At 39.1% G+C, this 230,296-nt stretch overlaps 2 protein-coding genes, 1 long non-coding RNA gene, 1 other non-coding gene and 1 pseudogene across 4 annotated transcripts; 4 read left to right on the plus strand and 1 right to left on the minus strand.

Annotated features, from left to right (window-relative positions):
• The first annotated feature begins 69,367 nt into the window (after positions 1 to 69,367).
• Positions 69,368 to 100,396, plus strand: LOC142876382 (uncharacterized). Its single transcript, XM_076010754.1, has 10 exons — positions 69,368 to 69,618; positions 71,703 to 71,710; positions 73,398 to 73,555; positions 73,716 to 73,889; positions 78,577 to 78,683; positions 79,081 to 79,215; positions 82,446 to 82,516; positions 92,053 to 92,083; positions 95,241 to 95,313; positions 99,558 to 100,396. Exons 1-10 carry the CDS (start codon positions 69,368 to 69,370, stop codon positions 99,669 to 99,671), a joined length of 1,122 nt encoding a protein of 373 aa, XP_075866869.1. The 3' UTR covers positions 99,672 to 100,396.
• On the plus strand, positions 81,212 to 81,318 carry LOC142876770 (U6 spliceosomal RNA). Its single transcript, XR_012923589.1, has one exon. It is a non-coding gene; the product is annotated as a U6 spliceosomal RNA (small nuclear RNA).
• On the minus strand, positions 83,807 to 84,320 carry LOC142876393 (mediator of RNA polymerase II transcription subunit 28 pseudogene; annotated as a pseudogene).
• A 1,574-nt stretch (positions 100,397 to 101,970) lies between the features above and the next one.
• LOC142876394 (uncharacterized) lies at positions 101,971 to 141,418 on the plus strand. The gene is made up of 4 exons (XR_012923292.1): positions 101,971 to 102,096; positions 102,388 to 102,455; positions 120,933 to 121,398; positions 141,093 to 141,418. It is a non-coding gene; the product is annotated as an uncharacterized LOC142876394 (long non-coding RNA).
• Positions 141,419 to 141,775: 357 nt separating this feature from the next.
• LOC105856224 (ankyrin repeat domain-containing protein 26-like) lies at positions 141,776 to 204,686 on the plus strand. The gene is made up of 19 exons (XM_076010755.1): positions 141,776 to 141,916; positions 144,642 to 144,702; positions 144,789 to 144,982; positions 148,425 to 148,545; positions 148,823 to 148,890; positions 155,981 to 156,101; positions 156,394 to 156,461; positions 158,891 to 158,984; positions 159,609 to 159,775; positions 161,518 to 161,684; positions 173,423 to 173,593; positions 175,380 to 175,413; positions 175,887 to 176,028; positions 181,928 to 182,141; positions 183,642 to 183,825; positions 185,954 to 186,907; positions 188,862 to 189,008; positions 191,468 to 191,758; positions 203,614 to 204,686. Exons 2-19 carry the CDS (start codon positions 144,672 to 144,674, stop codon positions 203,833 to 203,835), a joined length of 3,390 nt encoding a protein of 1,129 aa, XP_075866870.1. The 5' UTR covers positions 141,776 to 141,916; positions 144,642 to 144,671; the 3' UTR covers positions 203,836 to 204,686.
• Positions 204,687 to 230,296: the final 25,610 nt, after the last annotated feature.

The raw sequence follows: 230,296 nt of genomic DNA on the forward strand, positions 1-230,296 counted from the left end.
CTAGTTGCTGTTGTTGTATTTGGCTATTCTTTTTATCCATGGAAAAATATGTTTATCACTTTCACTGATGTTAAGAATGACAAATGTCCTTCTTTAATATGCCCTCTAATTCTCTAAAACTGCATAGATGCAGAGTGTAACCTGGTAAGGCCTTTCGGGTATTGGTTCAGCCAGCCAAGTAGAAAGGATTAGGGTCTAAGAAAACAAAAGGAGGTCCTCCTCCTCTATGGTTCACCTGTCCTGGATGTATTATTTTTTAAAGACCTCCGAGCTGAGACTCTAATGCAGAATCCAAATCCAAACCTAATTTTAACTTAGGGGGAAAAATGTAAGAGTATAAAAATGTATAGAATACTAAAAGAAATATATCACATAAGAATGTTGAAATGTGTTATATTTGCTTCAAATCTTTTTAAATTAATTCAATAAATATGTATTGAGGACCTACTAAGCACTAATATTAACAAAACACAACTGATAAAGTTGTCACTCCTTTTGTACACCTCCCCAAACCTGTATCCCTTGTTCCTTCTCAAACACAACTATTTGATAAATATGTCAAGCCTTCTAGTCCATGTTTTCATATATTTATATGCATATATTCAGAAACAAAAATATCAGTTTTGTATTTTTAAACCCTTCTTCCTGCACATTGAGTTTTGTACATTTTAAGGATTTATGTACATTATAACATATACTTATCCTTCTGCAGCTTGGTCTGAGATATTCATGTTGGCACATGTAGCTCTGGTTCATTCACTGTAACTTTTGTATAGTATTCCATCAGATAAATCTTCTACATTGTCATTTATCCCACTCCTTACTGATGGATATGTTAGGTTGTTTCCAATTTTCTTCTATTAAAAAAATGCTGCTTTATACAAACCTCGTGTTTATTAATAAAAATTTCTCTGGGAAGAAATCTAGTTGTAGAGTTGCTATGTTGTTTGGGGAATACATTTTTATTTTTAGTAAAAACTATCACACTGCTATAAAAAATTTATGGGACTTGCTATTGTCAGAGTTTTAAATTTTTGCCAAGTTCATAGGTATGATATGGTTTTAACTTGCATTTCTTTATTACTACAGCAGTTGTGCATGTCTTTAAATGTTTACTGGTTATAGAGGTTTCCTCTTCAGTGCACTGCCATTTAATAACCTTTACCCATGTCTCTAAGGGATGGCTCTTCTATTTATTGATTTACAAAAGTCATTAGTATATTCTGTATTTTCTTTTCTTTTCTCTGAGACAGAGTCTCACTCTGTTGCCCAGACTAGAGTGCCGTGGCGTCAGCCTAGCTTAGAGCAACCTCAAACTCCTGCACTCAAGCGATCCTTCTGCCTCAGCCTCTCGAATAGCTGGGACTACAGGCATGCGCCACCATGCCTGGCTAATTTTTTTAAATATATTTTTAGTTGGCCAATTAATTTCCTTCTATTTTCAGGAGAGAAAGAGTCTCACTCTTGCTCAGGCTGGTTTAGAACTCCTGACCTTGAGCGATCTGCCCGCCTCGGCCTCCCAGAGTGCTAGGATTACAGGCGTGAGCCACCACGCCCGGCCATGTATATTCTGGGTGATAATATTTTGTTATATATAATGCAAATACCTTCTCCTGGTCTTGCCTTTTGTTTTCTTAATCGCTGCCTATAGTGTCTTTTGTCATCCCCAAATTTTAAATTTTGATATGGCCTAACTTGTCACATTTTATGGTTTGTTTTTAGTCTTAAGAAATTATTCCTACTATAACTGTATTTTCTAGTTTTAAAGCTTCATTTTTCTTTAGGTTTTCAAATGATCTGAATTTATTTTTGTATGGTATATCAGGCAGAGATCTAATTTTATTTTGTCCCGTCTGGAAAGCCACTTGTCTCAACACCATTCGTTAAACAGTCCTCTCCACGGTGCTACCTAAAAGTGCTACCTCTTCCTTACCGTAAGTTTCCCTATCTGCACCAGGCTTTCTCCTTTTGCCTCACTGATCTAGTTGTCTATGCCAACTTCCCACATCACCATAGCAAAACCACGTTTTCCTCTTGTAAATATCAACCCATTAGAAGTCAAAGACCTGGGCTCTGGTGTTTAGTTTGCCACAGTTGTGTTGGAGAAGCCACTTTTTCTGGGCTTCAGTTTTCTCACCCATAATGTGCAGGGTTTCCCATGTTTGTCCACTTGGCTCTTTCACAAGGTTGAGGTTTTACCTATGAAAGAACTTCAAGGTCCTAAGATTTCCCATCAAATTATTAAACTGCAGTACTTACTCTCCTAATGCAGGGGTCCTCGACCTGTGGTGAATTGTATTAATATAATTATTTCATTATATATTACAATGTAATCATAATATTAATAAGGTACACAATAAATGTAATGAGATGGAATCATCCTGAAACCTCCCCCCATCCCATACTACACTTTGTGGAAAAATTGTCTTCCCTGAAAATGGTTCCTGGTGCAAAAAAGGTTGGAGACTGCTGTCCTAATGGCAGCCTAAATTAATTTTCATATCTTTTTACACAATGTGCATGAAAGTTTCCTATCCCCAAAAATTAAAAAGTGGAGGAGGTTGGGATAGAGCCTCTATAAGGGCCACAAAATCTAGAATTAAAACTTTAGTTTTTTCTACTACGTGCATGAGATCATGGACAAATCTTGAAAATTTAATTGCACGTGCGCATATTTTACAAAGAAAAAAGGATAATCAAATATCCCTCAAATGACTACAAAATACAGCTGACCCTGTGTGTGCATGGGCTCTACATCTAGGGATTCAACCAAATGTGGATCAAAAATATTTGAGAGAAAAAAAATTCCACAAAGTTCTAAAAAGCAAAACTTGAATGTGCTGCACATCGAGTTTCACGCTGAATCCATGTGACTGAAATGATGCAGGCACTGTATTAGGTATTGTAAGCAAGCTAGAGATGATCTGGAGTATATGGGAGGATGAGCGTAGGTTATGAGCCAACAGTAGGCCATGTTCTATAAGGGACGTGAGCATCCACAGATTTTGGTAATGGGGGTGGTCCTGGAACCGATCCCCCACAGTTACCGAGGGACAACCGCATACAGAGCATTCCAGGTACCTGTTACCAGCTAGCCTACTTTAGCACTTTGTTTAGAAAAGAAATTTGGAAACTTGTTGGTAAACAGCATTCAGGCTGACTTCTGGAAAAGAATAAACACTGACAAAATTCTTCTATAAAAATTTGAGTTATTTTTTAAATTGCATTAAACTATTGGATATTCCAGATGACTAACATGACAGTTAAGTTTTGTTGTAGTGGTGGTTTAGTTATTATTTTTACTGCATTTCCCCAAAGTTAGTATATTCTATTGAAATTACCAGTATCAAGGAATCATTTATGTACTAAGAAAGTGTTGCTAGAGACAGCAAATCTAGAAAAACTGAAAAATATCTACTTTCCCCCAAACAGATACAATATTAATATTATATATATCAGAACTCAGAAACTTGACTCTGCATTACTTGAAGTGGTTTATATCTTATTTTCAGTTACTTTGTAGTAACTCACTGCATGAAAATGTCTCTGTGCAAAACCCCACAAAATAAAAAGATAAAAGAACATGACTTAAGGTTTGAAAATATTACTTCTTAAATAGGCTTTCTCTGACAATGTCTGGTTCAAAAAAATACCTATCCAATTACTTTGTCTTCAGCAAGGAATTCCTGACCATGCTTTTAAATTCTGCAGCCTGCCCTCATTCACAGCATGCCTGCTCCCTCTTTCCTTGCTCAACATTTTTATCCATACACAGCTCATTTACCCTCTAGCATGCTATTTAAAGTACTTACTATCACATTGTGTACCACATAGAAATCTCTAAGACATACGCCAGGGACTGCATGTTTGTGGGCAAACTGCACATTATTTAAATCATCAAAACTATAGATCATAATGCACTTTAGGTGTTGTTTTTCAATAATTATAACATTTTTATTTACAAAAACAATTAAACAACTAATTAAACAAAGTCTCTAGTACTTTTTTAACGGGTACTGCGTAAAACATTTTCCTCTATGAAGAGGGACCAAACAAAATTTACATAAGTATCTAGATTCGCTCCTTTTTCCATGGGCAGCACAAACTCTGCAGGCTCTCAGAGGAAATTTTTTCTTTCCACTTGCTGGAATACACATAGGTTCATGCTGCTTCATATCACCTGACAACCTTTTGGGTGGATCTTTACAAGGTGCTCTCCTTGCACCCCCAGGGGAAGGGCTGGACAGATCTGTCTCTGGTTCGGAGAGCCTTCATTATTGTCATCCGTTATCCAGTCTCTCACCACCCATAGCAGAAACTGTTTATACTTCATTTTTGCTTGTGGACTGAGGACATTGTACACTCTAAATGAATTGAAAAGTCCACAGTTTATAAGGTACAGCACTACGTTTTTTGTCCATTTCATCGTTTTCCTTAGAAGGGAACAACACGAAAGGAATTGATCCGCACGGTCAACGCCTTTCATGTGGGCATTGTATTCCTTGATGCAGGCAGGTTTTACAATGTTCTCTCCTGTTTGTCTATTTGTTTTTCCTGTTGTCGAGACAGAAATGTCATGGATCATTGATATCATTCAGGCGACCCACTTGTCTTTCCACGCTAGGAGAAGAATATCGCCTTTTCTGGAAAATATTATGTCACCTTTCTTTATTCTTGATGTTTTCATTTGCCAATTTGGCAGTAAACCTCTACCCTCCCTAATAGTCCCACAGACTCTAGTTTTGTTCTGTAGCAGCAATTCAGCAGATGTAGCATTGTAATAATTATCCTGGTAAATATGGTGCCATATGCCAAGACAGGATCCAAGGACTGAAAGAACAGTTTCTTGCAACTTCTTTCTTTCAGCAGTGTATATCTCCATATTGCAGATATAGCCAGTGTCACCCTCGCACACCATCCGAACAAGTAAACTGTATTTTATTTTCACTGGGTTGTACGTGCGAAATTTTAAATGTCCTCTCCATGGAATCATTCCCTCATCCAAAGACAACTGTTGCTTTGGTTTGTATATTGTTCGAAATTTATGCAGGAAATAATCCAGCATAGGTTGGATCTTGAAAAGTCTCCCCGAGCGACTGTCCATTTTGGCGTATCATTGAAATGCTAGAATGTCCATATTTGCTCAAATCTATGGCGACTCATTGTCTGTGGAAATATAGGGGTACATATCAAAGGATCTGTTGACCAATAGTCTTTCCAGCTATCTTTTCTTGTTTGACCCATCAGAATAATTAGGCCAAGGAATTTCTTGATGTTCTTCTGTGTAACCGGACACCACTTTATTGTTCCCGATGGTGTTTTGCGCATTTCATTTTGGTTTGATCATGATAGTTGGACAGCTCTTTGCACAACATCCCAAACGATTCATCACCAAAAAAGAGACTGGTCACAAAGGGTACAGAGTCACACTGAGACGGAAATGTAGTGACCCCAGCATGATCTTCTAACATTTTAAGCGTGGTAGTGTGTCAATTTCAGACCAACAATTATCAGCAGCTTCGTCAGTATGGGAATCACTTGAAAGCACCCCCACCTTGCACTTCCTTACAGGTCTAATAATTTCACTCTTAGTAGAATCAGTAGAATCATCTCTGGAATCGTCAAAACAGTCATCTGCATCTTTGATCTCACTAGGAATATCTGATAAATTATCATTAAATACTTCCGAAAGTGTATCAGTTTCGTTGGTTTCCTTCCTTTTTCTGAGAGAGGGCAGAAAAGCACCCTAAAAAGCGCCAGGAACTTGAAGATGAAGACTATTTGAATGACCAAAATACAATGTAACTGCAATGCTTTATGGGTTTGTGCAATCATATAGTTTTTCGTAGATTGACCTGCACGGTTTCCACCAATGAGATCGCTTCATTCAATGTGGACAAGGCAGTGTATTGACATCTAAGGTCCATAACAGATGGCGTGCGAAACACGAGAAAACTCGTCAGTGGTCCATAACAGATAGTGTGGGAAACACAAGAAAACTCTTGAGCGGTCCTTAACAGATGGTGCGCGAACACGAGAAAACTCGTGAGCAGTACGCAAAGTGTTATGGTTAAGGTTCATCATCTGATTCTTCTTCTCTAGAATGCAAGCCAGGAATCTTTGTCCATTTTCTTTGCTGGTATATTCCAAGCACCTAGAATAGGTGTGTGAATAAATAAACAAATAAATATTTAATTGAATATTTGTCACATATTTCCTGAATATTTTTTTATAAATGAATACTAAGGAAACAGTATTAAATAGAAATTAGTTTTAAAATAGTTCTAAACATTTCAGGATCGCTTTCTATACATGATAAATTGTTCCTCCCCTGGCATGCATGTACGGATTTGTCTGTCTATCTTAAGACAGTGTCTCTCACTCTCTTGCCCAAGCTGGAGTGCAGTGGTGTCATCATGTCTCACTGCAACCTCAAACTCCTGGGCTCAATGATCCTCCAAACTCAGCCTCCTGAATAGCTGGGACTACAGGAATACGCCACTATGCCCAGCTAATTTTTCTGTAAAGATGGGGTCTCACATTTGCTCATGCTATCCCCTGGTTTTATAAACTGTATTTTAGAAAAAGTTCATTATGAGAACTTTTTATGATGAGAATTGTCAAACAGAAACTAGATAATGACTTCTTAACCATGGATATCAGGAATGCCTATTGGTATAACGAAACAGGCAATGGGGTAGAAGACAAGAGACATAGGTATAAAGTAGGTTTGAGTCCCCAGTCTACCACTGACTAGTTTTATGATGCTGAACAAAACAATCTGAGTTTCAGTTTCCTCAAACATAGGGAAGCTACTTTACACATCTGTTCACTTATTAAACAGGTATCTTTGATTGTCTACAGTGCAGGTATCATTCTAGTGCTAAAATTACAGTGGTAAAGACAGAAGTTCTCACCCTTACAGAGCTTACATTGTAGTGGGAGAAATAGTAAACAAGTACAAACAAGCAACTAAGATGTAACTGACATGATGCTATGAAAGTGTTCTGCAAATTGAAACACATTATACAAGCATATGGCATTAAGATTACCATCATTAGACATGTAGTAGAAAGTTCCTCTAAAGTTGAATTAAAGGTGTAATTATTCCATTTCATTTGAAAATGAGCTGACAGGGAGTCAAGCCATACCAGAGACCCAGATACTTTACTCTGCTTGGTTCAAAGTACTCCTCTAGCCTTGTCTCTGACCAGCCAGGCTGGTCTATTCATTGCTTTCAACATGTTCAACGTGTTTTCTGCTTTTACCACCTAATCTCAGCCTCTTCTAACACTATCCCCTCCTAGATCACACAAAGTCTTCTATTCTCCACTTATTTTGTTTTTACTTAGACACTTAAATGTCTAACGAATTTTCACTACTTCTCAGCTGACATACAAAAAGCAGGAAAAGAAGCTATGTGCATGTATGCATTCTCTTTCCTCCTCATTTCCAATACAATACACAAATCCAGTAATCTGCTGTATTTAGAATTTTAGTAATTGAAATAATGAGGATCCAGTGGGAAAACAGAGTGTGAAAAACACATTCTCTTGTACGGTAAATTTTTAAGGGTTAAGACATTAGATTAAGCACTATTAAGAAGTTCAAGGCATAGGCAATTTGATGTAGGTGGTTGGGAAAATAGCTAAGGTTTAATCTGATTATGTGGAACTCTAGGGATTTTCTAAAGTTGTGATTCAAATCCATGAAACGATTTACAAAAAACATTCAGTTTCATGAGTACATAAGTCAGAACTATTCAATAAGAAAAACCATCTTAAAACAAGCATATAGTTCAGATTTCCATGTTTCACTAAGTACTCTAACAGAATTTGTGCAGCCCAAGAAAAGGAAACAAAAACATTAGAGAATAAAACCTTTATCACCCCAGACAAAAAAAGTCTTCAGGTGAAAACTAAAATCTATTATCACAGGAATATGAAAACTTTTAAAAATGTAAATACATATAGATCAACCAAGACAGTTTTTTAAAAATCTCTATTCCAGGCCGGGCGCGGTGGCTCACGCCTGTAATCCTAGCTCTCTGGGAGGCCGAGGCGGGTAGATTGCTCGAGGTCGGGAGTTCGAAACCAGCCTGAGCAAGAGTGAGACCCCGTCTCTACTATAAATAGAAAGAAACTAATTGGCCAACTAATATATATAGAAAAAATTAGCCGGGCATGGTGGCTCATGCCTGTAGTCCCAGCTACTTGGGAGGCTGAGACAGAAGGATCGCTTGAGCCCAGGAGTTTGAGGTTGCTGTGAGCTAGGCTGACGCCATGGCACTCACTCTAGCCTAGGCAACAAAGTGAGACTCTGTCTCAAAAAAAAAAAAAAAAAAAAAAATCTCTATTCCAGGCATAGAGAAAAAATTAGAACTATAAAGATGAATATGATTAAGTTTCTACAGATAATAACGATTTGAGTATCTACTACCAGGGACTTATGTATTATCTTATCTGACCCAACCTTCACTGTGTATTATACATATTTTATAGATAAGAATACTGATGTTCAAATGATTAGACAACTAGTAAAGAAATGGAGTAGGCAATTAAACTCAAGAAACTTTTATAGAAACTTTTCAAAAGTTGACAATATGAAAATAAGTGGAAAGAACTGACATAGTTCAGCTCCTTTACAGCTTCCTTTCCTAGCCCTATATTTTATGCAAACTAGAGTAATCTTCCTAAATTATATATTCATCATTTGACTCTACATTTCAAAAACCTATTTGTGGCCAGGCGTGGTGGCTCACGCCTGTAATCCTAGCACTCTGGGAGGCTGAGGTGGGTGGATTGCTCAAGATCAGGAGTTTAAAACCAGCCTGAGCAAGACTGAGACCCCGTCTCTACTATAAAGAGAAAGAAATTAATTGGCCAACATATATATATATATTTAGCTGGGCATGGTGGTGCATGCCTGTAGTCCCAGCTATTCGGGAGGCTGAGGCAGGAGGATTGCTTGAGCCCAAGAGTTTGAGGTTGCTGTGAGCTCAGCTGATATCATGGTACTCTAGCCCAGGCAACAAGTGAGACTCTGTCTCAAAAAACAAACAAACAAAAACAAAAAACCTATTTGTTCTCTACTATCTTCAAAATCTAGGAGAAACGTTTTAGCCTCAAATTAATTCAACTCTTCAAAATCTGACTTGATTACTTTCTCTAGCATACATTCTATAATTCTGTGGTCCACAGACTTCATGCATTCAAAAAGCACTTACTGAGTACTTAATTTGTGCTAGGTTCTGTGATGACATAGCTTTATTCATAAATTGCTCACAGTACAGTGTTTCTCAAATATATGTTACTACTTTCTGCAGCTTTCACCCAGATATTTCCCCTATGTAGAATTTTCTGCTTGATCCTACATTCCTCACTTTTCTCACATATCAAAATCCAACCTAGGCTGGGCGTGGTGGCTCACGCCTGTAATCCTAGCACTCTGGGAGGCCGAGGCGGGTGGATTGCTCAAGGTCAGGAGTTCGAGACCAGCCTGAGCAAGAGCAAGACCCCGCCTCTACCATAAATAGAAAGAAATTAATTGGCCAACTAATATATAGAAAAAATTAGCCGGGCATGGTGGCTCATGCCTGTAGTCCCAGCTGCTCGGGAGGCTGAGGCAGCAGTATTGCTTGAGCCCAGGAGATTGAGGTTGCTGTGAGCTAGGCTGATGCCACGGCACTCACTCTAGCCTGGGCAATAAAGTGAGACTCTGTCTCAAAAAAAACAAAAAAATCCAACCTATTCAAGGTCTATTGTTGAGCTCAACTCCTTCACAAAGCATACGCTAAAGAGTTTTGCTAGAAAGTGTCCCTATTCTTTTGAACCCACAGAGCATTAGATTTCAAATTTGTGTGCACTAGGAATCATCCTACCATACAGACTTCTAGACTGCTCACTCAGATTCTCATTCAGTACGTCTGGGTTCACTCAGCCTGGGAATGTGCATTTAGAGATGTCGGTCAGATTCCTAAGTCCATGTTCCGTCTACCCAAGCTCTCAGATAACCAGTCTGGATTTTCTCCTCTCACTGGAATTGACTCGTCAGCTGAGTACTTTGGTGTCATACAGACACAACCTTGGTCTCAAGCTTTAACAATCCTAAGGACTCTGGCTCTTCTGTTACCAGGCACCTCCTACCCTAACCAGATTCTTGGCATGATAAAAATGTAAAAGTCACTTGTGTGACTTTTTTTTTTTTGGTAATAATATACTGGGCACATTATTATATTTTTTTTGGTAATAATATAACTGGGCACATTATTAGACTGAGTCTTTCTGTTGGATAAAATTGTCCACAGACATGAGAGCACATTTACTGGCCTGAGTGACTTGAAGGCTCACTACTTACTTGTGAAGTATGCTTGCCCTAGAAGAGACAAAGGGATCTCCCTCTGTATTACAGATTTCTTGATGCAGGGCCTGTCCTTCATATTAAAAAGGATAGTCACTGCCAGTAACTGAGCAGTAATGAATCAAAGAGCAAGGTGGCTAGGTGGGCAAGGTGGCTAGGCTGGGCAAGGTGGCTCACGCCTGTAATCCTAGCACTCTGGGAGGCCGAGGCAGGCAGATTACTCAAAGTCAGGAGTTCGAAATCAGCCTGAGCAAGAGCGAGACCTTGTCTCTACTAAAAATAGAAAGAAATTAATTGGCCAATTAAAAATACATAGAAAAATTAGCTGGGCATAGTGGCACATGCCTATAGTCCCAGCTACTCAGGAGGCTGAGGCAGGAGGATCACCTGAGCCCAGGCGTTTGAGGTTGCTGTGAGCTAGGCTGATGCCATGGCACTCTAGCCCGGGCAACAGAGTGAGACACTGTCTCAAAAAAAAAAAAAAAGGAGTATATCTAATCAAAAAATTACTGAGGTGATATATTTGCATGTCTCCTTGAGAGCAATTTTAAAGACTACAGTATTCATTGTAGAGAGCATATTTCTTTGCTTCAAAAGAACAAATGCAAACTATTAATTCCACTATTAATGCCAAAGTTTGCACTAAGGACTTCAGACTATTACAGACACTTGTTCTATCTTACAGGACGGAAGTACTGGTAAGACTAGTGTTCTTTTCAGAAATGTATTAAAACAGGGATGTTTATTATTTTTTTCTTAGAGACAGGGTCTCATTCTGTTGCACAAGCTAGAGTACAGTGGTGCAATCATAGCTCCCTATAGCCTCGAATTCCTAGGATCAAGTGATCCTCCTGTCCTGGCCCCCCAAAGTGCTGGGATCATAAGCACTAGGATTAATAAACCACCCTGTCTGGCTGCACTTACTTTTTAAATTGTAAAAAGAAAATGATTTATGAGATAGTAAATCTAATTTACAAAAGGAGCATGGCAGCATCGCAGTAGCAGTGGCAGGACTTTAAAGGAGTCAGTATTTTATCATACTATTGTTAAACAGAGAAACATGGCTTCAAAAAACAGTGAAACTAGTGTGATTGCTTTGCACTTAGAAGTTTGATACAGACATCAGGCAGTAAATCTCAAAATGACTTATAACTGTGGTTCTCAACCCATGGACAGCTAACCAACACTGGAACTGGGCCGCACAGCAGGTGAGCAGTGGGTGGGAGAGCAAGCAAAGCCCCACCTACACCCATAGCTGCCCAAGGTCACTCTCATCACTGCCTGTGCTACGCCCTGCCCCCTCCTGTCTGATCAGCTGCTGCATCAGACCCTCAAAGGAGCGCCAACTTCACTGCAAACTTCGCATGCAAGGGATCCAGCTGACGCACTCCCCACGAGAATCAAAGGCCTGATGATCTGGAGGTGGAGCTGGGGTGGCGGCCAGGAGCCCCCCACGCCCCATGGAAAACTGTCTTCCACAGTACCGGTCCGTGATATCAAAAAGGTTGGGGACCGCTGACTCTCGACATATGCCACTTCTTTTCAGGAGTTTGAACACAGACAAGGCCAAAGGAAAGGGGTAATGCCTTCCTTGAACATGCAAGGGAATGACAATTCCCCCATCCTCTAGAGAATGGGATGTGAAATAACCTGCAAGTACAATTGTGATTGGGTTACCCTACAAAGGTACAGCCAACTGAACATTTTTCTTATAGCTCAAAGCACTGTTCCTCTTAAGCATAACTTCACCCTGACATTAAAACTGTCATGAACTCTGCATTTCCAAAAGTCAAGGAAGCTATGGATTGAAGAGAATGTCTTCCCTGTAACAACTTCAGGAAAGCTTCTAGAATGGGAGCAGAAAGGATTAAAAAACAGGCTCTTTGTTCTGAGCATGCATTGGAGAGTATGTTACACCGACCTCCCAGAGTCAGAGAAGAAAATCAGTTGATCAGAACTTAACTTTCAGGAAAACTGAAACTTTATTTTTGCATTATGGACACATTCTGTCTTCTTCTTTAAAGATGTAAGTTAATTTTTAACATAACTCCTTAGTGTAATGGTCAATAAACTTTTTGACCTTGCCCCCCCCCCAAAAAAAAATCTCTTCCAAGTAGTTACAATGTGTTAAACTCAAAGATCTCATTAACCAAATTTTTAGTCACGTGGAATATTCCACATATTTAAATCTTTAAAATATTGGAAATAAAACCAAATAATAAACTCTCATATAAAATAAAAATTTATGTGCAAAGTTACTATTTTTCTCTCTGATCAATGTCTTAATACTGTAATCATTCTACTTAAAAACAGCTACTGGCCTGGTACGGTGGCTCATGCCTATAATCCCAGCATCTTCGGAGGCTGAAGTGGGGAGGATCATTTGAGGCCAGGAGTTTGAGACCAGCCTGGGCAACATAGCAAGGCCAGGTTCCTCAAAAAATTAGAAAATTAGCTGGGCACGGTTACGGGCACCTGTAGTCCCAGCTACTTGGGAGGCAGAGGCGGGAAGAAGGCTTGAGCCCAGGAGTTCGAGGCAGTAGTGGGTTGTGATTGTGCCACTGCACTCCAGCCTGGGTAACAACGTGAGACCCTTTCTCTGGGGGGAAAAAAAGAAAGAAAAGAAAACACACTGACTACCTCACTTCTCTTGAAAATTACTTGTCCACTATATGGGAGCACTTTACCAATCACATGCTCAGTACTGCTCAATTATAGGCAGTGTATAGGCACCATCAATTCAAATATGAAAGACAGGCCCTGCTTCCAGAAATCTGTAACACAGAAGGAGATTCCTTTGTCTCTTCCAGTGCAAGCGTATTTCACAAGTCAGTAGTCAGCCTTCAAGTCACCCAGGCCAGTAAATGTGCTCCCATGTCTGTATATCATTTTAGCCAACAGAAAGTTTTCTTACCCTATTTATCATACTAGTTAGTGGATTAAGTCTGATATGCACATGTGGTCCACAGCCACACCACCCTGAACATGCCCAAGGTCATCTATGTATCTACATATGCTGTTCATGATCACCTCCATTTCAAATAACACCTTCCCTTGCATGCTCCATTTCTGTGTATATGAAATAAAACCTTAGATTTTACATATTATGTTTAAATGTACATATGTACATATCCATATCTATCTATCCTTGTAATTCATGGGAAAGAAACTACATAGAGAAGTCACTCTGATTTCTCCATTCTCTTCGATAATAGGGGAGAAAAGTCCTCCTGCCTTCATCAGATTTATACGAGAAGAACACATTTATGCTGGCTTGTGGATAAGGCTACACGAAATACTAGAGGAGGTCGTATTCTGGAATGAGAAGATTTAGAGCAGGTTTTGCTACCTCTAGTATGTGACCTGGGGCAAATCATTTATTTTATTTGAAACTCAATATTCTTACCTGTAAAGTATGTATACTGCTATAGGAATTGCCTCCCTCAAAGTTTTTCTGTGAGGCTTCAAAATGAGTTAATGTGTATAAAAATTCATTGAAAAACATTTGATTGATAAATATAAAACAATATTACTATACAGTCCTTGCAGTGTATTTAAGTTATATCAAGTAAAATCCATAAATATAAAGTAAAAATAATTATTCAGCAAATTTATGTATCTTAGCTTAATTTATATCACTATTAAAATATTCAGGAGAACATGAAGGACTTAAAAAAAGATAGTCATTAAATTTCAGTAAGAACTCAATGCTGTAACTATAATTGTATTATGTAAAAATAAGATAATCTTCCACAAATCATAAAATGCAAATATTATAGAAATACATATGAATTTTAAATTCAATAATAACTCATGAAACTGTATATTTCATTATTTAAAGAAAATGACATAACCTGGTCCTTTGCACAAATATGATCTGAAGTATAAATATAGTTATATGAATACATACACATTGTCATTTACTAAAAGAGTAAACAGGCATATGTGAATTGATGAAGCACCTACATTACTAAAACATGTTCAAACTGAATTGTGACAAATTTTAAATACATTAAGAGACATTGCTAATTGGAGGAACCGTATTGTAATTTTGCAAAGCAATGTTCATTTCTCAATACACCCTTATGGATGATAAATGAGGTGTGAAGAGAAAAACACAGGACACTGGGAGTCAGGAGTATCTGCATTCAGTTTCTCAACAAGCTACTGTTTAGCACTTATTATGTGATAGGCATTATCCTAGGTGCTCGAGATACATTACTGAAAAACACAGACAAAATATCCTTAGGAAGCTTGCATTCAGGTAAGAAGCAACAAACAAAAACCACATGATATAATAAGTAATTAATCAAAAGGTTACAATTGCTATATAAATGAGTAAACTGCTAGGTTATATTTTTGTGGAATAAAGCAGTGTAAGAGGATCAAGTGCGTGTGAATATGGTAGGGCAGACCTATTTTAGCAGAATGGTTAGGGTAGGTCTAATCACCAAAGTATTCAGCAGACAGACGCACAGTGCTAGGGGTCGGGGGAGATCCACGCAGCCAAAAGGAACAACCAGTGTAAAGATGCTGAGGCCCCATTTGATTCTCAGAAAACAACCGTGTGAAAAAGATATTCCATTCAGCACATAAGGAAACTGTCTCAGAGTGACTTGATCAAAGGAATAGAGCTAGGTTATAATAAAGCCAGGATTAGAAACCAGGTTTCTTGATCTAGTGCCTTTCTTTTGTTTTAACCCTTTGTTCACCAGGCACAGAAGAAAGTACGCTGTTTCTCACAAAGGACTGTATAAATGTAAGGTTTCATTGCTGTTGTGGTTGTTACTATCATTACTATTAATTCCACTGATATATCTTTTTTTATATTTTTTACTGATATAGTTGTACACATTTTAGGGGTACATTGATATTTTGATACCTCTATATAATATATAATGATTAAGTCAGGGTAATTAGAATATGCATCATCTCAAACATTTATCTTTTTTTGTGTTGGGAATATTACAATTCTTCTTTTCCAGCTATTTTAAAATATATAATAAATTATTGTTAACTATTAATATAATTTCTCTACTATATTATAGAATACTAGAATTAATTCCTTCTGGTATTTTTTGGAAGGTAGATAGGGCTCAAAGAACAATTTCATTTTCCTTTCTTGTGGCTTATTTTTCTCCTTTCTTTTTATCTGTGCTTCTTTTCTTGGATGGATCATTTTAATATCAGATTACCAGTTAAAGTAATTATACTTCTTTCGATATTTGATAATGAAAACATGTTAAACATAGGAATAAACTATACATTAGAAACCACTTATGACTTAACATGAAAAAGAGCTGAGGAAGAATGGAGAGAATGTGCAGCCCAGTGATTTGGACAAAAACTGCATTTTTCAAGAGAGGCAGAAGTAAAAATGTTAAAAACAAAGACCACAAAAGAGGAAACCTGCAGAAAAGGCAAAAATGGTGGAAAGGGGGCTGAAGAGGAGGGGAGAAGAGATTTTCAAATATTTTCAAGTAAAAATGTGATAATATTAGACAATAAACAATATAAAAGAAAAAAGAGAATAAGAATCAGATTTCAGACACCGTAGACTGAAGAGCTGGTGGAATTACTAGCAGCAAAAGGGAACAGAGAGGAGAGTCTGAAAGATGAGTAGTTTTCTTTTTGTAATGCTGGGTTTAAGGTGGCAGTGAGGTTCTCACAAGTAGAAAGAGTCTAGCAGATAAGAGGCAAATTTGAGAGATGTGTACTATCTAGAGCCGTTTCATCCAACACAGTAGCCTCTAACATGTGGCTGCTGAGCAAGTGAAATGTGGCTAGCCTGAACTGAGATGTGTTCTAAGCATAAAATTACATGTGTGCTTCGATGATTTTCTATGAAAAACATAAAAAGAATGTAAAGTACCTGTACCTTTTTTTTTGCATTGACTACATGTTGAAATAATATTTGCATGGATTGGGTTAAATAAAATACATTAAAATTAATTTCACTTGTCACTTTTTGCTTTTTAATGTGAGTACTCGACAATTGAAAATTACACATATGGTTTATATTATATCTATCAGTGCTGATACAGAGCAAAACTAGATATTTATTAAGATCACATAAGGGACAGAGAAGTATGAAATGAATTAGACACATTCTTAAATGTCTCAACTGAAAACAGATGGGAGAAAAAAGAACACATTATAATAGTTAATATTTACTAAGCACTATGCTAGACACACAAAATGCATCACCTTATTTGTCCCTCCCAATAATCTTATGAAATATCATCATCTTTTACAGAAGAAAATACTGAGGCCCAAGGTCGCACAGTTAAATGCTGACGTTGGGATTCAAACCCAGGAATGACCCCAGATATCAAGCTCTAAACTGCCACATCAATTCCAGAACAAGTTATGCTCTCCAATTATTAAATGGTTAGACTTTAAATGTTATATTTAAATAATTTGTTAGAATGGTTCATTGTCAGTGATACACCCTTGAAGTCCCTATTTGATTAAGGAAAAGTTACAAATGAGTAAATCTGTAACTTCTGAATTATGATAAGTCACTGACTCGAGCCTGTTTTCACCATGTTGTGTAACTTTTTCCTCTTTATCAATGCCTACTCCTAGAAATTCCAACCCGTCAAGTTAGATGGTACATACCTAATTGGCCAATAGAGATGATCACTGACACGATCTGGAACAGCAGGGTGCTGTTTTCTGAATATAACTAGATACATCATGTGGATCCACTTGACAAACTTTCAAGTCTCTTTCAGACCAGGAAACCACCGGTACCTCCCAAACTGACTAAAACAGTTTTTGAAGGAAGCTGGATTAAACAGCAACCTTCTGTTGAAGAACTAAAAATTAAGCTTACCCAACTGGATACTTTAAAAATGGATTTTATACTCCTTGAAAATGCTACACTTTTGCTTGCCTTTGATTTGGGTTCTTGTATGTTGATTCCCATGACTTTTCCATTCAATTAAAGAGCTATCCTTGGACTTGTTCTCGCACCGCTATTCCTATCTAAACTTTGGAACAAACACCCCAAAGGACAGAGCCAGTTAGCCTAAAAACGCTTTGTCCGAGGTGATGCCACGGTGTCCGCAGCATGAAATGACAGACGGAGCGTGAGAGATGACCACCGAGGGCGGCAAATCCGGGTCCCTCCCGTCCCACAGCGTCTCCCTCCTGGCAAACCCCGCCGGAGACTCGTCGCAAGTGTCAGTCGGGCACTCCTGGTAGCGGCTTCCCACTTGGGCGCTAACACACAGCAGTCTGCGTTGTTGGGTTAATCTTAAAAGGCTGTGGAGCACCTCCTGTGCACCGGGCACGGCTGTGGGTGCCAGGAATGCAGTGGACGAGACGACAAAATCCCCGTCCTCCTGAAACCTACGTCCCGGTGGGGGAGAGTCAACAACCACGATGAACAAGACACGCAGCACGCTGACAGAAACGCACGCCGCGAAGAGAAAACAAAAGCCGCAGGAAGGGAAGGCGCACTGGCGGGCGGGAGGCAGGGCAGGAAAGGCTGGAATGTTAGGGCGAGGAGGTCGGGAGAGACTCGGAATCGAGGGGCGGCGTTACCACAGGGTAGCGGGGACCCGAGGCCGCGCAGCGCCGGCGGGAGCGGGTCGCGAAAGCAGATTAGCACGTTTTAGCGAGTCCCGACGCGGGGAGAGGAAACCCTCGGGAGGGGAGACAAAGACCGAGCCGGCCGCCGAAGGCAAGCGCAGACCTCGCGTCGCGCCCGGGGCCGGGCTTCGGCGCGGCTCGGCCCTGAGGCTCGGCAGGGCGGGGCCCCCGCGCCCCGGGACGGCTCGACGCCGGCGGCCGCACGGACCGGGCAAAGCGCGGCCGCTGGGGCGCGCCGAGGCCCCGGGCCGGGCGCCGTCTGCCCGACACACCCCCGGGCGCGGCCCGCGGGGAGGACGGCGGGAGTCCGGCCGTTGGGACCCAGCCCGGCTTCCCGAGGCGGTGGGAGCCGCGCTCGGAAACGCCGCTCTGCGCCCCGGGAGCGGGCGGGCGGGCGGCGCGGGAACGGCTGCCGGGCGAGGGCGGAGGGGCGGCTCCCGCGCCCGGCTGGCCGCGAGCGTGCGACAGGGCGCGACGCGAGCGGGCGCCTCGAGGAGCCGCCGCGGGACCGGGCGGCGGGGAGCGGGACAAAGTTCCCGGGACGCGGGCCGGGCCCGCCCGCCCGCGCGCCCGCCAACGCTCGCCGCCCCTCCGAGCCCGCGCGGCCGGCCCTCCGACAGCGGCGGGTTCCAGCGCCGCCGCCCGCCCGGCCCTTCCCGCGGGCTGCGCGGGCGCGGGCGGAAAGAAGCGCGGCGCGCCGCCCCACTCACCATGATCCGCGGCGACCCGGCGGCCAGCGCTGCGCTGTCCAGGGTAGCGGCGTCCCTCTGCGGGCGCTCCCGCGGCGCCCGCGCTAGTTACCCCTCCCACGCCCACGCCCGGCGCGCGCACGCCCGCCCGCTCCCCGCCCCCTCGGGCTCGTGCCGCGGCCGCGCGGCGCCCTGAGCCTCGGGCCGTTTCGTCCCCTCCCCTCCCCCACCGGGCCCGGCCGGCCTCGGGGCAGGAGGGCGCGCGGGGCGGGACGGGGCGGGGCAGGCGAGGCGGGGCCCCTACGGCCTCGCGCGCCCCCGCCCGGGCTCCGGCCGCTCCCGCGCGGCCGCGGCGCCCCCTGCCGGCCGGGCGGCGATTTGCAGGCCCAGCTGGCGCGGGCTGCGCGCGGCGGCTCCACGTCGGGGAAAGCGGGACCCGCCCGCGGCCCGGAGTGACCGCGACGGCGGCGGGCGCAGGAGGGGCGGCGTGGAGGGCGAGGGCGCCGGTCCTGCTGTCAGTTGGGCTTCGTGGCCTGAAGCCCGTATTAAGGGGGCATGGTTCTTGCTCACGCGGGTTTGCGGGATGGGGTTCCGCTGTCTGCCGGGTGGGGTGGCGGTCTGGGGACGCGGCGCGGAGCGGGTGGGCGCGGGTGACGTCTGAGCGGGACTCTGGCCCTCGCGGCGCCTGCTGCGCACAGCCTAACCCCAGGGCGTCTGGCGGGTGCCGCCGCCCTTGGCTCACTCGGCGCGTGGTCGGGAACAGCGGGCAGCACCTCGGACCCGGGCTTTCCGTTTTGGTTTTGTGTGTGGCGCAAGAGAAAGGCGGCGGAAAGGTAGATTTGCGTGAGTGTGACGTGACCGTTCCTCTCTTTTGGCCGGAGGACTCGCACCTGCTGTTCTAGGAGACGGGGCGGCGACGCGAGCGCGCGAGGTGAGCGTGTTGACCGCGAGAGCGCGCGTCGGGCTGTGCCCAGGGCCTCGCCGCTGGCGCGCGCCCGCGGCTCCGCTCGTGCTCGCGGGTGGCAGAGTGAGCACCACGGTGCCAGGGCTTCACAGTCATGTGATCACCTGATATTGAGGGTGTCCTAGCTAGTTGGAGTGATAAATTCCAGATATATATTTGATTATGAGGAGCGGGTGACTTTATGGCCACGAAGAGGTAAGTATTGTTAACCAAATCTCATGAAATCTCAGGAGTCAGGGCTGCCAGTGATCTATATTATGACACCCGGAGACTGGCAGGAAATTTACCTAAGTATTCCTCAAATAGTAAGTGTTTTTTCCTCAGATAGTAGTATTCTGGGATAATTTTTTTCTTTTGACATTTTTGCTTTTTTAATATTATACATGTATTTATATACATTTTTAAAGCTATAAGAATAGCTTCCACATTCTTTGGATATTGAACTATAAAAATCCATGGTGGTTCACTCCTGTAATACTAGCACTTGGGGAGGCTGAGGCTGGAGGATTGCTTGAGGCCAGGAGTTCAAGACCAACCTGGGCAACATAGCAAGACCTCATCTCTACAAAATATTGTTTAAAAATTAGCTGGGCATGGTGGTGCACACCTGTAGTCCCAGCTACTCAGGAGGCTGAGGCAGGAAGATCACTTAAACCCAAGAGTTTGAGGTTGCTGTGAGCTATGATTACACCACTGCACTCCAGCCTGGTTAACAGAGTAAGACACTGTCAAAAAAAAAAAAAAAAGAGAGAAAGAAAGAAAGAGAGAGAAAGGAGAAAAGGAAAGGAAGGAAGAAGTTTAAAACTATAAAAATCCTGGATCTGAACTTCATTGTATCATTAATCTGATGTAGTAGAATGTGAGTTCTTAATCTAGTGATTCTCAGACATTGTTGTGTATACGTAGCACCAGAGGATTTAATATACTTCCGAGATACCTGGGATGTATCCAGATGGTCTCAGGTACAGACCAGGAATATGAATTTTTGACAAGCACCACAAGTGATGCTGATGTAGGCAGGTGGTCCACAGACCACATTTTGGGAAACACAATTCCATCATCTACTCAGGGAAAGCTTTAATCTATTTTTCTACATGAAAGGAAAACATTATAACAATTTTGACAACCAACCTCCAAGCACCCTGCTGCTGTTTGCTTGCAGGAATTGTATCTCCGACATCATCTATACCTTGCAAAGCACACCAGGTTAACATGTGGAAGGAACACTTAAATTTTGAATGATCCCTATATTCCCACATTACCATTTAGCCTGATAATCATTATTTTACCTTTTTAAAAAACATGTATCAACCTACAAGGCCAGAAGGAGGTCTAAGAAGTCAACTATATCTTAACTATTTCTTATAAAATTATTTTATGGCTTTCCCTGTCACTACAATAAAGGAACAAAGGAGACAGTGAATGCCAGAGGGTCTTTTTTTTTTTTTTTTGAGACAGAGTCTCACTCTGTTGTCCAGGCTAGAGTGAGTGCCGTGGCATCAGCCTAGCTCACAGCAACCTCAATCTCCTGGGCTCAAGCGATCCTCCTGCCTCAGCCTCCTGAGTAGCTGGGACTACAGGCATGCGCCACCACGCCCGGCTAATTTTTTCTATATATGTTAGTTGGCCAATTAATTTCTTTCTATTTTTAGTAGAGACGGGGTCTCACTCTTCTCAGGCTGGTTTCGAACTCCTGACCTCGAGCGATCCTCCCGCCTCGGCCTCCCAGAAAGCTAGGATTACAGGTGTGAGCCACCGCGCCCGGCCAGAGAGTCTTTTTTTTCCCCACGAATATTTCATTAAATATAAAAAGGATGTGGTTCTACCTCTAAAAACACAGGACTGGGAAAGTACCTTAACTAGAAATAACTGAGAAAGGTCTTAACTAGATATAACATGAATTCCCACTTATTTATCATTAAAAAGATTTTAATATGCCATCATTAACATGGTTTTATAATATTTCTTTCCCTTCATTTATTCTCTCGTGTGGATTACACAAAAGCTGGAATCTGCTTGTGTTTCTTAGCTGTAGGGCAAGCCCATATTGAGCATGTGTACAATAATAGAATTATAGACTAATCATGTGTTAGGTACTTATGTGGGTGTGGCACTATATAAAGTGATTGTTAGCATAATCTAAGAATCTCAAACCTAAAAATAGAGATCAGACTTTCTCTGTCTCTCTGTCACTCACTCACTCACACACACACACACACACACACACACACACACCCTTTGTAGTTTACAGGTGAAGTTTAAAGTATATCTCAGGGGAGTTAGAGAAGAGCAGCAACTAATAGATGACAGTGCTAAGGCCTGGCTCTCCTGAATCCTGGGTAAGTATTCTCATTGTCTTTCCTGCCTCTCCAGTGCTGACCTGCCAGCCCTCATCAAAATTATGAAGTTGGCAAACTTGTTTTATTGTGAGTCTTACCTCCTTTTTGTGTGGTTCTTTTCTGAAGCACCTGTCATTTGATACCTAGTATTTTTGTGTTTTATTCTAGAAAAATACCCATTTATAATTTATTGCAACTTTAAACCAGTCTACTACTTTTCTTCAAAGTATTTGTACTTTTAGGGTGATAGTAGAAAGACTCTGGAAATCATATCCTTTCCTTGGCCCTGTAGTCCACCTTGTGTAAAGAAAGTTTTGTACCTATGAGTTTGCAAATGAAAAATAATAAGATAAAGAGTAAACCAAGACAAAGGCACAGTGACATATCTGAGTTCCCTCGAACAAATTTAGTTCATCTTTTACTCAATATTACCAGGACTAAGGATTTATGACAAATCATTGTAACAAGTAGATAATCATGACCTTGTATCAATCCAGGTAAAAAGGATTTATGTTTATCAAAAATATTATACTGCGTACTATGTTGTAGGGCAACATTCTAGAGCAGGGGCTGGTAAACTATGACTGTAGGACAAATCCAGCCAGTTGACCTGTGTTTATAGATAAAGTTTTATTAGAACACAGCCATGCCCATACATTCACATGTTGTCTGTGGTTGCTTTCACACTATATCAGCAGAGTTGAGTAATTGTGACAGAAACTATATGGTCTGCAAATCCTCTAATATCTATTATTTGGCCTTTACAAAAAAAATGTGTGCTGATCCCTGTAGAATTTAGATAATATGGATATAGCCTAGGACAACATAGATAAATCCCCTTCTTTTATGAAGCTTATATTTTAATGAGGGGGAGAAGATAATAAACATAATAATTATATCTGGAAGTGTCATGAAGAAATAATATTATGACAGAACATGACTTGGGGGGAACACTTTAAATAGGATGGTCAGGAAAGGCCTCCCTAAGAAGATAAGATCTAAGCTGAGAGCCCAGTGATGAAAACAGGCAGGCCGTGGAGCCGTGAGGAGATCTTAGGGGGAATCCTTCCAGGAAGAGGAAACAGCTCTCGTAGATAGAGATCCATGTGTTTGCTGAGCCCATGGCCATCAGCCCCTGCTCTGAGGCCCTACTTTTGAGGACCCCAGCTCTAAGGAACCTGGTCCTGGCAGGACATTCTTACATGGTGTCTACTGGTCAGCTGCAGCCATACCAGTTCAAAAAACCCCAGTTGCACCATTACTTTGTACTCCTATAGTCATTTGACTTTATCTTTCAACTTTTTGTTGTGCTCGTTTAACTGTTCTTTTTTTTTTCTTAGCATATTATGGGGTTACAGACGTTAAGGTTACATACATTGCCCTTGTCTCCCCTCCCCCCTCAAGTCACAGCTTCAAGCATGTTCATCCCCGAGACAGTGTGCATCACACTCACTATGTATGTATATACCCATCCCCTCCTCCCCCTCCGACCTGCCCCACACCTGACAAATATTTGTTTTTCTTTTTTTCTTAACATTTTGGTTGCATTTTATATCTTTGCTTCTCCCTAGCAAGGGTTAGAGGTATGCCCTTCCCCTCCACAATGTTCACCACATCCCTCAGATGTGGGGCTACCCTTCCAACACCCAAATCCCTAGTGAATACCACCACCCTTTGAGCACCACAGTGTTAGTACCAATTTGATGGGGAGTATATGTGGAGCCCATTATTCTGATCTTGTGTCACCTCACTTTGGATAATGGGCTTAAGCTCAATCCACGATAATATAAGTGGTGCTAGTGCACTGTCATTTCTTAGAATTGAGTAATATTCCATTGTAAACATATACCAAATTTTAATAATCCACTCATGAATTGGCGAATACTTGGATTGTTTCCATGACCTTGCAATAGTAGATTGTGTTGCCATAAACATTCAAGTGCAGATGTCTTTATAATAGAATGTCTTATGCTCTTTTGGGTAGATCCCTAATAATGCTATTGCTGGGTCAAATGATATTTCTATTTTTAGCTCTTTGAGATATCGCCAAATTATTTTCCACAAAGGTTGCACTAATTTGCAGTCCCACCAGCAGTGTAAGAGTATTCTTGCCTCTCCACATTCTCACCAGCATTTGTTGTTTTGGGATTTCTTGATACAGGCCAATCTCACTGGGGTTACATGATATCTCATTGTGGTTTTGATTTGTATTTCTCTAATGATTAGTGATGTTGAGCATTTTTTTAATATGTTTGCTGGCCATTATTCTGTCTTCTTTAGAAAAGTTTCTGTTCATTTCCGTTACCCATTTCTTGATGGGGTTGTTTGATTTTTTTCTTAATTATTTGAGCTCTAGATAGATTCTTATTATCAGACCTTTATTGGAAGTGTAGAGAGCAATTTTCTCCCATTCTGTAGGTCGTCTATTTGCTCTAATGATAGTTTCCTTGGCTGTGCAGAAGCTTTTTAATTTGATCAGGTCCCATTTGTTTATTTTTGTTGCTGCAGTGATTGCTTTGGGGGTATTCTTCAAGAATTATTTGCCTAGGCCAATATCTGAGAGGGTTTTCCCAACCTCTTCTAGGATTCTTAATGTTTCATGCCTTAGGTTTAAATCTGTTATCCATCTTGAGTGGATTTTTGTGAGAGGTGAGAGGTAGGGATTTTGATTCATTCTTCTGCATGTAACTACAGTTTTCCCAGCACCATTTATTGAAGAGAGATTCTTTTCCCCATTGTATATTTTTATCTGCTTTATGAAAGATTAGGTTACCGTATGCAGATGGTTTCATCTCTGGAATCTCAGTCCTATTCCAAATAGTGATGCTTCTGTATTTGTGCCAATACCAGGCTGATTTAATTATTATTGCTTTATAGTACAGCTTGGAGTCAAAAAGACTAATGCCTCCCAGTTTGTTCTTTTTACTTAATATTGCTTTGGCTATACAAGGTTTCTTTCTGGTTCCATACAAAGTGCAGAATTATTTTTTCTAAATCTGTAAAGAATGATGGTTGTACTTTGATGGGGATTGCATTATCTGTACATGACTTTAGGTAATATTGATATTTTAATGATACTGATTCTATCAATCCATGAACAAGGTAGATTTTTCCATCTGTTTCCATCTTCTACAATTTCTTTTTTTAGTGTTTAATAGTTCTCCTTGTATAAGTCTTTCGTATCTTTTGTTAAATATATTCCTAGATATTTAATTTTCTTTGGGGCTATAGTAAAAGGTATTGCGGTTTTTATTTGAGTTTCAGTTTGACGGTTCTTAGCATATATGAATACCTCTAATTTATGTGTATTGATTTTGTAACCTGAGTCTTTACTGAATTCATTTATCATGTCTAGGAGTCTCTTGGAAGAATCCATGGGGTTTACTAGGTATAATATCATATCATAGGCAAAGAGCGAGAGTTTGATCTCATCTGCACCCACTTGTATGCCCTTAATATCCCTCTCTTGCCTGATTGCTATAGCTAGGACTTCGAGTACTATGTTGAATAGAAGAGGAGATAGTGGGCATACTTGTCTAGTTCCAGATCGAAGTGGGAGTGGTTTCAGTTTTTCCCCATTGAGTATGATATTGGCCATGGGTTTGTTATAAGTAGATTTGATAATTTTAAGGTATGAGCCAATTTTGTCTATTTTGTTAAGAGTTTTTATCATAAAGGTGTGTTGGACTTTGTCAAGTGCTTTTTTTGCATCTATTGAGAGAATCATATGGTGTTTGTTCTTGATTTTATTTATGAGGTGGATTGCATTTATAGACTTGCGTATGTTGAACCATCCTTGCATCTCTGGAATAAAGCCCACCTGGTCATGGTGAATTATTTTTTTGATATGCTGCTGTATTCTGTTTGCTAAAATTTTGTTGAGGATTTTTGCATCTATATTCATGAGGGATATTGGTCTGTAATTTTCTGTTTTTGTTGCATACTTTCCTGGCTTTGGTATCAAGGTGATATTGGCTTGAAGAATGATATAGGGAGGATACCATCCTTCTCAATGTTGTGGAATAATTTCTGTAGTATAGATATGAGTTCACCTTTATATGTTTTGTTAAACTCTGAAGTGTAGCCATCTGGTCCGGGACTTTTCTGTTTGGGGAGGTTGTTAATTACTGCTCCAATTTCTGCACTTGAGATTGGTCTATTCGAGAATTCTGTTACCTCCTGGATTAACTTAGGGAGGTTGTATGAATCCAGGAATTTGTCCATTTCTTCCTCGTTATTTAGTTTTGGAGCATATAGTTTTTATAGTAGTCAAACATAATATTTTGTATTTCTGTGGTGTCTTTTGTGACCTCTCCTTTTTCATTTCTTATTGAGTTAATTAGAGTCCTTTCCCTTTGGGTTCTTGTCAGTCTAGCAAGAGGGCTATCAATTTTGTTTATCTTTTCGAAAAACCAGCTTCTGGTATTGTTGATCTGTATAATTCTCTTATTCTCCATTTCATTTAGTTCTTCTTTTATCTTAGTTATTTCTTTTCTTCTACTAGGATTGGAATTGGTTTGCTCTTCTTTTTCTAATTCCTTGAGTCTATTCATTAGGTTGTCAGTATCTAATCTTTCTGTTTTTTGGGTGTGAGCATTTATTGCTATTAGTTTTCCTCTCAGGTATGCTTTTGCTGTATCCCACAAGTTTTGGTAACATATGTCTATGTTATCATTTTGTTCGAAGAAATTCTTGATTTCCCTCTGAATTTCATCCTTGACCCAATTTTTTGGGTCAATGCTTTGTGAAGCATTGAGTGTTTCTATAGGAATTTAACTCTAGTTTTACATCACTATGGTCAGAGAAGACACATGGTATAATTTCTATTTTCTTGAATTTTTTGAGATCTGATTTGCGGCCTAGTATGGGATCAGTTTTGGAAAAGGATCCATGGGCAGCTGAGAAGAATGTAAATTCAGCCTTCTTTGGGTGGAATGTTCTGTAGAGATCTGTCAGACCTATTTGATCAAGAGCTTTGTTTAAACCCATTATTTTTTTGCTTATTTTCTGTTTGGAGGATCTATTCATTTGATTCAGTGGAGTGTTGAAGTCCCCTGCTGCTATGGCAGTGTTGTTTAACATGCTCTTTAGATCATACAAGGTTTGCTTTATGTAATTGAGTGCTCCTGCATTGGGTGCATAAATATTAAGAATTGTTAAATCTTCTTGTTAGATCTTCCCTTTCACCATTATAAAGTGTCTGTCTTTATACTTTTTTGCTTTTGCTATTTTAAAGCTAATGTTATTTGCAAATAGTATAGCTACCCCTGCTTTCTTTTAACTTCCATTTGCCTGGATAATAGTTTTCCATCCCTTGACCTTTAGCTGGAAGGCATCTTTGTGGGTTAGATATGTTTCCTATAGACAGCAGATACTAGGCTTGTGGATTTTTATCCACTCTGCCAGTCTATGTCTTTTCAGAGGACAGTTTAAACTATTTACATTTATTGAGAGGATTGAAATTGGAGGAAGATTTCCATTTATATTGTTGAGTGAAGTCCTGTTGCTTTGACTTGCTCCTTGAGCCATCATGCATTTCAGGTTCTAGTCTTTAATTTTTGAAGATTTTACTTTGAGGAGTAGTATCTATTGCCCTGTTCGGTGTAGAAGGCAGATCTGAGAACTTCCTGTAGGGCTGGTCTGGTGTTTGCCAATTCCTTCAGTGACTGCTTGTCTGAGAAGGACTTTATTTCTACCTCATAGATGAAGCTCAATTTTGCCAAATAAAGAATTCTAGGTTGGGCATTATTCTGTTTTAGAAGATTAAGGATAGGCACCCAATCCCTTCTGGATTATAAGGTTTCAGATGAGAAGTCTGCTGTTAGTCTGATAGGCTTTCCTTTATAGGTCATTTGCTGCTTTCATCTCACTGCAAGGAGGATTGTTTCTTTCATGTTTACTTTGGTCAGCCTAATAACCATGTGACAAGGTGATTGCCTTTTCATGTTGAGTCTCCCAGGAGTTCTGTGTGCTTCTTGTATTTGGATGTCAAGATTTCTAGCCAGGCCTGTGCCATGGCCCATTTACAGGATGGGGGATGAACACAGAACACAAAAGAAAGACGCAGACACACAAAGACAGTGCAAGACTTGAGTGCCCAATGCACTAGTCAGTTTATTTTTATACTCCAAAAAATAAAAGTTAGTTCCTTATACGTGACCACCCAGGTATTACAGCAATGGCCAAAAATTCCAGAACACGTAGCCTACAGACATAGATGTCTCCTGACTCGAGGTTCCCAGGTGGTTGCTCTAGGCGCCAGGCATAGATCACAGACTGAGATTAGCAAGGTTGGGCAAGCTAGCCATGGTTCCTCTAGGCTGGACCCTGGTGGCTGTGCCTTTCTTAGGTTGTTACTCCCTGAGGAATCTTACCCATCATTGACTAACCAGCCATATTATGGGGCTAAGCAGCAATCCTAGGAACAATGTGTTTATGGTGTGGCCTCCAGACCCCCACTGTCGTGGGGCTGGGCAGCTCTTGCTTACTTGCAGAAACTCAGGTCCTTTGTTATGCCTCTAGGCAGCAACCTTGTTTGTTACCTGGATCCTGTCCGGAAAACATTACTCTCAAATGTTGTGGGCAGAGCACGTACATTACTCACTAAATTTAATTCTTAAACCAGGAAAGTATAATGTCAGTCCCCAATAGGCCTGGCATATTTTCCTCCAGTATTCTGTGAAATTAAGTTTTCCAGCCCTTGTGAATGTTCCTATTCCCCTTCCAGAATCCCAATCAATCTGAGATTCGGCCTTTTTACATAATCCCACAATTCCTGTAAACTCTGGTCTTGTCTCTTGTTTCTGTGTTCCCTTTCTTCCTCTGATTTGTTTAGCACATAGGTATAATCTTCAAGTTCTGATATTCTTTCCTTTGCATGGTCCATCCTGTTCTTGATGCTTTCCACTGTATTATGGAGTTCCTTGATTGTTTCCTTCATTGCCAGAATTTCTGTTTGGATTTTCTGAATAATTTCAATTTCTTTGGAGAATTTTTCATTTATTTCCTGTATTGTTCTTATGGTTTCTCTATGTTGGGATTCTATTTTCTCTTCAATTCCATTGAGTTTTCTAACAATCTATATTTGGAATTCTTCCTCCATCAGTTTAATCATATCATGTAAGTTGATGTCAGTACTACCCACCAGAGTGATTTAGACCACTTTCTTCACCTCCCACTCTGAGAGCAGAGAGCCAGGAGGTTATCCCTAATCCACCATTTTTCTGCCTCTTCATTTAACCGTTCTTATTGGTACATTCATTCACATCATTTTGTCTTATGCATATGCTATTTTACTTAAACTGTATTTATTAATTTCCTTTTATTTTTTTTTAAAACTTCATTTATGGCAAGTAGCATGGACATAAAGTAGGATAGTCTATTTCACAAGGAAGGTGAGATGCCATAATCCCTTGGCATGACCTATTGTAGCCTTTCCAACCCATATCATAGAGTGGCTGTCTTTTCTCAGGTGTACTCTTTGAGATTAATCCTAGGCAGTAGCCTATCAGCCTATCTATTCTGCACCAAAGTTGAAGCCTAGGAATCAACTGAGGAAGGAGAGAAAGTGCTGGTAAAATCCAATCATTCAGGTCTCAAGGAGGGCACATTGCGTGAACTCCCCCTTCCCATTCCCCATTGCAAATGTGACTGTGTGATTGTGTGAGGGTCTGTGTGTTGGGATGAGGGGGCAATAGAGTCAAGCCACACACCCTCCCCTGCAAGAAATACTCATGGCTGGAATGAGAGTAGTGTAAATAAGAGGCTAGACTACCGCCTTATAATTAATCATTTTGAAGTTTATGATTTTCTGGCCTATAGTTAAAGTTGGTCAGAAACAGCTGATCTGTAACAATAATGTTTATAACTTTACTGAATACTTTCATAAATTATTGAAGATGTTAATGTGAATGAATGTAGAAGGTGGTAAAATTTACATGAATGCATAAAATTTAATAGACTCCTACCCTAACTCTTTGCTGCATCTTAGACTGATTTGCACTGCATTCTCCTTCTATTGTCATGAAGAATAAAAGGCCTTCAATATTAGAACCATATAGCCAAAAATATACTCAAAATTTTGTTGACTCAACCTAAATGAAATTTAAAGAAACATAAATGTTTAGAAGACATCAGGCTAATAAAAAGTAGCTAGAAGATATAGTCTTATTAAAAAATAGCTAGTATATTATTATGTTTTTTCTAATTAGAATTCAATGAGGATACAAAATAAGAACAGTCTCCATGTTTAACATGGGGGGGTTGTTGTTTTTTTTTTACATATGAGTATTCAATTGTTCCAGTACCATTTGCTGGAAAGACTGTCATTTTTCCTTTGAATTGCCTTTGTACCTTTGTCAAAAATTAGTTGACCATATACGTATGGGTCTATTTTTGGAATTTTCATTCTGTTCCATTATCTATGACTTTTCCACCAATACAACTGGGATTACCATTATGGTAACTCTTAAAATCAAGTTTTCATTAAGTTTTCCACTTTCTTTTTCAAAATTGTTTTGGGTATTCCAGGTCTTTTGGTTTCCCATATAAATTTTAGACTCAGCTTGTCAATGTTCCATTAAAAAACCTTAGAGAAAGTGTGACTTAGAAATGATTAGGCTTAGTGAGGAAGGCATGTCCAAAGCCAAGATAGGCTGAAAGCTGGGCCTCTTGTACCAAATGGTTAGCCAAGTTGTGAATGCAAAGGAAAAGTTCTTGAAGAAAATTAAAGGTGCTGCTCCAGTGAACACACGAATGATAAGACAGCAAAACATCCTTAATTACTGATATAGAGAAAGTTTGGTCTGGATAGACGATCAGGCCAGCCACAACATTCCCATAAGCCAAAGCCTAATCCAGAGAAAGACCTTAACTCTTTTCAATTCTATGAAGACTGAGAGAGATGAGGAAGCTGAAGAAGAAAAGTTTGAAGTAAGCAGAGGTTGGTTTAAAGTAGGCGTCCTCAAACTACAGCCCGCGGGCCACATGCAGGTGTTTTTGCCCGTTTGTTATTTTACTTCAAAATAAGATATGTGCAGCGTGCATAGGAATTTGTTCATAGTTTTTTTTAAACTATAGTCCGGCCCTCCAATGGTCTGAGGGGCAGTGAACTGGCTCCCTGTTTAAAAAGTTTGAGGATCCCCCTGGTTTAAAGAAATAAGTTGTCTCCATAACATAAAAGTCCAAGGTGAAACAAAAGGTGCTGATGGAGAAGCTTCAGAAGTTATCCACAAGATCTAGCTACGCTCATTGATGGTGACTACACTAAACAACAGGTTTTCAATGTAAATGAAGTAGCCTTCTACTGAAAGAAGATGCCACCTAGAACTTTCATAGCTAGAGGGGAAAGGTCAATGCCTGGCTTTAAAAATTCAAAAGACAGACTGACTTTTTTGTTAGGGGCTAATGCAGCTGGTGACTTTCAGTTGAAGCCAGTGCTCATTTGCCATTCCGAAAATCTTAGGCCCTTAAGAAGTATGCTAAATCTACTCTGCCTGTGCTCTATAAATGGAACAACAAGGCCTAGATGACAGCACATCTACTTATAGTGTGGTTCACTGAATGTTTTAAGCCCGCTGTTGATACGTATACTCAGAAAAAAAGATTCCTTTCAAAATATTACTGCTCATTGACAATGTACGTGGTCACCCAAGAGCTCTGATAGAGATATACAAGGAGAGTGATGTTGTTTTCATGCCTGCTACCACAACATTAATTTTGCAGCCCATGGATCAAGGAGCAATTTTGACTTTCAATTTCTTATTATTTAAGAAATAACATCTGGAAAGCTATAGTTGCCATAGTTAGTGATTCTTCTGATGGATCTGGGCAAAATACCCTTAAAACCTTCTGGAAAGGATTCACCATGATTCTAGATGCCATTAAGAACATTCATGATTTATGGGAAGAAGTCAAAATATCATCAACATTAACGAGTGTTTGGAAGAAGTTGATTTCAACTCTCATGGATGACTTAGAGGGGTTCAAGGTCCATGGAGGAAGTAACTGCAGATGTGGAAATAGCAAGAGAACTAGAATTAGAAGTGGAGCCTGAGGATGTGATTGAATGGCTGCAATTGAATGGCTGATAAAATTTTAATGGATAAGGAGCTGTTTCTTATGAATGAGCAGAGAAAATGGAATCTTGAGATGGAATCTATTCCTGATGAAGATGCTGCAAGCATTGTTGAAATGACAACAAAGGATTTAGACTATTACATAAACTTAGATGATTGGAATGGAATATGCAATATCTTTAAGGTATGCCTGTATTGGTAATTTGTGTGTCCTTTTTATATCCATGCTCAGTCTGGCTAAACGTTTATCAATTTTATTGATCTTTTCAAAGAACCAGCTTTTTTTGGTTTCATTGTCTTTATTGTTTTTTTGTTTCCAATGTCATTGACTTCTGTTTATACATTTGTTGTTTTCCTAATTCTTTTGCTCTGAATTTAATAGGTCATTAAATATGAAATGTCTGATTTCAAATCAAAATCAAAAGTGTAGTTTATTATATCTCAAATGAGAAGCAGTACAATCAGCTTAGTTTAGCTGCACCTAAACTATTGACACAGTTTGGCTTTCTTAATGGTAGCTCGTTTATGCCAGCAGTGAAGAAACCTGGCAAGCAAGTGGTGATGAAATCATGAAAGGCATCTCCCACAGCTTGTTGAGAATTGAATATTTTTCCTTGCACAAAGTGATCCAAAGCCTGGAAAGAGTGGCAGTCAGTTGGCGCAAGGTCTGGTGAACAGGGCGGGCACGGTGGCTCACGCCTGTAATCCTAGCACTCCGGGAGGCCGAGGCGGGCGGATTGCTCGAGGTCAGGAGTTCGAAACCAGCCTGAGCAAGACCCCATCTCTACCAAAAATATAAAGAAATTAATTGCCCAACTAAAAATATATGTAGAAAAATTAGCTGGGCATGGTGGCGCATGCCTGTAGTCCCAGCTACTCAGGAGGCTGAGGCAGTAGGATCGCTTGAGCCCAGGAGATTGAGGTTGCTGTGGGCTAGGCTGATGCCATGGCACTCACTCTAGCCTGGGCAACAAAGTGAAACTCTGTCATAAAATAAAATAAAATAAAATAAAATAAAATAATAAAAAAATAAATAGAATAAAAAAATAAGTCTAGTGAATACAGTGGATGACAGAGAGTTCCCAAGTCCAGCCTCTATAGTTTGAGCACCGTTATTTGTGCAACATGTGGTCAGGTGTTGTCTTGCAAGAGGATTGGCCTGTCTGTATGGACCAATCTTGGCTGCTTAATCACAAGCATCCTTATCATTTCATCCAGTTGGTTGCAGTAAACATCCACTGTCATCAGTTGACCAGGTTTTATGAAGCTGGAGTGGATAGTACCAGCACTGGACCACCAAACAGGCACCATTAGATTTTTTGATGAATATTCGTTCTGGGGCTGTGTTTTGACACTTGGTCTTTATCCATCCATTGTGCCAAATGCTTGCGATTGTCAGAAAGTATCCATTTTTCATCACATGTAACAATACAGTTAGGAATTGTTCACCTTTATGTTGTGACAGCAAAGAAAAGCAAGGTTTGGGATGATGTCTCTTCTGATGCTCATTTAGTTCATGCAATACCCATCTATCCGGCTTCTTTACCATGCCAATTTGTGTCAAATGGTCAATATTGTTGGAATAGTAATGTCAAACCTTGTTGCTAAATCATGTGTAGGTTGAGATGGATTCCCTTCCCCTACAGCTTTCAGCTCATCATTATCCATTTTGGTCTCAGGCTGCCCATGTGGCTCATTTTCAAGATTAAAATCACCAAAATGGAACTTCTCAAACCATCAACATACTGTGTGTTCATTAGCCACATCCTTCCTAAACACTTATTTGATATTTTGAGCTGTGTGTGCTGCATTGGTTCCATGACAGAACTCATATTTGAAAATAACATGAATTTTTTATTTATCCATGGTTCCACAAAAATGTACTTAAAATTTTTTTGAAAGATAATCACAAGCCACAGCATGTGTTTGAAAGACTGAGGAGGTACCTTCACAATAAAAAACAAACAAACAGGCCGGGTGTGGTGGCTCACGCCCGTAATCCTAGCATTCTGGGAGGGTGAGGCGGGTGAATCGCTCAACATCAGGAGTTCAAAACCAGCCAGAGCAAGAGTGAGACCCTGTCTCTACTAAAAATAGAAAGAAATTAATTGGCCAACTAAAAATTGTGGGGGGGTCGAGTCATTGTATTGCACACGTGCAAGGCCCCACACCCCCAGTGAAGCCAGAAGCAATATCCGGCTTCTAGAAACTGTTGCTTGCTTGCCATGGAAACTGTTGCTTGTTTGCTTGTTTGTGCCAACTTTGCATTGTTTGAACCCCTGTATAGTGGGGCTACCAGCCAACCAATCATGTTAAAGGTCAATGCATGATCCACGCGTGATCAGCCAATGCATAGCATATGCACCATAGGGATAAAAGGCACGCTGCAACCCCGGTCGGGGTCCTTGCCTGCAAGAGTGGCCACTGCGTTGGTGCTCAAGGCTTGGACCCTGGCTAGCCAGAAAATAAACTCCTCTTGTGTGTTTGCATCCTCGGTGTCTCTGTCTCTCTGTGGGTAGGGTGGTGAGAGGTAGTTGACTCCCAACAAAATATATAGAAAAGATTAGCCGGGCATGATGGTGCGTGCCTGTAGTCCCAGCTACTTGGGAGACTGAGGCAGGAAGATTGCTTGAGCCCAGGACTTGAGGTTGCTATGAGCTGGGCTGGTACTATGGCACTCTAGCCCAAGCAACAGAGTGAGACTCTCTCAAAAACAAACAAAAAGTGTCAAAGTGAAATGTCAGAGACATGAAGTGTCAAACTTAATATGTAAGGAAATTGGACATTTCATACCCAATAGTTTGCTGTCTTTTTTACAGTTTCTTAAGGTAGAAATTTAGATTATTGTCTTATGTCCATTCTGGCCGCTATAACAAAAATAACTTAAACTGAGTAGCTTATAATTAACATAAATTTATGTCTCACAGTTCTGAAGTCCAGGAAGTTCAAGATCAAGTTGTCTTCAGATTTCGCATCTAGTAAGGGCCCACTTTCTTGTTCATAGACAGCACCTTCTTGCTGTGTCCTTACATGGTGGAAGGAGTGAGCTACCTCTGTGGGGTCTCTGTTATAAGGGCATGGATTCCATTCATCAAGCTCTGCCTTTATGACCTAGTCACCTCCCAAAGATCCTACTTCCTAATGCCATCATATCGGTAATTAGGTTTCAACATGTGGATTTGGGGGAGATACAAACATTCAGACCACAGCAATTATTAAGATTTTTTTTCTTTTCTGATGTAAGCATATATAGTCAACCCTTTGTATCTGTGGGTTCTGCTTCCATAGATTCAATGAACCATAGATCAAAAATATTCAGGAAAAAAATGGATGGTTGCATTTGTCCTAAATATGTACAGACTTTGTTTCTTGTTATTGTTCCCCAAAAAATTCAGTGTAAGAATGATATACATAGCATTTACATTGTATTAGGTATTATAAGTAATCTAGAAATGATTTAAAGTATACAGGAGGATATGTATAGGTCATGTCAAATACTACACCATTTATATAAGGGACTTGAGTGTTGATTTTGGTCTCAGTGAGGGATTCATAGAACCAATCTTTCACAAATACTAAGGGGCAACTGTAATGCTATAAATGTTCCTCTAAGCATTTGCTTTAGCTACATCCCACACATTTTGGTATGTTGTTATTTCAAATTTATTCAATTAAAATCATTTTCTACTTTCGCTGTGATTTCCTCTTTGATCCATGTGTTATTTAGAAGTGTGCCTTTTCATTTCCAAAGATCTGGTAGTTTTCCAGACATCTCTTTGTTATTGATTTGTACTTTGTTATGGTTGGAGAACATACATAAAATCTTAAAATTTTTTAAAATTCGTGGAAGTATGTCAGAATATGAATGTATTCATTTAGTCCAGAATATGGCCTATCTTGGTGAATGTTCCATGTGTACTTGAAATGACTACATATTCTGCTGTTGGTGGTGGGATGTTGGTTTGACCTAATGTCAGCTAAGTCAAGTTTGTTCAATGTTAGGTTTTCTACATACTTATATTGCCCTAGTCATTAATCACAGTCTATTTTCAAATAATATCATATGGCTTCTAATATAGTATAAGAACTTTATGACAGTATATTTCTAATGCCCCACTTCTATCTTTTGTGCTATTGTTGGCATACATGTTATTGTTGTTGTTGTTTTTTTGAGACAGAGTCTCACTCTGTGGCCCAGGCTAGAGTGCTGTGGTATCAGTCTAGCTCACAGCAACCTCAAAGTCCTGGGCTCAAGTGATCCTCCTGCCACAGCCTCCTGAGTAGCTGGGACTACAGGCATGCACCACCATGCCCAGCTAATTTTTTCTCTATTTTTAGTTGGCCAATTAATTTCTTTCTATTTTTTTTTTTTAGTAGAGATGGGGTCTCGCTCTTGCTCAGGCTGGTTTTGAACTGCTGATGTTGAGCGATCTGCCTGCCTCAGCCTCCCAGAGTGCTAGGATTACAGGCATGAGCCACTGCACCTGGCCACATGTTATTTTTTTATATGCCATAATCCTGTAATTCATTGCTCCTATTTTTGCTTTAGATAATCAATTACATTTAGAACAATTAAAACAAAATGTCTTCTTTACTTCTAGTTTAACCATTTTTGGAAATCTTCATTTCTTTGTGTAGATCCAACTTTCTGTTCAGCATGATATTCCTCTGCTTTAGAATTTCCTTGACCATTTTTTGTAGTCTATTCTCAGATAATGAATTCTCTCAGATTTGTTTGTCTCATAATTATGTGAGATTTCAAATATTTTCCCTGAGGCAGATAAATCTCTAGAGATGAATGCCATCAATACCTTTTTTCCCTGTAGGCACATCAAGAGGTGGAATCTACTTTCCTTCCCCTGGGCTGATCTAATAACTTGCTGTGACCAGTGAATGTGGCAGAAGTAATTAGGTGCCAATTCTGAGTCTAGCCTTTGAGTACTGGCAGCTTCTGCTTTCGCTTGAGAAAGCTGGCCACCTTGATAAAAAATAAGCTCAAGCACATTACTGAATTACGAGATGCAATATGAAGAGAGATACACCGTAAGAAGGAACATCAGGCATCAGACAGTGAGTGAAGCCTTCTTGGACCTTCCATTCCAGCCCAGCCAGCTACTGCATGCAGTTGAGAGAGGCCTTGGCTGATTCCACAAAGAGTGGAAGAACAACCTGACCACTCCCTGCCCTGCCCAGGCTCCTGACCCTATCCTGTGGTGATGAGAAAATTCAGATAAATGTTTAGTCTACTTCTCAAATGGTTTTTACATTCTTTACAAATGGTGCACCGCCTTGGCCTGCACCCAGACTGAACCGCTCCCCCACGGTTCAGAGTGCCCCCGGATAAGATATGCCCCCAGATAAGAGTGAAAAATTTGAATTACACGGAGCTAGCTATTCTATTTTTCGGTAGATAAAGATTATTAGGTCTCCACTAGCTGATTGTGTAGGCCAGCAATAATAATTTTTCTATGTATGCTCAACTAACAATTTCATCAAATATAGCTTACATCTACTCTTCATATACTATGGCCAATATTTCAGATTTTTAGGACCTACTAGCATTTTTATTCAGTGAAAAAAATCTTGTATTTTTTCTTCATTCAAATTTTAAAGTGTGTTGCATTTTTTGGCAAAAGAGAGTAAATGTTGTTTTACCTTCAGTTGAAACTGAATCCCTACTCTTTGGATGCGGCAGTTAGCTGTTGATACGCAGATGGCCGAAGCATTGTTTCTGAGATTAGCAAGGTGAGACTCTCTTGTGAAGTGGACTCGGAAGCCCGCCAGTCAGCCTTAGGAGATAACAAAACTGGCTAGGATAATGTGTTAATTAATGTGGCTATCTAGGAATTTTCAGAGTTTTTATTTACCTTTAGCTTTCTGTCAAAGAAGTTTTCAAGAGAAAGCTACTCATCCACCTAAGGGAGTAGATAAGCATAGATGGTTCACTCACTTGCACCATTTTGTAGAATGATATAAAGTAGCAGTCCCCAACCTTTTTGGCACCAGGGACCAGTTTCATGGAGGACAGTTTTTCCATGGACTGGTGTTAGGGGGATAATTTTGAGATGATTCAAATGCATTACATTTATTGTGCACTTTATTTCCATTATTACATTGTAATATATTTATATATGAAATAATTATACAACTCACCATAATGAAGAATCTAATGCCACCACTGATCTGATAAGAGACAGAGCTCAGGCAGTGACGTTAGTGTTGGGGAACGGCCATAAATATAGATGAAGCTTCACTTGCTCACTGCCGCTTCACCTGCTCACTGCTGCACACTTCCTGCTGTGCAGCCCAGTTCCTAACAGGCCACAGACAGGTACGAATCTGCAGCCCAGGGGTTGGGAACTGCAGACATAAATGATTTCCTCAAGCTAGTAACTAGTAGAGTAATGAAGAAAAAGATTGATTTCCTTAAGTACATACAAAAATAAAATACCAGCTATCAGGCAGCCTTTATGAAGAATATTTAAAGTGTAGTTATTGTATTTAAGATGGAATAATCAAGGTGTTTTGCTACTAATATTCATCATCATTCACGTCCACTCATTCCCCCAGCTGTTGCAAGCCTTGACTTCCTATCGTCGAGCGTGTTTCTGGGCTTGTCCTGTGCTCAAGCAGAGCCTTGCTGCCCCGATCAAAGCGACACTCCCTCCTTTGTCCAGGTTGTGCCCATATCCAGTGACTGGTCTCATGAGGGTGGAAAAGCCCAGCTCCCTGAGCCACTTCTAGAACACCCTGAAGATGGAATGAGCCCTCTCCCACTGGCCAGTCCTGCTTCCTCACTCCTTCACAGGTGTTGATCCTAGGAGCACGGCCCTGCACATGTTCTCCACCTCAGAGACTGAACACAGGCAAACCGACCCACAGCAATATATTTAGGTAGGTACCCCCCGAAAACTGCGATGTTGAAATCCTAACCCCCACAGTGATGGCACTAACAGGGCGGGGGTCTTTGGGAGGTGATTGGGTAATCAGGGCTGTGCCCTCATGCTTGGGATTAGTGCCCTCACGAAAGAGACCCCACAGAGCTAGCTCGCCCATCTGCCATGTGAGGACACAGCAGGAAGGCACCACCCGCACCAGGCAGTGGGCTCTCACCAGGCACTGAATCTGCAGATGCTTTGCTCTTGGACTCCCCAGCCTCCAGCACCATGAGAAATAAATTTCTGTTGTTTATAAGCCACTCAGTTTATGGTATTTTGCCATAGCAGCCTGAGTAGACTAAAACACCAACTCGGCAGCTAATCTTGATTCATCTAAACCTGTATTTATTTCCCCTGATCCCCATCCTATCCCATATTATTTTGAAGCAAATCCCATGTTATAAATTTTAATCTGTAAATATATCAAGATGTAAAAGGTATCTGTAAAAGGTAATGAAACTTCTTTTTAAAAATCATAACCATAATGCCATTATTATACCTATAACATTAACAGTAATTCTCAATACCATCAAATACAGTCAGTGTTTAATTAGCTTGAAATAAAATCTATACAAAGCCCTATAAACTACAATTGATTTGATATGTTTCTTAATTCTCTTTTGATATTTAGCATCTTTCTCAGATTTTATTCAATGTAATTTTCAACTTTTATGATTCCTGTGCTTGGAGGTTCAGTCCCCAAAGTTTATGGTATGCATACGGTACTAATAGTAGCTGCCTTGTGAGGCATTTTTCTGAACCAGGTACTAGGATAAGTGCTTGGCAGGTATTATCTCATTGAATCTGTATAAGAACTCAATGAGCTAGGTATTAACAATCCCATTTTATGGACAGAAAGCTGAGGGTTAGAGAGATGAGGGAACTTACCTGGGATCACATAGTTAATAAAAACATCTGAAGTTGAAAACTACATCATTCTGACTCCAAAGTCCATGTTCTTAACTCTAGGCTATATTGCCTGAGTAAATGCATGAGAAATCAATACCACGCTGAGTGGGTGCTATTTTATTCTCAGTATTTTTATGGGTGTTTGAGATTTTTCTTAGGTTAACAAAGGAAATTGAATGCCATCATAAAATGGCCACATAGTCAATCTAAATCAACAAACCCTCAGTGTACATGGAACTGGGTAGAAACTGAGCAAAATCCACAAATAAACGATATTTGATCTCTGCCTTCCAAATGCTCACAACCCAGAGGCTGGGTGGAGGGAGACAGGCAGATACACAGGCAGATCCAATAAAAAGTGGATGTGGTTAGTGCTGTAATAGAGCTGCAGACAGAAAACAACGGAGGCAGAAAGAAGGTAATTCTAATTTGGGAGGTTAGGGAAGGTGTTTTGGAGATTGTGGGAGCTGCAGGGCCCTTGACTGATGAAAGGATATTAACAAACAAAGTTTAGGTGGATTAGGACTGAAGATGATGAATATTAAAGCATAATGCCACATTTTTATGAAGCTCATTTGAGGCTTCTGTTTCTGCCTGTTGATTATGTGGAAATGCACAAAGCATTTATTGCAGGTTTCTCCACAACTCAGCAACTTGCCACATGGGCAGATGGGAACCAGGCCCTGACTCTGCCTTTCCAGGTAGAATGCTGGTTGAGGGGGCAATATTTAGGGCATATTGTCCACCCATATTGACTGCTATTATCTGTTTAAGTCAGGCAACTTGCCAGTTCTGTCTTGGCAGGAGAGCCTCAGTTCCCAAGATAACCCTTTTGTGCCTCTCTGATTACAACCTGATCGCAACAGTGGATTGTTCCTGGTCAACAGCAAGCGGCTGTCACTGCAGGAGGCGGTCAGACCCTGGGCTTAGTGACAGATCCATCTGAGGTTCCTTTTAGGTCTACGAAATTTAAAAACTGCTCTCCTTTCCAGCACTCAGAAGGACTACTTAATTTTATACCTTTATTAGAGAAACCTGCTCCTCTGGCTTTATGAGACTAAGAAAAAAGGTAAGTTGAGCAGCAGAGTCTTCATTTCTGTTTTGTCACCTGTTGACAGCAGCAGCTCAGCCTCAGCCTACCTGACCTTTTCCCCAACCCAGTATTCCCTTCCTGCCTCCTCACACATCTAGCAATTGTGTTCTCAAGAAAGGCAAGGCAGTTTTAGCATCAATCAAAGCAAAACCTAAGTGGAGAAGTAAATCTGCTACGCACTCCTCCTCCCCTCCAAGCCACATATAGCAATGAATCAAAAAGTCAATAGCAAAATATTTGAAGTATCCATATAGCAGTTCTTGTCATTAAGAAATAAAATGGAGTAAATCATATAGCCTGCAGGCCCTCTTCAAAATAACTTTAAAATCAATGCTGCCATATTATTTCCAATGACATTAAAAATGTTTACATTTGTATTTTTTGTTAGTACAGTTATGGCACGTGGTAGTGATTAGTGCTATCCATTAAATATTTTGGTTTTTTCTCCCAGATGCATGATATTATATTTCCTGAACTCTGGGAGTTAGGTGTGGTTTGCTGGCTAAGACACTGTGAGTGAAGGGAGTGGATGCCACCTGCAGACAAGTTTGGAGAGCCGGTGTGTGATTGCCCACGCTTTGCTTCCATCTGCAATGGTGGCTTGGCTGGCAGCCTGCCAGGTAGAGGTTGCTCTGTCGACCTGGCTGTGCTGGTACAGGCCCCAGCCAACAGCATTGTGGGTATGCAGCACAGGTTAGAAGTAAGCTTTTGATGTTTTAAGTTACTGAAACTTTGAGGTTGGATGTTACTGCTGCCGTTACATGGAGTCACTTGGCTGATGTATAGAGTTTCTTAAAAGCTTCTGAGGATTAAAATCAGCCTTTAGATAACCTTTCAGATAACTTCAGAAAAGATTTTGGCTTGATGAGTGTGATAAAACACCCTCTACAAATTAGAGGGACAAATGATAATTTTGCCAAACTTTCTAAGGACTCATTTTCCAATCCTTTGATGACTTATATAGCATAATACATAGTTATAATGTATATAATACATAATATAGCCCCCACAAGTGTTTTCAAGAACATTAAAAGTTTTATAGAGTGGGAAACAGACATGGAAGAAATTACCCTTATACTTAAGATTTAATATTAAAAATTTCACACTTTTAAAACATTGGTTCTAAGACCTCCTATGCCCATTTTCTATAAGACTTGCCCTTTTTGGATGTATTTGCTACAAGAACCTCATAATAAAGACTGAACTGGCTGGCAAATCTACACTATTATTCAACAAATTTATGCTAAGCTTCAGTGTGCCACAGTTATATTTTAGCACCCTCTGCTGGAGAAATTATATATGCCTCTGTTTTATATATAAGTGATTCTTGCCATTGTGATTTTTTTTATTTGTGCCTTTTAATACAGACTCTAGAGAGTATATTACTTAAAATCTGCACTAAAAGAAATCTCTCCTTTAAACAAATGCCCTTCTGACAAACTATCCGTGTACGAATGATATTTGTCTCCTGCAGATGCTGTAGAAAAAGAAAGATACATGTACGTATGTACGTATAGTTGTTAAAGTGTGTATAATTTACACATACAAAAAATAAAAACATACTCAGTGAAAATGAGAAATTTATAATCCTATGCCTTTCTCCCTCACATCCCTTGCACACATGCTTGTGAGCAACCGTGCTTATCAGCTTTCAGTCTCTCTGTAAAATCTCGGTCCATAGTATGTTATGCCCACGCATTCATTCAGCAAACCATGTGACAAAGAGCCAAGTGGTGAGAATCCCATTTTAAGCTAAACAGATGCTATCGCTTGTCTTAGTCTGTTTTATGCTGCTGTAACATAATACCACAGATTGGATCATTTATAAAGAAATGTATTTCTTACAGTTCTGGAGGGTGAGAAGACCCAGGTTGAAGGCATCTGGTGAGGGCTGTGTGGAAAACTAACCACTTGTTTCCTCAAGACAAAGGGAATGTCTTAACAATAAATGAGAAAGTTGTTACTTTAGAAAGAAATCCACCCTATGGAGAGAGTACTATGAAAAGGAATATTGAGGCCGGGCTCGGTGGCTCACGCCTGTAATCCTAGCTTTCTGGGGGGCCCAGGCGGGTGGATTGCTCAAGGTCAGGAGTTTGAAACCAGCCTGAGCAAGAGTGAGACCCTGTCTCTACTAAAAATAGAAAGAAATTAATTGGTCAACTAAAAATATATAGAAAAAATTATCAGGGCATGGTGGCTCGTGCCTGTAGTCCCAGCTACTCGGGAGGCTGAGGCAGAAGGATTGCTTGAGCCAGGGAGTCTGAGGTTGCTGTGAACTAGGCTGATGTAACGGCACTCTAGCCTAGGCCACAGAGTGAGACTCTGTCTCAAAAATAAATAAATAAATAAATAAAGGAATATTGATAAACATTTCCACTGTTAGATGACTTAAGTCCATCTTTGCAAAAGTAGTGGTGAAAAAAAATGGTTTAAATCCAAAACTATGCAACTATGTCACCTATCTGCACATAAACATGGACAAAGAATTGTTTCATATTGTTTAAAATTTTTCTAAACAAAGAGTTTCTGTGAATTTTTAAGCTATTTATAAAAACAGTAAAAAGCAACATCTTCTAATTAGTGTTCAAGAAAAGCTAACATAGGAAAGGTGGAATGCTAGATGAATTTCAACAAAAATCTTTGTGTAATAAATGGACAGGATTGAAAAAATGTGCATCACAATTCAAAGTCAGTCAGAGATGCACTGCTATCATTTGGATCTCTGCATCATTTTAGGTATTAAAGGAAAATGTTTTTCTATTCACCACACTGTTGACACTAGGGGGGTGTGTGTGTGTGTAGTGGGGTGTCCATGCCAACCAATCCCCCAACTCTTTAGATACCAACTGGGTATCCTACAATTCAATTCTGACTATCCAGAGTTAGTATAGACTCCCACAAGACTGTCCCCACTTCAAATGCCAGTTGTAAATGTGGGCTTCTTATACTTCTGGCAATGATCTCAAGGTCCCCATGACATTCCCTCAGGTTCCAGAATTTGCTAGAATGGCTCACAGAACTCAGAGAAACATTTTAGTTTAATTTACTGGTTTATTATAAGTGCTATGATAAAGGATACAAATGAACAGCCAGATGAAGAGATATACAGAGCAAGGTCCAGAGGGTCCTGAGCATAGGCACTTCTGTCCCCATGGAGTTGAGATGCACCACCTTCCAAGCACATGGATGTATTCACCAACCCAGCAGCTCCCTGAACCTGGTGGTTTAGGGATTTAGGCTTCATCATGTAAGCATAACTGATTATTAACTCAATCTCTAATCCCTCTGTCCTCCTCAGAGGATGGGGGTGGAGCTGAAGGATCCATCCTACTAATCATGGCTTGGTCTTTCTGGTGACCAGCCCCATCCAGGAGCCACCAAGAGGTGCCTTGTTAGAACAAAATACTCTCCTATCACCCAGGAAATTCCAAGGGATTCAGGACCTCTGTCTCAGGAATCTCAAGGTCAAAACCAAATATTAGAATAAAAGATGCTCCTAGCACCCCTATTGCTCTAGAAACTGTAAGAGTTTTAGGAGCTGTGTGTCAGGAACTGGAGGAAGAAACCAAATATATATATTTTTATGTCATAATATCTTTTAAAATGATGACAAACATTAAAATTAAATATTAAGATAAATATTTAGTTATTAAATTAAGATAAACTGAATTTAGATCATTGAACTGTTGAATCTCAAAGTATTAATTATTTTCAAAAGATTTTTTTTAAAGCAATGAAGTCTATTTGGTGATTGTGATGGGTTGAATTGTGTTCTACAAAAAGGTAAGTTGAAATCCTCATGTCACCAGAATGACCTTATTTGGAAATAGGGTCATTTTGGATATAATTAGTTAAATTAAGATGAGGTCCTACAGGTGGACCCTTATGTCATCTTACATAACTGGTGTCCTTATAAAAAGAGAGAAGAGACACATAGAGAAGAGGCCAGGCAGAGGGGAGGCAGAGACTAGATTTATGCAGCCAGAAGCCAAGGAATAGCTGGGGCCCCCAGAAGCTGGGAGAGGCAAGGAAGCGTCCTCCCCTAGAGACTTCAAAGGGATCATGTGACCTGCAGGCACCTTGCTTTGACTTCTAGCCTCTAGACCAGTGACAGAATAAATTTCTGTTGTTTTAAGCTACCCAGTTTATGCTAATTTGTACTTAGTGTTTCTAGAACTTTGTTTCTTTCTTTCTTTTTTTTTCAGAGACAGAGTCTCATTGAGTTGCCCTGGGTAGAGTGCAGTGGCATCATCATAGCTCACTATTACCTCAATGCCCAGCTAATTTTTCTATTTTTAGTAGAGAGAGGGTCTAGCTCTTGCTCAGGCTGGTCTTGAACTCCTGACCTCAAGCAATCCTCCTGCCTCGGCTTCCCATAGTGCTAGGATTACAGGCATGAACCACTGACCCGGCCTGATTGTAACAATTTAATACAGTTATATTAAAATTTTTTCCTACCATTAAAAATAAAATTTTAGGTAGGGGAGATATTGCTTCACCAATTGCAAGGCATTTGTGTGTTTTTAACCCACAGAGAACTCTACATTGTTGGGTACTTGAAGCTGACTTGCAAATTAACCAAAGTTTTAAAGTACTTATTTCATTGTAAATATTTCTGTAAATACTACCAATTGGAAATTAGAACAGTAGGATACTTTTCTGAATCCAATCCTATTTTTATTTTTTATTTTTTATTTATTTATTTATTTTTTTTTTTTGAGACAGAGTCTCGCTTTGTTGTCCAGGCTAGAGTGAGTGCCGTGGCGTCAGCCTAGCTCACAGCAACCTCAAACTCCTGGGCTCAAGTGATCCTTCTGCCTCAGCCTCCCGGGTAGCTGGGACTACAGGCATGTGCCACCATGCCCGGCTAATTTTTTATATATATATCAGTTGGCCAATTAATTTCTTTCTATTTATAGTAGAGACGGGGTCTCGCTCTTGTTCAGGCTGGTTTTGAACTCCTGACCTTGAGCAATCCGCCTGCCTCGGCCTCCCAAGAGCTAGGATTACAGGCGTGAGCCACAGCGCCCGGCCCCTATTTTTATTTTATACAAAATTTCCCAGCTGTGATCTTTGGTTCAAATGCCAACAGCTGGAAAAAATAGTTTGTAGCAGTTTTAAGAAGTATGTCTTTGGGTTTTTGTAAATAATTTTAACTCAAATAAAATTGCTACTTTCAATACAAAAAATACTTTTTTAAACTTAAATATTTTATTTCTCTTCATCTCAACTTTTTAAATTTCTTTTTTTGTACCTTTCATAATGTAAAGTAGTAAGTGTGGTAATTTGTAAACAAACATATTAAAAGTGTGTGCTCAAAATTTTTTTGTTTTAACTAAAGAAAGACATACAATAAAAATGTTTGAGTATGTGGTATAAACTGTGTTTGAAAAGTTATTTGGAGAAATAATTTAAGGCCTAGAATGGTGAGCTTCTTTATTTGTTTCTGCCAGGCCTTGAGGCCATACTAATCTAGGATTCCCTTAATCCAGTTTCAGAATTTGAACTTTTCTGGGTCAGCCAGATCAGTCAAAGCCAACCCAGGCTGCAAGTTTATTTTTTTGATTCCTTCTTGTTCCTGTGGCTTGGTGTCCAAGCCCTGAGCCCTACTATGCCTGGGAGTCTCCCTGTGCCCCAAGCCTGGGACTCCAGCTTCCTCCCCGGCCCCCAGAGCTGTGGACAGCACTGCTCAGCCTCATCTTAGGATCTTCTGATGCTCCCCTGGGTAAAAGAGCCTCCAAATGCCTGGCTCTTGTTTCTGATTTTCCATTTCTATTTTCTCCCCAATCTTGACCAAGTTATTTCTTGTTGTCTTATTAGCTCTTTGATACTTAATAGAAAGATTTTTTTTCTTAATTCTGATTTTTTAAGTTATATTCAGCTAGAGAGTTGGCCTGATTTATCTAGGTTACCATTACTGAAAGCATAATCAGAAAACATTTAGAAACCACTCTAAACTGTGCCAATGATTTCTTAACTCTCCAATCTTTTCTCACCCCTAATCTTACCTCCACTTTGCTTCCAGATCAATATTTTTAAAACAATATTCCCATCAAGTCATTTTCCTACTCCAAAAAAGAAAAAAGAAAAAGAAAAAAATCCCTCAATTACTTTCACTGTGTGGTCGCTCTGTACTATGTCAATTTAGTCAAGCTGGAATTTTCCAGTATTTCCTTCCTTGTTTATTTCTGGATTTTCTGGATCCATAGAGACATGCTGGATGATATTTGGGAGATCCAAATGAAACAGCTACCAATTTTTTTTTAAATTTTGATGGCTGGTGGAGAGTGCTAGGCATATAGTCACTGATCTGCAGCTGGCATACTTAATTGGCATGGAAAAGCGCCCAAAACCACAGTTCTTTTATGTACTAGGTTGAATGCGCTGTCCTTCCAAAATTCACGTTCAGAATGTGACCTTATTTGGTAATAGAGCCTTTGTAAATGCAATTAATCACATTAAGATAAGGTCATACAGGATTAGGGTAGACCCTAAATCCAATGACTGGTGTCCTTTTAAGAAGGCCATGTGAAGACACAGAGACACAGACACAGGGAAGAATGGCACATGAAGGTGGAGGCAGAGATTGGAGTGATGCAGCTTGGCCACCAAATGCCAAGGATTGCCAGCAGCCACCAGAAGCTAGAAAAGACTCCTCCCTAGAGTCTTCAGAGGGAGCACTAGGGCTTTGCCAGCACCTTGATTTTGGATTTCTAGCCTCCAGAACTGTGAGAGAATAACTTTCTGTTGTTTAAGCTGCCTAGTTTCTGCTACTTTGTTATGGCAGCTGTAGGAAGTAAATACACACAGTTCCTGCTATATTTCCTCCATCAATTTCTGCAGCTGATCAAATAGCTAAAATTCTGGCCAGTTACCAGGCTTTAGAGATCAAACAATTGGATCAATATCTGACAAGCGCCTATTATGTGATAACACACAAATGCTGAATCTGTGCCTTCTTCTCTTACTGATCTTAAAGTAGTATGGGATTGCTGAGAGGGAACAATGAATGATGTCACCCAACTGAGAAATTAAAAAAGGAGTGCAATATCTGGAGGTCAAAATATGACCTTTATTAATAAAAAAGGCTATGTCAGAGAACATATAATAATATGTAAGCCAGCCAGGCCTATTAATTAAACCCTAAGTGAAAACAACTAGGGTGGACCTCCCTATACTGATGCCTATGTGGATATAAGGTACAAGGCAGCTCATATTCAAGAGGAATGTGGGAGGAGTGGAGCATAGCAAACTCAGCTTATTTCTCCTAAATTTACCAATTAAGTCACTCCTCCTCTGACCAGGGACAGAACATAGTAAAAGCATAGGGAGACCAGACATATTATACCAATTGAGCTTCCTCCCTGGAAGGAAATAGCAGTGAAGAGGCAAGTGTTCCCCTGTAAGATTCAGATATGGGAAACAAGGCATATACATATTTATATGCATGCATATATACCAGTATGGTTTGAATGTTAGAGTTCCCCCAAAATTCATATGTTGGAACCCAATATGATAGTATTAAGAAATAGGGCCTCTGGGAAGTGATCCAGTGATAAGGGTTCCACACCCATGAATGAGATTAGTGCCCTTATAAAGGAGGCTTGAGTGAACTTCCTTGCCTCTTCCACCCTGTGTGGATACAGAAAAGGTGCCATCTATGAACCAACCAGATAGTCCTCACCAGACGCTGTATCTGCTGGTGCCTTGATCTTGGACTTCCCAGCCTCCAGAACTATAAACAATAGATTTCTGTTGTTTATAAATTACCCAATTGAAGGTATTTTTTATAGCAGCCTGAACTAAGACATATACAAACATGTATGTATATATGAATACTAAATAACAATATAAAACAATCCAAGGGATATCACACGATAGGCACATTGCCAAATGTAGTTCATACGGTGTTCAAGTCTGACTGTTCATCAAAACCTGGAGGACATTAAAAAATTACAGATCCTCTGTACTTCCTTCCCCACCTTCAATATGCCTGGCATGCAACTTGGGGATCTATTTTTAAAGCTCCCTAGGTTGGCCGGGCGCAGTGGCTCACGCCTATAATCCTAGCACTCTGGGAGGCCTAGGCGGGTGTATTGCTCGAGGTCAGGAGTTCGAAAGCAACCTGAGCAAGAGCAAGACCCTGTCTCTACTATAAATAGAAAGAAATTAATTGGCCAACTAATATATATAGAAAAAATCAGCCGGGCATTGTGGCGCATGCCTGTAGTCCCAGCTACTCGGGAGGCTGAGGCAGGATTGCTTGAGCCCAGGAGTTTGAGGTTGCTGTGAGCTAGGCTGACACCACGGCACTCACTCTAGTCTGGGCAACAAAGTGAAACTCTATCTCAAAAAAAAAAAAAAAAAAAAAAAAAAAGCTCCCTAGGTAATTTCAGTGTACAGGTAAGGCTGAGAGCCATTGGCTTAGAGGAGTTAGAAAGACAACTAGACAGGAGGGAAGGATGTCTCATGGAGGATGAACGTGGACAGACATTGCAGGAGAAGTAGAATTGAGGCAGTCAGAAAGGAAGGAGCAAAGCATTTTATGAAGGGATGAGAACAGTAGGACTCCAGAAATAACTAATAGCTCAAGAGTAACCTCAAGATCTTATTTTTGCAAACCCTTGCAGAATTTATCCCTGGAAAAATGATCTGTGCTAATATAGCAAATAATAAGACATATGACAGCATGGTTAGCACAAAATATCTTGGACTTTTGAGAGTTAGGAGCCTTTGGTTCCTGGCTATGTGATTTTGCCCAGTCACAATGTCCTTCACCCTTAGTTTCTGCAAAGGCTGATATTTAAGGATCTCTTCTAAATATCAGAATTTGTCAAGATAGGAGTTCCTAAAGCATCTGGAGAGACAGTTGCACAGTCTCCCTCAATTCAGGAAATGGCACCACCATTCACCTAGAAACTCGTGCTAAATACCTGGGAGTCATTCTTAATTCTTCTCTTTTCTTCATCTGCCCCCACATCAACTAATCCTGATGATTTGCCTTCCAAAATTTGTCTTAAATCTGTCCTCTTTCACTAACTCCAAGCCACCACCATCTTTTACTTAGATTATCCTAGAGTTTTGGATTCAGAAGTTCTGGAGTAGGGCCTGAGAATGTGCATTTCAAACAAGTTCCCAGGTGATGCTGATGCTGCTGGTCTACAGACCATTCTTTGAGAACCACTGCTTTAGAGTAATGGCTCTCAACCATGAGCCAACATTAGAATCACTTTAAATGCTAATGTTTGCTCATGGATGAAAGAACATCAAATTCTAATGTGAGTTTTAAAGAACAACTATGCTTAGGCTCCACTCCTAGAGATTTTGATTCATTTGGTATGGGGATGAGGTTTGGCCATCTGTAATTTTTAAATCTTCCTAGGGGATTCAAAATGAAATGTGCATCCTGGATTAAGAAACACTGCCGAAGTTTAGAGGAATGGACAAGTTTATTTGCTTCTCATGGCTTTTGCTCTAACTGTTCCTATTACCTGGTATGCTCTTCCTATAGGGCTTTCCATGGATTCTTGTCATTCGGGACTCAGAATGTCACTTCCTTGTGTGGGCATTCCCTGATCCCCTCAACCCAAAATAACACCCCTACTTTTATCACACCACCCTGCTTGTTTTCATTACAGGAATTAGCAGTTCCTGAGATTTTCCTATCTATGCTTTTTGTATCTTCCAATTTATAAGCATCTTGAATCCAGGCACCTTGTTTGTCTTATTGGGTGCTCTATCCCCAGCACTTAGAACCGTGTCTGGCACCTATAGGTAATCAACACATGTGAAAGAAAGAGGAAAGAAAAAAAAACCTTAAAGAAATTCTTTTAGTTCTATTTTCGACTGAATTTTAATAAAATGTTTAACTTATGCAATAGAATTGAACTATCCATGAAAAAGGTACAGAATTGATTTTTTGTAAATATATCTTAATTGCACTGGGTTCATTCTCTCTTCATAGGAACCCTATATTAAATCTTCAGCGAAGCAAGTAATTATCCCTTAAGATATTTTCATATATGGCATTCCTTCATAATGCTGCTTCTTAGGGAATACAGCTCACACAGTAGGGCAGCTAGGTATGCCCAGGATATTTTTATTGAATCAAGGGATTGCTGCTTAGATTTGTTTATTTTTGAAGACAGAAGACAGGGAACAGTAATTTCTAGAAGAGTAGAAAGGTAACGCAGAGAGCAACAGTTACAGGAAAACGGGAAGGCTGTGATACCTTCTAAAAGAGGGACACATTTATCCTCTCCTCTTCTGGGGGCACCTCTTTAACGAATGAATGTAATCTGGCGCAACTGGTGAGTTTTAATTACAGGTGGAGAGATAGGGTGCTTGAGATTATTGAATTCAGTGTCTTGTTTCACAGAGCTTTGTTCAAGTCAGTGCAGCAAAATCTTCATCTATGGGTCACCTGTCATTTGGTCTCAAGGAAGCAGCTGAGTCAAACTTACAACTCAGGTAGGTGAATTAAGGGACTACAGATGTCCTTAAGTCACCCGCGGGCCATTTCTGAACCGTATCACCTGTGAAAACATACAACATAACATCTGTTCCGGGGGGTGGGGCGAGGGGGAAGGAGGCTCCTCGTCCTTGACCCCTCTCTTTGGCAGGGACCCGAGTACTTCCTCAAAAGTCCCAAGAATCCGACCTTCGCCCTCGGCAATAGGACTAGCTCAAGAGCAACCAGTTTTTCAGGCAGCCACCTCCTTTCCTCCCGTACTTGGTCGATCGCAGCTTGAAACAAAACGACTCTGTGTGTAGAGTAAGGGTTGAAATCTCACTGTCGCCTCGGCAGGAGGGGCTGCCAACTTCGCGGGTCTAGTGAACACTATGCCGCCGTCGGCAGACAGAGGCGACGGCTTGAGGAAAGACCAAAGGCAGACAGGGCGAGAGGGAGGGTGCAGCAAAGCCCCTGAGCCGGCGGTGCATTCTGGGAGTTGTAGTCCTCGCAGGGCCGCGCCCCCCACACCCACCAGGCTCCGCACTCCATTTCCCAGCGGCCCCCGCGCCGCGGAGGAGGCAAACGGAGGGGGCGCTAGGTGATGAGCAGCCGCGGGGGGAGGGGGCCTGGGGCTGTGAAGCAGCTGCAGCCTCTGCCAGGAAACGTTGACATTTGGCGTCTCTGGGGACTGCGGGACCCTTGGGCGGGCGGCGACAAGGGCCTTGTGGCTGTCGAGTGCTCTTGTGCTCTTCCTGTCTCCTCCCCACAGGCGCGCGGCGTCTGCCATGGAAGCGCGTCCGGCCGTCGCCAGGGTTCCCGAACGCCGCGGCCCGGGTTCCCCCGAGCGATGAGTGGGTAGAAGCGCCCCGCGGCCCGCCTGCTTCCCGCGCTCCGGCCGCCGGGGCGAGAAAGAGGGCCGGTTGGGCGGCGTTCGCGGTGCCCGCCCTTGCGCCGCCCCGCCCCGTGGGGGCGCTGCCGAGGGGGCGCCCGCCGCCCATGCCGCCCCGGCGCCCCGCCGCGCCCGGCGCCCGCCGCTGAAGCCCAGGACGCACCGCCTGCCAGCCCGCGCCCGCCGTCCTGAGCCGGCCACCTCCACCCCCCAAGATGTGGCACAACGTCGGGCTGTCACAGCGGGTGGTCCCCAGGACTAACCCAGCGGCACACAGAGAGTCGGATAATCAAAGTTTATTCGCTGGCGGGCTCAGCGGGGTCTCGCCCCCCATTTTTGAGCCCCGTCTTACCCGGTTTTTCACACTTTTATTAAGTTGGGGTGGTCCAGGGGGTGGGATATCAGGTGACTAATGGTTAGTATTGTGATGATGCACCAGGTATTCGTTTAGTTGATAGGCCAGGTAATAGGTTTAGTGTTACGCTGATGCGCCAGCTAATAGATCATTTGCTGGGCCAGCTGATACGTTAGTATCATGCTGGTGCGGGCCTTCCCTGAGGGGTGAGGGTCTCAGTGGTTGATGCGCCGCCAAGTAATAGATGGGGGTTTTCCTTACCAGGGCTGACCCTGCTCATGTTCGTGGCCACGCTGCTGATCATCCTGCTGAGAGGAAGCTTATCTCAAGATAATGTTAGAGTGGGGGCGTCCGCAGCGGGGGCAGTTCCACACGCCAGGGTGCTAACTTGCTTGTTCTGTCTGTTTTTTTGTTTGTGTTTTAAGCGTGGCTGGACAAGTGTCTTAAAATCAGCTGTGTCCCCTTTCCTCTCAGGAGTGAGCAGAGGAAATGTGTCCCTGACCCACGGCAGGCCCGCGGGCATCCTCAGAGGGAAAGGACAGGATCCAGGGCTGGGCATCTTGTCTCTGGGTTAAAGCAGATATTCTCCACCGGCAGCGTCCGCTCTAGATTGCTGTTCTTGCCACGGTCTGCCCAGATTTTAACCTTAGCCTGTATTCGAAGGTGAAGTGATTGGTTACTCCTTTTTCTTTCTCACAGGTCTGACCTTAATGATAATGAGAGGTTTCACTACCTTTATTTAATCTGGGAGTAGCACAGAGTTGTGCTTTCAGCACACGTGAAATTGTTTACTTGGAGTTCAGGCTTAAACCAAATTCCAAGCAGAGGTGTTGAGACCAGGCAGAACTTAAAAACACCGGCTATATTAAACGTCCAGGGTCGGGTAACCTAACCCTTAGTTCTGTAATAATGGTGCTATTTTGTTTGCTGTGGGTATTTTTTTCCTTGGAATGAGAAGAAGCTTATCTCAAGATAATGTTAGTGCAATTTTAGCTCTTTCTGGTTTCTTTATACACAGTAACTGATAACCACAGGTCTCTTAGCAAAGTGGCTGAGCAGTTGTGAAAATCTGAAAAGAATTTAGAACAGATGTGAGTTTATTCATATTCACAGGACTGAAGTATGGGTTCAGGTTGATGCAGTAGTGGTCAGAATTCATAAAAATACTATAGGGCTTATTCAGTACACGATTAAAGTACTAATGAATGCTTAGATCTCTACTTGGAGAAGATACATGTGTGGGCTTGTGCATGTGCATGTGTATGTCTTTGTATTTATATACCTGTATGTATATTTAAATTTTGTTGTGTTTCACTATGATTGCAGAGTTAAAGCTTCTAACTTGCAGCCTTTCTTTTCTGATGAGATAAAGCAGTTGAATAACCTTTCATAATTTTCCCCTGAAGTTGACATTTTGAGCTAATTGTAGATGTTTAAGGTTCTTTAAGTAGGGAAAACAAATCTTTGATTTATTTGCATGTGGGGAAGGAGGAAAGAGTGTGTTGTCCTTTCTAATTTGAACATGCAAGCTACCTGGATGTGGGAATATGACCTATAGACGCTACCACACCTTGGATAGGATTTGCCAAATTTACCTTTGGGGCATCAGAATTCCTAATTGGTCTCTCCTCTCTCAACAGCTATTTGATGATTTAATTTTATTCAGTTTTCTAAAAATGCCTTTAGTTTCAGAAAACATTATGGAATAAAACATGAAGTGTCCTAGGTAAAAAGAACATCTTATTTTGGTTGGAATGATCAATAACTAATAGCTCTGTAAAGAAGTAATCCAAATACTTTTTTTGTTGAGAGAACTAAAATAATGGGGTAACCTCATATTTTGACTAGAATGGGACTGGGATTTGGGGAGAGGAGGGAAGATCTGACCAGACTTGAGAGAGAAACTAGGGCGCTATTTCTAGGGCTGCCATAACAAAATACCACAGGTGGGTGTCTTAACAGAAATGTATTTTTTTTACAATTCTGAAGGCTAGAAGTCTAAGACTGAGGTATCAGAAGGATTGATTTTTCTTCTGAAGCCTCTCTTGTTGGCTTGTAGATGGTGGTAGTCTCCGTGTGTCCTCTTGTGGTCTTTCCTCTGTGTGTGTCCCAATCTCTTCTTATGAGGACACCAGTTACTGGATTAGGGCCCTTAGGTGGTGGTCCACTCCCTGGGTCTTCATGTGGTCTTTGTGTCTATGTCCTAATCTCCATTTATTGGGACACCAGTCATTGGATTAGGGCCCTCACCCTTATTTTCTGATTTAATATTAATGACCTCTTTAAAAGACTTATCTCCAAATACGGCATAGTCATTGAGGGTTAAGACTTCACCCTGTGAATTTGGGCGCACAAAATTTAGTCTGTAACAAGCACCATGTCTTCAGCACTGGCTAAAAGGTGGAGAGCAGCTGGATACCTTAGGTGTAAGCCCATAAAACCATCCTTCTTACCTTTCTCGTGATCACAAGCTTTTTTGAGAATCTGGTGAATGCTGTGAACCACCTCCCCACCTTTTTTTTTTTTTTTAAAGAAAAATGCACGGATACATTCCACTCCCTCTGCCCCCTTTGAGAGATTTCTTGGACTCCTCTTCCTTACTCCCAAATATAGAGATCAGATTAAAAGCCTCTGCCATTTGGGTTGGGTTGCTTTGTTTTCTGATATCATTCAATTCAGCAAACTGAGTGCTGAGTGTCTGCTAGGAACTGGGAACACAGAATTTGTGACAGGAGTCTGTCCCAAGGAATTGATAGCTTAGTTTGCTTTAAAACTCTGACAGACTCTTTCACATAGTGAATTTTGATTTTCAGATTTTAGGTTCCTAGGGAGGTTTTCCTTCTCCTGTCTACATAGACTGTCTCTGCTTTCTCACCTCTCATTCATTCTAAAATGTTTTCCACTTCTACTAAAGCTACTCTTGTCGAGATCAATAACAAATGGTATCTGTATTTCCAAGCTCCTGGTGGTCACTTAACAGTGCTAATTGAACTCAACCTCACATACTCAATTCTCTACAGTACAAGTACAGCATAAAGATATTTGAGAAGCATTTCTTTTGGCTTTTGTAAGTTGTACTTCCATGATGTTCTTCCTACCATAGTGGCTAATTATTTATTTTTTCTTAGGTTCTCATCCCCTAGAATTTCATAACTTTTTTAACCACAAACTATAGTAGGAAGTATATTATTCCTTGTACATTCATAAGTATATAAATTATGTCAATCAGTTTATATCTATCATGTCTCTAAAATAAAAAGTTTATGAACTAGTGCTTGCCTTTACTCCATGAGATGATTCTATTTTCTATTTTTTCTGTTATATCTATATAATATAATAAAAATGTATTTCTACTTTATTTTTCTCTTACCTATTCTCTCCCTGTGGTATCTTATCCAATCCTAGAGATTTAAATACCAACTGTAACTAGTGAGTCTAAAATGTATGTCTCTAACTCTCACTTCTCTCTGGAGCCCCAGGCTCAAACATCAGACTTTTTTATTGATATCCCGACTTGGAGATCTAATAAGCATCTGAAATTTAATACATCTAAAATAGAACTCTTGAGTTCTACCACCTGTTCCTCCCTCTAATCTATCCCATCTAATGTATTAACCTGCTTCCACTCAGTGGTTCCAGCCAAGGGCTTAGGTGTCATCCTTGATTTTTGCCCTCTCCTTTACTTTCCAGCCTTCTCTACAAAAACTCATCAATTCCATGTGCAAGTCTTCTCCCTTTTATATCTTTAAAAAATTAGAATTATGTTATCTTCTCCATGACCACCACCATCACCGTCTTTGCCTTGCCTTAGTTTCCTAACTAGCCTTTTTTCCAACTCTTCTTTATAATTTACTTTTTGCATACTAGTCAGACTGTTCTATAAAGGAAATATTTTGTCAGAAGTTTTTAACAGACGACATATTGTTTCAAAAGTCCATAGTACTTATAACAAGTAGTTCCTTTCAACCCTCAGTTTCACTATTCTCCTAGTTATTCCATATTTCCAAATAACATATTCATAGTAATGAATTTTTTACAATTTTAGACATTATTAACCTTGGTAGCCCATTTCTTTCCATGCTTGCCATTAATAACATAATTTTTGCTAATTTAACAGGATTTATATTTTGATTGTGTGAATATTATACCGTGCTGGTCAAATAGTGTAATATGACCACACACCTCATTTCTTATATGGCTCTTCATTTTTCTTGAGGTTAATACATAATTGCCTTTTTAATTTACATAGTATTTTTTTGTATGTTTCATGGTGCTTCATTGCATTTTGTCTCCAATTGTTAGCTCCTCTCCTGCCATCCAGATTTTTGTTTGCTTTGCTAGACCACTTACCACTTGTCCTCAGAGTAATATTTTTAAATGTCCTTGTTTAAAACCTATTCTCTGATGGTTTCCCATTTCTCCTGAAATACAATCTAGATTTCTTACTATGACCTATAAAGATTATGTAAGTACTCCCACCTACCTCTCTGACTTCATCTCTCCATTCTCCCCACTACTCATAACATTCCAGGAACAGACCATTCTTATACCCTCTGCAGGGCCTTTGTTCTCAGTCTTTCTCTTGCTCTTCATATGGCTGGTTCTTTTTCATTCAGGTTTCATATCAAATGCCAACTCAGAGAGACCTTCCCTGACCACCTGCAGTAGTTTGTTCAGTCACTTTATCTCATTTACTGGTAGTTTTCAGAGCACTTAACACTGTCTGAAATGAGCTGTTTTTGAGTTTGTTTCCCCTAATTAGAGTGTAAGGTTCTTGAAGTCATGGACCTTACCTGGCTTACTCATTGCTCTATCCCTGGATGTTAGAATAGTGCCTGGCACATACTAGGCTCTCATATGTTTAAAGAATGAATGAAAAAAAAAAAAGAATGAATGAAAAAAGATTCCTCATTTTAAATCGTTAAATTCCCATTACAAAGAAGTCTTCTTCTTATTTTTTAGCTAAGTACAAACATGTATTGTTCATGGGAATAACTCATTCTTAAACTAAAAAAATTTTATTGTGGTAAAAACACATAACAAAATTTACGATCTTAACCATTTTTAAGATAGTTTAGTAATGTTAAGTATACTGACATTGTTGTGAAACAATCTCTAAAGGACAATTTGTTTTTGACTGACTGCTGTTATTCTACAAATTCTTTTTTTTTTTTTGAAACAGAGTCTTGCTCTGTTGCCCGGGCTAGAGTGCAGTGGTGTCATCATAGCTCACTGCAACCTCAAATTCCTGGGCTAAAGCAATCCTCCCGCCTCAGCTTTCCCAGTAGCTGCAAGTAAGGAATTATTCAAAGATCAATGGGATAAGATTAGAGGCAGTTCAAAAGGGCTCCTAATAGCTAAAACTGTCACAATTTGACCATAAAAAAGAATATTGTTGACTGAGACACTGATCCTATGAAAATCTAAGTTTATAGATGATAATAAAAAAATGAAAAAATGAGGAAAAGAACTCATCTTGGTGGATTTTATACTAACTCTTTACTTTGAAAATTGGTAAAGGGAAGAAGGCATTTATCCTGCCTTTTTAGTAGGAATTGTCATTTCAGTAACCAGAGTCCCAGCTGATGAAAGAAAACTCTACAAGACTGGCAGTTAGTAAAAATAAGAAATTACAACTGAAAATAATCAATTTCAACTTCGGACATAATACTGACCCATGCAAGGATTATCAACTGATAAACTGTTCAGATAACTGAACAACTTTGCAGTGCCAAAGTAGTACTACACAGATAACCTCTAGATTGCAAGAGGAAAGATCTACTGGTTACAAAGAAAGATCATGTGGCTACCACCCTGATCTAATGCTCAACTCAGCTTCACTAAGGATGGGGCAACAAGAGACTGTGTTTCTTGATGTAATAAAGGAAAAAGTACTTATTAGCTATGATGTATGCTATCAGCCAAAAATAATTAAATATAATCAAACCTATAGATTTAACATCCAGTGTAGCTTGACCTGGTTATAAATTTAAAAGGACTTAAGAGATATAACAACCAGATGCAGTTCATCACCCTGCAGTGGAAAAAATCAGTTGTAAAGGATATTTTTCAAACAATGGGAGAAATTTCAATGTGACTATTATATGTAATAAAATAATAACTTTCTAAATGTGATGTTATTTCAGACCAGAAAATGTTATTTCTTTGCAAACTGAAATATTTTAGAGGTAAGTGTGTCATAGCTGTAATTAAAGTATCTCCACATTAAAAAAGTTAAAAAATGACTTTTGTATAGTAAAGGATTATACATTCGAAAACAGCCAGCTATACTTATTTTTTCTTACCCTTCTTTCTCCTTGAACTCTAGCCCCTGACCCTTTGGAAATGCTCTCTCATGGATATCACAGCATGAGAACTCTTTGATTTCACAGGGTGAGGCTAAACTAGAACCCCCCAGGCTCTAGGGTGTGATACAAGTAATAATAGGGAGAAAAGAGTGTGTTTGTGTGTGTTATGTAATGTCTTCCAGCCATTTTCAAATCATAAAAACAATTTAAAAATAACATGCCTCTCAATGATAAGCTCGTAGAGGACAATGCCTCAAAAGATTCTTGAATCTGATAAATATTTTATCATCTTAATTGGGTAACTAGATTAGCTTAATGCTCCTTAGAAGCTCTGTTATTGCTTGTAAAGTTTTTTCAAAACAAGAGATTCACTTAAACATGAAAAGGGAAAATAGAAGTAACTTTGGTGGTAGATACGTTCCCATGGTCCTAAAGCAAACTCAGGCTGGATAATCAGATTTTGAGAAAGATAAGCAAAATATTGTTAAAAAAAAAACCCACTTAGTGATGTTAACTCTACCCATCTTTAAGTATTAAGTCTCACTGGGAAAAACACATGGACTTTATTATAATGAGACAAACCTTGTTGTGAGTCTTGGCAAGTTTCTTCTTAGGAGCAATTTCCTCATCATTAAATACACAGCTTCTTATCCTGCAGAGTAAATGCCCAGTGCACAAAGGACATGCAACATATGTTAAAGTCTTTCATTCATGAAGGCCTCCTCTGACTTCTAATAGGATCCTTTTTCCTAACTTTTAAACTGTCCATGTTGTTATAACAATCACATACTGCCTCTGACTATTCAAATTATTTTTATATGTACTTCACTTCCTTAAGCAGAAATGTAAATACCTGAAAAACCTGGAATATTCCAAACTTTTAACATATCACTCATAACCTATAGCAGAGTAGGACACATTAGATATTCAATACTTGCTGAATATAGTTATACTCAATCTGAATTTTGCTCTACAAGCATAATAATTCTAAGCTTTTAAATTCATGGACAAGGGACAACAATGTCAGGAAGGTACTATGAAACCAACTTCTCACACTCTTTGTCATGTAAGAATTTTTTTGAAGGGATGGCTCCATAGCTGTTACTTTGACTTTAGTTTTTAATTATATTTTTTATGCTTTTAAAATGTAGATTTAGCTAATTCTCTAAGACATTTAAAATTTAACTATTTTATGAAGAACTTGAAATAGACCATGGTCTATATTTTAATTCGATTATTCTTATCATACTCAGTATCAGGACAATATGTGTAAATGTAAGAAATTAGTAGCTATAAAGATGATTTGAGCTACCACCTATGCTATACATCCTGATGTCTCCAAATCTTTATTCAGACATGCTCTAAAGCAGAACTTTAATGCTTCCTGGACATCCTTATCTGGGCATCCCAAATGCTTTTCACACTCATTTCTAATCCAAACTGATCTTTCCCCCATCCATATATGCTTCTCTTCCTCAGATTTTAGGGTATCATCTTCCATCCAGCTGCCTAAGCTCAGAATGCTATTTCACTAACTCCTAACACATCCTGTCACCAAAAGCCCTGTCTGCTCCACCTCTGAAGTACCTTTCTACTCCCTTTTACTCTTATCACCATTGGCTCTTCTTAGGCCCTAATGATTTCTCCTGTGCTTTACTGAAATCATCTAAATTGGTATCCCTGCTTCCAGTAGTCTTCCACAAAGCTACTATAATTCCTTTTTAAAACACGAAATTGGAATTCCTCTGTGTTGAAGTGACAGCTCTCTTTTATCTAGAAGTCAAAAGTCCTTAGCATAGCACACAAAACCCTGAAGACTCCTTCTCACCCATCTTTTCAAGACTTCAGTCAAATGTCAGCCCCTCCTGTGAATGATTTCCTACTCCCTAGATGGGGAAGGTCCCTCCAGTGCTCATATTACTTTGCACCCATTTTTATTAAAGCAGCTCACCACATTGTAATTATCTTTCAAGAGAAAGCTAGCTCACACAAAGCAATATGGAAAACAATTCAGGAAAAGGACTTGATCAGCCAATTCACAGGAAAGAAATACTAAGCAGCCAATGTAGTCTTCTCTTGGTATCAGCAGGGAATTGGTTCCAGGACACTCCCACATACCAAATCTGCACAAGTATACTACCATGTTTCCCCGAAAATAAGACCTACCCATAAAATAAGCACTAGCAGGATTTCTAAGCATTTGCACAATATAAGCCCTATCCTGACGAAAATAAGACCTAGTGATGGACGTGGCTATGTAGTGTATCTGCACAACCCATGCATTTTGTCATGGAGCAGTAAAGAAGTCAAGCAGCCCTTCTCATCTGCCCCATGAGAGCTCTATTGCTCCACATGAGAGACTGGGGCCAATGGTTCCAAAGGCAATAGAGTCGCAAGAAATTCAGGATGGAATTCGGGGTTTGGAGAGTTATGATCATGTTCCAGAAGAAGACGACTTAACTATATTTGAATAAATGTAGATTGTTGTACTGTACTTAAAAAAAAATAACACATCCCCTGAAAATAAGCCCTAGGGTGTCTTCTTGAGGAAAAATAAATATAAGACCCTGTCTTATTTTCGGGGAAACACGGTACTTAAGCCTTGCAGCCAGCCCTGTGTATACAAAAAGTCGGCCCTCCCTATATGTGGGTTTTGCATTCCTCAAATACTGTATTTTCAACCTGAGTTTGGATGCAGATGTGGAACTTGCTGATATACAGAGGACAGACTATATTTACTGAAAAAAAATCCACATATAAGTGGACCCTCGCAGTTCAACCCCTGTGGTTCAAGGATCAGGTGTAAATATATGTGTAAAGAAGTTGAATCTCATTCTTAAATGTAAATGAAAAACAACAAGGATACCATTTTGTATCATTATGACAGATTAAAATATTTGATACTTAATACTTGAGAATGATTAGTGAGAATGGAGAAGAAACAAGCTATGTTGAGAATATAAATCGGCACTTTTTAGGAGAGAAATGATTCCTTTCCATAAAAAATGTACATAATCTTAGACCTAGCTCTTCTAAGTTATCCTATAAATTTATATGTAAAAATACTCACCACAGCGTTATTTTTAAGTGAAAAACTGGAAATAACTTAAACATCATTCAATACAGAACACATTAAATCTATCACAATACATTTATATAAAGAAATACTATCTTGTTATTAAGAAGAATGAGATCATTATATACATTGCTAGCTTAAAGAGACATCTAAGACATGAAAACTAAGGTTGTAGAGCCATGTGGACTGCATGATGTCATTTGAACACTCACATAAAAACAACAGATGTATTACATGCTTATAAATGTGTAGAAAATACTTGGAATACATAAACTTAACACCAATTTATGAAAAATGCGATTAGTGAAGCCAGGAGCTGACTTTAGTTTTTAACTTCTGTATTATTTTTTTAGAATGAGGCTGTATTGATTTTTAAAAAATCTCTCTACAATTGGAGAAAAAAAATTCTACATTATACATACATTTATAAAGATTACTATTTTATTTTTATTTTATTTTTTTTTTATTTTTTTTTTAAAGCCAGTCAAATTTAGCAGTGGGGGGTTGAATACCAACTTTAGTGACACTAATGTGAATAAGTTCTGATAACCCACTACCATCGGACCAGCCAAGATTACTATTTTAACAAACTGCATATGTAACTGAAAGATATCTGTTAGGTAAACTACCAGGTAATATTTTAGATTTATTCTTTCAAATTGGAGTAGGTATTTAGTAGTTTGTCTAATAAAATATAGTACTAAAAACTGTTCTATTACTCATTAAACTTGCTATAAGATATTTATGTGCTAGAAAAGAGCCCCTAATACTCTATCAAACACCATTAAAAAAAATTAAGCATGTAACCTTAACATTTGTACCCCCATAACATGCTGAAATAAAAAAGAAAAAAATTAAGCACCTCATGTCTTCTACTTTGCTCTGAAGCAAGAGGAAAGAAAAGAGACAGGAAGTAGATTAGGAATATAGAAAATTCATACATTTGTAAATAAACTGCAGATTTGGAAGCATTTGGAAATTAAAGCCTAAGAAATAGACTGGGCGTAGTAGCTCACACCTGTAATCCTAGCACTCTGGGAGGCCGAGGCGGGAGGATTGCTCAACATCAGGAGTTTGAAACCAGCCTGAGCAAGAGCGAGATCCCGTCCTTACTAAAAATAGAAAGAAATTAATTGGCCAACTAATATATATAGAAAAAATTAGCCGGACATGTGGTGCATGCCTGTAGTCCCAGCTACTCAGGAGGCTGAGGCAGAAGGATTGCTTGAACCCAGGAGTTTGAGGTTGCTGTGAGCTAGGCTGACTCCACGGCACTCTAGCTGGGGCAATAGAGTGAGACTCTGTCTCAAAAAAAAAAAAAAAAAAAAAAAAAAAAAAGATTTATTTCTTGCTCACATAACATCCAATGCTGGTGGCCACAATCTGTCTATCTTTGGGGGCCGACCTTCTCAAAAAAAAAAAAAAAAGTCTAAGAAATACTACACGTAGAATAAATCTTTAAATTGTTCACTAATCATTATGCTAAATTCTATCCAAGTAATGGAAGAGGCACATATTAAACAGTACTGACCAAGCGCTTCTTGCTAAATCTAAGATATTTAAATTCCAGTTAAGAGAAAACCTTCCCAGCCAAGTTTGTTAGACTACTTACTGATCTGATTCAAAGTTTCCTGAGGAATCCAACTCATGTCATTCTGACTTGACGTACCCATTTCTACTTTCTATATGGGTCTCTTGTGCTAAGACAACATAAAAATATAAAAAATGTAAAAATATATTTTAAATATATTTTAAAGTAGTTCCATTACATCAAATTTTCCCTTGCTGAAAAGCTTCTAATGTTACTATACCATTGGTAGACCAAATAAGAATGTCTATTTATATAATGATTTTCTTTCCCTTTAGGAATCAAATTTTAATCAAAGAATAAATTTATTTCTACATTCAATAAAATTCAGGATAACTGCTGATATGTTGCATGCAGGCAGTGCATTGTAAGCTAAATAGAGTTAAACAGTTGGCATAGATAAAACAAAAACATAAAATCTCATTTAAGTTAACAACCTCAATTTAATCTAAGAACCTCAAACTTTCTCCCTAGAGTATTTACAACAAAACTGCTAGAAAGTAAAAATGATTAATTTTTTTGCCTTGCTCTAAAAAACCCAAATAATAAAAAAACTTAATTATTTACATAAGTATTATATAGTCTATAAATTAGATTCTGAATACATTGAAAGATAACTAAATAATGACTTCATTCAAATGGAAAAAAAAAGATGTAGCTATACTCAATGAATTTATAGCAAAAATTTCAGCTATTATGAAAATGAGGCAATGAAATTTCAGAAATTCACATTTAAGCATTTCTTTTAAAGAAAAGTGCTGGCCAGGTGTGGTACTGGCTCATGCCTGTAATCAGGCTGAGGCAGGAAGATCACTTGAGGCCAGGAATTCAAGACCAACCTGGGCAACATAGTGAGACTCCATCTTTACAAAAAATTTTAAAAATTGGCCGGTGTGGCGGTATGCGTCAATAGTTCCAGTTACTCTGGAGACTGAGATAAGAGGATCATTTAAACATAGGAGTTGGAAGCTACAATGAGCTATGATCATGCCACTGCATTCTAGCTTGGGTGACAGAGCAAGACTTCATTTCAAAATAAATAAATATTTAAAAGTAAAAAAGAAAGTGAATATTAATAACATTTATTGTTAATTTTAATATAGATTTGACTGCCTGACTTAAGGTTTAATAAACATTTACTAAAATGACTAGCAGTTGTTTAGGGTCCAATAGATTATCCTAACATATTTGACAAAATTTGTGTTATACTTTCCCATTGAGAGGAATAGCAGAGCTATTGTTTTTGTGGGGTAAGGGAGAGAAGGAAAGAGATGGTGGAGGGAAGGAGGAAGGGGAGTAGGGACTTGATAGGGGACAACCACAGTGACAACCCAAGGTGATACCACTTTACTATGCTGACCACAAAAACAGAAGTTTGACTCATAGAGCAAATATAGCCAAATTCTTTTTCATATGAAGAGACTCATTTATGAATTAAGAATTATCCCTGTAGTTATAAGTATTAAGGCAAATATTAAAAGCTGGACTGCTTACAGATAAAATAGCATAGCATATCCATGCAAAAGTATAGTAAACAGAACAATGAAATCTTTCTGGGTTTGAGGAAAAAAAATTCTAGCATAATTTGGAGTTACAATAACAGTAAGAAGGTAAAGATCACTCTGGAGGGGTATAGACAAAGGACAATAATTGTATATGTGCATGAAAGTCTAAATGAATCCAAGTTACACTTCCAAGTTCTCATCTTCATGTTTTATTTTAAAAAGTTCCAACAAAGCTGTAAGTATAAAAACCCAACGTCAGAAGCAGCCACAAAGAAATAGATTGTGCTTAACTCAGTGTTGTAGTGACTTTTGAAGTATGACTATAAGAGGTGTTTATCTATAATTAACTTTCTAGACTCTAGGAGTTGATGGAGGCCAACAACAACCAGAAGCCCAAGACCAGCAAGGAACATATACATAAAGATTCTGGCATAAAAGAAAATATAAATTGGCTTTAATTCATAGGAAATACCACAGCTAATTACAACTATAATTCTAACACATGACATAAGCTTTCCAAATAACTTGCAGGAAAAAAAAATTTTTTCACTCAACTTAAAATTCAGGCAATTAGTTTTATAAATTTAATTTGTATTTAAGAGCAATTAGTCAATAAAAAATTCTATGATTTAAAATGAATAAAATTACATTACATTTTATGCTATATTCAAAGCTCACAGTTTAAAATAATTGTGTTAGGTTTTGTGTGCCTCAAACATTACATTATTTTGCACAATTGAAAAATTACTTCAGGTGAATTACATTTAAGTCTACTGTAAGAATGATTCATCATTCAGAAAGAACATGTTTTTCAAGATAAAAACTTCTAATTTATGTTTTCAGCAGTAATTTTAGACTTAGCTTATGCTGGTGAATAGCTTATGAGCATGGGGTAAAAAAGAATTTAGAACAGAGCAAGGACAGAAAGCCAACTACTATCTTTTAAAAAGATTTGTCAGTTTCACCTATCTTACTTGATATTAATAGTTACAAGAATCATCTAAAGTAAAAATGAATGTAGTAAGGATTTCACCAAATCATATAGTCCATTTTCACCATTCAAAAAAATTTGCTGAAATAGCAGCAAACCTTCCAGTCCTACTTTATGAGATCAAGATCTACATACTGTAAGTTTCATTGATGTTTCTCCATCTACCTCACCTGTAACTGTTTGATTGAAGACTGTAACTGTTTGATTGAAGACTGCATCTTGGAATACATTGCCCTGTTAAAAAAATTAAAATCACAAAAATCTTAAATCTTAAATACATATGTATTGAAAGTATGAAAGCTTGTAAGATTTCCTAAAACTGTTACCCTAACAGATAATACTATTACTTTCTCATCACTTAGGTCAGTAAACTCAACAGAGTCATATGTAATTACACTATTCAATGTCAGGGATTCAACATTATAATGTTATAATGTTAACATTATAATGTTTAACATTATAATGTTACTTTCATCTATAAAATAAAAACATCACCAGGCTGGGCACGGCAGCACCTGCCTATAGTCCCAGCTACTTGAGAGGCTGAGGTGGGAGAATCTCTTGAACCCAAGAGTTCAAGTCCATCCTGGGAAGCATAGTGACACCTGTCTCAGTTGTCCCCTACTTTATTTGGGGTTGAGGTGTGTGAGCAATCAGGAAAACAAAGTAAAAATGAGATAGCATTGCAGAAAGAAACAAAGATCGATCACAGAGCATCTTACATCAGCAGCTCTACCTTCTGTTATCTTCAATCCTCCAAAACAAGGAAGGAAGCATGAAAACGTACAATAGTAGTTGCAGAAGCAGATCATTTTAAGAACTGGACCCGAACAAAAGTCAAATTCATGTTCTAAATTGACAATTGGCTGGAAACCAATTTCTTTATAATTAATAGGTTGGTGATTTTCAGTATCAAAATATTTTTCTGTTGTGGTCTTGAAACAATTTTGTCAGGTCAACACAATTTTAGTTTTCAAATATATCAGAATCATTGGGACAATACATAGCTCTGTGTTCAATGCCTCACACAAATACAGTACTTTTTCAAAACTGTCAGTTATTGCTGAACTATATAATTAGTTTTACTTCAAGATATTTCAGTTTGCATTCCTCTATTGACAATTCCAGGAATCAGAATATGCTAATGAAAATAACATTCAAAATGGAACAGAAACTACATATATGCTTGTTGGATCACATTTAATTCTACATGGAAGGATGAAAACCCTTCCTGTCTACTAAGTGTTTAGGAAAAAAGGGAAAACTTAATGGCAACACAAGAAATTTAGCTTAGACATAAGTTAAACATGTTAACACTAGAGTAATGAAAAGCCTGAATTAGCTTCCAAGAGAAAATTAAATTTCCTTCTCTGAAACTTTTTTTTTTTTTTCTCTCTGAAACTTTTTGAAAAGGGAATGGTTTATCTGTGCTCTCGTCTGAAGGACACAACAATTGGCATACAGAGGTCAATTTCCAGCAGTAAATTCTAGTGGGTTTCTTTTATTTAGTCACTGATGACTGATATATCATATATATAACATACAGTTTAAAATCATAATACATCAGAGCTTATATTGGGACATTTGGTTCTCATAAACGAAAACTAAACTGTAAATCTTGCTGCTAAAACTATCTTAAAAATATCTGGTTATATCTTATCTGTGAGTGTATAAAATGATGGAAACACAGTTACAGAAAATCTTTAAAACTTACAAATATAAGCAGTAAAATGGGCAAAACAAGCAATAAAAGGAAGTACAAAGCACATTACTTAATAGATCTTAACATCTAAAGCAGCAGTAGACTCTTCTGTGTGGCTTGCTGCTCCTTTTCCTTTTAAGATCCTTTTCCTCCAAGTCACTTCCCCTCCCACACAACTGCACCTGTTTTACTACTTGTTTTTGCCCATCCTCCTCACTGGATTATAGATTTACAGAGACGTGTAATTTATCTTTGCCTCTTTGGTGCCTATCACAATTTCAACCACAAAATAGGTACTTGAATGAATAGAAAAGGCTATTTATGAAACTGTGTCAATTGTCCCCATTCATCTCTAACCTTAAAAAATAAGGTTTAGAGGCCTTACTTATATTCAAATCTTTGTAGTTCAGATTGATGACCAGACCAAAGGGTCGTCCACCCATAGGCTCCGCAAGAATGAAGGAGTACTCAAAAGTTGCTTGTCTCTGGGGTGGCACTACAGTGTTCAGAGGAAGAGCCGTGAAATTCTGGATATAAAACTGGTAGTCCTGAGGATAATGGAATGAGGCATCTAAAGATTTGACAATGCAATCTTCTGTACCCTTGTTTGTAAAACTTACCAGGAACTTCACAATGTTATTTGCTGGAAAATCTGAGAAACAAAATAGAGACAAGAAAATTTGAACACATACCAAGAGTTCAAAATAAAAAGATATTATTAATAGATTTTGACACCCTTTTCCTGCTGCATATGGACTTGGTTTCAGAATTCTTTTCAATAGAGCACTCCAGTCAGCCACTAAGTAGAAATTAATCAACTAGAGTTGTTGTATAAGCTAAAACCCTTTTGTCTATATTCTAGCATTCCAACATATGGATTTAATCAAGCGTCTCAATTTCAGATCAGATGACATTCAAATTATGTGGTCTCATATAGAGTTGTGTACTTTTAGCAGCAAGATTATCATGCAGCAGCGTTATGTGTCTTGCTGAAGTCACTTTCAACTCTAACTCAGTATGCTACCTGTGTAGAGAAATAGAGAAAAGAATGATAGAAAGAGTCCAAGAGGACCATCTGAAAACCAGTATTCGTTAGATCATAAACAATTAATCAGACAATCCATCTCCACTTTAAGCAAGTAAGCAAATGTAAATTTGAAGGTTAAGACTCAAGGAAGCAGATATAAAAGTAAATGAAGCAAAAATCATTTAATGATGCTGCCGGAGGCACGTGCAGCCGGCGGTGGGCAGAGAGATCGGGCTAGTCAGCTAGCGCGCGTGAGCGTGCTGCCGGCCGTTTTTTCCGTTGCCATCAGTGCGCAGGCGCAGTGGTGCTTAACGGCTTGGCTTGGCGCTCTCTGGTGGTTAACTTGGGGTCGGAGACTGGAAGCTGCGGTTTTTTCTTGGAGCTTGTGGCCAGACCGTGATTTCTTACCTGGATTGGGCTGGGAGGCGGGTGGAGGCGGCAAAGGTGGGGTGGGAGGGGGTAGGGGGAGCGGAGTAGCCAAGGTGTCCGGAGCCCACAGCCGGCGCCATGAAGAAGTTCTTGGCCTTCGGGAGGAAGGAGGGCAAGGGCGAGTCGTCCTCCTTCGGCAGCGTGTGGAAGACCCTGGTAGGCGCCGCGGATGAGGTTCCTCAGAAGGCCTACACGAAGACCTTGTACAACATCCACCCGGAAGATCTCAAGCCCATCCATGGGGCTGCCTGCCGGGGTGATGTGGAGAAAGTGAGGCGTTTGCTTTGGAAGAAACCCTGGATCATAAATGATAAAGATTCTATGCACAGGTAATAGGAACCGCCGGGCGGGCGGGGGCCAGGAGGGTGTGGGGGAAAGGCTGTTTCCTGGACTGGGCCTCACGGCCTCCTGTCGCCGAGGGGCCTGGGCTCTCCTCCCTCCACAGGCCCCGCAGCACTTGTGGGGGACCCTGCCCAGGCCTTCTTTATGAGCAGCAACACGAAAACAAAACTTCTCCTGGTTTCCAGTGCACTCTTCATTCCCCCTTTAGAGCTCTTTAGCAACAATTTTCAAGTGATTTAAGGAACAAAATTAAGTAAATACATAGTGTTTTATTTTTAATGTACACATTTTAATGTACACATGTTACGTACATTATAGAAAGGTACTTAAGGAGAGAAATAATTCCCATACTATATTGATTTCTGGGCAAAAAAATTCTACATAAACCAAATAAAAATATAAAGGTTTTAAAATTTTTGAGTGACACGTGCTGTGTGCCTTTTACTATTGTGATTATATTGAAACACCTTTCCAGCCGCTCACGAGTTTTCTTATGTTTCGCACGCTGTTATGGACCTTAGATGTCAACACACTGTCTTGTCCGTTAGGGAGAGTAGAGGTTTACTGCCAAACTTGCAAATGAAAACATCAAGAATGAAGAAAGGTAACATAATATTTTCCTGAAAAGGCGATATTCTTCTCCTAGCGTGGAAAGACAAGCGGGTTGTCCGAATGATATCAACGATCCGTGACACTTCTGTCTCAACAATAGGAAAAAAAATAGAAAAACGGGAGAGAATATTATAAAACCTGCCTGCATCAAGGAATGCAATGCCCACATGAAAGGCGTTGACCATGCGTATCAGTTCCTTTCGTGTTGTTCCCTTCTATGGAAAACGGTGAAATGGACAAAAAAAGTAGTGCTGTACCTTATAAACTGTGGACATTTCAATGAATTTAGAGTGTACAATGTCCTCAATCCACAAGCAAAAATGAAGTATAGTTTCTGCTATGGGTGGCGAGAGACTGGATAACGGATGACAATAATGAAGGCTCTCCGAACCAGAGACAGATCTGTCCAGCCCTTCCCGTGGGGGTGCAAGGAGAGCACCTTGTAAAGATCCACCAAGAGGTTGTCAGGTGATATGAATCAGCATGAACCTATGTGTATTCCAGCAAGTGGAAAGAAAAAATTTCCTACGAGAGCCTGCAGAGTTTGTGCTGCCCATGGAAAAAGGAGCGAATCTAGATACTTATGTAAATTTTGTTTGGTCCCTCTTCCTAGAGGAAAATGTTTTATGCAGTAGTCAAAAAAAGCACTAGGGACTTTAATTGCTTAATTAGTTGTTTAATTGTTTTTATAAATAAAAATGTTACAATTATTGAAAAACAACACCTAAAGTAAATTATGATCTGTAGTTATGATGCTTTAAATAACGTGCAGTTTGCCCGAAAATGTGCGGTTCCTAGCGTTTGTCTTAGAGATTTCTGTGTGGTCCGAAAGGTGTTAAGAAATTTGGGAATGGAGTGAGGAAAGCCTTGCCCTTCTGGATATGAAAAGGTGCTATTTTCATAGCTTGGTCACTTACTAACAGTTGAAGAGACAAATGAATGGAGGATAATAGAAAAATTCAGAAACACCAACAAATATATGTAAGAATTTAGAACTTGATAATGGCGACATTTTGTATTAGAAGGCAAAGGTGAATTATTGGTAAATGAAATGCCTCTTAACTTTTTAGAGAAACCCAGCTAGATTTTTATGTCACAAAAATAAGTTCCTGATGGAATAGAAGTCACAAATTTAAAAAATAGGAAAGGAGAAAATTACCAGAAGAAAACACAAATGCCTATTCATACAGATACATTTTTATGTTGACAGTGACCTTCCTGAGAATGACCTCACAAGCAAACATTGATTGTGAAGGTTGATTTAGTGGAAAAAAAAAATGTAAACCCTCTGTATGTCAGAAAGAAATTAACAAAATAAAAGACAACATATTAGCCACATACACACAAACAAACATGCATATATCAGCTGAAAAATGTATGTTAATTTTACATAGAATTCTTTCAAATCAATAAAAAACCTGAACCGTAATTTAAAATTGGGCAAAATACTTTTTTGTAGATCTGCAGGTGACCTGTGCATGTAGGATAAAATATTCAGTGTTACTTGTAAGAGAAGGCATTTGATTTATCCACAAAGTGTGTCATTCCATTTTACAAAAATATCCTTAGGAAATAAGAGAGATAGAACCAATTTATTTTTCTCCCCACTGTTTAAAATAGCAATGTATTAAGAAGAATACATATAATGGATTTTATATATAAATTCCAGTGCATCCAAGGGTGAAATAATATAGGACCATTGAATGTGAGCATAGATACAGATGTATGTTGACAGGTGAGAAGTATCTGGTATATAAATTGAGGAAAAAATATCAGTTTGATTATTAAAATACCAGTACACACAATCACCCTATGGTCTTGCCCTCACCAAAAGTACTTAAAAATGTGATACAATTTGTTATTTCTGGGCGTTTATATTATAAGGGAATTATTTTTCCTTTTTCTCTTCTGTGATTTGTGCAATGAGCGTGTATAAAAATTCTAGTGAAAGTTTATTATTAATGAAATGATCCCTGGGAATAGCAGAAATATGAATCTTGCACAGATAGAAATAATTTCTTCCTATTAATTTATTAATTTTTCTGTGTGTGGATTGGAATCTTTGGCCAACTTTTAGCCTCTTCAGAGGTGAAGGTAATGTTTTCATGGGGTTTTGTTAATTTTATTATGTATACATTTTATCATGGGCATATGTTTTTGTTATATATAGATTTATTACATATATATTAACTATTATATAAAAATCATGTTATTTTAGTTGTACTCCTATGAAAATGAAAAATAGCAAATAGAGATGGTTATTCCAATATTTATTTTGAAAAAAATGAGCCATACCCATTTATTTGAAACTGAGTTTGCTTTGCATTGAAGTTTTTTGAAAATCAAAGTAACAACTATTAATACTTAGTTTTAAAGACATTTCATTGTTCTTTCAGCCTTCTTTTTCCATAATACTGTTAAGAAGTGAAATTTATTTAAATGCCAAACATGTGACTAGAACTGCCACACACCTGTTGTATATACCATATTTCACTTAATGTGAGACACTATGGATTGTGTGATGGCCCATTATTTTATTTATTTATTAAGAGAATATTTAAAATGCTACCCAATATGTTTGAAATAAATCATGAATGACAAGTGGCATTCTAATGTCAGAGATGTTAAAATGTAAGAAAATGAGTATCTTAGAATCCTTGAACTATGGTGTTATCTCTAATCTTTAAAACCAACCACAAGGTAGGTATAATTGTATCATTTACTGAATTTACATGTTGCCTTTGATAAGTAGTAATGGAAATAATGATAACATCTAACAATCATTGAGCTGCTATTTGCACTAGGTAGGAACTGCTCTAAATACTTTGCATAGATTCTCATTTAAGCATCACCATGGTGTCCTGTGTGATAGCTGCTATTTTCGTCCCCATTTTATTGATGAGGAAATTGAGATATGGAAAGGCTAAGCAATAGCTAGTAAGTGACAACCTTAAAGTAGGATTCAAACCCAACTTGCCCTGAATCCAAAGGCCAAGCTCATTTTGTACCAATAGGCTGCTCTTTCATTAATTAGTGAGGAATAAGAGCTAATAAGCATTGTACTTTCTTCACAAGAACATCAGATATTTATTTTGAAGGCAGAAGTATCACATCCGATTTATTGTTTACTTTTATGTGAATTGTATGTTTTGAGATAATGCACTACAATTTCCTAACAAGTCCTCTCATTTTCATAGGACTGCCCTACATTTGGCCTCTGCCAATGGCCGTGCAGAAGTGGTAAAACTCCTGGTAGACAACCAGTGCAAACTCAACAGGCATGACAGGAAAAAGAGGACACCTCTGATAAAGGTGTGTAGCAGTCAGCTCTTTTAGCATGCGATGGATTGGATTTAAATACATACAATAAAAATGAATGTAGCTCCTTTAAATATGACTCATTGGTGAAATCTGTGGAAAGTTTATTTTGAATTCCTAGAATTGGCTTTGTTTCTTGGTCTAATACTGACAGGCCGTCCAATGCCAGGAGGAGGAATGTGTGACTGTTCTGCTGGAAGATGGTGCCGATCCAAACGTTCACGATCTCTATGGCAACACTGCTCTTCACTATGCTGCCTATCACCAGAACATAGCAATAGCAGAAAAACTGCTTTCACACGGTGCATTTATTGACCCAAAAAACAAGGTATAGATCAACTTTATTTCCAAAATATTTGAGATGCATTTGTTTTAACATTGACATATGTAACTGTCAATTTTCCATATGTGGGATCTCAAGCATTCCATGAATGAACATATTTTAAAATAACTTAATTATCTAAGATTTTACTTTAAATTTTGATACTTTTAAAGAAGCATTAGGGTGTATAGCTTTCCTTTATGCACTTTTGGTCAACATTTGTGACAACACTTAATTTGTTAAAGGTAAAACTTATTTATTCAAGAGTCGTTTTTATCCCAACCCAGGTGTTTTTTAATAATTAGTGTAAAACTACACAGGAAAGCCAAATTTGCCCTGGCAATAGGCTTTATCTTAAAACTCAAACAAAACTAAAGAATTTTATAATAAATGGAAGTCTGGCTGCTACTGATAAGTTCCTTCAAAAAGTGATTGGCATGAAAGTGATTTCTCTCTCAATGGCAAAGGTTAAGGGGAACAAATGGAAAGGGAAAAGGAGACCAGTCATAAACATGAAGGCCTGTTTGAAAATTGAGGGAAAATACCAAGAAGACTTGTGTGTGTGTGTGTGTGTGTGTGTGTGTGTGTGTGTTTTGTGAGTTTGCTTTCAGTGTATGCACTTAGACCAGGTAATGTTTGGTTTTGAGAATAATAACTCTCTTTTTAGGAAAGAGAGTTAGTGAGTTGTAAACTTGCCTAGAGATCAGTTTTAGGAGGTTACTGGGGAAGCCAGATTCGCAGTGAATAGGTGTTGATGGGGGGGAGGGGAAGCCTTCAGAAGAGGGAAGAATGAATAAGTAACTGAGTCATTGTCCTATTGTCCTTTGTCCCATTGTCCTTTCTTAAAGAAACAGCCACTTAGATAAGAGTCTACTCGAATGTCTTGATGGGAAGGTGGGACATAAGGAGATTATAAATAGCAAAATCCAGTTGCATTTTGAGTTTATTAGTCCCTACTCTACCTGTATGCAGGAAAATTAAGTGCTCTCTCTTACTCTTTCCTCTTTTTAGCCAAATCCCCAAATGATAATTGGAATTGCCCATTTGAGTGAGAAATGACACTGAAATGGTTGTCTGCTGCAATAGTTCTCAGCTAGAATTGTGCATCAGAGTGACTTGTGGAAATTAAAAAAAAAAATCTTCAGGTCTAAGCTCTCCTGTGAAGATTTTGATTTAGTAAATCTAATAAGGCCTGGACATGTATATTTAAAAATATTTCCTCAAAGCCAGGCACAGTGGCATGTGTCTGTACTCCCAGCTACATGGGAGGCTGAGGTGGGAGGATCACATGAGCCCAGAAGTTCAAGTTCAGCATGGGCTACATTGTGAGACCCTCTCTCTAACCAGGAAGGAATTGTTTTTTCCTCAAGATTCTGATACAATTTTGCTTTAAAATAACTGAATCTATAAATGTAAAGTATAAATTCCCATATTTCAAAACCTAAGAAATCTCTAGAAAAGTGGGAGTTTGATAGGTGCTACTTCCTTCAAATATCTCCTTTCCGCTAATAATATATTAGCCTGACATTTATCTTTTTTTACTGACACCTTCTGTGGCATGGAAGTTAAAAGGAATATTATTATCAATATCTGTCAGCTTACAGAATGACACTTTTTTTCTTCCAACCATTAATCATTAACTGCCATTCAAAGGGTCTTTGGACATTTCCTTATGGGCAATCTTTCAGTACGTAGAAGTGTGTACTCTTTCAGGATTTTGTATCTCTTTGCTGTCATTCAGGTGATGAGTTCAACAAATGTTTACTTACAAGCAGGATTTTCTCAATGAGCATAGTAGCAAATTCTGAACATTTTTTTCAGTTGAGACTGGATTATGGACTGAATATGTCTGTTACATTACTAGGGCTTGGGTATAATCAGGATGGCAATTTTAAACACAAACCCATAAATTTTGTTAGAATACAGATAGGAATTCTTTTAATATTTTAGTTTCAGCAGTCCTGTGAACTAATTAACCATTTGAGTAACAATCTGGGAAAATAAAATACCAATAGATTGTAAATGAATAGTTTAAAAATTTCTTGAAGTGAGTATTATGAGTCTTAGTAGCAATTTTTATTACATGCCGGGCTTGATTTTTTGGCAAAACCTATGCTACTAAAGAAAGGAAACCCTTTACCTTCCGTCTTTCCCGGAAAATAAGACAGGGTCTTATATTTATTTTTCCTCAAGAAGACACCCTAGGGCTTATTTTCAGAGGATGTGTTATTTTCCCCTCAAAGCCTCAGCTTGCAGCACACACAGAATGGCCAGGACCTGACAGGGGGAGCCAACCTTGTTGGTGGGGCTGCCTGCACCTTTCCGGTCACCTCTGGGATAGTAGCTGTCATGATGGGGCAGATGAGAAGGGCTGCTCATCTTTACTGCTCCGCGACGAAATGCATGGATTGTGCAGATATGCGGCGTAGCCGCACCCATCACTAGGTCTTATTTTCAGGGTAGGCCTTATATTGCGCAAATGCTTAGAAATCCTGCTAGGGCTTATTTTATGGGTAGGTCTTATTTTCAGGGAAACATGGTACAAGTACTTGCTTTATGCACAATCATTTGGAAACATCCATAGCAAATGTTAAAAACACAAGGGCCATAGTCTAAATGTGGCCTGTAGGTTGGTTGAGTTTGCCTCCATAAATTGAGTCAACATGTAAAATTTAGGGGACTTGCAGAAACCTGGATTTCAGGCTACTCTTAACGAATCAGATCTGGTGTCCCTGGACCCCATATTTCCATTTGGTAAGCTGTACAGAGGCTGCCCCTTTAGAGGAGGTGTATGTTCTCCAGTTTGCTCCTGTGCCTCTCTAGGTACGTCTCTTTCTCAGGTCACCTACTTTGCCTCTGTAAGTATTTGAGTGTATAATTCCTGTTTTATAGTACATTTTGATAAAGATGTCAAAGTTTATATGAGAATTTATACTTGTTCATACCACATAGTGTAGGGTATTAATATTATGTATTAATCCTTTAGTAATGGGGTTGAATATTATCATGTAGAAGTTTTCTTTAAAAACTCTTTTCTTGGCTGGGCGTGGTGGCTCACGCCTGTAACCCTAGCACTCTGGGAGGCCGAGGTGGGCGAATTGCTCGAGGTCAGGAGTTCGAAACCAGCCTGAGCAAGAGCGAGACCTCGTCTCTACTATAAATAGAAAGAAATTAATTGGCCAACTAATATATATATAAAAAAAATTAGCTGGGCATGGTGGCGCATGCCTGTAGTCCCAGCTACTCGGGAGGCTGAGGCAGCAGGATCACTTGAGCCCAGGAGTTTGAGGTTGCTGGGAGCTAGGCTGATGCCACTGCACTCACTCTACCCTGGGCATCAAAGCGAGACTCTTTCTCAAAAAAAAAAAATAAAATAAAATAAAAAATAAAAAAATAAAAACTCTTTTCTTTATGTATATCATAAATATTCACCCTTCTATTAGAATGCCTCTAAGCCATTTTAGGTTAATTGTGGTTATAGCTGAATAGGTTATGCATGTTGCAGACCACATCATATCTTTCTCCTGGGCATCGTCACATCAAAGTGCAGGTGATTTAGGGGCTCTCATTATACTAGAAATAATCCACATAGGTCAGTATTAGAACTTCAATTGTGTTCTCTTAGAGTTTTCCTTGAATAAAAAAAAAGAACTTCAATTGGTAAGCCATTGTATTTATATTTCTGATTTATAATTTTCCTAAGATAAAAAATATTTTTACATAGCAATTTAAATGGAAACCAGAATAAAAATGGATTAAAATAAAGTAGATAATACATTAGGGTCCCAGGATTATTATTATAATTGAGAATAAAATTTCAGACTGAGCTAAGATAAAAATCTATCATCTTGTCATAGGAAGAGCTGCATGGACCATTTAATAGTAAGGAATCCAAGTTGCTTTGAAGCCTCTCTCTTTTAATTCATAGCTTAGTTCTTTAGTGATCCATTTGGAGCAGGAGTGCCTGCTGTTGGCACCTGGGTTCCTCACATCATTGAGGGAGGAGAATCAAACGAGTTTGTGTCACCTGGAGGAAACCTCCAGACCTTTACTGAAAAGCTCTCACAAGTATCCCTGAGGATCTAATTCCTCACATGTTAATGTTGCCACAAAGATTGTTGTCCAATAGGGATTAGGCAAAGTTCAAGAGATTTCTTTGGTACTGGTCATATAATGCACAGTTTTGTAATATTTCTCTAAAGTGTATAGCCATAGAATCTTTCTGTTGGGGTACAGTCCTTAACATCTGGTAAAGTAGATATTCTTTGGAATCTTGTTTAAGAAACACTGTTGTGGTGATAACAATTTAGATCCCTAATTGAATAAAAATACTTAAAGCATTTATTACTATGTCTTAGGGTTTGGGGAATGTGGAAATAAAATATACAGCCTCTGCCCTCAAGAAGCTCTTGGTAGATGGGAAACAATACAATAATGGCAATGTACTGTGATAAATGCTGTGAAAGAAGCAAAGATCCTTGCAGCCCATGAATGTCTTAAGTGACTGTGGAGACGGCGGGAGTTAATGTGGACAGGCAAAGGAGAGGGGTATTTCAAAGGGTGGGAGCAGCACATGGGAAGGCACAGAGGGGTGAGCAGGAAAGGAATACCTTTGGTTACCTTATATAAGGTTTTGAATTCAATGGAGAAATATGTAATTTTGTGAATGATAAATTGTTTTGCTGCCTTACAGATTTACATCACACCACTTTTACTTGCTATAAGTGAAAAAAGAGAGGAAATGGTGGACTTTTTAGTAAAGGCTGGAGCAAACATAAATGCAGTTGATAAGTTGAAAAGGTACAGTGGTTAGTTCATTTTTTTTTCTTTTAATAAACCTGAGTGTTATTCTAGAGTGGTAACAGTCACTCAAGTCAGAAATATTATTATAAATTGATGAAAATATTAACTTACAATTATTGGGATATAGTAAAAAACACAAATCAGGTAGAAAAGGAATTATTTGGACTGGACAATATAATGAAATGAATGGTTAATTCTACATTGACAGGCAAGATATTTTTTTTCATATTATTTTATATATTATTTTTCCTTTTTATATTTTTTATTCAAAAAGATTTTTTTCTTACAGTTCTGCAGGCAAGATATTAAATTGGTAAAGAAAAACAAATTAGCCTTTATTAAACATAATTGTATTAAAGCTCCAAAGGGTGAAATTATCTCTCTGTTATTTTAGAAATGCTCTCATGCTTGCGACAGACTCTGAGTCTTCACATATAGTCAGTCTTCTTCAGCAAAGTGGTGATGTCTCTTCTGAAGTTCTCTTAGAACAGGCTGCAGAAGATCATGACATTGCTAGTGATTTTAATAGGTAAGTGTCTACATGAAAAGACTAGTTAACAGTAAATTGAGGTTTAACATAATTAGAACTATTGTATCTTATACATCAGATGACAGAGATTTCATAGTTTGATTCAGGTAATTTTGGAATGGCAGAGAGTCTACTTCATCAGCCAGAAATCAAACAAAAGACTAGACTAGTTAGAAATATCAATGGGTGCAGGATTTGTCATCTCATGACTTTTAAGACATTTATCCTTCGTAAGGATCCCAACGTTGTCCTTTTCATTTCAAGTATAACCCCTATTCATGGGGAGAAAAATCATATCACATGTTTGATTTTGCTAATTTGTTATTTGGGTCTTGAAATATCCAGTTTAATAGAAGATCTTGTACTGTTCCCTGGGGTTATGTCCTCTACCCTCCTGCTTGAATTTTTCAAGAAACTAAGTGGTTCCTTAAGTGCAAGGAAGACAGTCCTGATTGCAAGTCTAGAGAGGAATGCTGGGCATGGTGGCTCTAATTCTAGCACTTTGGGGAGGGTAAGGCAGGAGGATTACTTGAGGCGAGGTGTTTGAGACCATCCTGGACAACATAGCTAGATCCCATCTCTAAAAAAAAAAAAAAATTAGCATGATGGTGGAGTGTGCCTGTATTCCTAGCTAGTCAGGAGGATCACTTGATTCCAGAAGTTTAAGCTGCAATAAGCTACGATTGTGCCACTGCACCCCAGCCTGGTGACAGAATGAGACCATGTCTCTAAAAAAATTTATAACATCTGAATTAAGGAAGGGAATAAAAGGACATTTCAATCATTCTGTTGTTTCTGTTGCTGCATTTTTGCTATTGAAACTGGTCCTGCAGGGCTGGGTGCAGTGGCTCACACCTATAATCCTAGCCCTCTGGGAGGCTGAGGCGGAGGATTGCTTGAGCTCAAGAGTTCAAGACCAGCCCGAGCAAGAGTGAGAACCCCATCTCTACTAAATAATAGAAAAAGTTAGCTGGTTGTGGTGGGTCGCACCTGTAGTCCCAGCTTCTCAGGAGGCTAAGGCAGGAGGATAACTTAATCCCAAGAGTTTGAAGCTCCCGTAAGCTATGATTGTGCCACTGCATCTGGACTGCATCTCTTGGGTCAGAGTGCATCTCTTGCATCAGCTTGGGTGACAGAGTGAGACCCTGTCTCTAAAAAATTTTGTAAAATCTAAACAAAAAAAGGGAATAAAAGGACATTTCAATCATTCTGTTGTTTCTATGCATTCTGTTGCTGCCTTGTTGCTATTGAGACTGGTCCTGCAGTCTAGGAAGGATTGACCTTTGCTACCAGGATGCCCTCACTGATCCAGATCCTTCCGTCTTCATGGTGATGCATACTTAGACTTCAGAGTTACTTATTTTAGTTCACATTTGAATGCTTAATTGCTCAGCCATCATTCCCAAAGCACCAGTGCTCTGCTCTGGCACCCGGGCCTTGTAGCTTTAGCCACACACGTAGTGAGCGAATTGACCTTTCCCTCACACTCATAACTTCTGTGAAGCCCTGTTAGCCTAGACTTAGCCTAGACCTCTGAGTAAGGCCTCAAAGGTAATGGTAAGTTATCCTTTGAGGCCTTTCTTTATCTTTCTATAGCAAGTAGTAGTTGGGATTGTTCTGAAGTGTCAAAGAGGTTCAAATAAAATTACAGAAAGATATGAGAATTTTGTTACTTGTTTGCTACCACATCTATGCCGAGTCCCCTTTTTACCCCATGTAGCAGCTTTTCTTAGGTAGTGGAAGTTCCCATATTGTCCTTACCTAGAGTAGTGGGCACCAACTCACAGTTGGCCTGGCAAGTGACCTGTTTATTGTAATAATGAAAACATCCCAAGCCACTTGCATCTGTATGTCACATTTAAAAATTATTTTCAAATTCTACCTAACAAGAAAGCCATTCAACAGAATTCTCTGAATTTAAAGTAGAATAGTTGAATTTAACAGAACCAAGCCTCACCCATGACTCATCGGTATCCACATAGAAAAGTAGGGCTTTGTGTTTGCTTCTGCAGCACATATACTAAAATTGGAACCCTGCAGAGAAGATTAGCATGGTCTCTGCCCAAGGTAGACATGCAAATTGGTGAAGCATTCCATGTTTTGTGCAGTCCCTGAAACATCATTTACCCATTTGCTGACTAGCTGTAAGGGAACACAGTGTGTCAAGGCAAAACATGTGTCACCCCAATATTAAAATTGTGTTGTGACTTTCCGTACAGAAATATTTCCACACTGTGATCTATGAAATGACGGTGGAGCTCAGTTATGTGGCATGTTGTGTGCAAGTATGTTGTTAGTACTTATCTCAGAAATGAGAAAATGTCAACTTGTATCTCCTTTGTTCAACTTAAATAAAAGTAGGATTTTACCTTCCACATCAGTTGGAGATGAGCATGGAGATTAAGTATCATTCTAACAAAGATCTGCTGGTTTAGAGTAGGTAGAGGAGGAAGAGTAATAGTAATAGTAATAGTCCAAGCTAGGTTTTGACATCCATTAATTTTCTGCCCTTGCTGTGATTGATTAGCTCAGTAATAGTGGACAATTATGTTATCTAATTTAATGAAGTAATGTTTATAAATAAATTTTATTAAAATTATAAAATAGCTGAGATGTCCTGAATTATAAGCCACAAAAATAGAACAACTAATAACCCAAATTAGGACTTAATAACATTTTCTGAAAACTGCAACACTTGAATATTAGAACCTATGGAAAAATATAATTGGGTTTTGTTTGGGATTCCAAAATTATTTCAGCCATGAAGTTCAAAGACAAATTATTCCATTGATTCCCTATCTCTCTGAGCATTGTAAAAATGTTATTTCATTAAATGTTGTTTAAGAACCTAGTGAGCTAAGGCAGTAAAATCTTTATTTTTAGAATACAATGAGCCTGAGAGAAGCAACTTGTCCAAGAACAAATAGCTGTTGCTTACAGAGCTAGGACTTCTTCTGAGTTCAGGACACTTTCCATCATGTCAAGGGACCTCTAGTTAATTGACTGATCTATACTGCCCTCCCTTCATGAGGACTTTACCTTACTTTTCTTCTTTAATTAGAAGCTAATAAAAAGTTTGTCGAGCTTACGAATTTGAAGTGTATGGGATGATTAAAGTTCTGTTATTAGCTCTGATATTGTCTGAAATATTCTTAACAACTTTTTTTGGTAAATGTTTTTCATGTCATTATTAAAATAGTAATTTTATTTATTATGTTGTTTACACATAGCATTCCCCAGCAAACTTCGGAACATGAAGAAGAAAACATACTGGAAAATTCTTCTCAAAATAGTGATCCAGGTAAGCCTTCTGACAGTGAATGGTGGTCCTAGGGTAGATGCAAAAGTAAGAGTAATGAAGTTTTGAGCACGATAGAGCAGTTAAAAAAATCAGTGTGTATTTGCATGTATATGTTTTCTTGATTTTTTTTTTAGTAGTCTATAATTCAGAAGGATTTTAAGAAGTTATTTGTAGGTTATTTATAATCTCAAATAGTATTGTCTGAAAATAACACATATATTTAATTATTCATGTATTAATTAAATTAATTAAATTCATGTATTTAATTATTTTTATTCCTGAAATCTTTTTTGACATTTTTATACAAATAAGAAAAAAGACTTTTTTTGTGTGTGAGAGACAATAAGAAGGCTTTAATGCCTCATACTTCATCTATGCCCCAACTGTCATGGTAGTAAGACACAGTCTGCCATATTATTTATAATGATCAATTACCACAGAACACAACAAAATTTAGCATATCACTGTTCATACTACATCCCTCATCAAAAAAAGTAAATAAATACCACACGAAATATCAACTTACCCCAAATAAAAGCAATAGTAACCTAGGGATTCTACTGTACTATTACTACACTAATCCAGGATATTTTAATCCTCTTCCTATCTATTTTTGTTTTCTTTTGAGACAGAGTCTCACTCTGTTGCCCAGTCTAGAGTGCCATGGCATCAGCCTAGTCACAGCAACCTCAAATTCCTGGGCTCAAGCAATCCTACTGCCTCTGCCTCCCGAGTAGCTTGGACTACAGACATGCGCCACCATGCCCAGCTAATTTTTTCTATATATTTTTAGTTGTCCTATTAATTTCATTATATTTTTAGTACAGACGGGGTCTCGCTCTTGCCCAGGCTGGTTTCTAATTCCTGACCTTGAGTGATCCTCCCGCCTTGGCCTCCCAGAATGCTAGGATTACAGGTGTGAGCTACTTGCAGCTGGCCACTTCCTACCTATTTTCAAAATATCCTCAGGGAGTTCTGGATACATTACAAACATTGTTGCATTAGATTCCTCTTATTGAGGTAGTTCAAAGTTTAAACACAGCAGATTTACCTATTTTTCTACACTACCATGAAAGGCCTCCAAGCTAAATCCTCATCCCCATTTTCAGACTATGATCATTTTTTCCCTCAGAACAAACTAACCTAACAACTGGAAACACAAGAGATGAAAAGTCACATAAAAATTTAAAAAGCAAAACAATCTGTATCATCATGCAAAGCATGTGGCAAACTGTTTGAAGCTGCCTCACACGTTGGCACACTTTGAGGCTGCCGTCGTTGCCCTCTCTCTCAGGTCAGCTTCAGTTGTGCAGGCATAGTGGCTGACACCTGTTCCAGGCAGGCCAAGGAGACCTGAGGGATGTCCGCTGGCTTTTTGTGCTGCACACTGATGTCCTCCAGCACCTGCTGCCAAGGCAGCTTTATCAAGTACGTCTGGACCAGCACATCTTTCCACTGTAATTCATTCCTTAGTTCTAAGACATCCTCCTTGATAATTTGTTCTGTACAGATAACTGCAATCTTTTGTAGAAAAAAAACATTCTGTCTGCCTTGCAATATCTAGAAATTTCTGGATACACTGATCAACACCAGTTCGAATTTCTTCATGATCAGTGCCATTGATGCAGTGCTGACTCACCAGAGAAGCAAAACAAGCCTCACTCAAAAGATGACTTCAACTCGTCCATCATCAAAGTACTGTTAGAAGGTTTCGCAGCATGCCTGGCGCTGCCCAAAGAAGCAAATCCTGGCCTGAGAGTCCCGGCAGAGGTGGTGGAGGCCCTGATGGCTGCCCAGAGAACATATTGGCTAGTAGAGCTGTTGTGTCCAAAATCAGCTCCTGCCTTTAATAGCACTGCCTATTAGATGTATGGAGGCCAGGCTGATGCTGTTACAATGCCCTTCAGTCAGAGCTGCTTTGCTGGGGCTGGCTGCTAGGAGATAGAGCTGAGCCATGGCAAGACATGCTCCACATCCTGGAGATACTGCTTAGGTCTGTGGAATTGAGAGCTTTGCGATAGCAGCCATTAGACCACCCTTCCAAAAGCAGCTGCTCTGGGGCTCCTTGTACTCTTGTACTTCTTTTTGGATATTTTTTTTCTTGGAGAACAATGCCTGGAGCAGAGGTTGGGCAAGAATCCCTCCTTCTGAAGAAGAAATAAGTTGCTTTTAGATTTTGCAACTCTTATGGTTTTAGGGATGCTCTTGCTATCTTTGTGCTTGTTCATTTTTCACTCCACACTTTACATCAGGCTTTTCCAGAACACTATATAACCTATATGGTCAGGGGTTATAACACATGTGGACACTGCTTCTCAACCAGAAGGGACCAAGGGACCAACAGCTCATAGAACCTTCCAAAAGACAGTTAACATGGAGGCTTCTGGAGGGGCCTTTGCCTTGGGCTTCTGTGTGGGTCACTGTGGACTACTGACCTATGCCTATGGCTTTCTAAAACTTAGCACTACTTCCTGGAGCTGTATCCCTGGTCCCTCTCAACCCAAAGCTGCTATATTCAAGTCCTGGGTTGATCCAAAGCCCCCTGATAGACGTCTTGCCCCAGAGACAGTGGTGGCCGCTGCGTTGGGGCCCTGGGTTGCTCCGAAGCCTCCTGGTGCACGTCTTGCTGCAGAGACAGCAGCAGTGGCTGCTGCATTGGAGCCCTGGGTTGATAGGAAGCCCACTCGTGTACGTCTTGCCCCAGAGACAGATGCAGTGGCTGCTGTCTTTGAGCCCTGGGTTGCCTCTCTTGATAATTCTGAGGCTGCTGGTGCTGCTTCAAATGATAGTGCCAATCATTCTGCTGCTGTCCTTGCAATAGTGAATAATGACGACGTTCTTTCTCCTGTTATTCCTGCTGCTTTCTCATTCCATATTCATTATGAGCATAATGTGAATAAAAAAATCTTGCATGCTGGCTTTCTCTGGTCTCAGTCCTTTTCCTGACAATATAAGGCAAGGAAGATGTAGGAGGAAGAAAGTATGTTATTGAGCTATAGCTTAGAAAAGGATGGGCAGGAGAATGCCCACTTTCTGTGTCACCTTGATTCTCCAAAACACCACCTGGTTGCTTTTTAGTGCCTTGGCCCAGATAGGAGCAATAGGAATCCGCTCATTGACTGGGAACCCCCTGCTTCTCCAGAGAGGAGCAACTAGCTCTACCCATCAGAACCTTCTGGGCACAGGAGAGGCTCTGCTTGCTGTCATAGTTGGGAGCTGCAGCTTGGGTATCCTGGAGGCTTGAAAGTGGATGGGCTTGGCCTTGGAAATTTTGTTGTTTCCAAAACTGAAATAGTCTCTGTCTCTCCTCAGCTGGAAGTCTGGCTCTATTATTCTGGAACCAGTTGTCAGTGATGTTCACTTGACAATGGAAGTCTTTGGCCAAATCATCTTTGGTTGTAAAATCAGGATAAGGGTATTGTGTAAATTTTTCCTTAAGTTTTTGCAGTTGTTCCGTAGTAAATTTATGTTGTTGTTTTGTTTTTCTTTTTTTCTTTCCTCCCATTTCTTCCTTATGACCATTCTCTTCATCTGAAAAACTGTGAGAAGCCATGTGGACTCTCTGGGTCAGGGTCTCTCCAACTTCATCCAAGATGACAAATTCTAGAGCAGAATTACTGGTACTTAAATATACTCACAAGTGCCACCCTAATCACACCTCTCCTTAACCCTAGTTGAGACTTTTTGGATTCATTTATAGAACCTACCTTTAAAAATCCTATCTACCATTCATTTAGCATCCACAACCTCTAATGCTATCCCCATTTTAGAGCTGAGGACCGTTAGGGCAGAATCAAGAAAAAAGATTTTTAAGATAGCACATTCCATGTTTCCTCTACATCAGATTATAATGAGTTAGACTTGTCATAAAAATAGATCTTCTATTTAATTTTTATAATAAATTTTTTGCATTTAGTGAATATTAATTATAGTTGACCTTGAACCACATGAGGGGTAGGGGAGCCAATCCTCCTTTCAGTCGAAAATCTGAATATAACTTTTTGCTTTCCAAGAATTTACTAATAGCCTACTGTGGACTGGAAGCCTGATAACATAAACAGCCAGTTATAATAACATGTAGTTTGTATATCATATCTATTATATATTGTATTCTTACAATGAAGTAAGCTAGTAAACAGCTACTATGAAGAAAATCATAGGTGAGAAAAAATACATTTACTATTCATGAAGTAGAAGTGGATCATCATAAAGATCTTCATTCTTCTTGTCTTCACATTGCCTAGGCTGATGAAGAGGAGGAATAGGAGAGGTTGGTCCAGCTGTCTCTGGGTGACAGAGCAGAAGAAAATCTGCATATAAGTAGACCCCTGCAGTTCAAACCTCTGTTGACAAAGGGATTACATAGTGATTTGTGTCAGAAAGAAAGTAATTATTTTTAAACCTGAGAACTCAAAAATACCTTTCTGATAACATAAACAAATGGCAGTAATAACTGCAAAATGTAGCCAGTGTGCATGAATGCTAATAGGAGTATACTATTTTATTTATTTTTGGACACAAGGTTTCTCACTCTGTTGTCCTGGCTAGAGTCCAGAGGCGAGAGTGCAGTAGCATCTTCACAGCTTACTGTGATCTCAAACTCCTGGGCTCAAGTGATCCTCCTGCCTCAGCCTTGTGAGTAGCTGGGACTACAGGTGCATGCCACCATGCCCGGTTAATTCTTTACTTTTTTTCTGTGCACAGGGGTTTCTAGGCACAGGGATTTCACTATGTTGCTCAGGCTGGTCTCAAACTTCTGGCCTCAAGCAATCCTCCTGCCTTTGCCTCTCAAAGTGCTAGGATTACAAGCATCATGAGCCACCATGCCCAGCCAGTAGATTATTTTTTAAAGGTACCTATTGAGTACAGAAGTCAGAAAAGCAGTTCCTTGTTGAGAACAACAGATTATGTTACCCATTCTGACACCAATACAGTCTCACTATTATTGACTTCATTCCCCTTAGGTTGAAACCCAATGAGATATATTTACTTCACTAGAACAAGATGTGTTCTATCTGCTGGATAGTTGTCATGATCACAGTGATCTTGTGTCCATTAGACAAAAGATTTTCATAAGAAATATTCCAATAGCACAACTCTGGGCCTAACCAATTATAAGAAAAGTAGAAAAATGTTTCACAATAATAAAAATGCTACTGTGCTACCTAGATAGAACACCTACTTCATAGTACAATGTGAACTGTATGAGGCCACCTTTAATTTAGTGTGTATTTCTCAAAGAACTTCCATAAGTTAGGTATTGCAAGTTGCACGAGAGAAAGATGGAGGAGACATATTTTTAGTCTTTAAGGTGCTTGTAATAAAATAGACCTGTTCCTATTTAATTTCTGTGTTTCTTCAACAGAATTGTCAAACCATTTTTATTCATTTTATTCACTTGCCCACCTCACAAATAACTATCAAATGTCTTTGAGGTGATAAACATTGTTCCAATGTAGCTGTGAACACACACATTTTAAAAATACAGTCAGGAGCTTATTGTTTTGATTGTCATTTTTATTATTTACTACTTTATTCAGTGCTTACTGTGTCCCAGATGCCCTCTGGGAGCTTATTAATATAATCATCATTTACTATGTACTTATTATGTTAAACATGTATCAGACACTTTAAGTCAATGGTACAGAATTAAAGCTTTAAAACAGTGAATAGGATTTAAGGTAAGCAAGGCAGAGTGAGCAGAAGTTTGCCAGGTAAAGAGGCAGAAAGTTGGTGCTTGGCAGAAGGAACATCTAAGAGGATTACATGTTAGGCCCAAGAATAGCAAGTGCAAAAGCTGAGATGCATGAGTCAACTTTGCAGAGTTCGTGAGCAGTTCCATTTTGCTGGTGTAAAAGGTGTGGAATGAGAGTGATTGGGAGCGAGGGGAATACCTAGGTAAGGCAATCTTATGGAAGACTTGTTAATACTATAGAAATGGGTAGATCTTAGCCTGTAGGCCATGGGAAATTTCTCAGAATACTTCTGGCTGCAAATAATAGGTAACCTAACAGTGGCTAAAACAATAGGAACCAGAGTTGTTGGAGTGGTTCAGTGATAGCATCAGGATCCCACTGGTTGTCCCTCTTCCAGCTGTGCTGTTGGCAGTGTTTTGTTCTTGTCTCGTTTCATGGTTGGCTAATTAGCGACATTTCTAAACATCCTGTTTTCATGACACAATATCTACAGGCCAGAAGGGCAGGTTTTCTTCACAAGATTGATATGACTAGGGAGAAAACTCAGAAGCTTGCAGTGGATTCCCATAACATTTTATCAGCTGGGTTACACGACATGCTCATTGCTAAACCAGTTACTGGAAACACAGATTTAATTACTGTGATTGGCTTAGAATAATCGTTTCCCTTTTTGGATCTGGGAGGGGTATTAAGATAATAAAAATTCAAATAGAATTGTGTGTCTCCAGCACGAAAGAACCAGGAATGGCTATATTGGGTGGGAGCCAGCAAACTTTGCTTCAGGGATTCATTGGAGAATTTTGAGCAGGGGAGTCACAAGATTAGAGTTGAGTATGAGGGCATTCTGGTTCTGGTCTAAAGCAGGGATGGGCAAGCTTTTTCTGTAAAGGGCCAGGTAGTAAATCTTTTAGGCCAGGTGGTCTCAGGCCATGTGGTCCCAACCCTGCCATTATAGTGTAAAAGCAGTCATCGATAAGAGGTAAACAAATAGGCATGACTGTGCTCCAATAAAACTTCGTTAAAATAACCATATGGCAGGCTAGATGTGGTCTGTGGCCTATAGTTTGCTGACCACTGATGTAGAAGGTAGGTGGAAAGGTACATCTAAAGAGACTGGGAGATGAAGCTTTTGCAATAGTGAAAGCTATAGTTTACTTGTCACACAAAGTGTGGACTAATATGAATCTAGTTATTTCCCATCCATGGTGAAGGTAAATAGTTAGCAAGTAAAATATATTTACCTTAAAATGTTGATATTTTTTCTCGGCATTATATGCTTTTCATTTGTTTGCTTATTTTTTTTTTCATTTAAGAAATAACAATAATAGTTGGTGGGGTTTTTTTCCCTTGTGAAAATCATCAGTCAAGAGCCCATATTTAATCTGGAAATATAAACATGGTGGTAGAAATATAAAGTAGAGACAGAAGAGAGGTATAGTTCATATGATTTAGTGGTTATTGAAAACTAAAATTTAAGGGCAGAGAGAAATCTCAGATGACTCACAGGTTTCCAGGTTGTGCAGTAACTTTTAAGTTGGGCAGGAGGAAGGAGTAGCAAATTGTCAGGTGTCTAGAGAAAAGCATCAGGTCAATAGGTAAGACTAACTTTTTTCTGTATATGTTGAGTTTAATGAGATATTCATGTAGGATATTTTCAGTTGGTAATTGGATGACAGGCATTTCTACCAGGAGGTGGAACACTAAGATTGGAGTCGCAGACTTGGAATAATGGTAATGTAATTACCAAAGTCATAGATCTGAGTGAACTTCTCCTCGATAGGGAAGATGTAGAATGAGAAGAATGCCACAAAACCCTTGGCACATCCACATTTCCCAAAGGAAAAGGAGTCAGTAAAGAAGACTGAGCAGTGGGTAGAGCAATGTAGGAGAGGAATCAGAGGAAGTTATGTTGTAAAGATTTTTTTAAAACATGAGAATTTCAAGCAGGAGACTATAAATTCTGACAAGTAAGATTACTAAAAAGTGAGTTGGGGCCGGGCGCGGTGGCTCATGCCTGTAATCCTAGCTCTCTGGGAGGCCGAGGCGGGCGGATTGCTCGAGGTCAGGAGTTCGAAACCAGCCTGAGCAAGAGTGAGACCCCGTCTCTACTATAAATAGAAAGAAATTAATTGGCCAACTAATATATATACAAAAAATTAGCCGAGCATGGTGGCGAATGCCTGTAGTCCCAGCTACTTGGGAGGCTGAGGCAGGAGGATTGCTTGAGCCCATGAGTTTGAGGTTGCTGTGAGCTAGGCTGATGCCACGGCACTCACTCTAGCCTGGGCAACAAAGTGAGACTCTGTCTCAAAAAAAAAAAAAAAAAAAAAAAAAAAGTGAGTTGGATTGAGCTTCTCATGTGTGGTGGTTCTCTTTTCAAAACAACAATTTTAAAGTTGTATGGTCTACTTTGTACGTTATTGGTACTTGTGGTGTCCAGATATGAAATAATACATCTTGTAAGATGCTACCTAAAAGTTTTGTAACTGCAGCAGCTATCCACATAGGGTCAGGAAAATTGTCTAGACTGGTGAGTCCCATGTGCCAATATTTTTCGCAAATTGTTAAAACCTGAAGATCACTTGTAAAGGGAAGTATTGTCTTTCTTATCTGGTTCTTGTGGAAATACTTGCTTTCTATCCTTGATAAGCTCTTGTGCACGCATTCTGAAACAAAAACCTGGCAGCAACACTGGAAGCCACCCTGAGACACACAATGCCCTGCCTTTGACGTGGAATCATAACACAGCTGTGTTTTTGACAGCGTTTCAAGTTTTTGTCAGCAATTAATTAAAGACCTGCAATTTGGAGAATCCGACATCTTTTAAATACTTTATTGCAGAAAACTGATAGAATATATGGAGAAAACTATAAGGGGATATGCTGAATATACTGGTTCTCAGTGTTTGGGGAATTCTGGTAACTTCAGTAGAAAAGTCAGTACCTGAATCTTTTCATTAGTGCAGTTCTCTTTCCATTTGCCTTCTTCTGATATCTCTGCTTTTGCTGCTTTCTTTTTAATTTCATCTCTAACAAAAATAGTGTGAGAACATATTGCTAATGTATGTATGTCTGACAAATATTTATTATTTCCTTTGAAGACAATTGGCTACCTGTCCTGAAGTATATCTGGTATTCTCTTAGATTCTAATGGCAAATGTCTTTATATCTGTACCACAATGACAGTGCCACTGATGATGGTCTGCCAAGATATTAAGTGTCTTCTGGGTTGTCAAATACAATGTGTTTTAGCTGATATAGTTGTCATGTGAAGTGCTTTTCTGGTATTATTTTTGTTCAGAAGTTGGTAATCTGTAATTTAACTAGAATATTTGGAGGCTTGGATTACCACACTTTTAACCATCTATCTATATCTATCTATCGCCATATCTATTTGTATCTATCTATCTATCTATATGATAAACTCCCATTATACTCATAACTTAGAGGTCCTATTGGTCCTTAATGGTCACAGCCATCTGTCTCGGAGCAGTGTATAACTCATCCTATGCTTCGGATGCAACTATATGCACTTTTTGACTTGTTCTGTCAAGAGCCTCCTTTAGTAGGTGAACAGTGTTTTTAGTTTCAAAAGAAATGAACAGAAAAATTAGAAACAAATAAGAGGAACTCTGTGATCAGCAGTACAGTGATATAGTATATCCAATGATTTTGTGTGATCATAGTGCACTGCAGGGTTGAAGTGTCAGCCTCAAGCAGTCCTTTCACCTCAGCCTTTTAATTACTTTGGGATTATAGGCCACTGTGCCATCTTAGGCTTTTAATATTCCATAATTTCATATTATTGATTTAAAATACATTATATTTTTTTCTTTAATAGAGAATGAGATCACCGAAGACCCTGTGTTCAGGTAGGATTTTACATATTTTTAAAAATTGTGTGTTCACTAGGGGAATACAAAGCAAAGAAACTAATATTTGATGAGTGTTCTGCTGTGGGCTAGAAGCCATATCATGTACTTAACATTGATCATCTGATATAGTCATCCCAAATGCTTTGCAAAGGGCTTGTGCTGTTACTGTTTAGGAATTAGGCTACTGTGGTTCTGAGGTTGACTAATTGTCCCATGATCCCATAGTTAGCAAGTAGCTGACCCATGATTTGACAGTAAGCTTACCTGGCTCCCAAATCCCTTCTCTTTCCCCTGAGCATATGATAGAGACCTGTGCAATACTGGGATCCAGGTACAGGTCCAACTGAGGTCAATGCAGAAAGTCAGATTTAGTTATATGTTAACTCTCCTCAAAAGTGTTCCTTAGAAGCCTGGTTAGTCCAAGAGCTTGTCCTGATATGTTCAACAATTGCAGTGGTCTTTATTTTTACCTTCAAAAATTTGAGGGCAGATCTCACTTTGCTGTGGCCACAGGACCATAGGTTTAACATAAGCAAGACCAGGCAGGTCCTAGAGAGGAATTAAGTAAGTGAAGGATATCTACATATAGGCCATGTTTTGTTAATTATAGTTAGCATCTATTTAGAGGATTTTTATGATTCATCTTTGTACTTACTGACTTCTCAGGAAATAGACAGTAAGACTATCCTTGGCTACTGCACATGCCTAATTCATGAAGATTTTTCTTTTTTTCTAGCACCTATATTTTTCTTTTTTCTTCTGTGACTTTCTCTAATCATGTCTTGATTTTGTTTTCTTTCTTCTCTGCCTTTGTTGGTATTTCTTTTGTTCTATTTTTTTCCATTTCTGCCAGCCAAGTATTCTCCATTTTTCTATAGAGACAATCCAAAGCACATAGAATTTCAGGAATTTTAAAGAATCATTCAGACCAAGCAAAACATTCTCTAGGAATTCAACCTGTGTTTAACATCCTGACCTAGTGGTTGCTCAGGTGGAGAACCTGAAAGTCAAAGAGATTAAAGTGACTCATTTGGAGATAGTGAGTGTTAGAAATGAGGTGTGAACTCAGGTTTCTTAATTGAAAGTCCAGTACTCTTCCTTGTTTATCATCCTGTAGGTGAGTGTTTTAATAATAGGGGGAGTGGGTCTAGTGAAGCCAATGGAAAAGAATAAGAATGGGATTAGTCGATGAACTCAGTGGAAGTGGATTTGAATGGAACACCAAGTTTGAAGAGAAACAACACTGGGTTATATAGGAATAAGCATTTTAGAAAAGAAATTGTAATATTGGAGTATCTGACAAGTTTTATAAAGACTGAATCATAGGAATGAAGGACACAGGATGTCAGGAGTTATCTAGAAGAGCATATTAAAATAGAGGGCTCAAAGGAAGTCCTGAACAGCTTGCTGGGTTTTTTTGTTTGTTTAATTGGAGGAACTTACAGATTTGGAGGTTGCTATTGAAAGATGTTTGAAGAATTTTGGAAGAATCTGTAGAGCAGATCAGAATGTGGTATCATCTACTTCCACCCCAAGTTACAGAGGACTGGCCTAGAGCCCCTTGAGTACTAGGGTCGGGAGGTTTCTGAAAGACATAGATGTGTGTCCAGGTCTGGTGTCTCCTCTGCCTCTTTTCCCAATTCACTGATGTCCTTCTTCTGTACATGTAGGGAAGTCAGGGGTAGGAATGGTTGGGAAATCACTCATGGAACTTCATTTGGGCCGTTTGTAACATGCCTATGCTGGGAGAATGTGACTGAGACTCCCTTTAACTTCTTTCTAGGAGCAGGGTAATAGAGATCTCCTGCTTTTGGTCATTTGAGCCCATCTTTTTAGGAATCTCTGTGTTTTCTTAGGCTAAATGTTTAGAGGTTGAAGACTGCCATGGAGCCCTGCAGAAGTGGGAGGGATCTTGAAGTGGGAGTCCATAAGAAGGAAGATGTTTAGATAGTACTTTGGGAAATAGAAGTACAACTACCAGGATTCTGTTTTTCCGGGAGTCTTTCTGCTTGAGTATCTGAGTGCCTATGAAGGTTTTTTTTTTTTTTTTTTGAGACAGAGTTTCGCTTTGTTGCCTAGGCTAGAGTGAGTGCCGTGGCATCAGCCTAGCTCACAGCAACCTCAAACTCCTGGGCTCAAGCTATCCTTCTGTCTCAGCCTCCCAAGTAGCTGGGACTACAGGCATGCGCCACCATGCCCAGCTAATTTTTTCTATATATATTAGTTGGCCAATTAGTTTCTTTCTATTTATAGTAGAGACGGGGTCTCGCTCTTGCTCAGGCTGGTTTTGAACTCCCGACCTTGAGCAATCCGCCCGCCTCGGCCTCCCAGAGAGCTAGGATTACAGGCGTGAGCCACCGTGCCCGGCCCCTATGAAGGTTTTTAAAGGGCTTGTTGGTTTATGTGGACCTGAATAAGACAGGACCTATACAGCGGAAATAATTGGATTTTATAATTTTAAATTTTTTACTCTTTTGGGGAAGAGTGTTCCTAATAACAACATATGCATTTACTGTTTTTTTCTTTTTCCTTGTTTCCCTATACTGAGTATCAGTGTTTACGCATTTGTTTTGACTTTTGTGCATTTAACTTCCAAAGATTTCAAATGTTTTGGGGTACTCCTTGTGCTGTTTGAGGGTAAAGTGAAGCAATGGGGCCTTCAGAAAGGGTTTCCATGCTGAAGGTCCAAGACTGCCAATCTTGAGTAATACAGATTAGTCTTTGAACCAGAGGTAGATAATGGAGAAGGAGTGGTGTTATCTTTGTACCTTATTTCAGGTTATCAGATTTGTTCCAGTTCAGGTAACATGAGTTATGTCAGCCATTAACTGGGTAGGCTATTTGTGAAGACATATTATTCTCAGGCTCTGTCCATGTATTAGCTGTCACTAATTGTTGTGGAACTAGAAGTAAGTCTTCATTGAGTATTTCCTAGATTAGGAGAGGTGGAGAGAGAAACAGGTAAGTAAAGTTTTTCTTAAATCAGAGACCAAATATTACTTCTATCAAGAAACAGCATTTAATATAGTGGTAGGTGACCTTTCACCTGATTCTTGTGTTTTATTTGGAAGTGGGTTCCCAGGTAAGAACTAGCTAATGTTTTCTTTTAAGGAAATGACATGGCTTATTTCTGTTGTTTATTTTTGCTGTAAAGGATTTCCATCAAACCGGGTATTAATGATTTTTGGCTTGAGTCATTTGTTGGACACTTCGATGATGATACCAAGGTAAAGTGGTCTCTTAAGAAATTAATTTTTTGTACTCTGGATCTAGTTTTCTATAGTGTTTGCTCATAATATTTAGCAGTGGTCTACCTATCATGATTTTATCTTTGTATTAGAAAGTTGTTCAGAGAACACCATTTGATAGAAATAGGACCCATTGAATTTTGTTCTTTAAATTTTTACTTTGGTAAATAAGAAAGGATTGATAAATACTTTTGAGGGGGTGGGGCTGGATTAAAAAATGAATGATCCAAGAAATACAGAGTGACCGGGAAATTATATTAGGTAAAGTTTTCCCACAGTAGAGGAAATATGAAATTTGGTCCAGGTTTATTTGCATATGTGTCCTTACTGTTACTTTTAGGTCATACCGACATGACTCTTACAATACTTATGTCTGAATTAATCTTTAATGCATCCAGTTGCTTATTACAATGATCATGGAATCTCCCTGATGCCTTTTATTTTCAAAACTGTATAGCACATAGCATAGAGTTCCTCTTTTTTCTCTTAAACACATGGTATTTTGGTATCATATAGTTTTTAGGAGAGATCTTTTTCTCTATTTATATCCTTAGTGCTCTATTTAGACTGAAATAGTATTAGAAGTAGTGGAACTTTAGCTAGGCATGGTGACATGAGCCTATTGTCCCAGCCACTTGGGAGGCTGTGGTGAGGATTTCCTGAATCCAGGAAGCTCAAGATGATCTGGGCATCATGGTGAGACTATCCCTAATTAGAAAAAAAAAAGAATTTGTGGACATTTAGAAATTTGAATTCTCTTTCTCAAACCCTGCCCTTGTTGAGATGGGGAGATAGAAGTCATTTTTATCTTTTCTCTTTCCCCACCCTGTAGACTTAATGGCATGAATTATATTGGGACCTTCAGTTTAATCTTGAAGTCAGTAGGTAGTGCCAGTGGGTAAAAGTTCGTCAAATCCTATGCAATGGAATGAGTAAATGCTGTGAGGACCCGTACAAGTTGACTGCCCTGTCAGTACATGTTGTTTGCAGGAGAGAGGCCACTGCACTGGGGTTTTGGGTACCTGATTTTAGCCTCAGTCAGTCATGAGAAGCATTTCAATGTCCCAGGCAATGGGTGGGGTCTTGGATCCCCCAGGGTACCCCCTCTTGTGCTGCACCACAGCTGTGGGGGAGAGGCAAGTGAGACTGGGTGGGGATGGTTTGGGACAGCATGTTCAGGCTCCACAAAGGTAGATACAAATGCGGTCTCAGCAGGGGACGAGGGTCATGTCTCAGACCGTGGAGGATAGCCACCAGTTAGGGGTTGGGGTGGTCCCACCATGCCAACAAGTCTGCTCATGTGGGAGGGGAAGTCAGGAATTCATAGTCCAGGAGATGGGAGTGGGTTTCACTCTCCTGCCACTTCCCTTGCCCCGCAGTTCTCCTCTGGCATCTGGTCACAGGCAGCAGTCCAAGCCAACTAAGTTTTCCAGCAATGCATCTGCAGGCTATAAGCTTCTTGCTTCCCTTCCCAGGACCTTGATCCTGACAGAAAACATGCCCATCTTGGGAGGGGAAGGGTACTGGGCAAATTGGCAAGTTTGCTATGGCTCAGACTCACAGTGAACTCTGCTTTTAATTCTGCCTCAGTGGGCTCCCTCCGTTCTCAGGTCAGTTCACACATCTCCACGTCCCTGAATGATGTGATTGAGTCCTGGGGGAATGGGAAAGGCCTGCAAGAGCTGGCCTTCCATCTGATGAGTCAAAACCCAAACTGTGACAGGGAGAAGCATTTTGGTCCTGAGTTGCCCATGGAGTACTCAGGGAGGATTAATGTCCTTGTAATACCCACTGTGCTGGAGCAGCCAGGCAGGGCAGGACAAGGGTCCTGCGGGAAGGGCCCTGATGCTCAGAGCACCCCTTGGACCATTGCAGTTTCGTAAGAGGAGAGGTGTGAGGCACACTATCTGTGGCATCTGGGGTATGGTGGGAACCCTGACAAAGGGGAGAGAGTTGTTCCTGATTGCCATGGCATAGCCATCCGTTGGGGTGCCCATATCAGCCCTGAGCAGGAATGGCCATGGCTGTGTCAGCAGCGGTGGGTAGGGGACGGGAGGAGGATAAGGAGGAAGAGAAGAGTCTAAAAGGAGGAGACGTGGCACTCTGGTCCCCTATGTCCCAAGGAGCCCTTCTGGCATGCTATGCTGCACTCTGACCCATAGGCAGCCTGGCTGGAATGTCCCAGTTTTGGAATCACACAGTTCACCCAGATTCACTGGCCGACTGTGGCTCCTGCTGTCTGAGTGTGTGTTGCAAAATATTTGTGGGGAAACAATGGAAAAGAAAAATAAGACACTGAGGGGCTGAAGATGCCTGGGCAGGACAAAGACACACAACAGGCACGAAAGCAGTATGGCACTGACTGCATATCCTCGGGTGTATGGTGAGGGAGAGCATCCTCCACGGTACTGGCAGCCTGGTGCTGAGTTCTCAAGAGCAGAGGGGAGCTGTCTGAAAGATTCAGAGCCTGCAGACTACCAGCGTGTTAGGGGAGGAAAACAGACATTCTGACCTTACCTTTCCATGGGCTCCCAGTTCCTTTGGGGTCTCTATCTGCCAGAATCTTGTTCCTTCTTGTTCTGCCCTGCGACGTCTTCCCATGGGATCTGTGGTGGGTTCTGGCACTCTTTCCTCAGAATTACACCTGAGCTGTGCCTTATCATCTCAAACTTTCAGCTCTTTCTCACAGGATCTGGGGCCCAGTGTCTCCAGTCAGCCATTCTGCCTATATCCGCTTTATGCTTTTCCTAGTGGAGGCTTCTAAAGATATCTTTAATGGATGATATCGTTACAAGCTACACAGTACTCTTTAGAATTGTGATTAAGCATATTTTTTCTCCAAGTAGAAATTAATGAAATGTTTCCATTTCCATTTTTCTCTCTCTGTAGCAATAAAGATTCACTTTTAGGTAGTGATAGATGACCAGGTTTAACTACTTGAATGTCTTATTTTATAGCAATAAAATTAAAGTCTACAGAAGTAGAGAAAAAAAGTAACTCTTGAGTAAATATTAGGCATTATTATTGTGGATATGCTATGAACAGAAGTGTCTGTTATATATCTCATTGTTCTGAATGTTTTCTTTTTTCTCCTTGATTTATGTTCATGATTGACTGAGAATGTCTCTTTTTTTATTTGTGTTTCTCCATGCTCCCCTACCTTTTGAAATGGTTTTAAAAACCGAAATTTTTCTTGCAGAAGACATGTCTTCAGTGTCTGTCCTTTCATTCCCTCTCTGTCTCTCTATATAGTTACAGCTTTCTATTTAGTAGCTATGTGTGCCTTTCATTCATCCATGATTGCCCAACAGTGTTTATTCCTGTTTACTTCTCTCTTTCTTGCAAAGCCCTGAGTGGATACAATCATTTATCTTTAGCATTTTGAGGAACATGATAGAAGTGACTTATACTATTTGCAATGTGAACCCTTTTGCATAAGATACTACTAAAAGCTAAACTCTCATATATTGCTGGGCAAGAGGTAATTCATACAAAGATAAATCATACGAACATTATGTCAAAATATAACACATGATTAATATAAGTTCCTTAGTGTTACTTATTTAAAAAATGCTCTAAACTATGTAGGAAAATTTTTATACTAGGTTATTCTTATTATGAAAATAATCTAATGGTTATCATAATGTTTATACAATAATGAACTGGGGGTTAGGGGAGTAATATTTTGGCTATATCTGTATGAGCTCTCATAATCCTCTACCCATGAGAAGATGTAGGTGAACAAATCAGAGAATCGAGTGACTCCACAATCTGTGGACTTTGTGTTAGATTGTATAGTAATGGTGAATATTATTCTTTTTTTTTTTTTTTTTTTTTGAGACAGAGTCTCGCTTTATTGCCCAGGCTAGAGTTGAGTGCCGTGGCGTCAGTCTAGCTCACAGCAACCTCAAACTCCTGGGCTCAAGCAATCCTCCTGCCTCAGCCTCCCAAGTAGCTGGGACTACAGGCATTCGCCACAATGCCCGGCTAATTTTTTTTGTATATATATATTAGTTGGCCAATTAATTTCTTTCTATTTATAGTAGAGACGGGGTCTCACTCTTGCTCAGGCTGGTTTCGAACTCCTGACCTCGAGCAATCCGCCCGCCTCGGCCTCCCAGAGAGCTAGGATTACAGGCGTGAGCCACCGCGCCCGGCCTATATTATTCTTAATTTACCCACTTTGATACTCATTATTCTTAAACCTATTGTTTTTGTTCTAGAATGTTCTACAACCAGGGTTAATAAAGCCAATGACTGCTTCTCAGCAACCCATGAAAATGGGTAAGCTATTTGAAGAATTTCTATTCTTGTGTTATCTATTGTTTTTTAATTAAAAATATTTTCATATGCTCTTTATTTTTATGGTAGTACAAGCAAAATGTATTAGGAGAACAGATGATGGAACCTTCTTTGAGGACAGTATTTTTAATCATCCACATGTGGTTCAAAGCTTTCCTACATCATCAGTCGAAGTACAGGGCTTTCATAATACTTCCATTGAACCACCTGGCCCTGGTGTGAAAGCTTTCTTCAAGTCTTCAACTAAGGAAGGTTGTACAGAGGTTAGTTTAAACAACAACAACAACAAAACCCCCTTCTTTTATCCATGCTTTTTTCACATACCACCCCCTGATCCTCATCATGCTGACAAGGATTGTGGAAATGTACATCCTCAAGATCATAATAGAAAGCAGCGTAATCATGAGAGAGAGATATGTACAGGATTGAGATTTCTAAAGTTTGGTTGGGAGTAAAGAATTCTTTGAGTTGCCATTATGTTAGCAGAGAATTAGAAAGCAAGCCAAAAGGACTGCTCAACAGACATGTAGATGAGAAAGGGATGAAGGGGAAGAATTCATGTGAGAAGGGCAAGATAAATAGAATGATTGAATAAGAGAGTCAAGGTGACAGATTATTATAAAAACACCACAGCAATAGTGGAGTTAATGAGAGCAGGAACTCTCCATATTATAAAATTTGATGGAAATTCTTTTAAATTTGAGAAAAGAAAGTTTGAGAAAAAGAAAGTTGAGAAAAGAATTGAGAAAAGAAGGCATTAGGCAAATTGAGAAAAGAAAGTTAGTGCAAAAGATGCTCATATTATTCAGAATGGCATATACTTGATTTCAATGAAGAAATGAAAGACAATTTGAAAATGATTAAGGTGATGGATATCCCAATTATCTTGTATGATTCCATTAATATGAATGTGTCAAATTATCACAAGTATGCCCCATATATGTACATCTAGTATGCATCAATTAAAAGCAACTTAGAAAGGAAAGAATTTAAACATTATTTCTGTTAAATTTAGAAAAGTTATGTCTTAATCTGAATCTAGTAAAACCTATGTTGTAGATAATACCAAGTGACATCTATCTTGGGGCTTGTCAGATTTTATTTTATTTTATTTTATTTTTTTTGAGACAGAGTCTCACATTGTTGCCCAGGCTAGAGTGAGTGCCGTGGTGTCAGCCTAGCTTACAGCAACCTCAAACTCCTGGGCTCAAGCAATCCTTCTGCCTCAGCCTCCTGAATTGCTGGGACTATAGGCATGCGCCACCATGCCCGGCTAATTATTTTGTATATATATATTTTAGTTGGTCAATTAATTTCTTTCTATTTTTAGTAGAGACGGGGTCTCGCTCAGGCTGGTTTCGAACTCCTGACCTCGAGCAATCTGCCTGCCTTGGCCTCCCAGAGTGCTAGGATTACAGGCGTGAGCCACCTCGCCTGGTCTGTCAGATTTTTTTTTTATTTTTTTTTTATTTTGGCATATTATGGGGGTACAGATTTTAAGGTTTCAATAAATGCCCATTTCCCCCCCTCCCCCCTCTGTCAGATTTTTTAATGAATTATTAAGTTTAGACTCTTGTTTCTTGCTTAAGGTTTCTAACTTAGTATTTTGTCTATCCATGACTTACCTAAGTAATATATCTTACTGTTTAATATAATCCTGGGAGCTGTTTTAGATCTTTCAGAGAATAAGGAGAGAGAAACAAATAAGCCTTTTATGGGATCTTTTTATTAATTAAAATTACAGTGTCAGGTTATACAAGGGAGATTCCGAATCTTTATCAAAGATGAGAGAAAAAGTTTGAGCCACAACGCTCTTAGAGAAATAAATGCAGCAATTATTTATTTCTGGAGCTATTCTCGTTGATCTTATGCTAATAATATCTGTATGTAAAGGCCACCTGTATGTACACATGCCACATGAACTTAAGCATAACTGGTGACTCTTTTCTCACTTAAACTACTTATCATAGAGACATGATAAAGCAGTGGTTTCCAATGGAATACACAAAATCATCTCTAGGTGATGGTTTTTTACTTTTCAAAATATCTCCAGCCAAGGGGACCCTTTAAATTATTCTCAGGAAGCTTTATGAACTTTACTATTTATAGTTTTTTGACCTGGCCCATGGATTGATTCATCTCTTAAACTCAGAAATCCTTTACACTTCAGTCTGTTTCTTCTGTCTTCCTATGAATATTGGGTCCTCCTTTCTCTGTTTCTCCCACAATATTGCCCTTGATTTGGCAGACCCAGTAAATGTTTATTGTCTCACTGACTGAGTGGGTCAGTGAGTGAGAATACATACAATGTGTTCTGAAGTCATTTTTGTTTTTTATAGGAGGAGAGAGCAAAGCCAGGCACTGCAAAAAAGGAAAATGGTATTGGCATTATTGAAAATGCTTCACAAGAGCAAAAAAATTATGTCAATTTTACTGTACTGTACAAAAATAGCATAAGTGGTAAGTTAGCCAATATTTCTGAGATTTTTCCATGCCTAAATACTGTTACAAAGACACCAGTTAAAGTATGTGGTTCCAAATGTCGCGACCATTTCCTTTAATTATTTTTCATTTCCTGTTTTCTTTCATACAACTTATCTTTTGTTCTTTATTCTGCATCAATCCTGAAATACTTTTTGCTATTAATTATTAGATGGAAATAAAAAATGAATGGCAATAGACTTGTGTATGTATTTGAAATATACAGTAAAACATGTTCTCATAAATGACTCTGTGAATGACATTTTACAGATAAGATGTCGGCATTAGGCTCTCCACAAAAGGAAGATGAAGAATCACCTTGGGATTCAGATGAAGAGGTACTGTGTATTGTTGTTGTGCTGTTAAAACCTAAGCATTGGGTGATGTTAAAACCGAAAAAGGGACGGTCTGATGTAACGTTCTGACCTGTGCATATGCATATAAGGAATTATTGTCTTACAATTTTTAGCTTGTAGTTAGGAAAATAATTGTGTGCTAAGTATATTACAGCTGTATAGTGTAATTCTGCTAGTTTGCTGCATTTGTTTAAGAAACCATTAAAGTGTAGTGTAAAAAATAAGGCTTAGAAGTGAGAAAGAATCAATTTTGGCTGTGAAGTATGTTGACCTACAAGCTCAAGAATTATTGCGGGTCAACCTGTGGCCAAATGTAAAATTGTGTGGTACAACTTGACTTGTCAAAGGTCTAATGAAATTCAAAAAGAAACAATTTGGACTATAATTTTTAGCAAGCTGGAACTAAAAATGATAGTGCCTAAAACCTGAAGATTTTAATATATTTCTATTGTCAAGTAAAGATGTTGAGGAAACAAGACATGGAGAAGTATGGGAATAGTAAATATGTAAGAGTATAATACCAACAATTCTATTTAGTGATATTTTGATGAGTAGAATTTGTTTTCAAAAATAAAATGCACTGAATATATTTGTGGCTGCTGTGCTTTCACAAGGGTAGGTAGAACAATGTATAGTAAGGGAACAACTGTGGAAAGAGATTTGCAGGGCCTTTTAGATAGAAGCAGCTGCTGCACAGTGGTACCAGGACAGAGCAGATGTCAGATGACATGTTAGTATTCTGGTTATATCACTGATTACAATAGGCATGGAATCTGCAGGCACTGACAGGGCTGTGCCAGCAGTGGTGGACGGAAGAGGAAGGAGCAGCAAGGAGAGAAGAGTCTAAAAGAATGAGACCTGTTATTCTTGAACCCTATGTCCCAAAGAGCCCTTCTGGGATTCAGTGCTATCCTCTCAGATGTAGGCAACTTGCCCAGAATGTGCCAGCTATGAGATCGCTCAGGTCTCCAAGGATTCACTGGTCCCCTGTGGCTGCTGCAGTCTGACTGGACTGTGCAGAATGTTTGTGTTCATTCCAGTGAAATGAAAAACTAAAGGGCCAAAGCTCCCTGAGGAGGACAAAGTTACACAATGGGTGCAAAAGCAGTATTGTGGCCACCAAATGGGATCCGTGCTGTGGTGAGGGAGAAGGACCTCCAGGGTGCCAGCAGCCTTGTGCTCTGTGCTGGAGAAGCTCCCAGTTCCCTGAGGACAGCAGCGCTTAGGTTCTGGAGGGTAGAGAAGCTGTCTGACAGTTTGAGAGCCTGCAGATTGCTAGCGGTGTGAGTGGAAGAAAGCTAACCTCCCCACCTTACCTTTCCATGGGACTTCCAATTCCTCTGGGGTGGGTCACTGTCTGGCAGAATCTTGCTCCTTCTTGTTCTGCCCTGTGACGTCTTCCCATGGGATCTGTGGCGGGTTCCAGCACTCTTTCCTCAGAATGACACCTGGGGTGTGCCTTGTCATCCAGAACTTTCTGGTCTTTCTCTTGAAATCTAGTGCCAGATGTCTCTAGTCAGCTATTCTGCCTGTATCCCCTCTATGTTGTTTCTAGTGAGGGTTTCTAAAGATATCTTTAATGGATCATGTCATTACAAGCCACACATGACTGTTTAGAATTTTGATTACCCATTTTTCCTCAAGGCTGAAATCGATGGAATATTTTTCTTTCCATTTTTCTTACTCAGCTTTCAGGTAGTGGTAGGTGACCATGTTTCACTACTTGAATGTGTCATTTTATAGGAGTAAAAGTCTATGGAAGTGGAGACAAAAAGTAACTGTTGAGTAGAAGACAGCATTATTATAGATGTGCTATGAACATGAATGTCTGTTTCATATCCTACTGTTTTGAATGTCTTTTCTTTTCTTCCTTGATTTATATTCATAAACCATAGACTGGGAATGTCTCTTCTTTTTGTTTGTGTGTTTCTCCATGCTCCCCCACCTTGTGAAATGCTTTTACTTCCACTTAAATTTTTCTTGCAGAAGACATTTCTTCAGTGTCTGTCCTTTCATTCCCTCTCTGTCTCCATATTTAGTTACAGCTTTCTATTTAGTAGCTATGTGTGCATTTTATTCATCCATGATTGCCCAAGAGGGTTTATTCCTATTTATTTCTCTCTTTTGTGTAAAGCCCTGAGTGGATACAATCATGTGTCTTTAGCTTTTTGACAAACACAAGAGAAGTGACTTTAAGTATCTGCAAGGTCCACCCTTTTTCATTAGGTACTACTGCCAACTAAACTCCCACATATTCCCAGACAAGCGATAATTTCATGGAAATATAAATCCTGTGAACACATTGCAAAATATAACACATAATTAATGTAAGTTCCTTAATGTTACTTATTTCAAGAATGCTGTAAACTACCTGGGAAAATATTTGTCCTAGGTTATTCTTGTTATGAAAAGAATCTAATGGATATCATAATGTTTGCATAATAATGAACTAGCAATAAGGGGAGTGATGTTTTGAAGATGTCTGTATGAGCTCTCCTAATCCTTTCCCCCTGAGAAGATGTAGGTCTGTAAATCAGAGAATTGAGGGGTGAGTAAAACCTGTGTCATAGATCATGTAAGGTGATATCTCTTTAAGGCTAGTGAGATTTTTTAATCAATTATTAAGTTTTGACTCTTCTGTTTCTTGCTTTCAGTTTCTAACTTAACATTCGGCCTGTCCATAACTTACCTAGGTCATTTATCTTATTGTTTGATATAATCTTGGCAGCTGTTTTAGTTCTTTTGGAAAATAAGGAGAGAGAAATAAATAAGCCTTTCATTGGATCTTTTTATTAATTAAAAGGAAAACGTGAGGTTATATAAAGGCGGTTCTCAATCTGTTTTGATGAAATGAAGGCAGAAATTTTGAGCCGCAGCCCTCTTAGAAAAATACATGCAGCGATTACTTCTTTTTTTTTTTTGACAATCTTTTCCTTTATTATGAGAACAAAGTTTATAGTGTTCATTGCCCAAATAGTTTCACATCATTACATAATAATTTCTTTTATCATTTAATCTGTATCATTTTTCAAAGTTATTATATATTTCAGTTCACTAAAGTTACATAAAACAGTGGAAATGAAAGAGGATTAAAAAAATCACCCAATTATTTTAAGTTTATATTCATTCTTTTTTTTTTTTCAGCATATTGTGGGGGAACAGATTTTAAGGTTTCAATAAATGGCCTTCCCCCTCCCCAAGTCTGAGTTTCCAGCATGACCATCCCCCAGATAGTGCACATCTTACTCCTTATGTATATGTATACTCGCCCCCTTCCCCCTTCCCCAATACCCTATTACTGTAGTACCTATGTGTCCACTTAGGTGCTACTCAGTTAATACCAGTTTGCTGGAGAATATATCTGGTGCTTGTTTTTCCATTCTTGGGATACTTCACTTAGTAGTATGGGTTCCAGCTCTAACCAGGAAAATATAAGATGTACTATATCACCATTGTTTCTTAGAGCTGAATAGTACTCCATGGTATACATATACCACATTTTATTAATCCATTCTTGGATTGATGGGCACTTGAGCTGTTTCCACAGCCTTGCAATTATGAATTGTGCTGGTATAAACATTCGAGTGCAGGTGTCTTTTTTGTAGAGTGTCATTGGATCATTTGGGTAGATGCCCAGCAATGGGATTGCTGGATCAAATGGTAGATTCACTTGTATCACTTTAAGGTATCTCCATATTGCTTTCCACAGAGGTTGAACTAGTTTGCAGTCCCACCAGCAGTGTAGGAGTGTTCCTCTCTCTCCGCATCCACGCCAGCATTTCTTATTTGGAGACTTTTTGATAAAGGCCATTCTCACTGGAGTTAAGTGATATCTCACTGTAGTTTTGATTTGCATTTCCCTGATGATTAGAGATGATGAGCATTTTTTCATATGCTTGTTGGCCATTCTTCTGTCTTCTTTAGAAAAGTTTCTGTTCAAGTCCTTTGCCCACTTTTTAATAGGGTTATTTGATTTTTTCTTGCTGATTTTCGTGAGTTCTAAGTATATTCTAGTTATCAGCCCTTTATCAGATACGTAGGATGCAAAAATTTTCTCCCATTCTGTAGGTTGTCTGTTTACTTTCATGACTATTTCTTTGGCTGTGCAGAAGCTTTGTAGTTTCATCATGACCCATTTATTTATTTTTGTTGCTGCTTTGATTGCCTTTGGGGACTTCTTCATAAACTCTTTGCCTAGGCCTATGTCTAGGAGAGTGTTTCCAACATTTTCCTCTAGAATTCTAATAGTTTCATACCTTAGGTTTAAGTCTGTTATCCAGCGTGAGTTGATTTTTGTGAGAGGTGAAAGGTGTGGGTCCTGCTTTAGCCTTCTACAAGTGGCTATCCAGTTTTCCCAGCATCATTTATTGAAAAGGGATTCTTTTCCCCAGCATATGTTTTTGTCTGCTTTGTCAAAGATTAGATGGCTATATGAGGATGGTGTTATATCAGGATTCTCAGAGCTGTTCCACTGGTCAATATTCCTATTTTTGTGCCAATACCAGATTGTTTTAATTACTACAGCTTTGTAGTATAGTTTGATATCTGGCATATTAATACCTCCCATTTTGTTTTTGTTGCCTAGAATTGCTCTTGATATTCAGGGTCTTCTTTGGTTCCATACAAAGCGTAAAATTAATTTTTCTATATCTGTGAAGAATGCTGTTGGGATTTTAATAGGTATTGCATTGAATCTGTAGATCAGTTTGGGTAGTATAGACATTTTAATGATGTTGAGTCTGCCGATCCACGAGCATGGTATGGATTTCCATCTGTTTACATCCTCTGCTATTTCCTTCCTCAGTGTTTCATAGTTCTCCCTGTAGAGGTCTTTTACCTCCTTGGTTAAGTATACTCCTAGGTACTTTAATTTCTTGTTGCTATTGTGAAGGGTATTGAATCTTTAATTTGGTTCTCAATTTGATTGTTGTTGGCATATATGAATGCCTCTGATTTCTGTGTATTGATTTTGTATCCTGAGACTTTACTAAATTCATCGATCAGTTCCAGGAGTTTCTTGGTTGAATCTTTGGGGTTTTCTAAATATAGTATCATATCATCAGCAAATAGTGAAAGTTTGATCTCTTCTGCCCCTATTTGGATACCTTTAATTCCACTTTCCTGTCTGATTGCTGTAGCCAGGACTTCCAGCCCTATGTTGAATAGAAGTGGAGATAGTGGGCAGCCTTGTCTGGTTCCAGTTCTAAGTGGGAATGCTTTCAGTTTTTCCCCATTCAGTATGATGGTGGCTATGGGTCTGTCATATATGGCTTGTATCATTTTTAGGTATGTCCCTTCTATGCCTATTTTCTTAAGTGTTCGTATCATGAAAGGGTGTTGAATTTTTTCAAAAGCTTTTTCTGCATCTATTGAAAGAATCATGTGGTCTTTGTTATTGCTTCTGTTTATGTGGTGAATTGCATTTATAGATTTACGTATGTTGAACCATCCCTGAATCCCTGGGATGAAGCCCACTTGGTCGTGATGGATTATTCTTTTATAAGCGTCTGGATTCGGTTAGCTAGAATTTTGTTGAAAATTTTTGCATTTATATTCATTAGGGATATTGGTCTGTAGCTTTCTTTTTTTGTTGCATCCTTTCCTGGTTTTGGTATCAGAGTAATATTTGCTTCATAAAAGGTGTCAGGGAGGTTTCTGTTCTTCTGGATGTTGTGGAATATTTTCTGCAAGATAGGTACTAGTTCTTCTTTGTAAGTGTGGTAAAATTCGGGTGTGATTCCATCTGGATCAGGACTTTTCTTTTTAGGGAGATTTTTAATTGTTGTTTCTATTTCAGCAGTTGAGATTGGTCTGTTCAGGGAATCTATTTCTTCCTGATTGAGCCTAGGGAGGCTATGTGTTTCTAGAAATTTGTCCATTTCCTCCACATTTTCCAATTTGTGTGCATAAAGATTTTTGTAGTATTCATAAATTATATCTTGTATCTCTTTGGGATCAGTTGTGATATCTCCTTTTTTGTTTCTGATGGAGCTTATTAGAGATTTCTCTTTTCTGGTTTTTGGTTAGCTTAGCCAGTGGTGTGTCAATTTTGTTTATTTTTTCAAAGAACTAACTTTTTGTTTTGTTAATCTCCTGAATAGCTTACCTATTTTCAATTTCGTTTAGTTCTGATTTGATCTTGTTGATTTCACTTCTTCTCCTGAGTTTGGGGCTGGTCTGTTCTTCTTTTTCCAGCTCTTTGAGTCGTTTCATTAGATTGTCTATTCGTGATCTTTTTGACTTTTGGTTATAGGCATTTATGGAGATAAACTTTCCTCTCAGAACTGCTTTAGCTGTGTCCCAGAGGATTTGATAACTTGTCTCTCCATTCTTCATAGAATTTTTTTATTTCCATCTTGATTTCTTCATTTATGAAGTAATCATTTAGTAGCAGGCTGTTTAATTTCCACGTTTTTGCATAGAAATGTGAGTTTCTGTTACGGTTGATTTCTACTTTTATTCCACTGTGATCTGAGAAGATACATGGTATGATTTCTATTTTTTTAAATTTCTTGAGGTTTACTTTGTGTCTTAGGATATGGTCAATCTTAGAGAATGTCCCTTGTGCTGATGAGAAGAACGTATATTCAGTGGATTGTGGGTAGAATGTTCTGTAATTGTCAGTCAGACCCAATTGTTCTAGAGTTTTGTTTAAGTCCATTATTTCTTTATTAATTTTCTGTTTGGAGGATCTGTCTCGTGCTGTCAGTGGGGTGTTGAAATCTCCGGTGATTATGGAGTTGCTATTAATCCATTTGCTTAGCTCCAGTAAGGTTTGCTTTATGAAACTGGGTGCACCTAAGTTGGGTGCATATATATTTAAAATTGTTATCTCTTCTTGTTGAACTGTGCCCTTCACCTGTATATAATGACCCTCTTTGTCTTTCACTACTTTTGTTGGTTTAAAAACTAAATCGTCTGAAATTAGAACTGCCACACCAACCTTCTTTTGGCTTCTATTTGCTTGGAATATTGATCTCCACCCTTTTACTTTTAGTCTATATGCATCCTTGCAGGTTAGATGTGTTTCCTGAAGACAGCATATACTTGGCCTGTATTTTCTTATCCATTCAGCCAGCCTATGTCTCTTGAGTGGAGAGTTTAAGCCATTCACATTTATTGAGAGATCTGATAGGTAAGGTAGATTACTGTTCATTCTGTTGGGTTGGATGTTGTTGCTATGATTTCTGTCTTGAGCCATTGTAATATCTGGCCTTTAATATCTTTGGGTTTTGGTTGTTTTTATATTCGTGGGTTATTATTATGATGTTCTGTGCGTAACGCTGTTTTAAGTACTTCCTGTAGGGCTGGTCTTGTCTTGGTGAATTCTCTGAGCCTTTGCTTGTCTGAGAATGTCTTTATTTCTCCTTCATATACGAAGCTTAGTTTTGCAGGGAATAATATTCTAGGCTGGGCATTGTTTTGTTTCAAAAGAGTGAGAATGGGGCCCCAGTCTCTCCTTGCTTGTAAAGTCTCATTAGAGTAGTCTGGTATTATTTGAATTGGCTTTCCCTTGTATGTTACTTACTTCTTTTGTCTTACAGCTCTTAGAAGGGCCTCTTTAGTTGATTTGTCAATCTGATGACTGCATGTCGTGACGTCTTCCTGTTTGCATTGAATCTCCCAGGGGTCCTCTGAGCTTCTTGAACTTGTATTTCAATATTTTGAGCAAGGCCTGGGAAATTTTCCTCTATTATATCTTCAAACAGCTTGTCCAACCCTTGAGTGTTATCTTCTTCCCCTTCTGGTAACTCTATGACCCTCACGTTAGGTTTCTTCACATAATCCCACAGCTCTTGTAGGCTTTGCTCTTTTCTTTTGTTTCTCTGCTCTATTTCTGTGACTGATTTATTTAATTGGAGGGTGTTATCTTCAAGCTCTGAGATTCTTTCTTCTGTTTGATCTACTCTGTTCTTGAGACTTTCCACTGTATTTTGTGGCTCCTTGAATTGATTCTTCATTTCCAGGAGTTCGGTTAAACTTTTTTTCATTGTTTCCTTTTCTTTTTCCAGATTCTGGAGGCTTTTTGTGGTTTCTTTGTGTTGGTTATTGAGTTGTTGTTGCAGCTCAATGAGTGTTCTTATGATCCACAGATGAAATTCCTCTTCTGTCATTTTGGTTGCCTGATTTTGGTTGGTGCCCGTTTCTAGGGGGCTGGGGCTCCTCTTTGGGGGAGAGTTTTCCATTTGTTTTTTCTTATTTCCTGAGTTCCTTCACTGATTTCTTCTCATATCGATCAGTTGTTGTTTCTTTTCTTTAGGTTTTTGTTTGGGTATTCACAAGCCTTGTTTAGTTTCTGAGGCGTTAGGTGGTGTCTGTGGGTGAGATTTGTCCACTCCCTGTCCTGATAAGGGTGTGCAGGATGCTCTCCCTGTCAGTAGGTGGCGCTTGTTTGGAGGAACAGGCTACGCTGTTGTTTTTATGCCCTGTTATCAGCTTTTGTTCCTGTAGAGAGAACTCTAGTGTCTCAGGTGGTGGGTGGGGCCCTGGGACTTCCAGATGTGTCCTCTTATCCCCTTCAGTGAGGGCTAGTCTAGGAGAGAGTCTGGGCGGAGCTTGGTTGGGTAAGCCTGCCCTCAGGCAACACCAATGTCGTTAGCAGGGGTCAAAGTTCTGTTCTCTGCTTCCAGGCAAAGCTTTCAGGTCGGGGCTGGAATGGCCCAGCTCAGTCAGAGAGTCTGCTTGTGGGGATGGGGCTGTCTGAGACCCACAGTCTGGAGCGGGGCTGGCTTCTTTCCACCGTCCCCAACTCCGCAGCTACTTCTGGGCCTCTGCCAGCAGGCCAGACCACATGCCACCACTCCTCCCCTGGCTGTGCTACCTGTGGGGAGGTTCCCTACACGGGAATGCCACCTGGGCTGGGTGCAGGGCCTCCCTTCTGGGGAGGGTTGCCCTCTAGGATGCTGATCTGCCCCTGAAGGCACACACACCGCAGTAGTTTGTTCACAAATATCCCTTTTGTGCCCCAGGCAATGCGAGGCCTTGGTGTACGGGATGTGGTCTGCAGGTCTGACCTTTGCGTCCCAGAGTTCAAACTATATCCCCACCAGGGAGAGCAGTGCCAGTCCCAATTCACCCACAGGGAGCCCAAGCTGCGTCTATGTCTCTCAGCCTCAGAGTCTGCCCCATTCTCCTGGGATCACCATGCCAGCAGCACCTGGGAGGGCCGGCAGGTAGGGAGCTCACAGTCTGAGTTCCCCTTAGTCATCTTTAGGGCCCCAAAAGGGAAGGTCCCGTTCCCTGTAGGTGCCTCCAGCTGGTGGCTATATTGTCTCTCTGTCTCTTTGGGCAGCCGCGGGTAGGGTCGGGGGAGAGGAGGAGGAGGCAATATGGCGTCTGCCCCGCGGCTCAGGTCTGTGCACACGCAGGTGCCCCGAGGGAGTTGGGAGCCTGGTGCCGAGTCCGCCACTGGCTTACCGCTCAATGGCAGCGGCCGTCTCTGGGCTGGTGTCCGCAGGTCTCTCCACTTGCTGGGGAACCCACCAGCAGTCCGGGATGCAGTGGAGGGGAAATGGCTGATACTTTCCACTGGTCTCCGGGCTGCTCCGGCAATCCCAGCTTCCAGTTCTCCTCTGTGACCTCCTCCCGTGGAGTCTCCCGTGGTCTCAGGTACTCCTCCTTCCGACCCTCATCTGATGTAGGCTCGTCTTCTTGCTTCTTTCTTCTGATTTCTGCTAGAATCTATCTTTTCTGCAGAGACACTCTGTCTGGCGGTGTTTCTCATCCGCCATCTTTTTTCAGTTTATATTCATTCTAGTCCGTAGCGATTACTTCTTTCTGGAGTTATTCTGATTTGTCTTGTGGTAATAATATGTGTAGGTAATGGCTGCCTGTATATACAGGCAGTGTGACCTTAAACAAGATTGGTGCTTGCTTGCTTACATAAACTACCATTTATCATACAAACATGCTGAAGGTATGGTTTCCAGTAGAGTATACAAAATCATCTCTGGATGATGATTTCTTACGTTTAAAAATATCTCCTGCAAAGGGTACCCTTTATATTATTCTCAGGAAGCTTTATGGACTTTAGTATTCATAGTTGTTCCACTTGGCCCTTAGAGTGATTCTGCTCTAAACCTCAGAAATTCTGCACGTTTGACATTTCAGTCGAATTCCTCTGTCTTCCTCCGAATATTGGGTTCTGTTTGACAATCATAGATGTGTCTGAAGATTTTAAATCTCCAACTAGAATAATCATGGCTTTATTTTCTTGATACCAGATGCTCTCTCTGATTCTTAACTGATAGCCTATCTTGCATAAAGAGAATATTAGAGCTATTATTATGTCCTTTACCTGGGCAGAAGAAAAACCATGTGAAATTCAACATAGGGTTTCATGTTTCCTTCATACATTATAGTAGTATTTAAACATGCCTCCTAATTCTGTAAGCACACAAATGGAGAAGGAGGTCTTCTACAGTTTAAAACTTTGAAGATAATTTTTGCCAAGGAATCCTCTTGAATTGGTATTTTGAATCAGTGTTTTAGAATTCAACCATTTGATTGCATTTAAAATTGCATATCCTGGGGGGGGGGGATTAATCAAGATGGAGGACGAGAAACACCACCAGACAGAGTGTCTCTGCAGAAAAGACAGATTCTAGGAGAAATCAGAAGAAAGAAGCAAGCAGACAAGCATACATCGTGGGGGAGGGTCAGAAAGGGAGGTACCTGAGACCCTGGGAGACTCTACGGGAGGAGGTAGCGGAGGAGAACTGGAAGCAGAGACCTCTTGAATAGCCTGGAGACCAGCAGCAAGGGTAGGTGGAGCAGTTAACTATCCCCTTCCTGGCATCTTGGACACCTGGTAGGCTCCCCAGCGGGAGGAGAGAGTTGCGGACACCAGCCCAGAGATGGCCACTGCCAGTGAGCAGTAAGCCCATAGTGGATGCAGAACCAGGCCCCCAACTCCCGCGGGGCATAACCCTGTGCACAGACTGGAGCCACGTGGCAGGCGCCATATTGCCTCATTCTCTCCTCCCCCGACCCTAACCATGCTGCTGAGAGAGAGAATATAGACTCCAGCTGAAGGCATCTCCAGGGAACGGGGCTTCCCTTTTGGGGCCCTACAGCTAACTGAGGGGAACTCAGATGGTGAGCTCCCTACCCACCAGCCCTCCCAGGTGCTGCTGGCCCAGTGATCCCAGGAAAACAGGGCAGACCCTGAGACTGAGAGACATCAACCCAGCTTGGACTCCCCATGGGTGAATTGGGACTGGCACTCCTCTCCCTAGTGTAGGGTTAGGGATTCAACTCCAGGGCCCAGAGGTCAGACCTGCAGACCAGATCCCATGCACCCAGGTCTTGCATTGCCTGGGGCACAGAAGGGATATTCGTGAACAGCCTACTGAGTTTTATATGCTTCAGGGGCATATAAGCATATTTGAGGGCAACCCTCCTCCCTAAGGGGGGCCGTACTCCCAGCCCAGGCAGCGATCCTGCACAGGAAACCTCCCGGCCAGAATCACAGCCAAGGGAGGCCTGGATGCATGAGGTATGGCCTGCTTGCAGAGGGCCAGGAGTAGCCGTGGAGTTAGGGAGGGTGGAAAGGAGAGAGGCCTGCTCAAGACTGCGGGTCTCAGACAGCCCCACCCACACACACAGACTTTCTGACTGACCAGGGCCATTCCAGCCCCTCCCTGACAGCTTATCCCTAAAGCATAGAACAGAACTTTGACCCCTGCTAACTGCATTGGTGGTGCCTGAGGGCAAGCTTGCCCAACACAGCACCACCCAGACTCACTCCTAGACCAGCCCTCACTGAAGGGAATAAAAGGACACACATGGAAGTTCCAGGGCCCCACCCACCACCAGAGGCATTAGAGTGCCTCTCCAAACAAGCAAGAACTGGATACAAGACCCAATAGCAACAGTGTAGCCCGTTCTTCCAAGCAAGTGTCACCGACTGACAGGGAGGACATTCTGCACACTCTTTTCACAGCACCTACTGACACATCATACAGGGAGTGGTCGAATCTCATCACAAACACCACCTGCAGGCTCAGAGACTAAACAAGGCATGTCAATACCCAAATGAAAACCTAAAGTAAAGAAGCAACAACTGATCCAGATGGGAAGAAATCAGCAAAGGAACTCCGGAAATATGAAGAACCAAACCGAAACCACACCTCCAAAGAGGAACACCAGCCCCTTAGAAATGGACATCAACGAAAACCAGGCCAACAAAATGACAGAAGAGGAATTTTGAATGTGGTTCGTAAGAAAATTCAATGACCTGCAAGAACAACTTCATAACCAACACAAAGAAAACACAAAAAGCCTCCAGGACCTGGAACAAAAATTCACTAAAAAAGTTGAAACAATGAAGAAAAGTTTAACCTCATTACTGGAATTGAGGAATCAATTAAGGGAACTAAAAAACACAGTGGAAAGCGTCAAGAACAGGGTAGATCAAACAGAAGAAAGAATCTCACAGATTGAAAATAACACCTTCCAATCAAATAAATCAGTCACAGAGATAGACCAGAGAAACAAGAGAAAAGAGCAAAGCCGACAAGAGATGTGTGATTATGTGAAGAAACCTAATATGAATGTCATAGGGTTACCAGAAGGGGAAGAAGAAAACACTCAAGGGTGGACAAGCTATTTGAAGATCTAATAGAGGAAAATTTCCCAGGCCTTGCTAAAAATCTCCAGATACAAGTTGAAGTAGCTCAAAGGACCCCTAGGAGATTCAATGCAAACAGGAAGACATCACGACATGCAGTCATCAGACTGACCAAAGTATCAACTAAAGAGGCCCTTCTATGAGCTGTAAGATGCGAGAAGCAAATAACATATAAAGGAAAGCCAGTCGGAATAACACTAGACTTCTCTACTGAGACTTTATAAGCAAGGAGTGACTGGGGCCCCATTCTCACTCTTCAGAAACAGAACAATGCCCAGCCTTGAATCTTATTCCCTGCAAAACTAAGTGTTGTATACAAAGGAGAAATAAAGACATTCTGAGATAAGCAAAAACTGTGGGAATTCACCAAGACAAGCCCAGCCCTTCAAGAAGTACTCAAAACAGTGTGACTCATGGCTCAGAACAATAAACACTCACGAATGTAAATCTTCTCAAAGCTAAAGATCAAAGCCCAGATACCACAATAGCTCAAGAGGAAAAAGAAAGCAACAAAGTTCAACCCAGCATAATGAACAGAAATCTGTCCCACCTATCAATTCTCTTCATAAATATGAATGGCTTGAACCCCCACTAAAGAGACATAGGCTGGATGAATGGATAAGAAAACACAAGCCAAGTATCTGCTGCCTTCAGGAAACACATCTAACCTGCAAGGATGCAATTAGACTAAAGGTAAAGGTGGGGAGAACAATACTTCAAGCAAACAGAAGCCAAAAGAAAGCTGGCGTGGCGGTGCTGATTACAGATAACCTAGTTTTTAAATCAACAAAAGTAATACAAGACAAAGAGGGTCACTATATAATGGTGAAGGGTACAGTTCAACAAGAAGACATAACAATCCTAAATATATATGCACCCAACCTTGGTGCACCCAGATTCATAAAGAAAACTCTACTTGATCTAAACAAATGGATAAACAGCAACACCATAATAGTTGGAGACTTTAACACCCCACTGACAGCGCAGGACAGATTCTCCAAACAGGAAATCAACAAAGAAATAATGGACTTAAACAGAACTCTAGAACAAATGGGCCTGACTGACATTTACAGGACATTCCACCCCAAAACCACTGAGTATATGTTCTTCTCATCAGCTCTTGGGTCATTCTCTAAGATTGACCATATCCTAGGACACAAAGCATGTCTCAAACAATTTAAAAAAATAGAAATTATAGCATGTATCTTTTCAGACCACAATGGAATAAATGCAGAAATCAATCCAAACAGGAGTCCTAATTTCTACACAAGGCCATGGAAACTAAACAACCTTCTGATGGATGATCACTTCATAAACAAGGAAACCAAGATGAAAATCAGAAGATTCTTTGAACTAAACGACAAAGGTGACACAAGTTACCAAAACCTGTGGGACACAGCTAAAGCACCCCTGAGAGGAAAGTTTATTTCAATAAATGCCTATATCCAAAAGTGGAAAAGATCACAAATAGACAACCTAATGAATCGTCTCAAAGAGCTTGAAAAAGAAGAACAGACCAACCCCAAACCCAGCAGAAGAAGTGAAATCATTAAGATCAAATCAGAACTAAATAAAATTGACAACAGGGAAACTATACGGAAGATTAATAAAAAAAAAAGTTGGTTCCTTGAAAAAATAAAAAAATTGACACACCCTTGACTAGACTAATGAAAAGCAGAAAAGAAAAATCTCTAATAAGCTCCATCAGGAACAATAAAGGAGAAATTACAACTCATGCCACAGAGCTACAAGATAAAATTTATGAATAAATACAAAAACCTCTATGCACACAAACTGGAAAATGTAGAGGAATTGGACAAATTTCTAGAAACACGCAGCCTCCCTAGGCTCAACCAGGAAGAAATAGAATTCCTGAACAGACCAATATCAAGTACTGAAATTGAAACAGCAATAAAAACCTTCCTAAAAAGAAAAGTCCTGGACCAGATGATTTCACACCCGAATTTTACCACACTTACAAAGAAGAACTGGAGCCTATCCTGCAGAAATTATTCCACAACATCGAGAAGGATGGAATTCTCCCCAACACATTTTATGAAGCGAACATAACCCTGATACCAAAACCAGGAAAGGATGCAACAAAAAAAGGAAACTACAGACCAATATGCATTATGAATATAGATGCAAAAATTCTCAACAAAATCCTAGTCAATTGAATCTAGGTGCTTGTCAAGAAAATAATCCAACACAACCAAGTGGGCTTCATCCCAGGGATACAGGGATGGTTCAACATATGCAAATCTATAAATGTAATTCACCATATAAACAGAAGCAAAAACAAAGACCATATGATCCTCTCAATAGACTCAGAAAAGGCATTTGACAAAATTCAACACCCTTTTATGATAAGAACGCTCAACAAAATAGGCATAGACGGGGCTTACCTAGAAATGATACAAAGCATATATGACAAACCCACAGCCTATATCATAATGAATGGGGAAAAATTGAAAGCATTCCCGCTTAGAACTGGAAAAAGATAAGGTTGTCCACTATGTCCACTTCTGTTCAACATAGTGTTGGAAGTCTTCGCTATAGCAATCAGACAAGAGAGTGGAATTAAGGACGTCCAAATGGGAGCAGAAAAGGTCAAACACTCACCCTTTGCTGATGACATGATATTTTACCTAGAAAACCCCAAGGATTCATCCATGAGACTCTTTGATCTGATAAATGAAATTGGTAAAGTCTCAGGATACAAAATCAATATACAGAAATCAGAGGCATTCATATATGCCAACAATAGTAAAAGTGAGAACCAAATCCAAGACTCAATTCCCTTCAAAATAGCAACAAACAAAATAAAGTACCTTGGAAAATATTTAAGTAGGGAGGTAAAAGACCTCTAGAGGGAGAACTATGAAACACTGAGGAAGGATATAGCAGAGGACATAAACAGATGGAAGAATTTATCATGCTCAGGGGTTGGCAGAATCAACATTGTTAAAATGTCTATACTACCCAAAGTGACCTACAGAGTCAATGCAATCCCTATCAAAATACCATCATCGTTTTTCGCATATATAGAAAAAATAATTTTACACTTCATATGGAACCAGAGAAGACCCCGTATAGCAAAATCAATCCTAGGCAACAAAAACAAAATAGGAGGTATCAATTTACCAGACTTCAAACTAGACTACAAGGCTATAGTCATTAAAGCAGCTTGGCACAGGCACAAGAACAAGGACATTGACCAGTGGAACAGAACAGAGAACCCAGATATAAAACCATCCTCATATAGCCAACTAATCTTCGACAAAGCAGACAAAACCATACAATGGGGAAAAACAATCCTTATTCAATAAATGGTGCTGGGGAAACTGGATAGCCACATGTAGAAGACTGAAACAAGACCCACACCTTTCACCTCTCACAAAAATCAACTCATGCTGGGTAATAAACTTGAACCTTAGGTGTGAAACTATTAGAATTCTTGAGGATAACGTTGGAAACATTCTTGTAGACACTGGCCTAGGCAAAGAATTTATGAAGAAGACCCCAAAGGCAATCACAACAGGAACAAAAATAAACAAATGGGACCAAATCAAATCAAAAAGCTTCTGCACAGCCAAAGAAACTGTCAAGAGAGCAAACAGACAACCCACAGAATGGGAGAAAAATTTGCAAGCTACACATCTGATAAAGGGCTGATAACTACAATCTATTTAGAACTCAGGAAAATCAGCAAGAAAAAAATCAAACAACCCTATCAAAAAATGGGCAAAGGACATGAACAGAAACTTCTCAAAAGAAGACAGAATAATGACCAACAAATATATGAAAAAATGTTCAACATCTCTAATCATCAGGGAAATGCAAATCAAAACCACAATGAGGTATCACTTAACTCCAGTGAGAATGGCCTTTATCATAAAGTCCCCAAACAACAAATGCTGGTGTGGATGCAGAGGAACACTCCTACACTGCTGGTTGGACTGAAAACTAGTCCAACCTGTGTGGAAAGCAATATGGTGATACCTCAAAGCGATAAAAGTAGATCTACCATTTAATCCAGCAATTCCACTACTGGGCATCTACTCAAAAGATCAAAAGTCACTTTATGAAAAAGACACCTGCACTCGAATGTTTATAGCAGCGCAATTCCCAATTGCAAAGCTGTGGAAACAACCCAAATGCCCATCAATTCATGAGTGGATTAATAAAATGTGGTATATGTATACCGTGGAGTACTACTCAGATTTAAGAAACAATGGTGAAATAGCACCTCTTATATATTCTTGGACAGAGCTGGAACCCATTCTACTAAGTGAAGTATCTCAAGAATGGAAAAACCAGCACCACATGTACTCACCAGCAAATTGGTGTTAACGGATCAACACCTAAGTGGACACATAGGAACAACATTTATTGGGTGTCGGGAAGATGGGGTGAGGAGGGAATGGGTATATACAACCATGACGAGTAAGATGTGCAACGTTTGGGGGATGGACACACTTGAAGCTCCTACTTGAGGGGGTGGGGGCATGGGTAATATATGTAACCTTAACACTTGTACCCCCTAATATGCTAAAATACAAAAATATAAAAAGAAGTAAGTAAATAAATAAAAATAAAATAAAATAAATTGCATATCCTGGCAATTATCTGTAAGCAAATATTTACATATATATATATAAATATATTTTATATCCTTGAGACAGGTACTGAGTTATGTAATTGAAAAATTGCATGTGGTATTATATTTCCCTCCTCTCCTTATGTTAGAATTTGTGAGTTGTTTGTTTACATTATTGTATTCTATCACTTTAGCATATTTTTCAAATATTTACCTTAACTCCATATAATTTTCCTGAGTGAAGATACGGACTCCTATTCAGAATTTATTCACCCAGCTCTGTCTTGTGCATCACGTCCCCTGGGTGCCTCTAATTGCATACATAGCCAAGTGAAGCTGTCCTTGAACCTTCTCTGAGTCTTCCTGACTCTCCACAATATACTCTAATATCTGGCTACTTCACCCTAGTTAATAATCCCTAATAAATAGCAGTGATGATTAAAGCAGTAACAGTCCAGCTCTCCAGTCCTCCCTCCAATCACCAGTTCTGTCATTTGCCAAGTTCTGCATCTTCTACCTGCTTACCATTTTTCATATCTCATTACGCTAACTCACTCTCTGACTTATAATATCGGAGTATTCTCTTCTGGTTACCCCACCACCCCACTGTCGTTAAGTTCATTTATCTTTACATTGCTGCCTGGGTGACCTTTTTAAACTATATTTGTGAAGATCTAAGTCATCTCCTCATTTAGAGGATCACCATTGCCTGAGGACACAGGTCATGTTCTAGGAAGGCACATGTTTGGTGTGGTTCTCACAGATCCTCCCGTTTTCACTCTCCATCCTGGTTCCGTTAGCTGTTTTGCCGTTTTACCACATCATTTTGCTTCCCCTATTTGCCATCCTGCATGTCTAGAAATTCTTCACACCTTCTGTGTGTACTTTGTCTGCCTTTCAATATCCAGTCCTATCTTTGTAACATTTTTGGAGTTTCCCAGTGAGAATGGACTGTTCTCTCCTCGTGCCCTTACTGTACTTTATGCAGTTTATTTGTACACCTGATGACTTATCCCTTTCTCTACTTATTTGTTTCCATACATCTAATCTCCTGCTTGAATATTGGGAGGAATCTGCCTTGGATTTATATGTTGTGCTTTGTCCCACAATAGTGCCCATGATTTGGCTGACACAGTAAATGTTTATTGTCTGACTGAGAGAGTGGATCAATGAGTAAATAAATACAATGTGTTCTGAAGTGGGATTTTTTTCCTTTTTTTTTTTACAGGAGGAGATAGCAAAGCCAGCAACTGCAGAAAAGGAAAATGGTATTGGTGTTATTGAAAATGCTCCACGAGAGCAAAAAAATAATATCAATTTTACTGTAATGCACGAAAATAGCACAATTGGTAAGTTAGCGAATATCATTGAAAGTTTCCCACACCTAAATGCTGTTACAAAGACACCAGTTAAAGTATGTGGATCCAAATGTAACAACCATTTCTTTTAAATATTATTCTTTTGCTGTTTTCCTTCATAGTACCTATTTTTGTTCTTTAAACTCCATCAAAGCTGAAACAATTTTTTGTTATTTTTATTTCATTGATATAAAAATGAATGGCAAGAAACTTGTACATGTATTTCGAATACACAGTGAAACGTATTCTCATGAATGACATTTTACAGATAAGAGGTGCTTGTTAAGATCTGGACCAAAGGAAGATGAAGAATCACCTTGGGATTCGGATGATGAGGTACTGTGTCCTGGTGCTGTTGTTCCACTGTTAAAACCTCAGCACTGAGTGATGTTAAATGCTAAAGAGGGGTGATCTGACTTTTTAATTCTTGCCTCCGCATATGCGTATGAGGAATTATTGTCTTAGGAATTTAAGCTCGCAGTTAAGAAAATAATTCTGTGCTAAGTATATGTCAGCTGCCTAGTATAATTCTGCTAGTTTGCAGCATACATTTAAGAAGGCAGTACACTGTAGTGCAAAATGTGAGGCTTAGAGGGGACAAGGACTCAGTTGGGGCTCTGAAGTATGTTGATCCACAACCTAAAGAATCATTCCGGTTGAACCCATAGCCCAGTGTAAGACTGTATGGTACATGTGGATTTGGGAAAGGCCTAATGAGAGGTACCGAGAGAGAAAGAGTTGGAGTATAATTATTTTCCAACATGGAACTTCAAAAGATAATGCCTGAAAGGTGAAGATTTTAATGTTTGGATTGTCAAGTAAAGATGTTCAAGGAACAGTACAGGAGAAGGAAGTGTATTTGGAATAAGAAATATGTAGGACTATGGATGTAGTTGGTTTGGTGATATTTTGATGGGTAGAATTCATTTTCAAAAATAGAATGCATTGAATATATTTGTGGCTGCCATGCTTTTACAAGGGTAAGTATCAAATAATGAGAATGTATAGTAAGGGCACAACTGTGGAAAGAGATGGGAAGGGCTGGACCTCTTCCATAGAAACAGCTGTTTCACAGTGGTACCGGGACTGAGTGGATGTCAGATGATATGTCAGTATCCTTGTTATGTCACTTACTGTAGTAGTCATGGAATCTGTAGGAATTGCCAGGGCTCTGTCAGCCTTGATGGTCAGGGGAGGGGAGAGGGAGGAAGAGAAGGTAGAGGAGAAGAGTATAAAAGGATGAGATCTGTCATTCTTCAACCCTGAGTCCCAATGGTTTCTGACATGCTGTGCAGTCCTCTCACCTGTAGGCATCCTGCACAGAATGTGGCAGCTGTAGGATCCCTTAGTTTCCCTTGGACTCACTGTTCCCCTGTGACTGCTGTAGTCTGAGTGGGTTGGGCAGAATGTTTGTGTCCATTCCAGTGAAATGAAAACTAAAGGGCCGAATCTCCCTGGGCAGGACAAAGGCACTCAATTCAATCAAAAGCAGTACAGTGGCTGCCAAGTGGGGTCTGTGCTGTGGTGAGGGAGAAGGACCTTCAGAGTGCCATCAGCCTTGGTCTCTGTGCTAGAGAAGCTCTCATTCCCTGAGAGCAGCAGCGCTTATTGTCCTGAGGGTAGAGGAGCTGTCTGACAGTTTGGGAGCCTGCAGACTGCCAGCAGTGTGAGGGGAGGAATAGCTAACCTCCCCACCTTACCATTCCATGAGGCTCCCAGTTCCTCTGGGGACTCTCGCTTCCAGAATCTTGTTCCTTCTTGTTCTGCCCTGCGATATCTTCCCATGGGATATGTGGTGGGTTCCGGCACTCTTTCCCCAGAATTACACCTGGGGTGTGCCTTGTTATCCAAAACTTTCTGCTCTTTCTCCCAGGATCCAGTGCCCAATGTCTCCAGTCAGCCATTCTGCCTGTATCCCCTCTATGCTGTTTCTAGTGAGGGTTTCTAAAGGTATCTTTAATAGATGACACCATCACGAGCCACACAGGACTGTTTAGAATTCTGTTTACTCATTTTTCCTCAAGGCTGAAATTGATGGAACACTTTTGTTTTCATTTTTCTTTCTCCACACAGGTAGTGGTAGGTGACCATGTTTCACTACTTGAATGTGTCATTTTATAGGAGTAAAACTAAAGTCTATGGAAGTGGAGACAAAAAGTAACTGTGGAGTTGAAGACAGCATTATTACAGATGTGCTATGAACACAAATATCTGTCATATGTCTTACTGTTCTGAATGTCTTTTCTTTCTTGATTTATATCATAAACCATAGACTGGGAATGTCTCTTCTTTTGTTTGAGTGTTTGTCCATACTCCCTCACCTTGTGAAATGGTTTTACTTCCACCTATATTTTTCTTGTAGAAGACATTTCTTCAGTGTCTCTCCTTTCATTCCCTCTCTGTCTCCATATTTAGTTACAGCTTTCTATTTAGTAGCTATGTGTGCCTTTTATCCATCCATCATTGCCCAATAGTGATTATTCCTGTTTCTTTCTTTCTTTCTTTCTTTCTAAAGCTTTGAGTGGATACAATCATGTGTTTTTAGCTTTTTGACAAACACAAGAGAAGCAACTTTAAGTATTTGCAAGGTCCACCCTTTTTCATAAGTTATTAATGCAGACTATACGTCCCTTTTTCCCAGACAAGGAATAATTCATAGAAATATAAATACTCTGAACACATTGCAAAATATAACACATAATTAACGTAAGTTCCCTAATGTTACTTATTTCAAGAATGCTGTAAACTACCTGGGAAAATATTTGTCCTAGGTTATTCTTGTTATGAAAAGAATCTAATGGATATCATAATGTTTGCATAATAATGAACTAGCAATAAGGGGAGTGATGTTTTGAAGATGTCTGTATGAGCTCTCCTAATCCTTTCCCCCTGAGAAGATGTAGGTCTGTAAATCAGAGAATTGAGGGGTGAGTAAAACCTGTATCATAGATCATGTAAGGTGATATCTCTTTAAGGCTAGTGAGATTTTTTAATCAATTATTAAGTTTTGACTCTTCTGTTTCTTGCTTTCGGTTTCTAACTTAACATTGGGCCTGTCCATAACTTACCTAGGTCATTTATCTTATTGTTTGATATAATCTTGGCAGCTGTTTTAGTTCTTTTGGAAAATAAGGAGAGAGAAATAAATAAGCCTTCCATTGGATCTATTTTTTTTAAATTTTTTTTATTTCAGCATATTATGAGGGTACAGATTTTAAGGTTTCAATAAATGCCCATTTCCCCCCTCCCCCCACAAGTCTGAGTCTCCAGCATGACCATTCCCCAGATGGTGCACATCTCACTCATTATATATGTATATACCCACCCCCTCCCCCCTGCCCAATACCCTATTACTGCAGTACCTATGTGACCACTTAGGTGCTGTTCAGTTAATACCAATTTGCTGGTGAGTATATGTGGTGCTTGTTTTTCCATTCTTGGGAAACTTCACTTAATAGTACGGGTTCCAGCTCTAACGAGGAAAATATAAGATGTGCTATATCACCATTGTTTCTTAGAGCTGAATAGTACTCCATGGTATACATATACCACATTTTATTAATCCATTCTTGGATTGATGGGCACTTGGGCTGTTTCCACAGCCTTGCAATTATGAATTGTGCTGCTATAAATATTCGAGTGCAGGTGTCTTTTTTGTAGAGTGTCATTGGATCTTTTGGGTAGATGCCCAGCAATGGGATTGCTGGATCAAATGGTAGATTCACTTGTATCGCTTTAAGGTATCTCCATATTGCTTTCCACAGAGGTTGAACTAATTTGCAGTCCCACAAGCAGTGTAGGAGTATAGAATTTTTTTATTTCCATCTTGATTTCTTCATTTATGAAGTAATCATTTAGTAGGAGGTTGTTTAATTTCCACGTTTTTGTGTAGAAATGTGTGTTTCTATTAGGGTTGATTTCTACTTTTATTCCACTGTGATCTGAGAAGGTACATGGTATGATTTCTATTTTTTTAAATTTCTTGAGATTTACTTTGTGTCCTAGGATATGGTCAATCTTAGAGAATGTGCCGTTAGCTGATGAGAAGAACGTATATTCAGTGGATTGTGGGTAGAATGTCCTGTAGATGTCAGTCAGACCCAGTTGTTCCAAGGTTTTGTTTAAGTCCATTATTTCTTTATTAATTTTCTGTTTGGAGGATCTGTCTCGTGCCATCAGTGGGGTGTTGAAATCTCCGGTGATTATGGAGTTGCTATTAATCAATTTGCTTAGGTCCAGTAAGGTTTGCTTTATGAAACTGGGTGCACCTAAGTTGGGTGCATATATATTTAAAATTGTTATCTCTTCTTGTTGTACTGTGCCCTTCACCATTATATAATGACCCTCTTTGTCTTGCACTACTTTTGTTGGTTTAAAAACTAAATCGTCTGAAATTAGAACTGCCACACCAACCTTCTTTTGGTTTATACTTGCCTGGAATACTGATCTCCACCCTTTTACTTTTAGTCTATATGCATCCTTGCAGGTTAGATGTGTTTCCTGAAGACAGCATATACTTGGCCTGTATTTTCTTATCCATTCAGCCAGCCTATGTCTCTTGAGTGGAGAGTTTAAGCCATTCACATTTATTGAGAGAACTGATAGGTAAGGTAGATTACTGTTCATTCTGTTGGGTTGGATGTTGTTGCTTTGATTTCTCTCTTGAGGCATTGTATTATCTGGCCTTTAATATCTTTGTGTTTTGGTTGTTTTTATATTCGTGAGTTTTTATGATGGTGTTCTGTGCGTAACACTGTTTTGAGTACTTCTTGTAGGGCTGGTCTTGTCTTGGTGAATTCTCTGAGACTTTGCTTGTCTGAGAATGTCTTTATTTCTCCTTCATATATGAAGCTTAGTTTTGCAGGGAATAAGATTCTAGGGTGGGCATTGTTTTGTTTCAGAAGAGTGAGAATGGGGCCCCAGTCTCTCCTTGCTTGTAAAGTCTCAGTAGAGAAGTCTGGTGTTATTCCAATTGGCTTTCCCTTGTATGTCACTTGCTTCTTTTGTCTTATAGCTCTTAGAAGGGCCTCTTTAGTTGATATTTTGGTCAGTCTGATGACTGCATGTTGTGATGTCTTCCTGTTTGCATTGAATCTCCCAGGGATCCTCTGAGCTTCTTGAACTTGTATATCGAGATTTTGAGCAAGGCCTGGGAAATTTTCCTCTATCATATCTTCAAATAGCTTGTCCAACCCTTGGGTGTTGTCTTCTTCCCCTTCTGGTAACCCTATGACCCTCACATTAGGTTTCTTCACATAATCCCACATCTCTTGTAGGGTTTGCTCTTTTCTCTTGTTTCTCTGTTCTATCTCTGTGACGGTTTTATTTAGTTGGAGGGTGTTATCTTCAATCTGTGAGATTCTTTCTTCTGTTTGATCTACCCTGTTCTTGAGACTTTCCACTGTATTTTGTAGTTCCCTGAATTGATTCTTCATTTCCAGGAGTTTGGTTAAACTTTTCTTCATTGTGTCTATTTCTTTTTCCAGGTCCTGGAGGCTTTTTGTGGTTTCTTTGTGTTGGTTATTGAGTTGTTGTTGCAGCTCGGTGAGTGTTCTTATGATCCACAGATGAAATTCCTCTTCTGTCATTTTGGTTGCCTGATTTTGGTTGGTGCCCATTTCTAGGGGGCTGGGGCTCCTCTTTGGGGGAGAGTTTTCCGTTTGGTTCTTCTTATTTCCTGAGTTCCTTCACTGATTTCTTCCCATATCGATCAGTTGTTGTTTCTTTTCTTTAGGTTTTTGTTTGGGTATTCACAAGCCTTGTTTAGTTTCTGAGGCGTTAGGTGGTGTCTGTGGGTGAGATTCGACCACTCCCTGTATAATGAGTCAGTGGGTGCCGTGAAAAGGCTGTGCAGGATGCCGTCCCTGTCAGTAGGTGGCGCTTGCTTGGAGGAACAGGCTATCCTGTTGATTTTGTGTCCTGTTATCAGCTCTTGTTCTCGTTGGAGCTGGGTTGGGTAAGCCTGCCCTCAGGCACCACCAATGCCATTAGCAGGGGTCAAAATTCCGTCTCTGCTTCCAGGAAAAGCTGTCAGGGCAGGGCTGGAATCGTCCCGCTCAGCCAGAAAGTCTGCTTGTGGTGGTGGGGCTGTCTGAGACCCGCAGTCTGGAGCGGGCCTCGCTTCTTTCCACCCTCCCCAACTCCGCAGCTACTCCTGGGCCTCGGCCAGCAGGCCAGATCACAAGCCACCAGGCCTCTCCAGGCTGTGATGCTGGCGGGGAGGTTCCCTGCATAGGAACGCCACCTGGGCTGGGCTCACGGCCTCCCTTTGGGGGGAGGGTTGCCCTCTAGGACACTGATCTGTCCCTGGAGGCACACACACCTCAGCAGGCTGTTCACAAATATCCCTTCTGTGCCTCGGGCAATGCTAGACCTCGGTGCACGGGACCTGGTCTGCGGGTCCGACCTCTGGGTCCCAGAGTTCAAACTGTATCCCCACCAGGGAGAGGAGTTCTGGTCCCAAGTCACCCACAGGGAGCCCAAGCTGTGTCTGTGTCTCTCAGCCTCTGAGTCGGCACCGTTCTCCTGGGAACACCGTGCCAGCAGCACCTGGGAGGGCGGGCGGGTAGGGACTCACAGTCTGAGTTCCCCTTAGTCAGCTGTAGGGTCCCAAAAGGGAAGGTCCCATTCTCTGGAGGTGCCTCTGGCTGGTGGCTGTATTGTCTCTCTGGGCAGCCACGGGTAGGGTCGGCAGAGAGGAGAAGGAGGCAATATGGCGCCTGCCGCGCAGCTCGGGTCTGTGCACACGGAGGTGCCCCAAGGGATTTGGGAGTGTGGTGCCGTGTCCGCTACAGGCTCACCACTAGCTGGCGGCGGCTGTCTCTGGGCTGGCATCCACAGGTCTCTCCACCCGCTGGGGAGCCCACCAGCATTCCCAAATGCAGGGGAGGGGAAAGGTGATTTATCCACCTACCCTTCCCGCTGGTCTCCGGGCTGCTCCGGCAGTCTCAGCTTCCAGTTCTCCTCCGCAGCCTTCTTCCGTGGAGTCTCCTGGTGTATCAGGTAACCCTCCTTCCGGCCCTCGTCTGCTGTATGCTCGCCTTCTTGCTTCTTTTTTCTAATTTCTGCTAGAATCTGTCTTTTCTGCAGAGACACTCTTTCTGGCAGTGTTTCTCGTCCTCCATCTTGATCCTCCTCCCATTGGATCTTTTTATTAATTAAAAGGAAAATGTGAGGTTATATAAAGGCGGTTCTCAATCTGTTTTGATGAAATGAAGGCAGAAATTTTGAGCCACAGCCCTCTTAGAAATACATGCAGCGATTACTTCTTTCTGGAGTTATTCTGATTTGTCTTGTGGTAATAATATGTGTATGTAATGGCTGCCTGTATATACACAGGCAGTGTGACCTTAAACAAGATTGGTGCTTGCTTGCTCACATAAACTACCATTTATCATACAAACATGCTGAAGATATGGTTTCCAGTAGAGTATACAAAATCATCTCTGGATGATGGTTTCTTACGTTTAAAAATATCTCCTGCAAAGGGTACCCTTTATATTATTCTCAGGAAGCTTTATGGACTTTAGTATTCATAGTTGTTCCACCTGGCGCTTAGAGTGATTCTGCTCTAAACCTCAGAAATTCTGCACGTTTGACATTTCAGTCGAATTCCTCTGTCTTCCTCCGAATATTGGGTTCTGTTTGACAATCATAGATGTGTCTGAAGATTTTAAATCTCCAACTAGAATAATCATGGCTTTATTTTCTTGATACCAGATGCTCTCTCTGATTCTTAACTGATAGCCTATCTTGCATAAAGAGAATATTAGAGCTATTATTATGTCCTTTACCTGGGCAGAAGAAAAACCATGTGAAATTCAATATAGGGTTTCATGTTTCCTTCATACATTATAGTAGTATTTAAACATGCCTCCTAATTCTGTAAGCACACAAATGGAGAAGGAGGTCTTCTACAGTTTAAAACTTTGAAGATAATTTTTGCCAAGGAATCCTCTTGAATTGGTTTTTTTAATCAGCGTTTTAGAATCGAATCATTTCATTGCTTTAAAAATGCATATCCTGGCAATTTTCTGGAAGCAAATATTTGTGTATATAAATAAAAATATATTTTATATCCTTGAGACAGACCCTGAGTTATGTATTTAAAAAATTGCATGCTGTATTTTATTTCTCTCCACTATTATAATTTTATTATTTCCAAGTTCTTTTTTTACATTATTGAATTCTACCAGTTTAGTGTATTTTTTTAAATAAAAATCATAGCATTACTTTATTTTATTTAATTTTTTTTTCTTTTTTTTTTATTTTAGCATATTATGGGGGTATAAGTGTTAAGGTTACATATATTGCCCATGCCCCCCAGCCCCTTCAGTGAGAGCTTCAAGCGTGTCCATCCCCCAAATGTTGCACATCTTACTCATTCTAGTTGTATATACCCATCCCCACCTCCCTCCTCCCACCCTCCCGACACCCGGTAAATATTACTCCTATATGTCCACTTAGGTGTTTATCCATTAATACCATATGCTGGTGAATACATGTGGTGCTTGATTTTTATTCTTGAGATACTTCACTTAGTAGAATGGGTTCCAGCTCTATCCAGGAATATACAAGAGGTGCTATATCACCATTGTTTCTTAAAGCTGAGTAGTACTCCATGGTATACATATACCACATTTTATTAATCCACTCATCAATTGATGGGCACTTGGGTTGTTTCCACAGCTTTGCAATTGGGAATTGAGCTGCTATAAACATTCGAGTGCAGGTGTCTTTTTCATAAAGTGACTTTTGATCTCTGGATAGATGCCCAGGAGCGGAATTGCTGGATCAAATGGTAGATCTACTTGTATTGCTTTGAGGTATCTCCATCTTGCTTTCCACAGAGATTGAACTAGTTTGCAGTCCAACCAGCAATGTAGGAGTGTTCCTCTGCATCCACACCAGCATTTGTTGTTTGGGGACTTTATGATAAAGGCCATTCTCACTGGAGTTAAGTGATACCTCATTGTGGTTTTGATTTGCATTTCCCTGATGATTAGAGATGTTGAACATTTTTTCATATATTTGTTGGTCATTATTCTGTCTTCTTTTGAGAAGTTTCTGTTCATGTCCTTTGCCCATTTTTTGATAGGGTTGTTTGATTTTTTCTTGCTGATTTTCCTGAGTTCTAAATAGATTGTAGTTATCAGCCCTTTATCAGATGTGTAGCTTGCAAATTTTTCTCCCATTCTGTGGGTTGTCTGTTTGCTCTCTTGACAGTTTCTTTGGCTGTGCAGAAGCTTTTTGTTTTGATTTGGTCCCATTTGTTTATTTTTGTTCCTGTTGTGATTGCCTTTGGGGTCTTCTTCATAAATTCTTTGCCTAGGCCAGTCTCTACAAGAATATTTCCAACGTTTTCCTCAAGAATTCTAATAGTTTCACACCTAAGGTTCAAGTTTATTACCCAGCTGGAGTTGTTTTTTATGAGAGGTGAAAGGTGTGGGTCTTGTTTCAGTCTTCTATGTGGCTATCCAGTTTTCCCAGCACCATTTATTGAATAAGGATTTTTTTTCCCCATTGTATGGTTTTGTCTGCTTTGTGGAAGATTAGTTGACTATATGAGGATAGTTTTATGTATGGATTCTCTGTTCTGTTCCACTGGTCAATGTCCTTGTTCTTTTGCCCGTGCCAAGCTGCTTTAATGACTATAGCCTCGTAGTCTAGTTTGAAGTCTGGTAAATTGATACCTCCTATTTTGTTTTTGTTGCCTAGGATTGATTTTGCTATACGGGGTCTTCTCTGGTTCCATATGAAGCGTGAAATTATTTTTTTATATCTGTGAAAAACGATGATGGTATTTTGATAGGGATTGCATTGACTCTGTAGGTCACTTTGGGTAGTATAGACATTTTAACAATGTTGATTCTGCCGACCCACGAGCATGGTATATTCTTCCATCTGTTTATGTCCTCTGCTATATCCTTCCTCAGTGTTTCATAGTTCTCCCTCTAGAGGTCTTTTACCTCCCTAGTTAAATATATTCCAAGGTATTTTATTTTGTTTGTTGCTATTTTGAAGGGAATTGCGTCTTTGATTTGGTTCTCACTTTTACTATTGTTGGCATATATGAATGCCTCTGATTTCTGTATATTGATTTTGTATCCTGAGACTTTACCAATTTCATTTATCAGATCAATAGTCTCATGGGTGAATCCTTGGGGTTTTCTAGGTAAAATATCATGTCACCAGCAAAGGGTGAGTGTTTGACCTTTTCTGCTCCCATTTGGACGTCCTTAATTCCACTCTCTTGTCTGATTGCTATAGCGAAGACTTCCAACACTATGTTGAACAGAAGTGGACATAGTGGACAACCTTATCTTTTTCCAGTTCTAAGCGGGAATGCTTTCAATTTTTCCCCATTCATTATGATATAGGCTGTGGGTTTGTCATATATGCTTTGTATCATTTCTAGGTAAGCCCCGTCTATGCCTATTTTGTTGAGCGTTCTTATCATAAAAGGGTGTTGAATTTTGTAAAATGCCTTTTCTGAGTCTATTGAGAGGATCATATGGTCTTTGTTTTTGCTTCTGTTTATATGGTGAATTACATTTATAGATTTGCATATGTTGAACCATCCCTGTATCCCTGGGATGAAGCCCACTTGGTTGTGTTGGATTATTTTCTTGACAAGCACCTAGATTCAATTGGCTAGGATTTTGTTGAGAATTTTTGCATCTATATTCATAATGCATATTGGTTTGTAGTTTTCTTTTTTTGTTGCATCCTTTCCTGGTTTTGGTATCAGGATTATGTTCGCTTCATAAAATGTGTTGGGGAGAATTCCATCCTTCTCGATGTTGTGGAATAATTTCTGCAGGATAGGCACCAGTTCTTTGTAGGTGTGGTAAAATTCAGGTGTGAAACCATCTGGTCCAGGACTTTTCTTTTTAGGAAGGTTTTTATTGCTGTTTCAATTTCAGTACTTGATATTGGTCTGTTCAGGAATTCTATTTCTTCCTGGTTGAGCCTAGGGAGGCTGCGTGTTTCTAGAAATTTGTCCAATTCCTCTACATTTTCCAGTTTGTGTGCATAGAGGTTTTTGTATTTATTTATAAATTATATCTTATATCTCTGTGGCATGAGTTGTAATTTCTCCTTTATTGTTCCTGATGGAGCTTATTAGAGATTTTTCTTTTCTGCTTTTCATTAGTCTGGCCAAGGGTGTGTCAATTTTTTTATTTTTTCAAAGAACCAACTTTTTTTTTTATTAATCTTCCGTATAGTTTTCCTGTTGTCAACTTTATTTAGTTCTGATTTGATCTTAATGATTTCACTTCTTCTGCTGGGTTTGGGGTTGGTCTGTTCTTCTTCAAGCTCTTTGAGACGATTCATTAGGTTGTCTATTTGTGATCTTTTCCACTTTTGGATATAGGCATTTATTGAAATAAACTTTCCTCTCAGGAGTGCTTTAGCTGTGTCCCACAGGTTTTGGTAACTTGTGTCACCTTTGTCGTTTAGTTCAAAGAATCTTCTGATTTTCATCTTGGTTTCCTTGTTTATGAAGTGATCATCCATCAGAAGGTTGTTTAGTTTCCATGGCCTTGTGTAGAAATTAGGACTCCTGTTTGGATTGATTTCTGCATTTATTCCATTGTGGTCTGAAAAGATACATGCTATAATTTCTATTTTTTTAAATTGTTTGAGACATGCTTTGTGTCCTAGGATATGGTCAATCTTAGAGAATGACCCAAGAGCTGATGAGAAGAACATATACTCAGTGGTTTTGGGGTGGAATGTCCTGTAAATGTCAGTCAGGCCCATTTGTTCTAGAGTTCTGTTTAAGTCCATTATTTCTTTGTTGATTTCCTGTTTGGAGAATCTGTCCTGCGCTGTCAGTGGGGTGTTAAAGTCTCCAACTATTATGGTGTTGCTGTTTATCCATTTGTTTAGATCAAGTAGAGTTTTCTTTATGAATCTGGGTGCACCAAGGTTGGGTGCATATATATTTAGGATTGTTATGTCTTCTTGTTGAACTGTACCCTTCACCATTATATAGTGACCCTCTTTGTCTTGTATTACTTTTGTTGATTTAAAGACTAGGTTATCTGTAATCAGCACCGCCACGCCAGCTTTCTTTTGGCTTCCGTTTGCTTGAAGTATTGTTCTCCCCACCTTTACCTTTAGTCTAATTGCATCCTTGCAGGTTAGATGTGTTTCCTGAAGGCAGCAGATACTTGGCTTGTGTTTTCTTATCCATTTGTCCAGCCTATGTCTCTCTCTGTGGGGAGTTCAAGCCATTCACATTTATTTTTCATTTTATTTTTTTTTCAACCTTTTTTTAATATTTCATCATATTATGGGCGTACAAATTTTAAAGTTTCAAAAAATGCCTTTTCCCCCATTCCGTCCAAAAGTTTGAGTTTCCAGCATGACCATCCCCCAGATGTTGCACATCTCACTCATTATGTATGTATATACCCGCCTCTCTCCACCCTCTTACCTGTCCAATACCCTATCACTGCATTACCTGTGTGTCCACTTAGGTGCTGCTCAGTTAATACCAGTTTTCTGGTTGAGTACATGTGGTGCTTGTTTTTCCATCTGGGGTTACTTCACTTACTAGTATGGATTCCAGCTCCTACGCGGAAAATATAAGATGTGCTATATCGCCATTGTTTCTTAGAGCAGAATAGTACTCCATGGTATACATATACCACATTTTATTAATCCATTCTTGGATCGATGGGCAGTTGGGTTGTTTCCACAGCGTTGCGATTATGAATTGTGCTGCCATAAACTTACGAGTGCAGGTGTCTTTTTTGTAGAGTGTCATTGGATCTTTTGGGAAGATGCCCAGCAATGGGATTGCTGGATCAAATGGTAGATTCACTTGTATGGCTTTAAGGTATCTCTATATTGCTTTCCAAAGAGGTTGGACTAGTTTGCAGTCCCATCAGTGGTGTAGGAGTGTTCTTCTCTCCCTGCCTCCATGCCAGCATTTGTTGTTTGGAGACTTTTTGATAAAGGCTATTCTCACTGGAGTTAAGTGATACCTCATTGTGGTTTGATTTACATTTCCCTGATGATTAGAGATGTTGAGCATGTTTTCATATGTTTGTTGGCTATACTTCTGTCTTCTTTAGAAAACTTTCTTTTCAAGTCATTTGCCCACTTTTTAATAGGGTTATTTGAGTTTTTTTCTTACTGATTTTTGTGAGTTCTAAGTATATTCCAGTTATCAGCCCCTTATCGGATGTGTAGGATGCAAAAATTTTCTACCATTTTGTAGGTTGTCTGTTTACTTTCATGACTATTTCTTTGGCTGTACAGAAGCTTTTTAGTTTGATCATGTCCCATTTATTTATTTTTGTTGATGCTGTGATTGCCTTTGGGGACTTCTTCATAAACTCTTTGCCTAGGCCGATGTCTAGGAGAGTGTTTCCAAGATTTTCCTCTAGAATTCTAGTAGTTTCATCCTTAGGTTTAAGTCTGTTATCCAGCGTGAGTTGATTTTTGTGAGAGGTGAAAGGTGTGGGTCCTGGTTTAGCCTTCTACAAGTGGCTATCCAGTTTTCCCAGCACCATTTATTGAAAAGGGATTCTTTTCCCCAGCGTATGTTTTTGTCTGCTTTGTCAAAGATTAGATGGCTATATGAGGATGGTGTTATATCAGGATTCTCACATCTGTTCCACTGGTCAATATTCCTATTTTTGTGCCAATATCATATCAATTTAATTACTACAGCTTTGTAGTATAGTTTGATATCTGGCATATTAATACTTCCCATTTTGTTTTTGTTGCCTAGAATTGCTTTTGCTATTCGGGGTCTTCTTCGGTTCCATACGAAGCATAAAATTATTTTTTCTATATCTGTGAAGAATGCTGATGGGATTTTAATAGGTATTGCATTGAATCTGTAGATCAGTTTGAGTAGTATAGACATTTTGATGATGTTGAGTCTGCCAATCCACGAGCATGGTATGGATTTCCATCTGTTTACATCTTCTGCTATTTCCTTCCTCAGTGTTTCATAGTTCTCCCTATAGAGGTCTTTTACCTCCTTGGTTAAGTATATTCCTAGGTACTTTAATTTCTTTTTTGCCATTGTGAAGGGAATTGAGTCTTTGATTTGGTTCTCAATTTGATTGTTGTTGGCGTATATGAATGCCTCTGATTTCTGTGTATTGATTTTGTATCCTGAGACTTTACTAAATTCATTGATCAGTTCCAGGAGTTTCTTGGTTGAATCTTTGGGGTTTTCTAAATATAGTATCATATCATCAGCAAATAGTGAAAGTTTGATCTCTTCTGCCTCTATTTGGATACCTTTAATTCCACTTTCCTGTCTGATTGCTGTAGCTAGGACTTCCAGCACTATGTTGAATAGAAGTGGAGATAGTGGGCAGCCTTGTCTGGTTCCAGTTCTAAGTGGGAATGCTTTCAATTTTTCCCCATTCAGTATGATGGTGGCTATGGGTCTGTCATATATGGCTTGTATCATTTTTAGGTATGTCCCTTCTATGCCTATTTTCTTAAGTGTTCGTATCATGAAAGGGTGTTGAATTTTTTCAAAAGCTTTTTCTGCATCTATTGAAAGAATCATGTGGTCTTTGTTATTGCTTCTGTTTATGTGGTGAATTGCATTTATAGATTTACGTATGTTGAACCATCCCTGAATCCCTGGGATGAAGCCCACTTGGTCGTGATGGATTATTCTTTTGATAAGCATCTGGTTAGCTAGAATTTTGTTGAAAATTTTTGCATCTATCTTCATTAGGGATATTGGTCTGTAGTTTTCTTTTTTTGTTGCATCCTTTCCTGGTTTTGGTATCAGAGTAATATTTACTTCATATAAGGTGTCGGGGAGGTTTCCATGCTTCTGGATGTTGTGGAATATTTTCTGCAAGATAGGTACTATTTCCTGTTTGTAAGTGTGGTAAAATTTGGATGTGAAACCATCTGGACCGGGACTTTTCTTTTTAGGGAGATTTTTAATTGCTCTTTCTATTTCAGCTCTTGAGATTGGTCTGTTCAAGAAATCTATTTCTTCGTGGTTGAGCCTAGGGAGGCTGTGTGTTTCTAGAAATTTTTCCATTTCCTCCACATTTTCCAGTTTATGTGCATAAAGATTTTTGTAGTATTCATAAATTATATCTTGTATCTCTTTGGGATCAGTTGTGATATCTCCTTTTTTGTTCCTGATGGAGCATATTAGAGATTTCTCTTTTCTGCTTTTCATTATCCTTGCCAATGACGTGTCAATTTTGTTTATTTTTTCAAAGAACCAACTTTTTGTTTTATTAATCTCTTGAATAGTTTCTCTGTTTTCAATTTCATTTAGTTCTGATTTGATCTTGTTGATTTCACTTCTTCTGCTGGGTTTTGGGTTGGTCTGTTCTTCTTTTTTTAGCTCTTTGAGTCATTTCATTAGATTGTCTATTTGCGATCTTTTTGACTTTTGGTTATAGGCATTTATGGAGGTAAACTTTCCTCTCAGAACTGCTTTAGCTCTGTCCCAGAGGATTTGATAACTTGTCTCTCCATTATCATTTTGTTCATAGAATTTTTTTATTTCCATCTTGATTTGTGATGGATTTTTCTCCATTTGTGAAGTAATCATTTAGTAGGAGGTTGTTTAATTTCCACGTTTTTGTTTAGAAATGTTTCTGTTAGGGTTGATTTCAACTTTCATTCCACTGTGGTGTGAGAAGATACATGGTATGATTTCTAATATTTTAAATTTCATGAGCCTTACTTTGTGTCCTAGGATATCGTCAATCTTAGAGAATGTCCCATGAGCTGATGAGGAGAACGTATATTCAGTGGATTTTGGGTAGAATGTCCTGTAAATGTCAGTCAGACCGTCGGGTTGTTCTAGAGTTTTATTTAAGTCCATTATTTCTTTATTAATTTTCTGTTTGGAGGATCTGTCTCGTGCTGTCAGTGGGGTATTGAAATCTCTGGTGATTATGGAGTTGCTATTAATCAATTTGCTTAGATCTAGTTAGGTTTGCTTTATGAATCTGGGTGCATAAGTTGGGTGCATATATATTTAAAATTGTTATCTCTTCTTGTTGTACTGTGCCCTTCACCATTATATAATGACCCTCTTTGTCTTGCACTACTTTTATTGTTTTAAAAACTAAATCGTCTGAAATTAGAATTGCCTCGCCAGCCTTCTTTTGGCTTCCACTTGCTTGGAATACCGATCTCCACCCTTTTAGTCTATATGCATCCTTGCAGGTTAGATGCGTTTCCTGTAGACAGCATATACTTGGCCTGTATTTTCTTATCTATTCAAACATCCTATGTCTCTTGAGTGGAGAGTTTAAGCCGTTCACCTTTATTGAGAGAACTGATAGGTAAGGTAGATTATTGCTCATTCTGTTGGTTGTATGTTTTTGCTTTGATTTCTCTCTTCAGCCATTGTAATATCTGGCCTTTAATCTTTGGGTTTTGGTTCTTTTTATATTTGTGAGTTTTTATGATGGTGTTCCGTGTGTAACACTGTTTTGAGTACTTCTTGTAGGGCTGGTCTTGTCTTGGTCAATTCTCTGAGACTTTGCTTGTCTGAGAATGTCTTAATTTGTCCTTCATATATAAAGCTTAGTTTTGCATGGTACAAGATTCTAAGCTGGGCATTATTTTGTTTCAAAAGAGTGAGAATGGGGCCCCAGTCTCTCCTAGCTAGTAAAGTCTCAGTAGAGAAGTCTCGTGTTATTCGAATTGGCTTTCCCTTGTATGTTACTTGCTTCTTGCGTCTTATAGCTCTTAGAAGGGCCTCTTTAGTTGATACTTTGGTCAGTCTTATGACTGAATGTCGTGATGTCTTCCTGTTGGCATTGAATCTCCTTGGGGTCCTCTTAGCTTCCTGAACTTGTATATTGAGATATACAAGTTTAGCAAGCCCTTGGAAATTTTCCTCTATTATATCTTCAAATAGCTTGTCCAACCCTTTGGTGTTTTCTTCTTCCTCTTCTGGTAACCCTATGACCCTCACATTAGGTTTCTTCACATAATCCCACATGTCTTGTAGGCTTTGCTCTTTTCTCTTGTTTCTCTGCTCTATCTCTGTGATGATTTATTTAATTGGAAGGTGTTATCTTCAATCTGTGAGATTCTTTCTTCTGTTTGATCTACCCTATTCTTGAGACTTTCCACTGTATCTTGTAGTTCCCTGAATTGATTTTTCATTTCTAGGAGTTCTGTTAAACTTTTCTTCATTGTGTCGATTTCTTTAGTGAATTTTTCTCTAGGTTGGAGGCTTTTTGTGGTTTCTTCGTGTTTTTTATGGAGGTGTTCATGCAGTTCGTTGAATTTTCTTATGATCCACATTCGAAATTCCTCTTCTGTCATTTTGGTTGCCTGATTTTGGATGGTGTCTGTTTCTGAGGAGCTCGTGGTCCTCTTTGGGGATGGGGTTTCTGTTTGGTTCTTCATATTCCCGGAGTTCCTTCGCTGATTTCTTCCCATGTTGATCAGTTTTTGTTTCTTTCCTTTAGGTTTTTGTCAGGGTATTCACACGACTTGTTTAGTTTCTGAGCCAGTAGGTGGTGTTTGTGGGTGAGATTCGACCACTCCCTGTATAATGAATCAGTAGGTGCTGTGAAAAGGCTGTGCAGGATGTCCTCTCTGTCAGTATATGGCGCTTGCTTGGAGAACAGGCTATGCTGTTGTTCTTGTGTTCTGTTATCAGCTCTCTTTCCTGTAGAGAGGCACTCTAGTGCCTCAGGTGGTCGGTGGGGCCCTGGGACTGCCAGGTGTGTCCTTTTCTCCCCCTCAGTGAGGGCAGGTCTAGGAGAGAGTCTGGGCGAAGCTGGGGTTGGTAAGCCTGCCCTCAGGCACCACCAATGCTGTTAGCAGGAGTCAAAGTTCTGTTCTCTGCTTCTAGGAAAAGCTGTCAGGGAGGGGCTGAAATGGCCCCGCTCAATCTGAAAATCTGTGTTTGGGGGTGGGGCTGTCTGAGACCCGCAGTGTGGAGCAGGCCTTGCTTCTTTCCACCGTCCCCAACTCCACAGCTACTTCTGGGCTTCTGCCAGCAGGCCAAACCTCATGCCACTGGGCCTCCCCTGGCTGTGATTCCGGCCAGGAGGTTCCCTGTGCAGGAATGCCACCTGGGCTGGGTGCACGGCCTCCCTTTGGGAGTAGGGTTGCCTTCTAGGGTGCCGATCTGCCCTTGAAGGCACACACACTTCAGTAGGCTGTTGGTGTATATCCCTTCTGTGCCCTAGGCAATGCGAGACCTGGGTGCACGGGATGTGGTGTGCAGGTCTGACCTCTGGTCCCCAGAGTTCAAATTATATCCCCACCATGGAGAGGAGTACCAGTCCCAATTCGCCCACAAGGAGCCAAAACTGAGTCTATGTCTCTCAGCTTCCAGATCTGCCCCGTTCTCCAGGGATCACCGTTCCAGCAGCACCCGAGAGGGCTGGCGGGTAGGAATCTCACCATCTGAGTTCCCCTCAGTCAGCTGTACACCCCCAAAAGGGAAGATCCTGTTCCCTGGAGGTGCCTCTGGCTGGTGGCTATATTATCTCTCTGGGCAGCCATGGATAGGGTCACTGGAGGGGAGAATGAGGCAATATGGTGCCTGCCATGCAGCTCGAGTCTGTGCACGGGGAGATGCCCTGTGGGAGTTGGGAGCCTGGTGCCAGGTCCACTACAGGCTTACAGCTCGCTGGCGGTGGCTGTCTCTTGGCTGGTGTCCGCAGGTCTCTCCACCCGCTGGGGAGCCCACCAGCAGTCCGAGATGCAAGGGAGGGGAAAGCTAACCACTTTACCTACACTTGCCGCTGGTCTCTAGGCTGCTTCAGAGGTGTCTGCTTCCAGTTCTCCTCTGCTACTTTCTCCCATGGAGTCTTCCATGGTCTCAGGTACCCCTTTTTCTGACCCTTGTCCGATGTTTGCTCGTCTTCTTGCTTCTTTCTTCTAAATTCTGCTAGAATCTGTCTTTTCTGCAGACACACTCTGTCTGGTGGTGTTTCTCTTCCACCATTTTGCTTCTCCCCACTTTAGTGTATTTTTCAAATATTTATCTTCTTAACTCCATATAATTTTCTAGAGTGAGGTTACCTACTCTCACTCCAATGCATTCACCCAGATCTGTCTTGTGCGTCACATCCCCTGGGTGCCTCTAATTGTATACATTGCCAAGTGAAGCTGTTTTTGAACATTCTATGGGTATTCCTGACTCTCCATAATATACTCTGACATCTGGCTTCTTCACCCTAGTAAATAACTCCTAATAAATACCAGTGAAAGATGCGAGAGCAGTCCAGCTCTCCAGTCCTCCCTCCAATCACCAGTTCTCTCATTCACCAAGTTCTGCATCTTCTGCCTGCTTACCATTTTTCAGATCTTATTACTCTAACTCACTCTAGACTTATAATTTTGGCGTACTCTTTTCTGGTTACTCCCCCTTCCCTATTGTCATTGTTAGTTTATCATTACATTGCTGCCTGGGTGACCTTTCTAAATTATATTTGTGAAGATCTAAGTCATCACCTCATTTAGAGGATCACCATTACATGAGGGAGGAGGACAGTTCATGTTCTAGGATGGCAAGTGTCTGGTGTTCTTCTGACAGATCCTCCCATTCTCACTCTCCATCCTAGTTCCTATAGCTATTTTTGCAGTTTTACCATATCATTTTGCTTCCCCTATTTGCCATGTTGTTTCCTTATCCTTGTGCTCATCCTGCATGTCTAGAAATTCTTCACACCTTCAGTGTGTACTTTGTCTGCCTTTCAAAATCCAGTCCTATCTTTGTAACATTTTTGGAGTTTCCCAGTGAGAATGGACTGTTCTCTCCTCGTGCCCTTACTGTACTTTATTCAGTTCATTTGTACATCTGGTGACTTATCCCTTTCTCTGCTTATTTGTTTCCATACATCTAATCTCCTTCTGGAATATTGGGTGGAATCTGCCTTGGATTTATATGTTGTGCTTTGTCCCACAATAGTGCCCATGATTTGGCCGACACAGTAAATGTTTATTGTCTGACTGAGTGAGTGAGTGGATCAATGAGTAAATAAATACAATGTGTTCTGAAGTGGGATTTTTTTTCCTTTTTTTTTTTTTTACAGGAGGAGATAGCAAAGCCAGCAACTGCAGAAAAGGAAAATGGTATTGGTGTTATTGAAAATGCTCCACGAGAGCAAAAAAATAATGTCAATTTTACTGTAATGCACGAAAATAGCACAATTGGTAAGTTAGCGAATATCATTGAAAATTTCCCACACCTAAATGCTGTTACAAAGACACCAGTTAAAGTATGTGGATCCAAATGTAACAACCATTTCTTTTAAATATTATTCTTTTGCTGTTTTCCTTCATAGTACCTATTTTTGTTCTTTAAACTCCATCAAAGCTGAAACAATTTTTTGTTATTTTTATTTCATTGATATAAAAATGAATGGCAGCCGGGCGCGGTGGCTCACGCCTGTAATCCTAGCACTCTGGGAGGCTGAGGCGGGCGGATTGCTCGAGGTCAGGAGTTCAAAACCAGCCTGAGCAAGACCCCGTCTCTACTATAAAGAGAAAGAAATAAATTGGCCAACTAATATATATATAAAATTAGCCGGGCATGGTGGCACATGCCTGTAGTCCCAGCTACTCGGGAGGCTGAGGCAGAAGGATTGCTTGAGCCCAGGAGTTTGAGGTTGCTGTGAGCTAGGCTGATGCCACGGCACTCACTCTAGCCTGGTCAATAAGCGAGACTCTGTCTCAAAAAATATATATATATATATTAAAAAAAATAATAATAAAAATGAATGGCAATAAACTTGTACATGTATTTCGAATACACAGTGAAACGTATTCTCATGAATGACATTTTACAGATAAGAGGTGCTTGTTAGGATCTGGACCAAAGGAAGATGAAGAATCACCTTGGGATTCGGATGATGAGGTACTGTGTCCTGGTGCTGTTGTTCCACTGTTAAAACCTCAGCACTGAGTGATGTTAAATGCTAAAGAGGGGTGATCTGACTTTTTAATTCTTGCCTCCGCATATGCGTATGAGGAATTATTGTCTTAGGAATTTAAGCTCGCAGTTAAGAAAATAATTCTGTGCTAAGTATATGTCAGCTGCCTAGTATAATTCTGCTAGTTTGCAGCATACATTTAAGAAGGCAGTACACTGTAGTGCAAAATGTGAGGCTTAGAGGGGACAAGGACTCAATTAGGGCTCTGAAGTATGTTGATCCACAACCTAAAGAATCATTCCGGTTGAACCCATAGCCCAGTGTAAGACTGTATGGTACATGTGGATTTGGGAAAGGCCTAATGAGAGGTACCGAGAGAGAAAGAGTTGGAGTATAATTATTTTCCAACATGGAACTTCAAAAGATAATGCCTGAAAGGTGAAGATTTTAATATGTTTGGATTGTCAAGTAAAGATGTTCAAGGAACAGTACAGGAGAAGGAAGTGTATGTGGAATAAGAAATATGTAGGACTATGGATGTAGTTGGTTTGGTGATATTTTGATGGGTAGAATTCATTTTCAAAAATAGAATGCATTGAATATATTTGTGGCTGCCATGCTTTTACAAGGGTAAGTATCAAATAATGAGAATGTATAGTAAGGGCACAACTGTGGAAAGAGATGGGAAGGGCCGGACCTCTTCCATAGAAACAGCTGTTTCACAGTGGTACCGGGACTGAGTGGATGTCAGATGATATGTCAGTATCCTTGTTATGTCACTTACTGTAGTAGGCATGGAATCTGTAGAAACTGCCTGGGCTGTGCCAGCATTGGTGTGTGGAGGGGTGGAGGGAGAAGAAAAAGGAGGAAGAGGAAGAGAACAGTCTCAAAGGATGAAACCTGTCATTGTTGACCCCTAAGTCCCAAAGACTCCTTCTGACATTCTGTTCTGTCCTCCCACCTGTAGGCATCCTGCACAGAATGTGGCAGCTGTGCGATCAGTCAGTTTTCCCAGGACTCACTCACTGTTCCCCTGTGACTGCTGCAGTCTGAGTGGGTTGTGCAGAATGTTTGTGTCCATTCCAATGAAATGAAAAACTAAAGGGCTGAAGCTCCCTGGGCAGGACAAAGGCACACAATGCGTGCAAAAGCAGTATGGTGACCACCAAGTGGGGCCCGTGCTGTGGTGAGGGAGAAGGACCTTCAGGGTGCCAGTAGCCTTGTGCTCTGTGCTGGAGAAGCTCCCAGTTCCCTGAGGACAGCAGCGCTTAGGTTCCGGAGGATAGAGAAGCTGTCTGACAGTTTGGAAGCCTGCAGACTGTCAGTGTGAGGGGAAGAAAAACAAACCTACCCCCCTTACCTTTCCATGGTATTTCCCAATTTCTCTGGGATCTCTCTCTGCCAGTATCTTGCTCCTTCTTGTTCTGCCCTGCGATGTCTTCCTGTGGGATCTGTGGTGGGTTCCGGCACTCTTTCCCCAGAATTACACCTGCGGTGTGCCTTGTCATCCGAAACTTTCTGCTCTTTCTCCCATGATGTAGTTCTCGACGCCTCCAGTCAGCCATTCTGCCTGTATCCCCTCTATGCTGTTTCTAGTGAGGGTTTCTAAAGGTATCTTTAATAGATGATGTCATCACAAGCCACGCATGACTGTTTAGAATTCTGACTGCCCAGTTTTCCTCAAGGCTGAAATTGATGGAACGTTTTTGTTTCCATTTGTCCTTCTCAGCTTTCAGGTAGTGGTAGGTGACCATGTTTCACTATTTGAATGTGTCATTTCATAGGAGTAAAATTAAAGTCTGTGGAAGTGGAGACAAAAAGAAACTGTGGAGTTGAAGACAGCATTATTATAGATGTGCTATGAACACAAATGTCTGTTTCATATCTTTTCTGAATGTCTTTTCTTTTCTTCCTTAATTTATATTCATAAACCATAGACTGAGAATGTCTCTTTTCGTTTGTGTGTTTCTCCATGCTCCCCTACCTTTTGAAATGGCTATACTTCCACCTAAATTTTTCTTGCGGAAGACATTTCTTCACTGTCCTTTCATTCCCTCTTTGTCTCCATATTTAATTATAGCTTTCTATTTAGTAGCGATGTGTGTCTTTCATTCATCCATCATTGCCCGACAAGGTTTATTCCTGTTTAATTCTCTCTTTCTTGCAAAGCCCTGAGTGGACATAATCACTTAATATTTAGGTTTTAGAGGAACATGACAGAAGTGAATTTTACTGTTGCGGTGTGAAACCTTTTGCATAAGGTACTACTATAAACTAAACTCTCATATATTCCTGAGCAAGAGATAATTTATACAAATATGAATCATGGGCATATGTGAAAAATATAACACATGATTAATGTAAGATCCTTAATGTTACGTAATTCAAAAATGCTCTAAACTATCTGGGAAAATTTTTGTTCTAGGTTATTTTTGCTAATAATATAGTCTAATGGATATCATAATGTTTGTACAATGATGAACTAGGAGTGAGAGGAGTAATATTTTGAGGATATCTGTATGAGCTCTCATAATCCTCTCCCCATGAGAAGATGTAAGTGAACAAATCAGAGAATCGAGGGTGTATCAACATCCGAGTGACTCCACAATCTGTGGACTTTGTGTTAGATCGCATAGTAATGGTGAATATTATTCTTAATTTACCCACTTTGATACTCGTTATTGTTAAACCTGTTTTGTTTTGTGCTAGGATATTCCACAACCAGGGATAACAAAGCCAATGACTGCTTCTCAGCAACCCATGAAAATTGGTAAGCTATTTGAAGAATTTCTATTCTTGTGTTATCTATTGTTATTTAATTAAAATATTTTCATATACTCTTTATTTTTATGGTAGTAGAAGCCAAATGTACTATGAAAACAGTAAATGGAACCATGATTGAGGACAGTATTTCTAACCATCCACACGTGATTCAATGCCTTCCTGCAACATCAGTCAAAATGCAGGGCTTTCATCATCCTTCCATTGAACCACCTGGCCCTGATGTGAATGCTTCCTTCAAGTCATCAACTAAGCCAGGTCTCACAGAAGTAAGTTAGTTTAAGCAACAACAACAACAACAAAAACCCCTTATTTTATCCATGCTTTCTTTACATACCACCCCCTGATCCTCATCATGCTGACAAGGATCGTGGAAACGTACATCTTGAAGTCATAATAAAAACCAGTGTAAACACAAGAGAGAGATATGTAGGATTGACATTTCTAAAGTTTGGTTAGAAGTGGAGAATTTTTCGAGTTGCCGTTATGTGAGCAGAGAATTGGAAAGCAAGCCAAAAGGACTGCTCAATAGACATGTAGATGAGAACGGGACAAAGGGGAAGAATTCATGTGAGAAAGGCAAGGTAAATAAAACAAGTGAATAAGAGAGTCAAGGTGACAGATTATTATAAAAACACCAAGCAATAGTGGAGTTAATGAGAGCAGGAACTCTCCATATTATAAAATTTGATAGAAATTCTTTTAAATGCAAATTGAGAAAAAACAGTTACTTAGTGCAAAAGATGCTCATATTATTCAGAATGGCATGTACCTGATTTCAATGAAGAAATAAAAGACAATTTGAAAATAATTGAGATGTGATGGATATCCCAATTACCATTATGATTCTATTAATATGAATGTGTCAAATTATCATTTGTATGTCACTTATATGTGTACCTAGTATGCATCATTTAAAAGCAACTTAGAAAGGAAAGAATTTAAACATCATTTCTGTTAAATTTAGAAAAGTTATGTCTTAATCTGAATCTAGTAAAACCTATGTTGTAGATAATGCCAAGTGACATCTGTCTTGGGACTTGTCAGATTTTTTAATGAATTATTAAGTTTAGACTCTTGGCCCGGCATGGTGGCTCACGCCTGTAATCCTAGCACTCTGGGATGCTACTGTGGGCGGATTGCTTGAGGTCAGGAGTTCGAAACCAGCTTGAGCGAGACCCCATCTCTACTAAAAAAATCGAAGGAAACTAATTGACCAACTAAAAATATATATAGAAAAAATTAGCCGGGCATGGTGGCACATGCTTGTAGTCCCAGCTACTCGGGAGGCCGAGGCAGGAGGATTGCTTGAGCCTAGGAGATTGAGGTTGCTGTGAGCTAGGCTGACGCCACGGCACTCACCCTAGCCTGGGCAACAAAGTGAGACTCTGTCTCAAAAAATAAATAAATAAATAATAAGCTTAGACTATTGTTTCTTGCTTAAGGTTTCTAACTTAGTGTTTTGTCTATCCATGACTTACCTAAGTAATATATCATACTGTTTGATATAATCCTGGTAGCTGTTTTAGATCTTTCAGAGAATAAAGAGAGAGAAATAAATAAGCCTTTTATGGGATCTTTTTATTAATTAAAATTACAGTGTCAGGTTATACAAGGGAGATTCTGAATCTTTATCAAAGATGAGAGAAAAAGTTTGAGCCACAACGCTCTTAGAGAAATAAATGCAGCAATTATTTATTACTGGAGCTATTCTCATTGATCTTATGCTAATAATATCTGTATGTAAAGGCCACCTGTATGTACGTACACATGCCACATGTACTTAAGCATAACTGGTGACTCTTTTCTCACTGAAACTACTTATCATAGAGACATGATAAAGCAGTGGTTTCCAATGGAGTACACCAAATCATCTCTAGACGATGGTTTTTTACTTTTGAAAATATCTCCCGCCAAAGGGACCCTTTAAATTATTCTCAGGAAGCTTTATGAACTTTACTATTTATAGTTTTTTACCTGGCACCTAGATTGATTCATCTCTTAATTTGAGGAATCCTTTACACTTGAAATTTCAGTGTGTTTCTTCTGTCTTCCTACAAATATTGGGTTCTCTGTGACAATTGTAGAGTTTTTTCAAGATTTTTGATCTTCAACTTGAATAATCATAGCTTTATTTCTTCATACTAGATGCTGACTCCGATTCTTAACAAACATGCTATCTGGCATAAATAGGATGTTAGAGCTATTAGTATGTCCTTTACCGGGGCAGAAGAAAAAGCATGTGAAATTCAGCATGGGATTTTACGTTTCCTTCTTACATTATAGTAGTATTTAAACATGCCTCATAATTCTGTAAGTGCACAAATGGAGAAGGAGGTCTTCTACAGTTTAAAACTTTGAAGATTACTTTTTACCAAGGAATCAGGAATCCTCTTGAACTGGCATTTTGAATTGGTGTTTTAAATTTTAACCATTTTATTGCATTTAAAAATGCATATCCTGGCAATTTTCTGGAAGTCAATGTTGTATATATAAATAAAAGTATATATTATATCCCTGAAACAGACACTGAGTTATGTATTTGAAAAATTGCATCCCGTATTTTATTACATGCTTCTCCATATAATTTTATAATTTGTGAGTTCTTTGTATGTTTGCATTATTGAATTCTACCAATTTAGTGTATTTTTCAAATATTTATCTTCTTAACTCTATATAATTTTCCAGAGCGAGGTTACCTACTGCTATTCCCAATGCATTCACCCAGATCTGTCTTGGGCATCATGTCCCCTGGGTGCCTCTAATTGTATACATTGCCAAATGAAGCTGTCTTTGAACCTTCTCTGGGTGTTCCTGACTCTCCATAATATACTCTGACATTTGGCTTCTTCACCCTAGTAAATAACTCCTAATAAATACCAGTGAAAGATGCGAGAGCAGTCCAGCTCTCCAGTCCTCCCTCCAATCACCAGTTCTCTCATTCACCAAGTTCTGCATCTTCTGCCTGCTTACCATTTTTCAGATCTTATTACTCTAACTCACTCTCTGACTTTAATTTTGGAGTATTCTTTTCTGGTTACCGCCCCTCCCCCCACACTGTCATTAAGTTCCTTTATCTTTACATTGCTGCCTGGGTGACCTTTCTAAATTATATTTGTGAAGATCTAAGTCATCACCTCATTTAGAGGATCACCATTGCCTGAGGACACAGGTCATGTTCTAGGATGGCAAGTGTCTGGTGTTCTTCTGACAGATCCTCCCATTCTCACTCTCCATCCTGGTTCCTATAGCTATTTTTGCAGTTTTACCACATCATTTTGCTTTCCCTATTTGCCATGTTGTTTCCTTATCCTTGTGCTCATCCTGCATGTCTAGAAATTCTTCACACTTTCGGTGTGTACTTTGTCTGCCTTTCAAAATCCAGTCCTATCTTTGTAACATTTTTGGAGTTTCCCAGTGAGAATGGACTGTTCTCTCCTCGTGCCCTTACTGTACTTTATTCAGTTCATTTGTACATCTGGTGACTTATCCCTTTCTCTGCTTATTTGTTTCCATACATCTAATCTCCTTCTGGAATACTGGGTGGAATCTGCCTTGGATTTATATGTTGTGCTTTGTCCTACAATACTGCCCATGATTTGGCCAACACAGTAACTGTTTATTGTCTGACTGAGTGAGTGAGTGGATCAATGAGTAAATAAATACAATGTGTTCTGAAGTGGGATTTTTTTCCTTTTTTTTTTTTTACAGGAGGAGATAGCAAAGCCAGCAACTGCAGAAAAGGAAAATGGTATTGGTGTTATTGAAAATGCTCCACGAGAGCAAAAAAATAATATCAATTTTACTGTAATGCACGAAAATAGCACAATTGGTAAGTTAGCGAATATCATTGAAAATTTCCCACACCTAAATGCTGTTACAAAGACACCAGTTAAAGTATGTGGATCCAAATGTAACAACCATTTCTTTTAAATATTATTCTTTTGCTGTTTTCCTTCATAGTACCTATTTTTGTTCTTTAAACTCCATCAAAGCTGAAACAATTTTTTGTTATTTTTATTTCATTGATATAAAAATGAATGGCAAGAAACTTGTACATGTATTTCGAATACACAGTGAAACGTATTCTCATGAATGACATTTTACAGATAAGAGGTGCTTGTTAGGATCTGGACCAAAGGAAGATGAAGAATCACCTTGGGATTCGGATGATGAGGTACTGTGTCCTGGTGCTGTTGTTCCACTGTTAAAACCTCAGCACTGAGTGATGTTAAATGCTAAAGAGGGGTGTTCTGACTTTTTAATTCTTGCCTCCGCATATGCGTATGAGGAATTATTGTCTTAGGAATTTAAGCTCGCAGTTAAGAAAATAATTCTGTGCTAAGTATATGTCAGCTGCCTAGTATAATTCTGCTAGTTTGCAGCATACATTTAAGAAGGCAGTACACTGTAGTGCAAAATGTGAGGCTTAGAGGGGACAAGGACTCAATTAGGGCTCTGAAGTATGTTGATCCACAACCTAAAGAATCATTCCGGTTGAACCCATAGCCCAGTGTAAGACTGTATGGTACATGTGGATTTGGGAAAGGCCTAATGAGAGGTACCGAGAGAGAAAGAGTTGGAGTATAATTATTTTCCAACATGGAACTTCAAAAGATAATGCCTGAAAGGTGAAGATTTTAATATGTTTGGATTGTCAAGTAAAGATGTTCAAGGAACAGTACAGGAGAAGGAAGTGTATGTGGAATAAGAAATATGTAGGACTATGGATGTAGTTGGTTTGGTGATATTTTGATGGGTAGAATTCATTTTCAAAAATAGAATGCATTGAATATATTTGTGGCTGCCATGCTTTTACAAGGGTAAGTATCAAATAATGAGAATGTATAGTAAGGGCACAACTGTGGAAAGAGATGGGAAGGGCCGGACCTCTTCCATAGAAACAGCTGTTTCACAGTGGTACCGGGACTGAGTGGATGTCAGATGATATGTCAGTATCCTTGTTATGTCACTTACTGTAGTAGGCATGGAATCTGTAGAAACTGCCTGGGCTGTGCCAGCATTGGTGTGTGGAGGGGTGGAGGGAGAAGAAAAAGGAGGAAGAGGAAGAGAACAGTCTCAAAGGATGAAACCTGTCATTGTTGACCCCTAAGTCCCAAAGACTCCTTCTGACATTCTGTTCTGTCCTCCCACCTGTAGGCATCCTGCACAGAATGTGGCAGCTGTGCGATCAGTCAGTTTTCCCAGGACTCACTCACTGTTCCCCTGTGACTGCTGCAGTCTGAGTGGGTTGTGCAGAATGTTTGTGTCCATTCCAATGAAATGAAAAACTAAAGGGCTGAAGCTCCCTGGGCAGGACAAAGGCACACAATGCGTGCAAAAGCAGTATGGTGACCACCAAGTGGGGCCCGTGCTGTGGTGAGGGAGAAGGACCTTCAGGGTGCCAGCAGCCTTGTGCTCTGTGCTGGAGAAGCTCCCAGTTCCCTGAGGACAGCAGCGCTTAGGTTCCGGAGGGTAGAGAAGCTGTCTGACAGTTTGGAAGCCTGCAGACTGTCAGTGTGAGGGGAAGAAAAACAAACCTACCCCCCTTACCTTTCCATGGTATTTCCCAATTTCTCTGGGATCTCTCTCTGCCAGTATCTTGCTCCTTCTTGTTCTGCCCTGCGATGTCTTCCTGTGGGATCTGTGGTGGGTTCCGGCACTCTTTCCCCAGAATTACACCTGCGGTGTGCCTTGTCATCCGAAACTTTCTGCTCTTTCTCCCATGATGTAGTTCTCGACGCCTCCAGTCAGCCATTCTGCCTGTATCCCCTCTATGCTGTTTCTAGTGAGGGTTTCTAAAGGTATCTTTGATAGATGATGTCATCACAAGCCACGCATGACTGTTTAGAATTCTGACTGCCCAGTTTTCCTCAAGGCTGAAATTGATGGAACGTTTTTGTTTCCATTTGTCCTTCTCAGCTTTCAGGTAGTGGTAGGTGACCATGTTTCACTATTTGAATGTGTCATTTCATAGGAGTAAAATTAAAGTCTGTGGAAGTGGAGACAAAAAGAAACTGTGGAGTTGAAGACAGCATTATTATAGATGTGCTATGAACACAAATGTCTGTTTCATATCTTTTCTGAATGTCTTTTCTTTTCTTCCTTAATTTATATTCATAAACCATAGACTGAGAATGTCTCTTCTTTTCGTTTGTGTGTTTCTCCATGCTCCCCTACCTTTTGAAATGGCTATACTTCCACCTAAATTTTTCTTGCGGAAGACATTTCTTCACTGTCCTTTCATTCCCTCTTTGTCTCCATATTTAATTATAGCTTTCTATTTAGTAGCGATGTGTGCATTTTATTCATCCATAAGTGTTCAACAGGGTTTATTCTTGTTTATTTCTCTCTTTCCTGCAAAGCCCTGAGTGGATACTATCATCTATCTTTAGCTTTTTGACAAACAGGAGAGAAGTGACTTAAAGTATTTGCAAGGTTTACCCTTTTTCATAAGGTACTACTGCCAGCTAAACTCCCACATTTTCCCAGACAACCGATAATTCATAGAAATATGAATCCTTGAACACATTGCAAAATATAACACGTAATAAATGTAAGTTCCTTAATGTTACTTATTTCAGAAATGCTCTAAACTACCTGGGAAAATGTTTGTCCTAGGTTATTCTTGTTATGAACAGAATCTAATGGATATCATGTTTGCATAATAATGAATTTGCACTTACGGCATTGATATTTTGAAGATGTCCGTATGAGCTCTTCTAATTCTCTTCCCATGAGAAGATGTAGGTCAACAAATCAGAGAATTGAGAGGCGAGTGAAACCTGTGTCATAGATCATGTAAGGTGATATTTCTTTAAGGCTTGTTAGATTTTTTTTTTTTTATCAATTTTTAAGTTTTAACTCTTCTGCTTCTTTCTCTTTTTTTTAGTGTATTATGGGGGTACAAGTGTTAAGGTTACATATATTACCCATGCCCCCCTCCCCCCTCAAGTAAGAGCTTCAAGTGTGTCCATCCCCCAAACATTGCACATCTTACTCGTCATCCCCTCCTTCCCCCTCCCACCCTCCCAAGACCCGATAAATGTTGTTCCTATGTGTCCACTTAGGTGTTGATCCGTTAACACCAATTTGCTGGTGAGTACATGTGGTGCTGGTTTTTCCATTCTTGAGATACTTCACTTAGTAGAATGGGTTCCAGCTCTATCCAGGAATATACAAGAGGTGCTATATCACCATTGTTTCTTAAAGCTGAGTAGTACTCCACAGTATACATATACCACATTTTATTAATCCTCTCATGAATTGATGGGCATTTGGGTTGTTTCCACAGGTTTGCAGTTGTGAATTGCACTGCTATAAACATTCGAGTGCAGGTGTCTTTTTCATAAAGTGACTTTTGATCTTTTGGGTAGATGCCTAGTAGTGGAATTGCTGGATTAAGTGGTAGATCTACTTGTATCGCTTTAAGGTATCTCCGTATTGCTTTCCACACAGGTTGGACTAGTTTGCAGTCCCACCAGCAATGTAGGAGTGTTCCTCTCTCTCTGCATCCACGCCAGCATTTGTTGTTTGGGGACTTTATGATAAAGGCCATTCTCACTGGAGTTAAGTGATACCTCATTGTGGTTTTGATTTGCATTTCCCTGATGATTAGAGATGTTGAACATTTTTTCATATATTTGTTGGCCATTATTCTGTCTTCTTTTGAGAAGTTTCTGTTCATGTCCTTTGCCCATTTTTTGATAGGGTTGTTTGATTTTTTCTTGCTGATTTTCCTGAGTTCTAAATAGATTGTAGTTATCAGCCCTTTGTCAGATGTGTAGCTTGCAAAATTTTTCTCCCATTTTGTGGGTTGTCTGTTTGCTCTCTTGACAGTTTCTTTGGCTGTGCAGAAGCTTTTTGATTTGATTTGGTCCCATTTGTTTATTTTTGTTCCTGTTGTGATTGCCTTTGGGGTCTTCTTCATAAATTCTTTGCCTAGGCCAGTGTCTAGAAGAGTATTTCCAACGTTTTCCTCAAGAATTCTAATAGTTTCACACCTAAGGTTCAAGTTTATTACCCAGCGTGAGTTGATTTTTGTGAGAGGTGAAAGGTGTGGGTCGTGTTTCAGTCTTGTACATGTGGGTATTCAGTTTTCCCAGCACCATTTATTGAATAAGGATTTTTTTCCCCAGTGTATGGTTTTATCTGCTTTGTCGAAGATTAGTTGGCTATATGAGGATGGTTTTATATCTGGGTTCTCTGTTCTGTTCCACTAGTCAATGTCCCTGTTCTTGTGCCCGTGCCAAGCTGCTTTAATGACTATAGCCTTGTAGTATAGTTTGAAATCTGGTAATTGATACCTCCTATTTTGTTTTTATTACCTAGGATTGATTTTGCTATACGGGGTCTTCTCTGGTTCCATATGAAGTGTAAAATTATTTTTTCTATATCTGCAAAAAACGATGATGGTATTTTGATAGGGATTGCATTGACTCAGTAGGTCACTTTGGGTAGTATAGTCATTTTAACAATGTTGATTCTGCCGACCCACGAGCATGGTATATTCTTCCATCTGTTTACGTCCTCTGCTATTTCCTTCTTCAGTGTTTTATAGTTCTCCCTGTAGAGGTCTTTTACCTCCTTAGTTAAATATAATCCAAGGTACTTAATTTTCTTTTTTGCTATTTTGAAGGGAATTGAGTCTTTGATTTGGTTCTCACTTTTATTGTTGTTGGCGTATATGAATGCCTCTGATTTCTGTGTATTGATTTTGTATCCTGAGACTTTACCAAATTCATTTATCAGATCAATAGTCTCATGGGTGAATCCTTGGGGTTTTCTAGGTATATCATGTCATCAGCAAAGAGTGAGAGTTTTATCTCTTCTGCTCCCATTTGGATGCCCTTAATTCCACTTTCTTGTCTGATTGCTGTAGCGAGGACTTCCAGTACTATGTTGAACAGAAGTGGAGATAGTGGGCTACCTTGTCTTTTTCCAGTTCTAAGCAGGAATGCTTTCAGTTTTTCCCCTCTCCATTCAGCATGATATTGGCTGTTAACTCTTCTGTTTCATGCTTACTGTTTCTAACTTAACATTCAGTATGTCCATAACTTACCTAAATCATTTATCTTATTGTTTGATATAATCTTGTCAGCTGTTTTAGGTCTTTTCAAGAATAAGGAGGGAAAAATAAATAAGCCTTTCACTGGATCTTTTTTTAATTAAAATTAAAATGTGAGGTTTTATAAAGGCGGTTCTCAATCTGTTTTGATGAAATGAGGGCAGAAATTTTGAGCTGCAGCCCTCTTAGAGAAATACATGCAGCGATTACTCTTTCTGGAGTTATTCTGATTTGTCTTGTGGTACTAATATGTGTATGTAATGGCCACCCTTATATACACAGGCAATGTGACCTTAAACAAGATTGGTGCTTCCTTGCTCACATAAACTACCATTTATCATACAAACATGCTGAAGGAATGGTTTTCAATGGAGTGTATGAAGTCATCTTGGACGATGATTTCTTATGTTTAAAAATATCTCCTGCAAAGGGTACCCTTTATATTATTCTTAGGAAGCTTTATGAACTTTAGTATACATAGTCATTCCACCCGGCCCTTAGAGTGATTACACTCTAAAACTCAGAAATCCTGCACGTTTGACATTTCAGTAGAATTCTGTCTTCCTCCGAATATTGGGTTCTGCTTGACAATCATAGATGTGTCTGAAGATTTTAAATCTCCAACTTGAATAATCATGGGTTTATTTTCTTGATACAAGGTGTTCTCTGTGATTCTTAACTGGTAGCCTATCTTGCATAAAGAGGATATTAGAGCTATTATTATGTCTTTTATGTGGGCAGAAAAAAACCAAGTGAAATTCAATATGGGGTTTTATGTTTCCTTCTTACATTATAGTAGTATTTAAACATACCTCCTAATTCTGTAAGCACACAAATGGAGAAATAGGTCTTCTAGAGTGTAAAACTTTGAAGATAATTTTTACCAAGGAATCCTCTTGAATTTGCATTTTTGAATCAGTGTTTTAGAATTCAACCATTTTATTCCATTTAAAAAATGCATATCCTGGCAATTTCCTGGAAGTCAATATCTGCGTATATAAATAAAAGTATATTTTATATCCTTGAAACAGACACTGAATCATGTAATTGAAAAATTGAATGCCGTATTTTATTTCCCTCCCCTCCTTATAATTTTATAATTTGTGAGTTCTTTGTATGTTTGCATTATTGAATTCTACCACTTTAGTGTATTTTTCAAGTATTTACCTACTTAACTCCATATAATTTTCCTGAGGAGATTACCTACTCCTACTCCCAATATATTCACCCATCTCTGTCTTGTGCATCATGTCCACTGGGTGCCTCAAATTGGATACAGTGCCAAGTGAAGCTGTGGTTTACCCCTCTCTGAGTCTTCCTGACTCTCCATAATATACTCTGACTTCTGACTTCTTCACCTTAGTAAATAACCCCTAATAAATACCAGTGAAAGATTCAAGCAGGAACAGTCCAGCTCTCCAGTCCCCCCTCCAATCACCAGTACTCTCATTCGCCAAGTCCTCCATCTTCTGCCTGTTTACCATTTTTCAGATCTTATTGGCCTCACTCACTCTCTGACTTATAATTTTGGATTATTCTTTTCTGGTTACCCCCCTCCACACTCTGCCTTGCTAAATTCATATGTCTTTACATTGCTGCCTGGGTGAACTTTCTAAACTATATTTGTGAAGATCTAAGTCATCTCTTCGTTGAGAGGATCCTTACTGCATGAGAGGGATAGTTCATGTTCTAGGATGGCACGTGTCTGGTGTGGTTCTTACAGATCATGCCATTTTCACTCTCCATCCCAGTTCCCATAGCTGTTTTGCAGTTTTACCCCATTACTTTGCTACTCCTAATTACCAAGTTGTGTTCTGCCTCATCCTTTTCATCAAGTTGCCCTGTGTAGAAAACATTTTTACCCTCCTTCAGTTTGTTTTTAAAATCTGGTCCTATTTTTGCAGCATTTCCTGGATTTCCAAATGGAAGTGACAATTCTCTTATTCTTGCCCTTATTATCCTTTATTCACTTCAATTATAGAAGTAGTGAATTTTCTATTTCTGTTTTTTTTTTGTTTACATCTCAATTCTCCATTAAATATAGTGCAGAATCTGCCTTTGTTTATATGTTTAGCTTTTCCCAGAATGTTGCCCATGATTTGATAGACTCTATAAATACATATTGTCTAACTGACTGATTGATTGGGTGAGTGCCTGAATAAATACAATGTGTTCTGAAGTTGGGAATTTTTTTTAATAGGAGCTAACAGCAAATCCATCAACTACAAAAATGGAAAATGGTATCGGTATTATTGAAAATGCTCCTCAAGTGCAAAACACCAGTGGCAGTTTTACTGCTGTGTGCCATCATAACAGAAGTGGTAAGTTAGGGAATATAGCTAAACATTTCTCCGGGCTTAAATGCTGTTATAAAAACACCAGTTAACATATGTAGCTCAGAATTTAAATCCATTTTAGTTAAATATTTTTCTTTTGCTGTTTTTCTTTTTTTACCAACTTCTTCACCCTTTATCTGCTTCAGTCCTGAAATTAGTTTTTGCTAGTAATTTTATTTCCTTGAAATTAAAATGCATGGTGATATATTCACATATGTATTTAAAATGCACAGTAAAATGTGTTCTCATGAGTGTATCTGTGAATAACTTTTTATAGGTAAGATGTCTGCATTAGTATCTGGAGAAAACGAAGTTGTAGAAGTACGTTTGGATTCGACTTGTGAGGTACTGTCTATTGTTGTGTTTTAAAAATATAAACATTGAGTGTTGTTGAAACTTGAAAAGGGATGATCTGACTTTTCATTCTTACCTATGTATATGTATACAAGGAATTATTTTCTTATATTTTCACCTCCTTATTAAGGAAGTAATTGTGTTTTAAGTATATTAGGGCTACATGATGCAATTCTGCTAGCTTATAGTATTTCTTTATGAAGGCAGTGTAGTGCAACAAATAATGCTTAGAAGTGACAGAGAATCAATTTGGTCTCTGAAGTATATTTATCTATAACCTATAGAAATATTCCAGGTCACCCCATGGCCCAGTGTAGGATTGTTTGGTACTTCTGGATGTGTAAAGGGCCTAATGACATTCAGAGAGAAACAATTTGGACTATAATTTTTTGCAACATGGAACTTCAAATGATAATATTTGATACATGAAGGTTTTAATGCATTTGGATGTTCTAGTATCAATCTGCAAGGACCATTTCAGGAGAAGAAATATATGGGTAATAGTAAATATGCAGGCGTATAATAGCAACACTTTGGTTTAGTGATGTTCGGGTAAGTAGCATTCATTTTCAAGAATAAAATGCATTGAATATATTTGTGGCACCCATGCTTTTAGTAATGTAAGTATGAAATAATGACAATGTATAGTAAGGGCACAACTGTGGAAAGATATGGGAAGGGCCTGACCTCTTGAAGCAGTTGTTGCACAGTGGTACCAGCACTGAGTGGAAGTCAGAAGACAGGTTAGTATCTTGGTTGTGTCACTTACTATCCCTGGAATATTGGAAAAAATGAGTCATCCTCTTTGACCTTTAGTGACCTCATTCTTAAAAGTCATACTAATATCTACCTTGTATATATGTGTAATCAACAACTGTGATAAGAAATGTGAAAACAGTCTTTAACTGGAAAGTGTATATACAAAAGTAAGGTCAAATGATCACACTGGTGTTCAGTGAGTTAATAAATATTAAGGGTATTTTTTGTAAATCTAAAAGCAGTAATGTCCAGAAAAGAATGGGGAAGTTAGAATAGGCATGTGGCTTGTTAGTCTGGGGTATGTTAAGTTTCAGCAAACTATTACTGGAGATGTACTTTAGGAATATAGTGATTTGGCACTTGATAATCTTCCATATAGGATTTTAAATGTGTTGACCTTGAATAAATTCCTGTTACTGAGTACAGATTGTATGCTTAGTGGTTAGATGCTGAATGTACAAAATGAGCTCTGTTACTGCAGTGGTAGGAATAGAAAAAGTAGTAAGCAACAAACATTTGATAGTACTTATTAAATGCTCCATGTAAGGAAAACAGAGAAGGTTAGGTTAGACAATATTAAGGAAGTTTGTAGTTAGGATGGGGCTGGGAGTGAGAGTGTAATTCTGAAGTCAGAGAAGATTTCTTTGAAGGTGATATTTAAATGGCCAACTTTCACATGGCTGAAGGAGGAACCAGCCATGTGAAAGTCTAGGAGGACAACATTGTGGACAGAGATCAGTGGATCACATTTCATCATTTTACCTGTAGGATCCTAGAATGACCAGGAAGCAGGAAGAGGGTAACCATCATCATAATCATTTTTATTGACATGTTCCAAAGTTCATATTATGCCAAATGTTCTGTTTTAACACTAAAATGTTTCTAGAATTAGAAATATTTTGGCCGGTGGCTCACACCTGTAATCCTAGCACTCTGGGAGACTGAGGCAGGAGGATTGCTTGAGCTCAGGAGTTCAAGACCAGCCTGAGCAAGAGCAAGACCCCGTCTGTACTATAAATAGAAAGAAACAACTAAAAATAGCCAAACAACTAAAAATAGAAAAAATTTGCAGGGCACGGTGGCGCATGCCTGTAGTCCCAGCTCCCCGGGAGGCTGAGGCAGGAGGATCACTTGAGCCCAGGAGTTTGAGGTTGCTGTGAGCTAGGCTGACGCCATAGCACTCTAGCCTGGGCAACAGAGTGAGACTCTGTCTTAAAACAAAAACAAACAAACAAACAAAAATAAATATTTTAAATGCTTAATGCTGAATGTATTATATAGCAAGTGTATTATATATATATATTTTTTTTAATTGACCTTTTTGGTGGGGAATGCAAAGTCGAATTAGGCATTTTGAAGTTAGTTCTTTGTTAAAATATTCACATGAGTTAATATTTTGTCCAGAAATTTGTTTGCTTTGGCATTCTGTGCTTGGATTACAGAGTCAATATCCATATGAAGATGAGAGATAAACTTTATCTAGAGAGCATAGGTGAAATATTCTATTGAAACATTTTAATTCTCAATACATGTTTCTCCTTTTAAATATGACTGGGTTTAAAATAGGAGATTCAGATTTTTTTTAGAACATGATGGAAATCTTGATATAACTTCTTCTTATTTTTTTTATTGAAACTCATTATTGATACAAATTTTGACAGAGTATCTCCAAGAATCCTCTACAGAAGGATGTTGGTCCTTCATCTATGGCTGTAGATCAAAAAGGAAGAAATACAGTAAATGGACAAATAGAAGGTAATAACCATATTTGTAAAAAAAAAAAGTCATTTGGTGAATATTTATTTAAAAATATGAGCACTGACATATTCTAACAGGCAAAGAAAATCACCTATTAAGATACATAATAAGGAAAGGAGAAGTGAAAATGGTTATACATTGTACATCTTATCAGGTTCCAGCAAGAGATGAAATTGAGAATGTCAGTGACAGGAGCTGAATTAGTAGTTCCATTTCAAGATGGTCTAAGACCTGAGGGAAGTCAGGAAATAAGGAGGAGGCAAGGAGTCACAGAGGGAATGAAGGATGAGGAAGGCAGAGAGTACAGGGAGTATGTGAAGGAAGGAGAAGCAGGGGGATGTAAAAGAAGGTGGTCAAATAAAATAATTCTTCAGAAAATGGAAGAACAGGGGAATAGAAAGGTGGGAAGAATATAAAGTGCGCATCAAGTGCCAAAACCTGACAGAGAAGTAGAGCAAAAGTTTCCCATCTTCCTGCCCTCCTCCTGTTGGGAAGGCATTGATGGTTGAGGCCCGTGATCCTGCAGAGCTCCATTTTCCCTACCATAGAGGAATATGAGCAGATATGGTCAGCTATCCATGCGTGTAATTTAATATCATACAAAATGTTGTGACTTCATAGGTTCATATCATGAAAATTTGAGTTCTTCACCACATCGTGACAGAGCATCAAAAGTATATCTAAAAGAAGAATTACAGCAAGATATGCAAAAGTTTAAGAATGAGGTAGACATGTTACAAGAAGAATTCCCAGCTGTGGAGAAGGAAAAAGTTCCGCTTGAAAAAGAGGTAAGAGTTCACTTACTGCTACTCTTTGTTTTTTCTCTTGATCATTTTGATTTTCTACTTATAGAAAGCTCATGTGTAAAATAGGGTTTTCCATATATGTAATTGTGTGTAGAAATAGATTATTTCTGCTATGTACATGATTGAATTTCAGGAAAATGTTCTCAAAATCATTATTTCCTCATCAACCTAACTCCCTCTACCAGTCTTCCAAGTGGCATAAGGACTGGGAAACTGCTAATAATTTAGCGGTATACCATGGGACCACCCACACCAGGATAAGCATAAAGAAAATTGATAAAACTGTCTGTTAATAATAAGCTCTAGGGCTCCTCCATTGACTGAAAGATGAATTGCATTCATGGAAAGAATACAATGAGAATACATTGGGAAGGAAGCAGTGACTGAGAAGAGATACAAATGTATTTAACCTTGAGAGTTGCAACAAATATGGCCAGCCCAATGAATGTCTGAATGTGTTTCTATGTATACAGGTTGATCAGTTTAAGTCAAACTGTTGTAGCTTATAATTCCATCATGACCACTTTGAATATTTTTGACAATAAATACACATACTTCCACATATTTATTTTAAAATCACCACTCTCAAATGTTAATGTTGAATCAGAACTTTATATTAAGTTGTTTAATGAAGTATGGTCAGATTTTTCATATATGATTTTATCATATAAGTAGCATAAATGTTCAACCAAATATTTAGCATTTGACTCTAGAGTAGAAAGCTAAATTCTCTACATTGAGTTTCAGAGATAGACAAAAATCTGGAGACATTCTTCTTTAAAAGAGAAAGTAGAAGGGGCCTCCCACCCTACCCCTTTACCTCCAAGGCATTAAATTACTTTGACAAAGTCACACCTTTAATTTATCTGACAAATTTGATGAATTTTTCTGGTAATTTATGTGACTCAGCATGATGGCATTGCCTCATCTCTTTGAGTGCTATAAAATGCTACCTTATTAGGAGTTTTGGAGGAATCATTTCATTTTTCTTAGTTTTACTTCCATTATGAGTAGATAAGGGAGGTGAAGCAGATAATCATGTTTTACATTCTTCATCCATAAAAATTTATGTTTATTGAATGTGGAATTTGGGTAGCATCTTATTTTCCAGAATTCCACACTAGCAACCCAGCAGTTACACTCTTCCCTTGTGTTGTGAGAAACTTGGCTGATATATTTCAGTGAGCACCGTCACTTTTTTGAGATCCCAGGATCCAAATGAGCATAGAATGATAAAAGGCAGTGGGGGAAAGAATAGCAGAGTGCAGAAAGGGGAAAGCTTCCTTTGTCTTCATGAAGCCCCACAAGGTCACATTCTCTAAATGTGGCTGTTTAGTAGAAAATCGAGGTGATAGTGACAGAAGACACATTTTGTGACATTTTATTTCTCAGTTTCTGCCAGTGAAATGTGGTGAAAATTCATATAAAGTACTGAAGGGTGGATGAGAATAAAAGCACAAAATTAAGAGGGACCTGTTTGTAATTGTGAGAAATTCTGTTTTCTCAAGCAGAAATGAAGCTGACTTTACTAAAATTTCAATGATGAGATCATATGTTATAGTTATGTAGTGATTATATAGTAATAAAATTGAAGTAAGCACAAAGTAGTTTTATGACTAAAGTTATGACAAACTGGGTCAAGCAATATAATCAAGGAAAGCAAAAAGTTGTTTTTATTGAATAAAGTAATAACAATTATTCTTAGTAAAAAACTTTCATTAAAGTTTGAAGAAGGAAGGAAGGAGCACAAAAATAATGAAATGAAAGTATCAGAAAACCTATACGATGGTGTTGCTAACGTCAGTGACAATGAAGGATCGTTTGAACAGAGAAAGAGGGGCAGAACTGGTCTTCAGCACTTCCCTAGGAAGAAGGACAAGGAGTGTGATAGGTAAGCCTGCAGCACTATTTATAGGAGACAATTATTATTGTACCACAAAGTGAATTCTAATTTGGGATAATATTCTTTTTTTTCCATATATTTTTTTTATTTTGGCATATTATGGGTGTACAGGTTTTAAGATTTCAATAAATGCCCATTCCCTCCCTCCCCCCACAAGTCTGAGTCTCCAGCATGACCATCCCCCAGATGGTGCACATCTCACTCATTATATATGTATATACCCGCCCCCCTACCCCCTCCCACCTGCCCAATACCCTATTACTGTAGTACCTATGTATCTACTTAGGTGCTGCTCTGTTAATACCAATTTGCTGGTGAGTATATGTGGTGCTTGTTTTTCCATTCTTGGGAAACTTCACTTAATAGTATGGTTTCCAGCTCTAACCAGGAAAATATAAGATATGCTATATCACCATTGTTTCTTAGAGCTGAATAGTACTCCATGGAATACATATACCACATTTTATTAATCCATTCTTGGATTGATGGGCACTTGGGCTGTTTCCACAGCCTTGCAATTATGAATTGTGCTGCTATAAACATTCAAGTGCAGGTTTCTTTTTTGAAGAATGTCATTGGATCTTTTGGGTAGATACCCAGCAATGGGATTGCTGGATCAAATGGTAGATTCACTTGTATCGCTTTAAAGTATCTCCATATTGCTTTCCACAGAGGTTGAACTAGTTTGCAGTCCCACGAGCAGTGTAGGAGTGTTCCCCTCTCTCCACATCCACGCCAGCATTTATTGTTTGGAGACTTTTTGATAAAGGCCATTCTCACTGGAGTTAAGTGATATCTCATTGTGGTTTTGATTTACATTTCCCTGATGATTAGAGATGTTCAACATTTTTTCACATGTTTGTTGGTCATTCTTCTATCTTCTTTAGAAAAGGTTCTGTTCAAGTCCTTTGCCCACTTTTTAATAGGGTTATTTGATTTTTTCTTGCTGATTTTCGTGAGTTCTAAGTATATTCTAGTTATCAGCCCCTTATCGGATGCGTAGGATGCAAAAATTTTCTCCCATTCTGTAGGTTGTCCTGTGATTGCCTTTGGGGACTTCTTCATAAACTCTTTGCCTAGGCCGATGTCTAGGAGAGTGTTTCCAAGATTTTCCTCTAGAATTCTAGTAGTTTCATCCTTAGGTTTAAGTCTGTTATCCAGCGTGAGTTGATTTTTGTGAGAGGTGAAAGGTGTGGGTCCTGGTTTAGCCTTCTACAAGTGGCTATCCAGTTTTCCCAGCACCATTTATTGAAAAGGGATTCTTTTCCCCAGCGTATGTTTTTGTCTGCTTTGTCAAAGATTAGATGGCTATATGAGGATGGTGTTATATCAGGATTCTCACATCTGTTCCACTGGTCAATATTCCTATTTTTGTGCCAATATCATATTCATTTAATTACTACAGCTTTGTAGTATAGTTTGATATCTGGCATATTAATACTTCCCATTTTGCTTTTGTTGCCTAGAATTGCTTTTGATATTCGGGGTCTTCTTTGGTTCCATACGAAGCATAAAATTATTTTTTCTATATCTGTGAAGAATGCTGATGGGATTTTAATAGGTATTGCATTGAATCTGTAGATCAGTTTGAGTAGTATAGACATTTTGATGATGTTGAGTCTGCCGATCCACGAGCATGGTATGGATTTCCATCTGTTTACATCCTCTGCTATTTCCTTCCTCAGTGTTTCATAGTTCTCCCTATAGAGGTCTTTTACCTCCTTGGTTAAGTATATTCTTAGGTACTTTAATTTCTTTTTTGCCATTGTGACGGGAATTGAGTCTTTGATTTGATTCTCAATTTGATTGTTGGCGTATATGAATGCCTCTGATTTCTGTGTATTGATTTTGTATCCTGAGACTTTACTAAATTCATTGATCAGTTCCAGGAGTTTCTTGGTTGAATCTTTGGGGTTTTCTGAATACAATATCATATCATCAGCAAATAGTGAAAGTTTGATCTCTTCTGCCTCTATTTGGATACCTTTAATTCTACTTTCCTGTTTGATTGCTGTAGCCAGGACTTCCAGCACTACATTGAATAGAAGTGGAGATAGTGGGCAGCCTTGACTGGTTCCAGTTCTAAGTGGGAATGCTTTCAATTTTTCCCCATTCAGTATGATGTTGGCTATGGGTCTGACATATATGGCTTGTATCATTTTTAGGTATGTCCCTTCTATGCCTATTTTCTTAAGTGTTCGTATCATGAAAGGGTGTTGAATTTTTTCAAAAGCTTTTTCTGCATCTATTGAAAGAATCATGTGGTCTTTGTTATTGCTTCTGTTTATGTGGTGAATTGCATTTATAGATTTACGTATGTTGAACCATCCCTGAATCCCTGGGATGAAGCCCACTTGGTCGTGATGGATTATTTTTTTGATAACATCTAGATTCGGTTAGCTAAGATTTTGTTGAAAATTTTTGCATCTATCTTCATTAGGGATATTGGTCTGTAGTTTTCTTTTTTTGTTGCATCCTTTCCTGGTTTTGGTATCTGTCGCGCCCGCCTCGCCAGCAAGGAAGACGCGGCAACCGGAGTTCTTCTGACCGTGCTTTAATGGGGTTCCCTTTAGACTTTCATAATACGGAAGACGCCGAGGCGTTCTCAGCGGCTGCTTATAAAGGCAGTAAGTACACTGGGCATTGTCTGATTGGATAAGGCACTTGGAAGGGAGGAGACAAACTCTGCACATGCGCTGAGCAATTGTTTGTCAGACTAACAGCAGGGTGTGACCAGGAAGCGGGCGCCATCTTGGAATGGCGTTGCTACCGCGCCCCACAGGTATCAGAATAATATTCGCTTCATAAAAGGTGTCGGGGAGGTTTCCATTCTTCTCGATGTTGTGGAATAGTTTCTGCAAGATAGGTACTAGTTCTTCTTTGTAAGTGTGGTAAAATTTGGGTGTGAAACCATCTGGACCGGGACTTTTCTTTTTAGGGAGATTTTTAATTGCTGTTTCTATTTCAGCTGTTGAGATTGGTCTGTTCAAGGAATCTATTTCTTCCTGGTTGAGCTTAAGGAGGCTGTGTGTTTCTAGAAATTTTTCCATTTCCTCCACATTTTCCAGTTTATGTGCATAAAGATTTTTGTAGTATTCATAAATTATATCTTGTATCTCCTTGGGATCAGCTGTGATATCTCCTTTTTTGTTCCTGATGGAGCTCATTAGAGATTTCTCTTTTCTGCTTTTTGTTAGCTTAGCCAGTGGTGTGTCAATTTTGTTTATTTTTTTCAAAGAACCAACTTTTTGTTTTAACAATCTCCTAAATAGCTTCCCTGTTTTCAATTGCATTTAGTTCTGATTTGATCTTGTTGATTTCACTTCTTCTGCTGGGTTTGGGGTTGGTCTGTTCTTCTTTTTCCAGCTCTTTGATTCGTTTCGTTAGATTGTCTATTCGTGATCTTATTGACTTTTGGTTACAGGCATTTATAGAGATAAACTTTCCTCTCAGAACTGCTTTAGTTGTGTCCCAGAGGATTTGATAACTTGTCTCTCCATTATCATTTTGTTCATAGAATTTTTTTATTTCCATCTTGATTTCTCCATTTATGAAGTAATCGTTTAATAGGAGGTTGTTTAATTTCCACGTTTTTGTGTAGAAATGTGAGTTTCTGTTAGGGTTGATTTCGACTTTTATTCCACTGTGATCTGAGAAGGTACATGGTATGATTTCTATTTTTTTAAATTTCTTGAGATTTACTTTTTGTCCTAGGATATGGTTGATCTTAGAGAATGTCCCGTGAGCTGATGAGACGAACGTATATTCAGTGGATTTTGGGTAGAATGTCCTGTAAATGTCAGTCAGACCCAATTGTTCTAGAGTTTTGTTTAAGTCCATTATTTCTTTATTAATTTTCTGTTTGGAGGATCTGTCTTGTGCCGTAAGTGGGGTGTTGAAATCTCTGATGATTAAGGAGTTGCTATTAATCAATTTGCTTAGATCCAGTAAGGTTTGCTTTATGAATCTGGGTACACCTATGTTGGGTGCATATATATTTAAAGTTGTTATCTCTTCTTGTTGAATTGTGCCCTTCACCATTATATAATGACCCTCTTTGTCTTGCACTACATTTGTTGGTTTAAAAACTAAATCGTCTGAAATTAGAACTGCCACATCAGGTTTCTTTTGGCTTCCACTTGGTTGGAATACTGATCTCCACCCTTTTACTTTTAGTCTATATGCATCCTTGCAGGTTAGATGTGTTTCCTGATGACAGCGTATACTTGGCCTGTATTTTCTTATCCATTCAGCCAGCCTATGTCTCTTGAGTGGAGAGTTTAAGCCCTTCACATTTATTGAGAGAACTGATAGGTAAGGTAGATTATTGTTCATTCTGTTGGGTTGGATGTTGTTGCTTTGATTTATCTCTTGAGCCATTGTATTATCTGGCCTTTAATCTTTGGGTTTTGGTTGTTTTTATATTCGTGAGTTTTTATGATGGTGTTCTGTGCGTAACACTGTTTTGAGTACTTCTTGTAGGGCTGGTCTTTTCTTGGTGAATTCTGTGAGACTTTGCTTGTCTGAGAATGTCTTTATTTCTCCTTCATATATGAAACTTAGTTTTGCAGGGAATAAGATTCTAGGCTGGGCATTGCTTTGTTTCAGTAGAGTGAGAATGGGGCCCCAGTCTCTCCTTGCTAGTAAAGTCTCAGTAGAGAAGTCTGGTGTTATTCCAATTGGCTTTCCCTTGTATGTTACTTGCTTCTTTCATCTTACAACTCTTAGAAGGGCCTGTTTAGTTGATACTTTGGTCAGTCTTATGACTGCATGTCATGATATCTTCCTGTTGGCATTGAATCTCCCAGGGGTCCTCTGAGCTTCTTGAACTTGTATATCGAGTTTTTGAGCAAGGCCTGGGAAATTTTCCTCTATTATATCTTCAAATAACTTGTCCAACCCTTTGGTGTTTTCTTCTTCCCCTTCTGGTAACCCTATGACCCTCACTTTAGGTTTCTTCACATAATCCCACATTTCTTGTAGGCTTTGCTCTTTTCTCTTGTTTCTCTGCTCTATCTCTGTGACTGTTTTATTTAGTTGGAGGGTGTTATCTTCAATCTGTGAGATTCTTTCTTCTGTTTGATCTACCTTGTTCTTGAGACTTTCCACTGTATTTTGTAGTTCCCTGAATTGATTCTTCATTTCCAGGAGTTCGGTTAAACTTTTCTTCATTGTGTCTATTTCATTAGTGAACTTTTGTTCTAGGTCCTGGAGGCTTTTTGTGGTTTCATTGTGTTGGTTATTGAGTTGTTCTTGTAGGTCGGTGAGTGTTCTTATGATCCACATACGAAATTCCTCTTCTGTCATTTTAGTTGTCTGATTTTGGTCGGTGTCCGTTTCTAGAGGGCTGGTGCTCCTCTTTGGCGGTGTGTTTTCCGTTTGGTTCTTCATATTTCCAGAGTTCCTTCACTGATTTCTTCCCATGTCGATCAGTTGTTATTTCTTTCCTTTAGGTTTTTGTTTGAGTAATCACACGCCTTGTTTAGTTTCTGAGCCAGTAGGTGGTGTCTGTGGGTGAGATTCAACCACTCCTTGTATAAAGTGTCAGTAGGTGCCGTGAAAAGGCTGTGAGGATGCCCTCCCTGTCAGTATGTGGTGCTTGCTTGGAGGAACAGGCTATGCTGTTGTTTTTGTGTTCTGTTATCAGCTCTTTTTCTGATCGGTGGGGCCCTGGGACTGCCAGGTGTGTCCTTTTCTCCCCCTCAGTGAGGGCAGGTCTAGGAGGGAGTCTGGGTGAAGCTGGGTTTGGTAAGCCTGCCCTCAGGCACCACCAATGCTGTTAGCAGGGGTCAAAGTTCTGTTCTCTGCTTCTAGGAAAAGCTGTCAGGGAGGGGCTGGAATGGCCTGGCTCAATCAGAAAATCTGTGTGTGGAGGTGGGGCTGTCTGAGACCCGCAGTGTGGAGCAGGCCTCATTTCTTTCCACCATCCCCAACTCCGCAGCTACTCCTGGGCCTCTGCCAGCAGGCCAGACCACACGCCACCAGGCTTCCCTGGACTGTGATGCTGGTGGGGAGGTTCCCTGCACAGAAATACCACTTGGGCTGGGCGTACAGCCTCCTTTGGGGAGGAGGGTTGCCCTCTAGGACGTTGAACTGCCCCTGAAGGCACACACACCTCAGTAGGCTGTTCACGTATATCCCTTCTGTGCCCCGGGCAATGCGAGGCCTGCAGGTCTGACCTCTGGGTCCCAGAGTTCAAACTATATCCCCACTAGGGAGAGGAGTGCCAGTCCTAAATTCGCCCACAGGGAGCCCAAGCTGGGTCTATGTCTCTCAGCCTCAAGGTCTGCCCCGTTCTCCTGGGATCACCGTGCCAGCAGCACTTGGGTGGGCTGGCGGGTAGGGAGCTCACAGTCTGAGTTCCCCTTAGTCAGCTATAGGGCCCCAAAAGGGAAGGTCCGATTCCCTGGAGGTGCCTCTGGCTGGTGGCTATATTGTCTCTTTGGGCACCCATGGGTAGGGTCGGCAGAGAGGAGAAGGAGGCAATATGGCGCCTGCCTCGCAGCTCGGGTCTGTGCACACGGAGGTGCCCTGAGGGATTTAGGAGCCTGGTACCACGTCCGCCACAGGCTTACTGCTTGCTGGCGGCGGCCGTCTCTGGGATGGTGTCCGCAGGTCTTTCCACCTGCTGGGGAGCCCACCAGCAGTCCCAGATGCAGTGGAGGGGAAAGGTGACTGATCCACCTACCCTTCTTGCTGGTCTCCGGGCTGCTCTGGCGGTCTCAGCTTCCAGTTCTCCTCGGCAACCTCCTCTTGTAGAATCTCCTGTATCTCAGGTACCCCTCCTTCCGGCCCTTGTCCGCTGTATGCTCGTCTTCTTGCTTCTTTTTTCTAATTTCTGCTAAAATCTGCCTTTTCTGCAGAGACACTCTGTCTGGCGATGTTTCTCGTCCGCCATCTTGATCCTCCCCCTGGGCTAATATTCTTGATTAACAAATTTTGCATTTCGCTAGTAATATTTAGCCTTGCCTGAAAATGAGAAAAATGCAAATTAAACAATGAGATGCTATTAATCCCAATCATGGTGATATTTTATTTTTTTAAAAAAGCAGTTTTGGCAAATGTGAGAGAAAAGGCACTCCCATACCCTGTTGGTGAATGAAATTGGTACATCTTTTTTGAAGGGTAATTTAGTCGCATGTATCAAAATTTCAAATATGTCACTCCTTTAACCTAACAACTTCACTTCTGTGACTAGGTTCAACAGGAAGACATGATTTCTGTAAAGATACACACACATACACAAGCACACATTAAGGACATTTATTCTATATTATATCTAATATACAACCAGTCAATATATGTATAAAATATATGATGTATGTTATGATTATATAATGTATGTATGTTAAGGATATTTACTATAGCATTGTCATATTAAAAAGTTGGAGATAGTCTAAATACCCATCAATAAGGAAAAAGGTGGTCATAGCCATATATTTAAAGCATTTAATTCAGTGATGCACCTTAAGCAAATTATGTTAGAATTCCTACAGTATGTGCTGAGGAGCAGAAGGGAAGCTACATTGGCACTCTACTTTGTTTCCAACAAAATTGTTAGGTATTAAATTTTATTGTTTTTTGTTCTCAGTGCATGAGTTTTCACATATCAGACCCTCAAATTAATCTGAATATTGTCAAGGGATTGCAGATGAGGTGCATATTCCATGCAAACATTTCAGTATTTTGGCTAAAATACTGAAATGGTTGGCCAACTCTTTCTGTAAAGGAGCCAGATAGTAAATATTTTAGGCTTTGCGAATCATAGGATCTCTGTTGTTATAGTCTACAATCTGTCATAGACAATAAGCAACTAGGTGTGACTATGTTATAATAAAAGGTTAACTTAACAAAAACACGCCATGGGCTAGATTTGGCCCATTAGCACTAATTTGATGACCCCTGTGCTAAAACCAAGGCCCTGTGGTTTGTAATAGTAATGCCGTGAATCTTCCTTTTAAGGGCACCCTGCATGCATGCCATTATCCTTCCTTTTAAAAGATGATGCATTTCGGTATGTACCACTCTGAGTTTTCAACTGTGAGTTCATATTATATAATATGCAAATATTCAATTTATAAAATGAGATTATTTTCTACTTTCATCCTCTTTTTTCCCTGTGATTGAATTTAGTATTATAATATCAGTGATTGCTCTGCATTTTGAAAAATATAAAATATCCTAGAGTTGGGTGATTTTTATCAAGGAAGAAATATTGTCCTTGCAACTTTTAGTCTTTCTGTGGTCTTTGTTTATAAGCATGAGCAAAATGATAATCAGCTTTCTAATATCTAGAAGCATTCAAGGGGTCTTATAGTTCTAAAATGTTGTGAGTTTATTGGTCGGGCATTTTAATAAATGCTATATGTATATAACTTTTAAAAACTTTAGAAAGTGTTAAAATATGCTACATAATGATTATATAAGGATTGAAAACTACAGCTACACAAGAGAAATATTAGATCATCCGTGATCGTTCCTCTTAGGTATAATGTCCTTGAAAGAACATTCACGGACTCAAATTTTCATTCCATTCACTCTTAAACTCCTGTAATTTTCACTTTCACCACTCCTCCAAAATAGTTTTTCTCATGTTTACCCCTGAGTTTGACTTTAATAAATCTGGATATAATTTCTTACACCTATCAGCAATATTTGGCCCAATGGAAGCCTCTGTCCTTCATAACACTTTCATCACTTGCCTTTCAGGATATCACTCATTCACCTGGATTTCCCTCCTGCCTTTCTAGTCTGTCCATCTTAGCTTGTTTTGTGTGCTTGTCCTCAGCCCTCACCTTGTAACGTTGAAGATGTCCCAGGGCTCAGTCCTGTACCTTCTTTGTCAGGACACTTACTTCCTTGTATATGATAATGATTTCTATGTCCACGGAAGAGCTCTCTGTTTAATTCCAGACTGATATACCAAACTGCCTATTTGACATTGCTCTTTGGTTAGCTACATGATGTTGCAAACTTATTGGGTCCAAAATAGAGCTACTCATGTTCTTGCTCATACCTGCCCCTTGGGTAGTCACTCCTACTTGAGTTAATGGTAGCTCTTCCAGTTTTTCTGCCAAAAACTTTGGTGTCATCCTAGACACATCCTCTCTCTCTCTCTTTCTCTCATATACCTCATATCCAATCCATCTGTAAATCTAGTCATGTCTACCTTCAAAATATATCCAGAAGCTGTCGCATCTTCCATGTTCCAGGCACCACCTCTGGCTGTCTAGGTGAGAATAAGAGACTACTAATTGGTCTTCTTGGTTTTTTTCTTTTTCCTTTTCTGTTTTTAATCCTTTTTCTAGCTTAACCCAGTGTAGCTATAAAATCCTAAGTCAGGTTAGGTCATTGCTCTACTAAAAACCTCTGAATTGCCTCCCCTTTCAGTGAGAGTGTATGCCACAGTTCTTCCTGATGCCTAAAAGGCAGTACATGATGTGACCTATTGTCCCCCTGACTTAATCTTCTATTTTTCTACCCCTGTTGCTCTGCTGCAGCCGCATGGACCTCTCGCTCTTCCTTACACACTCCAGGCACACCTCTGTACTTGCAGTTCCCTGTGTCTGGAAAGCTTTTCCCTCAGACACCCTCCTGGCTTGCTCCTTCCATTCCTTCAGTTCTTTCCTTAAAGTGGTTTTCTCAGCAAGGCCTTTTGTGGCCATCCTCATATTTCCACCAGCGCACCTCTCCAACACTTAAGCGTTTCATTTCCTGCTTTAGTTTTTCTCCTGTAGCATGCTATACATTTGTCTGTCTGTTCCTTTACTGTTACTGTGTGTTTACTTCACTCACATGAGTAGGATGTTTGCTCACTGCCATCTCCTAGGTGTCTAGGAAGGGGCCCAGCAGGGAGCAAGTGGCTGCTCAGTACATACTTAGTAAATGAGGGGGTGGAGTTTACTGTGTGTGAGTGTGTTGTTTTACACACTAGACTAATTCTCACTTAAAAAAAAAAAGTTTGACCTGGGTTCATTGTGACAATTTTACCTGGCAACCATATGCAATGTTTGGATTCTTTTAGGTCTTTCTAATAAGCTATATTCTCTATATTATCCTTTTTTCATTTAGGAGAAAAGCCCAATACTGTGATTACTCACTATTTATTCTTTTACTGGTAATTATGACAGTTTTCAATGTGCTAAGATAAACCAAAGTAATTGCAAACTATGTTTATATTTTATTAAGAAGAGTAAAACATAAGGGAGGTAAATTTAAGGGACTTAAATAATTCTTTCCAAAGGATGGTGAGCTTTCAGTATATGAAATAAAAAGACAGACTGTGAAAGAGATCTTTGCTAGTCAGACAGAGTGACTTCTGACAGAGCAGCTGTTGATCTTATATATAGGGTTTGGGGAAGAGTGGAGTCAAGGATTGGCAGATGTTCAGAGGGCATAAGTGGCTTGACGTCATGACCTAGCAACATGATTATTTGAGTGACACTGTGGTTGATTGATTGGCCCTGCCAGGCATGTCTATTGTAGTTAGTTCATGTCTGCTTGGCTGTCTCTCAAAAGCAAGAGGCTGACATTGAGTGGATGGTGATTGAGGTCAGTGGTCATTGATGGATTAACTGGATTTAAACTGGTTGTGGATGGCTACTTGTTGTCATGGCTACAGGTGAGTCCTTCTGTACTTCTAAGGCAACTTTCATTGGGTGTTTTCTGTTTAAACTTGCCTTCCTTCAACTATGTTCAAAATGGAACACTTTTTTATTGTGGAATTGTAGACTTTTAAATGTTGAGGCAAGAGGAATTATTTAATAATTGCTCTCAGGATGATCTCCCATTTTTTAGATGCTTAGTCTTATACAGAATAATTATCTAGATAATTTTCTTTTAATACATAATTGTTAGTTTTAGTTATATTTTTGATATTTTTTAGGGGCCCATGCTGTACCCCTAATGTAATCTGCTGTGGGAGAGGAAATTGTTGCCTCTTTATAAATTTATGTAGATATATAATAGTGATATTCTAATGCAGGTATTTACAGCATAAAAAAGTAATTGCAGTTTTCTCCTGGTATGCTATAGTTTACAACAGTTACTGAATTATTTTTTTTCAAACAAACAATATTATTATTTCTGAACTATATATAATGACAAGTATTTTAGAAGTTAGGTATTTTCCCCCAAAGATATTTTCACAATTTCTTCTTACATTCATGTCATATGTGCCTCATTCTATTTTATCAACTTCATTTAAATGAAACATTATCATATTTCAAAGAAATACTGAAAATATAGCAGTAATCAGACTATTATTTTCATGTCAAAGAGTCATTGCTTGTAAGCCATGAGCTCCAGGCTTTTATTGTATCATTCAGGTTTATTTGCTTCCATGTATTTTACACTTTTCCTTTTTAGTTCCTATGGAACATTTAGATGCCATGGGCCTCACTTTGGTACTCACATTCTGTTCTCAGATAGGATAGTTTTCTGCCAGCTGTCGGCCTGGGAAGCCCCTCTTATCTTTTGCCTCTTCTGTGAATCCTTCCTTGTGCTCAGATAGAACTTTTCATAGATAAGCTCTTACATATCACCCTGTATGATAATTGTATGTTTACCTGGAATCTGAAGCAGGGAATATACATTGCCTTGTAGATTGTGAGTATTTCACAGTGGTTTTTTGAATTAATAAATGAGTGAATTGAAATGGGTATTGTCTTTTTATCTCTTTCAGCAGAATTATTAAAAAGTACTGGCTTTTTATGTGTTTTTTAAAGTAGTGGTCCTGCATCGCATATAAAGGAAGTAAAGAAAAATGGAAATGAAAAACGGACCTCAAACAAATCTATGATGACAGCAATGTTTGAAAAGCCCAAATTACTAACTGGTGGTCTGCTTCCAGTGAATGATGACAGCAATTTACGTGAAATAGAACAGGATGAAGGAAGGTAAAACCTCTGAGTTCATAATTTCTTTGTGAAGGAATGTTAGCAGTCATTTCTTTTTCACTGGGAAATAGAGTAGTGTAGTCTGCCAAAGTTAGAGCATACTCAACTATGTCAGTGCTGTTGAACTTGATGAAGATGAGAAGTAACTTGGACAAGGAGCAGTTTCAATACTGGTCACCAGGAACCCTTGCCTGTAGTGGATGAGCTTAGATGACTCCTGAGAGAACTTTACTAGGAAAGACAATGGAGAAATAGGTGATCACTGAAGAAGAAAGCGGGGTTCAAGGGAGGTTTCTTTCTTTTTATGTCTTAAAATAGCAGCTTTTAGAGTATGTTTATTATCTGCTTTGGGAATGATCTAGTGGAGAAGGACCTGTTTGTGAAGTTTAAATTTGTTTCCAGGTGTAAGCATTAGAAAGTTTGATACATTATGTTTTAAAGATTTCTAGCAAACTAATTGTCCTTATAACTTCTATTCATGTATAGTTTTATGGTAAGAGGTTGTTCCTTCAGAGTTGGATCAGAAATGGAATATTCTACTTTGGTTGAATATGCAAATGCTCTCCTAAAATTTAAATGATCATAGATATATATTTTAAAAATTATGTACAATTAATAATAAACATACAAACCCTCATGCCATCCTTAATGGAGTGTAAACATCCCTTGAGGACTGTACATATTACAGTACCATTGCCAGTAGCATCAGTAGTAGATGTGATTTGTTAATACACTCTAAAATATCAGGTGTATCAACTTTATAATTATTAAATTGTAGGGGGAAGGGAAGTATTTTGTTTATGTATAATAGAAGATCAAACTATTGACAATGTATCACAGACCATTACATTTGGATTATAAAGTTCTAAAGTAGAAAATGGATGTTTCCCTGAACCAACAGTGTCCTTGACATTATGTGCTCAGTTAGTGTTTATTGAATGCATGAATGAAGACTTGAATAGATGAAGGAATGCCTGTTGGTGAATTTCTTCAGGAAAAATACATCTTTACTTTATTGAAAGTAGGTTTCCAAAATAGCCTTCGTATAAAGTCTTTTTTATTAATAAAAATATTTGCAAGATTCAGAAATTATTATGTGTGATTATAGCCAGAAATGGAATGATAAATGGATTCATCTACTATCATATCATTTGAAAATAAATATTACTTTCACAACATTAGGTGAAACACCTGCTTTGCAGCAGAATTCTTGAGTTTGAATGCTGGGTCTGTTACTAACCAACTATGTAGACTTTTGAGCAAGTTCCATGGTCTTTCTGTGCCTACTTTCTTCCTTTATAAAATACCTAATGTTTTACATCCCTCACAGAATTGTTGTGAGGCTAAGAATGAGTTTAAGACATGTGCAGTGCTTAGAATTATGCATGGTACTGCATTGTACTCCTGATAGAGCTCACCAATAACATCATTAAAAAGGGGTTTCCCTCATAGAAGGACGTAAGTAACATTTTCCAAATAGGTTTGAATGCCAGGAAAAAGCTTGTTCTTCTTGGGAAGAAGAATGACAACAACAGCGAAAAGTACACCTGGTGTATTTCTTTCTGTTAAATAATGCAAATAACACATTTTTCCTTTTACATTGTCTGTCAGAAAGGTTGATCTAAATTTTACACTTTACATTACCTGTAAAAAAATACCTATAAACATTATGAATATGAGAAGGAAATTGAAAATGCAGATATTTTATCTGAAAAAAATAATAGTTTAAGATATACTTTGTGTTTTACATATTTACTGTTTGCCTGAAAGGAATTTTTTTTTCTAGGCCAGCAATGAAAACATCTAACAAAAAGAACAAGGTATTGCCAAATATCAATTATCGAAATTATGGTTGTTAAAGATACTTGATGAAAGGTAAAGTGAAAAAATAGAGACTCTTGTTGTAAAGATGTTGTAAAAAACAGTAGCCACTGATAAAGGTATCCTTTGAATAAATATCATTTTTTAAAGAAGTACCTGTACTTTTGCTCTTATAAAAACTTATAAAATTAGCACTTCTGTACATTTATATATGCTCTAAATCAGTGGTCCCCAACGTTTTTGGCAGCAGGGGCCGGTTTGATGGAAGACAGTTTTTCCACTGACAGGAGGCAGGGGGCAGTGGACAGGTAGGGGAGGAGGGTGGTGGTGTTGTGGGGCAGGGAGGCTCAGGCTGTGCTTCCTGCTGGTTCCTAACAGGCCACGGACCAGTACCAGGCTGTGGCCCGGGGGTTGGGGACCACAGTTCTAAATAATTTGCAGACATTTTGAAATAGTGTTATTTGTGTTATAGGTCAAACACAAAATACGTTCTATGGGTGATATTGATGACTTAACTGGATCATCTGAAATAGCCCTAGAGGATCATGAGTTGCCTTACTCTGCTTATAAGCAGTTTATGCTGCTCATCAAACAACTTGGAAAGGATTGTAAACGTAAGATCATTGTATAAATATAAGGCCTTGTTAACATGGGGACACATTGCTGAGCACTGCATCATAGAGCCCTTGTGTGTTACAGTGATGTTCGTCTTAGAAATATGCTTTATGTTAAAATAGAATGAGGACTATTGTGTACTGTACACTTTCAGCCAAAGGGCTGTGGTAATTCCACTTCACTTTTTTCAGTGTGAATGGTACCTCCAGTCTTTTTGTTGCTTCTGCTTCTCTTCTATTCATTTAGCCAAGGCCAGGTTACCAGTATCTCCCAGCTGGAATAGTGCAGTCACCTTAGAACTGTTTTCCCTGCTACCCCACCTGCCGAAACTATGGTCTGCTCTGCACCCATAATTATATATTTTGAAGAATTAAGATCTGATCATAGTACTCCTTTGCTTAAAAGCCAGCTACCACTTCTCATTGCTATAAGGTTAAACATCTAAATCTTCTAGTGTTATCCTGCATCTCATTTCATCATTTCATATCTTTTCTGTGTCTCACTGTCTTAGGTGTTTGTTCCTGCAATCAGTAGCTTTAGTGAGATGTAATTGATATGCGGTATCCTGTACTTAAATGAAATGTACAATTTGGCAAGTTTTAACATAGGTTTACACATGTAAAGCCATCACTATAATCAAGATATTACAGTTACCATCCATCATCCACAAAAGGCTCATTATGCCCCTTTAAATTCCTTTATTAAGTAGCTACAAAACTGTTTTCCAAAGTGTTTCTGTCATTCTCCGTTCCTATCAGCAGTATCTGACAGTTCCATTTGCCCTGTATTGTGAAAAACACTATTTTTTTTGCCAATATTTTATGTTTTATTTGTATCCATTCTGAAGAGTTTGTATTGTGTATGTCATTATGGTGTTAATGTGTATTAGTGACCCTATGACTAATAATGTTGAACATCTTCCCATGTGCTTATGTGCCATCTGTACATCTTCTTTGTGAACTGTCTTTTCAAATCTTCTCCGATTTAAAAAGTTGGTTTGTTTTTCTCTTATTTGTTGAGTTTTAGGAGTTCTTTATATATTTTGGATATTATTACTATATTAGCTATTTTTTTGCAAGGACTTTTCCCCAGTGTGTGGCTTGACAATTTGTTCTCATAATAGTGTGGATAGTGTCTTCTGAAGAGCAGAAGTTTTTAGTTTGGATGAAGTCCAACTTATCTGCTTGTTCAATTTTAGGTTTTGATTTTTGTATCATATCTAAGAAATCTTTGCCTAGTACAAGGTGACAAAGACTTTCTCCTATACTTTCTTCTAGACGTTTTGAAGATTTAGATTTACATTTAAACCTAAACATAATGTGTGATCCAGTTTGAGTTCATTTTTGGTTATGGGTATTTGCTTGCCATAGCACCATATGCTGAAAAGGCTGCCCCTCTTCACTGCATTGCCATCGTGCCTTTGTCAAAAATAAGTTTGCTGTATATTTGTGAGTCTGTTTGTGGACTCTCTGTTGTCCTGTACTGACTTACAGATCTCCTCAAATTACAATAGGGTTACATTCTGATGAACCTATCATAAGTTGAAAGTCCATTTACTACCCTGGTAAACCCACTGTAAAGTTGAAAAATCATAAGTCTAAATTGTCATAAATTGAGAAGACTGGGCCAGGCGCAGTGGCTCATGCCTATAATCCTAGCACTCTGGGAGGGCGAGGTGGGAGGATTGCTCAAGGTCAGGAGTTTGAGACCAGCTTGAGCAAGAGCAAGACTCCGTCTCTACTAAAAATAGAAAGATATTAATAGGCCAACTCAAAATATATAGAAAAAATTAGCTGGGCATGGTGGCACATGCTTGTAATCCCAGCTATTCATGAGGCTGAGGCAGCAGGATTGCTTGAGCCCAGGAGTTTGAGGTTGCTGTGAGCTAGGCTGATGCCACGGCACTCTAGCCAATGAGACTGTGTCTCAAAAAAAAAAAAAAATTGAGAGGACTGTCTATGTTTGGCTTTCTTTATGCAGCCTGAACATCCCTAATCCAAAAATCTCAAATCTGAAAGACTAAAATATGAAAGTCCTTGAGTGCCAACCTGATGCCACAAATGGAAAATTCCACACACTACCTCATGTGTGCCAACTTTGTTCTATGCACAAAATTATTGAAAGTATTGTATGAAATTACCTTCAGTCTATGTGTATAAGGTGTTTCTGAAACATATGTGTTTAGATTTGGATTCCATCCCCATGATATCTTACTATGTATATGCAAATATTCCAGATCCAATGAAAACATAAATCCAAAGCACTTCTAGTCCCAACTACTTTGGATAGCAGATTCTCAGCTTGTATTAGTATCAGGCTGCTTTGATTAGATTTATAATTGTCTTGAATTCAGCCCTCTAAGTTATTGGTTTCTTCAGGGTTATTTTGGCTGTTCCAGATCCTTTGCATTTCCACATGGATTTTAGAGCCTTCTTGTCAATTAAACACAAACAAACAAAAGAAAATGTCTGCTGGCCTGATGGGAATTAGAGAGGGAGTGTGTTAGAACATTAAATTAATTTCGGGAGAATTGTGATCGTAACAATAGTGAGTCATTCCACTCCCTAACAGGGTGTATCTCTCCATTTATATAGGTTGTATTTAATTTTCTCAGTGACATTTTGTAGTTTTTAGTGTATGGGATCTGTATTTCATTTTCAATGACATTGTAAGTGATATTTTTAAAATTTTAATTTGGTTACTTATTGATTTTTGAATTGTTGATTCTATTTTCTCTGACCTTTCTAAACTCACTTGTTAGTTCTAATAGCTATTTTGGTGGATTTGATCAGGCTTTCTTGATGATCAGGCTGTCAAGATGTTTCTTTCTCAAACTGCTATCTTACTAAATATAGTAAATATTTTGGATTTAACGCCAAGCGTTCTTTGCTGGAACTAATCAACTCTGCCATTATAGCATGACAGCAGCCATAGACAATACATTAATTACTGAACAGAGCTGTGTTCCAATAAAACTTTACTTACAAAAGCAAGAAGCTGGCCCACAAATTATGGTTTACCACTCCTATTGTGTGATCATGGCTATGAATATAGATAGTGTTACTTCTTCCTTCCAACCTAGAAGTCTTTTATTTCTTGCTCTTGCCTGATGGTACTTGTTAGGATTTTTTTTTTCTGTTTTATTGGTTTCATCTTTGATGCCAAATCAAAGTAGTGAAAGCAAACGTACCTGTGTTGTTCCTGATCTTCTAGGGAAAGCATTCACCTTTTTACCATGAAACGTAGATTAGCTGTAGATTTCTCTGCGATGCTCTTTATCATGCTGAAGACGTTCCCTTGTATTCTTAGTTTGCCCAGAGTTTTTTGTTGGTTGGTTGGTTGGTTTTTTATCAGCAATGAATGTTGAATTTTATCAAATGCCTCCATCTACTGAGATGCTCATATGCTTCCTCTCTTTTGGTTTCTTAATGTGGTGAATAACAGTGATTTTTAATGTTAAACCAAGCCTGCGTTCCTGGGATAAATCCCATTTGTTCATGATGTATTATCCTTTCAATATACTGTCGTATTTGATTTGCTGAAGTTTTGTTGAGGATGTTTTTTTTAAACACTTGGTTTTTTTTAGAACACTTTTAGTTTTACAGAAAAATAGGCAAGAAGATACAGAGATTTTCTGTATCCCTGTCACCCAGTGTATGGGTAGCCTCCTCCATCATCAACATTCCTCACCATGATGGTACAGTTGATAGTTATCAGTGAATCTACATGGGCACACCATAATCACCCAGAGCCCATAGTTTTTGTTGGGGTTCACTCTTTGTGTAGTACATTTTGTGGGTTTTGACAAAACTAGAATGCCATATATCCATTGTTATAGTATCATACAGAGTATTTCACTGCTGTAAAAATCCTCTGTGTTCTGCCTATGTATGCTTTCCTGCCCCACCCCAACCTGTAGCAACCTCTCATCTTCTTACTTTATCCAGAGTGTTGCCTTTGTGAGAATGTCATATGGTTGGAATCAAACAGTAACTAACCTTTTGAGATTGGCTTCTTTCACTTGGTAATATGTTTTTAAGCTTCCTTCACATCTTTTCATTGCTTTACAGCTCATTCCTTCTTAGTGCTGAATAATGTTACATTGTATGGCTGTAACACAGATTATTTATGCATTCACCTACTGGAGGATATCCTTTTTTTTTTTTTTTGAGACAGTCTTACTCTCTTGCCTGGGCTAGAGTGCCATGGTGTCAGCCTGGCTCACAGAAACCTCAAACTCCTGGGCTCAAGGGATCCTCCTGCCTCAGTTTCCTGGGTAGCTGGGACTACAGACACACACAACCGTGCCCAGCTAATTTTTTCTATGTTTAGTTGTTTGGCTAATTTTTTTCTATTTATAGTAGAGACAGGGTCTCGTTCATGCTCAGGCTGGTCTCGAACTCCTGAGCTCAAGCAATCCTCCCGCTCCGGCCTGCCAGAGTGCTAGGATTATAGGCGTGAGCCACCGTGCCTGGCCTGGAGGATCTCTTGGTTGGCCTAAACATGTGTTGAACTTTTACAGCCATGCTGACGAGGGAGTTTTCTTTTTCATAATATCAAGAGTGTTTGTGGCCATTTATTCCTTTGTTTTTTTCTCTGCGTTCCTCCGTGTGATTTTTATATGTATTAGCTGCTTGACATTTTCTCATAGTTCACTGTGAATCTTTTTTTCCTATGGTTATAATATGTGTTTATCTCCATTAAGTGTAGTTTTCTTTTCTGGCATTATAATTTGTACCTGCACAAGTGCAGTTTGTTTTTAAAATATCTTCATGCTGCTATGTATCTTCTCCATCTTTAGTTGGGGATACAATTGAGTTACTTATAAACAGCTTGATCCTTTCTGGTCTTACATTTATGATTTGGGTTAATACCCAACTCCTACAGCAAGACTTTTGTGATCTTTTTTTCTTTTGTATTTCAGCATATTATGTGGGCACAAATGTTTAGGTTATGTATATTTCCCTTGCCCCACCTGAGTCAGAGCTTCAAGCATGTCCATCCTCCAGACGGTGTGCACCGCACTCATTATGTTGTTCAGGGTTCTTTTACCACACTTGGGAGGCTGCTCTTTAGCAGTAAAAGAGGTTACTACTAAGTACCCAAGAGGGAATCTCTACAGATTTCCAGGGTTCTTTCCCTGTGCTGCTCTGTATTCTCCAGTGTTCTGTCCTGTGATCTCTGTGTGCCTTGGTTTTACCAGACTCTAAGATACATCACACCACCTCAGGGAGTCTGATGGACTCTAGTTCAGTTTTTGTTCCCCGTGTCATAGCCTAGAAACTCTGTCAGGGTAGGGAGGTGGGGCAGCCCCATGCTTACTTCATTTGTTTCCTGTCTTCCAGGGATCATGATCTTCATTGCCTGAAGTCTACTGTCATGAAAAACATTGTTTAACATACTGTTAGTTTTGTTGTTGGTTGTTTCTGGTAAAAAGGTAAATCAGTACCTGTTACTCCATCTTGGCTGGATGCAGATTGCAGCAGAGCTTCAGCACATGGTGTAGACTGGCTAGAATACTCTTCTCCATTTTGCTCAACTGCTTCCTTCTCATCCTTCATTTTTCAGCATAGCCATCTCCTCCACAGGGAAATCTTTCCTGGGCCCAGTAGAGATCAAATTCTCTTATGTGATCATAGAACTCTGTTATCTTATAGCATCTATATGAATTATAGTTGTCACTTATTTTCTTTGTTCTTCACTACATTTTAAGCATTAAAGAAGGTCTTGTCTGTTTTATCTGTAGAGCTTAGTGTTATACAATATCTTCCACATTGTAGACATTCAGTTTACATTGGTTTAGTGTATGAACAAGTGAGTGGTAAAATGTGTTGTAGTACTTTATATCCCAAAAGTTCTTATATATTTTATTTCCATCTTGTTTTCTCCATAATTCAGATTCTGTTAGCCTGATGAAGATACAGGATGCATTTCTTTCGCAAGAAAGAATAATAGAAATTAATAAAAATTACTGTGAACGACTTAGACTAAAACTGGAAAAAACAAGAAATAAGGTTGGCATACTACAAAAGGAGCTATCAAAAACAGAAGAAATAAAATCACATTTAGAACATCAAGAAGTTGTATGGGAACATGAACTCTGTACTGCGAGGTGTGACATTCTAGTATTAAAGAAATATTTGTACTGTTTACTTTATACTACAGACATACAGGAGTATTTGTGAAATTGCCAATTTACCTTCTGTGGTTAAATGGGAGAAAACTTTATGGTGTTGTAGGGTGTGAAAATCTTCAGAATAATATAAGTCTTTCCTTGTGCATACTTTTAATAATTAAGTGCATATTCTTTTAAATCATACTTTGAATGACTATATAATACTCCACTATAGGCAAATCTCATTATTGAAGAAATTATATTATGGGGTTTTAAAATTTTTTGTTTTTTAATTAATGATACCAAGCACATGCATCTTTGATACACAATTTTTAATTTATTTTTTTATTTCAGAATATTATAGGGGGGGTAAAAATGTTTTGGTTATATAAATTGTTCTTGTGCCATTTAGGTCAAAGCTATAATATAAGGGTGCCAATCCTGTAGATAGTGTGCATTGTACCCATTACATGTGAGTTTACCCATCCCTCCTTTGTCTATTTTCTAATTACTTACTTTGAAGAAATTCTTCAGTATAGACTTCTTTGGTTAAAGTATAGGAACTTTTTCAAATCAGTCCTTGGTCATTGTTTCTAAATTGTACTCAGGAAAGTTTATAGTTCAACAGAGTATGAAATAACCATTTTTCTCTACCCAGAATGATTTTTTAAACACGTACAGTTTTATTTGACTATGTGTGGCATAGAAAGTAAAATGGAAAGTGATTATTGATTAGTTTATTCAGCACCTCTCTCACACCATATAAAACTGGTTTAAAGTTCAATGTTGAAAGATGTATTATCCTATATTGTTTAGTTAAATATTAGATACTGCCTTCTTCCCAAAGGGATTTATAATTGTTAAAAAAAAAAATACATAATTATGAACAAGACAAGTTGAAAGCATCACCAAACAAAGAAACATAAAAAAATGTGGGGTAGCAAATACTAGACTTTTCAACCCAGTCTTGGATTATACTAATCTATAGATGTAGGTTGTATGAAAGACATTTGAAGGTGCTCTGTTACACAGTCAATTATTATTAGAAATACCTGCAATATTTCATTAAGATAAAAATGTATTTCTAGTGAATGTACAAACTTGTTTATAAACAGTAACTTTTTAAAATTAGTTAACTTGAAATGATCTGTCCTAATTGAGGAGTACTAATGACTGTGTGGGAAAAAAAGGTAGTTTTCAACTTATACCTTTACTGAATAATTTCCATTATCCTTTTCTATAATATTTACCAGAGTTTCTATTATTAGTAATGGAAACTTGACAGTTAACAAAATGTTCTTTCATCACAACCTTTCAAGTATAAGTCATGTAGAAAAGAAGGAAGGGAGAAATTAAAATTATGAGAGCTCAAGGAAAAAACTCAAGAACATAGGAATTTTTTAGGATAATAAACCAACATATGAAGAGGCAGATAATAAAAGGAGCTGTTTTATTTTATAACAAAACCAATTTTAAGATAAGTATATTTAACTGCAGATTTACCTTAAAAGAAGAAGAAGAAAAGAGAAGAAATGCTGAGAGGTTATATGAACAAATGAGGGAAGGTTTAAGAAGAAAAGAAGAAGAATGTAAGAGAGAAGCTGAAGTGAAACAACAACTTGAACTGACTCTGAAAAAGCAAAATGAGGAATTGCAGACATTAAGAACTTATTTGTCTCAGGTAAATTAATCTGTGATTAAAATTTCATATTGTAAGCTTTATATCATCAGTTTCACTTGTAATATCCCTTTGATTGAATACATATTTAGGTTTAAAACAAAACCAAACTGTTACGTCTTCTTAAGAAGGAACTATGACATTTATATTAATAGCTAAAGTGATTTATTGTAAATCTTAGCATCTAATTGATGCTCAGTATATCTTTTCTGCATGAAGGAAGAGAAGGTGAGTTCACTTTAATCTTTAATCACTACCATAAATGTTAATTTAGATATTTTTAGGTTAAAATAGAGACTAAATAGCTTTGGAACTATACTGAAACTAGTTTAATATTCTGTGAAGTCATTTTTTCACAATACTATATCTGCTTGTCTTTATGAACTGTTGCTCTTTGATGAATTTAGTTGTCTTATGTATGACAACTATGAGATTAATTTTGAGGGCTAAAGGTCCTTGTGTTTAAATAAGCCGTTCCCTTTCAACAATTTTATTGAAGGTTATGCTTTTAATTAACCTTTAGACTTTTTACTCCCAATGCTATTTGACCAAATACTTAATGTTCATAGTTTGTACAAAAGCAAAATGACACCGAGAGGCAGCTTTATCGAAAGCAGAGTGGCAGACTATTACAAGATTGTATTCTGACCCATCACCATGGCAGACAAAGGGACATAGAAATGACTCTAAAGAAAATGAATTCTGAGGTGTTTTCTTTAGTTACTTTCAAATATGTCTATGTATGTATTTGTATGTGTATGTATTTCAAACAACCAACTGCATGGATTGTAGAAAGTACAGAGGATTTTGAAGCCCTGTGTGTGTGTACCATTTAGTGGTGGTGGTGGAATTTTTGGCCCGCGGATAAAACATTGTTCTTAATTCGACTCCATTCCTCTGTAACAGTCAAGTAGGAACAGTTACAATGGCCTCATCCAAAGGAGAGGTTTTTAATATATTCCATAGGAATGGGTAATATTTTCATAATCTCCGAGCCCTTGCTCTTAACAATGCATGCTCTAGTTTTTCAAAGTGATTTCATCCTCTTGATACATTAATGGAGAAGGTAGTTTATTACTTCATTGATCGGTATGGAGGAAATGGACAATCTGGTTTAGAGACCATATTTGGGACGTCATTCTCCTCACTTTTGAGAGGAGTAAGAGTTTGCTCCAAACGGTACCCTATTTCAGTACCAAGAGCTTTTGGCTACAATAATATGCTCTAGTATATACCTAGTAATACTTTGTTAGTAAGTGTTTCATTCCCAGTAAAATAGTTCAGTGTATATTTCCCTATTTCACATTTATTACTGCTTCAGACATTACAAAGAAGTAACAAGTTATTGCAATTGGCAATTTGTGATTTTCTAAGAAAAGCTGTATACATTTTTCTGATTTGCCTTTGGTGTTTTCAAACAAAAGGTTTCTTTTGTATTTATGTATTTATACCACAGAAGTAACTGTGACTTGGTGGAAGAGTCCTAGAAGTAGAGTCCTAGGGAAAGTCCTGCAGCTTGCTTACATTTTTAATCTCCCCTTTTCAGAACTGTGATAACTAAATGAGTTCATTAATATATAGAGAAGTGCTTAGTACAGTGCCAAGATATATCATTTATCAATCAGTGTAATTCTTATAACTGACTATACAAATGTTATCAAAGTAGATTATTTATAAAATATTCCCAGGAAAAAGGAACATAAAGTACTTTGGGAAATTTTATCTGTCCAAAGATATGCAGACGTAGGCTCTCATCATGGGGTAGTATAAGGTTAGATACTAGAGTGCAAACCCAATTTTTAAATGTAGTCACATTTATTAATCTTTCATTCTATACTTTTGGGTTTGTTGCAATTCAGGGAAAGGTTTTTCCAATTCTGAGATCCTTAAAAATCCTGTACTGGTTTCTTTGATTCTTTGATATATTCATTGACTTCAAATAAATTTTGATCCTTTGGGAATTTATGCTCTATAAGGTTGGAGGGTTTGATCCAACTTATTTTCCAGTTGGATATCCACTTATTGCAGTCCTTTCATTGTATAAATCAACAGGTTATCCTTTAATTTCAGAGGAAATCATGATAGGTCCTCATACTGAGAGATAGCTAAAAGTTTTCTTGGTTTTCCATAGATTTGTCATAGCCAAGAAAGAGAAAAAGATCTACTTCATAAAAATCGCATGTTGCAGGAACAAATTGCCATGCTGAGAATGGAGAGAGACAAAATTAAAAGTCAGAATGAAGAAATTGAAAAGAAATATCTGAAGGACATGAAAATTACAAAAGAAAAGGATGATGATGCTCAAATTAATATAATACTGAATTTGGAAACGTTAACTAAAACTGGATCTCAGTATGGTGAACAGCTTTGTGTTCTCACAGCTGAGAATGCAATGCTAAAGTGTAAACTGGAGAGTGAAACACAAAACAAGGAAAGACTGAAAGAAGAAGTTGCATCTTACCATTCTAGACTTACTGCCACTTCACATGATCTTGATGAAAGTGAGACATCAAGAAAACACCTAGAACTTGCTTTCCACACAGCAAGAGATGAGTGGTTTCACTTACAAGATAAAATGAATTTTTACATATCGAATCTAAAAGAAAACAATGAGATTCTTTCTGAAAAACTGTCTAAAGCAGAAAGTAAGATCGGTAATCTGGAAAAGGTACTCCATCACACAAGAGAGCTCCTCCAAGAAAAGACGTTTTTAGAAGACGTACAAAGAGACCTAAGGCAAACACAGTGCCAAACGAAGGAAATCGAACAAACGTATCGCAGTGACCAAGGCAAAGTGAATTCATACATTGGCAAGCAGGGATCTCTAGAGCAGAGATTGTCTGAACTACAAAGAGAAAATATGTTGCTTCGACAGCAACCACATGCTGCTGACAACAAAGCTGCCCAGAAAGAGGAGACAGGAACTAATATCCAGGACTCATATCAGGATATTATGAAACAAAGTCAAGCCGAGAGTGACAAGCAAAGTCTGCTTCTAGAAGGAAAACTTCAGGAGCTCGTCAATGAATGTGATCATTTAAAAGAAAGAATGTGTCATTTGGAAAAAGAGTCTGCAGAAAGAAAAGTAAGTGTCCAGAATGGTAAATTGTTTTTCAAACCTCCTGAAAGCAAATTTCAAATAATATTTCATTATGGCTAAATGTTGAATCCAGTTGGATATAAAAATATCTAGATGATAAAAGTATTTGCTGTGTCAGCCTAGAAACATACCTTGTTTCTAGCAAACAGATGTTAGAGCCGAGACATGCCGTTCATTGAGGAAAGACGTCATGTCACCTATGAAATTCTAAGAGATTAAGTTACAAATTGTCAATATAGACTAACATTAATAATGTAGACTTTCACTGCAGAAAATGCAATTTTAACATCTTTGTGTTGCTCTATTTTAATGCCACGATGAAGCAGATGCATGGAAATGTTTGTACCTAAAATGAGTATTATGAAATTAAGATTCAGTGAAGTGGGTTACTCTTGACACTTAAGTCCAGATTTCAGAGATGAACTGAAATGTACTGTTGTATTTTGTAATATTTTGACTTCAGTAATTTTTTATGTTTTAGTTGGCATAATTTTATTTTAATTCATGTCCATTTGACTTATATCTTAAAATATTTCAACCTCAAATGATGTACTATTTATGACCTCTCAATTCTTCAGTGGCAGTTTAGTTTTATTAAATCATAAGATGGCAGTAACATTCAGCAGAAACCAATCAGGTGGGTGGTACGGGAGGGGACATGTAAATTCACAACTGAAGGGTACAATGCACACTATCTCGGTGATGGGCACACTTATAACTTTGACTCAAATTGCACAAAAGCAATTCATGTAACCACAACATTTGTACCCCTGTAATACTCTTGAAATTAAAAAAAAAATCATAATGTACTACAAACATGGTGGATCTTAGCAAAACCATAATTGAATTAATGTTCTCAGTGTTATTTTTTATTTACTTTGTATATTTTTACACATAATTTGCTCATAATTGTCATTTCAAAGCTCAGTGACCACAATTTGGATATAACTTTGTCTAGTACAAAGATAATTGTAGCTATCTGTGATTTGTGAGTTTGGCATTGGATCCCCATTTTCAGACTAATGAGGTGTGGCAGGATTCCCATATAGTGGGAATGGAGTGAGTAGGGGAGAGAGGTAGGAGCTGAAGTCAAGGAGTGGGGGGGAGCCAAGTATCCTAGGACCTTGAAGGCTGTTGGAATTTTACTTTTACTCTGACAGAGGAATCTATGCGAAGGATTTCAGCAGGTGATTGAATATGTGAGGAACTCTGAGGTTGATTTAAGCTTCTGATAAAAAAGAGGGAAAGCGGCCGGGTGCAGTGGCTCATGCCTGTAATCCTAGCACTCTGGGAGGCCAAGGCGGGAAGATTGCTCGAGGTCAGGAGTTCGAAACCAGGCCTGAGCAAGAGCGAGACCCCATCTCTACTATAAATAGAAAGAAATTAATTGGCCAACTAATATATATAGAAAAAATTAGCCGGGCATGGTGGTGCATGCCTGTAGTCCCAGCCACTCGGGAGGCTGAGGCAGAAGGATTGCTTGAACCCAGAAGTTTGAGGTTGCTGTGAGCTAGTCTGATGCCACGGCACTCACTCTAGCCAGGGCAACAAAGCGAGACTCTGTCTCAAAAAAAAAAAAAAAAAAAAAGAGGGAAAGCTTTTTACAATATAGAATCTACCCCCATCAGTCCCTCCCATGTACCCATTTCTTTTTGAAACTTCATTAGATCGTTAAACATTGCAAATTTCTCAGGGTACAAGTGAATAGTGAGCTGAATCTGTTGATTAAGTAACAGAATTCCAATTTTGCAGGAAGCTGACACCTTCTGTGACCTCAACTGAATTCAGTTGTACACAGGAATGTGTACACATGAGGAAAAGAAAGTGAATCGATGCGTGTGGTGATATTTTTCAAAGTATATACATTAAAGTTTGATATTCTTAACATGATTTAATAATAACGTGATTTATAAAATGAGAAACAAAAATATCTTATCAGGTACTTGTGAGTCATCTACAAGAACTGGCTACTACCTTGACAAAACAACCAATGTCAGAGGCCTTTGCAGAGGTTTCGCCATGTCACATTAATTTAGAAGATGAGACGCCGGGTTCAATGAAGATACTACATCAAATCAGAAGTCAAGTATGTATGAAATGTAACATGTCAGCAGTTCATGTATAGTTGGTTAAGTAACATAAAGCGTTTATGAGAGTGATTTCAGTGCACAGCTTTCATTTGTATTTTCATTATAATTAATTTTATTACAGTTGTATATCTTTATAATGCATTTATTTTCTAAACTCTGTCATTCTGCCATTTTTTTTGTTCTAATTACATATGTTTTTCTTATAACATCTTTAGGAAAGTTGAGAATTAAACATCATTGCTCACAGAAGTTGAGAGCCTTTTTTGTTGTTGTTCAACTGTGATCTTTAGTGATATCTTCTTAGGAGAAATGTCTACTCTTTTGCCCATTTTTAAATTGGTTTGTCTTTTTATTTCTAAATTGTAAGTGGTCTTTGTATATCCTAGATATAAGATCTTTATCAATCCATGATTTTCACATATTTTCTCTCAGTGGCTTGTTGCTTTTTCACTTTTACAGAAATTTTAAATTTGTCTGTGGTTGAATGAATCTATGTCTTCTTTTGGTGTTCTGTCTTAGAAATCACTGCCAAATACAGTCACAAAGATTAATGCCTCTGTGTTCTAAGAATTTTATAGTTTTAGCTATTTTATGTACTTCTACTATTTGGAGTTAATTTTTAGAGATGGAAATTGGAGGGAGTCTTCCTTTATTTGGATATAGAATTTTCCCTGTACCAGTTGAAAAGATGATTCTTTTCCCATTTAAGTGGTTTGTTACCCTTTTTGAAAATCAGTTGGTCATAAAGGGGAGGGTTTACTTTGGGATTAACAATTCAGATTGTTGCTTTGTGTCTCTTGTTATCTCAGTACCCAGTCAAATTTTATGAGGACTCTTTTACAATCTGTTGTATATTGCCAGTTGTTTTATGTAAGGGTGTAAAAAGTCAGTGTATCAAATGTCTTTAACTTCATTTTTTGCTTTTTGAAGGAGCTTGTGGCCAGCTTATGCCTTGCTGACTCCACAACATGAGTGGAAGTCAGGCTTACAAAGACAGAATCCATTCTTTCAATTTTCTCCATTCAAACCTTTAATCTATCACCCAGAGGCTCCTTCTTTGCTCCTATTTCCATAAGGTCTTGGTCACTGGCTGTGCTGACTGAGTCTGCTATTTATTGCATTATGTTTTATCAATGCATTATAGTTTAGAGAATCATCTGTAGATTTTTCTACCTAAGAAAGAGAATATCAGGTCTGAGCTTTTCTCATGGAAAATTAAACTCATGTGTCATCTTTCAGTTCACGGTAGCTCATCTTTTGACCTGGTACCTGGATCTTGGGGTGACTTGAAGCTGGAGATTAGAATTACCTAAAGGCATGTTTGTTCACACATCTGGCAGTTGAAGCTCCTTTGTGGCTGGAACTCTAGCTGGGGTGCTCAGCTGGAGCACTTACAGGAGGATTCACCATGCGGCTTGGGCTCCCTCACAATATGGTGGCTGTGAGAACACAGCTTCCCTAGAGAGAGCTGCCAGGTGGAAGCTATGTTACCTGTTCTAACCTAACCTTACAAGTCACACGGCAGTTCCACCATATTATATTGGCTAGAAACCAGTTACTAAAGCCAGTTCATTTTCAGGAGAGGGAATTTCATGGCAGAAATGTCAAGTGGTTTGTAGACATGTTTTAAAACTATCACTTCACTCACTTTTCTGAAATCAAATAATCATTACAGCTAAAGGAAAGTCATTTGTGCCAACTCGGTACCACTGAAATTCTATGAAGTATTTTTGGTTGTGGTGGTTGTTTAGTATGCTTCCGTATTTTGTCTAAAGTACCAAAAGAAATCGCTTCTTGGCCTTTTGGCTAAGATCAAGTGTAAAGTACCGAAAGATTATAATATAGTGCTATTGAATTAACACATTTTTGTTCAAATGAATGGATTTTGTCACATTTATACTGGGAGGTAATTGCTTCATAACCCCAAGAATCATCACTTCTGGGAATGCAATTCAAATTATCCTAAGACATTTGCCATTCAAAAAAAGGCTTATGACATTAGAATGCATATGTCCAGAATTCACTAATCTGTGTCTTATTTTGAAAGTCTTATTCTGGGAGCCATTTATTGACTCAGGCCTAAATAACTCAATAAGATGTCCCTGAGACTTCTCTAGATATTCTGGGGAATAGCCATGGAAGAAAGGGCATGAGACTTTCTCTAACGAGCCATTTCAAGGATGGAAGAATTTAATAAAACATAGAAAAATCTAAGATCAGGTGCAAATGTTGTGTGGCAAAGATGATGAGACTAAAGACTATGTTTTTGTGATTTGTGGTGGTTTTAACTTTGGCCTCAATTTCCTGAACAATTCAAGTGTCTGTATTGCAGGAATCTAGTACAGTATAGATAAAATTTTCTTGCAATTAACTTTATGTCAAAATGTGTTATTAGTTTGTGTGAGGCTATTGTCAGCCTACGCCATTACCAAACTATATTATTTTATTCTTGCAGATCGATCAACTAAAACAAGCACTGGAATTTCCATGTTCAAAATGTCAACATCTAAATACAAAGAATCAAGTTGTTCAACCAGAATCATTATCTATGGAAATAACACGAAAAAAGTATAAGAAACTACAGGAGAATAAAAAGAAGTTGAAGCAAGCAATAGTAGACCTCAGAAATTACATGGAAAGGAATATGATAGACCGTGGTCAAGTTGCCCAGTATAAACGGGAGATTGAAGCAAACGCCAGACAGACTATTGTAGAACAATTAAAAGAAATCAATCTGTTTTTACAGGTTAGTTTATTTACCTGTTATGCACTTTCATTTATTTCACTGCAGATTATATCGTGGATATGTACATTGTATGTGTTTCCTCTACTTCCCCTATAGCAATTTACTTTGTAGATTTCTAGAAGGAAAGCGGCATCTGTTTCTCTCTTTAAATTTTTGTTTCCATCATAATTAGAACTAATATGATCTTTCAGAGTGATGATTCTCTGCCTTAGAGGGTCATTTGATTATTAAGTTCAGTTGTCATAAAACAAGATTATTAGGAAAAGGAAAAAAATCTGATTTAGAAATTATCCCATACTCTTGAACTGTTTTTAAGTTATATTGCTCAGGTTTTACAATTTTAAATTGATTCTATAATTCTTTGGATTATCAGATTACATGAGTACTACCTTAGAAATGATCCAATTTTTTCCTTTGAAAAACATCTTTATACTTATTATAACATAATTGTACTTTTTTGTCTACAAGGATCCATAGATTTACTGAGTATAACATGGGTGGTGGGTGTACTTATCTATTTTCTATATGATATTGAAATCCAATTTGATTCCAAAAAATTGCTAATTTTTTCTATTTCAAAATATTAAGGGGTTACAAATATTTTTCTTATATGGATAGCTTTTGTAATGCTTGAGTCAGGGCTATTAGTGTGTCTATCACCCGAATAGTGTTCATTGTATCCATTAGGTAGGTTTTGACCCCTCTTCTTATCCTCTCTATCCCCTGCTTGATTTCCAATGACTTTTTACTTCCCTCTGTGTACATGTGTGCCCATTATTTAGTTCCAATTTATTAGAGAGTACATGTGGTGTTTGTTTTTCCATTCTTGAGATACTTCACTTAGAATAACAATCTCCAGCTCCATCCACATTGCTGCAAAAGACATTAATTCATCCTTTTTTATGGCTGAGTAGTACTTCATGGTATACATATACCACATTTGTTAATCCCCTCAGGAATTGATGGGCACTTAGGTTGATTCCAGATCTTTGCAGTTGTGAATTGTGCTGCAATAAACATTCAAGTGTAGGTGTCTTTTTGAAAAAATGACTTCTTTTCCTTTGGGTAGATTCCCAGTACTCAGATTGCTGGATTGAATGGTAAGTCTACATTTAGTTCTTTGAGAAATCTCCACACTGTTTTCCATAGAGGTTGTACTAATTTGCAGTCCTGCCAACAGTATGTGAGTGTTCTTTTCTCTGTTCTTCCAAGCCAGCATCTATTGCTTTTTTTGACTTTTTAATGAGTGCCATTCTGACAGGGGTAAAGTGATCTCTCATTGTGTTTTTAATTTGCATTTTCCTGGTAATTAGTGATGTTCAACCTTTTTTTTTATTTGTTGATCATTGGTCTATCTTATTTAGAAAAACTTCTGTTCCTGTCTTTTCCCACTTTTTTGTATTTCAGCATATTATGGGGGTACAAATGTTTAGGTTACATATATTGTCCTTGCACCTCACTCCCCCGCCTGGAGTCAGAGCTTCAAGCATGTCTATCCCCCAGACGGTGCGCATCGCACTCATTATGTATGTATATACCCATCCCCTCCTCCCCGATCCCATCTGCCCAACACCAGATGAATGTTATTCCTATATGTGCATCAGTTAAAACTATTTGATGGTGAGTGCATGTGGTGCTTATTTTTCCATTCTTGGGATACTTCACTTCGTAGAGTGGGTTCCAGCTTTATCTAGGATAATACAAGAGATGCTATATCACCATTGTTTTTGTGGGTGAGTAGAACTCCGTGGTATACATATACCACATTTTATTAATCCATTCATGTATTGATGGACACTTGGGTTGTTTCCACAGCTTTCAATTGTGAATTGTGCTGCTATAAACATTTCAGTACAGATGTCCTTTTTATAGAATGTCTTTTGTTCTTTTGGGTAGATGCCCAGTAATGGGATTGCTGGATCAAATGGTAGATCTACTTGTATCGCTTTGAGGTATCCCCATATTGCTTGCCTCAGAGGTTGAACTAGTTTTCAGTCCCACCAGCAATGTAGAAATGTTCCTATCTCTCCCCATCTACACCAACATTTATTGTTTTGGGACTTTTTGATAAAGGCCATTCTCACTGGGGATAAGTAATATCTCATTGTGGTTTTGATTTGAATTTTTCAGATGATTAGTGATGTTGAGTATTTTTTCATATGTTTGTTGGCCCATTATTCTGTCTTCTTTTGAAAAGTTTCTGTTCATGTCCTTTGCCCACTTTTTGATAGAGTTGTTTGATTTTTTCCTTGCTGATTTTTCTGATCTAAATAGATTGCAGTTATCAGCCCTTTATCAGATGTATAGCATGCAAATATTTTCTCTCATTCTGTAGGTTGTCTGTTTGCCCTCATGACAGTTTCTTTGGCTGTGCAGAAGCTTTTTAATTTGGTAAGGTCCCATTTATTTATTTTTGTTGTTGCTGTAATTGCCTTTGGGGTCTTCTTCATAAATTCTTTGCCTAGGCCAATGTCTAGAAGAGTATTTTTAACGTTTTCCTCTAGAATTCTTATAGTTTCATGCCTTAGGTTTAAGTCTGTTATCCACCGTGAGTTGATTTTTGTGAGAGGTGAAAGGTGCAGATCCTGTTTCATTCTTATACATGTGGCTATCCAGTTTTCCCAGCCCCATTTATTGAATAAGGATTCTTTTCCCCAGTGTATGTTTCTGTCTCCTTTGTCAAAGCTTAAATGGCTATATGAGGATGGTTTTATATCTGAGTTCTCATTTCTGTCCCGCTGGTCTATGTCCCTTTTCTTATGCCAGTAACATGCTGTTTTAGTTATTATAGCCTTGTAATATAGTTTGAAGTCTGGTAAATTGATGCCTCCTATTTTGTTTTTATTGCCTAGGATTGATTTTGCTATACGGGGTCTTCTCTGGTTCCATATGAAATGTAAAATTATTTGTTCTATATCTGTGAAAAATGATGATGGTATTTTAATAGGGATTACATTGCATCTGTAGATCACTTTGGGTAGTATAGACATTTTAATAATGTTGATTCTACCGACCCACAAGCATGGTATGGTCTTCTAGCTGTTTACATCCTCTGCTGTTTCCTTCCTCAGTGTTTCATAGTTCTCCCTGTAGAGGTCCTTTACTTCCTTAGTTAAATATATTCCTAGGTACTTTATTTCCTTTGTTGCTATTGTGAAGGGTATTGAGTCTTTGTTTTGGTTCTTAGTTTGACTGTTATTGGTATTTATTGGCATATATGAATGCCTCTGATTTCTGTGTATTTATTTTGTATCCTGAGACTTTACTGAATTTTTAAATCAATTTCAGGAGTCTCTTGGTTGAATCTTTGGGGTTTTCTAGATATAATACCATATCATCAGCAAAGAGTGAGAGTTTGATCTCTTCTGTCCCAATTTGGACACCCTTAATTCTCCTCTCTTGTCTAATTGCTCTAGCAAGGACTTTATCCAGCACTATGTTGAATAGAAGTGGAGATAGTGGGCAACCTTGTCTGGTTCCAGTTCTAAGTGGAAATGATTTCAATTTTTCCCCATTCAGTATGATGTTGGCTGTGAGTTTGTCATATATGGCTTGTATCATTTTTAGGTAAGCCCCATCTATGCTTATTTTGTTAAGCATTCTTATCATAAAAGGGTGTTGAATTTGTCTAATGTTTTTTCTGCATCTATTGGGAGAATTATATGGTCTTTGTTTTTGCTTCTATTTATGTGGTGAATTACATTTATAGATCTGGATATGTTGAACCATTTCTGGGATGAAGCCCACTTGGTCTTGATGGATTATTTTTGTGATAAGTACCTGGATTCAGTTTGATAGCATCTTGTTGAGAATTTTTGCATCTATATTCATGAGGAATATTGATCTGTAATGTTCTTTTTTTGTTGTGTCCTTTCTGGTTTGGGTATCAGGATGATATTGGCTTCATAAAATGTGTTGGGAAGGAGTCCATCCTTCTCAATGTTGTGGAATAATTTCTGCAGGATAGGCACCAGTTCTTCTTTGTACATCTGGTACAATTTGTGTGTGAAACCACTTTTGAAGGGGGTTATTTGTTTGTCACTTGCTGATTTGTTTGAGTTCTTTGTAGATTCTGTATATTAGCCATTTATCAGACATATGGTGTGCCAACATTTTCTCTCAATCTGTAGGTTGTCAGTTTTCTCTCTTGATTATTTGCTCGCTAGGCAGAAGTTTTTTTTAATTTAATCAAGTCCCATTTATTTATTTTGTTGTTGCTGTAATTGGAGTCTTAGTCATAAATTGTTTGCCTAGGCTGATACCTAGAAAAGTTTTTTCTACGTTTTCTTTTAGAATTTGTATGGTTTTGTGCCTTACATTTAAGTCTTTTATCCATCTTGAGTTAATTATTTTGAATGGTGAGAGAAAGGGGTCCTGTTTCATTCTTCTGTATGTGGCTGTCCAGTTTATCCAGCACCATTTATTGAATAGGGCTGCTTTTCCTCAATGTATGTTGTCTGATTTGTCAAAGCCAGTTGGCTGTAGGTAGATGGTTTTATATCTGGGTTCTCTGTTCTGTTCCATTAGTCTGTGTCTCTGGTTTTGTACCAATCTAATGCTGTTTTAGTTACTATAGCCTGGTGGTATAGTTTCAAGGCTAGTTATGTGATGCCTCCTGATTAATTCCTTTTGCTTAAGATTGCTTTGGCTATTTGGGCTCTTTTCTGGTTCCAAAGGAAGTGTAGAATTATTTTTTCTAGGTCTGTGAAATAGGACGTTGGTGTTTTGATGGGGATTGTATTGAATCTGTAAATCACTTTGGGCAGTGTGGACATTTTAACAATGTTGATTTTACAATCCATGAGCATGATAGGAATTTTCCATTTGTGTCATCTTTGATTTTTTTCCTCAGTGTTTCATCTTTGTGCTTGTAGAAATCTTCCACCTCCTTGGTTAAGTACATTCCTAGGTATTTTATTTTCTTTGTAGTTCTTGTGAATGTATTCAGATTTTTACTCTCAACCTGACTCTTATTGGTATATAGAAATGCTACCAATTTGTATACAATGATTGTGTGACCTCAGGCTTGGCTTTGCTGCATATATTTTTTCATTCTAGGATTCTTGCAGTGGAATCATTGGGGTTTTCTCATACATGATTTTCTCATCAGAGAAAAGTGATTGTTTGACCTCCTCTTTCCCAGTTTGGAGTCCCTTTATTTATTTCTATTGCCTGATTGCTCTGGCTAGGACTTCCAGAATTATGGTGAATAGAAGTGAAGACAGTGAGGATTCTTGTCTTGTTCCAGTTCTTAGGGGGCATGCTTTTAACTTTTCCGCCTTCAGAAAGATGTTGGCTGTGAGTTTGTCATATGTGGCTTTCACAATTTCGATGTATATTTCTTCTAGGCCTAGTTTTTTGAGGGTTCTTATCCCAGAATGGTGCTGTATTTTGTTGAATGATTTCTCTGCTTCTATTTAGATGAGCAGATGGTCTTGGATTTGCTTCTGTTTATGCAGTGAATCACATTTATTGATTTACGTTATGTTGAACCATCCTTACATTCCTGGAATGAAGCCCAGTTAGCTGTGGTGGGTTATTTTTTTTGATGTGCTGTTGGATTGGGTTTGCTAGTATTTTTTGAGGATTTGTGCATCTATAGACATAAGGGCTGTTGGTCTGTAGTTTTCTTTTTTCATTGTGTCATTTCCTGGCTTTGGTATCAAAGTGATACTCGGTTCCTAAAATGAGTTGGACAGGATTCCCCCCTTCTTGACATTATAGATTAATTTCTCTAGTATGGATACCAGTTCTTTGTAAGTTTGGTAGAATTTGGCTGTGAATCTTATCTGGTCTGGGGCTTTTATTTGTTGGAAGATTTTTTTATTACTGCTTTAATCTCCCTGCTCATTATTGGTCTGTTCAGGAGTTCTGTTTCTTGCTGATTGAGTCTTGACAGGTTGTGTGATTCTAGGAATTTGTCTATTTCCTCTATATTTTCTAATATCTGTGTGCAAAGATTTTCATAATATTCATAATAATAATCTTAAAATCATATTAAATTCATAATAATAAAATTCATAATAATATTTCATAATATTCACAAATATACAAATAATATTTGTATTTCTGTAATATCAGTTGTAATATCTACTTTTTCATTTCTCATTGAGCTTATTTGATCCCTTTCTCTTCTACCCCTGCTTAATCTATCAGGACTTTTTAAAAGATCTTTTTGTTTATCTTTTCAAAGAACCAACTTTTTGTTTTGTAGACCCTTTATATATATTTTTTTGTGTTTTGTTTTGTTTTCTATTTCATTTACTCCTGCTCTGACATTTGTTCTTTCATTTCTTCTGCTGGCTTTTCATTTGGTTTCCTCTTCTTCTTCTAGTTCCTTGACATGGGCTTTTAGCCTATTAGGTTGTGATATTTCTGTCTATTTGATGGAAGCATTTAAAGCGTGACTTTACCCCTGAGGGATGCTTTTGGTGAATCCCATATCTTGTGATAGCTTCTCTCCCCTTTGTCATTCAGTGCAAGGGACTGTTTATTTCTATCTTCATTTCTTTCTTGATCGTATAATCATTGCACAGCAGGTTGTTTAATTTCCTTGTCTTTGTGTAGATGTGAGTGTTTCCCTTGTGATTGATTTCTTATTTTATTCCACTGTGGTCTGAGAAGATACATGGTATGATTTCGATTTTTATGAATTTGTTAAGACATGTGTTGTAGCCTAAGATATGATCAGTCTTGCAGAATGTCCCATGTGCTCATGAGAAGGATGTATATTCAGTAGTTTTGGGGTAGAATATTATGTGGAAGTCTCTTAGGCCCATGTGTTTTAGAGTCCTGTTTAAGTCCAGTGTTGATTTATTTATTTTCCGCTTTGATGATTTGTCCACCTCTGACAGTGGGGTGTTGAAGTCCATGGCAACTATGATACTGCTATTTGTTTCTTTGCTTAGCTCTACTGGAATTGGCTTTATGTCTCTGGGAGCTCCTGTGTTGGGACATTTATATTTAGGATTATTATATCTTCTTGTTAAATTGCTCTCTCTACTATTATATAAAGATCCTCTGTGTCTTTCTATACCTTTGATTTAAAGTCCACTTTAACTAATATGAAATGTCTACACCTGCTATCTTCTTGTTTCCATTCATGTGGAATATCTTTTTTTCTATCCTTTCATGTGGAGTCTGTATGTGTCCCTGTGGTTTAGATATGGTTCCTGGAGATGGCAGATATTTGGGTTGTGTTTTGTCACCCATTTTGACAGGCTATATCTTTTGAGTAGAGCGTTCAGACTCTTAATGTTGAGTGATAGAATTGATATTTGGGTTGTTGATGGATTTGCCATTTTGGGTAGTACGTTATGGTTTAGTTTTCCCTCATGTGCTGTTGTTTTATAAGAGCTGTGAGTTTTAAGTTTTCTTGGGTGGTTTTACACTGGTGAGTATCTATTGTGCTGATTCATATACAATGCAATTCTGAGTATTTACTGCAGGACAAGTCTGGCCATGACAAATTCCTTCAGTGTTTGCCTGTCTGGAAAAGACTTAATTTCTCCATTCATTGTGAAACTTAGTTTTGTAGGATTCAAAATGCTAGTCTGGCAATTGTTCTATTCCAAAAGATTGAAGATGGGGCCCCAGTCCCTTCTGACTTATAAAATCTCCACTGAGAAGTCTGCAGTTAGCCTGATGGATTGGTTACCTTTTGTAGATTAGTTGTTGGCTTTCGTCTTCTTGTTTGCAGAATTTTCTCCTTCATTTTGACTTTGCATGGGTTGATTACTACATGTCTTAGAGATGTCCTGTTTGCTATGAATTTTCCTGGTGTTTAACAACTGTCATATATATAGATGTCTGAATCTCTGGCAATACTAGGGAAGTTTTCTTCAATACGTTTTTTAAATAGATTTTCATGCTTTTAGCTCTTTCTTCTTCTACCTCAGGAATATCTATAATTCATATGTTAGTTCACTTCACCTAGTCTCATATCCACCTCAGTGATTTCTTAGTCTTTTTATTCTCTTCTCTGCCTCTTTGAATGACTGGATTAGTTCTAGAGCCTTGACTCAAGCTCTGAGATTCTTTCTTCACCTTGTTTTACTCTGTTTTTGCAGCTTTCTGCTGTTTTATAAAATTTCCTAAATGACTCTTTTACTTCTTTATGTTCTGTTACATTCTTTCTTGTGTTGTCTCCTTAGTGACTTTTTCATTGATTTCTTGACATATTTCTTGGCTTATTTTTGTTGGTTGTCAACTTTCTCTTCAATTCTATTCACCTTATTTGCCATCCACATTCAGAAATCCATTTTCTCTCATATTGGCAAATTACCTATGGTTGGAGTCCAGTGTTGTAAGCTCCATTGTGATCCTCTGGCAGTGTCGAACTCTTTTGTTTTCTCCTCTTGCCAGGGTTCTGTTGGTGATTTCTTCTCATCTGACTCCTCTTCACTCAGCTCTGGGCTAATGGGTTCACAGGGTACCTGTTCTCCTTTGTTGAGAACTCTGCTGTTTACTTAGGAGAGGGGGTGGACCCTAGATGGAGTTTTTGTGTCCGAGTCTTGAATGTTGACCCATCAGGCAGGGGTGGGTATACTGAGAGCCTGTACAACAGCTGTTCTGTTTTGACCCATTCCCCTGTGATGGCTTCAGCTCAGGTTGGTGCTGGATGATCTTCATGTGGGGTGGTGAATTATTCCCCAGCTTATTGATGGAAGTTTGAGTTCGGGGCTTTATGTGACTTTCTCCATGGAGGCTGTTGTTGTAGAGTATTGCTCTACTGAGGGTCACCCAGCAGAGGTGACACTGGCAGCTGGGTGAGGTTCTCTAGGCAGTGTCCTGGAAGAATGGGCTCTGGGCATTTGCTTCAACCCAGTCCAGGAGTGATGGGTGCTCAAGGATGTGGGATCCCTCATGAAGTGTTGGACCTTGGGGAGGTTCTGCCAGCTCAGTGGCAGTGGTAAAGACTTACGGGTTGGTTCTTGGGGCCCAGACACAACTCTGTAATCTCAGAGGTGGTGTCAAAGGACTGGCCAGGGTCCTGGAGCCAAGCCTCAGGCCCAGATACAGCAAGAGCCTTTGAGCTGGATCTGGGGATCACAGGAGTAGAGGTGCACAAATGGGGGGGGGAGACTGTTCTATTGGCATGGAAACTGCTGATGCCTAGTCACTCAGGAAGGAGTTTGTCTCAGCCCAAGGACCAGAGGTTGACTGAGGATGCTGGCTGGCCAAGGTTCTCCCCTTCTACCTAGATCTCACCAAGGCAGTTGTCCAAGGCTTTCCAGGTGGCTCCTATAGCATCTGAGGCTCCTACTCTGCTCAGAAGTCAGGCTGGGTGGTGGGGGGCACTTGGCTCCCAGTCATGGGCACAGTACAGGGAAGCGTCTGTTCTGTATGCTCCCTCCCTGGCCCAGCGGGGGTGATGGGAAGACTACTGCTGGAAAGCTGAGTTCCTAGCAGATTTGGTGCCACGCACTTGAGCATTCAGGATGGTGTCAGCTACAGAAACCCAGGATCAGCAGCTACCACATCTCTGCTGTGCCTGTTCTCCAGGGCAATGTCTCTGCACAGACTCTGCTGCAGCTCCCTGATCACTCCACATGGTCTGCGGTAGTGGAGGGAGACCCCTCACAGTTTTTACTCACTCGTCTGCTTAAAAGCAGTGCCCCCCACAGGTTGCTTCTATTCTCCCTCTTCCCCTACCCAGCAGTGTGAATTATACTGGGACACCCAGGTTAATTTCTGAGACAGTAGGTGCTGCTTGTGAATAAAAGTCCACCAGGCCTTACTTGATTGAGTCAATAGATGCTGTCATGGGCTGTACAAATTGTTTTCCCTGGCAGTAAGTCATGTTTGTAGGAAAGAGCAAGCTTCAGAGTTGTTCTCTGGAACCTGTGGCTCGCTCAAGTCTCTCCAGAGAAGTTCTCAAATGCCCCAGGCAGTGGGAGGGGACTGGGGCTCTCAGGGGATTCCTTCTTCACCACCAAGGCAGCAGTGGGTGAAGGAGTAAAGCTGGGCAGGGCTGGGTTGGAGAGCCTGCCTCAGGCTCAGCAGAGGCAGGTGGCAAAGGTCAGTTCCAAGGACACTGGGTAAAGCCACTGGGAAGGGGCTGAAGCAAAGTTATCAAACTAGAAAGTCTACTCATATGGGAGGGGCCATCTGGGAACCACAGACTGGCTGTGGTAGTGGGTTTCACTCTTCTCCCTCCTCCCCTGTCCTGGCAGTCTCCTTCCAGTGTATGGTTGCAAATTGGGAACTTTACTGCCTGAGGTCCTACCAGTCTGAAAGTATGGCCTTCCTGTAGGACTAGGGGTGCTCCACCAGTTCACTGCAGCTCTGACCCACACTGCACTCTGCTGTCAGTTCTGCCCACGTGGACTCCCTTGCATCCTGAAGTTAGTTCTCAGATCTCCGCTCTGTGCCTCCAAACAACCTGAACTAGTCCTCGGGGCATGGGATCTGGCCTGCGTGCCTTTCCGTTAGAGCTCCAAGTTCATTCGGTGACCATGCCAGAGAGAAGCATGCTGGTCCCGAGTTAACCATGGAGTGCTTGAGCAGGCTTAGTGCCTCTCTGCCTCAGGGTCTGCCCTTCACTGCAGAGTACAAGTGGGCAGGGAACTCCCAGAATGGGCACCCCTGAAGGGTCCACTGAAGGCCCTCAAGGGGAAAGGTGTGGGCCCCAGTGTCTGTGGAAACCTCAGTGTCATGGGTACACCAACAGAGGGGAGATAGCTGCTTTTGAGAGTTTGGGCTACAGTTGGTGAAGGAAGGGGGAGGAAAAAAGTCTGAATGGATGAGAACCAGTACTCCAGCCGACCATGTCTGTCTCCCTGGAAGGAAGCCCACAGGGAATTTCCAAGCTCTAGGATCATACAAATTCTCCAGGACTCACTGCAGTCTGGGCAGGAATTGGGAACTATGAAGGAACAGGTAACATGAAAACTGGACAGCTGGAGCTCCCTGGGGTGGACAAAGGAACATTATGTGTGGAGAAGCAGGATATGGCACCTGCCATCTCAGCTCCAGATTGTGGCTATGGGGAGCGACCCAGAAGAGGTTAGAAGCCTGATGCTTTATTTTCTGGAAGCTCCCAGTCTAGTGGTGGCAACAGCCCTTGGGCCCGTGAGGGTAAAAAAGCTCTCCAGGGGCTTGGAGGCCCCGTGACTACCATAGGTGTGAGAGAAGGAGAAAGGAAACCCCCTCCCCACCTACCCTCTTCACTGGGCTCCAAGCTTACCTAGGTTGATCTCTGTGGGTATCTTTTTCCTTCCTATTTTTTTCTGCAACTACTTCCTGTGAAATCTCTGGCAGGCTCTGGCACCTATCCCTGAGAAATACACCTGAGTTGTGTTTTTTCCTTATCTTTTATCTGTAACGTTTTTTCTCTGTGGGATGCTTTGGCAGCTAAAGTCTCTAATCAGCCAACTTCCCTCTCCTACTCAATTTTTTTAGAATCTATATAGAATAATCCACTTAGTTGATATTGATGATACATATTTTAAATTTCAGCTTCTTTGGCTCTCTGAGGCTAGTTGTGGTGAGTCATGCCTGTAATCCCAGAACTTAGGAAGGCTGAGGCAGGAGGGTCACTGGAGGCCAGGAGTATGAGACCAGCCTGGGCGACATAGTGAGATCCCTGTCTCTACAAAAACTAATAAAACTTAGCTGGGTGTGGTGGTACGTGCATAGTGCCAGGTACTCCGGTACTCTGCCTGAACCCAGGAGCTGGAGGCTGCCATGAGCTGTCTCTTCCAGCCTCGGTGACAAAGCAAGACCATGTTTCTAAAAAAGAGAAAAAATAAAATGAATAAAATACTCTCTGAAGCAAAACTCTAAAGTAAAGAAATTTATAATAATTGTCCAGGTTATAATGATCAATATTACACCATTTTAATTTGTTTCAGGAACAAGCAGCACAACAAGAAAAGAGAGAAGAATTAAGAGAGAATCAAGTGGCTTCAGTAAAGAATGAGATGGAACTAAGAGTTAAAGTTCTCGAATCTGAACGCCACAAAATGAAAATGTCTCAAGAAGAATTTAATAATGTTGAATTGGAAAAATATAAGCTTCTTTATGAAATAGAACTAGAAGCTAAAAAATCCTTGGCATGTAAACCAAAAACATAAGTCAAAATATGGAATCATGGAAAATAAATTAAGCTCATTAATTCGACTTGAAAGCATAATTTTTAGTGGGACAAGTTCATGAGATTGGCAGGATGTAAAAGCTAACTAGATACTATAATTTTGAAAATGATACAGTTTAAATGAACTTACTTTTAAAATGTTCATCCAGGACTGTTTGTCTCTCACCTTCTTTTGATTTTAAAACCCCTTATTATTCTCATGTAGTTAACCTGGTCTATTAGCCTTTCAGCTAAGTATTTTTGAAGCTTTATAATTGGGACAGTGATAACTGTTCTAAAATTGCTTTTAACAATTCCGTTCATTAGAAATATTAATGAGTTTAACTATTTTTTTGGAAGATGACCACTTAAACTGAAAGGGTCAAGTATTCCTCCTCCTGCTGCTGCTCTTGGCACCTTTTGGCACTCAGTACATTAACTTTCCTTCATGGTGATCTTTGGAATTATCAGTAGGGGGCGCCTTGCAACCAACAATACTTTATAGTTTTTCCACTCTAAAGTCATGTGTGTGAAATGGGGAATGGCTAAAACAGGGAAGAAGGGAAGTATAATTCACAAGGTGGTTAAAAATAATCCTTTGGTCAGTCTGAGGATCAGATGTATGGATGACAAAGGAAAGGCCCCCCTCTGATGTGTTAATAACAATGTTAGGAGTGCACTACCTTTAGAGCTGCCTTAGTTCTGTTTGATCACCAGCTCCACTATCTCATTGTCCCCTTGGAGCTGGTACTCTTATTCCTCAGTGCAAAATGCTTGATTTTCCCACATGATGAGTGAAATGTACAAGGGTGGTGAGAATGTCTTTGAGGGATGTTTTTCTTAAATCTGTAAATTGCCTTACTAAAACAAATATTTCTAGTTTTTTTTTTTTTTTTTTTAGTTTTAGTCTTTTATTGTATGTACTTAAGGAATACAACATGATGTGTTGATACATATTGAAATGGCTGTTATAGTCAAACAAATTAAGGTATTCATCATCTCATTTCCCCTTAAGTACAAGTATTTCTAATGATATCTTCAAGAATCTTGTAAGTAGTGCTATTCCAAAAGACAGCAAGTATTACCTGTTAAGCCATATGTCATCGATAGCCATTTCCTCTCCCCTCCTTACTTTGAGTTACTTGTTGTTATCAAAATTCCACTAGGGATACATGTACTTCTTCAAAACAATTTTAAAACTATAACTGCATCCAGTAGACATGCTCTGACACATATTCAGAATTACAACACTGTTTAATGGGAAATTCCACTTTCTGAAGATAACTTTTTAAAAAGTATAGTCATTTAGGAAAAAATGAAATAGTAAGCTTTTGTGTTTTGTAATCTTCCCAGCATGAATGAGAGACTAGCAGAGCTCAGTAGCAAACTCCCTGTGGACTAATACCAACCAGATCTGCCCTGCCTGGCACACTTTGTCCTTGTCCTTCAGGTATCAACCTGCATTCATCTCCACACAAAGTCTACAGTATTGACACAAAACTTGGACAGATGGCCCTTGTGTGTGTTCCAATAGTGCCCTGTTTTATATCTGTCCCGGTGTCTGTGACTCTGCATGGAAATTGCCTGTTTCTCAGCATGGTTGTGGAATAATGAATGAAGAATGGGAAAACTAGAGCTTGGATACTGAACCATAATCATCATCAATTCATTGTGCAACTATGGGAAAATAATATTTAATAGTCATTTTGTCTTTTAGTCATACATACATATTTTTTATTCTTATTAACCTTGATAAAGTTCTCAACTTGTTTTTAGTGACTTACATTTAGTATGAAATCTTTAGGGAAAGAATATAATTATTTTTCTTTTCACATGCTGCTGAGTTGGAATCTAGATCCTATAGAGCTGCTGCTCTAGGATCTACTGATGAGTCAGATCTGCATGAAGATCTAATTTGAAAAGCATCATGAATATATGTATTGATTTTAAGGAGAAATTATATGTACTGGGAGACTTTTAAGCAGACCTTGCAAATGAAAGTCAGTATCATTGAGTATTGATCATATTCAGGCTGCCTAAATGTCAGCTGTTTAAACAGCCAAACAAGCAAGTTTTCAAGAATACATTAGTGAAGTAAATTGATGGCTAATTTCTGTTTTCTAGTTTTTATCACTATATATAGTGACAGATATCACTATATGCTTAGACAGACATCATATTGACTTACTGGGCTATGGTCACTGTTGATGTTTGCATTTATTACAATTGTTACAGTGCCCTTGAACTGACAGAATGTTAATTTTAAGCACTGATTTATATGGCTCTTTCCTCATGGAAAAATAAAGTTTGTTAGCTTCTTACTTTATTTGTTAACTTGTTTATTTTTTATTAACTTCTGGAAATATTCTTAAAATTATAGAAAAGTTGCACATTTTAGTACAGAGAACTTTTTCTTTTTGAACTATTTGAGCATTAATTGCTGACATTATGCTATCACCCCTGATTACTTTAGTGGGTATTCCTATAAGTCAGGACATTCTACATAACTGCAATACAGTCTTTGTAATCAGAAAGTTAATGTGAATACATGAAGTTTTTAAATGGTCTGGTTCTTTCCAAGTTTTATTAATTTTTCTGTAATACTCTTTGTAACAATAGATGGATCCCATTCAGATCCATGGATTACATTTAGTTGTCGTGTCTCTTAGATTCTTTCAGTTTGGAACAGTTTCTCAATCTTTTCTTGACCTTCACTACCTATAATCTTTTGAAGAGTAAAGTCCAGTAATGTAGAGTGTGCCTCCATTGGGTTTTCTGAGGTTTCATTATGATTAGGTTTAGATCATATGATTTTGGACAAGAGTATCACAGAATTGATGCTGTGAAGTTCTCATTGCATCCTGTCAGGTGACCTACAATCTGACTTGTCCTATTACTGGTGATGTTAGCATTGATCAGTAACAATGGTATCTGTCGATCTCTCATCTGTAAAGTTATTTTTTCACCTTGTAATTAATTAGGATTTTTGTGGGGTTGATAATTTGAAATATGTAAATATCTCTGTTCCTCATGAAACCCTGAATTTATTCATTTACTTTTTTCAAAATGGATTCATGGTTGACTTTATTCAATGGCTTACAATTTGTTAATATTTAAAATGTATTTTTTGTTTTATAAGTATTCTGTTTTGTAAAATTCAGATGTATAGAAAAATTATAGGAATAGTACAAAGAATTCTTGATTGGATACCATCCCTCAAATGTTAACATTTGACTATATATGCTTTATCCTTTCACTACCTGCTCCTTTCTTTCTACCTATATAAGTATGTAATATATACTTTTTTCTGACCTCTTTATAAGTTGCAGACCTGATTTGTCTTCTTTTCTGAATACGTCACTGTGTATCTCCTGAAATAAGGAATTATCTTATATAGGTTTAGTATAATTATCAAAATCTAGAAATTAAAATTGGTTCAATATTAATATATCATCTACAGACTGTGAACTAAAAATAAAATCCTAAGGCCCCTGCAAACTGAACCGATCCCTTCTCCCCAAGGGGACTCCAGAAAAACCTTAAAACTGAGTTCCCAGCCATCATGGGATGGCAGGTGTAAAGGACAATTACACGTGCACAGGTCTTCTCATTGCTATTCATGACTCTTCTTATAGCTTGTTAAATGTGTATATTTAGCCATCCTGCTTGTCAGTACAAATCCTGTTTCTTTTGCTCCTCCCTTGAAACATGTTCTTGGCTCGAGGCGACAGCCATGTTTCCCAGCCTGTCAGAATGGCCACTGTAGGTTGAAAATAATTCATGAGACATAAAGCTCTCCTTTTTCCAAGTGTAAACCTCATTATATATTTTTTTTAGTTAATAAGAGCTTATTCAGATTTTTCCAATTGTCTCAATAATATTCTTTATAGCCAAAGAAAATTCAAGATGGGGGATTGTCATAGTCCATGATGTATTGTGTCCATTTGTCAGGTTTTTTGAGTTTTTAAATCTGGGACAGTTCCTGGGTCTGTCTTTGATTTTCATGGCATTTATATTTTCGAAGAGCACAGCTCAGTTATTGTGTAGGTTTTCTCTCAGTTTGGGTTCCTGTGATGGTTTTTCATGATTTGATTCAGGTTATGCCATCCAGGCAGGAATGTCACAGAAGTGATGCCAAGTTCCTCTCAATGCAGCATATCGGGAAGAAGATGTTGTCACTTGGTGTCATAACTGGCCAGTGTTGATTCTGATTACTTGGTTAAGAAAGTTCTGCCAGGTTTGTCCATGGTAAAATTGCTATTTGCTCTTTGTATTTCAGAAAGCTCTTGTGGGAAGGTACTTTCAGACTCTGTAAATATCTGGCTGCTTCTCAGAATTTCATGCCCTACATTCATTGCTGATTCCTGCTTGAGTAAATTATTATTATGATTGTTGCCAAATGATTATTTTCTTATTCTTTCATTCCTTATATTAGGCATTAATAAATAAAACCAAAACAAAGAAGGGAGAAGGGAAATCTTATAATTTTGGTAGGCAAATGCCCCCAGATTTGGCCAGTGGTAGCCATTTCAAGCTGACTTCATGTCGTTTTGGTCTCTTCCCATTATACTTTAAGCACTTCCTTACCTTCTAGCAAAAAACAATGTTCCAAGCTTATCTTGTATTTTCTCTGCCCCATCTCTGATATCAGCTATGTTTTTAGAAGCCCTGATTCCTTTTAAGGGAGAATGATATTTGGAAACCATGATCTAGGCATGTGTTGTGGCAGGTGTGCATTTGGCTATTGGGGTCATCCTTGCTCACAAGCTTCCTCTATGAGCAAAGCAGGGAGCACATGTGTATGCATAAATACACATACATGCTTACATTAGTCTATATTTCTGTATCAAAATATATTGAAAACTGTGAGTTCTTACTGACATTTCCAATTCGAGTTCTAAAGAGTTCATTCTACTTTTCCATTTCAGTACGGTTCAGCCTTGAACAATGTGGGGGCTAGGGACACTGAACCCCTGTGCAGTTGAAACTCTGCATATAACTTTGAACTCCCCAAAGATATAACAACTTGAAGTCTTACCAATAACATAGTCAATTAACATATATTTTGTATGTTCTGCATATCATAGACTATATTTTTATACTAAAGTGAGAGAAAAAATGTTATTATGAACATCATAAGGAAGAGGAATACATGTATACTACTGTACTGTATTTGTTGATACATTAAGTTTACATCTTCTGTTTACAAGATGAATGTCTGTCATGACATTTTTTTCTGCTTCTTGGGAGCACTTACAGCATCATAGTGGAATTTCATATAGGTCCCATGGTGTTATTCAAAGTTTATGGTATTGCAATAACAATGATGAAGAATACATGAGAACCACGAGAGATCACTTTTTCTGTAAAGACAGAGGGCTCAGTTGGAGATGATTAGTGTCATGTGGCATTTTAAGTGGATATTTGAAACATTTAAGCTTACTGTGATAGCAACAGGCGGTGGTTTCAAAATTATTACAGTAGTACAGTATATGCTATAGTTAATTTTATGCAGTTACGATTTAATATTGTATCTTTACATTTGTTTGCATTTCTCTCCACTACAAATGGCACCATGTAGCCTGTGTGCCCCAATTGTGAGAAATGTATACTTTTTATAATAGATTGTGTATATTTTGTGATAGTAAATGATAAAATAGACTAATATCTATAATATATATTTCATACATTCATGACATACCTTTTTTTAAATTTTGTTGATTATCTCTATGCTATGTGGTTCATCTGCAAAATTTTTCCAGTTGTGGTAAACCTCCAAAAATATTACATTATATTTATTGGGAAATATCTGCATAAAAGTGAACCCATAGAGTTCAAACCATGTTGTTCAAGGGTCAATTGCATTTATAATTCCCTTTCCTGACAGTAACCTTTCTGTCTTCATCCCGAGTATATGGTAAGTGACCTATAACTGTTAGCTATGGTGGCCACGATGATAATGTAGAACCATCTGAGTGATTCAATTCCTCAAACATTTTCTGAGTGCCTGTAGAGGCTAGAAAGGTCTCTTGTCCCAGCCCTAGGGAGAAGTAAACCAGGAAGTTGTCCAAACTGTATTCTATATATTTGTAGCTAAGCCCAGTTGGGGACACCCAGCTCCTGTCCTCTGAGCTTTCAGGAAGGTCCTCCTGAGGACATTGGGTGGTCCCTTCACCCTCTTGAATTCCCATTCTTTATCTTGTCCTCAGATAACGTCGGACACACCTACTGCCCAAGGACACCTGGGGTAAGAGGTTGGGGGAGGAAGGACTGGGAAGGGGCAATTTAAAGCTAAACCCTAGCAGGATGAGGAGTAGTAGAGGCAGAGAGAGAACTATCTGCAACCACAGTGGAGTTCATAGCATTTCTGAGAATACAAGCCACAAGAAGTAAGTGTATGTAAGTATGAAGTAGAGGAGAAGACGAGTTGTTAGAAGGGTGGTTCTTGAAGGACTTCCAGAAAGGGTAGAGCTTGAGCTCAGTCCAAAGGATGAACAGAAGTCCCAGTGGGCCAAGATGAGCAAATACTTGTAACAAAACCCTTTCCTCCCTCCACAACCTGTACCAAGGTCTTCCTTGGGTCCTTTCTTTGTTTTGCCACCTGACAAGGTGTTTTTGCCCCCAAGGAGGAAAGCTAGGAGCTTGCTTCTCTAAGACCCCTGCCCTCACCTCACGCCCATTTCAGACTCCTATGAAGGATGCCACTGCGGTGAGGAGAGAAGAGACCACTCATCAGTGCTATGTGGCAGCACAGCCTGGCATCAGGAGGCCTGAGGGTCTGCAGGATCTTGGGGTTTCACTTTCCACATCGGTAAAATGAGAATAAAATGGCACCTGACTGCTTACCTGGAGAGCATTTATAGAAAGCATACTCTACGCTGGACTCCTGTGGAGGTATGAAAATCTAAGAGAAGCCCTTGCATTTGGAACATACAAAGGTCAAACTCCCTCCAATTCCAAGCTGTATGGGGCCCATGACCCAAGAGCTAAATAGAGTCTATGTGGGCAGTAGCAATGGGTAGAAGGGTGGAGGTGACAATCAGGGAACCTGCCTATAGAAGGTGGCCCTGGGTGTAGCTGAGTCCAGAGGAAGAGAGAATTTCAGATAGGAGCAAAGATGCCCAGCCAAGACATGCTAGAGAACACAGGAGATGGTTTGGTTTGTTCTGTGGCCCAACTAGCAGAAAAGGCCTCTCTCTAGAAAGCTTGGGAAGCCGGCCTCATGTGCCCCTGGGAGTTTGGGGGAGGGGGGCATATGCACAATAGTCATGGAATGTGTTCACCTGTCTTTAGCAGAAGCGTACAACTGGAACCATTCTTTTGGCACCCCTTCCAAATCCAAGCTGAATTGCATCCTACTGTTCCCAAGGTGTACTTGCTGACCTGTTGACTCGTGAAGCAGCTTTCCAAGCCTCATGCCAGAACCAAGTAAGTATTATCAAAGTGATTGAGTGTCATAATCAAGAGATTTGTGCCATTTGTTTCTTTTTAAGGATTCAAAGCTGAGGCTTAGGAGATTAAGAAATGTCTTGCTAGTATTAATGCATTCAACAAGTGTGGAGGCCCATGCTGCAAGATTATTCAGGCCAGTGGAGGGGAGTGCTTGGGTCAGCCCGGATGATTAAGGCAGGACTCTTGGCAAGCACACCTAGTGTTTGATAGTGGTTCTGAGATGGGGAGGTAGGGGCAGGGAAGGGAGGATATTTGCCTGACAGCTTTGAGTTTCACTCCCAAAAGTGTTTTTAGCTTTGTATCCTTTTGGTGATTGAATTTATAAATGTGTGTTTCTCACATACATGCAGTAATAATAAGATTTTATCAAGTATATTCACATATACCAGTGGTTCTCAACTGGGGCAGTTTTACTTCCAAGGGGCCATTGGGCAATATCTAGAGGCATTTTTAGTTGTCATAACACTCAGGGTAGGAGTGCTACTGGCATCTAGTGGGTACAGACCAGAGATGCCTCTACACATCCTACAATGCATAGAACAGCCCCACAAACAAAGAATTATCCAGCTCCAAATGCCAGTAGTGCTGAAGTTGAGAAACCCTGGCATATACTCTCTTGTCTAATCTTAATAAGTGGGGTAGTTCTTTAGGTGCCTATTTTGCAGATTAGTAAAGTGAGATACAGGAGAGAAAATGTCACATGTGCAGGAAGGGGCTGGTTGTAGAACCCAGGCCCCTCTGTCCCCAAAGCCCACTCTCTTTGCTCTATTCTCAGAGTCCTCTCTCCTGGAAAGTAATTAAACCAACCATCTCTGGGTTCCTACCTTGTGGAAAGTTTAAGACATTTAAAAGATGGCCCTAGAAGTTAGCAATTATGAAGTCATTCTGATAAAGTCTCTCTATGGAGGGCTGACTCTAGAGAAGTCCGGGTGGAATGCTAAATAGAATTAGATTGGGTGGAGTTTGGCAGCAAGGGCTGGCCTAATAATGGGATATTCTTTGCTTTCTTTGGGGGCACCCTTGCTGAAGCTGAGTTTCTACAGAGGGAGATAGGAGCAACTAGATAGAGAAGGGTGGATTGGAGCAGGACTGGGGACAAAGAGGAGGGTGATGGCGACTCTGAAGGTCCAGGCTGTAGGACTCTAGAGTCCTGGGAACATGGAGATCTGGGGGAAGGGGAAAGGGAGCTTTATTTGTAAGAAAGGAGGAAATAAGGAACACAGATGACTACACATTTTGATATTGGAACAGAATTGCCAAAAAAAAAAAAAATTAAAGCATGATGGTCCAACTTAGTATTGGACCAATAAACCACTGAAAAACATCTGTAGAATGAAGCAAGGCACAAACAAAATCAGCACCACCTTAACTTTTGTCTTATATTTTCAGCTTGAAGCACTGTCATATCTATGGACTCATAGGCAAAACACATGTAGAGCAGGGAACCTTTCCCCATTTGAGAGATGAGGAAACTGAGGACCTGAGAGAGTTAAGTTGACAGTGGCGAGTTCTGACCAGAATTAGGCCTTGTGGCACTGATCTTCCCCTAAGCCAGGCAGGTTTTCACATTGAGCTCTGAGGAGGTCGTGGGATCATCAGAAGTTGACAGGGCATGGAGAAGATGGGGCAGTGGGGAGAATGGCCACAGGGATCCCTTCTCCCACTTCAATCAGGGATAGCTCTGATTTTTATCTATTTTATAGGTTAGGTTCTACAAAATATTTTGTTTGGAAGGAAACAAGGGGTGGTTCTGGGGCTAAAAAAGAAGTTTTAAAATCACTGAACTGTACAGTATCTGTCCAGACATTCTCAGCTGTGACTACAGAATTTTTTCCTGCTTAGGGAAAAGGACAGCAGGGATCCCATGTGCTCAGAGGTGTCATGATGGTGCCTTATATCAGAAGACCTTGAATTGTCCTCATACTTAGCTATAATTCAGCATCCCATGTGCTCTTGTGAAATGACCTAAGAGGAAAGGGAGACTCTGAGCTGCTGGGGTGGAGGGAGACCTGAGGGAGAAGGAGCAGGCAGCTGGCTAAGCCTGACCTGGCTGCACCCTCCCCCGATTCCCACTTCCACCTGCCTTTCCCCACACATAGCCTTACTGAAGGGACCTGGGCAGGCTCCCCTCTCTCCTGAGAGTGTGGCTGGCTCAAGCCTCAGTGTTGCTCGGCTGGGCCCTAGCAATTCCACTCTGTCTCTCCTCAGTGGCCAGGGTGACCTCTAAACAAATCAGATTCTACCACTCCCCTGCTCAAAACCCTTCCATAGCTCCTGGTGGCCTCTCTGCACCTATAGACTCTGCCTTTGCCCATGACGTTCCCTCTACCTGGAATACCTTTCTTCTCTGTTTGAGCTAATCCCACCCATTCTTCAAGACCCCTTCTTGTCTGTGAGGGCTCTGTCTGTCCCCCTTGGTTAGAATGAGTCACTTTCCCCTCTGGCTAGCATGGCATTCTTACTGTGTCCGATGCTCTCACCCCAGGATATAGGCTGTGTGCATTTACCTGACCTCAGTGTAGCATTTTTTAGTTTATAAAGTGGTTTTCACATTTGTGTTCCCTTTCAGCTCTCTTGGATAGACACTTTTGTTCCCATTTGGAAGATGATGCAGTAGAGGCCTGGCCAGTTTCCTGATGTGCTCATCATCAGGTAGCTAAGAACTGTAGAATAGGACTTCATTACCCAGATCTCTGAGTCCAACCCCAATGCTCTTTCCAGGAAAGGCTTGCCTTTTGACTTCATGTGCCAACACCAGTTAGCTCAGTGGGTAGGCTCACATTATTTCAGTAGTGCTGAGACCCCTATGCAGGCCCCAGCTCCTGGCTGAGTATGTGGGTGCTTGGGCACGAGTTGCACTTCCAGTTCTGCCTGTTTCGTCTGGAATGCTGGGCCAGGTGACTGAGAAGTCAGCTTCTGGGGAGTGCAATAGGAAGTTACCATCCTTGTGCCATTGATGGTAAAGCTAAGTGGAACTGGGATTCATTCGGGCCCATGCAGTCTGGAGGAGAGTTGCGTGGGGTGCTTTCCACCTCTGGGTGGCCCCAGCATCACTAGCCTACCTGGGAAAGCAGCAGACATGGAATCTCTCATTTCCCAAGGGCCACTCACAGGGCTGCCCAAGGACAGGCTTAGGGAAGGGATTCTATCTTACGCCTTTAAAGTCAATGCCAGTTTTCTCAAGGAATCAAGATGGCTCTACCATTCAAGCAGATCCCAAATCCCACCTCTTGTCACCCCTCCACTGCTACCAGCAGGTCCTAGCCACCGTCCTATATCTGCTAGCTGACTCTAGTAGCCTCCAACAGGCCTCTGCGTGTCTGTCGTTCCATCCCTCTGCATAGTACACTCTTAACAGAGAAATCAGGATGATGGTGTCACTCTGCTCAAATCCTGCCTGGCTCCCCATTTGTGGCTAAGAAAAGCCCAAGCTTAAGTGGCTTACTAGGCCCTGCATCATCTGTCCCAGTTGTTCTCTGCCCATCCCCTCCCCTGCTCACTCCACTCCATCAGTCCTCTGTGCCAGACACACACCCCTCTGGGCCTTACTATGGCTGATCCTTTTGCCTGGAAGCCTCTTTCCCCAGAAACCCACTCAGCTAACTTTCTCTCCCTCCTCCTTCCAGTCTTTGCTGAGAACTTACCTTCTTAGCAAGGCCCACCCTGGCTACCCTGTTTCATACAGCAGTCAGCCCCACTCTGCCCCACCACTCTTGATGCCCTCCCTCCTCTTCTTCTGTTTCTTTAGTAACACACTTTCACTTTCTGCTCACTTATGTTGATGGCTTACTGTCTGTGAGGCCAGGGACTCTGCCCATCTCGTTCACTACTGTAGCCCTAAGCCAGTGCCTTGACGTGTGGTATGCACTCATTAAATGTGTGGGGTGAACTGGATCTAGAAGGCTGGATGATAATGATCCCTCCTTCATTGTACTGGATAAGAATTACATCAATACATCAAGAGCACTGAGCCTAGTGCTCCTGGTAAGTGCTCAGTGAATATTCTTATGGTCAATATGTTAAAATGAATGGATTAGAAAAATAAAAGACACATGGGGTCATCTCCACTGGAAGGGGGCAAGGGTGCTCCTACCCTCTTCTTCCTGTTGCTAGGACCTGGGGACCCACCCTGTGAGTGGGACCTTAGCTGGTAGAGACCTCCCCACACAGCTGCCTTCTTAGCCCTTGTCTTCCCCCAACGTGGTGGGTGGGGGGCTCATCCAACAGCCCTTCCTAGAACAGCCTCATATAAAGGAACTTGGAGGTCAGCTAGTTCAACCCCTGTGTTTGTTTCATAGGGGACACCAAGGGTCCATGTGGGAAAGGACATGATGGAGGCCTGATGCCAGCTCTAGGTGCCTTTCACTGTACCTCCACCAAATGCATACGTGGAATACCAAAGCAGGAATCAGCATCTCTCAAAGGACTTCTTTTAAAAACCCAATTTGTGAAAAGTTTTAATATGGAAAGCCTTACACAGCATTTTAAATCTTTGTGTTTATATTAAATCACCTTTGTTGCAAAGAATAAAATAAAAAGAAATTTAAAGTGTTTTAGAAAATTTGAGGTATATGATCGTCAATTTGCATTTTTCATTTCAATAGATATTTATTGGGGACCTTAGGTGCAAGTCTTAGAGACAGAGAAGTACAAGACACATTCTGCGCCTTTCCATAGTTGTCAGCTGGGGGTTGGGAGAGGGCATGGGCTGTGTATAAAAAAGCAACATGAATCTACTGACTTATCATGCAGGATGTAGTCAAATCTCACCCACAAATACCACCTACTGGCTCAGAGACTAAACAGGGCGTGTCATTATCCAAATGAAAATCTAAAGGTAAGAAGCAACAACTGATCCAGATGGGAAGAAATCAGTGAAAGAACTCTGGAAGTATGAAAATTCAAATAGAAAGCACACCTCCAAAGAGGAATACCAGGCCTTTATTTTTTAAATTTATTTTATTTATTTATATTTTTTCAGCATATTATGGGGGTACAAATATTAAGGTTATGTATATTGCCCTTGCCCCCTCCCCCTTGAGTCAGAGCTTCAAGCGTGTCCATCCCCCAGTTGGTGCACATCACACTCATTATGAATGTATATACCCATCCCCTCCCCCACCACCTGTCCTACCTGGTAGATGTTATTACTATATGTCCACTTAGGTGTTGATCAGTCAATACCAGTTTGCTAACACCAGCTCTTTAGAAATGGGTATCAACCAAAATCAGAACACTAAAATGACAGGAGAATTTCAAACATGGATTATAAGAAAACTCAATGACTTGCAAGAAAAAAATGGATAACCAACACAAAGGAACCACAAAAAAAATCCAGGATCTGGAAGGAAAATTGACTAAGGAAATTGAAATAATAAAGAAAAATCAAACCGAACTCCTAGAAGTGAAGAATCTATTCAGGGAATTACAAAACACAGTGGATAGCCTCAAGAACAGGATAAATCAAACAGAAGAAAGAATCTCACAGATTGAAAATAACACCTTCCAATTAAATAAGTCAGTCACAGAGATAGAGCAGAGAAATAAGAGAAAAGAACAAAGCCTACAAGACGTGAGATTATGTGAAGAAACCTAATGTGAGGGTTGGGATTCCAGAAGGGGAAGAAGAAAACACGCAAGGGTTGGATAAGCTATTTGAAGATATAATAGAGGAAAATTTCCCAGGCCTTGCTAAAAATCTAGATATACAAGTTCAAGAAGCTCAAATGACCCCTGGGAGATTCAATGCAAACAGGAAGACACCACAACATGCAGTCATCAGACTGACCAAAGTATCAACTAAAGAGGCCCTTCTATGAGCTGTAAGACGCAAGAAGCAAGTAACATACGAAGGAAAGCCAATCCGAATAATGCCGGACTTCTCTACTGAAACCTTACAAGCAAGAAGAGAGTGGGGTCCCATTCTCACTCTTCTGAAACAGAATAATGCCCAGCCTAGAATCTTGTACCCTGTAAAACTAACTTTTGTATACGTAGGAGAAATCAAGACATTCTGAGATAAGCAAAGACTGAGGGAATTCACCAAGACAAGACCAGCCCTTCAAGAAGTACTCAAAACATTGTTATGCATGGATCAGCACAATAAACACTCACAAATGTAAATCCACTCAAAAGCTAAACATAAAAGGTCATATACCACAATGGCTCAAGAGAGAAAACAAAGCAACAAAGTTCAACCCAACATAATGAACAGAAATCTGCCCCACCTATCAGTTCTCTCAATAAATGTGAATGGTTTGAACTCCCCATTCAAGAGACATAGGCTGGCCAAATGGATAAAAAAAAAAAAAAATACAAGCCAAGTATCTGCTGCCTTCAGGAAACACATCTAACCTGCAAGGATGCATTTAGACTAAAGGTAAAGGGGTAGAGAACAATATTTTAAGCAAACGGAAGCCAAAAGAAGGCTGGTGTGGCAGTTTTGATTTCAGATAACTTAGTTTTTAAATCAACAAAAGTAATAAAAGACAAAGAAGGTCAGTATATAATGGTGAAGGGTACAGTTCAACAAGAAGACGTAACAATTCTAAATATGTATGCACCCAACTTAGGTGCACCCAGATTCATAAAGCAAACTCTACTTGATCTAAAAAGTGGATAAACAACAACCCCATAATAGCTGGAGACTGTAACACCCAGCTGACAGCACAGGACAGATCCTGCAAACAGAAAATTAACAAAGAAATAATGGACTTAAACAAAACTCTAGAACAAATGGGCCTGCCTGACATTTACAGGACATTCTACCCCAAAACCACTGAATATACATTCTTCTTATCAGCTCATGGGACATTTACTAAGATTGACCATATCCTAGGACACAAAGCATGTCTCAAAAAATTTTTAAATGTAGAAATTATATCATGTATCTTTTCAGATCACTGTGGAATAAAAGTAGAAATCAACTCTAACAGGAACTCTCATTTCTACACAATGTTGTGGAAACTAAACAACCTTCTGCTGAATGAACACTTCATAAATGAGGAAATCAAGATGGAAATCAAGAGATTCTTTGAACTAAATGACAAAGGAGACACAAGTTACCAAAACTTGTAGGAGACAGCTAAAGCAGTCTTAGAGGAAGTTTATTTCCTTAAATGCCTATATCCAAAAGTCGAAAAGATCACAAATAGACAACCTAATGAATCATCTCAAAGAACTGGAAAAAGAAAAACAGACCGACCCCAAACCCAGCAGAAGAAGTGGAATCATTAAGATCAAATCAGAACTAAATGAAATTGACAACAGGGAAACTATATGGAAGATTAATAAAACAATTTTCAAAGTCGGTTCTTTGAAAAAATAAACAAAATTGACACACCCTTGGCTAGACTAATGAAAAGCAGAAAAGAAAAATCTCTAATCTCCATCAGGAACAATAAAGGAGAAATTACAACTGATGCCACGGAGATACAAGATATAATTTATGAATAATACAAAAACCTCTATGCACACAAACTGGAAAATGTAGAGGAAATGGACAAATTTCTAGAAACACACAACCTCCCTAGGCTCAACCAGGAAGAAATAGAATTCCTGAACAGACCAATATCAAGTCCTGAAATTGAAACAGCAATAAAAAACCTTCCTAAAAAGAAAAGTCCTGGACCAGATGGTTTCACACCTGAATTTTACCACACCTACAAAGAAGAACTGGTGCCTATCCTGCAGAAATTATTCCACAACATCGAGAAGGATGGAATCCTCCCCAACATATTTTATGAAGCGAACATAACCCTGATACCAAAACCAGGATGCAACAAAAAAAGAAAACTACAGACCAATATCCCTTATGAATATGGATGCAAAAATTCTGAACAAAATCTAGCTAATCAAATCCAGGTGCTTATCAAGAAAATTATCTATCACAACCAAGTGGGCTTCATCCCAGGGATGCAGGGATGGTTCAACATATGCAAATCTGTAAATGTAATTCACCATATAAACAGAAGCAAAAACAAAGACCATATGAACCTCTCAATAGATGCATAAAAAGCATTTGACAAAATTCAACCCCCTTTTATGGTGAGTATGCTTAACAAAATAGGCATAGACAGGGCTTACCTAAAAATGATACAAGCCATTTATGACAAACCCAAAGCCAATATCATACTGAATGGGGAAAAATTGAAAGCATTCCCACTTAGAACTGAACAAAACAAGGTTGCCCACTATCTTCACTTCTGTTCAACATAGTACTGGAAGTCCTCGCTACAGCAATCAGACAAGAGAGCGGAATTAAGGGCATCCAAATGGGAGCAGAAGAGATCAAACTCTCACTCTTTGCTGATGACATGATATACCTAGAAAACCCCAAGGATTCATACAAGAGACTCCTTGATCTGATAAATGAATTTGGTAAAGTCTCAGGATACAAAATCAATACACAGAAATCAGAGGCATTGATATATACCAACGACAGTAAAAGTGAGAACCAAACCAAAGACTCAATTCCCTTCAAAATGGCAACAAAGAGAATAAAGTACCTTGGAATATATTTAAGGAGGTAAAAGACCTCTATAGGGAGAACTATGAAACACTAAAGGAAATAGCAGAGAATGTAAACAGCTGGAAGACCATACCATACTCATGGGTTGGCAGAATCAATATTGTTAAAATGTCTATGCTACCCAAAGTGACCTACAGAGTCAATGCAATCCCTATCAAAATACCATCATCATTTTTCACAGATATAGAAAAAATCATTTTACTCTTCGTATGGAACCAGAGATGACCCCATATAGCAAAAGCAATCGTAGGCAATAAAAACAAAATGGGAGGTATGAATTTACCAGACTTCAGACTATACTACAAGGCTATAGTCATTAAAACAGCTTTGCACTGGCAAACAGGGACATTGACCAGTGGAACAGAACAGAGAATCCAAATATAAACCCATCCTCATATAGCCATCTAATCTTTGACAAAGCAGACAAAAACATACACTGGGGGAAAGAATCCTTATTCTATAAATGGTGCTGGGAAAAGTGGATAGCCACATGTAGAAGACTGAAACATGACCCACACCTTTCACCTCTCAGAAAAATCAACTCAGGCTGGGTAAAAGACTTAAACCTTAGGTGTGAAAGTATTAGAATTCTAGAGGAAAACATTGGAAATACTTTCTACACATTGGCCTAGGCAAAGAATTTATTAAGATGACCCCAAAGGCAATCACAACAGCAACAAAAATAAACAAATGGGACCTGATCAAATTTAAAAGCTTCTGCACAGCCAAAGAAACTGTTGAGAGTGAAAACAGACAACCCACAGAATGGGAGAAAATTTTCGCAAGCTACACATCCAATAAAGGGCTGATAAAAAGAATTTATTTAGAACTCAGGAAAATCAGCAAGGAAAAATCAAACAACCCTATCAAAAAGTGGGCAAAGGACATCAACAGAAAGTTTCCAAAAGAAGGCAGAATAATGGCTAAGAAACATATGAAAAAATGCTCAACATGTCTAATCATCAGGCAAATGCAAATGAAAACCACAATGAGATATCACTTATCTCCAGTGAGAATGGCCTTTATTAACAAGTCCCCAAACAATAAATATTGGCATGGATGTGGAAAGATAGGAACAGTCCTACATTGCTGGTGGGACTGCAAACTAGTTCAACTTCTGTGGAAAGCAATATGGAGACTCCTTAAAGGGATACAAGTGGATCTACCATTTGATCCAGCAATCCTATTACTGGGCTTCTACCCAAAAGAGCAAAAGTCACTCTATGAAAAAGACACCTGCACTCGAATGTTTATAGCAGCAAAATTCACAATTGCAAAGATGTGGAAACAACTCAAGTGCCCATCAATACATGAGTGGATTAATAAAATGTGGTATATGTATACCATGGAGTACTATTTAGCTATAAAAAACAACAGTGATCTAGCACCTCTTGTATTTTCGTGGCTAGAGCTGGAACCCATTCTATTAAGTATCCCAAGAACGGAAAAATAAGCACCACAGGTACTCACCAGCAAATTGGTTTCATTAATCAACACCTAAGTGCACATATAGGAATAACATTTATCAGGCGTCAGGGAGATGGGAGCGGGGAGGAGAGGATGGGTATATACATACATAATGAGTACAATGCGCACTGTCTGGGGGATGGACACACTCTAAGCTCTGACTCAGGGAGAGGGGGCAAGGGCAACATATGTAATCTAAACATTTGTACTCCCATGATACACTCAAATAAATAAAAAGAAAGAAAATACCCAGTATAAATACTTTTTTCTAAAACAGTGCTTATCTTGTGATTCTACCCAAGGTCGTGAACCAGAGTCACATTTCTTGTTTGATACCTGATGTCAATAGGAGCAACAGTAATGGCTAAAATTCACTGAGCACTTACTATGTTCCAGATATTATTTATAAATGGTAAATAATTTAATCTTTGTAACAGTTCTATGGGGTAGGTTACTATCATTTCCTGTTTTTAGAGATGAGAAAACTGAGGCACAGAGAGAGAAAGGAAGTTACCCACTACCACAGAGCTGGGCTGAAGCTGTGAGACCAGAATCCCAAGCCACTCCTCTCCATTGCCTGTCAGAAAGTATGATTCAGTATGGTAGTGCATTTTAACAAAATGCTGCTGGAATCATCTTTATTTATTAGGTCATTAAATATAAAATGTCTGTTAGAATCAAAATTGTATTTTCTTATATCTCAAACAAGAACCAGTACAATTAATCAAAGCATCCACCTAAACTATAGACAGTTTTGACATCTTAATGGTAGCTTGTTTATGTCAGCAGCGAAGAGCCTAGAGAGAGAGTGGCTGTGTAATCGCAAAAGGTGGTTTCCACAGCTTGTTGAGAATTGAATATTTTTCCTTGCAAGAAGTGATCCAAAGCCTAGAAGAAGTAGTAGTCAGTTGGTGCAAGGTCTCGTAAATATGGTAGATGACAGAGGGTTTCCAAGTCCAGACTATGTAGTTTAAGCAGCTTTTTTTGCATGACACATGATCAAGTGTTGTCTTGCAAGAGGATTAGCCCGTCTCTATTGACCAATGTCAGCTGCTTTATTGCAAGCATTCTCATCATTTCATCTAATTGGTTGCAATGGACATCTGTTATAATCGACAGACCAGGTTTCATGAAGCTATAGTGGATAATACCAGTGCAGGACCACCAAACAGACACCATTAGCTTTTTTTTTTATGAATATTCAGTTTTGGACTGTGTTTTGGCACTTCATCTTTATCCAGCCATTGTGCTGAATGCTTGTGATTGTCAAAAAGAATCCATTTTTCATCACACATAACAATACAGTGTAGAAATGGTTCGTCTTTATGTCGTGACAGCAAAGAAAGGCAAGCTTCGAGACAATTTCTCTTCTGATGCTCATTTAATTCATGTAGTTCCCATCTATACAGCTTCTTTACCTTGCTGATTTGTTTCCAATGCTCCAATATTGTTGGAATAATAATGTCAAAGCTTGCTGCTAATTCACATGTAGGTTCACACAAATTTGCCTCCACTACAGCTTTCAACTCATCATTAACCACTTTGGTCTCAGGTCACGCATGTGGCTCATTTTCAAGATTCAAATCAACAGAACAGAACTTCTGAAATCAAGTAGAGAACCAGATGCCATGCTGAAGTGTAAGATCATCTGTCCACCTGCACATCCTTGGCTCAGATGTGCATTTTCCCTTCCATCCTTAGCCCCAGCCAGCCCATATTCCAATCACCTAGTTCGTATCAGGATTTCCCCACTTGGATTGAGAGATCTCATTTACCAAATGGAACATTTAGTATAAAAATACAATACCCATCTATATACTGAACCAGTTTCAGTAGAAACTTAAAGGAAGTTAAAAATTGTATGAGTTTAGCTTTTAAATTGTTAGGTGTAATGATGAAAGTCTAAGAAACTTTTTCAGAAGTATATACTTAAACTCTTTAGATAGTGGCCCTTCTCAAACAAAATTTGCTGAATGCAAAGTAATTGTCTTATTACTATAGGGGACAAGTAATAAGATGATCTTGAGCATTCCATTCCAGATATAAATCATATTTTTAAAATTTTCTTGAGAGTAGAAGTGGATTTAGACTCAATGTGAAATCTAGGAGACACTGAGTTGTTCACATAGACTGAGTAGACACAATATTTTGTATGTGTAATCACTAAGCAAAAAGTTTACTCTTCAAAGAAACTGGAAGCAGGAAAATAGCTGCTATGATTTTTTTTTCTTCTTTTAAATTAACTGAAAGGTGGCCTTTTTCATAACCTACCTGCCAGAGGAAAATAAACTATCAAACAGAAAATAAGAGGAATAAAGTCACAACACATGATTGCCCCATTGAAGAAAAAACTTACAGCACAGCCATCAGCTTTGCTTTGTTTCATTAAACACCTGGGACTCAACTCATAGTCTTCAAACCTAACTCATTATCTCTAAGAGTTTGTTTCCCAGCCTCGAAGAGCCCTAAACGGACAACAGGGCTGCAAGCTCTATGCCTCAGTTCCTGCCATGACAGATTTCAAGGACTCAGATAAAGCCAGCCTCACAAAGACAAAAAAAAAAAGGAAAAAGCAAACACTGTCACTCCACAGCTGCTTCTGTTATCAGTGTGCAGCTAAGGGAACAAAAAGCCATTTTTACCCTCTAAAACACCAAGCCACTTTTCCTCAGCTGCCAGCACTTACCACCTTCCTTCTTGCTGTGCCATTTTCCTTCTTTCTTTTTCAGAAAAGTAAGTAAACTTTTTACTTGTATATACCCTAATCTTTGTGTGAGAAATCTTTCTGTACCCATGCTGTGAGCACCTGGTGAATTCACCACTCTTGCATTAACATTTGAATATTATTAATATGAATTGAATGTTTTTATACCTCCCCAAATTCAGATGTTGAAGGCCTAACACCCAATGTGTTAGGAAGTGGGTCTTTGAGATTAGGGAATAAGGGTGGAGCCCTTATGAACAGGATTACTGCTTTTACTAAAGAGACTCCAAAAAGCTCCCTTGTCCCTTCAGCCACATGAGGACATACCAAGAAGAATGCCATCTATAAACCAGGATGTGGGTCCTGTCCTTACCAGACAGTCAAGCTGCTAATGCCTTGATCTTGCATTCCCCAGCCTCCAGAACTGTGAGAAATAAATTTCTACTGTTTATGAGCTTCCCAGTTTATGGTCATTTGCTATAGCATCCCTAATTGACTAAGATAGATATTAAATTATATTTATCTTGATTTATTTTCCACTTTTTGGTTAAAGGGCTTAAAGTCCTAAAATATAAAATGGTGCTTGTAAATTAAATTTAAGTTCCTGTCATTAATGTTGAAGAAATGTTATCATTTTTTATTAAATTTTGCATTTGAAACTTATTTTGACACAAAATGAATGGTCCAGTTGTGCAGAAATTAATAATAAAACTCATTAATGATGGCTATAATTAAAAAAAACCCTGACAACAAATGTTGAGGATATGGAGAAAATGGAGTCTTCATATACACCTGGTGGGAATGAAAATGGTGCAACCACTTTGGAACAAAATCTAGCAGTTCCCTAACTATTGAGAATGGTTAAATATAGAGTTCCAGCATGATCCAGCAATTCCACTCCCAGGTACATATACAAAAAACAATATGATCCAGCAATTTCATCCCCAAGTATGTATACAAACACAAAACTATTTTTTTCTAACTCTCCCATTCACTACTCAACACAGAACACTTCTACAACCAAAATGTGAGGGGTTTGAACCCACCAACAACCAATTCTCTGGTGAACACTGACTGGGCGTCCCACAATTTAACTCAATTCTGGCACTAACTGCAGTTAGGAGAGACCCCACAGATTGAGGGCTCAGTTCCACAAGACAGTACCCCGCCCCCCTCATGGGGCAACAATTGCAACCCCTGGGTTGTGACCTCTACTTCTGACAGACTGTGTATAAGTCAGGATTCCCATGATCCCTTCTCAGGTTCATTAATCTTCTAGGATGCCTCACAGAACTTACAGAAATACTTATGTTCACTGGTTTATTATATCAATGAACGATATGACATAGATGACAGCCAGCTAGAGATACACAGGGCAAAGTCTGCAAGGTTCCTGAGCACAGGAGCTCCTGTCCCTGTGGAGCTGGCGGTATGACCTCCCAGCACAAGGGTATGTTCACTAACTGGGAAGCTCTACAAACCCCACAGGGGTTCAGGGATTTTTATGAAGACTTTATCATAAAGGCATGATGGATTATGAACTCCATTTCCCGCCCCTCCACCTTCTCCAGGGCATGGTGGGTCTGGTAGGGGGCTGAAAGTTTCAAACTTCTAATCATGGCTTGGTCTTTCTGGTGACCAGACGCCATCTAGAATCTCTAGAAGAGTCTCCTCATTAGAACAAAAGATGCTCCTAACATCCAGGAAATTCCAAAAGATTCAGGAGGTCTGTGTCAGTAACCAGGGGCAGAGACCAATCTATATGTATTTCTCATTATTTCACAAAAAGAAATGAAAACGTGTATCTATAGAAAAACTTGTACATGAACAGAAGCATTATTCACAATAGCTAAAAGGTGGAAACAACCCAAATGTCCATCACCAACACAATATGGATAAAGAAAATGAGGCATATCCATAAAATAGAACAGTATTCAGCCTTAGAAACGAAGGCTGAATATGTGCTACAACATGGATAAACCGTGAAAACATTAGGCTAAATGGAATAAGCCAGACACAAAAGAAATAAAATATTGTATGATTTGACTTACGTGAGGTATCTGGAATAGGAAAATTTATATAGACAGAAAATAGAATGCTGGTTACCAAGGCCTCAGGGGGAAGAAAGATGGGGAGTTATTTTAATGGGTACAGAGAGTTAATTTGGGAAGATATAAATCACCAGAAATGGACAGTGGTGAGAGTTGCACAACAATATGCACTTAATGTACTTGTACTTAATGCCACTAAATTTACATATAAAAAGGGTTAAAATGGTAAATTTCATGTTAGAAATATTGTACCACTATAAAAAAACTTTAGAATAGCTTCATAGATTAAAACTTATAATTTTAATACATCAATAGATCTTAATTTAGATTAATTTTAGTTACAAAATTGTTGAGTGGGAAAAAATACCAACTAAGAACGTCTAAAGACATTATCAAAAAAAACAAAAAGTAAAAACTTGTAAGAAACCTATAAAAGTTGGGTACAATTATTTAAATGTTAGCCTGTATAGAATGTAGGTTTTTGGTTTGGTAGAAATTTAAGATGTATAGTTTACACATGCAAATATGTCCCATAGAAAGTTTATTCATATAATACATTCTATGTTGCTAAGTTCATGACATGTTATAAGATTTTATTTAGTGATAAATTTAAAATAACAATTAAAAAGTTAAAAAAAACTGTGCAACCTACAGGTAAAGCAGGATATATTTTATAATATGTAAGGGTGATTCAGAAAGCAGACACTGACTAAAACATGGAAATTACATACAGAAAAAGAGCCACATCAGCTAGAACATGAATATAAAACCCAGAAGCAAGCCAGAGTGGGGGATCAATGACCATCACAGAGCTAGTGCAGAAAGCCCACCTGCCTGCCAAAGTGTATGGCAGCTTATACTTTGTAGCAAAGCTTAGAACCTCTCTCAGGCACACTGATTCAAAGATCCCTGTAAGCATAAAGCAGATTAGGAGCAGAAGTCACACTGATGGAAAGGATCTGTCAAGTGAAAAATGACAAAAGAACTAGAAGAGACAAACATAAAAACCATAGGTTCACTGCTTCTGCTGTTCATTTAGGTGGTTAAAAAGTAAATAAGAAGTTTCTACCTATGCTTTTAAAGCAAATTGGTGCTAATTTCAGATGCCTTGAAAGCTTACTCACATAAACATATCCTGGGGGTGGGGGTGGGGGTGGGTAGATAAATAAATGCTACCACAATAAGATAAAACATACTTGATGATAAATTTAGACACTTTGCTACTAATAATGTAATTGTAAGAAAAGGAAATCCACTAATACTCATATGACTTTAGATTAGATTAAGAACAATGCACAATGAGTCTTAAGTATTGCTAACATCCATTTCAAGTATAACTTCAGGAATATATCAAAATAAGCCATATTTGGGGACACTATTTTTCCTTAAAAGTAGCTTTTTTCTTTTAGGATAATCCGGGTAATATTCCTTATTCTATTAAGCATAAACATCTAAATAAAAATAGGCATAGAAAATAATATGCATGTGCTTTTAGTAAAAGAATGATCACAAATTTGCAACTTGGGACATCCACAGAAAATCAATTCACCTAGTCCAGAAATTGGTTACTCATTGCTGTCAATTTAGAACATAATTGATGTGGGATGATTGTGACCCAAATAAAATATATATTTTCCACTCAATGATAATAATAAGGCAAGTAGCTAAATCCACATGGCTTTGTCATTATTCAGGCTGTCTAAACTAGAGTTTCCCCAGTGTGTGAGCCTCCACACCAAAGTCCCATCAATCCCTCACGTCTGCCTAAGGTATTAATCACCTGGGGGTGTCTGGGGTGGCCAGTGAACTCCCACTTCAAGAAAATTGGTCCCCTTACCCAGGACATGATAGAAATGTTATAATTACCTATTTGTACTAGAACTAGTCTTATCAACCTGATTCTGTAAAAGACATAATTTAAAATTAACATGGGGAATCTGGAATTTTGCTTCACTTTTCCTAAAAAACAAAACACTTTATTTCTGGCTTTTTCCTGAGTTGGCCTGAATTTCTTTAGTGTTAGTAGCTTATGACTTCCAAAAAATAACCAGGCTACTTTTTAGGGGAGGGGGCAAGACCAAATTAGTCTATTAACATAGTGGCCAATTAACATTTTGAATGGTATAAACTAGATTTTTACAAATTCTCAAAGATTCAAGACATTTTCTCCACAGAATATATACCAAACACATCAATCATTTATAAAAATTAGGACTCAATTTTCACATTAATGAATATTCACCTCAGTCCAAATTCAATATATTCAATCACTGAATATCTCAGAGATTATTCATATGGAGTTAAGAGTACAGGCTCTGGCGGTCAGATTGCCTGTTTGAACCCAGCTCTTCCACTTTCTAGCTAGATTATCTTAATAGCTTAGTTTGATAAGCTTACTCATAGATAAAATGGGAATTAATAATTGTAATTACTTCATCAAAAAAGGATTAAGAGATAATATATGTCCAACACTTATAAAAAGTATCTGACACAGTAAGCATTAAATAAAAGGTAGCAACTATTGTAATTATTATTGTCCATGTTCAGTGTTTATAAAATTAATAAATATGGGCATGTCCACTCCATTATAAAGTTAAATTGAGAAGTATTAAAAGATAGTTGTAATCTTTGAGGTAAAGAATTCTTTGGGATACTAAAGAGATAAACACTAAATTTTTCTTTGAATATGAGATGTACTTTTACTACCTTAACAAAAATAAAAATGTTCTGAATAGGATAGAAACTTGCCAGAAACTTCAAGACTTCAAGAGTTCTTTCCCCAGGGCTTATTCTTACTTTAGATCTCCCTTGAAAGGTCACATTCCATCTTTATACTTTGCTCTTTTTTCATGACCTTTGATTGCTATAGAAAATTTTATTATATATTTATGATTTATTGCCTAGCTTTCCTAATGTGAGTTCCCTGCGGCCAGGGACCTAGTCTGTCTTTTTTATTGCTGTACTACTGGTGACAGAACAGGATCACACGTAGTGAGCACTCAATAAGTATTTATTCAGTAAATGAATAATGAACTTTAAGTATTTGCTATCTGGAAATCAATTTATGAAGATAATTTATAATTTTATTTATCCACTAATATACCTGTTTTTCCTAAAAAGTGATGCATTTAAACAGGCACCAAAATGATGCTTAGCATTATATATATATATATATATATACACACATATATATATATTTTAGGGTTGGCAACTTTAATCTTGTTTAATAAATCCTTACCTACCATAAAGCCATAAATATATTATTCAATATACTTTTCTAAACATTTAAAGGTTTGCCTTTCACATATATGTCTTTATTCATCAGGAACTGATGAAATTTTTTTAAATTAAATGTGGTATAATTTAAAGCTGAATAGTATTTCATTATGTACGTATATCCTGTCATTTGCAACAACAGGGACACACCTGGAAGACATTATGTTAAGTAAAATAAGCCAGGCATAGATAAACAAATACCACAAGATTTCACTCGTATGTGGAGTGTAAAAAAGTCAAACTCACAGAAATAGAAGATAAAATGGTGATTATCAGAGTCGGGGAGGGGCGGGGGAATTGGGAAGATATTCGTCAAAGGACACAAAATTTCAGTTAGAAGGAGGAATCAGTTGAAGGGATCTATTATACGTTACGGTAACTATAGTTAATGATAAAATATTGCATACTTAAAAAGTGCTAAGAGTAGATTTTGTGTTCTTACCACAAAAAATAAGCAGTTGAGGTAACGCAAATGTTAAATAGTTTGATTTAGCCATTCCGCATTGCATGTATATGTCACTGCTCTGTGGGAAATTCTCCATTGGCCTTGCCCATTGACACATTAAGGCTTAGGCTTCATAATTTCATGAGACCTCTATGATCTAACTTCTGCCTGCCTGCTTCAGTTTAAGCTATGAGATAACCACAAGCATGTCTGTCCTGTCTACCTTGGCACTATTCTCAGTGCCAAGCAAGCCCACAGCCTGACTGACATCTAATAATTGCTAAATGGATACATCACTTTCTCATCTCTTATGTTGCTGTTTCATGGATCCTTTTTGCCAGTCTGAAGTTTTTCAGTGACACAAGTGTGCCCTCCTCTCATAACTCTAGCCTAGTTACTGTTCACTCATTTATTCACACATTCACTCCTTTATCTTGGAATTACCACTATGTAACCCTGTGATTTGTACTGAGCATGTTTTTGAATGAATAAATGAAAACAAACTTAGAAGTACAGCCCACGTACATACCTGAGGAA

This window comes from Microcebus murinus, chromosome 15, assembly GCF_040939455.1.
Source record: "Microcebus murinus isolate Inina chromosome 15, M.murinus_Inina_mat1.0, whole genome shotgun sequence".
NCBI classification, from domain to species: Eukaryota; Metazoa; Chordata; class Mammalia; order Primates; family Cheirogaleidae; genus Microcebus; species Microcebus murinus.

Coding starts and splice junctions, on each gene's coding strand:
- LOC142876382 (XM_076010754.1), top strand. CDS start 69,368: ATGAAGAAGTTCTTGGCCTTCGGGAGGAAGGAGGGCAAGGGCGAGTCG. Junction 73,890..78,576: donor TTATTGACCCAAAAAACAAG/GTATAGATCAAC, acceptor GCTGCCTTACAG/ATTTACATCACACCACTTTT. Junction 79,216..82,445: donor ATTGCTAGTGATTTTAATAG/GTAAGTGTCTAC, acceptor GTTTACACATAG/CATTCCCCAGCAAACTTCGG.
- LOC105856224 (XM_076010755.1), top strand. CDS start 144,672: ATGACTGCTTCTCAGCAACCCATGAAAATTG. Junction 156,102..156,393: donor GTGCCATCATAACAGAAGTG/GTAAGTTAGGGA, acceptor AACTTTTTATAG/GTAAGATGTCTGCATTAGTA. Junction 173,594..175,379: donor ATAGAACAGGATGAAGGAAG/GTAAAACCTCTG, acceptor TTTTTTTTCTAG/GCCAGCAATGAAAACATCTA.